The 288358-nt window shown below is 41.4% G+C and overlaps 5 protein-coding genes across 8 annotated transcripts; 3 read left to right on the top strand and 2 right to left on the bottom strand.

The window, feature by feature from the left end:
* Positions 1 to 67195: 67195 nt before the first annotated feature.
* Positions 67196 to 88009, bottom strand: mdfic (MyoD family inhibitor domain containing). 3 transcript variants are annotated; one of them, XM_026327293.1, is made up of 5 exons: positions 87622 to 88006; positions 87164 to 87361; positions 85074 to 85184; positions 73473 to 73826; positions 67196 to 69331 (listed from the first exon to the last, which is right to left on the bottom strand). In XM_026327293.1, exons 2-5 carry the CDS (start codon positions 87255 to 87257, stop codon positions 69081 to 69083), a joined length of 810 nt encoding a protein of 269 aa, XP_026183078.1. In that variant the 5' UTR covers positions 87258 to 87361; positions 87622 to 88006; the 3' UTR covers positions 67196 to 69080. The 3 variants fall into 3 exon arrangements, with proteins under 3 accessions (XP_026183078.1, XP_026183077.1, XP_026183079.1); XM_026327292.1 differs by having other exon boundaries at positions 87164 to 87328; positions 87622 to 88004; XM_026327294.1 differs by lacking the exon at positions 67196 to 69331 and adding an exon at positions 71333 to 72955 and having other exon boundaries at positions 87164 to 87328; positions 87622 to 88009.
* Positions 88010 to 110295: 22286 nt separating this feature from the next.
* On the bottom strand, positions 110296 to 199320 carry foxp2 (forkhead box P2). 2 transcript variants are annotated; one of them, XM_026326756.1, is made up of 18 exons: positions 199272 to 199320; positions 198486 to 198554; positions 167120 to 167306; positions 149661 to 149750; positions 140237 to 140374; positions 138554 to 138643; positions 136545 to 136734; positions 134992 to 135277; positions 133018 to 133122; positions 126795 to 126882; positions 124976 to 125059; positions 120888 to 121098; positions 119745 to 119848; positions 119465 to 119566; positions 116871 to 116992; positions 116568 to 116637; positions 115359 to 115666; positions 110296 to 111072 (listed from the first exon to the last, which is right to left on the bottom strand). In XM_026326756.1, the coding sequence occupies exons 3-18, from the start codon at positions 167294 to 167296 to the stop codon at positions 110928 to 110930; spliced, it is 2310 nt and encodes a 769-aa protein (XP_026182541.1). In that variant the 5' UTR covers positions 167297 to 167306; positions 198486 to 198554; positions 199272 to 199320; the 3' UTR covers positions 110296 to 110927. The 2 variants fall into 2 exon arrangements, with proteins under 2 accessions (XP_026182541.1, XP_026182542.1); XM_026326757.1 differs by having other exon boundaries at positions 119745 to 119821.
* Positions 199321 to 212500: 13180 nt separating this feature from the next.
* Positions 212501 to 218456, top strand: ppp1r3aa (protein phosphatase 1, regulatory subunit 3Aa). Its single transcript, XM_026327383.2, has 4 exons — positions 212501 to 213369; positions 214122 to 214180; positions 214287 to 214384; positions 214951 to 218456. The coding sequence occupies exons 1-4, from the start codon at positions 212597 to 212599 to the stop codon at positions 218095 to 218097; spliced, it is 4077 nt and encodes a 1358-aa protein (XP_026183168.2). The 5' UTR covers positions 212501 to 212596; the 3' UTR covers positions 218098 to 218456.
* Positions 218457 to 245167: 26711 nt separating this feature from the next.
* Positions 245168 to 245915, top strand: LOC113142104 (small integral membrane protein 30). The gene has a single exon (XM_026326906.1). The coding sequence runs from the start codon at positions 245170 to 245172 to the stop codon at positions 245407 to 245409; it is 240 nt and encodes a 79-aa protein (XP_026182691.1). The 5' UTR covers positions 245168 to 245169; the 3' UTR covers positions 245410 to 245915.
* A 1725-nt stretch (positions 245916 to 247640) lies between these two features.
* On the top strand, positions 247641 to 251808 carry gpr85 (G protein-coupled receptor 85). Its single transcript, XM_026326987.1, has 2 exons — positions 247641 to 247757; positions 249060 to 251808. Exon 2 carries the CDS (start codon positions 249224 to 249226, stop codon positions 250355 to 250357), a length of 1134 nt encoding a protein of 377 aa, XP_026182772.1. The 5' UTR covers positions 247641 to 247757; positions 249060 to 249223; the 3' UTR covers positions 250358 to 251808.
* Positions 251809 to 288358: the final 36550 nt, after the last annotated feature.

Here is a 288358-nt window from a genome sequence, read left to right as displayed (position 1 = left end):
TGGCCAATAAATTTCCGAGCAGAGGTTAATTTAGTGAGGGGAAACCTCGCCGCAATTACCTTGTTCGATGCCTCCCCTCCGAATGCCCTCAGGGCCCCGTCTGAAATGTCACCCAGGAGGAGGGATGGAGGGCTGCAGGTTTGGCGGGATGGAGACCCAGCTCAGGATGCAGCCATGAAAAACAAGGCAATCAGGACAGGCTAAAGGCTAACAACAATGGAGTCCTATTAGTGTCTATCACCAGAGTGGGTGAAATTACTCTCCTTCAAAAATCATCCTTTCCCTTATACTTTCCATCAGGTTTCCTATAGATTCATTAACTTTAAGGAGCACAAAAGCATAGAGGAACAGAAAGAAAGACATAAAACTAAAAATATGATTATAACATCAGCAACAACAAAAAAAGCTAATATTGAAATCATAATCACATTAGCAATGCAGACAGAACATCCACTTTCTTCTGTGTCAAATGGCATGAATTTATTTTTCTACCATGACAGTAGATGTCAGTTAGTGACATACCCCGGGTCCTATTTCATGCGATTTTGTGGATCAGTGACAGAATGACTACCCACTCCCTTCATCATGCACCATGCTTGCCTGCCAATACACAGGACTCCATCTTCATCACATTCCCATAGGCTCTGGGCCTGGCTTGCTATATCTACTGCTGAGATCTGGGATGCCTGTAATTACTGCACTATCTTCATCTACTCAAATCAGCCCGATCCAAATCTTTATTTCCCTGAGGCCCCGGCCAGGCTCCTAGCTAGCGCTTACCTCCCAGGAAGACACAGCCAACGTCTGTGCTTTTTAATCAGGCCTCGACTCAAGCTGTTCCAGCAGAGAGGAAAAAGACGGTCAAGCTGTGCTGGTGGCTTTTAGAAGGTTAAAGGTTCCAACAAAGTTTTGCCCAAATATAAACACTGACAGGCTGTTAGTTCAAACGTCGCACAGTGTGTTAGTCAGTTGGGCAGACGGGAGAAATATATTTTTTTATATAATTGTTTCATGACACACAGTTGTCCAACATTTCAAATCTGGACTTTGTTGTTTGAGTTTTCATGTCGTTAGTGAGCTACGGTGCCTTCTGATATTATTCTGTACTAACAGCACAACAAGGAATTAGCACAACTGGCATCTAATTTAATTAAGCACCACGGCTTTATAAGGAGAATTTTTAACTGGCCTCTGACATGGATGCTAATATTATCTGTAATAAACATATTTCCCATGTCCCATGTTTCAGTGTCAGTGTGTTGTTAAAAAACATAATCTAAAACCAAGAGAGGAAGGAGCTCATTTGCACTTCAGAGCTCGACTTAGCAATCTCTGCAGGCCTTTGCTTATTTGCTCATCGCTTCCCCGCCCTTCTGCATTAAATGCTAACAAACCCAAACTGCAGGAGTCCAAAGACCCCGCATTAGAATTTATAAACAGTTTAAAAGAGACATAAGCAAAGGCATTTACACAAACACCATCAATATTTCACATTTCATAACATTTCCCCTCTCATGTACGGTTAAATCCTCTTCTGGAAATAAACGGTGCTTTAGCTCGAGCCAGTTAGCTAATTGATTGTGACTGTTCGGAAATATTGCACTAGTGGGATGCGAAGCCCCCCCCTCCGCCTCCGCCTCCTTCCCCCTCCTCCTTTAAGAGAGAAAACATCTCCACAGAGGCTTTTAATGGTGTATGTACAAATAAAATCAGTCCATTTGATCACTCTTCAGAGTACTGGAGTTGCATTCAATGAATGTGTCAGTCTCAAGTCTTTTCACTGTCAAAGAAATTACTTGTAAAACTCAGAAAAGAAGTGATATTGTAGAAACTGTAGCTTGTCTGGTGCTTCAGGAGAAAACTTGTTTTCATTTTGTGCTATGCAGAGTTAAAACAGAAATTTCAAAAGGAAGAGCAGGCTGATTTTAGCTGCAGGTAAAGACAAAACAAAACTGACTATCTAATGGAATTATCTCTTCTTTTAGCCTGAAACTGAAAAAACATAAAACCTATTTTATATATATACAGCCCGGTTTTTGTTTGACACAGAGAGAGAGAGAAAAAGTGCATGTTCCTTACTGAATTTCTGCCAAATAAATTAGATAAGCAACAAACCCAAAGGTCTAATTAGGTACACAGATTCAAAGGACATAATGTATGAGGAGGATGAGGGAAATGGTACGGTAATGCCGGACTCACCCGCTGATCCAAGCCCAGACTGCGGGTGAGTGTGAGAGAGTGTAGCATCGTGAAGAAGCTTTTGAAGTGAGCATTGTAGTAGAGGCCCCCGCTACAAATCACATCCTTGCTGCTCAGACAGAGAACTGCCCAAACACCCAGACTCTAGACACACACACACACACACACACACACACACACACACACACTGAAGTGTATACATACTTGCAGCCAGGCATATACACACAGAGCAATTTTAGGGAGTGAGAAGTGAATATAACCAGAGGAGAGCAGAAGAGATGAGAGAGAATAATGGAAAGAGTGGGTGCTCTCTCCTAGGTGCCATGCTACGCAGGATGCCCATTTGTTTTTTTGTTTTTTTTGTTTTTGTTTTTTAAACTCAGTATGGAAAATGGTAAATAGATGCTCATGTCACTGGGGGGGTATGTTTGGACGTGTGCCTCATATTGTTAATGCATCAGTTCAATTTCTTTTAGTTTTTGTATCTGCGGTGCGATTGCAATGCTAATCAAAGCCGAACGCACACTTCCAAAGAGGGATAACACTTTACATCTCTTAACACGGCACAGGTGGCACCTCTAAAGAAAAAAATAAAGACCCATGAAATCCTTCTCCTCCTCCCGCTGCTCATTCCTCCTCTCTCAGGTGGATCGCTCATTAAAAGCTTGCTGTACAGCAGGTGTTCGGTCACACAGCATTGAAAGAGAGGGTGCTTGAAGTGGCAGAAATCACAGAGTGGATCGGAATGCTGCTGCACAGGTAGGCGCATGAGAAGGGAACTTGAAATACACATACACACGCACTTTCGGTGTGAATACTGTAGAAGGGCAACACAGGAATACTGCACGTAATTGCACACAAACACACTCTAAGGGAAAGAGTAGTGAACATCTGCTCTGAGCAGGTCCCTGCAGAACTGACTACCAGAATCCACCCTGGCCCAGTGTGGCCTGCTTGGGTGGGACTACCTCTGATGCATACAGTGGAGGAACAGGCTTACAGTGTGGGGGGGAGAAAAAAAAAAAGAAAAGAAATAATTTTAGAAAGACTTGTAGAGAGAAAGTAAAGTATGATGCAGAAACACCAAAGACTGGCTTTGATGCCACAGATGTCAGTTGGACCCAAAGCCATCATGTCTTCTCACCACATTATGATAATGCAATAAACCCTGTAGAAAAGCAAGTCGCAATAGTTGTAATTTCCCCTCTCCTGCTCAGGCTTCATGTAAATGCTGCCGTCTGGCTCCATAGGGGGGCCGGAGCGCAGCCTATGCTACTCTACGCTGCACTGAAGAGATAATAGCAAATGTGTTTGCAGGGGATGCTATTTTTACGCAGGGATGCCAAATCCCATTCCTTCAGCATATTTCTCTTTTTTATTCTTAGACTCTGATTATTTCCTTGCCTGTCCTCCCTCCTATCCCATCCTGCCCGCCTGATTCAATTAATATTCAACCAAAGTAAGTATGAAAGTACAAAAATCAATTTATCATGCTTCAGAATCAAGCCTGCTGTTCTTTTGTGATGGTTTAACGGTGGTTTACATATGCACGATAGATTGTCGGGACCCAGTCTTACATTGTAGTCTGCTTTTGTCTTCCTCCAATCCCAAGGAGGATGTTGTCATGTCTTTGCTGCATCAGGGTATATTGTACTGTACGTGTACCCTGTGTGTGTGTGTGTGTGTGTGTGTTTGTGCAAGCATCCTACATGTGTGTGTGCATACTTGTATGTAGGGACCACTTGTTATTCCCAGGGTTGGAGCAGACTGAGGCCTGTGTCTCTGTGTGTTTACAGCTCCGGGGGCTTGTTGCCTCCTGACTACAAGAAAGACTGATGAATAAATAACATCCAACTCTCTCTGGCTCTCTCTCACTCTCTCTGAGGCCTTGAAGTTTGTGTGTGTGTATGTGCGTTAATGTCTCACAGTGTGTACATACGTGCCTATACCTGGATTTCTGTTTTTCTGTGCACGATGCGGATGTGTAAGCATTCCTGTTTGTGACCACATGTGTCACAATCTGTGTGCGTGTTTGTGTCTTCAGCATCTCTCAGTGGACCAGGCTCTCCTTCGTCTAGCTGATTCCTGGGCCCTCTTGGCAGGAAGTCGTCAGAGAGCATTCCCTATCTCAATGAGACAGGGACAAACACACAGATGGAGGAGAAAAACATCCTCTTTATGCTAGACATCAGTAGGAATATGCAGGGGGGGGTGGCGTTCTAGCATGTGTGTGTATACGTGTGTGTGTGCCAGTTTCTGTGATCGCCAATGTGAACCACTCCAGAAGGTTGGAAGGAAAGAGAGACATCTAGAGAGAAAGAGGGATGCATTATTAGTGTGTATATTCTCCTGAGTGACACGACCACAAGGCTCTCTCCCAGGAGAGGCCTTCAATTAACCCTTAGCCTGCTAATTAAACTCCCCAAGAACCACAGATCACTTACTGAATGCCATTTACTCATCCTAACTGGACACACGTGCATATAAGCAGTCGGCATTATTGCCTTGGTGCAGGGAATCACATGAAGGCAATGAGAGTTAATGCCCTAACCAACAAATAAAGGCCTCTTTCCATGTCATCTAAATGCTTTCTAAAATGGCTATAAAAGAGTCTCTTAGTGCTATAACAGCTTCATATTCATTTGTCTCTTGCGACTGCTTATGAACGTGAGCAGGAGGGGGAAGTGGTTTTATTTACATGGCATTATGTTACATCAAGTGGTTGTGCTCAATTAGGGAAGCCGTCACAATGGTTTTAAGTCTCTAATACAGTCTGCTGAAAGGGACCATGACTTGCTAATAGGGTGTAATTCCTTTTGTATCTGTATCCATGTGCAGCGGTAGGGAGGGAAAGGAGAAGAGGAGGGGGCAAATCCGTATCATCAGTAAAAACAATGCATCAATTAAGCAATTAGCGAGGAACAAACTGGGCAGCTTTCCAAACCCTCCCAATAAGGCACTGTGCCAAGGGGGCTTGTACCGTTCATTATACCCACATCACAGAGAGGGAGGGAAAGAGAGAGAGAGAAAGAGAGAGAGAGAAAGAGAAAGAGAGAGAGGAAGAGAGAGGCTTGCCTTTCATTTGTAAAGTGGAGGCATTTGTCTGCCAGCATGGAGAGGTTTTGTTCTGCCAGATGTGCTTTTTAGCGAGGCCACATGGTCGGTCAAGGCTGGGGAGAAGGTGTATGTGAGTGCCAGCATGAGTGTGCGTATGTGTGTCACATGTGTGTGTGTGTGGGTGTGGGTGTGCGTGTGTGTGTGTGTGTGTGTGTGTATGGGGCACCAAACGGCCTCTGCCATCTGATTAATTAAGACTTGAAAGGGGCCCAGTGGCAGCAGGGTTTTAATTGTGGTAATTGGGGTTAATAAGGTGCCATTACATACGCTGATCACAAGTATTGTTTCATCCAGACGGGCAAATTGAGCGGGGTTAAACACTGATGGTAGAGCGGGTGGGAGGAAAAGAGGAAAGAGATGGTGAGGGGGAGGAGAGAGGAGGCAGACTTGGCAGTCAAACATGCCACTTGTTTCTGCAATGTTAACACCATGTAGCCCCTGTCAGGAACTGAAAGGCTAATATACTGGAAACTACCATTGATGGTTTCAGCTCATACACGGCCCCTTGTTTTTAAACTTGGAATTATAGTGTCTGATTCAAAGTTTGAAGCTGTGGTTTGAGCCAGATTAATAATATTTTTCAGATTAGCAGATTTAACTAAAACCTCCCACTATGACCTGCATCACCTTTATCAGTATCATCTGTCTGCTGATCATCTAACACAGATATAAAAATGAGATCAATTTAAGATAAATACAAACAATACAGATAAATTGTCATTTTGTAAGTACAAAAAAAAGTACACCTGATGATCAATAGCTAACAAAAGTGACAAATTGTGTTTTACAGATACAGTATGATTAGCTCCTGCACCAGTTAATTCAAACTGCTTTCATTTGATTTTGTTTTCTCCTGCTGGTAAGTTGTATGCATCCTGTATCTCTGTCAGAAAACAATGAACTGCATTATATCCCCCTCCCACCGTGGCAAGTCATTTTGGGTGTGCCTGAGTGAATTGAGCTAACTTGGCAAAGCTCTGTGGAGTGTGTCTTCTTCACCTGCTGACAGATCGCACAGAGAGAGAGTGAGAGAGAGACGATGATTGGGACAGAGAAAGAGCGAGACAGACAAAAAAAAAAAAAACGAAAGCTATACGACAGATCATCCCTGGTGGTGCTGTGGTCTACCTTTCTGTCAGGTTGCCCAGTGGAGAGACGAGAGAACGCCAGGCCAATTAATCAAAGTCAGATGTGGCTGGATGCCTGAAGTCACTCATGATTCTTGCTCTGCCCCCCCCAACACACACACACACACACACACACACACACACACACACACACACACACACACACACTCTTCATCTCCTTTTTCCTTTCTCATGGTCTGTCCGTCTCTGGCTGCTACAGCTCAGAGGAGTGCTTCAAAAACATGCTTGTGCACACACATGCATGACATGCAAACAGACGTTTTGAATTTTGACTGAGTTAAACTGACTGTTGTTCCAATACCGACCAGAAACTTAAGCATTAGCCTTCAAATAGCCCCTTTGACTCAATAGAATGTCCTCACTTTGAAAGATTTTACTCATGCCCATAGGCATTCCATGTCCCTAGAGCCAGTTCCAGGGTCCAGCTGATGCCATCAAGCTGAAAAAGGAGTCCTACCGAGCTTGGCTGGCGTGTGGGACTGCTGAGGCAGCTGACGGGTACCGCCAGGCCAAGAGTGCTGCAGCCCAGGTAGTGACAGAGGCAAAAACCTGGGTATGGAAGGAATTCGGTGAGGCCATGGAGAAGGACTACCGGTCGGCCCCGAAGAGATTCTGGCAAACCGTCCGGCACCTCAGGAGTCGGAAGCTACTAACACTGTTTACAGTGGAGGTGGGGAGCTGCTGACCTCGCCTGGGGGTATTGTCAGATGGTGGAAGGAATATTCAAGGATCTCCTTAACCCCGCCAACACGTCTTCCATAAAGGAAGCAAGGGCTGGAGATTCAGAGGCTGAGCCATCCATCACCCAAGCCGAGGTCACTGAGGTAGTTCAGCAGCTCCTCAGTGGCAAGGCACCGGGGGTGGATGAGATCTGCCCCGGGTACCTCAAATCTCTGGATGTTGTTGGGCTGTCATGGTGGCGATCGGGGACAGTACCCCTGGATTGGCAGACCTCTTTTTAAGATGGGGAACCGGAGGTTGTGTTCCAACTACAGAGGGATCACACTCCTCAGCCTGGGGGAAGGTCTATGCCAGGGTGCGGCAGAGGAAGATCCGGTCGGTGGTTGAACCTCAGATCCAGGAGGAACAATGCAGTTTTCCTACCGGTCGTGGAACACTGCAGCTCTATACCCTCTCGAGGGTGCTTGAGAGTTCATGGGAGTTTGCCCAACCAGTTCACATGTGCTTTGTGGACATGGAGAAGGCATTCGACCAGGTCCCTCGCAACATCCTGTGGGAAGTGCTCCAGGAGTATGGGATCCGGGGCCTTTGTTAAGGGCTATCCGGTCTCTGTACAAACGGAGTAGGAGTTTGGTCCTCATTGCCGACAGTAAGTCAGACCTGTTCCCAGGGCACGTTGGACTCCGGCAGGGCTGCCCTTTGTCACCAGTTCTGTTCATTATTTTTATGGACAGAATTTCTAGGCGCAGCCAGGGCCTGAATGGAGTCCAGTTCGGGGACCACAGGATTTCATCTCTGCTTTTTGCAGATGATGATGTCCTGTTGGCTCCATCGAGCCAGGACCTCCAGCGTGTGTTGGGGCATGTGAAGCGGCCGGGATGAGAATCAGCACCTCCAAGTCTGAGGCCAACCGGAAAAAGGTGGCTTGCCATCTCCAGGCCAGGGGAAAGATCCTGCCTCGGGTGGAGGAGTTTACGTATCTTGGGATCTTGTTCACGAGTGAGGGAAGGATGGAATGAGAGATTCGGGGCCTCAGCAGTGGTAATGTGGTCAACGTAGAGGAGCTGAGCCGAAATTTACCGGTCAATCTACGTTTCTACTCTCTATGGTCATGAGCTTTGGGTCATGACCGAAAAGATGAGGTCTCGAATACAAGCGGCTGAAATGAGCTTCCTTTGCAGGGTGGCTCGTTTCTCCCTTAGAGATAGGGTGAGGAGCTAGGTCACCCAGGGGGAGCTCGGAGTAGAGCCGCTGTTCCTCCACATCGAGAGGAGCCAGCTAAGGTGGCTCGGGCATCTGTTCTGGATGCCTCCTGGGCGCCTCCCTGGGGAGGTGTTCCAGGCATATCCCACCAGGAGGAGACCCCGGGGAAGACTCAGGACAAGCTGGAGGGACTTTGTCTCTTGGCTGGCCTGGGAACACCTCGGTGTCCCTCCGGAAGACATGGAGGAAATGTCCAGGGAAAAGGAAGTCTGGGTATCCCTGCTTAGGCTACTGCCCCTGCGACTCGGCCCTGGATAAGCGGAAGAAGATGGATGGATGGAAATTGTCATAGACATCTGATCTCACAAGTTCAAAAACACACACACATCATCATCATCAAGTGAAAGTCAATTCATCCCAGCAGGTTGAGAGTTGAATCCTGTCCTTTCAACAGGATGTAAAACAGGGAGCACCTCCTTCCCTTGTGACCTCAGAATGCACAGATCATCTCTCTTGCTTCCCCTTAAATTTGTCAAAGTGGCACTTTTGCTTAAAAAGGGAGTTTAAGAAACAGCCGATTTAAAGGCACCTCATCTATTCATGTTTTGTCAGAAGCAGTGCTCACCTCTGCATTTTTTTCCCCAATTTATTCTCATTTACACTACTGCAGAAATACTGAGTCTTCACACAGCACAACACTTGTACAGTCTGTTAAAAAGGATAGTTCTTTTGTGTAAGTTTGGGAAATTACATTGATCATAATATTTTAAGATGTATATTTCTGATCCCCTTTTTCTCTTAAAAATAAAATGCACCATTTGTCAAAACTAAGAATATTCCCCTGAGCTGCAAACATGACTCTAGCAGGCTGAAATTTACAGAAACATTGCGTACAATACAACATGGCTGTTTAAATTCTGTATTCACACTGTAAAAAACATGAAAGGCCATTATCAGATAGTTTGTTTATGCAATAACAAGAGCATAATTTGTGTCACCAGAAACTGTATATTCTGTTTACGGGACAGCGCCACTATAATGTTCTTACCTAAAGTCATGTGAAATTGTTGTGAACCTTTAGGTAATGTTTTCAGGCCAACAAGCTTCATCAGTCAATGCTGTACTACAAGTTAGAGTCTGACTGTGATTGGGCTTTGTTGTCTTGTTGCTCCAGGGGGTTAAAAGTGACATGAGTGCAGGCACGCCCGTACCCTCCTGCACATTCTACTGTCTTTCTCCTTTTTCCTCCCTTCTCTTCTCTCTTTATTTTTCTGCTTTGCCTTTCTCCCATCTCTCCTCACTCCTGCTTTTCCTCACTCCTCTTCCCCTTGACATGGGAGTCAGATGAAGCTCTAATAGCGTCTACAGGGAGCCAGCATTTACCACATCTGAAGCAAACAGTCAGGTCTCTTCTGCTTTCTGTCCCACCGAGGGCCTCCCAGTCTTTCCCAGTGTGCTTCTCTCTATTACCGTCATCTCCAACGGATTCATCCACAGAAAGCCCTCAAAGCTCCATCCCTTGCTCCTGTGAGCTCAGCTAGCCAGTCCGAGTTTTCTTCTGTCTCTCTTTGATGTGTGCCAATGTTCAACAAGCTCAGTTCTTTTGTAAAGGCACTTTTGAGACAACGGATTTACACGGAAATAACAGCTCACGCCAGACAGGTGGGGCCTATGTTACTGCTGTGGGGAAAGAGTTGAGTCAAAACAAGAGAAAACCCTCATTGGCTGTGACAGCATTCCATGATCCTCCACATTGGAGGCACTTGTGTCTAAACTGGTTTTCCCACTACCTCTGTATCAAGTCAAGTCCAGTGCAGTCCACGGGGGGTGAAAAGCACACAACTTTCCTGCATCCTCCTCTTTCCCCCCCCCCACTCTCAACCAGCAAGAGGCACAGAACAATAGCAAGTGAATCTGACGGCGACCTACTCTAGATAGAGTGGGGTCGTGCAAAACAGACAATGACCTTTAAAAGACAATATGCTAATAAATAGCCATTGCGAAGGCCTCGGCACTCCACACAAAGGGACCTTGGGAAACAGGCAGAGTTTTAATCAGGTGCAGCTCTTTTAAAAAGAGCCCGTGGCCACATAATTGATCCCAAAAGGTAGGTCCCCACGCAGAACCTTGGGATACCGTTCTGTTACTATAAAGAACTAATAGCACTCTTTGTTTTGCTCTCCGGGAGGATGGGGAGATTTAAATCTGCTGTATATTCTTGTGCTACAAAGGCCACAAATGGTAAGCATTTTAATGATGAAAATGTTTTGATGTCTTACACCTACTGAATATGGAAGAAGGACGGGTGTGTGTTTTGCCCCTCCAGTGACGATGCATAGGCAAACAGCCTGGCCAAGATAAAAAAGGCAAAGCGATGGGAAAAAAAAAGTCACTGAATCAGGGTTATTACTGATTCGGTTGGGAGGAATCATGTGTGTGCATCTGTGTGTGTCATGCCAATAGTGCCCTCCTTGGCTAAATCTGCTGCTATTGCTGGTGCAGCCATTTTGCCTGGAGTTGTGTGAATGAGCCGCTGTATTAGAATTCCATCAGCATTTCTGTCACTTCCACAGCAGAACATGCTCAAATGCGCACACATACATGTTTAACCAGCTCCAGTGCTGGGATATAATGTTGTTCCACAGATTAAAGACAAAAGCAAATGACTGCCTCTTCCTACATTACCCATCAACATAAAAAGCCTTGAGAAGAGAGATGAATTATCCCTAAAACAATTAATCTCCTCCTTCCCATATGAGTGCTGCCATTGATTTAGCGATAAAGATGAGATAAATGAGTGTGGAGTCTGCCAGTGGTTTCAGTGGCTGCCAAATTGCTGTTCCTGACTGCAGTTAGTCAAAGCTTTTGTCTGCCACCGCAGTGTAAACACATGTGAACCCTTGGCAAGGGAAAACACATCTTTGCTAAACTGTGGTTTACACTGATTACAGACTTACAGATACTGCAGATTCTGTCAGAGAAAAACATCACACGAGGAGGGTCCCTCTGACGTCCAGCTGTCAGGTGAAACCGCAGCGGACGGCTCCCGACACTGCTGGGTTATATCGGCTTGTGGGTAAAATGAGCTCAAACATGAATGTGGGATGTGTTGTTTATGATAGAGTGCTGCCATAGTGTTTCTATGTTTGAGTTAATGGTTTTTGAGAGTGATTTTCAAATTTGCTATTTTGATATTGTCTGCTTAAGTGGAAAAGGACAAAACTTCCTTGTCCAACTGCAGCAGAAAAAAAAGGAATGGGTTGTGGATTTAAACATCTGACCTCTGTAACTGAGGGAGTGATCTTTGGAAAATGAATCAGGTAATTGCATTATGCTTTTCAGTGCTGTATAGAGATCATCTTTCCCAGCTGGGTAAACGAATCACACACAGTACAAACATCAACTTAAATGTGAAATATTACACCGATCAAACTACGATACCCCAATTTATTCCTTGCAAGTACAGCATAAACAGAGAGAGACGAGCAGAGCAAGAAATCAAAACTATTTTTCAGTGGCGCACCCTGAATAGGGAGGTTGATGCCAGTGCTGGAAGACAGACTCAAAACAGGACTTTTTGATTTGGGATAACAGCTGAATTAAATCAAATTACTTTTCCACAAAATGCAAAGACTAAGGAACGCTTGCAGCATAAGTCTTATATATAAGCTTAATACATTATCACATACCAAACATTTTGTAGCAGGATGCCAATGAAATGTTTCCTTAATTGTCACAGGATTAATGGACAATATAGTCGCTCTTACAATTTTCAAATTACTGACATTCCCTTTAATTGTCAGATTGAAAATCTAAGAACAGAGCCAGGTTACAATGCTTCCATCATGCTAACATAGCGCCTTGCCTCCAAACCATCCCATAAAATCCCATCGCTGCACTTAATTGTTCAATATGAAGCCAAAGCATCGGAGGTAATTCAAATGTCTTTCTCCGATGAATATGTGCAATTGTCCTCTTTCCCTATTCTAATTTAATGCCATCTGGGGAAGGTGATTGGCTCTGTGTTGCCATTGCTGCCAACTGGGGTCAGCCTAACCATCAAGCGCTGTAATTGAGTAGTTAGTGGCAATTTTCTCCCCTAATTTCCATCTGCGAAATCCGGGCCTGGCATGGCAAATAGCACATTACACAGGCACGATTGTGGCAAAGTGTAATAACATCGCTTCCACAGTTTGAAAACTTCCCCTGAACAAATGAGAATCGCTGCCGTACATGTCATTTCAAAAACTCCTTCCTTCCCCCTGCACTCATCCCTGATCGCGCGCACACACACACACACACAAAAAACATGTAAGGAAACACACACTCGGTTGAGACACCGTGCAGAATAAAGAATGTGGTGACGTCCCATTAACATATAGATAATTAGCTGCTCCAACCGTTGCCCTTCCCTCAACACCCTAATCCCCTGACAAAGCCTTTGACTAGCACTATCACAAACACCATGTTGACGCCGACGTGCCTCTTAGGAGGCCATCTTGTTTGGCTTATTCACCATGACACGCTTCTATCAGAGGAAGATGAAGGAGGTGATGATTTATGAGGGTGTAATCCATAACCAATGCCATTCCTTGTGTATTTTCTGGGAGAAAAAGCCGGGGTGGAGTTGTAAACTAATGGACCAGCAGGTTTGAACACTGCGACTTGATAACTTTGGCTGGGAGATTTATGGTGATCGTAAAGCTATGTCAGGGACAAAGAAGAGTGGAAATATGAGTTGGACTACTAATAGCTAGGTTATCACAGAGAATTTTACTCAGTGTTAAACACATAGACACATGCAAGCACACACAATAGCGTTTATACTCCCATTTCATCATGTGGATGTGAATGGTTTATTCAAACTATAATGATCTTTCGTCAGAAATGTGAAAGGGATGATTTTAAGAAAATGTTATTTGGAGTAATACATTAAGCACTGTCGACTTGAGACACGATTTTCCCAGTAACATAAATTTGATTTTTATAACTCTAGTAGGAAGGACTCCCTGCTTTTCCCTCATCTCGTCTCTCCTCTCTCGTTTTTTTTTTTTTTTTTAAACATTTTGTAATTACTTTGACGCACTACATCAAAAGCGAAGTAATAATAGTTGTAATTTAATCTATTCACACAAGTCATTTTCATAAACTCCTGCCTCTCCCTGCTTAATGTGCATTTCATTCATTATTGATCAGGCCCTGATGATGTGGTAATGACAATGGCATTGTTTTTTTTCCCCATTTTTACTTTTCTTTAAATGTAGATCTTGTGATTCAGGGTTTTCATTACAGGCAGCACACAGGGCCTCTGAATTATCAAGGGCAAACAAAAGATAATTAACATGAGCAGAGATGCGGGACAGTCACCCCCACCTTTAGTACAACCACAACCACCACCACCACCAATCTGACACCATCCTTCCACAAACTGTTCTCGGTGTTCACTACATCCTGGTTCTTTGCACAGCTCTTCTTCAGTCAAACAGCATAATTACTGAGGAATCGTCTCTGAGTCTCTCCCACCATCTCCTCCCTTCACTCCACATCTTTACATTCTGTCTGAATGGAGATCAAGACAGTCAGGTTGTGGACAGTACCCAACCCCCTCACCCCAAAACACACACAGACACTCACACAGCCCCACCATCACCAGTCAAAGTTGCTTGAAATTGAGACCAAGGCTCAGAGAAAGACACCAGACTCTTGAGTAAAATGGCTGCAAAGTTTCACCATTTCATTGAGCTTTAAAACTATGAGGCGTCACGACTGCTTTCAGTTTACAATCAGCGTAGTGAGATCACAAACATACGAGAGAGCATAGGGAAGGACAACAAGACCGTGAAAGATCAAAAACACAAAGATGAGTGAAGAAGTGGGGGAGTGGAGCAGGCATTTTTACTTTTCTCATACTTTCTCTCTCGGCCTTTGATAAGTAACAAATCTCACTTTGAATACCTTGACTTACTGAGCGCTGATGTAAAAGCGATGCGGAAATATGAACTTCCTAACGGAGAACAGTGAGAATATTATATTAATTTACATCGACAGTGCGATACAGAAGAAAGTTACAGCTGCCGTCCAGTCCGCCCATCCATCCACAGGTTTGTCTATTGACCTGTCTTCCTGTCATACTCACGTCATTCACTCACACAACCCAAGACCACAGCTGCCTGTGACTACATGGAGTGAGAGCCCAGGATTTTTATTAAGGAGTAGGGACAGCATTCATTTTTTAAAACCTCCTCAATAAAATATCATACGGTCGCTCCACATTCCTCAGAATTATAATGACATGAATATTTAAATTTAAATGCATTCCGAGCACGCCGGTTTTCTCTTCTTCACGAAGGCATCAGATCTCATTTTCTACTTAAGCTCCTCCATCATGTTTATGCATATCCACATGCATGATACATATCTCGTTTTTTTTTTTAAAGCTTCTTAATGCAGGCCTGATAATTTCGCTTGACTTTAATGGGGAATGACTCCTCATTGGCAAGCTTTTCTCTTTAAGACAAAAATAAAAAAATATGATCAAATGCCACTTTCATGTGGAACAGAGGCTGTTTTTGAAACTTCTTCCTCCCTCTCTCCCTCTGTTGCCTTCGCTGCGAGTAAATAGATCAAAAAAAATGAGGCACAACTTTATATTCTAGTTTTGAAGCATTCTGTAATTGGATACATTTAATTGATATCCCTCAAGCCCATAATTATGATGTAAAAAAAAAAGAAAAAGGAGGAAACAGTGCCCTATCACAGAAATGCTGTTTTACTTTTTTAATGAATACTTATATAATAAACATTATGGTGCATTTTAACTCAGGAATGACAAGTATTGATAAGTTTGGTGTGTTCGGTGTGTTATCATTATGTTCAGTAACGGAGTCCTTGTGAAGCTGGAATGGACCCTTGTGAGTTCAGCTCTCTGGGAGCTTGTACTCTCTGATCTCTCCTCCTCCCTGACAAGGAGCTATCACTTCCTTCCCTGATGGAGAAGGAATGGTACGCAGATAAGACTTTCAGCTGCAGTGTGCCAGAAAAGACACTCAGTTGGACTCCAAGAGATGGTTAATTGAAGTAGACATTAAAAACTCACTACTGTCAATCTGTATCTCTGGTTTCTATGGATAGGAGTGATTTCCTAGATCGCACGATAGGTGCTAGCTTGTAAAATGAATTCCAGTATTTACATTGTGAGTTGAGTAAAATTAATTTCTGATCCATTGAGACAAAGTGATTAAACTATGAATGTAGGAGAACTACAGAGGAACTGTGTTTTTTTTATGGGGGGGGGGTGTATATTAATTCAGGGTGGTATAGCTTCAAATAAAGAATATCAAACAATGAAATGAATACATTTCCATAAAAGTGGCCTGTAGAAAAAGGCCGCTTAAAAAAAAAAAAAGCAAAAGATGTAAAGATTTAAAATAATTTGTCCTGCTGCCTGGCAACCTGTTGAGTAAAAGAGTTTCGAGTCACAAAAAAATCACCTTTCCGTCTCCCTGTCGGTGTGGTTCGATCTCACTCAAGTGCCACAGCTCTGACACTTGAGTGAGATAAGGACAGATGGTGAGGTTAAAATTAAGGACAGAGTACCTTCAGCCTTCAGAGCTGTCACACACAAGCAAGAGCCAAAATGGCAAAAATGTGCCAATATGAACAAAAATGTCAAGACTTAATTTACACGATTCTCTTCAATGTAGAAGTATCCCTTTCCCTCTCCATTTGCCCACAAAATCTGGTGCTACACAATGACAAGTGACCATGGTGGAATATAGAGAAGAGGACAGTCAACCCCATAAAATCACACCACTATGCTTCTTTATCTGTCAGTGTGTCATGAACAAGAGGGAGACATTTTCATCTGGGGAGACAGGAAGAGAAAAGAGACAGAAATGACACTCCCCCCCCCCAGTTCATCTGCAGGTGCCCGTGATACTGGGCTTCTATAGGGAGCTGAGCATGATGACAAGAGGCTAAAGAGGGCTGAGCAGGACCAAAGAGACGAGATCAATTTCACTCCTCTTGATCCTGTGACCCCAGAGCCCAGAGTGTCTCTCAGGGAGTCCCAGCCGAGTGCGCTGAGGCTGGGCGACTTTGAAGTTGTGTCGGGGAGACGGGGAGGTTGGTACTGTAGATCGTCTGAGGACCGGAAAATACTGCCGTGTGTGTGTGTGTGTGCGCGTATTTGTGTGTGTGTGTGTGTGTGTGTGTGTGTGTGTGCCCCCTGGTGTGTGTTTGTGCCTGTGGAGAGGAGTGGGAGGGTTTGAGGTAAATGACAGTAACATGGTCACATCCTTGGATGAAATGGGAAACAGAGGCAGATGGGGGTACTTGGCATTTCCTGCACTGACAAGGCCAGCTTGTTTGTTGGTGCCTAATGAGCTCTCGGACTCCATTAATGAGAGGACTGAATCCATTATCATCATCATTTCAAAAGGAGGCCCTGGCTCTAAACAGCTCCCCACATTAGCAGGACTTACCCTTGTTGCGCCATTTGATCAGCACAGGCAGCAGGGGTTTTGATGCGCGCACACACACACACACACACACACACACACACACACACACACACACACAAACCATTCCTTGTTAACACTACACACCCTTTACCCAGCCTTGATGTGAACACATACATGCAGATAAATTACCTAAATGGCAGATAGGATGAGACCATAAACACACTTTCTGACACATACAAACATTCATGACGACCATTCGTTTGCTGCTATATTAGAAAGGAACGCAGTGACAGCTTTGGAGAAGGAGCAAGAGGGAACTTTGAAGTAGAGCAGTGATACAAACTAACAGCTGGATGACATGCTGAATAAAAGTCCAGCCAGAGAGGGAGGGAGGGATGGAGAGACAAAGTGAATGTGAGAAAAAGAGCTATGGTGTAACTGCAAAATAAGGCACCCTTGAGGAGGAGCATGGAGCAAAAAATGATAATAATAAGGTCATGATTCATAAATAAACAGAGTGCGTAGTGATATAATGGCATGGCAGCAGAGAGGGACAGATTCCATTTCTATTCATTCACCACCTTTTCCAGCGACATCAAAGGACCAATTAAGGTCTCGGTGAAGCTGGCCGTCAAGGCTGGAGTGAAGATCCTGTCAGTGCTAGCCTGCCCTCAGTGCTGCTGTCTCTGCCTCAGCCTCACACTGCTGACACTACTGACAAGGACCCCTTACTGAGCCTGCCCACCTCAATTCTGGCTACCCAACATATACATTTGCCTCTCTCCCAGCACCTTTGTTTCTCTTGCTTGTCTCACTCTACATCTTTTTGTTTTTTGTTTTTTTTTTCACCCTCTGCACCCCTCTCAAGTTTTCACACCCTCTCTTTTTGTCTTTCTTTATGTATTTCTCTTTGCTAAAAGCCTTTTATTTGGTATGCTGATTGCACAGCGCCACCCCACAGTGGTACAGTACCAGCGGCTGGTAAATGGCTTTCTCTGAACCGAGCATCAATGCAAAAGACGACGAAATGCACTCACTCTTTTAGAGTTTGATAACTTCTTCGCTGCACCATTCACCCTCCCATGTCCTCCTCATGTATCTTTGGAATTACTGAAATGTTAACGTGCCTTCGCTGCCTTTGATATTTAAGACAAAAGGGTACAGATGTGCAAGCTGCACGCACACAGACACAGGGCCAACTGGAAATGGGAAAGGAGCTTTAATCTCATTCTTTGTCATGCTCCAAAGAGTTCCTCCTCCCTGTGTATTTTTCTGAATCTCTTTGGTTCATCCTTCGCCTACCTCTCTGCCCTTTTCCGCTTGCAATTCCCGCATTTATAATGGCACAGCGCAGTGCAGCACAGAGGGGTGGGCAACAATTAATGAGTGGCTGTTTTCGATCCACTGCTCACATTGTGGTTTCTACAATTGATTGCATCTCTGAAACAAAACCATAACAGGGGGGTGTTATATTTCTGTGACAGAAGAAGAGGCACAAAAGAATGACTTGTGAGGAAAGATTTAATTTTTTAACAACTGCAGATTAAACAACAGGGCCAAAGCAGGAGAGATACAGCTTTGGATTGATACCTTGAAACTACTTTGCTTAGCATTTCAACTCACAGATTTACGTTTATTTGAAAAAGTCTTTACTTTTTAAGAGACCCAAGCAATCATTGAGGATGGTTGTGGCACCCACCATACCCATACTGACACACCACAGTATCTGACATTGTATCATCGTCAGTTCCACCCTGAGGACAACAATGATACCATGGCACAAAGGCAGCTATGCTAGTCTCTCCCTCTCTTTCTATCTCTTCCAGTGATTCACCCCCTCCTTGTCTCCCTCCCTCCCTTCGGTATCTTTCTAGTGCAGTGGCCTCCGTTTACCACCATAACCCAAATTAGCTGGGCAGGCGTTATCCTCTCCATCGCTCTGTGCTGTTAGGAGAGGGGGAAAAATTGTGGCAGAATTTCCTTTCTGCCTCTGTGACAGCGCTATCTGACAGCGTTTTACATCTCCCCTGCTCTCCCCTCACTACACTCTACTGTCAGACAAAGAAATTAATACCCCCAGTGACTGTGTTTTAATTAAGCAATTTCATGCAAATTACACATTTTAGATTGTCAAATAATATACTGCGCAAAATTGTAGGCAGGCTGATCTGATATGCATGGAGTGTTATTCTTCCAGGCACTGTGCATACATGGAAAATGAACAAAAATGCTAATTTCTAATCTATTATGCAAACAGTGGAGATACTTACATAGATTTGCACGCCTTTCTCCGATAAATACAGCTCTTAAATTCTATGTATAGAATGACTGGATTTCTAAAGCAGTCTTTGCCATTGTTATTTATCTTATATTGGCTTTCTTTCAATCAGATAGCTTTTTTAAACAGTGTATACCAATATTTTTCATTCTGACAAGCTGTGATCTGTGTGGCAGGATAACATAAATAAACATATAGAGCAAATCTGCCAGGTTTATCATTAAACACTGTTTCAAGATCTCACTGACAATGAATAATTAAGACTGTCTGACAATCAGAGAACAACTTGACACAAAAAAATCCTATTTGAATATTCTCTTTCCTAATACAGTCTAATGAAACATAGAGCCCTAACTAATATTAGTAATCCACACTACTCTCCATCTTTTCCCATTAGCACATTGAACTTATTTAGAATTCATTATAATCCACAAGCCTTTTAGTACACTGGAATCAGTAATGATGACAAAATGAATATAACATTATACTTTATTATAGCCGACTTGATTTAATCTGGGGTTGCTGCCATATAAGAGTCCTCAGAAATACCCCTCTTGAAAACCATGGGTGTCAAAAGTCAGCGTGCACAGGTACTGAGTCAAAAAGCAATCCTTATTAACTGAAGGCTTGAGGAGGGGTCTTGCTGTTTCTTTGTGATTCAAATCCATTTAATCAAAGGTTTGTTTCTATATGCTGCCACTTAATAGTGTATATTACTGCATACAATGAGACTCCAATGAATTGCAATCCATCCAGTGCCCCTTCCATTTTCTTCTAAAGGGAAAAAATAGCAGGATAAGAGCAGGAGAAGGTGAGACTAATAGTAGGGTATGGGAGAGTTGTTGACGTGCTTCCTGCATATTCAGAACAGTGTGCCTTTCAATGGTTGTGGATTCATACAATAACCAAGACTTTTTTTTTTTTTTAAACCATGTGGTATAATAAAGTCTGGATGAACAATAGGGAAACATGTTCACCACGCAGTCTAAAACATTGTGGGGCAATTACAGGAGCTCTGAATATTCCTGCTCAACACGAAGCTGCTCACAGGTCCCTCGACTGTGCACTCCTGCAGTGAGGCCCTTTCTACATCTCACTGGAGTCAACTCAGGTCCGTGCCACAAAAAGACGACGGACGACAAAACTGGTGGCTTGGTTGGATGGACAGAAGAAACAATAAAAGGAGAAAAAAGAAAACTAAAAGGCAGTAGCTCTGCTGTATGATATGACTATTTATTTCTAGGGTGATGCAAAAATTACATGGACATCACCTTTTTGCATTATTTTCACTTTCATATTTGAATATGCAGTTAAGAAAAGCTTTGTTTTTCTCTTTCACCATTAAGGAGATGGCCAGCAAGCTATGGCTTCCAATCACGTTAGTTACTAAATAATGAATTAAAGCATGTCTCAACTGCACAATATTCTGTTCTGTGTCTTTTTGACCACCTTTTTGCCCTTACATCTTTTCTCTTTGTCTGTCTGGTCTCATTTTTTCATCTTTTTTTTTTTTTTTTTTTTTTTGCCTACCTTCTCTTGCAATACAACTATTTCCACACTGCGGTGCTATCCTCCCATTCCCTCCAAACAAAACAGTAACCTGATAGAAATTCAAACCCCCGTCTTCCCTCTGTGACTCCTGGGTGAACCTACAGAATCACATGAGGCCAGCGAGGCAGCGGGGAAGCCAGGCGGAGGCCGAGTCCTGCCGTCAGTTCCCGTGGAAGTTAACAGATACAGGCGGCAAGTGAGACGGGGAGGGGAGGAACCATCAGCTGCACACTCCTAACCTCCTTGCTGAGTATTAGATGGTGATTAGATGATTCGCTGTGCCGTCTGATTACCACATGGCAAGAGGCTTTATTGATCCCGGGTGAGCAGAGGGTAAATGTTTATAGTATATTGCTCAAGTAAAAGGCAGGGGAAAGTGATTCAAACACAGCAGTCAAACAGTGAATCTCAGGCTGGGGACAGAACGAGATTAGAGTTGAAGTTAAAAGTCTATGTGGAAGTGACAACAGCTTGGCAAAGAAATGGGAATGATGCAATAAGATAAACAAAGGGTCATGGAGTACTGGTAGGCATCACATGGCTCCACCAAGACGTTATATCAATGTAGTGGTTCTGCTGCAATGATATTTCATTGGCACAAAGATCCATCCATTCATTTGGCACAAAAAAAGGTTTGTAAGTTGGTGTTTGAAAGTGAATGACGAGGTATGTTTATGGTGTACAAGATCCTCAGAAGATCATTAGTCTCGCTGGAGAAAGTATCACAGTACACAATGCACAATTTATGCACAATTATTGTTATTACACAGATACAAGAAATTGAAAAATAAATAGTCTTAAATCATCTTTGGTTATAGGACAATCTGCATGTGAGAATTACTCAAAAGTGCCAGTAGCGCAGGAAACTGGAAATCACTCCACGGTTTCCTCTTCATCTTTCTCCTCCTATTGAAAACAACGACGTGAGAAGTGGACAACAACAGGCCCTGGTGTTGTGCTTGCTCATTAAGTCTGCCCGGAGGAAAGCCAATTGATCTGCAATTCATTCTCACAAGCGTTAAATCGATGCAGAGAGACATGAAAAGCCCCAGGTTTTTACGACTTCAGTCAAAGATTCCTGAAACGCTTTGTAACAGCAGATAATGGTAATCTGCCTTGTTTGTGACTCAGTACTGAGCAATCAATATGGTAAAAGGGGAGAGGGGGGAGTCATGCACCCTGAGAGGAAGTTGATTTGAATGAAAACAATAGAGTGATTTTTCTCTGAAAGTATGTTGTCTATACTTCCAGACTGATCTGCAATCATTACATATGCACACACTGTGCTCTCTGTGGGGCACAGTAGAGCCACTCTAAAATCTAAATCAACTCACTTCAAGTTAGATTTAGCCACTTAAATATACCCCCCTAAACTAACACACTAATTATAGCAATTCCTTTGTGAGACCCCCATCACATATAAGCAAATACACAAACACCAGTACGTCACTGCCCTAAGTACAGTATATGGCACCTGAGCGATCCATTACAGCTCGTTCCATATTGATTGACAAAGTAGCAACATAAAGTAATTATAATTGATTCCAGATGAGGCTAAGCCTGCCAGACCCAGCTCCTCCTCCTCCTTTCTCTCTCTCCATCTCACTTACTGCTTGGAATCTGAATAGGGAGCTCGGGTAATTAGGTCACGCTGTTAAATTTTTAATGATCTCTGAAATCATATTCATGCTCACAGTGTGTCAGGTACACGTACAGCCAGCCTGGAGTGATACATCACCATTCTATGACATGAACAGAAGGCCTTAGCCATTTAATTGTGTGACCTTTTCGACCGAGCACCGGGTGAAGCCATTGGGAGAGAGAGGTATTTAGTGGGAAAATGAGTGATTGGGTATTGGTGAGATGTACAATGCACAAGCTTGTCATAATAAAACAGACTCAGAAATTTTCTGCATGTGTATGTGTGCCCTTGCTAAGGTGTTTGCAAAGGAGGAGTGTGGCCATGGTGGTTTGATCATGGTTTGCATACTGCAGTTTTATGAAGTTGATGGCTCAGTCATGGTCAAGGTTGAGGCCAAAGGGTATAAAGGTCACAGCTGGCAGCTATCCTATAATTTGTAATGACAGATGATCATCTTCTTACTAATGGAATATGTGGTAGGAAAGCAAGAAGGAAAAAAAGAACGCCCTGCACTCTTTAATAGCAGTTATGGAAAGCAACCAAGAACACTCGTTCAAGTATTATCTAGAAAATCTTGAGGTACTGGTGCTTCACTTGCAGATAGTAATTATTCTCATGAGCTCTAACAAACTACCCGTGACTAGTAAGGGGCAGATGTTAGATTTCTACAAGTTCAAATAAAAAGAAAGTTCCCACCTAAATGTCTGGTTTCATTTAACCAAGTGTTTGAGCATCAAAGAGGTGAGATCATCCAATAATTCACCAAAAACAAAGATTAGACTATTAATTATCACAAGACCCCTTAGCTTTGTTATCTGAACATATGGAAGGGTTTCCTGGCCCTAGGTTCCCCAACACAGGACTTAAGCACTAGACTAAAAAGTATACAGTAAATTAAAACTAGCTCCAGTTTGACAAGCTACAGCAGTGAAACACTATTTACTGACAAACAACGAAATGTGTACTTCCTATTGCACTGAGAATTTAAATTCCTCTTAAACTGTAAATAAACTGGTGAAATAGTTATCAGCCTTGTACATGGTCTGTTCTGGGGTCTATTTTTACCCTGTAAATGAATGAGTTGAGAAATCAGAAGCTGAACTTTGCCCTACTGACCTCTTTCCAGAGCACTTCCATGGGCAGTCAAAGCATAGTCAAGAAACTGCACATAGACTATTATAAAGCTACATGAAACTATACAACAGGGAGAGAGAGAGTGTAAAACAGAAAAAGAGGAAGTACCTTGTTCACCTCACACATGTAAAATCCTTCATTAGTGAGTGATTGTCTCATCCTGCGCCAGCATCTGACAGTAATGTGGGCTTGATCCCCTATAATTACAGTTCCCTTGGAAATGATTGCATCTTGAGTTTCCAAACTGACAACTCTATTTGGACACAAGTAATCCGCTTTCTTGGCTGCGGCTGATACCTGAGCATAATCTGCCCAGTCAAGCGGCAAGGAATGGCAGCGCGCTCTCTTGCAGCCATGGCATAAAACACAAACGATGGAGCCTCTCCCTTGTTGCACTCTGGTAAATTAGCCCATCCTGTGTTTCTGGGTTTTGAAGCATGCTTTTGTTTCCCCCCCCCCCCCCATTTCTGCATCATTGTACAGGCTAGTTTGTAGAATGATATGATCTAAGGCTTATATTGCTCCAGTGTAATGTAACACAATGATCAGCCATAGAGTATTTGTCAAGAAAAAAAAAAAAAAAAAATGGTGGGTGGCAAAGGACTAGATCGCAGACTTAACAGGGAATAAACTGCAATACAGTTCACTGTTAACTGCTATTTTACATTATACCAAATCCCTTCACCATCTCAAAAAACATCCTGTATATTTCTAGGATTTTTATCAAATCTGATTTTAAAAGTCTTTTACAGCAGAAACAATCATGATATGACATTCAGCACGCTCACAAGCTGGTGTATCGGACAGATATGGGTGAGATTTTTTGTTGAGAGAATTCAGCGTTTGACGCAGTGAGTTGTCTATACATGGCGATAATTTGACACAGATCGCAACATATTCTCACACATTCAGAGGTGTTAAAACTAAAACTGATTGTGAAAATAAATTGTGGATGTGATATATCTGTGAAAAAAAGACAAATACCAGAAAAGGGAAAAAAAAAATAAAAAAAAAAAAATCAACAGAGCCTAGCAAGGAGCAAATTAATAGAAATGGCACCTTAAAACAGACTTAACAACTTGGTGCTTTCCATTCATTAGTGTGCCCTGCCGTTAATACATCATTGTGTGAGAGGCATGAAGGACAGGCAGTGACGGGATTACAGCCCCTTCTAATAGCACGTTGCTGAAATTAAAATTCGCAGGGAGACGATGCATTGGGGAAAAGTGAACGGACACAGTTTCATGATGGAGTTGAGAAAAAAAAAAAAAGAGGAGGATGCTGGGCGGGGGAATAAATAACAGAGGATGAAATGACTCCCATAAATAGAGCCGGAGTCTCGAAGGCCATTAGGCACGACGCAGCCAACATGACAAGGCAATGATGCTGGGTAAATACTCGCTGTTTATTCATTTAAATATCGCTCAGCTGGCTGAAATAATCATGATGAACAACCACTGCCATAGCAGAAGATTAAGGGGCCAATAACATGCAGTGATATAAAAAACAATTTTGTGTAGCTCATTTACAGTGGGGAAAATGCCATTTGACACAGACTACTGTAGCTGCACTTGGCAGCAAAGGCATAACTGATTTCATTTTCAGCTGTGGATTCCTCTAAATCAGGAGGGACTAACGCGATCAGCTTTTCACAGCCTGTTTATGTATTTATCTATTTACATTTCCAAGGGAGTTGTGGTGAATATGTGGTTGTCATGTTTGCAGAATCCCCATTTGCTAATAAGGCTAAGCCTCTTCTTATAAGCCAGAGCATCCGAGCTAAGCTCCCTCACTCTCTGGTTGAATATGTGCAGTCAAAAGGAAACCAGCTGATAAGACAGGGTGTCACAATGTCAATATCTGCTTTTTATTGGATGAATTTTATTGGATGTTACAGCAAGCTGAATCCATAAGTCCACAATAAGTGTGACCTTGATCAGTTTTTTTTTCCTCTTCAATTTGCCCTCAGAGACCATCAGCACTCAACAAATCACAATTCACAAGGGCATAGGTGAAGGAAGACGTACGATTTGAGATCAGTTTCTGGAGGTATTTAGAGAGAGACACAATAAGAACATCCAGCCTTTTCAACTTTACTCTCATAAGGATGAATTCCCCCAAACTTCTGGTTCTGAGGCCAAGAGTGGAGAAAAAAAAAAAAAAAAGAGGAGCTTTTCCACATGCAGCTGTGGCTCTCCCACTCATACTTACACACATATACATGGTGTGATGAGCAGAGAAAGGACACACACACTCAATGTTCTGGAGAGAGTTGTGTGTTGTAACTTTATGATTTGATGTCTCAGGGCATCTGAGGTCACTAATACGAATGTGTTTATGCAGAGAGTGTGAGTGTCTTTGACTTTTCTCTCTCTCCCCCCTGTCTCTCTCCCTTCTCTGTTTTTAATTATTTAGAGTTTTTGAGGGGGGGAAAGAGAGAAATAAGTAGTCAAGCTTTTGGACATTCCTGATGCTATGCTGCACTTTCCCTCTGAAACATCATGCATATTTAAAGTTAATAAAGCATATTCCTTACCTTTTATCCGGGGCTTTTTAATGCAGGGCATAAAGCGAGGGAAATATATATATATATATATATATATATATATACATATACATACATACACACACATATACATATACATACACATACACATACACACAGTACACACATATATATATATATGTATGTATGTATGTATGTGTGTGTGCATGTGCATGCGCAGGCGAGTGTCCAATCAGTTTTCTACCTTCCTCAGTAAGCCAGTTCTCAGAAAGAGAAATCAAGTCCATGATAAGCAGAGCTACAAATTACAGTCAATTCCTCACTGATTTCCTGACCTCGGACTTACATTCTTGGACACGTAATGCTACTAATACACATAAACCTCTCTCTTTAGGTGCCATCGTTTATCTGTCAGATCCAGTCAAAGTATTGAGACTCTGCATGGAATTGAAAATGTTCAATGAAAAATTATGATTACACTTTAAAATGTATTATATTTTTAAAATTCTAGTAACGATTATCCCTAAATGACATATAGTGACGGCTATTCAGCTGAAACAATAGTGCTTAACAATTATCAAGCAAAAATACATTTTTGAACTCTTAGTCAGACAAGCTATATAAGTAATTATGATCTTGCCAGAGCACATATATACTTAATCAAATGTACAAGAAAGTATTTAGTATCCCAAATATTGATACCAGCCTCATTATTGGGGCGGCTTTAATGCATGTAAGTGCATGAGCAGATACATATGTATGTCTGAGTGGTCTGTTCAAACTGATGTATGTGTGTCTATGTCTGCGTGCGTGCGTGCGTGCGTGCGTGCGTGTGGGTATGTGTGTGTGTGTGTGTGTGTGTGTGCGTGTATAAGAGGGGGTGTCTGCTGGATGGAGGATTTGGAGGGAAGTCTTGACTAGGGATCCTCATAAATCACTGGCCTAGCTGCTGGATTCTGACAAGCATGTATAGCTTTATCTTCTGCTGCTGTTCGCTCACGTGCCCACCTGCCTGTTCGTCTCAAGTTTATGCATATCCAGTGGATATCCCACCTCTTCTCTCCTCTACTGAAAGCCCTCCTCCTCTCTCTTCCCTTCTCTTTACTCCTGCCCCATCTCTTCTGTTGTCTACCTTTTCTGTTTGTGTAACCATCTCTCTTTTCTCATCCCCTCTTCCTCACCCCATCAGATTCCCCTCCAGTAGACTTGGGCTTCTCAAGGCCTGGCCAAGCCTGGAGCCTCCCAAAGACTCTCTTCTCCTCCTCTGCCTGCTTAATTGATTCTGCTGGGGCAAAAAAAAGAAGAGATATATACCTCATAACTTATTTATGCCACCCTTTGATATGTGTGATATTTAAGAAGGGTTAATATGTATAGGGTTAATCCTTGAGGGGTGAGTTTTGTGAAAATTTCATGAAATACTGACCAATAAGATAAAATAAAATGAAAGTTGGAAGTTGCGGCACGGATGTCTCTCTTTGGGATGTTGCGGCATTTGCATACCAAAAATGGAATCAGGGAATGAAATCAGCTTTTGAGGAATTTATTTTTGCTACAGTATAAAATCCTCAATCTTTTCACAGACCATCTGTATGCACTTGTACATTTTTTCTGTTGTTTTTATTAAAGAGAACAGAAACTCAGACACAGCGATAGTAAGATGTTCACTTATGGTAATTCTAAAACCGAAAATGCCCATCTGTTTTCATATACATATGCCATTTATTTTGTGGCACATGTGTAGCCTGCATGTATACACGATGGGGCGCGAACGCCCACGCACATGTAGGTATAGTCTGTGGGTGCTGACTGAGGGAGGGGAGACTCAGAGACTGGTGTGTGGAGGCTTGTGGGGCTGCGGTCCCAGCATATTCATAAATCAGGCCTTTCATGGAGCTGTCAGAGGCTCCATAATGAGGGTCATTACTCAGGCAGGGTGTCAAAGCTACTATCACAGGGACCCGTCCCAGGAAATCACACTCACTCTGCTCCTTGTTAAATAAACAGTGCAGTATACAAAATGGCAAACAAGCTGAGGGTCAATCTGATGCAGTGCGGGGCCAGGCAGGCCTCCAGAGTAATTTACCCTCGGGGAATACCTCTCGGCTGGGGAGATGGATTACAGAAGGCCCTCGAAAAAGATTAATGGAAATAAAAACAGAAAGGAGCAAAGAAAAAGGAAAAAGGGAGAGAAAGAAGATGAGAAATCTGACAGATGGATAAACATGTATCTACAGTACAGAAAATTCACTGGCACTGTTAGATAAACAGGTCACAAAATACTATTATCTGCACCCAATGCATGTGAGTCTTCAGTAATGCATTCTTGTTTCTTTACAGAAAGCAGAAATTTGACTGTTGCTCAAGTTTAAACCAAAATCCATTTTTGCCAGGGCCACTTTTTTTGCTGACATAAGGAAGTAGAACCTATCTTCAGTCTGAGCTCACAGTGCTGATGTAATGGTCTAGTAATAACAGTGTCTAATTCTCTGTTATCAAATATTCATCCTTTTATTGCCTTGCTAATATCTACCACATAGCTTTTATTAACATAGGGTGGTGGAGGTGGTGCGGTTTGGCGGGTAATGACAGATCAGAGAGTTAAGATAAAGATGACGGACGTCTAAATCGTCTCTGTGGTGTGAAAGTAGATTCCCTGTGGAACACAACTACTTCTGTGTATTCCAATAATCCTACTCTTTATTTTAAGTTAATTATTGTTAATTATTCACAATTCACTTCAGATGTCATGTTGGCAGATATATTCATACGCCGTGTAACCATTATGTGGTAATTCCACTCGTCAAAACACACTCATCTCAGTACGCCACTAAAAGAGCAATGTGCAGTTGTTAATATTTATACCTTTAATCTTGGTTGTAATATAGTACATCATATCTCTGTGTTCCAGGGCATGCCCTACACACACACACACACACACACACACACACACACACACAGAGAGAGACACACACAAATCACTATGCTATGCAAAATTCAAGTATGCAATATTTGAACCCAGTTTCATCTAAAATGACCATTTAAAGACTTCTTTAATCTCTTTCACTAAAGAATATGTAAATTATCAAAAATGTTTAATATTCTAGTCACTTCCATGTTCTGCTATAGAACAGTGCAAACTGTCACATGAGGTCTGTTCAAGGACAAAATATTGAATACTTCCTACACTACCATGGACATGCCCTCATCTCTGTTCTCCCCACTAACCAAACAGCTAGAAGTGCTGCTACTTTTTTTTTTTTTTTTTTTTTTTTTTTCCACCCACTGATTTTCAGCTCACCTACCTGAAGGCAAAAAGATTAATCTTTTACATCTGTGAGTTTTAGACAAGCACTCATGCTGTGCAAGACACTGCTAAAGCAGCCAGCCCTTACGCAATGCCAATTAATGATTTTGTCATTTCGGTGACGGGGGGTGCTGCCGTGAGTTTGTCAGAGTACTTTTTAAGGCACAACTGCCATTGTAATTTGCGGCCATCTGTTTCAGCGCCGGAGTTGAGAGGGGGAGAAAAGAGGGAAGTGAAGCTGTGAGGAAGACAGTAGCCGTGTGATGATGCGTTTGTGCAACTAGCTGCTGTAGAGTGCACGCTGGCTGCCATGTCTTGGGGACATGAAGGGAACATATGTTGTCTTGGAGCCCCAGGGCTGACATTGAAGATGAGGAAAGACAGTACTTCAAGGCAAATGTTTTCCCTGAAGTGAAGCTGCCACAGTCTATATGGCTCTGAGTATTGACAGGTCTCCTGTGGACCACCAAACGTTGAGATTTACACACAAACGTAAAGGGTGACTAACAAAACGTTCGCTATCAAGTGAGATTCCCCAGACTGTGAAGTGAACGGGACGTGCCTTCCCAAAACTGGATCATTTCATCACATTAACCTGGAGGAGATGCATAATCACACGTTACTCTACATGCACCTGCAGCTGTGCTTGTAGCAGTAACTATACTCTGTAGCAGCACAGCAGAGCTGGAGAGGACAGAGAGCACTAAAGTCTATATGTTTCACTGCAAATAACAGGCTACAATTACCACTCTTGGTACTGTGTAATTACTGCAAAGTAGGCCTTGAATACCTCTGTAACAATGTGAGATAATGTTATACAGCAAATGTGTACTTAAAATTCTTCTGTACTGTCTTCCATTTTCCTTACAGCAGTACATTTACCCCATAATAACGCTAAGAATAAAACCACTAGCCACATGGCTCATTATGTTTAACAAAACTTAGTGTCCCTGTTTTATATGCTACTTTCTGAATTCATATGCTGTGCACTTCAACTGAAAACAGAACTTCTATATTTAATTGTAAAATGGTGTAGTGATTAAAGCTTGGAAAAACACAGAGTTCGACACCAAGATATCTAATCTTTCAATACAACCTGACACAATAGAAACCTAAATGCAACTGAAAAGTTCAGTGCTGACTTCTGAAAGTGCTGGAGCAATTTATCTAAAGCTGCAAATGTTTAAGTTCTGTCTAATGCATATCCTACTCCTCAGTGAGCTCGATTTAAAACATTGCACACTCAAATATAGGGCCTGCACCTTGATGGCTGGCTGAGAGCGACATGATAATTGACCCAGCTTAATATCGCTGAGGTGTTTGTATGAGAGCAGAGCGAGGGCCTTCATTAGGGCCTCGCTAGCAGAGGGCCTAAGTGTCTCACTCCCTTCTCCCTCTCAGCTGCATTCAGTCTTATGATGAATGGCTGTAGAGATGGACTGCTGCCGAGGGAGAGTGCCTGACAGGCCCGAGCAAAGCCTTGGATGATGAATAATGACTCTGTAGCCGTTTCCCCACAGGAAGCCCTCAGACTCCAGTTGGCTCTTCTACAAAGGAAATCCGGTTGACAAGCTCCCCTTAACCAGGGACCGAACCCTATCACGGGTAGGTGTGGCAGGGGACTGCTCTGAGAAAGCATGAGACATCATCTGCTTGAGAAAGGATTCATCATCTCATCAAAGAGTGTGCAGCATGTGAACTGGACACCTTTGCTTTGCCAAGTGAAGCAAGTGAACAGTAAGAATGTTCTTTCTTTCTGAATGAGGAAGATGAACTCTCAGCAAAAAGAAAAACTGTCTGTAAGGACTTCTGAAAAGCGGTAGGCAAAGTTAAAAAAAAAAAAAAAAAAAACAGGAGAAAAGAAAAATCAAAGAGCACATTTGCAAATTAACTTTGACTGCTCAACAAGGAGTGTGTGTTGACAGGGGAGAGAGATGATCTGATTTACTGACACAGGGAAAGGATAGAAAGAGAGCAAGCAGGGAGGCACGCGAGACAAAACAAATTCAATCATCTTTTCCATCAAGAGGAAAACCTTAGCCTTTCCTCCACAAAAGACCCCCCTGGCTTAAATCAATTGCAAACAAACCTGATTCTGCAACGAGACACAGGGGGAATAAACAGTAGCTTTCAATTTAATTCAGGCCCGCACCCTGGGAGAGGAAAACTTTCATCCATCACTTTCATGTGTCTCACAAGGCAGTCGTAACTCTGAGCGCGCCGTGGTGACAGCGAGAAATGGTAAATATGTCTCTGCCAGCAGCTCCGCTGACACTATCAACATGTTTACAGCACTATACACTTGACTGTGGCACTGAACAGCAATATAAACGTGTTACGATCAAAACTCACTCTTTCTGTTGCTTCTAAAGGAGGTCAAGGACTCACTCTTAAGTCTTTCTCATGTCTACAGTGAATCAAGTACAGTAAGGTTAGCAACAGCACATGACTGAGTGCTCATTGCTGTTGTTTACAGGGGCTAACATCCATAAAAGTCTTGCCAGCTTGAGAGCATGCATGTAAAACTATTTTAGTTATGTGTTTTATAACAAATATTTTTAAGTTCTCGTACTTCTGGAATATAACAGAGAAGTTGTTTTTTTTTCACTTTGTCTCTCTACACCTGCCTTGCTGCTTGTAGTTAGAGCCTCAAACTATTTCTTGAAGACTCGCAAGCTGGAGAGGCAGCTCTGAAACCCCCTATCCAGAATCCTGTCTTCATGCATTGTGTCTGAATGAGTAGGTGGTCTATGCAGTTTCTGCCTAGTTGAGAGCTGGGGCATTAATCTGCCCTGACTGATGATGAGCATTAGCATATGGCTTGTTGCTGGAGAAATGTGTGCGTAAATGGTGTGTGTGTGTGTGTGTGTGTGAGAGAGTGTGCATGAGGTGAACAAGTGTGTTTAAGTAGGGTACTGCTGTTAAAGTGCATGCAATTTTGAATGTGTGTGAACGTTTGCACAGCCAAGTTGTGGCTGTGTGTGCATGCATGTACATGAGTACAACTTCTACCCCCCTTCCTGACTCACTCCGACCACTTCCCTTCCACTTCCTGTCATTAAGATACACTCAGCCTTCCTATCTTTCCTTCAAAAATATTCTCAGTAGTTTTTTGTCAATCCAGTAATAATTCAATTTAGCAGGACTGGCCGGGTTGAGACTGCCATTAGTTTAGAGGAGGTGATTTAAGATTGATGACTTGTGTCCCTCGGGAGTCGATTCCTCATCTTTTGGTGGGGCTTGAGAGGAGGCAGGGGGGAGAGCCCGCCGGTGGCCAGGGCTCTTCGGCTGCACCAGGCGTGGGTGTCGTCGAGCGAATTAAGGTTCCGAATTGATTTCCTCCAAATTTGAGCTGACTAATGTGACAAGTGGCAGCTGTGAGCGCCTCACCGCCGCGGCCTCGGCTGTCTCCTCCGGGCTCCTCACTGTGACACCGTGCCGATGCAGGCAACGCAGGGAAAAAGCTGCGCTGCTGTTAGTGCTCACAGGTACAAACACACACACACACACAAAATGAGCACATGCACACACACTCACACACAGAGCATACATGGTAGCAGGTTCTCTTGGCCACATCTCAGTATGGAGACAGACAAAATCATGCAGAGGCGGCGCAATAATACACACACACAACCATGTGTGTACACATTTACACGTGTGCACACACACAGCCACTCCACCCTTGTGACACAGTGTTGTGCAGAGCTGCTCACCCATCAAACTCAAGTCAGTGACACAAATTACAGCCGAGGACTGGATGAGGAGAGCGTTGCTTGGCCCTGACACAGACACACACAGATGCACCCACATAGCTGCAGCACAGACGTGCACGCACGCACGCACGCACGCACGCACACACACACACACACACACACACACACACTGCTGTAGCAGTGACAAGGAACAGGTCAACATGATGACACCGGTGAATAATTCAAGAGAAAACAGAGAGTGAAAGAGAGAGCGTAGTGAACAGAAAGAACTGAGAGCGATGGTTGATATATACAGTAAATAAAAAAAGAGTGGAGGGAAGGCATCACTCTGAATGCATACTGTGCATAGCGTATTCCTTTATAGCTCATACACCTTGTCACAGACCTGTACACTGTCACAAGAATGGTTGATTCAGAGGTGGCTATGGGAGTAAAGACCCATTAAACCTTGACTGTAGGTACTGTAGGGTTTTTTTTCTTTCCCTGTATTAGATCATCCAACTAAATCATCCTTTGTATTACAAATGTGCTTGCTTCAAAGAGCATGAAGAAACTATTTTCTTCACCTAGAAACAAACTAACAGGGAGCTGATGTATTTGCTGCTCCTCATCTTACTGCTCTGAAAGTCACCAGAGGCCTGTCTCAGCCCCTGTGACAGGTTATAGACAGCTTAGAGGTACAGTAAGCAAACAGTGGTTTTTTGTAACCAAAAAAAAAAAAAAAGTGCAGCCCTTGACAAGTCAACGTAGGAATTGGTTTCACGCATGAATGCAGCCTTTAAGACAAAAGCACCTCAGGAGATAATTACAGTGTCAAGCATACCCTGCCAAGTGCCTGACGATTGCCCAATATTTAGCTTTAATTAAATCAAAGCAGAAATGTAATTTCTCCTGAGTGAAGTCTACACAGAGTGGATTCCCAGAAACACACAACATGGCTGACTAATACATTTCCTTTGTCCCCGTCACATTGTCTGCTGCTTGTTATGGCCCCAAACCATCCATGTCTTGGAGGTAAACTAACTCACTGCTTTGTCTCTGAAAAAGAAAAAAAAGAAGAAGTGTCTTGCCATGACGTACCACAGCTTATAAGTTGGCATGAAAAACAGCTGCAAATTAGCCATAACAACCGCAATTTGTGTCCAGAAGCGTTTCAGCCTCATTCTGAGGGAAATATTATTAGGCCACAAACTGGGAATGTGTCTATTGCTGTTTTACCAGCCAAAGTACTTTGCTATATTCAAAGTCTTAAAGCTCCTAACACCTGCTTTGTGAAGTGTTCTTCAGCATATGTATTTTTATTTTTTACTAACAGTAGCTGCTTTGTCATGTGAAGCCAGAACAATGCGCTTCATGCTGAAGTAAGAACAATTATTTCTTAATAGCTGCAACACTTAACAGAAAGTAATACATACACTTTTTTCATCAAGATCTGAATACAATACAACACGGAGGTATATGCATTAAACCCACATGCTGAGATGAAGTGAGAACGAGTGAGGAAAAGCCCTGCAATGAGAACTCGTGTTAGTTAATAATCAACAATTGTGATAAAGTTAAGCTAAGACCATATTGAGTGTATGTCTGCTTTGTGTTTTCACAATATGTTGTGCAAGCAGGCAGCTTAGAGTTTTGACTCTTTTTTTTTTTTTTTTTTTTTAAATCAGTGTGTGTGTGTGTGTGTGTGTGTGTGTGTGTGCGCACGCGCATTCGAGTGTATGTGTTTCTCTCCTCTAGACCAGGGAATTAAAACAACCTCTCTGTTTGGACTGCAGTACAGAGTCCGCAGATGGCAAAAGGTCAACACCAAATTAATATGGGCTTTAATATTCCTAATGCAAACTTACTGAGTTCTGTGTATAAAGTTTTGACTGAGGTCTGCACAAAGTTTAATAAAGGCCTCTCTGTGTGCGATCTGCTCAGCACCTGGCAAAGTTCAATACACAAGCCTGGGTAAATGCACCCACAGGCATGCATGCGCACACACAGCTATTTTTGCACATACAGTGACAGGCGCGCACATATACGCACGTGATGAAACTGTTAAGCGTTGGGTATAAGTGAATATTAAGAATGTCTTCGAAGAAACTGCTCAGCACAGTATAGCAGTGCAGAGGGGTCTGTGGAGTCTAATTGATTGTAAAACAGTTTAAAAAGTGCCTTAGGTGCAAAAAGATTGAAAGGTTGTGTCGAGTGCTAAGGAATAAAATTACTGTTATGATGTGAGGAGGGATTTTACTCTACAAATTCCTTTAAACTGTCGAACTGTGTGTAAACACTGTGGCACTACTGCTGAAAATACCAAAAGCAAAGAGAGTCAAACACAGTAAATGCGCTACTCTATAAAACTAATTTCTGGGATCACTCGCAAGTTATAGCAGATGTTATACTACAGAAGCTATATAATTGCAAGTGGCATACATAAAATAAAAAAGACAGCATTTATAGTTTGTTTTTTTTTTGTTTGTTTTTTTGGGGGGGAAAATGAAGCCAATTCAGTTTATGTTCATGTTAATTTGTACTGAACTAACAGCAGAGACTTGAGTGTTCCCATCTGTTGGCCTCTACCTAGTTTTATTTATGTGGGTCCTTGTTTAGGAATGCAAAACCGCAAATGTGCCTAATTAATCCAGCCAACAATTACATACCGTTTCAATTCACAGCTGAGTGCAATTAGATTGTAACGTTCGGCATATGCCAGCCATGGTGCAGATTAGGCAGAGATACGGGCGCTTGCTTGAATCTCTTACCTAAGGCCACTTGTGCAGAACTCAACCTAATGGTCCTCTAAATGTTGTTGATGAAGAAATAATCCATTTTCCGTTTGTTAAGCAGTGCATTTGGAGTTTGGCAACCTGGTTAACTCGATAATGAACCACTTCATTAGAATTCCCTGATTACCTGTGCACTTGTCTGTAGCATTCAGAAAAAAAAAAAAACAGGGCCAGGTGTTAAGAGAGATGGAAATCAAATAGTATCTAGGTTAAAGATACAATATGTATAAAAAAGAAAAAAATAATGCTAGAATTAACCTGTTGTCCCCAAAATAATACAAGTCCACTTCAAGGTGCACATGCAACTCTTTTTCCAAGTCTGATCTGACAAACTCATGCAGTGAAGCAGTCTTATTTTATATGACTCTCACTTCATTCTCATGATATTCTGGGGGTGAAAAGGCATCCCATTATTTTCTCCTCACTAAGAGCCTTCTACTATCATCCTGTGACACACGTTAGAGGCCCCATTTGTGAGGCCTCAAGAAGAGATAGAAAAAAAGTAAAGCCATAAAGGAGAGAGAGAGCTAAGCAGCAAAGCCTCACACCCTGATCTTCACTGAACTGTTTTTTTTTTCTTTTTTTTTGACATAGCTGTTGCCGGGGTGACGCTTCACAGACCGCACTGACCTTCCACAATTTCCAACCGTCAATCTAAATGGGAGCCCCTTATCTCATCTTCTCCCCCCTCACACCCCCTTCTTTGTAGATGTGCACATCTTTTTATTCTAAATCCAGTCATTATTGTTCCTCTCCACTGGCCAGCAGGAAAAGCCCTGCTGAAGTTGGAGAGTTAATTGAGCATGTCTCTCACACTGCTGGCTCTGAAGGCTGGAGCGACTGGCTCCACTGTCTGGCTGCTTGGCTTGCTGGCTAGTCTCTTTCTGCTCGATGTGTTTGCCTAGATTGCCAGTGTAGGTCCTGGCTGAGGATGTCTTGTCTACCGGACTTCACTTGAGCATTCATGTCTTGGCTGCAGCAGCATCCGCTCATTACGGAGAGGGAAGTGTCAGAACCGTAGAAACCAGACCGCTACGACTCCTCTAATGTAATCTGGACATAGAACTTTTTCCTCCTTAATGATATGATAGTCTGACTTTATTTGAACTGGTGCCCTGTCAGGCCTAACAGCTTGAAGTTAGGACCACAGAGCTCCATGCATTTCAGAGTAGAAGACAAAACTTAGCTTCAGCTGCTTTACTATGCAAGTCTTTTGTGCTTTCATGGTGTAAAACTCAAATAACCAAAGCACAGGCTATCTTAGAATCATTAGAAGTGGTACAGTGTTACCTAGGCAACAATTAAACAGAGAACAGTGATATCTCTCAGAAAGATTTAAAGCCTAATCTGAAATGTTTCTCACTCCTTAGGGGAACTAAAGGTGAAGTCAGTTATCTGCCATTATTTGGTTTAAAACATTCCCAGCAGTATCCAACATCTCTGCCTATTTGATTCACTTTGAGCATGTCTCTCTCCTGGATGCATTCATCCTCCCTAAACTCCTGAGTTGGAGTGGTTCGCCTCAGGCAGAGGAAGCAATAATGTGAACCCTGGAGAGCTATTCAGAGTGAAGAGGAGAGTGGAGAGGAGCCTCCTCCACTGTTCTCCTCCAGCGGGCCGTTTGGGAGGCTAAACGGTGCCGATATCCCTTATTAAACCATCTGGCTGATGCTAATTAGATTATCAGAGATAAAGAGAAGGAGTTTTCTTTGTACATTTTAATGAGATAATGTGTCAGGCAATTGCAAGGAGAAGCGTTATTTTCCAAGTGCAAAGACTTTTCAGGTGAAAGTGTACAGGAATGAACAGATGCAGGGGAATGATTAATAGTGCTTATCTGAAAACATCTTGCCTACATAAGGGAAAAAAAAAAAAAAAAAAAAAAAAGATTAGGAGAGTAAAAGTCCAGGTCTTTTAGTGGCTCACCACAGTATAGGAACATAAAATACGTGCCTCCCATGGCTTCAAAAAAATTTAAGATTAAAAACTAACTTCAAATACCCTCCTCAGAGTTGTTCCCTGGCATATGAACAACAATCAGACCATATCAAAAAATTTTACGAAATCTTCAACTGCACTGCGTTGCAAGGCCTCAACTAGACCACCCTGGCCGGCAAGGCAAACAAGCAAATTTCTGGAAGGTTTCCGGTCTAAAGTTAGTCTTGGAAGCTCTTGCCCCTAATGAGAGTGAGGAGGGGACTATTGATTAGGCTTGTCACCAGAGGAGAACATAAAAGTACACATTCAATAAGGGACTTCATATCTCGTTCGACTAGTGTAAAGGTTAAGTGCTGGAGAATATCGCCAGGATCAATAATTGTCTGCAACTTCACGTATAGTCCACCATCACTGCCTACCCCTGCTGCTGCTGCTGCTGCTCAGCCTTCACCGAACTAAGCAAAGTCACATATGAAATGTCTCAAGAGGCTTACGAGCCTTTATAGCTCAGATGTATTTAAAACAAGTTTTCCACCCTGCTGCTGCCCCCGCTGCTGTATATGCCAAACACTCATTGCACTTCTTCAACATCTGGTAACAGCAGAAATTGGATCTGTAAGATTTAACACTCTACATACTGTACACTGTGTAACTGCTGCATATTCTCCTCTTCCAACAAATAAACTCAATATCCCTATGGTAATGGAAAGAGAGAGGCTTCTTAAGCAAGACAAATGAAGGGTTTGCAGCACCGAGTAACAGCATTAGCTGGCTAATTAAACAACAATGGAGGATGCTGCTGACTCTCACTGTAATTATGCAATGTGGTTTAATGAAAAAAAGGTTAACTGTGCAGAAGTAACAGAACCTCGGAGCCTCCCCGGAGCTGACCGAAGATGGCTCCCAACAAACACCATTCCTCCTATTTGTCTCCTTCTTATCAAGGCCAAGTGATATGTGTTTCTGCAACTGCATTGTCTCTTCCTAATGGCAACTCTATTCACTTCACAGATGAATGACCAATGAAATGGAGAGAGCAGCAGTATTATGTGGCCCACGGTACTGCTGGGATGACTGCAGTGTTCACAGAAGCACAGCTTACTGTCAGTATGAAAGAGGCGACAGATGCACATATAGAAATTACTTGAAAGCGTTCAGAGCTCAGCGAGTATGTGATTGTCTTATGGGTGTCACAGTGGATGCTGTATGTACTTATTTATATGGGGTCCTAGAGTGGAGTCCTAGAGTACTACAGCCTGTTAGTGATCTTTAAGCACATAAACATTTAAATGCTCTTCAGTACAATTTCAGATGTCAGTTCTAGTAGAATTGACTGAAGTATAAGCGGATGTGAAGAAGGACAGAGTTTGTTTGAAGCATCAGTCTGTCCTGCTTCCTCTCAAACTGCATTTAATTGTGGTTTCCTGCTGTGAGATGTGCATGGCTATTCCACATGGACCCATCCCCTTGCAGACCACTTTTCTTTTAATTGATAATGTAAATACCATTTGGTCTGGAGGCTCTCTGCCACATAGATTCCAGCTGAAGATTCCTACATGTGGTGGTTTAGATCCATAAAACCCACCTGCTTAGCTCCTCTATCCTAAACATTTTGACCTCCAGACGTTACTCCTGCTTATACAAAGACTGTGTTTCTAAATTGCAGGCTGTTTGGCCATTGTACATGCCTGTGAATGTGTGTTTTCCATTAACAACCTGGGGAATGTTCAGAATAAGTCATAAATCAGTCAACGTAGATGACCGAATGCCATAACCAAATCTATGTATCTGATCACCAATTTCACATTTATCCTCCATGATTAAAAAAAAAGATCTTTAATCACTTTATCATTTTAAATGAAAGTGCTATGACTGTTACAATATGTTCACACAAACCAAAGAGATCATCTACTATTTATCACCACTAACAAATGCCTGTAATAGTCAGTTTTTTATCCTTTCATGGAATCATTTTGGGGTTACATCTACAGCTATAGCTGTTTGCACTTCAGTGAATGATTATTCATCAGTATGTGGACTTGTGTTCATTTTAACGAACTAATGTGAAATAGAGAAAATGTGTCTGAGAGAACATCTTAACCCTCCAACTACAGCATGTCAACTTCATTTCAGCAAATGCCTCTTAAATATATATATATTTTTTAACAACCTATGCTGGCCTTCTTTCTATTCTGTGCCACTTGTGGATTCTATGTCTTAAGTGTATGAAGAATGGGAACTAATTCAAAGAGTGCACAAGCATTTGACATCATGTATATATATATATATAAAAAAATTTTTTTAAAAAATCAGAAAAATACATCACCAGCTCTGCCAAGGCCAGGGCTGTTTTTTAGGTATTTTATATAAATTACTTAGTCTGACAACAAAATAATACAGCAAACATTTGGCTTTGGGTTAAATCACATGGTGAAAAGCCAAATGAAAAGCAAATATTCAACTCATGTCTCAGATGAAGTAAGGTAGTACAATAAGATGCTTCCTGTGCGTCTCGCCAGCTCTAAAAGCATTCACTAAATGAAGCAAGTGTACTCCATGCAATCGCCTGCTGACACACTGTTATTTATTCCCAACAAACTGCTGCCAAGGGAGACTTGAGAAACAACTGTAATGATCAATAATACAATTCTTTGATTGTACAAATTGTATAAATGTAAATTATTCACTAAACAAAGTGACATTAAAGACCATTAGTGTTGCTTGCTCCCAGCCTAAGCCTGATCTTAGGAATTATGTTTTGATGGTGCTGTGTTTAAAAATTGCATGATACAAAATATTTATCTTTATTTTTCAAAGGCCTGGGATGCAAATCTCTGATGATGAGCTCTAAATGGATGGTGTCTTTTCAAAAATGTATGCACTGCACAAAGCCATCTCCCAGCATGCAGTTTGAGAGGCTTTTTTCATGAATTTGTTATGAAATGTTGGTTGACAAATACGAAAACATGAATATTGAAAGCATTTACAACACTTTACTTTATGAGTTGACACATTTAATATGCTGACTAAAAGCCTACAGTTCTAAACTACTGTGCATGATTGCATGTATGGGTGTGTGTGTGAGAGAGAGAGAGAGAACCAGTGTGCACGTGATTGTGCATATGTATTGTATGTCTTAGCCACTTACTGTGGAGAGAGGCTCACTTCGAAAACATTCTAGTACCTCAAGGCTTCATAAACACGCTTGCATTACATAGATAAGATGCTGCTGTGCATATTGTACAACTTCAAAACATGCATTCATCAAATCCCACGTCCTATTAGAATGGAAGTGCATTAAGCTTTAATACAGACGCCCGAGAAGCATACAACACAAGTCGGGCGCGCAAGCACGCACACAGGAGCAATGTGGACACAAAAGGCAGTCACAGATTACCATTTAAATGCTTTAATATAACCACACGCATTTGATTCTTGAAAATTATAACAAAGCAACGAGACAGATGTTGAAAGAACACATTGATAAGCAAATTTGCAATGATGTTCTTTCATATTTGTGATAGAATGAACCACAGTGCAAGCTGCAGTTTGACTATTTGACAGAAATATTCAGAACAAAAGATGCTAACGGATATAGTGAGCTACAGATGACATTTCAGGGGGAAAAAAAAAAATATATATATATATATATATAACTGAATTATTTTCTAATGGAGCACATCTACAGTAATTTGGAGTTCTCACTCCCCCTCACTCTTTTGTGGGTAACACACCTCACTGCAGGGAATTCCACTTCTTACTTTTGACTCTTTTAATATTCAGTGTTTGACAAAAAAAAAAAAAAAGCCTACCACTTTTCTCAGAAAGAAAACTGGTGGATTGTCAGAGAAGAAAATGATAAATAGCACTACAACTAGTGTGACTGAACCTTGTTGTGTGAAGATCAGAGCCTCAAAATCGTACCTGACAAATCAAACATGCACACATATTGCACGCACACACACACTTCATGTGTCCCCTGTCGCGCTCTCTGGAGTGCTGCTTTATTAATGAGTTCGACACATAAAAAAGCATCCGGAGGACGGGAAGTGTCACTCATCAAAAAAGGCTGTTTTTGAACAGTCTTGGTGCATGTTAAAGAATTATTCTCTTTCATAAGGACAAGAGACACTCGCTGATTGCCAAGGATTTTTCAGATGACCAGACCATGAATCCTCATTCTCAGACATGGCATGAATACTGCATGTAAAGTGTGCAAAGTTGGGTTGCCTGGTGGGAGAGAGTGAGGACTGAAGGCTGTAGACATTTGGCACTGTTCATTATGACTGTTTGCAATGGGGAAGAGTGTGGGGTTTGTCAGTGCACGTGTGTGTCTGTGCAGCTGTGTGAGGGAGAGACAACATGAGAGTGTGATTAATTTCATTGATTAAATGCAATGTTTTGGGTAAATATGAATAGGTGTGAACCACAAATGAATTGAACAGATCAATGAAATTGATTTTTTTTTTTTTTTTTTTTTTGTGAATAAACTTTGAGTCTGGCTCAATAACGGCTGCTTTCTCAAGACTAACCTGCCAAGGCCAGTAATAACAAGCCTCGGTATGACAAGTCAGTGAAAGCCTTCCTACACCATCAGAGTCAACCTACAATCGTTTACCTAAAAATACACACAAACACATTTACATGCAGCCTTGTGCAAGCTCATGCAAAGTGCACACGTGTGCCTCACAATCCACACAGAGACACTCCAGTACAAGTGCCAAGTAGCGACACACTCAAGTGCACACACTCGCACGCAAACAGACACACACAGAGCTCTGCTCCTGTGTGATCTTGTCTGTGCCTTCCTGGACTGGAACAAATAATGGGGGGGAAGTTGACTGTGAGAGTTTGAAGCTCTCCCTGTTAGTGACACAGTGTCAGTCCTGCATCTCCCTCTACCAAACACACACCTTTGCTCCCCCTTACTGAAACAGCATAGGGAACAAGCCCTTTGAATAATAAATACTCCAAAGTTTCCACACAACTCTGGGCAGAGATGCCCATCCAGCAAACAATGTTGATGTGTAGAAAAGGAGAGCCATGGAAGGAGCCAGGATGAATATAAGATACATGTTCAGACACAACACAGGAGTGAACAGGGGCTTCTAGAAAAGCGAGTTGGGCCTGCAGAGCAAGAGAGCTAGTGGCCTGAAACTTCAAAATCCCTGTGTGTACACAGACAACTGACATCTCTGCTGAAGACAGTACAACTGCAACATAAGCAAAAAAAAAAAAAAGTTGCATTTTCTTGTGAAATTTGAAGAGACTATTCCTACTGAAAGAAATGATACAGAAAGAGTCACCATATCTCCAAATTTTGAAGGTGGTATCCGGACTTCATTTATAATGTAGCCACCTGATGCATACTGGGTTTCTTTCCAATCCAAATTAGTCTTCAGAGAAAGTATCTTGCTATTTTCCCCAGGAAATATTAATATTCCTGAGAAGTTCACAAAATTTCTTAAAGATTATGAACTGTAGATATTAACAGCTTACCCCAGACCGAGGGATGACCACAAAGTGGCTCTCCACGTGTGGCACAAGGTGGCCCTATTCTTCACTTCCCATCAGAGGTGTAACCGGGGAGAATGAGGGTCGGCTGATGAAACAGGGACCATTGGAGTAGTTGATGTGTCCATTGTCAGCTGATGTTTAATCCTCTGATTCTGCAGCGTGGCCTGAACATGACAGAAAATCATTAGCCACCGCGGACCGTTAACTGTCACATGAGTGATTGAATAGGCAGTGAGCCGTGGACTTTTGTATGGCAGTTAAACATCTGTCCTGAAGACTCGTGGTGGTGGCCCATTGAGGTCAATGAGGAGGCAGATTTGGCAGGCAGCCACTCACTTTCTCTGTGAAATGAGGTTTCTGGATGTGTCCCAGTTGAGGGATAACAAGTGGCAGAAAGTAACTTTGTCCTTAAATACTGTTTTAATACAACTGAGGTACTTAAGTAAAAAATGCAAACAATACTTTGCATTACCTTGTAGAGTAAGACTGTAGAAAGTGATGCAACATATCTGACATTAAACATATCCAAGTAGGCAACAATACTGTCTCAGTGCATGGTCTAAAAATACCATGAAACATTTTTCATCTGAAACCAACCCTCTCGCAACACTCATCCACTGTGCCTCCTCTCTACTCTTTCGTTTGCTGAGCCTTGACATCCAGACCTCAGCTGGTCTATATAACCAATACATGAGCTTGGTTGTGTTATCCACCAGTGCTGAATCTCCACAGTCCACTTTAAGAGGATGGACCACAGATGCCATTAATGCAAGATAGCTCTGCCTCTCCTTTTCACCACTCTACATGTTCATTAAAGTCACTGCTGTTAAACGTTTCTCTCCACCCCTCCAATCCTTTTTTATGAAAGGAATACATGAAAGCAGGAGAAAAAAGAGGTAGGAAATTGTCAAATTATAAATTAAGCTGCTGCTTCAATTATTTGCTTGGTTTGATAATAACGTGGTTAATTTTTGAACGAGGTTAATTACAAGAGGGTTAATGATATTCTAATAAAAACCAAGAACTCATCACATTTCCCCGCCTAAATTACACTGACGTATATGAACCAAATATTTTCTTCAATTAATTCATAACTGTTAATAAATATCTTACATTTCAGGGGGCACAGAGGCTGAGGCCATGTTTTGGAATGACATATTTGAACAGATTCTCGACACGTTCTGTAACAATAATTGCGATAGCTGACTTCTCACCGGAGGTAATCTTACTCTTGCTGTCTTTGGTAGGTGGCCAATTTATTTCATGAAGTGGGGCAGATATTGCACTTGCTGCACGTTGTGTTACTGAGTGTGAGAGAAAGAAAGAAGGAGAGAGGGACAAACAGGGGGCAGGTAGGTGTGATCACTCATTCACACTACAGCTGCTTGACGCTGAGCCCTACGGGGCATGATTACTAGGCCCTGGGTGATCCTTCAGCTCTCTACCTGACACTTGCTGCCTGTCCCCTTCCCTTCCTCTCCTTGCATCGCACCCTCTTCATTTCTTTCCCCTCATCCATCTCTCTCTATCTTCTTTAACTGCATCTCCCTCACGCTGTAATTTTTTTATTTTTTTTTTGTTGCTAGAGTGTTTTATTTACTCCCATAGAGTTGCATCTGTCTTGATAATGTGTTTCTGCCAGTCTGATAAATAAAGCAGTCTTTATACAGTGCCCAGGACACTTACACTTAATGTCCTTTCATGCACCTCTGCTATTTATCAGACTTCAGACATGCGTTTGCTGAGTGTGCTGTGAGTCCCCAGCGGCACATTTCAATAAACCTATCAGATTTCATGTGTTTAGGAACAAGTGGTATCTACACTATAAGCTTCAGGGGTAAACATTTTTTATTTTCTAATAGTAAAATTTGCATTTTTACAGTCACACAGTTAAACAAACTTCAATCTAGAACAATATATTGTGGAGCAGCCTTAAAACCATTGCTTTATATGATAACACTAATATGGTTTTCCTCACCATCTGATATTATTATGGTCATTTTTTTTATTTCCACCACAAATTCTGTTTACCCTCTTTAATGGCAGATAAGATAGCAACAAGTTGGTTAACTCAACTACAGCACAACAAGTCCTTAATCTCTTAATGTACTAGTCTTTTTTAATGAAAGGAGCCTGATAATCCTGACACCACAGACTGGTAAAATATTGAACTTCTCCAAATGTCACTACATCCCAACCTTTCACAGACTCCACAAGAAGTGCTTTTCTAGCTAATGCTGTGTGTATCTATGATTAGCAATGTAAAACAACCACTTCATATTACACTTCACCAGGACAGCCACCCAAATGACAGCAAAACAGACTGGGTATAACCAAATTAGCAAATTCTCTCAGTGGAAAGATGCAAACCCATGCTGATGCTCAGTTTTAAGTGGAAATCTATATACAGAAAAGTGAATACTGACAATCAGGGAAATAAAATGTATTTGTCAGAAAAATGCCCTGCAAACAAGTACCTGCACAATTCCCTGCCCATCTGCCTTTGCTCCACTTCAGTGTGACAACAGAAAACTGCATATATGCAATAGAAAATAGAACCTAAGGATAAAAGTAATTACATTTCTGCTTTGTATTTGCAATAAGATGTTAGTCAAAGAGATCTGGCAATAAGATCAAGTACAGGGACTGCTGAAACCTCGGTGACAAAAAGTTAAGATGGAGAGTGAGCTGGTAAAATTGCTTGAATTTAAGCTCATAGTCTAAGGGTTTAATCTCCTCTTGTTAGAAAGCACCCAAGGGACTTGCTGTGACTTTTTAGGGGGCTAAAACATTACCATGATGGGCTAGCAGCATCCTTTCATGCTCCATCCAACAGAGTTCATATAGACATGCTTGGCTTAAAACCACCTTGTTAACAAAAAACGAGAGTGAACAAAAAAAAAAAAAAAAAAAAAAAAATGCACTCTGTAAAAATCCTGACACTTCTGCAGCGTGCGTACTTGAATTTTTCAAACACTTGTCTTTTCTTTACCATAATAGATGTCAGTTTTCTCTGATGTAGCTCAAGTAGGGGGAGCAGCACGCAGGGTCTCACTCTTTCTGCATTTGAAGCTATCACTCAATAGTGGATCTGTGTTGTTCGACATCAAACAAAGGAGACATTCGCAGCATCACCTGCAGAGTGCTCCAAAGGGATGAAGCAAAATATCTTCAAATCACTTGTCCAAGACATTTCCCCCTATTAAGGCTGCCTGCACACAGGCTTTAAGGCAGAGACAGGCCCTTTAGATAAGCTAACCAAACCCGAGTGTTACAGCTGGGAGATCAGACACACAGGCTGTGTTCTATTACAGAACTCCCTTATAATGGCATGCCATTAAAAACAAAAAAGGCTTGGTGTTTAACACTGTTAAATGAGTATGACAGAGTTATCTGGAAAAGCAAACAGCAAATAAGAAAAAAAATATTCAGTACAGTGTTTTGGCACTCATACATATGATATTTCATTCCTCTTAATATGACCAAAATACATCATATTCTTATAAGTGCAGTTAAGGTCTGGTTATTTTTAAATATTCATATTTTTAGGATTTTCTACATGATAAGGTCTCTGTCACAAAGGCTTAATTTTTGATCAAATACCTACTGTAAATTTGAGTCAAATGTAAAAATGCTTCACATCTTCACAATCTGTGTGTGTGTGTGTTTCTATTTTATCTGTATGAATGTGTATGACTCCCAACAGTGAATATCACATCACTACAGTGCTAGGTGTGTTCTGGTTGTGTATGTGGGTGTGTGTGTATGTGTATATATATATATATATATATACACACACACACACACCCACACCTAGCACTGTAGTGATGTGATATTCACTGTATATATATATATATATATATATATGTATGTATGTGTGTGTGTGTGTGTCTGTGTGTTGTAATCTCAGCAGCAGATCATGTTTTCCAGGCCTCAGATGAGGCAAAGCAGCTTTGGCAGCGGGCCGTTTCATCTCAGGCACTGGGGCCCAAAACAAAGAGAAAATGATTGATTGGATGATGAATTATTTAGAGGTGGAGGGCTGAGGAACGAACCAGCCATGCTGGAGAGAGAGACGGAGAGAGTGGTAGAGAGACTAAGGAGGCAAGGGAGAGAGACGGAGTTCAGCTTCTCCTTATCACTCACTCTCCTTGTAGAAGATGGGAATTCAAGTAAAAACTTGCCCCTAATTGTCCTAATGCATGTCACTGCAAATTTGCCAAAATAAAATATTGATGTGGACTCAGTGACAGGGCTGCACAGTGTTGAGTGCTGATTGGAGAGGAGATGTGTTTGCTCGGGGATCTATAGGATGTTTGAACCTACATGTAACATCACTGAACATAGAACACCACTGAAGACAGAGGGGGAACAACCCTCCTCAGCTCCAGACATCCATCCCCTCACCACACACTGTCTGCATCATTACACTCTTAGGAAAAAAAAAAAAAAACACCATCGCTGAATGTTTACCTGAAAGCTCATCTGTACATAGGATGATATTGGAAAGACAGCTTGAAAACAACACTTCCTAAAAATTTCAGTGACAGTTGTGCAACTGAACGCAGACCTTTATGTGATGCCTAGTTGGACCACAGGGGGCACTGATGTGATATGTGAGAAAGAAACAGATGAAGGGAGAAAGAGAGAGAGAGACATACACAGACAGAGAGAGAGAGAGCGAGAGAGGGAAAGGAGACAGGGAGGGAGGGAGAGGAAGAGAAATGCAATGAGGCAAGGCTACAGGGATGAACGCAAAGCGTCTCTCTCCCTCCATTTTTTCAATATCCCCCCCTCATGAAATTTCATTTGGATTGTAAATGTTCAGTAATTTACCATCATAAATGTGTAATGGGCCCCTGAATCCAATGACATTGTGCTGGCTAATCAACTCATTTGAAAATGAATATAGATCTATTAAAGGGAACTCAGCATTTCCCCTTCGTAAAGACAGGCATGCTGTCAAACATGGGAACACTTCCTAAAAGGGTTTTTTTTGGAGAAAGGGATCCTCTTCAAGGAAAAGAATTAATAATCTAGTCATCAGATGTTTTGATCTTAAATAGAGATGATGAATGAGATTAAGTGCTTGTGCCAAACTGATTTGTTTTGTCATAAGAAATCTGACATGTAATCGACTTAAGAGAAAAGGGGCTCATTTAAAAACTCATTCAAAAAATAAAAGTGGAGACAGGAAGTTAATGACACTTCATTTTCAGCTGGGAAAAATATGGCAAAATGAAATTCACAAATTTGAAACTGTTTCTAGGTCCCACGGTAGACAGCCACAGAATCCTCCAGAAAACACACAATAACACACCAGGATTACTGCGTCTTATCTATGAGAGACGGGGCCTGAGGCGCTACCTACAAATACTTAATCGAAAATCCAAGTTCGACTCATGGCAGCCAGTGACTCTTAGAAATAGAGAGTGGTGGAGAAAGTGTGGAATGCAAATTGCAAATTGTTGGGAGTCGATGTGTGTGTACAGTATGTGGCTAAATCAGCCCCTGGTAAAAACCAAATAAGTTACAGTGGATGTGAGCATCAGGTGGGAACTGAAGATCAGACTTACAGACCCTCAGAATCCTGCTGACAGTAACGGAGAGTGTGAATGAGCATACTGGTCAGCACATATCCTATTTTTTACTTCAATTTTTAGATTATTTCACAGCTTATATTTGTAGGTACGATACCACAATGATACTACATTCAGAGCTGTTGTCCCTGAAGCTACTGGAGACTGGTGATGTGCATTTCTTGTTCACTTTCTACCTGGTTCTCCTTCCATCACAATCTTAATACCTTCTTTATTCTTTCATTCCTTCCCTCCCTCTAATTTTTTTTCCCCACTCATTGCCCTCTCTCGGCCCTGATGTAGCAATCAAGGGAAAGAACTCATTTATCAGGTCTGATGGCAGCAGGGGGTGTATTGTGCACTGGTGGGGGGGTGCACGGTTAGCCTGAATGCATGGGTTTAGGCTACTGCCCTCGTGTAAGGTCATTGTAATTAAGTCTTGGCTCTCAGTGGTGGACTGTGCCTTTGAGGTTCAAATGTCTTTCCCCTTCATCCTCAAAAGTCATATCCAGCACCATTTGCTTGCTTGATCATACAAAAAAGTCTTATCCTACACCAAATATTAGGCTCTGTCTGTGAATATTGATTTATCTGTAGACTCAGATGGGTTGGAATGAGTTAGATTCCCCTAACTTCCTCAGTGATTACTTTGTGGAAATAGAATATTAGAGTTTCAGTGAATGCTGCAGATGGAAAGTGCAGGGCTTGACCTGGCACTTAAGATTGCTAATCTAGGATCCTAAACTTGTTCTAACTTCAATTACAGGATTCTGGAAGGAGACAGAGAGGAAGAAGATGACCCACTGATAAATTCTTCTATTCATGCCAACTTCTCCTGCTCTCCATTTCTTTTTCTGCAGCTTCTTGCTTCCATTGTTTTTAAACTTGTAGTCAGAAAAGAAGTATTCTGTAAACAGATTTGCCCACTCAGTGTCCAAAAGTCATACACCACATGTATTAAAGTCCACTCCAGTTAGAGCAGTCAGCTCAGTCAGGCCCCTCCTCGATGGCACATCACTCCAGATGTGGCTTCTATTTGCCTGCTCCAAAAAGGCAAAGATGTTTCATGTGCGTCACTGCGCTGAGTGGCCCCAGGTGTTATAAACAATTTTAGATCTAAACACAACATGTTCCCCTTTCCACTCTGCAAGAAAAGACAGACCTTGTCAACCAATCTCAGTATGGAACTGGGGAAAAAAAAAAAAAATCCCACCTAAAACTCAGTTTTTGCTCAGCTGAGTGAAGAGCCGGCTTATAATGTAAGTCAATATTACTGTGGGTGAATGTAATTGCTATGCTCCTGAAAATGTTTATAATGGAAGCATAAATTCAGCATTTCTGGTAACATGATGCATCAAGCTGGGTGTTCTCACGTACATGTGATTTCATTCTGTTAAACTCAGTACCCAGAAGTTAATGCCCCTATGATGCAGCACATTTGCGCTTCTTTTAAGAAGCAGCAAACACAATCTGCAACAGCAGCCTAAACACTGGGATGGACGTACAGCATGGAGCACAATAAACAGTCAGCTAAATGAAGGCCAGTGGTTATGCACTAAATTTCCAAGAAAGAACAACGTTTCTACACTCACTAAATGAAGCATCAAAAAAAAAAAAAAAAAAAAAAATCATCAGTAATGGCTTCCAGAGATCAACAAGGATGACAACCAAACGCTGATATTATAACCAAAATTCTGCATATGACACAGTGACTTGGAAGCCAAGTATAAGAGCTATTGCCCAATGAAGCTCCACAGTAAGATATGTTTGTTCTACTTTCTAGGACACACAGACAGCTGCCTGACACACACACAGACACAAAATCATGGATGAGAACCTGGGGCGTTCATGGTCTTCCGTGACCTCAGCGATCACAGTGACTTGGAAGTTACTGTTCCCACATGGAGGCCAAAGACGACACAGAGGCCCAGTTCCAATACTCTGAACCACCTTCCTCAAAAATACTCTAATGATCCACAACATATTAGCTACATCGAACACTGCCAGAACTAAAAATGGATTCCCATTCAACACCTTTCTTAGACCAACAAGTAACAACGTCTGAAATTGAATTACAGCTTTAGTACTGTAGCATGAACAATAAAACCAGGTGCTGTTTTCCCTCCTTTGAAGCATTTATGTTAAACAACAAAAGGTATGTAACAAAAAAAATAAAAAAGCATCTTTGATATTCATGACACACTGAACACAAGCATGCACCAATATACAGGGCTCTTATTCAACTTACATAACATAGTGGAATTATAACTTTTTTTTTTTTCCCTGTGCCTCAAAATGCTCCTCACACGTCTGACAGTGGGCTGAGCTGCATTTCAACTAGTGGTGTACTGTGGCGTATCTTTGAACAACCAAACAACTCAAGTGAAGTGCCTGCAGTCCTTTAAGCACTTTATCCTTAGAGCTTCATTGGGCAACAGACAGGCAAAAAAAAAAAAAAAAAAAACAAGACTAAAAATGCAAATGAACTCTTCAACACTTCTACATGCCATTCAAACCACCAAAAAAAAAGGCAGCGTACATTTAAAATGTTTTAGAATGCCAGACTCATAACTGCACTTTACAACAATGCAGAGAAAAAAGAAAAAGATGAGAAGTCAGAGAGAGAGAGAGAGAGAGAGAGTGTTAAAGAGATATGGTCTTTTCTGAGGCTTTTTTGCGTCGCGTTGGGGATTCCATGTGTCTCATAGACTTGTTTAGAGTGCATTAGCAGCCAATGACACAGCCTCCCTCCTTCCTCATCGCTCTAGTTTTCTTGTTGTCGGGGAGATTGTCCTGAGGCAATAACAGCAACCATCAGCACGCCTCCTCCTACACCTCCTCTTCATGCAGGGATACGCCAGGGTCTAATTTTCCATCAGCAAAGCATGAAATCAAGAGAGAATGCCGCACAACAAGCACTCTTATGAGGGGACACTTTGCCAGTTCACCAACCGTTCACACACACACACACACACACACACACACCCGCAATCATTCACAAACACTGACATACACACACACACAGTCACATCCTATCTTCTGAATAAATTATGAATGATCAAGTGGATGCTAAGCTAAAGTGACAATCAGAAGCTCGTTGATGAGAGCACAGTTGTGACTTTGGGAGATGGTTTACAAATTTTATAAAACTAGGTGCAGTTTGTTATTTTCAGACTTTGTGATGCAAAGTATTTTAATCATTTTTACTGGCTGCAGTATCCAAATGTTGCAACAGGAAAAAGTGTAGAGACACCTTAGTTTTGCTGCATATCTCAAGAGGAAACGAGCTACGAAAACTCACATTAAAAAAAATTAATTACTCTGCAAAAAAGTTGGATTAAATGATTCAAGGATGATCATATGCATTAAAATGTCACCAGCACATTTGCATACAATGAAAAACTAGCGCCCTGGCTGCACTCTGGTCAGCATGTACACAGAATACACACTATACAGTCATTATCACACACACTGTTACATACAGGGGTAACTTGCACCTTTTTTACCATAGATCATTGCAAAGAGAAGTAAGACCAGACCAGTAGCCTGACAGACTGAGGCCAGGGTTGAAATTGCCTTATTAATGCTACTTTGGTGACTTCCCTTACTAGACCCTAGCCCAAATCTGACAATGCTGATATGTCTAAATCTTCATGCGAAGGCTCTGGTCTTTTCTACACAATATTACAACTATGCTTGGCTGAAAACACCAAACTTAATGTCTTTGTTTTTTTACACAACAAAGATGGCCAAGTGCAATCTCTTTAAGTCTTGTAAAGAGGGAAGTTTAGTATATACTACAGTATATAATGTAGCAGCATCACAGTTTCCCACAACTAAACAAAAATGTAGTTCTTATATCACCTTAAACTTTTTTTCTACAAACCACAAACTGCAATACTTTGTCTATGCTCCTAAGATGACAGACATGTAAATTACAGTTATGAAACACTATAGTTCTTAGCAATGACACAAAATGATAGCTATAAGAGCACAAAATCTAAATTACTGCCTTTCTATAGAGAATGAGTGCATTTCTATAGAGAATGTTTATCAGGTAGAAAATAATGAATAAGTGGGGGAAAAGCAATTTCAGACACAGCTTGAACCTCTGTCACGACGAACGTTTTCCTCCACATTTTGTGTACCGTGTATATATGTCAACAACAGAGGGGTTGGTTGGTGGCCAGATGATCAGGAATGCCAATCAGGCTACGTCGATCTGTGAATATCAAGATCAGGTTTCAATTTACTGACCTGACAGTGTTACAAAGTGACGGTTAATGCATGGTTTTGTGACTGGATGCATTAGGTCACTGCAGTAATCACAGCCAGACAGGCCAATTATCTGTCTGAACTCGACACACAAGAAAAACAAGACATAGGAGCAGAAAAAGATGCTCCTCTAAGGAGGTTCTTATGACTCAAGGGAGCCAACACTGTATTTTCAGACACCATAAAGCCAAACAGAGACACTGAGCAGATGCTATCAGAGCCCAACTCTTAGGCAAAGCCAAACTGTGCCGTGAGTTTTCTATCAATGGGGGGAGAAAAAAAAAAAAAAAAAAAGACAGTTAGTTATTAGGACAGTAACACTGACAAACACTACAGAGTGTGGAAAACTCTTGCTACTACACACAAACAGAGAGAAGAAAAAGATCTCACAGTCCTGACTGACAAAGATGCCCTGCAATATAGATGACAAGAACAAAGCTCCCCATAACAAACTCCAGTCATATTGAGACGATTTCCTTTTCAATAATGAATTGCCATCAGCATCAGGCGTCAATACCGCCTCTCTGTGTGTTGTGTGTTGTGTGTGTGGGTGGGTGTGTGTGTGTGTGTGAGACTGGAGAGGGAAAAAAAAAAAAAACATCTATCCTCAACGAGAACAAAACTTCTATATTTAATCTGCACTGAGAACAAGCAGACATGCAAAGTCAAAAACAAAACGGGGATGGCAAGCTGAGGCTTTCTGTGGCATGCAAATCACATCCGGACCAACCAGCTGCTGTGAGCTTATCCCCCCACATCTTTGTGATTGACAGGATTTTTTAAATGTGTAGATTATAAATATTTATAATTGACTTAATATTGACTGTATTCTCTCTGTTTGGTTGAACTTGTATGGGGAAAAGTTAAAAAAAAAAAAAAACTAAGGGGCAAAAAAAGCTTTAATTTCTCAAAAAAAAAAAGCACAATACCACAATCCAGTTCATCTGTAGCTCCATCTTCACATAAATAACCCCCCCTGTGTGCCCCACAGAGTGTGTGAATGTTCAGTAGACTGTTTTCTTCACTGAGGATAATGAGAGTTACTTTTTGTAGTTGTCAGGTCTCCTTGAGAGTTTGACAGTTCTTGGAGAGGTCAGCATGGGCACTATAAACTCATGCTTGCAGTATAAGAGGTGGCATATTGAAAACACGGGCCAGATCTCCACAAATTATTGCAATAAAAACACAAAACACAATCATAACTAGGACAGGAGCTCGGTCTGGAGAAAACATTTAGAGTGGTACAGCAGGGCCTGGAGCTTGCCCGTTTGTCTACCCCATTTAAAAGCTCCGCACTTCTACCCACTGACCTCAAACTACCCCACCAAGCATTTTAGCATCAGCGTGCAGTTACCAGGATCAGTGGCCTCCAATCCCCTGTGTCGTTCTGCGACAAGCACTGTACTTGCAACCTGAAGCTATAGTTGATAACTACAGAAGAGAGGAGAGAACCCTTTTAAACTTTCTGATTGTTTTGGCTTAAAACTTCACATACTACTCATTTCACAAATCGAGGGTCATGTTCCACTGAAGAAGACAAAGCAACAACTGTCAAGGTGTCATCACACAGTCCGATCTTGCAAGAAAGGCCGTGTGTGGGTGGAGGACAAGTCGAGGAAACACTGTGCCAACGTAGAATCAGGATGGGCCCAAACTCTAAGAAATTGAAATAGCTCTCGGCCTTTGATTGAATTGCGCTATGTGAGATCACCACACAGTATAAGCCTTCTCTGTGTCTAACTTTCTTTTCAGCTCCACATCAAAAAGGCCATCTGCAGTAAAAAGGCCAGCCAACACACTATGTGCTCCCATCTCATCCACAAGTTACCTCTGCCCAGCATCCACTGCTCACCGTCTCATCAATTTTCCTCTTTGATTTCATCACTGGCTAAAACTAAAGTGGCATTACAAAGTTTTATTTTTCAACAGAGTAAGTTTTGCAACTGAAACCATCTGAAAAATCAGAAACCAAGTACACCAAAAGTTTCAATTAAAAATGTAGTGCCAAACAAGTAAACAGTGATGTGTTTTACAGTCTCAATAATGCAAACTACTTTCGATACCACAGAGCATTAGGATTTAAAGTGAGCATGAAACACAAACCCTTCAAGCAGATTAAATTTCAAATCAAGCTGGCCATGTAAATGATGTGGTGACAGGGGGCCCAGTGCAATTAGCATGCCAGGCTAGTGTTAAAGCAATTAGGCAAAACAGACGGCTAGAGCACCAGGGCTAAGCATGGGAAGGGAGGAAGGACGAACATTTCCATATTGTTCTTCAGGACACGAGTGCCTGTGTGTCTGAGGTCGTTCTGCACTCACAGGATTTTTGGATTTCTCACAGGGAATCAGAGGTTAATGGGAACTAGACTTTGTTTACTGACAGCTTCTCCTGGAGAGTGTGTTATTGTGGGGGGGGGGGGACTAAATAACAGATACTGCATTTTTTTATAACAAAAAGAAAAAATAAAAAGGAAACAGAGAAAACACAGACTCTTATGTTGCTTAGGGGAATCACAAAAACATTTACTGGTAAACAAGCCCAGAGCAGTAACTGGGAACCACTCTGGGGAAAAAGCAGACACATTTGGGCAAATCTCTCCGGTGGAGCCATCAAAAGCAGTGTCGGCTTGTACACGGAGACGTGGCAGAAAGGACCACCAGGAGACGGATAATGATATTCATTTGTGCGGAAATTACTCAAACAAGCATGCCAGGGAATGGCATTTAATACATGACGTTTCCCAGTGGGAACAGTGGTGGATGCCTCTTATTTAAACAAGGACTTACGATATACAAACACCAGTATAAACAAACATACAGTACATTGCACAATAAGTTGTGTATGACGAGAGACAGGCCTTTTGGGATGCAAAGTAGGACACCGACTCATCTCTGTCTTAAGCAACGTGGGTGAGTATTAATGAGGAGAGGCTCATAAAACTAGGATTTTATTTTAGTAACGTAATTGTACACATTACAGTACCTGCATCCATGATTAAAATCTTCAAAATTGTAATTTAAGAGCGTTACACAAGAGGTTCCATTGAAACCGACAATTGGCACTTATCTGAATCTTTTTCACAATCATCAGCTTTCTGTTTACAACAATGCGACAGTGGGAGGGTAGATGACGAAATCAAAAAAAGAAAGAAAAAAAGAAGAAATGATGCATGCTGGCATTCTGATGTTTGCTGACTTTGAGTTTTGCTCTGTGTCTGGTGATAGTCACAACATTTTCAAAGTGGCTGAGACAATATGAGTGTGTATGTGTGTGTTTTCCTGTCACATTTTCCTGCTTGTAAAGCATGAGACTTGAGAGAACAGCCAAAGGGAACATAAGTCAGAATGTCTATGTGTGTGTGTGTGTGTGAGTGAAGTGTTGCTTAGATACCACTTCCCTATCATGTGTTGAGGTGAAACCTAATGACAGGTCTAAATGTGTATTAAGCCAAGGTAAACAATAAATTTCACCTCAGGAGCACTTTGCTTCAAAGAACACCACAGTCAAAAAAAAAAAAAAAACTTAAGCAACAAAAAGACAAGAAGCAGCGATCCTGTTGATTTGAATACTTCTGTTCTTTTACACACAAGCTAAAATAAAAGCTATCAACACTTCCACATCACCGTGTATCCAAATCACGCAAAATGGTAATATCCTAATTTTAATGTGCTCCCAAAAAAATCCATCTCAAAAATCTCATCCTGACAGAGGCATTTTCTTCAAAACAATCCAAATTTACACAGTTTAATCAAGTGAAATTTCAAATTAATGGAAATTTTAGACACTGCACTAATTAGCTCCTGTTCCAGTCACTGTCCTCAATGTACGCTGCATGGTACAACCTATCAGACTATGTAGCGCCATATGGTCGACATGGCCTTTGGGCTCTGTGAGAATTACTTCATGGAGAGTGTCCAAACCAAGCAGGTGAGGCAGTGTTTTGGCTGCGCTGTAGCAGGAGGCTTTATAGACAGAGACTACATGGGAATTTGGTCACAAAGTACGGTCAAAACCAAATGGATGGAGAGAGGTAGACACTGAAACTGAGCAACACAATGAAGTCTGGACTACAGCCAAGTGAAACAAGTGACATGATGTAGCTACTGCACCCCAGTAACACAAAACCCAAAGATAGAAAAGAACAATGGCTGAATACAAATCATTCCCAGACTGGGTCATATTTTCCTTTGTAACAGGAAAGATCACAGTGGTGAAGGATAAAGCCTGTTCTAACCTGATAGCAAAACAACAGGGCCTAAATTGGTAGTTGTCTTGTTAACGCTAAACAAATGTGAGAGCCCTAAAGTCCCACGTAGTGAAAGAATACTTATTTAACAAACTGTACCCACGGAAAATAGCACCGATCTCAGTGGAAAGCCCTGAAGAACAACATTTCATGTCATTGATGGCTGCTTATTGATTCCGCTACTTCAACAAAGGTCCTGTGTTGTACTAAATGTGAAAGACAAAGCACAAGTGACTCACTTAATGGAAGAGCTTTCACTTTTTTCAGCCATTGTACGTGTGTGCCAGGGCCGGGGCGTTCCACGGAGGTTGTGTGTCACACATCTATGGGTTTAAAAGCAAGTTCCATGTATATCACAAACAGGTGACTTCTTCTCAGTTGTCAAGAAGGGTTTGTTTTTCCTGCTTTTCTTCTTTTTTACAGCAGATACATGGCTGCTAACATCAAAAACAACAGTAGAGAAGTGAACATTGAGCTAAGGTAGTGAACAAACATGCACAATGGAACAAGAGTCAGTCTTCCTTAATGTCATTGATTACAGCTGTGTTTGTCCTGCTTTGACAAGCTCGAGTGTCTGCTCTATCCAATCATTTCCCAGCACAGGCTCTTCAAAATAAGAGTTCTCAGAAGGATGCTGATTTAAAGAGAAGGTTCTAAATAAAGCCACAAGAGTAAGAGCATATTTTAAAAAAGTAACAAGGTGTACAGAATCTTCAATGAAATTGATTTGTCAGTCACAGAGTTAACTGGTGAAATACTCTTCAATCTTGGTTAAAAAAAACTACAGTGGAGTTGATTATGAGGCATGGGAAACATCTTAAATCTTAAACTCAGCTCTCTCTCTCTCTCTCTCAGTACTTACAAAATTGTAGCACACCACACAAATGTTTGAGGGTCTAACAGCTCACTGAGATTACACATCTTGAGATTTATGTCTATTTACACATGTAATGCACCCACAGTGTCCAAAACCATCAAGTCATTACTGTGGATAATATTGTGCAATTTGTCAGCCTGACTGGATATAAGTTAAAAACTCTATTTGTGGGCAGCAGTATTTTGTCAGTAAGTACAGTGAATGGCCTGTACTGAGACACTGAGGTGGACATAGAGTACAGTATGGGAACACAAGTGTTGTACCCTGGGGATGAAAAAGGCATAGATGAGTGTAAAACCAATGATCAGCTAAGATTTTGGCAGGATTATGTTGTGGCTTGCATGACTGACTTAATGACCTAAGATCCTCATTTTAAGAGGAGTTTCTGTAGTTCAAGGTTCTGTGTGGTCCAACAGTAGAATCAGAGCAGTGCATTGTGCTTGATTTTCATATAAACCTTCAAAGCACGTCATCTTTTCACAGGAAGAGCTGAGTGTTACAAACAGTAAAAAAGAAAAAAAAACAGAGGAATAAAAACACTCCAAAGTGGAACTGGCAAGACAAGTTGTAAAACAAAGTTTGGTGAAATTATATGAGAATCAATCTTGTCTCAGATACAGTCAGAGAGGAGAAAGAGAGTGGATGTTTGCTTTCACCTGTCACTGGCAGCCATTTCCTAATTTCCAGACTATCATGAACAAGACTCAGGCTTAGAAACAAAGGGCCCGCTAACAAAGCTTCCCATGGAGAATTGGCTGCGGCCTTGGTTGCTATTTACATACAGATGCACTGGCAGGAATTTGCATAATGTTTTTTGTAGCTGGGTGCTCAGGGGAGCAGCATTGTAACATATTGGTGCCTAATGAACTCTGAAAAAAATTGATTTTCCACAGAGTAAATTAAGAAATGCATTATAGCTGTTAAAGCAATCTTGGGGGAAATCGGAGCCTTCCTCTGCTAAACTACGCTTGATAAGTAATAAATTACATGTTACACTTATTTGCTTTAATTCATGCTAATTTTGCCCAATTAATGTATCACTGTAGTTCTGAGGGCAACCACTGGAGATTTAATTATTTATTGTATTTTGGGTGTATGTGCTTGTGTTGTATTCTTGGTGTAAGTGTGTATGAACAGAATAAAGGATTGTTTGTGGATATTGTGTTGGGCTACATGCAACTGTATTAGTATCTGCACGCTTCTGTTATAATTGTAAGTGCTTGAATGTGTGTATAAGTCTATGTGGATGTCTGTCAGCAGCAGAGTTAAATCCCATGTCTGCCGGGACTTCCTGACAGAGCCCTGATTGTCTATGGTTGCAGACTCAAGGTTCTCTCTTTTTCTGACACACACACACACACTTAGACTACTTTTGGCTGCCTTCCTCCCCTTCCTTCCTTCCCCTCCCATCCCTTGCAAGCGAGCAGGGTGAGTCACTGTTTACAGGCTTTTCTCTCTACTGTCCTATCACCCTGCTCTGACACTACTTTTCCATTTAATCACAGCCCCTACATGTGGTGACCTGACACCAGACCTGGCTTTGTGTTTCCTCCTTAAGGGTCGACCACTGGCTGCATCTTTTCTCTACCATTTATATTTTAGGCATCCAGGTTATGTTTATATCCAGAGGTGCATGTAACACACACACATGGGCGCAAGTAGCAGAAACACAACGTCTCCGTTGTGACACTTATTTGAACTACCATCCATATGTATATACACACACACCTTACTGGAAGAGTAGGTGAAATCTCAGGCCACTGCTGAATGCTCCTTTGCGAGCATCTGGCGAAGTTGCTGGAAAAAGTGACTGTTGAATTAGCCTTTTGTTTCAGCAGGCTGTAGCAGAAGTAATACATGGAACCCAATATTATACCCAAGTTCAAATTATAAGGAGCATAGCAAGCATACCTATAGAAAAACAAAAAGAATGACACGATGGCCTAGTTAGCTATCAGCCTGCTGTCAAACCCAGCAGGAATTAGAAGGAGTTAACGCTACTTTGTTTCTCTCTACTTCAAGTACTCCCTCTACCCCTGCACTCACTTCTGAGGCATCCACTAAGTATCCACCCTCATCACGGTAATATTAAAAAGCTTAACTGGCGATGGTTTTTCAAGTAAATTAGAGAAAACAAAATCTCTCAGATTAGTCAATTAAGCAGCACATTAGCCTGAGACTTAATTAAAAGATAGCAGGGCATACAGTCTTTAAGGATATAGAGAGGCGACGGTAGTGTTTAAACAGCAGATTGAACAAATGGCACTTATTAAAAACTTCACTGTGAGTCACTTGACACCTCACATATCCCCTGCACCTTGAGCTACATAAACAGAGTGTCAGCTCCCTGGGTTCCTGCTATGCAAATCTCAAAGACGAGGCAAAAGAGAGGAAGTGCACTCGTCATACAACATCCCTGCCTGGAACGTCAAGATGCCCTCCTACATTGAGCGGCTTAGCAACCACAGCAACCAGAGCGGAAACATAACGTTTACTATTTCACACTTCCCCCCCCCAACTACACCACTTCTAAGTCTGTGATTATCGATGGCTTTGAGGGCAGAAGGGAAATTAAACTTGCCAAAAAAGAAATTGAAATCACAGTTAAGATGCATCTTCTGCTTTAACACAAAAAGTCTGTTAGTGAGTTTGGCTCCAAAGAAAATTCACTCACCAACACAAACCCCTTCTGAGATAATATGTGTGAGCGTGCATGCTTAAGAGTCAACCTCTCTTTGAAAGGCATCCTTAATTAAACCTTTTGTTCTTCCAATATGACAAAAAAGCAGAGCCAGGCAGGCAAAAGGCAGTTATTGTGTCAGAGTGCTGAGACTGAAGAGCAAGGTACACTAAAACATCACAGTTCACTGCTCGTGTTGCCGTCTCAGCGTCACTTTCTATCCGGAACAATGCGACAGCTGACAGCTCGCACCCAAGAATTATCACGCTAAACTGAATTATTTCTGCCACGTGTTAATTTATTAACAACCTGTGCATGCTCTAATGTAGCCTGCATTTGCATATACATTTTTAACCTGCAAGCTCAATCGTCTTGAATATTCTTTCAGGGGCTGAAAATATTTCAAAACCGCCTTTTGTTTCAACGCGTTTGAGTTTTGAAGAATGGGATGGAAAAAAGAGGAAGAAAGACATAAAATCTCACACATGTCCGCAGGGCACATATTCTTTAAGGGCAGATAGCTGCACTTCATCACCTTGCAACATATGAGATGTGGCATCTCCGATCTGAAGCCTCCTCCTCCTCACTTGTTCTGTGCTTTGCTTGCTCTCTATCTCAAACAGGCACCTATGACTGACTTTCAAATACTAGGAGCTGGCTTGTTTAGATGGCTCCTCAGGACTTTTCTGTTAAAGAAGAGCAAAAACATACAGTATTAATAAGCACCAGTGAACTATTCATGTATGGCTTCAATATGCTTGATGAAATATAAAACAGAATACACCCAGATATGTCTTATGAACACATGAATCTTTAAATCACTGATAGTTTAAATGTGTATGTTTTTAGAGGTACAATATACTACACACATAATACAAACGAGCTGTCCACAGCACACAAGTGACAAAATACCTCCACTGTTATCTACCACTGACCCTGCACAGTCTGTAAAAGCAAAAAAAAGGAATCTTCAGCATCATTCCTATGTGATAATGGTCCTGCAGTTATTCTGACAATGAGCCCTTCACCCGCATGTTAATTTACACTCTTCCAGTTGAGTTCTCTTCCAGTCAGGATGCAAGCAGGTGTTGCTGACACACACCTGTAAAACTTTCCCCATGTATCCAACTCCCTGTGGCGTGTGTACAAAACACCCTGCCACTGCCTAGCTACCTTTCTTTTCATTCGCACTGCACACCATACATCATCACAAACAAACTGTCACCACGGCAGTAAACAAAGATGCAACAGGAGATGTGATTATTTGTAGCAGATGAAACAATTAAGGATGCCTGACAGGCAAATAAACACATTGAGGCAAAGCATCTGGTACCATTGGGTGTTATGGCTGCTGTGTTGTTGTTGTTTGTGGTGCAGCTTGTAGAGACAACCCTAAAAACTGAGTCAGATTAGAGAATTACTGTATAGCAGGAAAACAATTTCCCAGATCTGACAAACAATTAATACTGTTTGTTTTTTTGTAAAAGCAAACAGCAGCACTGAGTTTGCCCGAGTCAAATATGGAAAAACACTTGTGTGAACATGTTTGTTTGATCTTGTGTTTTGCCTGTTGTTACAAAGCATGTTAGAGCCAGCATACTGGTGTGTGTGTGTGTGTGTGTGTGTGTGTGTGTGTGTGTGTGTGTGTGTGTGTGTGTGTGTGTGAGGGTGTGTGTGTGTGTGTTTGAGTGTGTGAGTGTGTGAAAAGCTTTGCCTGTCAGTCATGTTAACTCAATGTGAAGAGGCTGCTCCAAGCGGAAAGTTGCGTCCTATATATTTGGCACAATGGCTGGTGTTATTAAGACCTTGATCCGTGTTTTCTTTCTGCATGGAGGGCAGCAAGCTACTAGATGCTCTCTCTTTCTCCCTCTCTTTTTGCTGAGTGTCTGGGCAGGGTGGCTTGGTATACACACACAAACACACGTCTGCTCTGTAGACATCCCTTTTTTAAACCACCGAGAGGGAAGTTTTCTGTTTGTGCTCATGTTTAGGCTCAATTTAAAGCAAATTTGGTGAAAGCTCTGAAAAATAAAAATGGGTTGATGTACAAAAAGGTCACAGTTGATCTCAAAGACACATAAACAGTGTGATCTATGAAAATGATTGTATTATTCAACAGAGCAGCCAAGGTTCCTTGCTATTTTTGAGTTTGTATCATGGACTGTTTCACGTGGCGGTACAAGAAAACTACTGATTGCAACCCAAATTGCAAAAGATAGATTTATTTCACATTTCACATTTATTTCATATTTGTGTTTTGAAAATCAGAAAAGCACAAACTGACCAGCTGATTTTATACCATCAATATATCGTGCTGTGTAAGCGGTCGTAAATGCAGATATGAATTTTACAGGACAAGCACGCCTGTCAAACAACCTGCCAATCACGCATGAGATCCAGATGACTGGAGGCCAGTGGAGCCCTCGTTCATTTAATAAGTGCTGTTAAGAACAAACAATCAAAACTGCTGCTTGGGAGACCACAACACGTCCACATCAGCAAATGACATGTAACAATGGTGACATCTAATTTATAGCTCAAGGAGCGTGTACAAGCAAATAAACAGGCATCCCTGGTCCGCACGTCCCTCTCAATTTGCCTCTCCCACGGTCCACTACCCTTCAGACGGCACTGCAGAAGGAAAATAAAAAAGTTCAAAGTGTCCAACTTTAAAGTGATGTCTTACTTACAGGTCTAAGACCGTTGGTTCTATTATTCCCTGAAAACACAAACCTTTCTGAACACAAGCGCACAAACACACCACAGAAATCTAGGCCTCAACAAAAATATTCCACTTGCATGTAAAGTTTAAGATGCTGCAACATCTGAACGGCTGGGTGGGGGGGGGAATGTGAGGAATGTGGGGATGTTTTCTACACTGACAAGGGAAAAAAAGGAAATGATCTGATAACATCCCAGCGTCTCGTCTCTTCTTTCATTTCTGTCTGATTCTTCCGTTCTCTCAGGCAGATGTTGTCGGTGTTGTCTTCATGGAGCACTGCGCGTGGCAGAAACTTTGAACCTCACCGTGCCCCATCCAGGGGTTTCCAAGCTCGTGATCTTGCTAACTGCCACATGCTAGTTTTGCATCGCTGTGGCAACGCCTCCAGGTAACAAGGAGATTAGAAGCAGCGAGGGGCCCATGTACCACAGCAAAGCTTTAGCATAAGGGGGTCTTTAAATATTTAAGGTATGAGTACGATCACGCATTGATACTCTATGAAGAGACAGGAACAAAGAATACAAATCTTTCACTTGGAAAATCATTTACATTTCATTGTTGTGACTTTGTTCCAAGACTGATGTAATTTCAGTTGTGTTGAATTTCAATTGTATAAAAAGTATTCAAATTTTACCAGGCATGCCACACTTCCTGGTGGCTCAAAATAAACAGAAAAGAAATCATGCATTATCAGCATTTTGATGCTGTTAATTCAACCTCAACAAACTTTTCATATTAGAAACCACATCAATAATTTGTGCAGAAGAAATAATAAGCAAACAAACAGCACGTGGTATAAGGAAGGAGGCTTCTTCGGCCTCTTGTCAAAGTCAATTAGAGTCCTCAGGTAATGACCCTATTTGCATTGTAAACCAAGCCCTTGTGTGAGAGGACTAATGGGGCCACTACCTGGGGAGATTAATTGAAAGTGACATCACTTGATCTCTCCTCCTTTCTTTCTTGCACATCCTTCCGAAAGATTGTCTCATCTTATTTTACTGTCATGCCACAAGTCTAAACAGCGAGGTCAGGCCTTCTCAAAATCTGTCAGAGCAGGAACAAGGGACGCTTTGGTGCATTAGAGGTGGTACACACATTGTGTTGGGAGTGCTGCTTTTTCTTTGTGCACAGAAACAACCTATGGTTTACTCTTATATAATATACAATATAACATAGTACACCCCTGGCATTTTAAGTTTTTAATTGGTACAACATCATTACAAGATCAAATCATTCAAAATCGTGATCTTGATGTATAATCGAAAACTATCAGGTTAGATAGACTGCATCAAAAATACAGGTTCCAAAGTACAACCTCTATGCAACAAAAGTGGCTGCACCAACAGAGTCATAAAAGGTATAAAACTTTCACTTAAGCAACATAGCACCACACTGCAGAACAGCCTGAAAAATCAGAAACCATATTGTAAGACTTCTAAAAAAGGGAACAAGAACACCAGTAGGTTACTGAAGATTGTTGCAGTAGTGATTCAGAGATACAGAAAGATCCATACTACCCAGAAAAAAATAAATAATACAGGAACCATGCTTGGAAAATGATTCCACTCACAATTCACTATATGGGCAACCATGCACTGAAAAAAAGAGGTAAATGCTTCTGATACAGAATCATTCATGGAAATTGGTGAGAAAAATATTGTATGAAGTCAGCTCGACAGATGGCATCCAGAAAGACACAAAACTGTTCTATTAAACTTTGCCAAAAACGAGCTTGGAAGCCTGATGAATATAGGCTGGTAGTCAAATGAAACCAAAAGGCACACAGTGATTGCACAGTGCCACAGATTTGTACTAGACCGGTATCATCCTCGCACAGGAGGTTCAACTATGCCATCAAAAAAAAAACAAAACAAGCCAAATACAAAATATTTTTAAAGAAACTGAAGGATAGAATCGATGTACAGATTTTTGACACATTTAGATCTTGATACTTCTTTCATAGTCCACATATTTCAAAGTAATTGCCTTTAGCTAAAAACAAATACAGCTGTATTAAATATAAAGGATTTGTAGTCACTTTTAGCTATACTAAGCAGGGTTGTTCCGCTGTATATTGTAAATGCATATGAGCGCTTAGCAAAAGATGTAACAATTATTTCCCACATCTGTTATGTGCCACAGTATTAAACAATTTGGCAACAAACATCTGGATTGTCTGTTTTACTAACAACCACAAACAATATCATGTTTACAGCCCATTACGACAAATGCCATGAGGTGACAATGCATGTAATTTTGTGATGCACTCAAGATACATAAACTGCACACAGATACAAACAGTTATTGTAGCAATGTGATTAAAGTTAATGACACAACACAATATAATAAATACATAAAAAGGAATCACATCAATGCTAACAGCCAGTTAATGATGGCTATTATGAATCCTATGGACTGACAGAGGATTGGAGGGGAAAAAGCACATGCAGCCACGTTTTCTGCTGTTTGACAAAAGGAAGCATTGATGTTCCATCTGGAAAAAAACAGATGGTGAATAAAGAAAAGTGTCACACATTACTGCCACCGCCTCTTGTCCTGTCTAATTAGTCATATTATATGTAATTATAATATGGTTATAATCATATCAGTATATAACTCTCAGGTCTATTTTCAATATGAAAATGAAGCAAACAAAACACCATTAATGTACCCATCTACTTTTTTTTTTCCTCATATAAATCAAAAGCAAAAGCAGTCATTTGTTCTCATGGCCGAGGGCAGGAGACTTTCATTTTCTGAGTGAAAGAGTTGTATCCCACCCAATTGAGCGGGGAGAAGGACGGATGGATGGATGAATACACAGCTAGTCAGAGGAGATGGCCACCGCCACACTCTCATTTATTTAATATTGTAAGAGAAATGACCTTGAGATCAGAGAAGTGCTGAATTTCTCCCCAGACGGCAAACAGAAACAATGGAGCCGTCCTAATTGTGACATTACGATCCAGCACACAGTGAGCGATCAGAGGGGGATTGATTAGAGGAGTGGAAAGGTGGACGACTTTGTGAAAAGGTCACTGCACAGTCTACCTAGAGTTTTTAATATTTTCAAACCTCCGCCTCCTCCATAACCATGGAATAAAGTGAAAGAAAGAAAGAAAAAGTACAACTCCTGTGTGATTACAGACTTTCTGGACAGTGGTATTTTCCCCCAACACATTAGTGAAATAAGATGGTAATTTCCTGGGGCTGGGGTGTATCCAGGCAGAAAATGATAAAAGGAAATAAAGATAGAATAGAGGGTGGGATGCCTTCTCTCTGCTTTTCAGCAGGGGGCTGACATGGAGGTTAATTGAGGGGTTAACAGGGTGGTATCATCTGAAGGTCAGACTGCTGTTCCAGACAGCAGGAGGTCCCTGCTCCTTGATGACCTCCTCAAGTGTTGTTGGCCATGTTTCCATGTTAGTGCTAATGCTGCTACCAGGTGAGCACCCTCTCCAATAGAGACAGGACCAAAGGGAAGGGGAACACAGAGCAGTAAAAGGAAAGAAGCGAAAGGTTGCAGATCATGAAACTCAGACTTAATTTATCAGCTGCACTGGTGCTAGTCTACAACTGGATGATATAGAAATGATGGCAATGAAAGGTAGTTTCAAAAATATATATATATACAAAACAATCATTCATTTTCATTAATGTTTTATTTTTAAAAATCTGTTCTCTTTGAGAAGTTGATATACAAAACAATTAAAATGAGTTGTGAACTCCAAGTTAAGAATTTTTGCATCAAGATAAAAATGAAGGCACAGAATAAAAAACTGCACTTTAGCAGAAGAGGACAACTAGTGTAGCTACATGTATACATGGTTTCTTTTAGATAAGCTCTTCACATTATCTATATAGTGTTTTCTTGACACTGTTTAGCCTGTGAGAAACTTGTGGCTTGAGTTAATCATAAACATGAAAATGAGGTTTACTTTCTGCTCATTATCTGCTGCAGAGGTGCCCGTACGGCCCCCTTATACACAATAACAGTGCACCATTAAGGCACGCTGTACATGACAGCGCCTTATCTTTGTTGGTGTTAGGAAGGGACTTTTTTTTTTTTGGTTACCATTTAGCAAGCAGTGCTAATGAGGGCCAGCATTAAGTATCATCACTTCAACAACATCAAAGCGGATCTCCAAGACAAGAAAATGACTCCACTGGTGATTCACTACAACCCTCATCTTGAGATACACAGAATTAAGAAAGGAAAAAAAAAAAAGAAGAAAAACTGCCTTTACCCTGCATTAGTTTACCATTTCAACATGACAGTTCATGATTCCTTTTTTGTAGTCACTGGGCTTGATACCCGAAATCCGCTTATATGGCAACCAGGGTCACCATTATTTAATTCCTTATCACATCCCTCATGAACAGAGTGCAGTTCAACAAGTCATACTTACACAGAACGTAAGTAAAATGATCACAGAAAAGACTTGTACCATATTCAGCTGACAATCATTAATGGCTAACATTGGAGTAGGGCTCTATTCTAAATAAAGACATAAGCTGTACACATTGTTTAACTTAATGTTGCAGTAAATTATACAGTGAGCTGGTCAGAACTGTTTGTATTAAAACTCTATATATGTGCAGCATTTCCTGTAAAGCCAACGCTTCACCTAGTGCCAAATCAGGAAATGTGAGATGAGACTCCGACGCATAAAAGACCTTCCAGTACTTTGTAAGATTTAGTAAAAAATGTTATGACTTTATCTAAATTTTTCCTGCAGTTTTTTTTTTTTTGGTAATAATAGGTCATTTCAACTTTAAAAATAGGAAATAGGAGATGATGCGATGTCCTGATTCACCTTTGATATTTCACCAGTTTCAGCTGTTCTACAGTGCTACAGTGGATTATGCGATGAACATCTGTGTTGCAAAAATTCAGTATGCAACTAAGAACATGAACTGTCACATAAACCTTTTACAGTGTCGTACAGTACTAAGACTGCAACTTCAGTTTCCGAGCATCGACAAAACACAAGTTTTGAAAATGAAAACAGAATAAATGTTATCATTTTGTTTAGTGTAGGCAACGTGTTGGTCACCAAAGTGACTAATAAGGCATGATACAATTAAACAGCATACCTGAAATAACAATAAAATCTTAAAAGTCTATGATAATACTTTTTGGAAAAGATAGAATACCTAACTGAAACAACTTGCTATACACTGAAGAGCTAACTGACATGATCATACTGTATATAAGAATTTACTTCCCTGCTGAGCTGGTTATGATGGAGAAGCCCAGTGTCAAAATAAATCTTTCAAAGTATGCTTTACTCAACATGCTATACTACTCCACACACACACACACACCTGTTATCACACATTAAAAAAAAAAGAACATCCACATACACTGACCATCACACACACGCACACACACACACACACATATATTTGTTCCCTCTGTCTGTTGCTGAATTTAAAGTGACAGCAGCAGTAGTTTCCTTCAATATTTTCTCCCAGGGTCCAGTTATCGTCCACAGAGGCACCCTGGCCCACACCTGCAGGCGTCCCTATGTGGGGAAGCAGATGCCGCAGCACTCCATACAGATTTCCAGGCAATCTGAGGACTCACAGCAGGCATCCATGATGCCACAGTCCATGTCACAGGGGCAGTTGCAGTCGTCGCCCATGTCGTCAGCACAGCAGCAGCAGCAGCAAGCCTCTGACGTGCACGCGCCGCACGAGGCCTGCGCCACCACCATGTTGCAAAGTGTCAGGAACTCACAGAACAGGCAGGCCAGGATGCAGTGGACGCAGCAGTCTGGGTCCATAGACCAGCCAGGGTGACAAGTTGTAAAAGGAAATAAACGTGAATAAATTTAAATAAGACAGAATAAAGCACAAACATACAAACTAAAATATCTGTTAACATGTAAATATATTAGAGTTTCACCGAAATTAGTGCTTGTTAGTAAAAGCAGTGCAGAATAAATGAATGAAAGGGGACTTGTATGCACAGCTGTAACAGAGTAGGTACTGTATGTGGCAAAAGGGTGAGGGCTAACTAGGCAGGTGGGCTAAAGAGAATAAGAGAAATTCAAAATTCAAAGAAATAAATTTCTCTCCTGCAGTTTTGATTAACAGACTGTTAAATAATTGTGGCATTATCATGCAAACTGCTAGGCTGATCACACAAAGATGATTAGCAAAGTCCAGCAGTCTTTCCCTGGCAAATAGGTGGATTAATTCTGGCAATGCTCACACCTCTGATTAACATTTAACCTCCTCACAGAGCCTCTTTATTGGCTTGTTGTTTCACAGCAATAAAGAGTTCCCGTTTAAATTACCAATGTGCACATTAACCATCACATAGCTGTTTCTGAATGGATGCATTAGACAGATGTTTCATTAAAATGCTACTATGGTGGTTGGAATAAATAATGAAAAAAGACAAATGTAAAATTTTACTTGGAATCTTTCACTGATAAGTATTACATAGCAGTACTAAAATACCATAAGTAACGTTTTACACTTATCAAAATATAAATGCATGAAATTTAAGCTTAGAGTTTTCTTCAAATATAGAAGTGTTTCATACAGTAATTTAATCGAAGACTTAATTTACCTGTTCTTATTCGAAAAGATTACCTCAGAGCTCCAGTAATGTTTTCTCAATGGTAAAATGTTTAATTTGGAATAAATCTCTAAAGTGAGTTGCAGGATACAAAGAAGCACATAAAAATCAGATGTTATTGCACAAGGGGAGATTAAATAAAGAACAGTGATTGTTTATTCATAGCTCACAGACAACATAAATATGAGATGAACACCCACTATATGGTGTCATTCATCACGCTGCTCCACACTACAACTTCTGTAGTTATGGCCAAGTCACTAAATCATACCATTATCATTGGGCAAGTGCACCTGGCAGACATTCCTTGCAGCCATCTCCTTTTTGAACCAAGACCACCACAGCGCCACTGCTTTGGAGTGTTAAAAAGACACGTTGTGGATGGATGCAGCAAAATAGCATTGCAAACAGAGCAAATTTGCATAACTTTCATCAGCCCATCTTGAGCTGTCAGAAGGAGCTGTTACTGATTGGGTTAGAGGGAAAGTGAAAGGAGGAGAGTGTGGAGGATGGCATGGGAAAGCAAGCTGAGGACCGCTGGATGCTCATGTTTGATTAATCAAAGTAGAAGGGAATTTTTTTCCTATTTTTGAGGTGCTCAGGGCTGCAGAGCTGACCAGAAGCACTAGCTGACTGTGATACAAACAAGATAGAGACGGGAACATGAAACGAGCAAGTGTGTGTGTACGTGTGTGTCTGAGAGGGTGCCTGAAGTTTGAATGCATCTTATTATCCTTATCTGAGAGCATAACACTGGCAATGATGGGAAACGCATGCAAAAAAAAAATCTCTTGCTATTGAACATCTGGTGTGGACATGCAGTACATTGCTCTTGGGCAGATTGTGGATTTGTTTTATGCTAGGATAACTAAGCTCATAACACATAATATACTAGCATCCGCTGTAGTGTACTGCCATTTGAGTGCTACAAAATGACCACAACTGCATGCACAAAAACCTCAAAGTTCATCCTAACAAACTTTGAAGGACCCAGAGGCTATAGACATTCCAGCATTCAGAATGCAACAGTAGACTGTGATATAAATGCACTACATAGGCATTAAGCCTAACGGCCGGCCATCTCAGCTATTCACTTGGATGTATAATTCAGCACCAGCGATTAGTCTGGATCTTAGAGAAGCCAGCAAGGAGGAGGGGAATGAAGGGGGGGGGGGGGGGGGGGGGGGGGTCGTATACTGTACACAAGAGAACTGGATGCAAGGCACACTGCCATGAAAACAGAGAGAGACAGAGAGAGAGTGAAACCAACCAACAGACAGGCAACCCAGCACACAGTGACACTGTTCCTGTTTAATGTCAGAAAGCGGCGATGAAGCCCAGAGTTTGCAGGCCCGAAAACAGCGTCCAGCGCCTCTGAGGAAATAGTCTGAGACATCTGGAAAGCTAACATCAAAAAGAAGGGAGCGGCATGACACAAAACAAGCTGGATGGGCCTCAGAGCGGCAAGCTGTGCAAAACATTCAAACTCACAAAAGAGGGAGAGAGAGGGCAAGATAGACAGAGATGAAGAGAGTGAGATTGATCAGACAAAGCCTTGGTGGCCATGGGACTACACAGAAGGCACACATGGGTAGAGGGCAGAGGATGTGGGCTGGATAGTGGAGGTCTACCACATGCACTTTAAAGCAGTTGTGTTTATAATGTATGACAGCGAAAAGTCAAAGCTAAACAACTAGAGCCTACAGTCTCACACAAATACATTTAGGTTTATACAGTAGCTTAGTACTTGCAGCCTTGAGCCTAAATCTCTAAATGAGGCTAAAGCAGCTTGGAAAGCTTAACTGATTACACACAATTAACAAAAACAGTAACTGGATGACAAGAGTCAAGCCAGCCCACCCTGTTGAACAAAAGCTGTGTGGTAAATGACTCCTCAGAAGCTGTGGTGTTATCACAGATTGGCTACGGTGCCAACGGCATGTGCCAAGAAACACAGAGAGCAGCAGAATCCCCAGAGCTAACTCCTGCTAGCTTATGCCTTTTATTTCCAGCGTTCGGGGGGCTGTTTAGGAGGTTAATTTCACAGGCAAACAGATTATGTTAATCCGTGTAAACATTTAGACACAACAGCCTGGCTGTCTTCCGGAGGGAAATAAATAGTTAAGAGCGAGCATATTGATTCTGAGAGCTCGCGCATCTGCAACACACAAGATCCATAATGAGACAGACTTGTTGAGCTGTTGTTTTGTTTTTTTTTTTTCACCCTCTCTCTTCTGCTATTTACCAATTAAGATGTTGAAAACAATACTTGTCTGGTGGATGGATCCCACCTTTACTCGCAAGGTGTTGTGTGCTTCTTCTTCTTTTGTTTGCAACTCAATCTAACACTTATTTCAAGCTTGGAGTCCAAGCCCATGTAAAAAGACAAAGCAGAAAAAGCTTTGTGTTGGATGAATAAGCAAGAAATGCACTTCAGCTTTAAAAAAAAAGATGTCTAAATCCAATTACTGTATAAGCTACTAAAGAATAGACAACATATGCCTGTCCACAAACCCATGCACAACCACAGAGTGGATGAGGGATGCAACAGGGCCCTGTTAATGAGGGCCAGAGTAGTGCTGACGGGATGTAGGCAGAGGCAGAAAGGGCCCAGAAAGGTGTGAGGGGCCATGAGAGGCCCAAAGAAGGCTGGTCACGACTTTTAATAGGCACCCCGTGCTCTCAGGCCTCGTTAGACGGTCACACCTATCTCCCCGATGGAAAAGGACCAGCCAACCGCCTTCATTACTGGACTCACCTCGGCCTTGCACCTGACAAAGTGATGGCTTCCCCGCATGGCAAACGGACTCTCTGAATGTTGTTAAAGAAAATAAAAGCCACAGGAGCAGGATAAGATGTCATTTGCTTGACGGGAGTGATAAATATGAGAGCTCATGCACTCCCATCACTAAAAGGTGAGAAAAGGTAAGAATTTATTATCAATATCTTATAAGGTAATATTTCAGGAGTGCCTCTGAAGAATAGCCCCTTCAACAAAGAACTCGCTTTGATGGTGTTCTCATTTCCCTGTGTGACTACTTATTAGGGATGATGATCAAGTTTTTTTGTCTAAAGGATCAGACAAAACGACATAATACAACTGCATTTGAGCAGTTTTATTTTGATTAATTAGACTAATTCTATATTTTTTAACTATTTAAATCTACCAATTTGTAAAGACTGACCTGTAAGGAATGAATTTATGACCAACAGAAACTGGGATGCAGAAAGAAAAGAACAGAAGCAAGCTAGCGTTAGAAAAGTTAGTGTCTGTGTGAGTAAATCTGAGCTGCTTATTGTCATTATTACCTTGTGTGTGGATACTTACCCTCTGGTAAAGGAGGTTTCTGGGACCCACTGGAACTGCCTTTGCTGCGTCTGCTGCTATCACTGTTGACTGACAGGCTGGACCTCAATTTCCTCTGCATCCTTTGCGACACAGGTGTGGACGGCTGCCTCCTGGGCTGCTCTGTTGCTGAGGCTCTGGTGCCATGGCCTGATCCACCCATGGCACCCGCGCTGATGCTGGCACCGCAGGAGCATGTGCGTGTGGCTGTCGCCCCGCCGATTCCAGGGTGGACGCCAGTGCCGTTACTCAGCGTGGGTGTGTCAGTGCTGTTGTGGTGAAAGCCATTTTGGTCTTTGGCAGGCTCCAGGGAAACGTTCTCAGACTGAGGTTGAACTGGAGGGAAATATGAAGAAAAGATTTTACTTTTACTCCTGTTTTTATGTGCAGAGGACAAAACACTACCAAACACTAAAATACAAGAACATTACAAAGAACCAGTGATTTAACTTTAATACCTTACTTAGTATTCACAGTGTCTATTTTTTATGGAAGACAAAGAGTTGTAGATCCCGTTCAACGTTTGATAACACCATAACTTTTTTTTAATGAACTCCGTCTGTACTCTCTGTTGTAACTTGTGACATTCAGTACTTACAAATCGAACACGGTAACAGAGACACACCATTCTCAGCTAAAATCATTCTCAGCAAACCTTGCCACCATTTCCTAACATGATAATATCGATCATATGGCAAACACTTCAACCTGGAATGACAGGAAGAAGCAAAGAGATATAGGAACCTTGTGAGAGCAGTACCCAGGTGAGTTAAGACAGTGTGAGATAGAGAGATTAATGCAGTAAAAAGAAAAAGAGCCCCTATGATACTGTGCATATACAAAATAGCTGCTGTCTGCAACTGTAATGATCTCCTTTTCTCTGAAAGCTCAGAGATGGCCCCAGCTACTCTTTCTAAATGTGTGTGTGACAGCCACAGAAAGTCAGGAGACAGCGACCTGTCTGATAAGAAAGAAGGTGAAGAATGTGAGTGAGCAAAGGAGATGGCATTTTCTTGAGGGGAACACATGCACATTCAGCTCTACTGGGACTTACTCCTACATTACCTTCCCTCCACATCAGAGCCACCACGCAGGTGCACGCGCCAACAGTGCATGGTTAGCTTGAGATTTTGTGAATTATTCATCTCTTTTGAGTTTGTCTGTTCGAAACATATTTCATATTCTCTTCTGTATTTTCTTTATATACATTGAAAATATAGTGTATATCCCAATTCTAAATTCTGACGTATGTGTCAGCTGAAATAAAAAAAAAAAAAAAAACTTCATGTCTGTTTAAGTGGTTTGCAACTGTCCCCAAAAAAAAAAAAATATCAACAAATTTTCCAAATTAGATACAAACATAGAACCTTAATGTGATGCTGGTAGTTTCTTTCCATCTCTATTTTCTTGCTGTCAGCTCACCAACAAGTGCAATTACAGTTAACAAGAGAGCGAGAGAGTGTGGGAATCAGGCCTCGCGCCTTTTTAACAACACATCACCCTGGGAGAGGCCGGACGTGAATGTGGATGTAAAACAAAGCAATTAAATACACACACTGGGTTTTGGCTTCTCTTCATTCAGATTTCTCCATGCTGCTTCGATAAACAAATATAGACTTTAGGGATCAGGATTCCATGCAATTTGAATTAGACAACTGGGTAGCACACGATAGAATTCATTATGCAGTGATTTAAGACCAGGTTGATGGAGTTTCTCCAGAAGACAAATGCCTTGCAGCCTGCCCATGACAATGTGGGGAGAGACTAAAGCTTGCTAACAAGGAGGCTCAGAACAGGCTGTATCTGTTGTTCTTCAGTTTTACCCCTGATAAAGCAAATTGCTATGTTTTTTATTCATTTTTAATAACATGTGCCTTGCATTTTTCATATCTTTAAGCAGGTACAACTATTATCATAGAGTTAAGCAAACACAAACATGCTGGGTCTCCTACATGTCAGCACAGTGGTCATTAGTGATATAGGCAAGAATAAATTCTGCCTTACCATAAGGAAGTTTGAAAAGGGTTTCTTTCTAAATTATTTTCTAATCTGTAGGAATATTATCACAATACACTACATGGTTTTTCGTGAGTCAGTTATAAGTGAGTCAACTAACTAATTGTTTTATTTACCAATAATCACAAAACAGGTCACAAAAGCAAGCTCAATAATGGGATGTGATTTACCGTATTTCAAAGAACAAACTAACAAGAAATAAGACTTTATAATTTATAACTGTCCTGTTTCCACCTTTAGCCAAACAATTAACAATGGACACATTCAGGAATTAAATCAGAAGCACGCCATTTTATTCATGCTGCTGATGTTTTTGAATGTTGATTTCTCAGAAGTACAGTAGTCACATATTTGGAGTTGATGGGGGAAATTCCTGTCTGTAGCTAATGATTAACCTGGCCAAACTCTGTAAAGCCCCTATAATACACACACACACAGCACACTAACAGCAAAAACAGAACAGTAATAATAAGTTAATTCATGTGGTTTCTTGGGTACTATAAAGTCAATACAACACAGAAAAACCATATCTAGATAATGACTTTTCCTAAGCATGTCAATCAATCACAGTATTTTGCGTAACAACAGCCATTTTTCCTATTTAGTTTAAGCAAACTAGCCACATGGACTAACACACACATCCATGCACAAATAGGCCAAAGTAGACTGGGAGGCATAATTACCTTTCCTTCTGAGGAAGTCAAGCTTTCAATTTAGCAAAGTATAAATAGTTATTAAGAAACCACCACGTAAAACCCTGAGTACATAAGCGGCGAGTCAGGTTTCTGACACATGGCAAAGCCTTAAAAAGTGGTTCAAGTCTGCACAGTACCGCGCTTCAGTGGCAGGTTCTTGGATGGTCTTTACAGAGTTTCAGTCGTTATTTCTATCCTGATGAACACAGGGACTAAGATGAATGGGCACAGTGGAGTAATATTCATAATCATTGATCATGATAATGATGATAATGTCAAACATGGCAATGACAGACTTGTACAGTCACCACGAGACAAATGAAGACATAATGAGAAAAAGCAGGAATACAGTAAGTCTTGTTGGAATTGTGCTATGCTGGTAAATAGAAGATTTAAAACCTTTCACTGTACATGTAGTGAAAGAAAATTATATAGCACTATGTTATGTCTAACTGGATGTTCAGCATGCACTGTAACTTCATACAATATAGACTCAAAAAAATAGCATTGGTCAAACCCTCTTGTCAAATCTTCCTATATTACAAACAATGTATACATGCAACTTCTATGAGATTTCACTAGCGTTCACAAGATTTGAATTCATAATATCAATATAACATAATGATGCTTGATTCTACATCTGAGTATTGAAGTGATTTACGTGTTAATAAATGAATAAATCCTGATTGAGAAACACTGAAGTACTGTGACTGTATTGTTCCTATAACACAGCAGAAAACACAATCAGCATCAAAAATTGAATACAACTCCCAGCAAGTTTTTTAAAAAATCATACAAGTTGTGTGGTTGCCACAAGTTTGTAGAAATCGGTAGGTGTCTTGAGATAACTGAATGCACACAGCCTGACAGGTTGCATTAAAACACCATGTTTTCGCAGGAAAAACTGGACGGACACACACACATCCACACACACACACACATCCACACACTTCAAATTGGACTTGTAACCGCCCTATTTCTAGCACATCAACAACTGTTGAGAGTGTACATTTGTAGTTGAATAAAACATGGTATTCCCCTACACACGCTGTCACACACATCACAAGGGAAACTAGGGGGTGAGTGGTTCTTGACTGTCTAAGCAGCATCCCAATTTGGTCCCAGCTACCAGTAGCTGACAGCCTCAAATATCTGGGGAGCATTTTTTAAAAGGCCAGTGTTTGATGGATTCATGAAGAACACACAAATATAATTGCCATTTGTCACTGAGTCTTCAGTGGCTGCGCCACACAGGGACCGTGCACCAGAGTGTCTGGAGAGCACAGGAGCTGCGCCAGAGCTGTGCGGGGGAGTACTCTGTATGTAAAACTGAGTGTATAAACACCTCCGTTTTTGTCACAGAAAACAGGTCCTACAGGAGGGAGCTGGAAATTGCACCCAAAAGACAGAATAAAGAAGAAAAAGGAGTACATATGTCACAAGCCTATTGGATCACACACACACACACACACACACACACACACACACACACACACACGCAGACCTAGCAAGAGGAAATATGCATGCATGCATGTCAACTGAAATAGAGCTGTATAAACAAGAATTCTAAAATAGTTAAGAACATGAAACTGTAACACAGAGGTCAAACAGGGCAGTGTGGAGTTTCTCATTTGCACACCGCAAGGCTGAGCGTCGCAGGGAGAGGACTAAACAACCACACAAGCGCTATGTTTCTAAAACTCAGTGCTTTTTAATATTAATGCCCCTGAGAGAGAGACAGAGGGAGAAGATGAAGGTGTTTGCCTAGGCTTATTAGAATGCCCATCATAGAGAGCATACAGTTATTCAAATGTCACATCATGTCAGCCAAATAAACACCACAATCCAGATCTTGTATTCTTCTCCTAATAGCCATTTTTACACGATGCTACAAGTTTGGGAGTTAACACTGAATGGAATATAAGAGCCGAAGAGGCACCTTTATTTTTAGTTAAGAGTTATTCCAAACAGAAATGGGCAGAATACATAGCAGCAGTTATGTGTGAAATGCTAATTCTACTAACACAGTGAGTGTTTTGTTTATCTTTTTGTGCCTTGTATTAGAAAAACATGTATATTTTCTGCTCGGTTGGCCATGTACCTGCATGATTGAAATGCTAATTTGTAAATGTGCAATGACCTAGCCAGACTCCTCTTACCACCACCGCCCCCTCCTCCTCCTCTCTCTGCCAAAACAGCCTGAGGTATCATCTCTCCTCCTAACAAACAGCAGTGCGTGGAACAGCCCCTGCCTTTCAATCCAAAGGGATATATTTTCTCATTAGACATTATACATCTTCCCTGTCCATATTTATAGACACAAAACCAGGGGAATTATACTGCATAGAAAGTGAGAGGGACACAGAGAGAGGAGAAAAAAGTACAATGAATGTTATTACAAAAGGTTCTGATTGAAATTTTCCTTGGGCGTATCAAAGCCTCATTTACCGTTTGACCTTCCAAACTCCAGGACAAGGACTTTCTTTATTGTCTGGAAGGACGCCTTGTAAGGAACAGACAAGTGACAAGTGTCTCAGCTATACAAATAAAATCTATGATCAGTATCAACATAATGCAGGTATCAGAAGTGTAAAATGAGAGCAAATTGGCAATCTCAACCGCTAGCATCCATGTGATTAGAAAATTAAGGCTCCTGTACTGGAAAGATGTGGGTGCCGTGCAAAGACAGTGGTCTTGTCTTCGGCGTTTACAGAGTGGATGGCGACCTGGCACAAGCTAACAGAAATGTCACTTGTTCCAACAGATATGAGAAAAAAGTGACTCTGGACATCAACAGCAATCCTGGCCCTGTCAGTTAACATACACCCATAGTGTTTTGTATTTATCCAAGATAAAATGATGATGATGATGATGATGATGGCCGCTAAGGATAGCTAAATTACCTGCTCTGATATTGGATTCTCATCAGCAAAAGTGACATGCTGTGTCTGTGTGTGTAGATGTGTGGGTGTGTTATGCTACCCTGCAACCGAACTCTATTAGCTGTCTTCCCCTGTCAAGGCTGATCATATTGTGTAGCATCTCATTTAAGCAGGAAACATCACATTTTTGTCTGTTTTTCTATACAGTTTCAGGACGATCCGTCAATATTGCTTAGCTCATTTTTAGTGATGACACTTATTTGCCTCCCTGTTTTAATTATTCTCTGACAGTCATTCAAATTTGGCTCCTCCAACCTTCTGAAGGGGAAGTGACACTTGAGGACAGCACTTATATTACTTCCACCCCCACCACCACCACCAATAGTGTCAGCCCCTCCACCCAACAAAAAATGAAGTAAGGCATCAGGGATTTGCTAATTTCAAATTTTGCTGCTGATTGAGTGTAAAAAATAACCCCCTCGGACCTTGTTCTGCTTAATTACATTGTACAGTAGCACAGGCAACTCGAAAGACAAGAGCTTGATTTGATGACATGAACCTCTTAGTGTACTCAGTGCATGAGGCTGGTTAAGGTGCTAGGAATGGGAGGTGGGACTGTGTGTGCGTGTGTGTGTGCGTGTGTGTGTGTGTGTGTGTGTGTGTGTGTGGAGGAGGAGGGGGGGGGGGGTCCTCATCAATTATCCTTTGATTTCAAAACGGAACATTTTCCCAGATTAATATGTCTGACTGCTATCTAAATCATTGAAACTCCCAATGAGATGCCATTTTCTCTTACATGAATCACGTTGAGAGGAAGTCATTCACACTCAAACCACCCCCCGCCCCCTTGGTCTAAGCTTCAGCCACAGACGTCTCTAGTTTCCCCCACTGTTGTGTAGAATTTGGCATGGTGATAATTTGAGTCGTGCTAATGTAGAGGAATACAAGGCATCAAGGAGAGTTCACAGCTTTTCAACCTAGCGGCTACGAGAGACACTACATGGTGCCTTATTCTTTCCCTCTCCTCATTTCTTAGATGAATTTGTACAGGCCTGTTACTGCATTAAGCTCTCTCATCTGTTTCTTACCAACCAAGAGGGGAGAGTGTAGTATAAAAACAGCAGAATTTGCGACTGCACTATCTTTAAAAAGCTTCACATCTGTCACGGATTTAGGCTTTACACAGTTAGCTACCACAATTTCTAGAAAGATCAATTATGACGTGACTCAGAGCAGGCCTGAGGGAGCTGCCAGGCTCCATACTCTAAAAACGTGCTCCACCCTCTCCTCTCTGATGACTCAAAACAAAAACTGAGCAACAGAGCAGGAGTGAAAGGGAGGGGAAGAAAGGTGGAAGGGAAGGAGGGGAACAGGGGTATTTTCAGTTTCAGTTACATCCATGACTCAAATCTTCCACCAGCTTCAAAATCTTCTTGCTGAAGTAAAAGTTCCACAGGAAACTCACTTGTTTGAAATTCAGCGGCAGACACGCAGACATTCAACATGTGAAATTCGTACTTGTGCACATATGCACAAAGGAATACATGTGTATAACAGCAGACAACCACATGTACCAAATAAATCCGGTGTGCATTTAAGGCAGATACACTAGCATGGCCACTAGTGGAGTCAAAGATTGAGATCTGATCAGTAGCAGTAGGTGCTACCACTACCTAAAAGCCAAAATACAGGTCCACCTCTGGGTCAGAGAGGGGATAGGCAGTCTATCAAAATACCCCCACACCTAGTTCCTTTATTTGCTCAGTATCAATCTCAGCATTAACCCTCTACTAATGGGACAGCTGTGGGTCAGTGCCTCGCACCTTCGGGATGCCAATCAAAGTCTTAAGCTGAGAGATCAACCTTTGGGACAGAGGTGCTCGTCTGCCTTTGAGTGCCTTTTTAAACACAGAGATGCCTGTATCGATTTTAGCTCTAGCCTCAAAGAGAGGAGAGGGCGGGGTTGTACTGCACTAGCTGGGGCCTGTGTCGGCTAAGGCTGTCTGTGTGTCTGGACGGGAGCCATTCCCTGGTCTCCGGTCACCCTCCACTGATCAGGGGGCCTGACAGAATGACCTAGCAGAGAGGCACTGAACCTGCAAACATGAAGGGGGCAAGGAGCTGGAAGCTCAAGGGGGTCTGGGCTGCTGGGGGCAACATCAGCAGAGATATCAGTAATAGAAAAGGGTTTTAACCTTAATGTTGGAGCCAAAACCCTGTTAGAGGCCAAGTAATCCCCCTTGCACTGCTCTCATTTGAACTGATACTTTTTTTTCTCTCTCCTTCTCTGAGTGGCTTGTTTAAGACACTGACACTGGTTTATGTGGCATCAGTTCAGGAGGCTGTAAACATGAGCCAAGTTGAGCATTCTTCTACATGTTGCTGATATGTGTGTACTTCATCACACCCACATTTTGGGTGCAGGACTTTTCTTTTAGGGACATTTCATAAGTACCGCTACACTCCAAAACTGACACTGTCATTAAAGACAAAGATTTGACTATTTCCTCCACTATTCCAGATATACACTGTACAATGACCAGTTAGACACAAAGGTCAACTGGTTTTAAAACAACATCAAAAGATTATTTTGAATATCCAAATTCTTTGCGCTGTAGGAAAAAAAAAAAAAAAAAAAAAAACTCTTCCTCCACAATCAAAATCCATATATTTTGCTTCATATCTAACATAAGCACTTAAAAGACTTCAGCCCATGAATTGAGGTATGCATATCTAATCATTTGGCTTAAGTATTTTGAATATCTTCAAAAAAAAATTAACAGTGAATAGGCTCGGGCACTTCGGGTAAAATATGCTAATTAACACACTTGAAATTTCCCATATGAAATCTATCTGCACCAAGACAATGAGAAAATAATTACAACAGAGGTAGAATTACAATGGCCATTTTAATCAACCCTTACACTAGCATTTCACCCTATTTATACAGTTTTTGATTCCATGACCCACTGGTAAGTAATCACTTGAAAATTATGGTTCAGTTTATAATAGGTCTATGCTTTAGACACATTATTTCTGCAGAGACAGGGCTCTGGGGATTACAATAAAGATATGAATCTTGCATAACAACAATCATCATGCAGTTGCTATAGCTAAAAAAACATCCTGGGTTAAAAAGTCTTAAAGTGCTTAAGTAACTTTGGAACATCCATAAAGCAAAGTGTGACAGTCAGAAAATAGATTCAACATCCAGTGCAATTAGACATTTGCCCTTTATCTAAGCCTAACTCTGCCTCCTATCATAACACTTTCTAGTTTCGTATACAAATCTTAATTGTTGCACTCTCAAGGAATATTTTCATGCAAAATGGGTGCAGAAAGAAAAAAAAAAAACCTTCTCCCATTACACAGTCCTTTTTAGTGCATTTATTAGGGGTCAGAAATTCACTTCCAAAAGGTCAGTTCTGCACACAGGTAATAACCTTGAAGGTGTGCCACTACAAAGCCCAATCACAGATTCACACAAAAGACAGGCTAATGTCTTCCTTTAAAAAAAAAGAGAAAGTCATGTTATTTGACCTTCTTTTCTCACTACAGAATTTCCATAAGATAAAAAAACAGACCTGTTCTTCTGAAGCTAGTAAGGTCATCTTTATCAACCGCAGAAGTCATTTTAAAAAGTATTTGACAATCCGGTGAATAATGTGACGATTAAACTCCTAAAACTGGTGCTGGGTGGTAGCAATTTATTTCGAGGCAGGGGCTGGACAGCTAAGGCCCTGTTTGCAGGAGATATCAGCTGCTTGAAAACCCGGAACGGTCTCTTGAGGAATGTCTGTCTCCCCCACAAGATTCTCCCTCCTCCCCCAGGATGGCAGCACCACAGAGGAACTGTTCGCTGGCGACAGCTTTACAGGAAGAGCAGACTTATACTTTTGGGTCTCACAGTGGTTGGCGGTCCTAGGAACAACCACACTTTTTATTTTTCAAATCACTCAAACAATTTTCAGCTTTTTAGGTCACATGTCTGATGATTATTTCTTTGTAGCTGCATGGTTAAATCAAGTTAGTCCTGAACACTGTTTTCTGTGCTCCATGAAAAACAGTTTTGAATTATTACAGAACCGCTGCCATGTTTACTTTTCTGTTTTAAGGGGACTCACTGGGTAAAAAGACAACCTGTCAAAACAAAGTTATCATAACTGAAATAGGATCTCTGCTGTTAGTACAACATTATAATAAGCTTCCTCTTGTTGTGAAAAGTCATCTTCCACATACTGCACACAGGCTTTACACCGGACAGCGGGTGGGGGGAGGAAAAAAAACAAACAAAAAAAACAAAAAAAAACAGTGAGGCCCAGGATGTAGGCAGGCAGATTATTTCTTATTGATTTCCTGTTTCTGTAGTGAGAATGGGTCTCAATTACCCCTGCCAACAGAGCAATCTGATTGGTCACCTCACAAACAAAACCACAGTGAGACTGCTCGGATTTATGACACAAAAATAGGTTAACTTGAGCTGCGCTAAATACAAGAATTTCTAACTTTGATTCAACCACAAACAGACACTGGTACATAAAACTTTTACAAAGATTATCATATCATGAATTTGGGGTTTTGTCTTTATATGACTATTTTATGTTCTTGTAACTCAAAAGAGAAGTAGCAGATCTTCTTCCCTCAAAACTCCTCTTACCAGAGTCTGTGTGTGTATGTGTGAGAGAGATCGAGCGACTGTTGTGGATGTTGGGGGAGAGGGGGGAGGTGACATCAATTACAACGCAAAACTGTTGTCACAGGGGCTTATCTGCTGAGATGAAAGAAAAGCATGCCTCCCTCCAGAAGTGCAATACTCCACACACCTGCCAAGCTAGAAAGACCTCTTGACAGAAAATCTTTTTTTTTTTTTTTTTTTTTTTTTTGCAACTGAATCTCTTTTCCTCACTACTTCAGTAAACAAGCCACTGGCAAGTCATTAAGCTTAATACCAAGAAAGGCAGAAAAAGGCACCCTGAAAAAGTTAACAACCTGGAAACAAAAGAACTATTGTGTCAAATACAAACACAATCCTTATTACAGCTTGGCACTTAAATGGATGGAAGCAGTCAGCTATTAGCCTTTGCTGACACATCTCACTCTTGTTAGGAACAATAAAACACACAGAGAAAGCTTTTAGTCTGTTTCCTTTTGTGATGTGCAATCCACAGCTCAGTATCAAGTCATTTTGCTGAAGTTCTAATATGCTAACAACAAAAGCAATTCAGTGCTAAATACTTGTTTTGTAAAACTTCTCTTTCAGAGTTACAACTTCCAACTTTCCCTGAGATATAAAATCAGATTGCAGGATACAGATACAAGCCAACCATAATTTTATAATCTAAAACATATGTTACTGCTACGATGGTATATAACATACTCCCACAATGTTGTGTTATTAAACAGAAAACTGCCTCTAGCAGCTGGTACAATTCTTCTCCAGTAGGTAAATGTTTGGTATAGGGTAGTAAGTGCACTGAGTCAGTCAATGCCAGGACCAAAAACAGGATTTCCCCATTTCCAAAACACAGGACTGAGGGTTGGAAAAAGCACAAATGTAGAAATGAGCCAAGCCCCGATCATTATGGCAGAACTTAAGAGCACGCATACCACCACTCACTTGCCAAAAGACCTTGGTGCTATCTTCTCTATTTTAATCCATTATTTTAATTGGAAACATTGAAGCTAATATTTTAGTTGGCCAACTGACCCTGACTTTTGCATGTACAATCTGACTGTCATAACAAAAACTATTCTTAACAGAAGTTCATGTTCATAAAAAAAAAAAAAAAAAAGATATTATAACAACCTAAATGTTAAATAAAACATTGCTAAACACCCACTGCAGTTAGGCTTAACTATCTGACTATGCAAGCAAAATATGTTAATCATTTTCACTCTCCAATTAAACGGCTCATTGTTGTTTATCATTAAAAGTAACACTAAGATATCTTGCTGTCCGCCCACAGTTTTCCCAGGTCGTTAAAACTTACTTGTTACAGGCTCGCAATAATTAGGCTTCTCCTCTGTCACATGACTTTGTCCCTCACTGGATGGTTTCCTGGGAGACGGTGTTCTTCCTGATGATTCGCTGTCACAAGCATCTAGGGTCACAAGCATCTACTGTTAAACATGGTTGAGGAAAGAAATTCCGGTGGCACACAAAGTTGAACAGCAAACTATTCCGTGGACAAGTATCACATAGAGCTTCAGTTGTTTAATTTAATGTTATCCTATTACAAGTCTAAATTAATGTGGATTACTGCCATGTCTCCAAACACAGATGTAAACTTTTACTGCAGGGTCAACCACAGTGGACGAAATATCAGGGACAGCTCGACGAGCCAGAGGTGCAGAGGCCGCTCTGCCTATTCCTGCCAGAAAAAGCACAGGCCGCTGGCAAATGGTTGCACAACATAGTGGGGCGGTTCAGGTAGAGGCCTTGCCAGAGCTCTGGATCTCATTTTCTCTCTTTCTGCTCCCGGGTGTGCTCTACCTGCCAAGCTTCTTTTTACTGCCATAAAGGCTGCATTCATCTAAATTGGAAAAAGTATGCAGGCAAAAACTCTAGGCCTGATAGCTGCGCAAAAACAAGAGACAGTTTCACTTATATCTCTAAGCTTTGGATTCTGGTCTATTGACTTTAAGGCTCGTAGATGCTTTGCTCATTGCACACTGCTGCTTTGTTCAGTAACTAAACATTCCACAACGACTTTATTCACTGGTTTGGTGCCAGATGCCTCCTCATAGCCCAGTTTTTCTCATGGCCTACAAGTTTTTTCACTAACCTATTGTAATTTGATTCACTCCTGTGGTGAACCATAAAGAAAAAATGATTAATCTAAAGACAACACTGCCCAGAGCTTGATGCATTTGTTGCAGTGCTACAACAGTCTGTTTGTAAGCAGTGATAGATGGGGCGACTGGAACAGATGGACGCAGGCTAGCAGCTCTAGATAGATATGGCACATATCTCACCTTGGAGCTGATGTATGGTAGTGGCAGTTGCGTTAGCAGCAGTAGTGAGTGATGCATCGCAGCATTTAGTGATCACAGTTAGAAATAAATTGGTCTATTCTCAGTACATCCACAGCCCCCTGAGAAGGGAAATCCAGTCTTAACTGCAAGTGCCTTTGAAGGTCCAGCGAAAATCCATTCGCAATCCAGCAGCTGCAGTGATTGCTTACTTTGTCCTACTTTGCTATTTTTTGACAGTGCCATAATGATGCTTGGTATAAATAGGATGGTTAACGGTTCATTGCTTGTTTGAAGAAAAATGAAAAAGGGGTGCGGGGGTAAGCTTATTTTACATGTGATAATCTTAGGGGCAACTAGAAAGTTAATTAAAAACTATAATTGGCTGTGGTTGCTGTTAATAGTCACCAAGGCGTTTCGTCAGACTTTACTGAGGAAAAAAGCAAAAACATTATCAAGGCTTAACACTGGGGCACAGATACTGATGTATACTAAAAGTCATATGAATATAATTTAAGAAGACAAGGCTGATATTGTCCCAAGCAGACTGATAAATGCTGATATGCACCAGTAATCTGTTACCGCATTCATTGGTTAATTTTCCATATTTGCTTTTTAAGCTTTTTTCTTTGATGACTGGCAATACAGTCAACGCGTGTTCTTGATGAAACATGTCACTTATTTTTATAGCTCAGTTTCATTGCTGGTGCACTGGCAGCATGAAGGAAAAAAAAAAAAAGAAACACTCCATAAACATTCACAGAAGAGAACTCCATGTTCACATCAGCCATGTTTTATATAGATGAGATCCTTAAAGGTTTGCAATCACAGATGGCATTTTTAGGGAATTAGGGTGACAACCCCAGTTAGAACATAAACACGCTGTTAGATGCGAACCAGAGGAGAGATGGGCACGTTTACACTTTAGGGGGTATGTCCTCTCTCACTGTCTGACCCCACCATAGGACTTTATGAAATATTAGTTCAGCTGCATCTTGCTGAAGGATCTGTGACCCCCTTATGGTGTCCCACACCCCAGTTTTGCTACCTAAGTGTAACTTTTATTCTCTATGCTAATGATTTTCTGGTCTGACCTGAGGGCCCTTACCTTGCGAGGCTGATAGCAGGGGACTTGTCTCTTGCTTAGGGCCCTTTCCTGGCCCTGCCAGCCCATCCGGAGGAAGATCGGTGTCCTTGGACATGAGACAGTCGTCTTTTTGGAGACACACACGCACACAGAGCAGAAGTTCCTCCCTTTCCTCAGCCCTCAGCGCTGTGAAGACCAATGCCTCATCATAAGCACAGACTTGAAGACACAAAGCAACACACCGTACAGCTCATTATCAACCTGAGCAAGCCGTCTGCTTACACACACACACCGAGAAAATGACGTCGAGCTCCAGTAAAACTTAGTGGAAATTTCCCTTCTTTCGCTTTTTACGCACAAACCTGCTGTGCAGCCTGCATCTGTTCACACGCTCCTCTTCTCTTCACCAGACGGACGCTTAGTGCCGTCCACAGCTAAAACACACACTGTTTACAGAGCATAGCTATTAGTTAACTTACCTTTCAAACATGACAACTCTCTCGCCTCAAATCTGACTTATCCACATCTTTCCTTCCTTCCTCCAACTCGTTCCCCCGGAGACGTCAGGAAGAAAAAAAACAAAACAAACAAACTTACGCGTCCAAAAAACTTTTAGGTAACTTTAGTTTCCAGTTTGTCCCAGTCCCACTTGGTCCAGAGGATGTTGCCGTATATATATATATAAATTTAAAAAAACCATTAAAATCCTCTCGACGCCTTCGACGCTCAGTGGCGGTATTTTGCTGAGGATAGTTGCGTCTCAAACACTTTCATCATATCCGGATTCCTGCTCCAGAGTCAGTGAAGCCTCTTTCTCTCCCTTCGCTTCCCTCGGCGGCAGAGAACTGAACTCAAGTTCCTCCTTAAAAATAAAAGTTGGAAAACAAAATGCGTCAAATTAATTAAATATACTGTCGTTAATCGTCGAACTTTAGTGACTGGAATATCACAGATATACGTTGGGGCGAAAACATCACATGCGGGTTCAATTAAAACTGGGGAAAACATGTTTAATTTCCCAAAGTTTCCTTCCCAAGTAAGTAATTGCTTCGTTGCCATGGAGATGGGTTTATTGTCATCACGTGAAAGCCACGTGACAGGGCAAACTGTAATGGAAAGCTTGAGAAACATTAAAGATGGACCTTGTGTAGATTTTTTTTTGTTTGTTTTGTAAAACTGCTGTGATTGAAAATTTTAAATAAAAAAGAGGTGTTAAAGTTGTAATAAATGAAAGGTATACTTTTTTTTAATTCAGTCACAAATAAAGCCATTAATGGTGATCATTCAAAATGACATTCAATGAATCCTCGTTTTTCTACTGGCGTTTAGTGGCTAAATAGTTGCAATATGATTTATTAACCACAATATTTGGATCTTGGAGACCCTGGGTCCTCTTTGACAGCACAGTTTTAAGAGCTTGATACTTTATGACTTTTGCCAATTTTATTACAGTGGCTTATAAACATAATTTCAAATTGATGACATGCTTTCTATGGAGAATGTCGTTTTACTTCTTTTTGGGATCCAGCCATAAACCATGGTTAAAAACAATGGGTTTTTATATGCTCCATATCTGTGATTGATGATTATATTACCTTCTAAGCACCACGTCCACAGTGTCTGTTAGGATTGCTGTTATTGAAGTTTTATAATAAGTTTAAGGTATGGAAGAACTGGGGAGGTAAACCTCTCTGGGGTCTAACTGATCTCAAACATAAGTAAAGTTGATGATTTCTTTTTGGAAAACAAAGGATCACATGCTTGTTTATGCATAGCTCACTTAATATGTAAAGCAAATGTATATGACACAGTCACGGCACTTCATGATCATCTCCGTTTATTGTCAATATTGAATTGCTAGAAGTTTGAAAACCTACAGTATAGCTATACAACAGAATCATAATCTCAGCAAAGTCTTTAGTGCCTTAATCATCTTATACTTTTCTCCATTTCAATGTATATGTAATTCACTTAAATGAAAGACAACAGAGATCCATGCTGTGTCCTCTGTGTAGTCAGTAAGGTATTGTTAGTGCAGTAGCTTGCTGATTGCCATCATATTCATTGAACCTTATTGGTAGCAGTATAAGTGAGATTTAAGCCTTGGTAACATGAGAGTGTGGAGGTGATTGATGTGAAATATGCCCTCCCTCATTGACTGGATGAACTCCATTTTCTGCTCCTAATGCAGAAATCACTCCGGGTCCCTGGCATAATGATTTACGATGAATCTGTGTCAATGTTGAACTCGGCAAACCCCACGTAATCCATCTTGCAGATATACCTACCTACCCTGCCCCACCTTGCCTGCTCTCACCCACCCATCCCCTGCCTTTGCAATGGAAAGGTAAGGAATGCAGCTCTCTCCGTCTATAAGTGTTGAATCTATTACAGGGCTGATGTGTAATCACAGAGGACCTCTGTGGCCCCTCAGACTGTAATTACCTGGATACAGATACTCTCTCGCTCATTCCTCTAGAGCTGCTCAAAGCCAAGAACTCCGTTAACCAGCATGCAGTGCTTTCAGCCTGCCTATCTGGGTGGCAATATGGAGATATATTTGAGAGATGGGGCCTGTAAGAAAATAACATGGATAAAATTGCATTTAAGTAATTGGATTTTGACCTTGCAGCATATAATGGCCACAGTTCACCTCTGAGATTGAATCATGCAGAGAGCAAATCAAAGCCTGCACCTCGAAAAACTGACTGCAAGGTTCCCTCCACATATGGAAATCTTTTGAAGACTGTACATGCAACACGACTGCACCGTGAAATCAACCCCTGTTGTCTGCCTTTCTCTCTCTTACATAGTGACACTGCCGTTGTTGCTGACAAACATTATCTCGTGTGTGATCATGTGCACAGTGTCATCCCCCACTCCCTCCTCCTTCAAAATAAGTCAAAGTGGAGCCGACTGTGTAGACACAGTAGGCTGTCACACTGTGTCACACCGTGTCAAGCGTTGGTGTCAGTGTTGCATCTGTTGCATCTGTCTCGCAAGACGCAAGGAAACATCTCTCTGTTGACTTCATCTGTTTGTTTGGCAGCCTGCCTGATTGCTGGAGTGTGTAGTGGCGAAGGGAACCGACAAGCCTAATCCTTCTTCGTCGGGAAAAGAGGGAATCTGGCCCCAAACAAACATGCATCTCTGTGTCTGGCGTTCCATGGCGCACACACAAAACACTCACATCCAGAAAACAATCCCACTGCAAGCATCAGTGTCTTCTTTCTCACACTGCAGAAAAAACAAGCATTGTAAGTCTTTGTCCTGAATACATTTCCTGCTTTAGTAGTAACAGTCTGTTATTTTGGGAAATACTCTTGACACACCTTAGATTAGAAGATCAATCATAATATATGGAAGTTATTTAACATAGTATAGAAACTGAAACAACTAGCCTCCGTCCTCTTAGCAGTATTCTAACACTCACTAAATAATATGTTATGCAGTATTTGTCTATTTAGTACAAAAACCAAGGAACCTGCAGAAATGGTCGGGTACATAACTTCATTGGCCCAGATAAATTTATAGTGCATTTATAAAAGTCATACTGAACTTCTTATCTATCTTGGCAAGAAGGTGAATAAGCTTATTTCTCAATTTTTTGAACTACTCCTTTAACACACTGATAATGGCTTGATTCCAACACTTTCAGCAGTCTGGTACACCTGTATCATTAACTCCCCTCTTATCATAAGCTTTGTGCTAACCACATTTGTTATATGTTACTGAGTAAAACTTTTGCAGAAGCTGAGGTAAAAGGTGAAATGACTGCAGGACAGAACATCTGTAATTATTCCTAATGAGCTTATTCCTTAGCAGACTGAGATTCTGATAGAAATGCAAAAACTGGCCCACACTGGCCTTCGTGTCAACTTTAATGGCCAACCGAAAGAGCTGAGGTGTCGCTTTGAACAGCAAGTACCGGCACCTGTACCTGATCAAATCTTCAAAGATTTTTACACACAAGTCCACGCGGAATGAGTAGAAGTTAATAAGTAAGGCCTTTTGAAGCTGACCATGACACCAGCTGAACCCTGACGCCCTCACATGATTAATAGCATTATGGTAAATCTTTTTTTTTTTCTCCAAGTAAAGGATTGTTTGAGGCTGTCTGATCAAAACATTCAAGCTTTTATTGGTCCAACTGTCAAAGAAGGTAGACTTTGTGTTTGGCCGTTTGAATCACTCTGTCTGGATGGGTAATAGACATGAACCGATGTCTATTCATCACAGAAAAATCTCTTTATTATCAGAATGAGGTGTGTTACTGTAATTGATTGTTAAAATGCAAACAAACACCCTATTCCTGAAGGAACAAGGACTCTGGGAGCTGAATAATGACTGACTTTCTGCTTCTTACAGCTGGACATCTGGAGTCCAAGTTTGGAGTGAGAAGAGTGTGCATAATCAGTTGCAAATGTTCACACAAACGCACCAGACTTCATAAATATGTATCCCTCGGATAAAGAAAAAGAATAGCTGGTGATTGACGATTAATACTGACATTAAAAACAAGAGCCCAGTCGGCGGGTTATCACAATAACTTGGGCCAGGCGGCGCAAAATCCACATGTGTAGAAGACGCCTGCATCGCAGCTTGAGCAACCTTTCAAAATGGCTTCCATCAGCTCCTGGAAGAATATGAGATCAAAGTTGACACCCATCTGTGGTTGATTTAACTTTATTGACAATCATCCAAAGCCACTGAGACAGCAACTGTGTTTGACCCATCATTCAGGCTCATTGCTCTCCCATATGCTGGTGTTTTTAATGCTATGTGGAAACAAAAAAAAAAAAAAAAAGGATGGAATCTGGATTAAAAACTTCAGTCTAGATGCAGAAACCACTTGATATGAGGAACATAAATACTCACACACTCATACACTTGCATGCCAGCACTTAGATTAACCACCTTTTCATTTCTTCAGCATCATAACATATGGAACAAACACGTCTTATATGATGACATTTTACACTGTGGGAGTGAGTTTCGACATTACATTACATACATGCCATTCAAGCTTTTAGCACAGAGACAGTGAGTTATCAGACCATATTGATGCGAGCGGTAAGAGCGTGACAGAGGTGACTTGTAGCTGCTTATGTGATCTGAACCTCCAGGCACTTAGTGAGAAAGACTCATGATTGCTGCAACTGTGAATTAGGAGTAGCAGCTTAATGCTTGAATGAAACTGTCATCATTCTGGTTTTTCAGAGGTTACTGCACGCGTTTCTAAACTCTCATTCTAATAAGTGCATGAATGTAATATATTTAAAGTTTTGTGTCTTCTTCGTCCTTTGCTGCCTTTGTTGTCCAATGTGGAATGATAATCAAAAATGTCAGGCTGTTTGGATTTCTGTGATCCTTCACAGATTTGTGATTAGCATAACCCATAAGCCAAGTTAAAGCGACGCTGGCTGAAAACACAGTGGGATCCTTATTTGTTGAGGTGTGATGCCTCATAGCCTGTGTGTCCGGCTTTGAGCTTTCTCACATGGTTCCAGCATGTACCCCTGAGTCCTGTTAGCGAAACCCCCCAGGTTGAGGCAGATCAAATTTTACCCACAAGCACGTACAGCCACCCACCAAACGCACAAATGACACAAAAACAAAGAACAAATATGCTCCAATATGAATGCAATAAAACTCTTTGCCTTTTCCTCACATACACACCCTTCCTGGCCCTCCACAGTCCACAAACATACCTATTTCTTGATTAATTAGATGCCCTGCCTAAGCTTCCTAGATTAGGCTTTGACATGGGTTATAATTAAATAAGACAAATTCAGGAAGTGTATGAAATCTCTTATTTCCTGAACAGAAATATGAGTTTTAATTTACCTCACGCGGAGACGAGTTCTGGTTACCTGCAGTGAGCCAATTCACTGTGCATCGCTCGGCGCATGATGTCTGGCTTGGACAGAATGCGTCGTTAAAATAAACCCCCAATGCCAATTTATGGAACAGCGGTCAAATATTTATCCAGTTGATGAGCTGGGCTGTGTGTTCCTCCCTGACAATAATTAAAGACAAACCCTAGCTAAAGGTGAGCAGCAGCCATGACATCACTTCAGAATGGTGCTCAGATGGTCTGCTTTGATTAGGCGGCTAGTGGACAACACAAAAGTGCTGTGATTTGTTGATTTTCCTTTTTTAATTCATGCATGGCCAGTAAAAGAGGATTTGTGATGCAGCATTGATTGTTTTTTGCTTTTAGCATGTGCCGTGATGCATGCTGGGTAAACGTCCTAAATGACACAGTCAGTGCATATCCAAACGTAAGGACAATGGAGAAATTATCCCCTGTCAACCTGGAGAAGCAAAATATATGAGTCTGTCTTGTTGATTTGAACCTTTCACCTTCACCAAAGCACAACACAGCCCTGCTGTAGATGACACAGTGGGATCTCAGTCTAATTCTCCCATCTGGAAACGGGAGGAGATGCCCCATCTTATGAGAATGAGCCTCAGTGTCCTTATTCCCAATGTACTTGTCTGCTACCTCCTCAGTGGAAGCTCCTGAGACGTAGGCACAGTGAATGGGTTGTATGCTATGGGAAGGGCCTGTTGAGAGAGCTGGAGATTCTCACACAAAGATCACAGCCTGAGGTGCTGCATATGTCCAATGAACAGTACTCAGTATCCTGGGATAACAATGAGAACAGAGCAGGTCTGAAAATCAATACACTGCTGGAGCTTTGGCCACAGTCTTTTTCATTTTCTTTCTATCTCTTTCTACACTCCATCTATTCAGCCTCAGTTTTTTACGTAAACATGCTCACATAAAAGGACAGTTTCTATATATCTTTTGGTTAAATATGCCCTTATAAATGTCACATCTAATCCACAGACTGGAAAGTATTAGCATGAAGAATGCGAGACATGCATGGAAACAAGTCAGGACGGGAAAAAAAAGGGGGGATTTTGCAAATCTCCCATCAAAGTTGTCTAATTATGTTAATCAAGAATTCTCCAAATGTCAGCGTTGCACGAGAGGATGAGATTTGGGAAGAGAGCACTGTAAATGATGAACCGACCAATCAGCTGGACCACAATGATAGTAATGATATTAATTAATTAAAGTTGGACATACAAAAGAGGCAGGCTTAAATCACGGGCACACTTCAAGAGTGAACACATGAATTAATGTCAAGAATCAATTTGTTGCAAGATAAATATTTTCTTACGCTGAATCAGCATAGATTCGCTCTGCGTTTATGGAGTTTTGCTCCCAAATGAAAAATCTGCCATCTGTGTAGAGTGATATCTACCAGAACTCACTGATAGAAGAAAATTAATAAAAACATGTGTGAAACATTTTTTTTTTTCCCAGCACCACTTAAGTAGTAAAACTGATCAGAACTCTTCAAATATTATGCCTGGGTGTGCTTTTCGAAGGGATGCTGAACAGAATTGGCAGCTATTTCAAAAATCAAATCCTGATAGAATGCTCTGACCTTAACTGTAAGAAGTTTAGCACCTTAAAATATATAGGATTTAAATGAGCTTTGGTGTTTCTGCTAGGCAGGATTCAGCTACTGTAGCTGCTTTCCCCAGATTTTGTTCACTTCTGACACAGCCAGGCTATCTGCTTCCCCTTGTTTCCAGCCTTCATGCTACTTTAAACTAACCAGCTGCTGGTCATAGCTTCCTCTTATTTATTTATTTTTTTTTTTAACCATAAAGACATGACAGCAATGTTGATCTTTGTGTTTAACTCTCAGTAAGCAAGCAAATAAGTGTATTTCCAAAAATGTCAAACTGTTTCTCTTAATATACAGTAAAACAATCAGTGAAGGACACCAAGGTTATATTATTGTCACAGTGTTAAAAAAAAAACAGATAAATATAGTAAGTTAAGAAGTTTTGGAAATATAAAAAAAACAAAAAAAACAAAACAAAACAATTAGCAACTTATTCTCAAGAAAAATAAAATACTCCCGTGTACAGTGAAACACGTTTTCAGACTCCAGCAAAGCTTCAGAATGTATGTGGGGGGGGGGAATTACAGTAGGAGACATTAAAAACAATCAAGCTGTTTATTGTATTTGCAATAATTAGACCTTCAACAGCGGGAAGCTTTTTCCCTCTGATTCTCTAATTTGATACAGTATCCTCTCATCAGTGTGCCGCAGGTCAGCCACATCGGGAGGAAACATTAATCTAATCTAACACTTCATTCAAAACTCCAGGGGATCTCTGCTAAATGTTGCAGTCTCTGACTATTAAATTAATGTTGTTGTTTGTTTCATGCTGGAACAAATAAGATATACTTGATGAATTAGTTCTTTTGCTGTGCAGAAAATTAGACAATTGAAGTGATACGCTGTAGTGGCTGTAGCATTATTAACATACCTGTGTGTAATATTGGATAACGAACAGACAGGAATTTAAATATAGTGCTATCACTTAATTTTAGTGTTTACATCAACGTGATGAACTGAATTATATTAAGCCTTGGAGCTTTTCTATTATATATGATCATTCCAAAGGCACATGAATAATTTGTTAGATGCGTTGCCAGGACACCCTTGTAATTCTTGATTACTGACTGCATATAATGTGGATGATTAAAGCTCCTGTTACATGCATTTAGAGTACAAGTGGATGAGGGTGTCAGATAAAAACGCCTAAAATGCAAATGAAATATGTAAAGTTTGTTTTATCTTATTTCATGTGAGAAACTTAAACTTATTTGTAAGTGAGTGAAGCGCTATTCTTTAAGCCACATGTACAGATTGTGGTATAATTTCCCATAACAGCAAAGAGCAGTCTGCAATGGGCTTGAGACAGAACAACATTACACATTACATCCCATTTGCATGTCATTAGGAAAATGGAAAGCCAACCCCAACCCACCCCCCATGGGTTTAACCCCTTATAAATATATTTAAATATATAAATATCATGAATACATTAATTTACATTGCCCTCACTATACAACCACTAAAAGCACGACACAACCCCATAGTGGAGCAGCTTTGTCTCTCTTGGGAGAGGTCATGTGTGCAGACAGCTTCATACACACCTAAACACACACACACACACACACACACACACACAAACAAAAATCATTACATGGACACACATTGCACCCAACTTATCCCTGACCTTCTCGTAAACACACAACACAGAGCTTCACACTCCACCCTCTATAAAATAGTCACACACATGTCCATCCTCGCCGCCCACGCCTCCCTTTCACATAATCCTACCCTTCATTCTGACTTTACAACACAAACCTTCTCTCTCTCTCACTCGTTGTCTTTCTCTGCTTTTCCCCTTCTCTCCCTCGCCTTTCTCTCTGTTTTCATGGATCAGCGAAGAGAGCAATTACATCAGCGTCGGTCTGGCGGCCTGGAGATGAAGAGCTGTGTGGCTGTGGGCAAACACCTGGCCACGGTTAGAGGAGCGGAGCAGGAGCAGTAGGAGGCAGGAGGAGGAGGAGGAGATGCAATGTAGACAGATGTGCTGCAGGTTCTCTGGGCTGTGGGGAGGCCTAGAGCCAGAGTATGTATGTGTGTGTGTGTGTGTGTGTGTGTGTGTGTTGGGGATTGAGTTCTGATGGGGAGCAGTGAAGCACAAACTTGAGAATCCACAAGATATGTGTGTGCGCTTATTTGTAAATCATGTGTGAGTGTGGTTGAGTGAAGTCAGTGAAGCCCTAAAACAACCCCCCATCACAATCAGTTAACATTACAATCCGTCACAGCAGTCAAAACTCTGCACCACCAAAAGTTTCAGGCTATCCATTCAACATGCGTCTGCCTTTCTACTTATTGACAGAGTTACAGTCATTTGCATTACAAAAGGAAACTGTTTGAAAATATGCAGAAAACATGTCATCTCTGATATGGCTTCAAAAATGCTTCAAACATGCCCCAAAACACTGAAAAAAACTGCACTGAAACTTGAATGTAAAGAGGACAAAAGCACCTAAAATACTTGCTGCACTGCCATTTCCTCTAATCTGTTGCTGTGGGATATATAAGTTTTATGTGAAGAGAAGGATAGGGAAGAAAGGAGAGGAAGAAACAGAGAGAAATACAACCCGAATGACAAGAAACAAAGCAAAAAACTGAAGAAATGACTGATAAAGGGAAGGAGAGAGAAATGGAATGCATGAGGATTACAGATCTGCTCTTTGACCCCAGTCTACCCTCCAAGAGGCCTCAGACAGACATGTGGTTGCCATCTGGCCTTGCTTACTGTGCCATTATACCAGCTGATTTATTGTTAAATGGTACTTGGATTATACTGATATGGCTGATTTAGCTTTGTTCATGGCTGCAGTTTGACTCTCAGAGTGACAAAGTGTCACATATTGAAAATGTGTTTTCATTTATTTTTAGTGATGATATAAATCTTAGCACCTGTGAGCAAAACAAATGTTGCTGATCTCACTGACATTACTGTTTGATTGAATCTGATTTCATATATCAATAAAGCAGTAGGCAATAGGCACATTTGCAAGTTAAATACGCAGAATTAAGAGGTGCTGGTATTTCCTCTTTGGGAAACAGTTTCACTCCACTCTCACCCTACCCACTGCTGATTACCTGGATCAGACCAATCAGCCAGAAGCTAGAAGATACCATTTCATTTTGTCTTCCCTCACTCCATCCTCATCTGAGATGGTTTCTTCCAGCTTCTGATTGACTGAACACACCTACCCCTGATATAGACTAATTTGAAAACAAACAAACATACCAGGAGGAACAAAAGAACAGCTGTATATGTATAATCTATATGTTTAGGTAATTTAATGACATAAGATGATCAAGTTCTAGTAACTTTACTAAATTCAGGTAAAGACAAATTTAACATTTAACCAAAGTGTTGTTCTCTGCTTTGTTTTTAGGCTCTGTAACTCTGCACTCTGGGGATTTCTTTATTTACAGCAGCATGGAAGAAAATCCACATTGTCCACTGAGCTTGTGAGACAACCGAAAACTGGCACATGAATGAGGACTCACATGCAGACTCACAAGGTAGAGGTAGAAGAGCGCCCGCAGAGCTTTACATGGTCAAAGTTAAAACAAATAAAACAAAAGTCAGAGAGAGAGAGAGAGTGCCAAAATGTTTTTTTTTTAAAAAAAAAAGGTGACCTCAAAGAAATATGTATGAAGTCACACAGAAAGGCAGGCAAAACTGGAAAGCTGAGACAACAGAGATCTGGCAAAAGGAGCAAATAGTTGCTGGGGGGTGTATAATAAGTACTGTGGCTGATGGTTGATAGAAATCAGGTGTACAGACAGCTGCTGTGGTAATTGGGTTGGAAAACACTGAGAACCCCTAATGGGCAGGTGAGGAACATCAAGAAGATTAGCAAAACATGACAGTGACCTTGGATTTAAATAAAGCAACAAGATACTTTTGTATGCATTACTTTGCTATTGATTTGAAATAGACAATAGAAGTATTAATGGACTGAACTGTAGATCTAACCAATGTGATGCTGATCTTTGTTCTCTGTAGCTCTAGCCCAACTTAGAGGCACTTGTTGCAGATGAGTGGAAAGCCACAGCATGCCTCCTGGCCAATTAACAGAAAAATCAACCCAAACAGATTTCCAATTGATAAATCTTTAATGATACTAGGGATTTTACACAAATGCACACTTGACAGTGCTAATTTAAAGCAAATAGGAAGCTTGATTAAAAATTCCCCAGGCATGGTGGGGGAAGATAAATGTTTGAATAATTTATTAGATTTAATTGACACGACTGTGGTGTTGTAAACAGAAATGTTTTGATGTTCATAATGCATTTTGACATGATGAGATTTTGAGACGGTTCCAAGGAAGAGAGCGGTGGAGTTTGAGAGCGCAGGAGGGGGAGAAACTCCAGGAACTGCAGGAGGCAGAGGAGGAACAGGGGGATGAAGGTACATTTTATTTACATATTCTTCCAGATCAAGCAGCACGTACAAGCACTACTAGGTATTTTATCAAAACAAATAAAAAAATATATAAGACTGGGAATGTGCTGCGCTATGATAGGCAGTGAGAGCGATCTGCAAACACAATGATACACAAGCCTGGGAGCCAGCCTGAGGCTACATCACTTTGGTGTGACCCCAAGAATGTGACACTAAACAAGGCAGTAAATACTGTGAGAACAGACAGAGAGAGAAAGGAGGAAGAGATAGAGGGAGACAAGTGGGGAGGGATTTGGGGGGGGGGGGGGGGGGGGTGTTCGTAGACTGGACATATATGGTGTTTGTTGCAGCAGTGCATACAGAAATAAAGCACATATCAAGAGAGAATGATGGTCAGAAAGCATCTAAAAAAAATGGCAGGAAAACAGGGAAACAGGCTCATGCCCCACTGGGGACCTTACCGGGGCTATGTGACCGGCAGGTGCAGGGCCACCACTTGTCCGATAAGAAACCATTCTGCATGCGCCTGTCTGCCTCCCCGTCCACCCAGCCCCTGGTAAACATCCCAGTTATCTGCAAACAAACAGAGTTTACTAGTGACTATGAATGAATACATCACATTTTGATGGAATTGCCATGTTGGACTTGTCCACGCTCCAAATGCATCTCCACCATGACACAATGTACACCTGCATACATGAATAGCCAACAAGGAGGCCCTCGCTGTTTGTAGGGGTAATGTTGACTGAATTTTTAAAGATGTTATTTTGATTTGACACGACTGCTGGCTCAGTGGAGTTCGGAGGTGGGGTTGGGGGGATAGAAGACAGCCAGAGGAAGAGACAGAAAATCATCTAAGGTGGTCTGTGTCTCGGGGAGGGGCGGGATAAACGGCTGTGGGTGAAGCAAGAGAGGACAGAGACGAAAGACAATCAGAAAGAGTGAGGTGGGGGGGATAGGAGACAAAGCTACAGAAGCTGGCAGATAAACAGATTCAGAGATGACAGGTTCACTGCGACAAATCCTGCACATAAAGACATAAAAGCAGATGTAAAGACCAATTGTAGAATCAGATGTCAGCATTACAGACAGCAAAATAAAGTCACCTAGACCGCCTGCAGGTGATGTAAGTAATTGGCACCATTTGTTTTTTCTTACACCTTCAATTTATTCCCAGCATTGACAATAAGAGTCAAAGTGTGTACTGCACGCACAATGCAAAAAGGGAGCTAAGAGCAAAGCTGACATTACAACACATGCGTCTATGTTGCCTGACAATGCATCACAGCACATCAAAGGAAGCCTCACCTTTTGCAAAGGAAGCGAAGACGGAATAAGCGGAGGCCTTCGCTTTATTAACTCCCAATCAATAAACATGCAGTCGGTGGCAAGGTAATCAGGAAACACTGGCAAATGGCCTGACAATGTATCAAAGCCGACGCTCCGAGGCAACGGCACAAACTCTAACAAGCATTTTATTACCGGTAGCTGTTACTGACATTAGTCAAAAACCAAGAGAGATAAAATAGAATAAGGAATGCAGCATGGCTGGCTGAGAGGGACCCTCGGCTGTGAGTGTGCACCTCACGCGTTTGATAGCCCCACGCCTCCTCTTTGATATGATAACAAATATAAATTGTTTAAAAACATCAAAATGGGCAGCGAGCTGGGAGCAGACTTGCTGAGACGGATGTCTGGTTTAGGGGGCGATAGCGTTGCTTGTCGACAAGCACGGGCCGATTGTGCTGCAGGCTTTTTTCTTTGACTCACCGAAAGTTTTAGTGGGAGGATGATGCGGAGTTCATCTTCACTATTTGAGCCTTTCTACACATACAGATCTCTGTTTCTGTGCTTCCTGAAAGGTTAAGTATCAGGAGCAAAAACCCACCAATAGCATTTGTTCTGTGAAAAAAATGGTGGGAAAAAAGTAAAACGAGATGAAGTTGAGGTAACATGAAAAAACTAAAATATAACTAATAATTCAAAGCGACTCAAAATTGTACCTAAGGAACGCACACAGGTGAGGATCTGAGATTGAAACTTGCTCCTCCCGTCAGCTAATTTGTTTGTTTCGTTCTGGGGCACAGCTGATATTAAAAGGAGATCCCGAGCAGAGCAGCGGTGGGGAGGGAGGGATGGAGGGAGTTGGGGAAAGAGGGAGTCAGGGACGGTAGGGAGGAGGGAAGGATGAGTTTACAAGCCCCAGGTACGGGGAATGGGTGAGTGAGGAACAACAGAAAAGAAGGCAGCCAGGGAGTGAGAGAGAGAGAGAGAGAGAGAGAGAGAGAGAGAGAGAGAGAGAGTGAGAAAAAAAATCTCATCCAAATAATTTTCTCCCCCTGGGCGCTAAAATGCAAATCACAGATCAAAGAGGTTTGGAATGGAAAATAGGGAGATTGGCTGAGAATATCATCAAGCCAGGGTTATATATGTATGTTCAGGGTGTGAGAGAGACATGCTGGACCCAGGTAATGGAGCTGACCCGTACTTGAACACTGCCCCTCCACCGCCACTATCATTTTCCCACCTGCCTTCTCCCAGGATTGTACAGTACACTGCAAAGTAATTTAGTTTCTCCTTACAGTATTTCTCTAAACCTGTGTTTATAAAGCCTTTTCCATCAGGCAGCCAATATGCAGCTTACACAAACCACCTCTCGTTAAGAAGGAAAGTCACAGAACAGAACAGCAGCATTATTACCGGAACGTGCACGCCAACTCAGCTTTACATGTTTCATTGGGCTTCACAACATTCATCCCAAAATGCACCTCACTGGAACTAACTAAAAAGTCTTAAATCTCAAACCCACAGTCCAAATAGCGGTGTGGCTCACAGCTGCCTAAATAATCTGCCTCTATGTACACAGATGAGAGAGAACATGCAGTGGGTGGAAGGGTGTGGGCACAGAGAGAGGAAGAGAGCTGAGCTATAGATAGAAACGGAGAGGAAGGATGTGTCTGGGAGAAGGTGAAGGTAGATCAGGAAGAGGAGTCTCCACATTAATGCCTAATTAATGTCTGTCTCCCCATTAATGTCTAATTAATAATTGATGCCTGTCTCATCCACCTGACGCTGTCATAACTTTTCTTGTATGCAGATATTAAACATGACAGCATTGTCTCGTGCCACATACTTTTGCCGTCTGCTTCTGACTTAAACTGACAAACAAAAGCATTTTTTAGTTTGATGGCAAACTGATTATTTGAAGCAGAATATAAGTTGTTTTAATCCAGATTTAGATTTTCAGGCCTCACCAAGGCTGTATGACTTCAAATCTTATTTGATTGATTCCATTTAAATAACAGTTTGAGGCTTGAAGTGGTAAAAGAACCAATATTTCTCACACACGGTCTGATCCAATAAATGAATACAGATTTCTGGAGCGGAACCGTTTTTCTTTATCGTCAGATATTTCATCCCCATAGCTGTAAAGTGCCTTAATAAAAATAGCTAACTGTATTAAATAAGTTAACAATACTGCAAAACTAGTTTCACCTCAACCAACCATACTAGTTTGTTTGTTAAAGCATCAGCATTGAAATGTAAGAGTCATGCTATCAGCCTGTAGCGTGTCAGGCTCTGCTGGTGTTTCATTTTATTTAAGTAAAGGATCTGAATACTCGTTTGCATCACTAGAGGCAAAAAGAACCATTTGCCCTGATAAATTATATTTCTGAAAACAAAACAAGTAATTATTCATGCTAAACACAAATAACACCCTGCACAACATTGCATTGAATGTTCATGACTCTCAGGTATTCAGCAGTTCTCTGGGTGCACTAAAGTCCTTCGCTGATGTGGATTAGTGGTTCACTGCACTTTGACTCTCACTTCCACAGGATTCAAAAGCTGCTTTTTATAGTTGGTCAGCAAAACCTACATGAGGGTCTTCTCAGTTTTCATCCTGTCCCCCTCAAAGACAGTTTCCTCTTTTGTGGTATTTGCTTTTGAATGTAAATCCTTCTGTCCTTCCATCCCTCCTTCATTTTTTCTCCCTGTGAAACTCTCCATCCTCTTGTTATTGCCAGTCATCCAAATTTCTTGCTCCTGGTTTCACCTGCTTTGTAATCTGATTACTTCAATGCAGAATTAGTATGTATATTTAATGCAGCTTTTTTTTCTTTCCTCCTCTCTGTCTTTTATTCTTTTTAAATCTTGATGAGTGATGCAGGGAGGAATGGAGATGGGGTGGGGTTGCTCTTCTTGCATGTCTGGCGGATATGCCAGGGCCATGCTAATAAATGACAGCTGATTTATGTGTCTGTATTCTTTTATTTATAAAAAAAAATAGCAAGCAGGCTGATTTCTGATATTAATAATACAAGTGGATCCACTTTGATTAGGCTTCTGTGGAGAGCTGTGCATATTCAGCATTACAATTAAAGCCTCTGATGTGAAATAGGAATGACACGCTAATGAAGCGAGCTAGCGAGCCTGAACCGCGACTGTCCAACAGCATTACGGCCCATCTCGGATGAAGAGTAATTATACGAGGAACACTGAAATGTCATTAAAAATCTTCAGTAAGTGATTTAACCCACCATTCCTCACTAATGCTAGATATTTCTTCTTCTTTTTTTTAATACCACCCCCAACACCCTCATGACCAACTCTCAAGGTTCTCCATTTCTTACAAAAAAAATCTTTCTTTCCCACAAGGTCAAGACCAAAGTTCTCCTTCTGAAGTTCCATAAATAAAAAAGGGCACCACACTCCTAAAACACAAACATATTGAGATTTGAGACAAAGACATACAATTGCATTGTCCTAATTTAATTGCAGAACTCCATGGCGCCGGTGGTGGTAGGTAATTGAAATCATTCCATTATAAATTCCATTATGAATTGGTGATTAAGGACAGATGTGATTACCATGGATTAAACATGATAGTTTGGAGTTTTTTTTTTTTTTCCCAGCATAACCTCTCCAGCCACCTGCACGCTATCCACCTGAAACAGCTTTACTTATCACTACTACAATGTAAGGGGAGAAAATAATACAAGACAGAGATATAAATGTGGGGGAAAAAAGAGGAGGGAGGGGGACACACAGGCGGTACAGGCAAAGAGTGTGTTTGAGGGGTGTGTTGTATCTAAGAGGATTTAGTTAATCTGATTCTACCCCTTCATTCTTGTTTGATGTTCTCATTTTCCCAGGAAAAAGACCTGCCTGCAGCTTAAGACGGGTTGTTGTTGTTGTTGTTAAGGCATAAAGCAAACAAATAATGAGCTATCATGGTACAATATCATGTTCATTAGGGCTGTTGTCAAGTCTCTCTGTGCTTGTGTGTGTGTGTGTGTGTGTGTGTGTGAGACGGGGATGAAGAACCTGATAGGATGTGCGTAGGTGTGTGTGTGTGTGTGTGTGTGTATGTGTGTGTGGTTGATAATGCCACAGGCAAGAATTCATGAATATCAGCAGTTTCTCACCATTTTGTTGGGTTAATCCCTTGTTTCAGTTGGAGAAATAGGCATTTCTCTTGCATACATTACGCCTGGTGTCTGCACATCCACACAAAGTGAAAAGTTCCTTTACGTCAGGGCCCTCTGATGTAACGATGAGTGAAGTTTCATGTATCGAGGTCACGCAGTTTTTTTGTCGATGTAAGCAGCTGCTTTGACAGAGTGGAAACTCAGACGTGTGGTGATGGGGCAGGTGAGTGTGGAGTCAGGTTGGCTTTTTGAAACACGGTGACCAGTGGAAAACACAACACTGGGGCGATTCTTAAAGGAGCCCGCTCTCATGGGAGCTTTGTTCTGTCTTTTTTCTGATTCGACTAAAAACTTGCTGACAGGGAGGAATCATCAACAAAGACTTTTTTTAAAAATAAAATATAACTTATCTAAACCAAGACATGTCCAAAAACACTTGACCACTGTTGATGAGACAAACACGAGTCCTCTGATGGCATCTGATACAGAGGACAGTGACTTGCGGCACCCAACTCAGAACCGACTGGGCGGTTACCGGAGCTGGAAGAGGCGGGGAACGGGCACAAGAGTCCCCTTGCCCACCACTGAACCAAGAGTCATGCCTCCAAGCTACACAATTATTTTTGCTCTGTGTCCAATATCAACTTGAGAGCAATGCAAATTATTTAAGACGCGCTTTTCAGGGCTCGCAATTATAATAATGATGATCTCAATTAGCGTTGCCATTGCCGCGGACTATTTAGCAGGCAATTTTGCAGCCTGGGGGCGAGGGTCTTCCAGGGAGCCGACATGCATCGTCAGGTCTGAAGGGATGGAGTGAGAAAGAAAGACAAAAAGAGAAAGAGAGAGAGAGAGAGACTTGGCACTCTTAATCAATAAACTGCGAGACTAGAGATATTTACCACCCAATCCCACAAGGGGACAGTTCATAAATTGACCTAATTGATCAGAGTTGAAGAAGAAAGAATGATGGGTCTAAGCCCTTTGGCCTCTGACTATTGTTCTAAGAGTTATTTCATGTGAAAGAGGTTTAAAAGACAGGTTCCGTCAAAACAACCTGATGCAGTTTCTTTCTGAGGATCAGACAAGAACATTGATACCACTCGTATGCCTGTATGGTGAATATGAAGCTACAACCGACAGCCAATTAGCTTTAGCTTAGCATAAAGGCCGGCTCTTTAAACTTGACAAGAAAGTGAATAAGCACATTTCCCCAGAATGTCAAACTATTGATTTAAACCCTCCAAAGTATTTTTTTTTTTTTAAATTAACTCAATGCATTCTCCCTTGCAGCCTCTCGTGAAGTATACTGCACTGCCACTGTATATTAGAGACTTCTTCTCCCCGCCCCACCATTCATGTGGAAAAGGCTTGCACCACCAGCAACCCTTTCTTTTATTCATCGCACTGTAAATAACTCCACTTTATGAAAAGCAGCCAGTGTGACTCTCGGATACCTCTCTAACCACAACCCATTATTATTTCATGGCCTTTGAAAGAAGGGTCTATAGCAGGCGCTCTCACACTTTAATGTCGGAGCTCTCTCTGATGTTGTGTACTACACAGCGGCCCTTGTTGCACTCCGTATGCGATCCCTCACTTGAATTCACAAACACTTCCAAGTGCATAAATAGCATGGAAGACGAGTGCCTTGCGAGCTAGCTAATGCTCTGGAACGCCATTGCTGAGGAGATAACAGGAGCCTGCCATGGCTGGTGCCTGGGACTGTCATTGGCGGCGGGGGGTTGGTGGGGGGGGGGCAGAGAAAGAGAAGTGTGTCTGCGTGCCTTTATGAAAAATGCTGTTGTTTTCTGACCTCTCATGGGACATCATATGGTAAGGAAAAAGAACATGCATCAGCGTTACGATTAAATGACCAGCGGACATGATTCAAGGGGTCCCGCGATGTCCCTAAGCACCCTTTGGAACGTGTAGAAGGCTCTTGGCATACAGACGAGCTAATGGGCAACCTATTGGTCATGGTAGATTCATTTTGAATTTCAATGAGGGTGTCAGTGTGTGGCTGCTCCATGACCGACAAGGTGTGGTAGGCCTGCTGGAGTTGATTTAGCCACATGGCCTGTCATAAGGTTTTACCAGTCAACATCCATCAACCGAAAGGCTAAAAAAGCATGTTTTTTTTTTTTCTTTTGAAGTGTCAGGAGGAAACTGGCGTCTTGAAGATGGATGGAAAATAGAAGGAGTCGGACGAAATTTCACATCTTGTGTTTTTTGATACATGATGCAGAACCCTGACGGCAACAAGGCTGATATATATTTTTTTTTTTCATGAGCGTGACAACAGACTTAATAATGTGGTTCATGCAAAAATCACTTTTGCAGTATGTAGCACACAAATAAAGCCTGGCTGGATAAGTCACTTCTTACAAAAGCCTTTCAAGGTACACAGCAGTACTCCCACGTATACTGGGACATGCTTGTGGTACATGAAAGAAGTGGGATTGAATCATACAAAGGCTAAACCCATTACAGGTCCAGAGGGGTGGGCAATACAGTGCCTTGTCCCGCTCCTCTAAACAAGACTCTAGGTGCTGGAAGCTGGAACAAAGCCTTGTAACATATACATTAAACTTTAATTGTTTTTTTCCAACCTTTTCCTTCACATCTCTGAAGGAGCTGCTCCTGAAACGTTAAAAGTGTAATGCCAGCTAGATTTTCATGGCTGCGCCTTTGTAGAATAAAAGATATATGTGTAACAGTAGAAAGGGAAAACATTTTTTACCCTCTGATGCTGGAGGTAGACAGTTGCTTTTCAAATTCCAAGTTTTGGTCCTTTATTTTATTCAGCAGTGAAATGCCATGAATACAGAAAATAATAACGTCTGTTACAATTCTCAACCATGACCTTCTAAAGTCAGAGAACCTTTAACGTATAGACACAGTACACAGTAATGAAAAGTATCAAAAAAGGAGTTGAATCTTGTTCAAAAGGAAATGAAACAAACCAAAAAAGGTTTTCACCAATTACATAAACATGTTTGCTACAGTCCCAATTTACTGTATACATAGGGGGATCATATTCCCAATTATTAGAGAAGGATAGCAGTAGAAAGGATACATGACTCAACTGCCAGACATAATGCTTCATAAAGTATGCACAGAGGTACAAGCAATAAATACACACATTAGGTTAAGCCTTACAGCTACGCAAAGCAGATGCAGAAAAAGCAGGTTTGCTATTCTTAGCGAGCAATGAGAGAGAAACAGTAAAAATTCAGGTAAGTCAGAAAAGAAACACTGAGATTTTTTTTTTCCTCTTAGAAAAAAGTCTGGTAAATTTATGGGTCCACCAACATTTTTTTTTTTTTTTACATAAGTATGCACAGTTATCAAAATACAGACAAAATTAACCCAGAAAATCCAGACAATCCTAAAATCTAGTGGAGGAGCAGATCGCAGTTCTGGAGGTCTTTCTGGTATTATGTGCAAGCAACTATTTTAGACATTTTTTTTTACTTAATTTATACAAAACCCATGCAAATCTACAGGTAATATGCATTCTGTGGCTGACAGGTTGTATCCGTCCCAGAACAGTATATCTGAGGTAATGCACTCCTATGCATTGTACGTACATTTAGGCCATCATCCCGATGATTTTTATAATATTCTTTTTATTAGTTCTTGTTTCCAGTCCACCAAATGATTTTTAGACATGCATTTTTAAAACACAATATTCCCTTACAGGTAATCTATACATTATCATTCTACAAATGTTTGAGGACAACCTATTACAATGCAAATCTTCCATATCTTGACACAGGGAATGTAAACGTTGGTTTGAGCCACGTCCTATGAGACAAGCGTAGGAAAGTGTAACAACTCCTGTGGCGTTCTAATAACTCGTGCAATCTGTCGTAATTGTTCTGAATTTGTTGTGCAGAGGTAGAAGCTTTTAGAAAGCCTTTTTGGGTAAGTGGGAGAACCCTTTTTTTTTTTTTTTTTGTAAAGACGCAGCGTCCTTTTTATTTGGTGTGATAAGATTATTAAGAACGTCGTCTTCAAGTTGTTTTGCTGACTCCAACTAAGTATTGAAGGGATAAGCTTTGTTCCTGGGGCCCAGTACCCTCTTGACTTGGAACTGGCATGTGTACGTGTGCGTGTGTGTGCGTGTGTGTGGGCGTGTATGTGTATTTTACATGCTGTGTGTTTGTACAGTACTGCATGTGTCTGCGTGTTAAGCTCCTTAAGTTTGGCACAACATATGCACAGTGTGTTTCCATTTTGGTCAAAGCAGGCAGACGTGTTGCTCATTACAGCACGATACAAAGCCACTCGTCGGCTCTTTTGATAGCATACATTTTCTGCAGCTGGACAGTTAACCGAAACAAGAAAGATGGCAGACCAGAAAGCTGGGTGTCTGTCTGTGTGTGTGTGTGTGTGTGTGTGTGTGTGTGTGTGTGTGTGTGTGTGTGTGTGTGTGTGCGTGCGTGTGCGCATGTATGCTAGTCTCTGACAGGTTGTGTGTGGCTGTTTTTAAGCATTTCTTTATCCCATACAAGAGGAGGCAGAATTTTGTGTAACTTTGGTTTACTGAAAACAGAAATGACCATTAAAGCAACAACACTTTTCTAGATGACATTGGCTGTGAGGGAAATGATGGGATGTAGTCTCCACAATAACTACTTTTCTTTAGTTTCTAGAAATACCATGTGTGCTATAAAAAGCTGGCCTCCTATACAGAGTGCATCAGTGATACCACCTGTTGAATCTATATAGTTTAGAAGCTAGGAACCACACAATGAGTATTTGATGAGAAGTTAAAGCAAATATCACCTAGAAAAGGTTACCTTTCACCTTTGATATCCTCTTCTTCAATGGCTATTATTATTTGCTTTTACATGGTAACCAAGCCACATCATTTCATATCAACTTGAGATCACTTTTTTTTTTGGCTTCACTAGATATTTTTCATGTTTGGTTAGCGATGTTTTCAGTTTCGGTTTTGACGCGGCTCTGGAAGAAAACCACCACGGAAATAAGACGTGACATTATTTTGACAGTCCCACTTACTTAGAACATGACATATTCACCAGGTTTGGGAAAAAAAAAGAAAAAAGAAAAACAGTAAAAAAAAAAAATAATAAAAAAAAAATGAATTTGATGCTTGATGTATAAAACAAACTGTAACAAAAAAAAAAATCACAACAACACAATGTTTCTGCACTTCCATTGAATACACAAATGTTTTGTTTTGGTCATGATCCACTTTTACAGTTAGCTGCAGTCAAATATCACAACTCCTTTTGCCTACAGTACGCCTGGCAGAAAGTCTCCAAAGTGGACCCTCGATGAGTTATCAGATTACACGTCAAAATCAGCATTTATTTCCCCTCTCTTTCTTGTGATCATCTTTGTATAGGGCTAAATGAAACAATCCCAGAGGTTATTCGAAGGTAGTTTGTGGAACAAAAGCTTCTCTTTGTACTAGTTTAAAGTCACAGAAGGCGAACCAAGAGGAGTTTGGTGGCTTCTGTCTATAAGCTATTGGCCATTGCTAGTGTTGGCTTTGGTTTCTAGCTGTTGCCTGTGACTGTTTGCAGGTAGACAAAGCTTTAGAACGAGGAGGTAAGGAGAACAGCAAGAAGAAAATTATGCAGAAATGCATTTGTTTTGTAAATGGTGCTTTACACAAACTATTTTTCCCCAACTTACTTTCCAGTTTTTTTTTTAAACTTTTGATCACAAACAGATAATATACTGGAGGCCAACTTTTTTCTTTTCTTTCTTTCTTTTTTTTTTTTTTTTTTTTTTCCATTTTTTGTTGGACAGCTGCAACAACAGTCTTGGTACCGCAGTTGTTACTGGTGTGATTCAGGGAATGGCATTTACAGTTGGTGGTGTCTGAAATCATATTTGGAAATTAATGATGGTAAAAATAAAAAGCAGAAAGTAATATACTTGTTTTCGTAATAGCAACATACAGGCAGTGACACACATTTCTGAGACTACTCCTGTGCAAATGATAACAGAGCAACAACTTGAATTGAACCAGCAATTGTTTCTAGACATTAACAACTACTGTGGGTTGGGTTATTCACAAACATAAAACGTCTTCCTTTTTGGCAGTATATGAGGCCGCTAACTTTCAACGGAACATGATTTGCTCATTTGTTTCATGTTTTTTCCCATCCATGAGTCCACCAACGTTGAACTGTACGTGGCCAAGCCATCTCTAATGAATTACGTCTCAGAGAGTTAATTATTTTAATCAGACATCTCATGCCTGTCATGTCTGGGGATCCCAAAGGGCTGCAGCAAAGAGTTCCTTTGGACCGGTCTCCATCCAGATGCATGCTCAATAAATAGTCCCAGTGGTGTGAGAGACAAAGACAGAGTCAGCTGTGGTTGCTTGGACTGTGGAGTGGTTTCTAGTCTTGCAGGAGGTCTGTGTGAGAGAAACAGTGCGGCTGGGTGAAGGGATATGTCGACCAAAAACTGTATCCTAGTCACTCCAGGTCTTCTGATAAGTTCCCTTCTTCCAGCTCCCGGTCCTCCTCCAGCTCCGGACTGTGATTGGCTGTCGTCACCAGTGACATCGGACAGTCGTCGTCATCCATGTTCAGTGGCTCCTCCTTCACGTGAATGGGTGGCCTACAACACAATTACATTGGCAATAAATGTTTTACGGTTTTATACATTTTATGACAATTTCCTGCAGCCAAGAGCTTTTACTTGACCAAGAACTTACAATTAAATATGTCATGTGTAAAATTTAAAGTAACTGGATAAAAGAGAGAACATTTCTAGTATTTATTTCCCTTTGCTGCACATGAAATACAGAATGCAGTGTTCAACTAACAGATAAATATTTTTTTCTATCAAACCAAAAAAAAAAAAAAAAACAGGCATAGAACAGCCATTACATGTACTATATAGTGAACATAACAACCATGTTGTTTGCAAGACGCTAATTCAACATGATGCCCCACGTCTACTGTAAGTAAGCGCATGAAAATTGCATGAAAAACACGGCCCCTGTAAGGCCGATAAGCTGTGATGTTCCAGACACGTTTGGCATTTAAAAGTTTACTGATGACACCAGGTTGAAATACATGAAAAGGGAAAAAAAGGGGGGAAAAAAAAACAGGCCACATGATAAATAATGGAGAATTTCTCATCCCTGAGCCCCCTGGAGCAAAGGCAGAGGAGAGGCTTTTTTATCTAGTTAATAGAAAGCGCAGCCACTCGTTAATATGCAGCGGCTGTGCATGTCGCTCCTCAAGAGGAAAAACCGGCAGCTAGGTTCTGCCATTAATCAACTTCAGCCCCAGCAGTTCGCTCGGACACCATGATACATGTTTTTAACTCTAAATGGATGAATATCTTTAGCCACTGTCAATAAGCGCTGGGCAGAAAGCAGCAGCAGTGCTGTGAGCAGGACGCCTCTCCCTTCAGAACAACAGAGGAGTGGGCGCAGAAAAAAGTGTTGGGTGACTAACAAGAATAATAATGCTGTCACACACAAACAAGGTATAACATGATCTGGGGCCCTAGTCGGGGAGAGGGGTTTGTGCCATGATGATAAATCTGACAAAACCTAATTATTTTTGACACATCGGATGCATCAGAAAATCCCCCTAGCCTTTAAAGAGGAGAATGGGGAGCGAGAGGGAGACTTATCGAGTGGTAGTACGTTAGGACGTGTCTCATCGCCTCTCTCCTGGGCTGCCTTCATCAGTGGAAGAGGAGGGGGAAGGTGGAGGGCTTTGAATTTGAAAAGAATTTGAAAAGGTACAGATGACTTTAATATTCAGAGCAAAATACTGTAAATTAATATTCTGATGTGGTGGGATGAAGAGAGGAGGCTGATCTTAGCATGATGCGAGCGGAGCGATGAATATTTCTGTTTCTGCCCCTCAGATTTATGGAGGCAGCAAGACGCAGAAGAAAAACCCTTCAGTCAGAGGTTACAGAAACAGAAAAACACTAACTCGGGCAGTAGAGTCTACTGAGAGTACTCACTTTTTATAGCAAAAATGGCAAATATTCTCTGTTTACAGCATTTCAAATGTGCTGCTTTTTATCACAGTGAATTGAAAATATGTGAGCTTTGGACTGCTGGACAAAACTAACTTCCAGACCTCAGTTTGAGCTCCTGTTTTATGGATAAACTAGATAGAAACACTCATCAAATGAATGAATCTATAAAAAATACTTCATTAACATCTTTGCTATTTATGGATAAAAACAAATATCACGGAAAATGGTGAAGAATAAAACTACGTTAACATGTTACTTTACATTTATAATATACCATAATGTAGTCATATGCAGTTTTTATTAATGTATTTGTTAAGTATATCTTATTTTCAAAGACATATTTGACATTATTATTATTGCGCATTTCCCTGTACTGCAATTTGTCAAGTTTATCAACAGCATCCACTTATAAGTGGGAGGAGTTATGCGACTATAATATAGTCCTGTCCTTACAAATGGTAATCTTTGAATGCATCACACTTCTCATTTGACAGACCTGAATGTGTGATGTGTCATAAACCAAGTCTCTCCTGTCCTCTGTTTAACATGCAGCTCATTAGGTGTTTGTGTGGCTTTGAAGGAAAATATGCAGGACCATATTCACAGGCCTGAGATTTCCAACACGTTATTAAAATATGTGGATGAGCCATTTAGTACTTAATGGCTAGCTGCCATTATTGAGTCGCTCAGGAGTAAACGCTGGACTTTGCAATGTAATAAATATGTGGTGATCCGTGTGTGTGTGTGTGTGTGTGTGTGTGTGAGTGTTCTTGAGATGCCTGCTCTCACATCAGTTGGAGATTAGCAGCAGCAGTCATGCAGAGGTATGTCAGGGATGCAAATATGGCCATTAGTCCATGGGTCTAATGGTAGGGTGGGGGACAGCAGAGGTGCTGTGGTGGAAGGGGGGATGGGGGAGAAGGGGCAAAGGTGAGGACTGCGGGTGAGACATTCATAACATCTCACTATGATTCATTAGCTAACCCTAAAGAGGGGTGGTCAGCAAGCAGTTAGAAATGACAGAACAAATAAAATAGAGTGACACTAAACTGATTTTATTTGCTTTTATCTACATGGCGAAGATGGTCTTTTGGATAAATATTCTTCTTTGGTCATTTTCATTTTATGTCAGGTTGCTCAAGTTTGTGGGTTAAACCCTCATTTTTCAGAATACATCTTTCAATCTTAACCCTCAGAGTGTACACACACACACACACACATTGAGCATGTCCCGGGGTGATCCAGTTGGTGGTTAAGCAGATAGCATTAACCTTTAGACACTGAGGGGAAGGAGAGTTTTGTCTAATTATTGGATTGACTTGGTTGTGCTGAGGAGTCCCCCTCCTGAGAAAGGCCTTCAAGGTGATTTACTATTTAGTTTAGCGCTACAAGCCACTCCATTATTTAAACACATCAAGGAAAAGCCAGTCATGAAAACACATTTCTTCCATTTTGGGGTTGTCGTGGCTGCGTAAAGGCAGGCGGGGAGGAAGGGAGGGAGGGAGGGATGGACGCATCCTCCAGAGCCACTCATGTCAGCGTCGAGGCAGTGTGGCCGAAGAGAAGAGAAAGCAGGAAAGAGGAAGTCAATGTCTGTCCTGTTACTAAAACTTACATGAGCTGAGGGAGTGGAAACACTAGGATTCTGTCTGGAGCTGGGCAGATTTGCTCGACTTAACAACCCATTTTGGAGAAGGGTAAACACGTCCAAACAGATTAATGTATGTACGTCTGGTAGGGCTAACCAAACACTCTTCTGTTGTCACTGAAACACTCGGAGAGAGGCATGAAACTGGGGTGCATCCTTTATCCATTACAGTACTGGTTAGCTAATGTCATCTCACTCTACAACATAGGCTTTGATGGACAGTGGGTCTGTTTTATAAAAATGTAATTTGTGTGTGTGTGTGTGTGTGTGTGTGTGTTTCCCTGCATGCTACCTTTGCCACAGACCAACATCACTGGCTCAGGTTGTTTCAGACATTCCTGAACCTCACATGAGATCAATTTTTAAAAACCCTCTCTTTCTCTCTCAGCTCCATTAAAACAGAAATGGGGAAGGGAGAGATTTTTAAAGTAATTAATGCTACACTTGCTAAATATTAATAGGAACAGTCTTGCATAAAATATAGCAGCTAAACCCCTACAATACAGACACTGGTGTAATTAAAGACGAATGAGTAAAAGAGTCTATTTATAGAGGTAGAACTAACTGTTATCCAAAGCGTCAGGTATAAGCACATCGCCAGTGGAAATTACCATAGTACAGAAAGGAAGAGTAAAATCTGCTTATGATACAATCCATGCTGGAAACTGAACCTTGCCCCCAGGTCATGGCAAAGTGAACAAAGTACTTGTACCGTGGGTTAAATATCAGGCAATTAAACTAACAAAGGGCATAAGGACAGCGAGTGAATTTGGTGTAGCAGTGCAGGTGCGAGACGTTGGCCATGTGCTTGCATTCTCGGCTAAGTGCTTATCACACATAAAAATGTGTGACGAGTGATTCGGTGTATGCCCATTGCATTTAACCTTTCTTGGCATTAAAGAGGCACTCCATACTATACTGCAAAGAGAGAGCAGACCCGTTCAGCAGTACTGCAATTAAAGCAGTGTTTTGGTTTGGTTTGTTTTTTTCTTTTACAGGTATTTTAAAAATGCATTTCTTAAAGCAGCAGACTGGTTTGAAGTATGTTTTCTACCAGATTGTGACCCTAAAAAAATACAATAAATGAATTTTTTACAATGAATCCCCTAATTATTGTGTATTTATTATGCACAGTGCATGCTTGTGTGTAGCTATAATGTATGCAGTATACACACATAGAATAGAATAGTATAGTACAGAATATAGAATAGTATAATTCAGTTGCAGGAGTTTACCTGCTCAAACTTACATGTGTAATGGTGGGGAGTATCCGGGGCTGCTGTGTCCGTTGGTGTCCCGGTGGTCGAGCGAGCCGTTGAGTTCCTCATGGGATGACTGCAACAGGGTGGGGGGGCTGCCACTAAGTGCACCTGGGGGGCTGCCACCCAGCAATCCTGGTGGGCTCCCACCCAGCAGTCCGGGCGGGCTTCCGCCCGTCAGTCCTGATGGGTCTCCGCCCAGCAGGCCGTGGCAGCTGCCTCCCATTGGGCCTGTGGAGCCACTGCTCATGAGGCCAGGCGTGCCCAGCAAAGGCAGGGAGGTCTCTGCCAGGGCAGCCTGCAGAAAACAGAGACAGAGGATGAACATTGGGAATTAGAGAAGGAGGAGGATGGTTGAGGTAGAGCAACTGGGGAAAACTGACAAAAATGGGACATTGAAGATATATTGGAGATGTATGAGTTTTACAAAAGAAGAATACAGGGACAAAAGGTCTGTATAAAGGGACCGAGTCTGTTAGGTGCATGAAGAGAGTAGGGCTGGAGAAAGAAGCATGTGCAAGAATGACATTTAAAGATTTAACACAATAATTACTAAACACATTCTCTCATGCCCACATTTTCTGTTCTGTTGCAGGCTATTTTTCCCCCAGTGACACCTTGCTGACAACTACCTCCCCCCAGCTGCCATTCACATGCCCTTGTGTGGCGTGGCTATTAAAAAAGTCCCCCAAAAACTTTACCTCAAAATAATAAAAACTCCTGACACTTTCGCCTGCTGCGCATTAAAGTTATATACAGTGATTAAATTTTTAAAGTTTTTGCCATGAGCACCTCGCCGGCGTACACTATGAAGCCAAATCATTTATGACAGCTTAGATAAATATTAATGCACATGCCCTTGCATTTGCACATGCCGCTATCAATCTAGGGTGGCTGCCACAGCCAAAAGAAGGGGAAAAGAACGGAAAGAAAGAGGGAGAGTTGCTTCCTGAATCGACCACAGGGTGGCCTTCTGAGTCTGACGGTGCAAAGAATGAAAAGGAGGAGGAACAGAAGGTGTGAGAGGAAAGATAGAGAAACACACAAGCAGAGAAAGAGGCAGAAACCTAAGTTAGAAAAAAAATTGCTAATTATGACTGCTAATATATAGCACTATGGTACCTATTGTGCAACCACACTGGGTCGGTCAGGCACACGCCCCAGCCTGTCAATCAGATAAACCGGCAGCAGGTTCTTACCTGTAAGCTGGCGTTTAGTGCCGTTCCATAGCCAAGACTGGAGGGCAAGTTCTTCACAAGCGATGGGCTTCTACATATATTATAAACAAACAAACAAAAAAGAAAGAAATTAGCTTATTTTGAAACTTGCCATGGAAAATATATCAAATATTATCTAATATATAAAGTCTATCTACACAAAAAGAGAAAGAGAGACAAGACAGGAGTTTCAGAGTCGACAGCAGAACATTCTGATTTTCTCTGATCATCTAGATGTCATTGACCTTCAGATCTAGATCTAAGGAGAGGTGACAGGACTCGTACCCTGTGATCTTCTGCGACCTGCGTTTCTGGTACTCCACCTCATCTACTGTCCACACCGCCCCCTTCACGTTCTCCACGCGCACAAAGCATTTGTGCAGGCTGAGATTGTGGCGAACAGCGTTCTGCAGAGAGACATGACACACAGGTCAGCGGGATGATGTAAAACGAATCATATTCATTCATTATCCATCAAGAAATAAAAGGAAGGCTTGGAAATTGATTTCTTTCTTACATTTTGAAGAAATTCTTAACATTCACGCACCATTGATTTAATTAGTAAAAATTGAGTGAGAACGAATGCTCTTACAAGTCCTGCACACAGTACATATCAATCAGAGTAAGTAGGCTAAAAGGAGGTAATCAGCATAGCGAATGGCTTATGGTGGTGACAGAAGTGGTAATGCCGGCCTTGATAATGGTGATGTCAGTAACCCTTTCTGCTCCAGAAAAGTATTGCATTTAATGGACGCATCATTTTAAAGATGACAGTACTTCAAGAAAAAAAAAAGAAAAAATGAGAGAGTCACTAAGAGCCCCTCATGTCAGTGTGTGTGCATGAGTAAGAAGGATTACGCTGAACTGTATGTGACATCTATATGTCCAAATATTCTCAATGTGCCGTCACCTCTAGTGGTGAATACGTGCTTACACGTGCCACTGTGATCTTTCAATTTTAATATCAAAGCTGTATTAAATTAAATCAGTATCTCTCATACCAGTAAACCAGCAAGGTGTTAATTAAGAAAATCTGTAGAAAAAAAATATATATAACAATATGACCATAATTAAAACATGCATCAGACTCCACAAATAATAAGCGTGGCTTTAATATTTCTGCCTCTCATATTTATCATGTCCCTTAGCTTGGTGTGTACTGCTCTTTCTGCAAGAAAAAGGGATTCAGAAAAAAAGAAAAAAAAAAAACTCATAAGCAGATCTCGCATCTGACCTGAAAATCCCAGGATTTGATTGATCTTAATGCCCATGGCTCTGAATATGATAATTTTAATATTAATGAGCAAATGAGCAGTTTTATTATGCATGCTATATAGTTAGAACTAATAAGCTTCTGGGTGAGAGAAAAAGAGAGAGAGGGAAGTGGGATGGGGGGGTAGATCCCCTTTTGAGCTGATGAGACCAAGCTGAGATATTAAACTACCTTTCATTCTTTTCTTTCTTTCTTTGCTTCTTTTCTTTTTAAACAAATTCTCCATGTTAATCAAATGACAGACCCATCGCTGATCATCCCACTAATGCTTACAATGGGAATAGTGGTGCAGCAGATGTAAATAGATCACCTTGGTTAGTGTGCAGGGTGACTCTGAGACAAGATATTTCTAATGTCATTGTGGTATCATCCCTATTGTGTCACAGGAAAAGAAGAACTTTTTTTTTTCCAGGGAACCAACAAAAGAAAAAAGAACATATAAAAGGTGCACGTGCATATGGTCGTGTTGTTTTGCTGCGACAAAACCTCTGAGAACACATCGTGTCATAACATTAGTACACAGCAAAACATGGCGCGTACTATACTTAAACTGGAAAAGGGCACCGATCTTTTTGCATGCCCTCCTGAATTGGCGATCACACGCCCATGTGCTCATTTGCATCCCAAATCCAAATTAATTCACTTTGCTAAATCTAGTGCTGCACCATGTCTTGCATGCTGATTAGCGGCTGGTTGAGTTTTCCCTCCAGTCCTCTGTACAGCCACAAAGGCTAAAGGCGGCTAACAAATGACGTGCAGGGGCCACGGGATAAAACACTGACGACACTGGCGCTCAGCATGGCTTTCTTTATCAGCAGGCAGACACACTTCTGGTTAAAAACGTGCTGCGGGAAAGACATTTTTTACCATCTTTGTGCAGGCAGACAGGGCAATAAAGTTGTAGGGACAGATATACAAATGGGGCCTTTTGTGTAGGTAAATAAAGAGTGCTCCCTCCATGACAGGCCAATTCTCACTTTCCTCCCTGCCATACTTCCACAGTAACACACTGTTAACCCCCCCTCTCAGTCACAGTTTATGTGTTTGTGTGTGTATACATGTGTGATCCTGTGTTCATGGATCTTTGGCCTACCCCTTTCTGTGGTGGAGAGTTGGTTAACAGGCAAACAGCCATCTTTCTTCCTAATTAACCAATGATATGCGAGAGAAGGTGGTTTCAGGAGTAAGAGGAGGGGTGTCTCTCTTAACAAAAGGTGCTGATGATGGAGTGGCTGCTGTATAATTAGTGCGTCAGAGCCCTCTCCTCTCCACGCCAAGCCCCCGCTATTAATTGCACCAAATTAGAAAACGATATCTGAGGCAGAATAATTCTTTCAGCTGTCATTTCAAAAGAGAAAAGGCGGAATGGCGGAAAAAATAAATAAGAGACATTTCGTTATTCAAGAGAAAGGTTAGAAAGGAGGGGAGAGGAGTACTAATCACTTGGCGCTAAGTAAATAGATGCTTTCTTAAGGTTTTGTTTTTGACTTCAGTCAGAGAAAGGAGTGGTCTTTACTATAGGAGGAGTGAAAGGGCACAGTGAGGTGGAGGTGTTGGGTGTGTGTGTGTGTGTGTGTGTGTGTGTGTGAGGGTTCATCAAGGTTACCTTCCAAGTTGCAGCATTGCGTCTGAAGTAGGCGAACGTGCGTGTGAACCAGCTGTAGATTTCATTAAGCGTTAACTGCATGTCGGCAGAGTCCATGATAGCCTGAAATGAGATGACATCAAATAATGGTTTATTAACGAGACCACGTAACTGACACACACACGCGCGCGCACACACACACACACCAATGGATTGAGAGAGGAGAGAGAGAGAGCTGCCATGATTCATGCAGCAATTAATTTTAATCTAATCAGGCAAAGTTAATTTATTTCCCACTCACCTGTCTTATGAGGGTTGCATAAGTAAATGGCGGTCTGACATCTGCGTTCTTATAAAACTCGTAGTTTGGGGCAATCTCTGGAAAAATAAATACTGTGTCACCACCTGAAATAATTGGTAAATTTTATTCCTTTAGGTATTGAATTTACTCAAGGTTTCATCAAATTAAAAGGGGGGGGGGGGGGGGGAGAGAAAGGGGGTAGATTGGGGTGGGGGGTGGGGGGGGGGGTGGGGACTGGGTTAAAGGGGGCACATCAAATCAGCTTTTTCCATGTCTAACAAAATGCATTTTTAATTAAACTCTCTCGTGAGAGATCTTAAACACTAATACATCCATAAAATGAGATCCGTGTAGTTAGTTAGGGTGAAGTTGAATAATTTATGTGTCTTCACACTAAACACAGAGAGAGTAAATATAAACATCAAAGACGGACCGTTTCAAATTCACAGCTTAATACATGAAATATCTTAATGTAATAAATATTGTATTTTTTCACCATTATTTGAACTTAATTAACATTCATGTAATATTTATGCACAGAGGAAGTTCTTGTCTATTTACATATAGAGTGATTAAACACACGCTTGCTTTCATAAACCCACTAGACATCTCATATTGGTAAGACCAACAAGCGTCTGTGGTTGTGTGAGTTTATGTCAGTACATGTATGCACTGTGTGTGTGAGTGTGTGTGTCTGCACTTTCATGTCTGTGGGTGTTAAAATAAAGTACTAGAACACATTACAGGTTGAGTACTATTAATAGTGCAGCGCTCAGGGTTGAGGTATCACATTTCAACATTAAATTTAAATAGAAATTTAAATAGAAATGGGTTAGTAAAGTCTGACTTTTATTCCAAAGTAAGCCAAATTGGCACAATTCAGAATCAGAATATGAGCAAAATTCCCATTTAATAGCCCAACCTCTAAATGTATGTACACATTGTGAGTATGTTTGTGTTTGTCAACTTAGGCTCAAGCTCAAGCTCAAGCAATTTAAATGAATTGCTCAAAATCTCAAAATCAGTTGTTTTATGTTCTTTTTTAAGTATTGACCTGATTCAGACTTGTTTTTGAGTGAACTGACACTGACTGAATTTATAAGTGTGTCTGTGTTATGTGCAATGCTGAGTAGTTGGTCCTACCTGACGAGAGAGGCATAGAGTATTTGTCCGAGTGGCGTCTGCGCATAGCTCCCATGCTGGGGACGTTAGCTCCTCCCAGTACCGACGGCACTTGGGGCATTGCGGCCATGGGTGTGATGGGTGCTGTGGGCGTGGTGGGTGTCTGAGGTAAGTTGGGGGGCGATGCCGAGGGCAAGTTCTTGGACATGGTGACGCTGGACACCAGGTTGAGCTGGGGGGCGGAGGAAGACAGAGCGTGGGTGGAGAGTGGGATAGAGACAGACACAAGCATCAGGCAGAGGGAGGGAGGGAGAGAGAAGAGAGGGAGGAAGGCATTATTTCGTGGTTTCTCCGACAGAGCTGAGTGTCTGCTCTCCTCCTCTCTAACACAGCTGTGTTTCCACTAACAAGGCTCGTGGAGAGGAGCCAGCCCATCTCCACTAATTACAACCACCAAATTGTATCATAAGAATTCTAATTAGAGCACGCTGTTCAAGATTATCCAACGATCAGCCTCTGTGTTATCCTGGCCCCATCTCTCTTTATCTCTCTATTTATCACTCCCTCCTTCCCTCCCTCCCCACTACTTCCACCAATAATCCCTTTTACACTGAAGCAATGAGCTGATGAGCTGGTAAAACCTTGTTTGCTGTTGGTGTGAGCCGGGAGACCTGGGTTATCTGACCCTGGTCCAGAAGCACAACGCTACTCATGATGTGATACCATGCTGGTATAAAAGGTTGAAACTACGTTACTATAGTGACTCCAGGGTTACTATACTGACCCTGTTGTAATAGATACTGGCAGAAACTCTAAGCCACCTCAGACAAAAAAAAAAAAAAAAAAAAAAAAAAATGTGTGTAACCAGTGAGTGGATTGTGCAGTGAGAGTGTATCAACCCATTTGCGTGAACCCAGTTGAGTGACCACTCATACAAGATTAATATTGAGTATGGGTAAATACCAGGTTTCAGTTCTCCACAAAATCCTTCTCTACACTTCTTCCATAGTATTGTGCTGGCATGGATGAGCTAATGTAGTTCAAACTAATCTGATTTCATTATTAGGATGTCACGTTTTGGTCTTGCTTTATAATAAATGTTGTGTAAATGATTTTGTGATTTAGAAGCTCAGAGGGTTAGTCTATAGTTTTAGGTGGACACCTGACACAATGAGAAACCATTTTTACAGTTACAGTAGATTTATTGCCCCGAATCCAGTGAGACTTCCAGTGCATGAGGAAGTATACACATTCTTTCTCAGAGTAAAGTTAAGAAGACACTTCAAGAAAAAAATACAAGTCTTGACAGATACGGTGACTCAGACACACACACACTCCTGCACTCCTTCGACATTAGGGACCACAGAGTGTTCGTTACCTCTGGCACGAAAGCCAACTGTGCTCGCTAATTGTCCGGTTTTTTCCACCACTTTTGCATTTCCTTCCCAAATCTCAAGTGATAGGGTCTAACTGACTGGAAAATTCCTAACTGACCTTTTAGTCTCTGCACTAATTTAGCTGGAATGGTAATGACATCGTTACATATTCAAACCAAATTGCCTTAATTGTGAGTCTACAAGTGGAATGCATCCGTTGCGAGAGTTTGAATTAAAACAGACTTGAAAGATGGGAGGGAATGAGGGGGCTGAAGGCAGTGAGAGATGGAGGAGTGAGGGTGAAGAGTAGGTATCAGTGGTCTTTTCTGGCATGTGTTGATAAATACAATAAAATGTCAAGTTTGAGAGGCTGTGTTGGATGTAGGGGCTTCCAGATGATAATTGTATGCCCACTTAGCTGTAATGAGCTGCTAGAGTTAAGATGAGGATGAGGGCTGGTTGCATATACAGGCCACTGCTCGGTACAGATACTGAGGATGAGAGTGGGGAGGATTATGGAAACTAGAACAGGTGTGAACAGGTGTGATTGGCTATATACTGAAAAATATCTACCAAAAAGAATAATGTACAACAAATAAAACCATGTACGTTCTTCTTTGTATTGTTTTTAGCATTTAACACAAACTACTGATTATACTAATTCAAAGTGTGGCATTGTCTGGAAAGTCAGTTTCTCATAACTAAAGCTTTCTATCCTTTTTATGAGACTGTTTGGCAGTCATGAATGTATGTAATGTGCAAATCTCCATGTAATTCACAAAGAATGAGGTCATGACAATGTGTTTATCTCAAATGACTCTTCATTCCCTGCATCATGCCACATGCACCCAAGCCAGACACTGAGCTGTGTAATAGTAAATGAAGTCGCCACTGGAGGAGAATTTTGATAAACAGCCATAAACTGTACAGCAGAAAACACTTCAAAATATGCTAACTAAATTCAAAGGAAATGCCTTCATGTGTGTGTATGGGCATGTATATTTATGATGTTAAAATATAATTCCCTGTCCTTTTGCCGCCTCTTCACCTATGAGACACAGCAACAAGCGTGACATGTTTGCAGGCATGCAATCACATTTTGGTAAAATAGAACTGATTACAGTCAAACGAATGGAGGAGTAAGAAGGGAGCGAACACTTTGTCACCTCTCGCTCATCTGAATACACACTCAAGGTGGGTAAAGAGAGAGTGAGAAAGAGAGAGAGCGAGAGCAAGATCTTATTATTCAGAACTTGCAGCCTTGCTAACTTTGATTCTCATCCATCCATGGCATGGCCAAAAGGTAGCATTTAATGAAGTGCAATTCAGAGAATAAATGGGGTCATATTGGAGACAGTGCACTGGTGTCTTGTATTCACCCAGCACTGGTTGTTCATGGGCTTCACTAATGAAAAACAGGACTTATTTTCAGCCCTTTTAGGCGAACACACTATTTATCAAATGAGTGGGCTGTTTCTTTCCTGCTCCTGTTATTGCAATGACTGGAAATCCATCCTGCCATTTGAAATCCACCAAGCACTTCTCCTTTGTTATGTCTATTCACTATAGCACAGGAGGATGCACACAATCATGTATGTTATTTCCCACACTGCATCGTCACGTCACCTCCCCTGAAAATCGAGGGGAGCCTTAAAACTGAGGACTTAACTGTTCATTTAAGAATTCTGTCTGAATTGCCCCCACCATCAAATGCAATTAGCTGCTCTTTCATGTGTGCTTTATGTAATGCAATACTTCATTAACATCATTCATTCATATTCTGGCATGGATTATAGGCTGCAAATTCTTTATTGGACAGGAAGGAACCAAGCTGCTGGAGTTTTGAAGATTAAAAAAAAAAGCTACAGAGTGAGAGAGAGAGAGAGAGAGAGAGAGAGAGAGAGAGAGAGAGAGAGAGAGAGAGAGAGAGAGAGAGATTGAATAATAAAAAGTGGGTTTGATTCCTGATGGAATAATTATGCTATCATGTGATTATCTACATTCTATGAAGAGAGGTGATGAGGAAAATTATTCTATTGAAAGTAGGCACTTACTAAGCAGCAGAAACACGCTAACAATGTTTTGCTCTCAAATATTTCAAAATGTCTAAAATTGGAAGAAAATAATATTTGCAAAAATGTACCATCTTAATATTAAATTCAAACACTGGTTGGGGGAAATGCATTTATAATCACTGAATCTAAAAGTAAAAGGCAAGAGAAAGAAAATCTAGAATGACATCATTTTCCTCCTTCAATGACCTTTTTCACAATTTTGGATTCTCTCTTGGATTTCTCTAACCAATTTCAGCAGCACTGTGGGTATTTATGTCAACCATCTTCACCACTCAGCTGTAATTTTCTGGTGTTTGTTGTTAAAATGACATATCTTCTCTTCTTTCATTCCACTTTTGAGTGCTACTACAGCCACTGAGCCAAACAGTCATCAGCAGCCAACAGGTTGTTTTGGCTATTATATCTATCACAAAGAAATGGCCCTGCATTTTAGCCAAGGACTCCACTGCTCTGCCATCTAATACACTCCCAAACTCTATTGTCTTCTCACAATATCTGATAAGAAGCAGATGTAACTCGGTATTACAAATCCCATTCCCCCTTTCATCTTCTGTCACTCAATCACACAACTGCCTGGTGGTTAAACGGTTCATTTTCTGTTCTGTTCTGTCATTCATAGCCAAGCCTGTTTACGGTAGCCCGAGCAATATGCACTCACTGGTTTGGGAGAGGACTTGGGTTCGGAGGGCCGCATGTGCAAGTGGGTCATCATCGCCTGAAGACGCTCACGTTCTTTAGAAAGCTGTTAAGAGAGAAGAAGAGGAGAGTTAGACACAAGAGATTGGGTGGTGGAATAAAAAGTGAAAAGAAACACAAGAAAAAAAGAAGATGTTCGATATAAACCAAGTAAAAAAAAAGACAGGAGTTCTGCTTGTGATGTAAGAGAGGATGGGCGAGAAGAGAGGAGAGGGTGCAGACAGATCAGGCAAAACAAATAACATTTCATCTTTTTGTCAATAGCAGAATTTAGGTCAGCGAGTGTCTGACAGTAACAAGCTAGTTGGGCCATAAATTAGGTGGTCCTGAGTGTCTGCTCAAAGTCCTGTGGACACTGTTAGGGGGATGCAGCGCAGCCAGCAGCTGCTGAGAGGTGAAGGGGTCTTCCAAACAGGGTGGCAGGCGGCCCCGCCTCCCTGGTCCAGTTAGTGGCCCCAGCCATCGCCTATCATCAATCTAATTCACAGGGAGTGACAGGGACTGGACCGTGTGAAAGGCTCAACCCCCTCACATACCCTTAATATGCACACACACACACACACACACAACACAAGGAACAAACACAGAGAAACAGAGAAGCACGTAGGTGTGCGCACACACACACACACACACACACACAGACACACAGACGCACGTTTACACAGAGCTGGGCCTCATTACAAGTGACAGCTCTCATGGAAAAAAAAAAGAGGAACAGAGGGATGGTGGGAGTAAGAAATGAAAAAAGGGGTAGAGAGACAGGACAGACAACACAAGGGCACCGCTGTAATTGGTCACACTGTAAAGAGTTTCTGTAGCTTTGTGTTACAATGAAAAATAAAGCAAAAAATAAATAATGTGATCCTTTGGGTCTATTTTAAATATTTTTTAGATGTCAGCAGAAGTTGTTTACTTTGAAGATGAATCCAAAATGTTTATACAGTGGGACCAGAAAGTACCAAGGACATGCTTGGTTTCAAACAAGCTTTTAGGACTCTGGTTAGAGGACAGGAGTGAGAACACAACTTACAGCTTGACCTCTTTATAACGTATATGTACTTGTGCTGTCATATTCCTACTATTCCTAGGAATACAAATTCCAATTAAATAATAAGAACTCTCACTATAAGGGGAACTGATCATCTCCATACTGCATATTTCCAGCTGGCACTTTGTTGGAGCCTAGGATAAAACATATATATCTATTTGTTTCTAAAGGAAGAGGAGCGGTTGTTGGCAGTGCTGAGTAATAATGTCGCTCAATCAGCACTCTCATTATCTAGCCAGCGTGACTTCTTAATAAGGTCACGCTCCACCTACTGAAAATAGTTCCCTCCTTTTGAGCTTTCTTCAGGTGCAAAGTGCAGTTAATTAACACAGCAGACTGGGAGAGATGCGCTTGCTATTAATTGGAAAGAAAAAAAGGAAGAAAAAAAAAAAGAACGCAGAGAAAATAAAGCACACGCTTAATTCAATTAAAACAGCCATAATGGCTTTCATTGTAAGGCCTGAGGATTCCTTTGTTTAGTGGCTTTGTTGAATTCAGTAGGTCCTGCTTGTCTGGAAGAATTAAGCAGACCACGGTATGGCCTTTCCCTCGCTCACACAACTTTCAAAAAATTAAGTTTTGGCTTGATGGTTGCTGACTTAAATGAGAATTCACTTTTCACTATAGTAACATATGACAATGGTAAAAAAAAAAATCTAACAATACACACATGCTTTGTTCCAACTCTGCACTTAGGTGCCTTTAGCTCTTTATTACCTGAAAGAAAACTTACTTGTATTTCCAGCTGCTGTACGACTTGCATCTGAACTCTACACTGGGCTGTGCTCCGGTCATCTAGGGCATGTTCACTGTTTAGATGCCTGCAGGTGGAGGGACAGACAGACAGAACGGTTACACACCAGCTTTCAAATCTATCAAATATGTCAAAGCTGGCTGTGATCCAAATTTTGGAGGATAATTACAGTATCAAGTTCACCACTGTTTTGTTTTCACGATAATATTTCTATATTGGGACAATTATCTATAGGATCCTGTTAGGAACTATTGATACACTCTAAAATGAGGTAATTAGAAGTAACATGATGGTGTGTGGTGCCATATTTAACATGACAATAGGCCCGCTCCAGTTTAGATGGCTAACTTCAGTGCCACCCTGAGCGCTGCTTTCTACAGAGAATAAAAGATGCTAGCCCAGCAGAACAGCTTTGTCTCCTTCGTTTACCGAAAACAATACACACAATTTAACACCGGCAACATTTGACACACAAAAGCAGCTCTTCAACTGGAGGTGCATTATCCAGCGGCAGACATATTAAATGTATCTGGTGTGTTCGCCTCATTAGAAGAAAAAGGCAGCGAGACAGCCATAACAGTCAATGAGGGTTTTTGTCTTGATTGGATTTCGTCTGCAGCACACAAAAGAGCCTCACCATTAAGATAGACCTTTATTCCTGGTAAAGTACACATATGCACACACACACACACACACACACACACAAACATAGTACACAAATATGAGGCGAAAAGGGGTTTCTAAAGTGTTGTGATGCTGGGTAATGAGCCTCTATCTAAATGATCATTGGTGACAAACTCACAAAGCAAGCTTTGAGGAGGCATGCTTATGAAATGCCAGAGCTGCCACTTTATCTCCAGTAATTATAGGTTAGCTTGCAGACCCTTCAATGATCATTTACAGCGCAGCCTCCAGTGCATTAGAGGGAGTACAAAATCTCTCTCTCTCTCTCTCTCTCTCTCTCTCTGGATTTCACTTTATCTAAGAACACACACATTCGTTTACATTATCAGGAACTTGCACAAACACTGATGGGCACACAAAAAAACATGCAAACACACCAATGCACAAACGCACAGAAATACACACTCCCGCCGCATATTCCTCAATTCTTTCCCAAACCCCTCACTTCTTGTTTATCTGCGATGTGCAAAACAAGACAACTCATTGAGCCGGCTTCTCTTGGCCTGCCAATCAAAAGCTGAATAGCACATTTGTAATCACAATAGCTCTGTACCTTTCAATTACAGTGCACACATTTAAAACCATCTCATCACTGCTTATACTTTTCTGGCCATTTTAAGTTTAATACTGAGATTTTTTTCAGTATAAATCAAGAATGAGGTAGTATTTAAAAAGGAGGGGCGTGGACTGGGATGGATGAGGGATAGCAGCAGGGAGGGTAGGGCCGAACTGGTGGATTTCTCCAGCCCTGTGCCTAATTGCTGTTTCAGAATGCGCATGCAAAAAGGGGGCATTTCATTAATCATTTAATCACGTCCCTTGCAGGATGAGGGAACTAATGTTGCAAATACCCTTTTCATTTCACTGCCCATAATGCTATCTTATGCACTTGATGTATGGCGTGTGTCATGAATTACAGATGCTTCAAAAGCACAGAGCAGGCTGCTCGCTGTCCCTGAAGATACCTCATTACAAAAAAAGAGAGGGGGAAAAAAAAATCTATTATTAAGTTTGCTCATCGACAAGCAGCTTGTTTTTCTTATATTTTGTCAATGTGTGAGCGTGTGTGTGTGTTTTGTGTGTAATGGCCTTTCGACAGTCCTCAAGCCAAGTCATCTTCCGACACACACACACACACACACACACACACACACACACACACCTTCCACTGCTGGCCAGTTAGCAAGGCGATTACAGGCAGATTACTACATGCATTTATGAAATATTCAAATGGAGGCATGTCCTACTGTGCATTAATAATGCCACACAAAGACAGAATAGGCGTTAGGGGGGGAAGGCAGATGGGCAGACAGAAAACAATAATAAAAGAATGCCTTATTTACTGGGATGTTGGCAAAAATGTACTATGTATTTTTTTCCTCTCTGAGCTATAAAATATTATACAAAAAACACTTATTTTGTTTCCTTCCAAACGGTTTTGGTTTTATATGATTTTTTTTATAAATGTGAGAAAGTTGCCTTTACACTGGAGCTCCAATATTTCCTGTCCTTAATTATAACCACATTTAAATAATGAAAATGTACATTACTAAGAGCAAATAGAGCCTAAAAGAAGTCAGAGTGACTCATCTTAACCATTTAAACTTAGATGTGAAGGATGCATCCTTCCAGGCTGGCTACTGTTTTCATTTACTGTTTATGGAATATTGATTTCTACATTGAAGAGGGAATTACCCATGTGATGAAAGCCATGTGTGGACAGGGAAGAAAGGATCAAGATGGAGATTGAGAAATGTAGCAGAGGTATAGAAATCAAAGCAAATAACAGCAAACAAAGAGACAAAGAGACTGAAAAATGAAGATTGAGGGGGGAGGGAGAGGTGAGACATAGATGTTGTTTTTCAACCACCAGATAAAGATTTCTTTTTATTGGATGCTACAGTTTCTTAAAGAGAAGGGAACAAACCATCTCAAAGGCCTTTCCCCACAGCTGTGTTTATGAATATGTATAGGCCATCAATGTCCACTAAGGGCCCGGTAATAAATCTACTCAAACCAGCATATATGGATGATACGCTTCTGCTAATTGTCTGTGTGTATTATCAGGGGCTACAAAGGCCCACTGGAGAACAGCAGTGAGAGCCCCTAACTGTCTACACATGATACACAAACACATACATCAACACACACCTAAGAAACAGAAGAAACACATACACAGTCATACAGAGTAGTACAGTAGCTACACAGGTACTGTACCTACTAGCATGCATAAACACACACACACACACACACACACACACACACACACACACACACACACACACTCCCCATGGTTCAGATGCATAAGTAATGTCCTCCGTTTTAAAGGTCTTGTCACAGAGCAGTAGACATGTGGAGGGGTAGAGGGGAACTCAGCTATCCAGGGGCCAGGGGCCTGACTGCCTGCCTCCACAGTGTGTGTGTATGTGTGTGTACATTATATGGAGACGAAGACACTTGGCTGCTGCCTTGTGGGTTTAATTAGCAGTGGGTTACAGACACCAACGTTCAGGTTAGCGGCTGAGCTTGCCATTTTAACATGGTGCCTTCTTTCCTGCCAGTAATAAGCAGAGTTGAGTGGTGACAGAGTGGAAAAGTTAAGTGTGTATGTGTGGGAGCAAGTATCAGTGTTTATATAAAGATTGACTGTATCTTATTGCAGTGGGAGGACATTGATTTAAAAGAGGGTATATGAGGTGAAAGTAGGGGAGAGAAGACAGGTTTATGTCAGTGAAGACACACCAGCCTGGATATGAGTTTTTCTTTTTCAGCTGAAAACAGCAGAGCTTTAAATCAGTAAGTGCATCTATACAACAATGGCAGTAAGTAAGAAGGAGGTCTTGTACGACAAGTACGGTTTCATAAAGCTAAGAAAATGATACACATGAAGTAGCTAAACGTTCCGGCCTCAATTGGATTTTCTGTTTTATGTTTATAATAAGGGCTCACCACAAAAAAAAAACAACAACAAAAACTCCAGCATTAATAGCGTTAATGTTTTCCCCTCTCTCATGTAACTAACCCAAATACACACACACAACCACCACTCAAGAAACATTCCCAGCAATATGATTTCATTTTGAACTTCAGAGAGCTAATTCAGGGTGCCAGCCACCTCGGGGCTACCTTTTCCAGGTGAGAACACTTAAAAGTGCACTGAAGAGCTATTAAATGCTGATCTTGACAAGTTTCTTCATGCAACAAAACAATAGATGACTAAACGTGTCACCGCCACTGAGCTGAGCTCTTAGTGCGAGCTACGAGACGCCAGCTTGACTTGGGTACAACCCCCCCCCCCCTTCACACACTTAACCCACACCTGACTACCAACATCTAAACTGTCATCTAAATCTGACACCCGCTTTATGTAACCCCGTTTAAACTGTGTCTGTGTGCATGCATGCGTATCCATCTATGTGTGTGTGTGTGTGTGTGTGTGTGTAGTCAACTGGCATCTTTGGAAACATAAAAGGACTCTCTCTGACACCGACAATCACTGCTCCAAGGCACGCCACCGAGCAGCCATTTTTGTTCTGATGACGAGCCTGTCTTCTTTGTTGGTGCCTGTTTTCATGTGCTGGCTGGGTTACTGTACAGAGCCAGCCTCTGACTAGCAGGGATATGTGTGTGTGTGTGTGTGTGTGTGTCTGTGTGCAGGCGGGCGGGTGGTGGGGATTTGGGAGAAGCTGAACCAAGACACTGCTCAGTTTTATAGCAGCTGATGTTCTAGCAAGAGTTTTTATAAAACCATCTGCCAACCTGTGCTCCTGCTTTCAAGTTTGAAATCTACCTGTTTTCTCTCTCTCCGTCTTAGTCACTCTGTCACTTTGTCTGTTCAACCGTGCATCCTTTTGCATTGGCTTACTAGCTTAGCGGATTCACGGGCACGTCTCTTTATACAGTGTATCTCTGCTCCTCACCTAAATAACCAGCTAAGCTACCTAGACACAGTATCCTTAGAGCACACAGACTTAGGTGTGTTTGCCTGTGAACAGAGTGTACAGTGCAGAGGGATAAATTGATGCCTTTTTTAAGCAAGTTTACTGAGGTTATGGGACAAGATACCAAAAAAACTGCTAATCTGATACAAGCTTGCCTCCTCACACACACACACACACACACACACACACGTTCCCAAGCTGCACAGCAAACTCTCTTTACCTGGACTAATGCACATCTAGTCTAGGCTGAACTGCACACAGCACACTGGCTTTCCATAAGAATGAGTGCTAAAAATATGCTAGATGATGCCTATAGATGTGCCATGCCCTACTCTATAGAACACTGATACTGACATTGACGTGTATATGGCAGATTTTCCACAGGGGATGAACTTGTCAGACTTTAGGTATAATTTATATTCACATTTACAGTTCCTGTGAGTGTATTGTATGCTTTGACAGTAGAAAATGCAGCCTAAACCACAGCCTGTGTGATTGTGGATTAGAAACACTGATAAACACCATGTTTATTAGAGTCATTTCATTTCACAGATACACCTTATTGCTTTAATTCACACGCTGCTGTAGAATTAGCAAAAGCCTGACCTAAATCCTACAGCAGATCCCCATGGGTGGACTAGTTTCTAGTATCAGTATTTTTTTTTTTTTTTTTTTGCTTTCTGCAACTTATTATAGTCACTACTGTAGAAAAATGCATAATTTGGAAAATACGCCGGAACAATGTCCTGATTTCAAGAGTTTATGCGAATTCACATGGACATCTACAGTCCGTGAAAAACACTCACCAGATCGTTATTTCACAGTTAATTACAAATCTAATTAGAATATTCAAATTAAAGCTTTCCTTTTCTTTTCTTCTCTGTGTGAGAGCTGGGAACCAGGGAAAGAGTGATAATGAAAGAGTGAGGAGAGAGAGAGAGAGAGAGAGAGAGAGAGAGAGAGAGAGAGAGAGAGAGAGAGAGAGAGAGAGGGGAAGAGAAACTCTCAGTGAGTGGCAATGTGATAACCTGTAATCGGCAGTGCTGCAAACACCTTCTTCCTTTGATGTCCCCCAACTAACATCCTGGCAACAAAGCCGGCCAATTACAAATGAGCTAATTAACTAAATTGTTGATGGAGCATGAAGAGTTCATTCGCTCTGGTGCCTGCACCATGACAACAGTGAATGGGGGCCTTTGTTGTGGAGGTAAGTGTGCGGCCGTGCGAGTTGCCATTAGCCTTTGACGCTTTTTCACAAACCTATCAGGCCCTTCCACGCCAGGAAGGAGATTTGTTATGGATCAGAGTTGGTTTGAATCCTGCGCTGCTAGAGCTGAACCCTGTCAACTGGCTGTCTGAAAGGTCAAAATGTTCTCTCTGAAAGGCAGTGATGTTTTCTTTGTTAGGCTTCTCTGTGCCCAGAGAGAGGAGGTGCTGGGCTGTAGGGAATAACTAGAGTGTGTTTGTAAAACAGATGTTAGCTGCTTGTACAAACACACACACACACACACAGTCACACATGGTATTAAAAAGGAAATGTATAAATATAACACTTGTGTCATATTGCACGTTCTTACTTTAAAAACTGTCCAAAGTCCTCGCAGATGTTCTCACAGCCAGGCCATTTACACACACCATGACCGTACAGGGGGTGGCTCCCTCCACTTTCTTCATGTAGTGAACTAGGGATGAAGAGGAAAACAGAGAAAAACAATGAAAAATGAACAAACAAGAAAGCAAAGAGTTAAATAAGAGGATGGAAGGTCAGGAGAGTGCGAAGGGGAGGAGAGCACTACGCTCCTCCCAGAATTTGTAAAGTCTTGAGGTGGTTTTGTGTTACAATCCTCAAGAAGGAGGCCAAAACAAATCAGTTCAGTTAAGTTGTTCAAAAATTCAGGTTAGGTAGGACACACTGTGAAAGAGTGTCACAAATATACTGACTGTAAAACTGAGGAATAATTCAATGGGCTATGTCTAACTAGTCAATCAGCTTCATATCAATTCACTAGTCACAATACAATACAAATGCATAAACCTGAAGACAGCGTAGGCTAATGTGTGAGAAATATAAGTTGTGTTGGAAATCCACAGCAGAGTGAGCTGTAGCTTTGTCTCAACCACAGCCACCATCCCATCTTGTAAAGCCATTATGGGGAGGAGGGGTGGAGGCTTTCAAGTAAACATTAAAAATCCAGACAGCCATATAATTTTCATCAGGAGATTAATATTGTGTGTAACTTATGTTCTTTGAGGACAAGGGGAGCAGGGGTGCTCTGGCGTTTTTCAAATGGCACCCAAATAAGTTATGACCCTGCCTAGACAGCACATCCTATTAAAGATGACAGTTTAACCTTTAGGCTTGGCACTGGTGTATGCTTCTGTCTGTGTGTGAAAATGTGAATAAGAGTCTGTTGCGTACTGTATGTGTGTGTTTGCCTGCTTATAGGTTAGACTTGTGCATGCTTGCGTGTGGTCTATGCGCATGTGTGCCTGTGTGTGTGTGTGTGTGTGTGTGTGTGTGTGTGTGGGGCCCATGAATGTGTGTGTGTTCGTGCTGGCGCAGTTCACGCTGTGTTCTACAGAAGGGCTTTCCCCACATCGATCCATGGCATGTTAGTAAGCAGTGCTCCTGACAATACTCCTTGTTCGATCATTATGAGAAGCCACACACCCCTTGGGACACAGGCAGATAAAAAAGTATTTTTTCCCCTTCCTTCTCTTCTCATTCCCTTCCTACCTCTTTCTTTCTCTGTCTTCCTTCTAAAGATATCTTTTTCAAGCCTCCTTTTAGTACTACAGGAGAGATAGCATCTACTTTAAACCAATTACACAGCACTTCCACCTTCTGTGTGAGTCTCTACCAAGCATCCACACACACCGCTACCCTAAGTCCTTATTATAATATCGCCCAAGAAAAGCCTTTGAATAATGCATGGGCCAGATAGGCAGATATGTGAGCAGTTAGTGTTTTGGTGCTGGGTGCATTTATAAAAGACGCCATCACAAGGATAAACATCCTGGAAACGCCACTCAAGGCATCACATATTCTGTTTACATGACAAGCAAGCACGGAAGGTAATTTTCAAAAGAGAAAAAAAAAAGAGAGAAAGCACTAAATACTTAATGTACAAGGAGGTTACCTTGTCTTGCCTGCCAGAGAGGCTTGTTGTAAGCGCGCCTGCCTGCATGACTTCCTCTCCCTGCTTTTGATATCTGTGTGCAAGCTAAGTGCGTTCAATGGCAAACGTGGTCCCCTGGGAGAACAAGGCTCTTATTTTTTGAATATTACCAAAACACTAATAAAGTATTGAACAAATAAACAAAACATCTTGTTTCCCCTGTAGTAGCAATGCTGTTGTTTTAAACGAGGACAAATACTCTGGATGGGAGTGCGGAGTTTTGATGTGTGTTCCTATAGTGAGTCGTGGTAGAAAAACAACAAGCGTGTGTGACAGGTAACAAACATTCCTCTGTAAACTTTTCATCTTTGTTGCTTTTTTTCCTCTGTGTTGTATCAAAAAGGTGGGTGGGTGACATTTCAGTTATTTTACCTCTCTCGCTCCCTTTCCCGTTCCCTTTCCCTCTCTCTTCTGTGGTTGAGGGCGGGGGACTGTCCGTTGGCGATGGAATGGTGAGAGATGGGCGGCGATGCTTTGGCGGGATTGGAGGAGGAGGTAGTTTGAGAAGAGTTGTTGGTGGAGAGGTCTAAACCGCCGCCACCCCCGCCGGTGCCAGTGCCACTGCTGCTGTGTTTGATGCCGTTGTCCTCCATGCCATGACCGCCGCCTCCGGTCACGTCCTTCCACAACTGCTGGAGCTCTGCAGGGCTAAGGCCACCTAAAGTAATTGAGAGAGAGTGACAAAAAGAGACAAGAGAAAGAAAGACACAGAGGACAGAAGAGGAAGGTAAACGAAAGTGGGTTGAACAGGGAAAGAATGGGGAGAAAGAGAAGGAGAAAGGGCCATTTAGACTTGTATACAGCAAAGTGTATCAAAAAGGCTGTTCAACTAAAAGCTAGTGCTAGTTCACCAACTGGAGTGACATAAGCTGTATCCTAAACTCTGTACACTAGAAAAGTTGCATAAAGCTGCAGGACTCAAGGCCTCACACTCAGTAATGATTATCTCATGCTATTTCACTGCAGATGTAAATAAGAACTCATACTTTACAGGTCAGGAACTCCACGGGTGATCGGATACTTCTCTTCCCTGTTAGGTGGTAATATCATGTAGTCCTCAGTCTCAAACACTGGCTTGATTTCAATGAGAAAGAGCTCTAAAACACTGAATGTGAATTTGTGCATGCTGCATCAGAGATAAACAAGCTTTGTCTGCTGCTTGTTTTCAGCTTGGCAACTAATTAGGCAATTTTCACTCCTTTGATTTCCCTCTACCATCTCCACGGCTGTTGTTTTCTGTCTCCGCCATTTTGGTGGTAAACAGTAAACATAGGTGTTTACTTGGCTCAGGAGTAGAAAATGGAGCCTGATCTCCTCTGTTGCTCTCTTTCGGTCCTTTTATTCCTTTCTTTCTGCTCTCCCTGACTCTCAGTGAAGGCAGTAAACAACAACAACAACAACAACAACAACAACAACAACAACTGGGGAAAGAAGGGGGAGTGGGGAGCCGGGGAATAGAAACAGAGATGGAAAAACAACAAACACAAAGCTGAGAGAGAAACAGAGGTAGACAAAGAAGCTACAATCAGACAAGAAAAATAGAAAAAAAGGAAGAATGGAAGAAAGTAAACAAAATGATCAAATGGACAATTTAGGGACAAAGTGAATGGCAGAGGAGCATACCAATGAGAGTAAGGCAGACAGACAGACATACTAGGAGATAATACAGAAGGGACACAGGTGCATATTAATCAGAAAGACAAAGACAGCAGAATGGATGAGGAATGGGACAGACAGACTTGGAGACACATGATGGAAATCTGACAGTAGGGAGGAACTATGTTAGACACTCAACCAGTGAGAAACACACCTGTAGACAAAACACAAGAAGCATGTGACCACTACTGTTTCATGTCACATGCTCAGGATCAGGACCACCCTCCCCCTTCCCGCCCATGTCTCCTCCCTTCCCATGCTCCTCTTACCTGGCGGGGGCAGGGTCTGTCCGGGCAGGGCGGCTTGGCCGGGAGCGGGCCCAGGCAGCGAGAGAAGGCCCTGCCGCTGCATGTTGAGCAGGTGCTGTTGCTGCTGGAGCTGCTGCATCTGCAGGAGCTGCTGCTGGAAGACGAGCTGCTGGGCGGCCAGCTGCTGCTGTTGCTGCTGCTGCTGCTGTTGCTATAGAGAGGAGGAGGAGGAGGAAGAGAGGAGCAAGAGAGGAGTGGGAAGGAGAGGAGGGAGGGAAAATTACAGACGAATTAACAACTGAGAGAGAGGGTGAGGAGAGAGAAGACGGAGTGGTGTTTGTGCTGTGCGTGTGCGTAAAGGGTCTGCACTCACTCGCCTCTGCTGTGACCTTAGCTATACCCCTCTGCTTCTTCTTCTGCCTCTCTGCCTGCTCTCCCTCTCTGTCTGTGCTTAGTCTTCCCTCCTGGTTTTTGGGCTGTACCACAGTGCTGCTACCTTCTTCTCTGTGTGTCCGTGAGCACACATACACAAGCAGACACAAAGCTGTGCTGATATACCAGCTCTCAAGCTTGCCAGTTTATGTGCCTTGTGATTGTGTATGATACTAAGCCTCTGGAATAATCCCCCATCCCGCACCCCCCACCATCACCCCAGATAGTTAATTGTCTCGCCTTCACTGATGGTCTGTTACAGCTTATGTGGCCAGAGGGAGCTGGCAGAATGAGAGATTTACAGCATCACATGTGTGTGTATGCATAGACACAAATACAGACACACACACACACACACACGCACACATGCACCCTTTCCATCCCCTTTCTGCTCTCCTTGCTGCCTCACTGAGTTGTTTATCGCTGGGCCAGACAGGCAATTGCGTAAGCCCTGTGCAAAACAACAATGAAAACAACAACAAATTGAAAAACATCAAACTCTGTCAACATGGCAAAACAAAAGATAAAGGGAGAGAGACTGTAGGACAGTGCCTTATCACAAATGACCATTTAATTCATGAAACAGATGCAGAAAACTGCAGTAAGATTTGAAAATTTGTGTTTTTATGAGTAATGTAATTTTGATGTTTTTCAATTCTTGTTTTTCCTGGCATACACCTGTAAAAGTACAATACAGCAGGTCCTGCCCATATGTTTCTATGTTTTTCTATCATGGTGGACCTGGAAAAACATGATGGTGGAGAGAAACAAGGGGGGGGGGGGGGGGGGGGTAAAACTTGTGATGCGCTCACTGGAAAACAGGCTGCATAATGGAGTGATGGTGGGAGGTGGTTTGCTCCCCCTATGCCTCCACCCTGCCTCAAGAGAAATAAGAGAGCAATTTCTATTCCATATTTGATGGAGGGGCCCCTGAAAAACTCTATTCACAAATCCAAACAGAAACAAAGCCGCCGGGAGGTCAGTTGCAGCTTCCTGTAGGGGCAGCATAATGGGCTGCTTGAGGAGACACTGAGCGGTGGAACAGAGAGAGAGAGAGAGAAAAGAACCATAGTGTGTCTGTGTGTGTGTGTGTTTATGTGATACATTTTTCTGATCAATTTAACGGCTTCCACACATAAAGTGTTGTCGGGATGTGGCTCTAGACCGGCTCTCAGGGTTCACACCAACATGGTTACGCAAATATGGCTCGGGCTGTCATGCTCGTCTCCTCTTCTCTGATAGCCAAAGAGAACGAGACAGAGCCACGTCTGTCGACAAGCTGCCTGTCACTGTGATTTATGAGCATCGTGTACTGTAACTTTAGCAGTGGTGCGTGTGTTTGTACGCCCACAGAAACACTTCATTAATGAGTTGGACCCAGGACCCTTTGTCTTTGGTCTCTTTTCAATAAATCAGTGTGTGTGTGTGAGTGTGTGATTGCTATTTGTAACAATGAAAAGTGACTTATACCATTCAACTAAATGCATGTGCGCCACATTTACAATCAACAATCAGCAGTCTTTCTGTACTCTAAGTCCGTTAAATATTTGTGTATTGAAATCATAGGTGGTGTAAATATATGCATGCGATACACCTACCTCTTTAGCCTGCTTGCCAGGGTGTTGCTGCTGAAGAAGCTGTAGATGCAGTTGTTCCTGTTGTTTCTTATAAAACTCCTGCAGGTGTTGCTGTACACCCACAGTCATACCACACGCACACACACACACACACACACAGAGAAAGAAAAAACACATATTTGTTGTAAGCACACAGTTCTCTTCAATATAACTCCAAATAAGTATTTTCAAGCAATGATTCTGTATAAATGTTATAAATGATCCAACTCTGCCATTTTGGGGGCGTATAACAAATTCTAACAGATTTACATGTAAAAACCCACAAAGTAGATAATTTACAATTAACTAGACGTTTACTCTTAATCTTGCAGTAGTTAAACTCCAGCTGCACATCACATGTTGCTTGTACCAAATCTGTTGCACATTATGCATAATATTTTCTACTGCTTTTGGCAGTCTGTTCTTGCTGTCTTTCACAGTTCTGTCCATATGGACTTTTAATAGTCCTGGAGTTCTGTAGGGGGCAACAATTCATCATATTAACTACGCATTTGGCTTCCAGAGTGATCTGACTTCCTTTGAGTGGCTAGAATAAACAGAACAAACCCTGTGATGAACAGGTTCACTACACTGAACTCTTTCCTTTAACACTGTGGCCGGTTATTGAAAAGACGATTTTAGTTTTATGTCATGCAAACTTTACAGCATCAGTAAACGTATGGACACTGGACACTTTACACAGTCCAAATCTCTGCTTACTACCATCTAAACATCTGCAGGATTTAACAGGCACTAATATTAAAAATCAATGGGAGCTCTAGGGGGGGGTAGCAAAATGTAGCAAAGATGGCAAAATCTAACTCTTGCTGCAGTCATAACTCAACAGAACTTATAGTGCTGTACAAAACTTATGTACACAAAAAGCTGTAAAATAGGAAGTGGTGTTAAAAAAGCAGCGCAAACCAATACCAGTGTACTGCATTCAAATCTCGAGGCTGAGAGCTCTTAATGACTGACAATCTTAATTAAACAATTCTCTTCCCCTTAATCAAATCTATGAATGAGGAATGCATTTCAACTCTGACACGAGACTGTGCCAAGTGCGTGCTTTCTCAAGCTGATTCCAAATATTACATCACTCATCACCTATCATTCAGCCTCCAGTGTTCAACCCAACTGTGCCCTACTCTCCGAGTCCCCGATGGATACTTGTCAGGGAATTGAACCAGCGACACACCAGAGACAGTTAATTAGAGGTGACATGAACAAGTACGTCAATTTCAGATTCCTCTTGGTAAGCGTGTCAAGGACACTGGGCTATGGTGAGTTGGCATGAGCAACTGGTGGCTGTCTACATAGGCACGGCAGTGACTCAGGAATGTGTGGGGGTATGTGTGTGAGCCTTTGTGTTCGGTGCAACGTTTAAATAAACAGGTAAACTACTGACGTGTAATTGCAGGTCTAGAACTGAATCTGTGAATTTACTGTTGTAAATTACTGTTGTATATGGCTGTGTATTCTAGTGTTCTGCTGGGTGCATCTAGATCACTACAGCACATCAGCTTACTGCTGATGGGGCAAGGCTTACATAGAGGAGTGCGTGTGTCTGCATGTGCCACAGTGTTTGTGCCTCAATCTTTGTCTAGGTGCACTTGCGTTTAGTTTTGAGTGTGTGTGTGTGTGTGTGTGTGTGTGTGTGTGTACCTGCTGCAGCATAACAGCCTGCTGCTGCTGGAGCAGGGCCTGGAGCTGCTGGGGGGAAAGCACCTGCTGCTGGAGGATCTGCTGCATCTGTTGCGGCGTGATCACCTGGGGACTCATCATGGCCACTGACACTGGAACCTGGACAGTGAGGATGAGAGGAAAAAGAGGGAGAAAGCAAGAAACAGTGAGTTGAGAGGAAATGGATGGAGTGGAAGGAAGAAAGTAAGAAAAATAGAGCATCATAGATATGCGTCAGGCCTACTGGCATGGATCTACTGGGAGTGTGGTAATTGGAGACTGAGAGGTAGGGAGAGCAGGCCTCCCATGGCCCTGACGCCCGACAGCCTAGAGGAGATGCTGAAGGACAGATGGGTGCTGTGCCTTTGTGTTGCTCATCTTATTTTCCTGCTTCCACCCCGCTGGGAAAAGTAAGGGATTTAAATAGACATAAACCTTAATTAGCAGGACCCTTGAACTCCCCCACTTTAGCATGCCTATCAGTGCTGCTACTGGGAAACAGCATGAAAACACACAACTCTTTAAAGTTGATTAAAACTATACTGATGAAGTGGACACATGGCAGGCACAATCAGTCTGTTGTGGTGGGTCGGGGCTGTGAGTTCAGGGGGTTCACCCAAAGCAAATTTCTATACTTGGGCAGGGGACAGTTTATGTAGTAAAGGAGTATTTTTTTCTAGATGCTTTCTGAACAAGTTTTTCAAGGCTCACAAGCACTTTTCTGCTGTCATTTTGAAAAATTTATGTCATTTTTATGTGATAATGATTAAAATACGAGCTGCCACACGCAGCACCAAAACAAAACAAAGATACATATCCTGTATTTCTGCCAAATTCTTCTAAGGCAGCGACTTCTGAGGCAGCAGAAGAATGGAAGGAGGATCCGTTTCTCTTCCCTCTTTGATTGTGTGTGCATATTCTAACAAGGGAGTGTGGGCTAACGCTCGTGGTACGCAGCTTCAGCATCTCGTGGCTGCTTAAAAATTGAACAGCTTTTGTTGTTTTTGTAAAGATAATACTTTTGAATTGTGTTTACTTTTCACTCAAGAAAAATAAAATCAACACAACAATCGGACGATTTCGTATCAACTGCAACCACACAGCGGTTCGCTAGTTGATTCACCTTGAGGGAGTAACACTTGGACACGCACACACTTCACTAGACTGATTGAAGTGACGCAAATCCCCTCTTCCTTTCCTATATGACCTTTAAAATGTAATCTAATCAGCTTCAACGCAAAATAGCATGAGGTTTCTATCAAAATAGTGTGCTAGTGTAACTTTTTTAGTGTTGGATGTGGCATGATGACAGACAAGCTTCATGCTACTGCAACACAATTAAAATATCAACATGAAGTAACACCTTCAATGGCACTAATTGCGACAGTGTTTGGCATAGAGCTGCCATGACAGCAGCTAGCCTATATGGTGTGTCAAGGGGCCAATAAGACATCCCTGTCCTCATTGCCAGCTAATCAAGCTGCCTTGATTACTTTCCATGCATGTCTCTCTCCCCTCCCACCTTTCTCTCGTCCTCTATCTCTCTCTCTCTCTCTCTCTGTCAGGCCTTGACACGTCCTTGTTTAGCTCTGCTCTGCTCGATGCCCACCCCCCACCCCAGGTTTTCCCCCCTCTTTGATTAGCCGAGACATTTGCATGGTCACTACACATTTTTCATTTTAGAAGTCATTATGCATTAGTGGCTCCTGATCGCCCGCCTTGACTAATCCTGATGAACTGAAAATCACAGCTGAAGGTCAACTTCCAGCCAGCCCTGCTGCACATTCATATTCATATTCAAACAAATCCTGCCTCCATTGTTCATTAGGGTCTTAGAGAGAAGGGACTCCATCTAAGGTGGAAGAGGTGGAGGAGCAGGAGGAGGAGGAGGAGGAGGAGGAGGAGGATGTTGTGGTACATGTCTTTTCTTCCTCTGGACTCCTCAATGCAAGAGTGCGAAAAGAAAATGCATTCACAATGAGAGGAGAGCTGAACAAAAGCTGTCAAAAGTTGCAAATTAAATAGTCCGTGTGTAATTATGCAAATGCTGTGCTTACACCTTCAATGTTATTAACCCTTAAAGGTACGTTTGCTAGGTAAGTAATTACCCCCACAGTCACTCCTGGTTTTGTGCTGGATGCCATGACAATAGGACGAGAGCAACACAGAAACAACATGAGAGATGCACTCATTAAGACTATTAATTGGATGCTGGCTCAGAGATGCTTTGGTTCACAAAAGGGATGCAGGCTTAGGATTTAACACGTATGTTTGTGCATGCAAATATAAAGTGGAATTAAATATGACGTCTTCATTGTACTTCAGTTTCTTCATTGTGTAAATAGAAGCATTCACATTTAGATACCTGTGAATTAATAATGCAGGATTTCAGCAACAATGAATAAAACCAAACAAGACTTCATCAAAGAACAGGAGAAAAAACAAGAGCAAACAACCAGACTATAAAATTGGGAATTTCCATTTACACTTTCATTAGGGTTTTAGAGACTTAATGAGTGATAATCATCTTCATTTCACCACTGCTCCAAACAAAAAGAAGGGAAGAAAAGGGGAAAAAAAAGGCAAGAGGAAGAAAGAGAGGGGAGAAAAGGCACTGGCCCACGTCCATTGTGAAGTGCAGCACAATGCTAATTCCAGCATTTAACTGCATGCTTTTCTGCTTGACGTATCAGAGGCTCCAAGATGAAAGCAGATAAGTAATTGCTCTCCTGGTTCTTATTCTTCACTGACAACCCATAAATTTAATTTTACACACACGTTCATTTACATTTTCGAGTATATGACATGATAATTGCAGGAATATAACACCTCCATTCTGCAGGATACTGCACGAGGGCTTGATTGACGTGAGCGGTGAATTGAAAGGAACAGGAGGCTGAATTGCCTCTCCTAGAAATGATTTTGCCACGAAGGGATCAAATTAATGAGCATTTACTAGACGATGGCATTGGCGTAAACATCCGCACACCGTGAACAGACTCTCCTTCGTTGAAGACGAGCCATGATAGCCAATTGGGCTGTGCCTCTATTTCTCTGTAATCCAAAAGCATATATTTCCCATTACTGGTGCACAAAAAAATATTAATGGGATTTATTAAATCATTTGAAATTAGCTGCAGTTGATGTGGCCACTAGGGACCTTAATGACAGAAAAGGTGCTTCTCCTGTTTTTAATCGTGCAAAATAGGATGGAAAGGAGTAGCTTACGAACAAGTCATTTGATTTGAGCCTTGGCTTTACAGACATTTGTAAGAAACAATCACGTTTTTAACTGCTTACAATTTGAACCCTTATTTGTTTATGTCCCTTGTCTTAAAGAAATGGATGAGGTGTATGGACATGAACTTTGAAGCCATGTGGTTTGCCCTCCAAGTTGAAGAGCAAAACAAAGGACCTTTAAATTAACTCCTGATGTGAAAACACTGGCGGGGCCCTCACCAGAACAAGCAGATCATTACACCACTCATGTCACACCCGCAGCCTGTAAGCAGCCTCTCCACTGACTCACAAAAGGTCAAGCTCCTCTGCAGTGAGTTCAGGCGTCTCTTCCATGCAATGCTGGCACCCAAGTCTCTCATTATGTTTGATTTAACCGAGCATTCCAGCATTAAATGCAAAACAACGCATCTCCACTATACACCGCTCACTGGCTAGCCTCCAACTGTCCGGACCAATGGACAAATGCACTTCCAGCAATTACACCCACTCCACTGTATGGCGCTTTATCTTTACAGCAATGCGTTTTTATTAGTGAACTCAAATTACCTAAAGCAGGAGATAAGTGCTGTATCAGAGTTCAAACTTAAACAATTAAAGTCCAGCAGAGATGAATGCCTTTTATTTGATTTCCTTCCATATAATTCACTTAGCACTAATAAGCAGGGGGAGAAGCGGTGATAACATGTTGGCCATAAACACGGTGGGCACAGAGGACATGGGGCGGTTATCAGCAACAGAGGTTGTTCCTGTGGCACTGGACAGGGGACTGAGCGGCACTACAGACACAGCTAAGATAAATGCAATGAGAAATGGAAGGGTCGTAGTTGGTAATTACCGTGGATCCTTGGCAGGGAGAGTCACTGCTAATTAAGCCACTAGCTTCATTATACACGCAGAAAGAGAGAGAAAGAAATCAAGAAAAAAGTGAGAAAGCTCTCCATTGCTCAACCCCCCACACCTTTTCTATCTCAATCTCCTGAGTATCCCTGGGGCCACAGGGCCCAAACTCAAGATCCCCTTTGGTTGCCTGTGGACGTCTGACTTTTAGTTGATGCTGTTCTTTTACTAGCTAATTACTGACAAACACAGCCACACCATTATTGATAGCTGAGACTCTCCACTTGAACACCACCAAAGCTACAGGACAGCAGGCCTGGCGAACCCCTCAGGCTGAAGCTCAAGAACGTGGTATGCGAGTACATGTGTATTTAGTGCACAGATGCATAGACATGTGCTTCACTCAAACGCACGTCATGTTTTCAACTTAGCAAGATCAATACTCTCGACTGTCAGGACTGTAGCTAAGTAGATTACTGAATATTTTCCTAAATCAATTTCTATAGCAGCTTGGCAGCAGTGCATAGGAAGCATAATTTATCATAACATAAAGACCCATCATGTAAAGGCCTCTAATAAAAAGCCTGAGGAGATGGGGATGGGCTTACAGCAATTTCCATATTGATTTATCTCTACATGCAGATAGTCATTGATTAATCCTGCGTAGCTGTGACTCATAGCTTGTGCATATTGTTGGTACACATCATCAGCACGTACCGTTACACCTTTATCATTAAAGTGACACAATTCACGCCTGACTGATGCTTCCTGCAGGTGAACATATTTCAAGAGTAAGAAGGAGTGGCAGAGAGAGGGGAGAGTGAGAGGAAGAGAATCAAAAAAGAAAGTGCAGAGGGAGGAGAAGAAAGTGGGTGAGAGCACATAGGAGAAAGAGGGGGGGGGGGGGGGGGGCAGGGGAGGGATACTTCCCTCTGATGTTGCAGGTAATATGGCCTCCACTGGATCAGCCTCTTCATCAGTGACACACAGTAAATTACAAGTGCTTCAAGCAGCTCAGTGAATTATAGTTCATCACTTGGAAAGGCTTTTCCCCCTCACCACTGGGGCCCAGGCGTATCAGATCTGCCGGTTAGGATCCAATTAACACCCTGGCCAGAATCATCTGATTGCATGTGTAAGGGCTGGTATAACTCGTTTATTGCACCCATGTATCTTCTGTCACAAGGTAAATTTGTTGCTGCTACATCAAAGGTCTGAGCTACTTTTTTTCTTATCCCTCCCTCCCTCTCACTTCCTCTTGATCCCCCAAACTCAGCTACCTCGCCTTGGGGTTGCATTTCAACTTCTTTTGCATCACAATGATGAACCTGCTCTGTCCTCGCAATTTAGCAATCTTGTCCTGTAGGTGTTGTAAATGCAGGAAAAAGAGAGAGGTAGGGAGGGAGATGGGGAGTGAAAAAAAAAAATCTTGTTTTCTGGTTACAAAAGCAGTAACCAAGAGTGTTTGACTTAAAATGTGCTGACGTTTTTTTTTCTCTCTCTCTCTCTCAGTCAACAGAAGTTTTCCTCATGAATAACATAATATTTTTCCCCTTTTTTTCACTTCGCTGTGATAATTTTTCTCTATTTTCAGATCCAACCAGAGGGGATGGAGTGGAAAGATATATTCATAAATGTAAATGTGAAATATCATCCTTTAGCCATGCATGCTGGAGTCTGCTAACCTATACTCAAACCTAGCGTCGCAGCCCTTTTCCCTGCATCTTTGTGTGTGTGTTCCGGATGAAAGCCAATAAGCAGATGAGCGCTGCTATCGAGATGATATTGGTTCAGTGGTGAGACGTGTGGACCTGACCTTTAAAAGTGTGACACTTTTTAGGATGGCCCAGTGCCCACAGCCAGTGTGACTGGCCTGGGCAGGAAGCTGTAGAATTTACAGAAAACAGAGCTAAATCAACATCGCTTCCCATCCATAAACCAGCCATAAAAACCTTAAATATTTTCATTCAAACTTAGAGCGGAGCATTGCACAGATGGGGCTGAGGTTATTAGTCTTGTAAAAAGGCACTCACGGCTTGCTGATGTGAAAGGGGCAGAGCAGCACTTGCTCAGGGTAAGCTCTCGGATGGTACCTATTGGGAGGAAGGGTCAGGGAGCACCTTCACACTGTCAAGCCCTCCCCGAGACAGGGTTAACAGGTCGTTCCAACAGTTGTATGTGTTCCCTGACAAATAAAGGGTGATGGCTATGTCACAGTGTTAGGAGATGTTGTAAGGAAGTCAGGTAGGTTTGGATCTTCTAAATATCAAGCACCTGCCACAGCTTATTTTCTGAGATGTTTTCTGAAAGTGTTTCTCCCAGCCACAAAGGTGTAAAGCTGCTTTACACTCACTTTAACTCACTCAATGGTCAATAGAACCAGTAAGAGACAAGACTTCCATGAAGTCACTTTTGGCAATGTAAAAACTTTACCGCATGTGTCATTGTGCTTCTGTTTGTGTGTAAGTGCAGGCTGTGTGCAAACGCATTATGTACGTGTGTGTCTGTGTGTGTGTGTGAGAGAGAAACAACTGTCAGATTCATAGGCCTCTGTAATCCTCTCCGCCTCTCCTTGTCCGCGTTTCTTTATTTGTATTCCAAATGTCAGTGTATAAATGCCTTTCAGAGGGGGGATATTGCCACAGACGAGAGGAGAGAGAGGGGAGAGAGGAGCAGAGGAGAATGGAGCAGAGACGAGAGGGTGTTGTGTGCCTTGGGAGAGCCATGTAAGCAGCATGGCGGAGGCAGGGGGATTTACAGGGAGAAATAGGTGTTTATTGAGTGCTCCCGTGGGCTTACTGTGTAATAATAGACCTGTCACATTACGCAAATGTGGAGAAGCAGCTTGTGTGCGTGTTTGTATGTGTGTTTGTGGGACTGTTTTTTTTTTTTTTATATGTGTGTGTGCGGGTGTGTGAATGCCAGAGCTGCCTGCCTCCGCATCATCAACTCCTGAGAAGCAGCAATGAGCAAGCGGATAGAATTAGTCAGGCGAGAGCCTTTAGCCGCTAATACGCGTAATTAAAACTGCAAGCTGAGGCACTTAGATGCTTGTGTACTAAATAATTTACATGCCATGATCTATGGATCATTTCCCACTCTTAAATACCAAAGACAGGAAAACAACAGCAAAAAAGACTGGCAGAGGATTTATCAGTATCTCTGCCATAAGCAGGATGTCATGGTAATATTAATCCTTTCCCCACTTTCTATTGCGCTAATCATACAAGAGGATCAATCTGCGTGATTCCTCCGGTGGAAAATATGTAGCTTGATTGCCATTGACTGTTATCAAGCCAAGAAGCTAATAAAACATGGCACTATAGTACTCATTGTGGCCTCATAATCCAAGTAAATAATGCAGCTTTATTGGGCAAACTCCCCCTGGACAAGAAGAAAAGGGGAGAAAAAACTGATACTGACAAGAAAGAAGAACTAGCACAGTAAGAATAGAAAAACAAGGCTTTTTAATCAAGTAAGAGTTTCCACTGCTTTATACTGATATTTGCACAATGGGGTATTACAGCTAAAATGTCATTTGAAATGAGTGGATTCAAGGGCACACAGCAGCACAGTCCCACTGTTAAAATGATCCTGAACCACAATGCACTGAGCCCTGTTTGTGCTGGCGTGTATCACTGGGTGAGCCAGCGGTGCCTCTCCTGTGATGCTCTGCACTGAGACTTTTTGGAACAAAGAGGTGAGGATGTTAATAAAGGCTGGATCAACAGATGGATTAGCTGGGAGTTGAGGGCAGGCCGATTGGCAGGCCCTCTGATTCATATTGATTCATATCGCCAATGCCAAGTAAGGATGGAGTAAGCAAATGTAAATATTCAATATTTACCATCTGCTGGTAATATTAGAGGCAGGGGTTGGACCTGGGCTGACAGTTATCGTGCACCCACACTTCTTTCATTCATTCAATATTGTTCTTCCTGCCATGTATGTATTGTACTTGGTGACTATGGAGGCATTTGTAGATCAGGATTCCATTTGTTTGAATCTCTTCGCCTCGGTGTACAGAACCGCAAACAGAAGAAGCGCAGTGGTGCCCGGTAATAACCTGGAGACGGTGTTTGTTTAATGAACAAGTCTTTTCCTTTTTCCTAGGACTAAAAAAATTAAAAAATAAACACACAAAATTAATTAATTAATAAGCCTTTAAAAATATCATTCTGATGCCAGTGTGTGTGAACATACTGATAATATTAACACTCTTGATGAGGTTGAGTTGATATATATTAACTGTAAAAGCATGACTTGAGTTTTTTCCAACCTTATTCTTCGCCAGTACGTAATTAGTTACACAGGGGTGTGACTCCAATTGAAGGTGTCGCCATTGTTAGAGTCTGTGAAAATATCAACGGGTGAGGTTAACGCCAATTTCCCTGTCATTAATGAAATGCACAGAGCTCCTAATGAGGTAAACCACTGCTCCTTGATAGTACTTATTAGCCGAGTGGAGGGCACAAACTCCCACCCTTCAATTTCAAATGGCTAAAAATAAATTAAATAAAAAATACTAATAATAAAAACAAGGAGCAGATGTCAAGGGGCCTTACATAATTTGGAGCAGGAAAACCAACTAGATGTCTTGTTGACTTAAATGAGCAGAATGTGTGAGTAAAATCTTAACATCAGGAAGAACGAGGACTGCAGGCAATGTGTTAATGTGCACTGTATATGTGCGTGTGAATGCGGGTGTCGGTGTGCAACTGCTTGTGTGTGTGTGTGCATATGTGTACAAGTGTGACCTTTTCCAATTCACTGACAACAGAAATAGACAGCTCTATGAATCAATAAGGTAAATTAGTGTGAAGAGTGGGAAATGACAGGCAGTTAAAATTAGCTGTCTGTGTAACCCACTAGTGAGGCTGACATGTCTTTCAAATAATAACTAACCTCTGGATGTTCTGTGTCAACAACACTATGGATCTTGTGTGGAAAAGCATACAGATCAAAGATGTCCTTCAATTTGTCATCCTCACATATAACCTTTGGATATGCTTGAAGTGATAATTATTGTCCAGTTTGGCGGATAATGTGCATCAAATGTTTTTAGACCATAAAATGTATACTTGAAAATCGACAGGTGACCTATATGAGTGGAACTTTCCTCTTTGAGTTCTGAGTCTGCTGTGTTTTTCTTGTGTCTATGTGATGCTCAGCTTCCTGGGGAACGGCTTTGTCCAGCTTTAGGATTCCAGTGACAGGTCTGAGGATTGTGTTGGCAAATCAAACACACTTGAGGAACAGAGGAAATCTTCTTTTCAGAGTAGCATGTATTATGGATGGACTTAAGAGATTAGACAGGGAGCTGCTTTACCTGCAGTGGACGCTGCTTGTCCTGGCTCTTTGGAGATTTCAGGCCACTGCCTGGCTGCTGCAAGAGTAATTGCCTCGCTGCTTGTAGGGCCTGGGAAGAAAAGAACACAAGACAAAAGATGGTGAAAAAAAGAGAGAAAGAAAGATGATGGCAAAGAGGAAAAGGGGGAAAAGAGACACTGAAAATAAAATATTAGATTTCCTGAAGCTGACAGCAGGGATAATTCAAAATTTCAGGGACCAAACAGGCGTCCCTGACTGAAAACCCCCGTCAAACATCACCTGGTGTTTTGTGCAACACATTCTGACGCGGTTAACACTACGCTGGAGATACATTTTAGTAACAATTCACAGAGCTGTGATCAAGGATAAATACAGTTTGTGTAAAGCACCCCTGAAGAAGAGGGTGGAGGGTGATGGGCTGAAAAAAAAAAGGCAGAGCGTCAGTAGAATTGACCTGTCTAGTGTGTGCTCAACTGAAATACCCACTTCTCTCTGCAAATTACTGCCACATTTGCATATTCATAATATCAATTTGAAGTAGAGGCAGCACCATGTGAAGTGTCCCTGGGAGCTGTAATTAAAGTTGACAAAATCAACATCAGATTACATTTAGAGTGAATTAACTAGCAGCCCAGGTTTTACTCTATGCATTAAAGGTGCTTATGAGCAGAGGATGGGTGATAGATAGACAGACAGACGGACAGAGAAAGGGAGACCTTTCACTGGTTGTTAAAATTAGATAACAGCTGTTTACACATGGAATGAAGAATTTAAAAAAAAAAAAAATCATACTTGTAAATTCTAAAATTTGACATCAACACCCTATGATGTGTTTGCCAGAAACTGAGATGATAAGAATCAAAGAAGCTGGGATGTGGTGTAATTTATTTCTCTAGGGTTTGATGGGATTACAGATCCCCTCCCGCCTGGTTGTTTGTACTGAATGCATGTGATGAGCGGGCTCCAGCTTCACAGGTACAGTGGCAGCTGGGCTAGCAGCTTCACTCCATTTCTTCAAGAGCAGATGGATGAAAGAGTCTGGCAGAAAAGAACATTGTGCACATCTGCTACTACTGCTGCTCCTCCACACAGTCGTATAGCTTGTACTCTTTAGGCCCATGAGCATCAAGTGGGAAACGCACATACTGTATGTGCACGCACACACACACACACACACACACACACACACACACACACACACACACACACACACACACACACACACACACACACACACACAACACAACAACTTCACAGGTGCTTCTTTTTTTTGATGAAAAAAGAAGAGGACGAGTAGGAGGAGAAGCATGAAATAAAAAAAATAAATAAAACTCAGATGGAGAGTGACAATTCGTCAGGAATCTGGGGTGCTCATTTTATTTTCTGGCGCTTGCCAGTATCCATGACAACAGCTGCCTTGACAGGGCATGCATATGGCGCGGCTCTGCCAGCTGGTGGGAACAATGTTTGAACTAGTACATTGAGAGCCTGAGCAAACAAGAGGAGAAGACAGGAGAGAGAGGGAGGTACTGAAAATGAGAGAGAAGAAAAAAAAAAAGTTGCCACGTCTTAACCCCTTAGGGAATGCAGCCACCCCCCTGATCAATTATGAAAAGACTGAGCTGGTTGGGGTGGGAGGGGGCGTTGGGGTTTTGAGATGTCTGTCTGTCTGTCTGCTCAGGAGGAGCCAGGTTTTCTGAACTGAAGTAAACAAACACATTACACCAGCACTGGGTCCTAACTGCATTGATCTGTCTCCTTGGTAAGAGGAGCCCAGTCGCCACCGCCACACACCTATGACTGTATGTGTGTGGTTATGTGTGTATGGGTGTGTGTGTGTGTGTGTGTGTGTGTGTGTGTGTATGCTGTGACATCTGTAACTTGAACCACGGCCTTTCTTCAGCACACACCCATTCACACACACACACACACAAACTAAAAGTTACTTGTAGCACATACTAATGTACAGAGCAGCATCCACAGTAGGCAGACACACACACACACACACACACACATACACACACGACACATCAAGCTTTGTTGTTTGTGGACTTGATTCAAAATGGAGGGGAAATCAAACATTACTTGACTTCCCTTTACTGAACGCAAAAGACAAAACAAATTCTTTGAATGCAGCCAATCACTTTGCTAATTAAAACACAAGCCCTAATTAATCTCACCATGATTGGTGAATCAAAGTAATTATAAGGCTTATTGAGTCCTGCACACAGTAGTTAGACAGAAGGCTGCTTGATGAGAGCAGCCCAAGGTAGCTGTCAGGAGGAAATGTGTATCCATGTGTGAATCAATAATGACTCACTGTGTTATACCCAAAGTCAAGAGAGCCACTCGATATATTACACACGGTCAAGAGTACAAAGAAAGAGATGTTTTAACTGCACTTCCAATATCCATGCCAGGTAAATATCGAGGGAGGTGCAGGTATGAGAGGTGACGCCAGAGAGATCAACTACACTGGGTTTATTAGAAAAGAAGTCTGCTCAGATTGCATAAAGAGTACTTCTCCAAACATAACACAGACCTTATCAACACCGGCCAAACTTTTCCAGAGTGGTTTGTCATGCCTGAAACTGTCTGTCACCTCATCCATGGAAGTGGGGTTAGCCATTTTTCTGAGAGTCTATGACGGTAAGGGAGGAAAAAAAAAAAAAAAAAAGTCCTGTCCCCTCACTTTCACTGGCTCTGAGTATTCAGCCATTACAGTAAAAAGCACCAATTTGTGCCACCCACTTCCCACTCCACGTAGATGGAAAGCTGAAGCCCATCTCAAAGCACAAAAAGCACCAAATGCCAAGGAAAGTCATCAAAAGTTTGCTGAAGAGCGGACAAAAACACAGACGAGTGCAGGCACACCATCTATTTAACCTGGGTTGCTATGCACAAAAAAATGACATCCTCGGTCTATTAATGCACACATTGTATAAACAGCACAATGTGACACATTCTTCAGAATGAGAGAGCAAGCCAGACACACAGAAAGAGAGAGGGAGAATGAGAAAAAGAGTCAGGCCCTGCTATATAAATAACAAGGCACTCAGAGGCATATTTGATGTTGATATCCATCACTGAGGTTGGAGGAATAGGGGAAAAAAATAAGGGGAGGGAAAATAACACACAGAGCGACCAAGACCGCGACACGGGGATCCTTATGAAAATAAGATTCAGCCCAAATGGATCTGGTGTAATTGGTTTCAGATAGTGAAGTCAGGAGAAAGGCGATACAGGCAACTATTATGCGAAACGGACTGAGAAACAAGAATGTTTACACAGGCATTCCTCTGCTACATTAATAGGCATGCAGAGATCACTGGAGAGAGAGAAAAGGAGAGAGTGAGAAGAGACTGACAGAGGGGAGGAGAGAATTGAAAAAAAAAACCAGATCTGCCATCTATTCATCCCTCCCTATCCTCCACTCTCCCAGGCCCTGCATCTATAGAGAACAGGGTAATAAGGAACACCTATCACAATGCACTTTTATAAGAAGCATGCAAAGGTCTTAAACAAGCATGAAATACATTAGCAGGTCCTGCAATACCAGGCCAAACCATTACAAATCTCCAGATTGCTCATTGCATGTGGTGGTGAGGGGGGAGCAAGCAAGAAATAATCCATCCACCAAGAATGTCACTCTTTCAAATCCACCTGGAGACTCCACGAAATCCAGCCATGACATTGGAATTAGATATATCTGAGGGCCTGTGACATTGTGTTTGGACTGTGCCGATCACTTCATGGCTCAGGTCACGCTGGGAGTTGTTGTTATTAGGGGATATAGCAGATATTGGAATGATGACACAGGTATGAAATAAGCTGCCCTCAACAGATACATCTTCACAGCGCCGTAGCCTCCATGGGACATTGCCATGTTCCAGAAATTAGCTCTAAACACTGCGTATCAATTGTAGATCAATACAAAACGGATTGCATCATAATAGCAGTCTTTTTGTGGTGTGCAGAACAGATGCTTTGTGTGTATGCATGCTTGTGTTTGTTATAGGGAGTAAAAGGCTGCTGTTCAACACTAGGCTGTCGGCCAGAACAACTCCAGTCATGCTGACAGCTTTGACAACTCCCACACACAGACTGGTGCGCGCATATGCACATACGCACACAGCACCGCACCACCAGGCTTATCTATCCTCGCTTCCAGAAAACACAGACACAGACGGGAGGGGGCAAAAAAAAAAAGGAAAAAGTGTGACACTTTATCAAGCTGGAGGGAGTCACATGCCACAGAAAACAAGGCACAAACAGTTTAAGCTGAACAAACAAACATGGCTGATTGGACTGAGGCTGCTGGCCCGCTGGCAGGAGAGATATGCGCTGACACTCCACACCAAAATATTTACACCCTATCTTTTTATATAAGTGGATTCAGAGCAGATGGATGGATGTATACAGATTTGGAGGGGCTGGCTGGAGAGGATAGACAAATGAGAAGAGAGGGGGAGAAGGATAAGATGTCCCATACAATGTCAGAATACAAAAGTGGGACCTCAGTTTTTGAAAACAAGCAAAGTGCGATCAGGGAGCATGGTCGTGAGCAGTCTTCAGACTAGAGTAGAAAGAATGGTGCTGGGTGGTTATGAGATTGCAGAGACCATCCTAAAACAGAAACTAGCTGACAGCACAGTTGCTAACGTTGCATCACATCAAACCTGCATGAAAACCATGATGACTGACAAGCCTTTCTGGTTCTTTGAATACTCACTGGTAAATGAACATTGTTAATTGTTTGGCCATCACACTAGATAGTGATGTGTGCAGCTTCTCTGGCTGCGACTGATTCCATTCACCTTAAGTAACTCAGCCACAGGAGTGGAAAGACTGTCCTTTCATAAATGTCGGAGCTGATGGTGACACACCGGTGCCTCAGCAATGGCTGCAGATTCAGTTCCCTTATCGCTACCACAAAACCCAGAGCACAATACATGCCTGGATTCCCTTGGACCGAAATCCAGGTGCCAACAGAAACACACACATAATTTCTCACATGATGCTTCTATGAGAAACTAAAAAAAAAAGAAGGAAGAAACTAGCGAGAAAGAAAAGTATGGAAAGTATGTAGGAGTAATGAGTATTTTAATGTATGACTCAATAAATCAACAGTCTGCAGTGAACAAGGGAGGGAGAGGGGAAAAAGGAGGGAGAGGTCCATGGAGAATCTGCTTGGGCCTCAGGATGGAGGTAAAGCTTTCCAGCAGAACAATGGGCTTCTGTGTCCCACTCTACTATCTCTATCTCAGTATTTTCAGCTAAATCAGCTTCCTCTGTCTCTACATATAAAGTGCTTCATCAAAAAAATGAAAATAAACTGCCATTTGTTGTGTTAATCTCGTTTTTTTCTACAGTGGATAATAGATGTTTGGGAAGAAAACCTTGCACATTGATTGCTTGCTCTCTTCACCTCCTTTCCACCTCTTTGCTGCACTTTGAATTCAACTCAACTTCTTTTCCTCTCCCCTCCCTCCTGCTCTTCACATGCTCATATCACATTATTCATTTCTTCCTCACATCTTTCTGTCTTTCTTCCCCCTCTCTCCCACGTCTCTCACCCCTTGTTTATTGATTCTCTAGATTAAGAATTCCTAGGGTGGAGGATTGTAACACACAAGCATCAAATTATTTTGGGGTGTGCTTATTTGCCTTTCCCTTGCATCTATTTGGCCTGTGTCTGTAGACAATTATGCCTACCCAGCCCCAGACTCAGGTGCTAATAATGAAGGACAAATAGAATCATATGTGTAAACTTCCCCCACTGATGAAAATTTATATTAACTTTCTGCCACAGTAAACAGAGCTGCATAGCTACACCCTCCCGGGAGGATTGACGAGATGAATTTGCTCGCTCCTACCCCAGGAAGAAAGCTTGTATAAGGGAGAAGAGTGGCGATGGTAGGAGGGGCTCCCGGGTGTCTAGCTCCATTGTGTAACCTCACACGTATTTTTCCACTAACGAAGACAAAACATGGGGTCTGCTTTACCCATCGCAGATAAAGTGTGTGTGTTTATGTCTGTGAGAGTTGAAGAGTGCATGTGCACCAATACATATGTGTCTGCTGAGAGGCTGGGAGACCTGTGCCAGCAATAACAGAGAGTGCGGCCTGCTGTCGTTCACTGCAACCGCTAACATTCGCTAATATCTCACCTCCCGCTGTTATCACCATGGATATCCTGTGCAAATACAATGATATATCTGTTTGAGCAGGGGAGAAAAAACATTTTCAGCTACCTTGAACATAGAACCCACAAAAGTGAGAGAGAACTGGAACAAGACTGCCTTGTCATACTGGAAAAAAAAGCATCTTGACAGTTCTGAACACGTTTGAAAGTTGTACCAGAAAATTAACCATACTTCCAAAATAAAGTAAATTAGCTCTTAGCCTTACAAATCTCATAACTGGTTCTTCTGTCCATTGCCTCAGTGCATTTCTACCATGCTTCATCACTTATGAAATTCAATTTAGCCTCACAATGCACCTATTTGCTTCACTCTCAGTCCCTGCTGGTGGCTTTAGCAAAGTCTTTACTTTGACCTGTGCTGTACTGCGACGTGTAGATAAGGTGACAGCAGGCCCATTCAGCAATGCTCTTTTATCTACTGCTGTTCTTAGGGAAGTCCTTTACAGCCCAGCAACTGAGAACCTCCACAATATACTATCACAAAGAGACAGAGAGGAAGAAAAATAGAGACACACAGAGAGAGGAGGGAGGAAAGTGGAGAAAGGTATTTGGGGGGGGGGTAGAGGTGTGTGTGTGTCTGTGTTCGAGGTGGACATTGTGTGATGTCAAGTGTTCTCTTTGCAAAAGCAAAGCTTGCATGAGGTATGAGTGTTCAACTGTGCAACCATCCCATACTTGCAGACACACACACAAAAAAAAAAACACAGCTACACACACTCACTCTCTAATACACATTCTCTCTCTCCTGAAATGCTTGATTTCCTCTTTAGGTGATCACGATCACCTGGAGGTCACACAGCTGGACGAATACCTGATATGAAATGTTGCATTCAGGCCAGCCACAGTTCATCTGGAAAACGGGCTGAGCGCAGTGCAAAAACTCAAACTGTGGGATGGGAAGACCTCAGTTGCTTTGATTTTGATTCTTTTAAGTAGAATGCCAATTATCCTCCAAATTGACAGTATGACACTATATAAAAAATAACTATATGCCTAACTGTAGCTATTCGGTCAGCTGTATTTGAGAGTAAACTAGGGGATTTCTCATCATTCTTGTCAGAGGATCAGACACAGAATGAAGTTGCTTTTCTTGGCGCTTGTGACTGTCTTTGTTGACAAGGCCTTATTAACTGCAAAAACATGGCCAGAGGCGACTAGCTATCTCACTGTGGCACCAGAGTGCAAGCAGCCACAGCGGAAGAGATGGATTTGTACAGAATGCCAAAACCAGTAGAGGCTGTTGAAAAGATGAATGTGCGCTCATATGTGTGCATATGTGCATGCTACATAAAATACACGTGCACAAACAAAGATTGGTAAATAAAAGGGTGACTAAACCCTGGCTCATCTCAGCTGCTGCATCCTGAGTAGGTAAACTGCATTTAGGTGCATTTACCCTCCATTAAACCACAGATAAAGACACACATATACACACGTACACAGTAAATACACACTCAAAGCCTGCACAGGAACACAAAACAATAATTAGGAAGAACAGAAAAGCTATTGGGAGGCACTGCCATCTGTCTTTATGCCAACCAAAACAATGAAAAGGGGGCTCGTGTCATTTAGAATGCACTATCTTTAGGTGTGCATGTGCATTGACACAAGTAACTCAAGCCTGTATGCCTGTCTAGTGCATATAAGACCCTGTCTTGGGAGCTCTGCTGTTGCAGGTCAATAGCATGAGTGTCTGTCTCGTCTTGCCGAGCTCAAGTTAAGTGCTGAGTCTAAGTGTTACCTTTTTCTGGGGTCGATGGGAGAGCACCCTGACCTTAGCTGTTAATGACCTCACCTCACTCATTGTGTGGCCTGTATAGCTGTAATGGCACACACTTAAAACTACCATACATTTGTACGTACTGATTATAATACTGATATCAGGTGAGAGGAGAAACCTTGATCAGTGACCACTGAAACAAATCAGGACAGGTTTTTATAGGCTGTTATTTTAATAGTTAATTGCATGCACGTTTATGTGACTACTTTGTCTTGTCATTAACCCCCAGTCTCCTCAGTCAGGCTGCTCTGCACTGAGGATGATGTATCCTTCGGTCAGCTCACTAAGGAACCACTACATTGGACTGTGGAAGGGCCTTGGATCAGATTCACTTTCCTTCTCTTCTCATTTATTTTGCTTATATGAAAACTATCTTTTCCCTTGCTCCTCCTTCTGTCTCTCTTCTCTCCACTTTGCATTGTACAGTACCTTGGTGGTTGTCTTGTGAAAATTCCAATTACAGCAATGTGTGTTTGACCTTTAAGTGAGCTGCAGAAGATATAGTTATCTGCCTTCCACTCTGACACCCAGCGTCTATCAATCAGTGTTCCACCACCCTCACCAGAACAGGCTGCTAGACTGAGCTGGCTCTGGTAAAATGTGTCTCTGTATGTGTGTGTGTGTGGCATTGTGTGCATGTGTGTGTCTGTGAAAAGTGAGAAAGACATGGAGAAAGGGAGCTATCACAGGCACAGACTGTGACTGGGTAGGCAAAGGAGCTTGGAAAGCCACACTGATAAGAATGTAAAAATGCATAAGGTTGGTGTGTGAATACATAAATGTATACCACATGTACACACATACACATGCACACACGCACACAGGAGGAGAAAGAGATGTTACGCACTTTTTCTTTAATCTGCCACCAGGCTGACTGAGCCTAACTTCCATAAACAAAGCCTTTTCCAACAGCATCCTATATCACGCTTCCAAGAACAAGCAAGCGTGAGCAGAGTCATACTTCTTTAGTTTCATTCTTGTTCTGCACTCTTTTCCAAAGGGCTAATCTACATCTTTCATTGAATCAAGAATGGAAATTCACAAGAAATGCTTCTTTTTCAATTTCATGCTGAAGTAGCTCAAGTTAGTGGATGTAATTTCTCCTAACAAGAAAATTTATCACTCTGTCGCACACTTAGTCCGACTATGTAAGAAAAGAGCCTCCTTTCTGCATTTTTTTTTTCTTAAGCTTTGATAAATGTGCCAAAAGCATGATCACTCCCTTCATAGCACTCCATACAAGGCCAGATCAATTACAGTGGTTATTAAAAAAATAAAACCTCTGGTTGAAATGTGTATGAAAGATAAATGACATATCATTTAGGACTGCGGTGAAGGCATTACAGTATTAAGCAACGACCAAGCCAAAAGGGGTATGGGAGTAATTTTACACATATCTTAGGACGTCTACTTGTGAACAGGAGACATGTCATGGTGCAGGCACTAGCTTGTTGGTGTACTGATAGATGACAAAAAGAATATGGAAAGAAGAAGAAACAAGCTGTTTCCAGTTATTTCGAGAAGGATTATCTCCTCACACATTCAAAACTTGTTCCAAAAGAGAAGCATTTCCTCAGCATGACAGATTTTTTTTGAAAAGTGATGCAAAAAAAAAAAAAAAAAAAAAAAAGAAAAGTCCTACAAATCCATCTCAAGTTTTGTGCAAATTATGATTATCAGGTTCACGCTGAATTGGATGATGAAGTCCAAACAGGTGAAAAGGAATGCATGAAGAATAGTATCGTTGAGACAATACCATGCATGGCTAAGCCACCAGGCTAATGTATATTTATCATGTAAACCTCTGATAAATGCATATGCAGAAACAATCAAATCTCTGGGTTTCCATTGGAGGATTTGGCACCATGGACTCAAGCGTGAAACCAATATCAGCTTAGTGTCTAGTCAAGCTTGAAGTGCTGTGCCTAGTCCACAAAGAATGTTCTGCATATGCTCATGAGCGTCACTTTTATCAGGGTGGAACAAGCAGCTTTCTAGTGCTATCACTGATCGGTTCATGCCAGTTAAGTCCCCCGGTGTGGGTAAATAAGCAGTGGTTAGGTCCTGATGAAGAATGGCAGGCTGTTTGAGTGGGAACATAGGTTGGAGAGAGGTGGGCCTGTCTATCTCTGCTGCGATTCCTAGTGTGACTTCCATCATTAACTGCACACTGGAGTGCATTCTCTGTATGTGGCCCAAACAAATGCTCAGCGTACCCTACCAAAGGACTTGGTTGGAAACAGATTAAATCACCTCTGCACACTAAATATTCAAACGGTTTATTTACCAAGATTTAAAAATCTAGAAAATAATATGTCTGAAATTGTAAAGCTGCAAATGAAAGAGATGTCAGTCCACCTTGGCAGCAGAGTGAGGCCCCGACCTGAACTGATACTATAAAACCTAGCAGCTTCAGCTTAAAGCCTGCAGTGAAGAGAGCCAAAGCCAGCACTAAGTGACATGTCAGTCAGTTCGTCTGTTTGGAGCCTCAATTCCCCACGGCCTGAGCTTATTTACTGCATTTGTATGAAAAGCTGTGAAGAGGAGAGGGCTGAGAGCCCGGCTGGCTCTCTTACATATGTATACAGTGTTTGGAGGCAACGCATAAAGAGCATCTCCCCTTGCAGCATGGTAGCATTACAACTACAAACAACTTGAGAGAGGGATAGAGCCATTTATATATTCAAAAATAGGTCAGGGATGAAGGTAATCGGAGCAGCAGAGAGTGTTAACAAGTGCAACAAAAAAAAAAAAAAAAAAAAAATCTGAGAAAAATCTGTGATGAAGCCTGGAATTTGTTAGCTGAGATTCTTGGCTCACATTAGCACCAGTGACATTAAAGATGCTACTACTTCTTGGTAGTCATCTTCTTAACCAGATTTGAAGTCATTTTAATATTAGTTAGAGAAGGGGAGGGGGGTATACACAACAAACCATCAGGCATGCGTTTCAGAGTCTGATTTGTTACTATTCATGGCTAAAGCAGAGAGGAACTGTAATACTAGACATGCTTGTTAAATTCACAACACTCCAAAGCTGCCTTCTAGCAAATCCTGTCTTTTGGTTGTCAGCTTAAGACGCCCCGGCATATGCATATGTAGGATTTTTAAGCTCTGTTAAATGGATAGTGGTGTCGCGACCTATCAAATGACTATAAGCCACTTGACTTTTTTTTTTTTTTTTTTTTTGGTGGGGGTGCAGGGGGAACAAACAGAAAAAGCAGGCAGCAATGCGTTACCTTTCAAGCATCCGAACGCCGCCGCCCCCCATACACGTGCTTTCTCCATCCTCCTTTTAACTCCACATTAGTACAAAACAGAGCCATTTACACGTATGTACTGACGCTGGCTGTGACAGTAACACTCCACCCCGCTATATTAATGACTGGTACTCTGTTTAAGCCAACGACAGAGGAGTGGCAACAAACAATGACAGAATGCCTGTTTTCGATTGTGAGGCCACGAAAGATGATACGCCATTCACCACCAAGGCAGTTTGTAAATAAATTATTGTGGAGAGTATTGAGCTGAGGCAATTGCTCAGTCCCCTCAGAGTATATATACGAGTGTGTGTTTATATGAGTGTCTATGTGGGCCTGTATATGTGTTTATGCTTGTGTGAGTGGACTTATAGATCCAGTGCCATTTATTTCCCAGAGCTGGGGCAGGGCAGTTAGGGAGGCGTAAAAGGAAATGAGTTGTGAAGTGGCCATTGATCCTGGCCTGCGCTAGGTTGGCTGAAGACTGCAGGACTATTGGTCGCAGTGTGTGCTCCTGAATGGCTGCCTCTTATTTACACTGAGGTGGTTAACCCTGGCCTAGTTCATTTATCACTGAGCCAAAGAAAAAAGAGAAAAATGTGTCAGGTCAAACAAAAGGCCTAATCTAAACTGAATGATGTTCTCTGCCCTCCATTTGAAATCATTGAGCATTGCCATTAAAATTCCTGAAAATGGTTCATTTTAGTTTATGTTTGATTTTTCATGACTAAAAACGTGTGACCTCTATAGCAGTGATGTGACATCAAGCCCACACACATATAGTATGATTGGTTTTCCTCCACCTGTGCAGCCCAAAACCTGTAGGCTGCTCTGCCTTCACCCCAGGCTCCAAACTGCTTGAGCATAAAATACTCATAAGTGTTTATTTCCAACAGATTTCACTCTGTCTCTCTCCTTTATCCTCTCTTCTCAATTCCACCATCGCTGGCTCTCCCCCCTCTCACTGTCCCTTTCTCCTCGTCTCTCTTTCAACCCTTGCAGCTTGACATTTCGCCATACTCTCAAGGGACTCCTGTGCGAAATGGAGTTACTGGGAGAGCGCCACTGTAAATTCCAGGAGGCCACATGTAATGTGTCTTAAACATAGATGGACAGCCCAGGTTTCAAGGAGCTGAAGAATAAGATGGAGAGGAAAAAAGGGGGGAGAGGGGGAGACAGGGGGAGAGGCGGAGGAAGAGGTGGCGTCCAGATAGATAATAGAATAATACTGTGTTTTGTCTGGGGAAGGGTGAGCAAACAGTAGCTATGCTGTCATTCACACCTTATATCTTTAGTGTCATCGCGAAGGGTGAAACTACAGGCCTATATGTCACAGGCCTGTATGTACTATTCTGTAGGGACTGTCTGCCGATAGCCAACCCTGAAATAAAAAGAAGGATGGCTTTCACTGTAAATAAGTCAGACACAAGGATTGCCATGCAAGAGCTGTCTTTCCTCTGTGAAGGGGGAGTCATTTTACAAAGACATACAGCACATGCTTCTTTCCTAATGCTTTTCTAGCCTTTATGGAAAAGCCTTATCTTCACACAGATGATGATGGTTAACAAAAGGCTGCTTTATGAAATCGTTCATATTTCAGCGCAGGTCTTTCTCCTGTCCTGAGAGGTGATTGATGCATCAGGCCAGGGCCAGTGTCTTATTTACACAGTTGAGTGGGGCAATCTCAGGCCTGAAAGATAAACCTAATGAGCTTCTTTGTGTAAAGGTGCAAATGAGAGACACCATCCTCCCTCCCACCTTCCTTTTTCCATCCAAGGGGACAGCCTGGGTGATTAGGCCTTTAAATTATACTCAAGGGCAAAGCCCAGATTTGCATCTTAGGTGTGTATGTGAGTGTGTGTGTGTGTGTGTGTGTGTGTGTGTCTTCTCAAATACAGTATGGAAAGAAAGACAGGTGAAGGGCAGAGAGAGAAAGATGCTTGAGGCTTGTTTGTGGGAAGTAGGTAGGTGAACATCATGTGTCAGTATTTTAGAGAGAGGAAGTATTTATCCAAACAAACAACAAACTTGAGTTGTTATAAGAGGGAAGTGAGCTCATGTCTGTCAAAGGAGCGTGCACACATGTATACGCACGCACACACACAAACACACACATTGTCATTTTGTCCTTTGTCTGTGGGGTAACTTTCTCCCTAATGACTTTCATTTTGGGTAGAATTTCATTTGCCCCTAAACCCTAAATATTACCCATCACTTGCTGTCAGATTTCTCATCCCTTCTATTTCCCCCAGCTAAACAGTGAGGAAGGCAGGTTAATTGCTGTCACTCTCAAGTTGGACCACTGCCTAGCTCTCATGTAGCGACAGGGGTAGCCTAGAAGTAAGATGGCACCTAGGCGCACTTATTGTAATTTATGTTAAAATGCTCCAGTCATTTAAATGGGACTGGATAGTTTGCATTTTGCTGCATCATGTGCCTGAGGAAAACACTGAAATGCATACCTAACTAGTTTACCAACATGTAGATCTCAGCCTCCAGCTCTTGTAAACTGCATTTTTCTGCAAAAGTTGAAAAAAAAAAAAATCTCCTCACAAACACGCAATAAGACAAAAAACAAAACATTTCACATAAAAATCCAAAGCTATCACAAGACTCGGTTTGTGTAATACCAGGTATTGCAATATTTCAAGATGTCTGTAGCCAACATTTTCTAATTATGTTTGAATTTAATGTGTGAGTCATCCAGATGAGTAGTAGGGGTTGTCTCCACAGCTATCCAAAGGTCTTTGGTTAAAACGACTGACCTGACCACAATATATAAGCCAGGGCCTCCATCTTGCTCTGAATATCAATACACTTCCTACAGTAGCGAGCACATTTTGAAGGGGCAGCAGTGCTGAGTATTGGCTCATCAATCCCACTGATAACCCTGGCAGGATTAAGTCTACAGACCACTGTAATCAACTAACAGCCTCATTATGGGACATTATGGTATGGATCCAAAGATCAATGCATGGCTTCCATAGAAAAATATACTATTAAAACATAAAAGTGACGGCTGCCAATGACAAATCGATTGGTGATATGAGCTCAGCACATTTTTTGCTATTTTTTTTTAACAAGGGAGGTTTTATAGTGATCATTTTAGCATAGTAATTAAGGTTGTGCAACATTCATCATTTGGTCTGATACATATCTGCAGCTGGCAAATTGCAATCAGATACAGTGGGTATCTAATCTGTGATCTCAAATCAAATTAGGCCTATTTAGACAACCTTGGGAATGAGGTGCTGAAACCCTGTCAGAAATTAGGGACTGGAAATTCAATTGTAACATAATGGTTATTATTGAGATATGTGGATAACTGAGTGCGTGGCTTTCACACTGAGCACTATGACCTGCATAAATTAAAGTTAGTACAGCTTTAATGCAGAATTTATGACTGAACAAGTGCATTATTTGTTTGGTTAGAGGAAAAAACTCAACTATCAATATTTGAATATGTAAAAACAGTATGTATCTTGATCTGTGTCCTAGAAGCCCAGTCTATGGCGATGAGACCTTAAGATGCTGCTTTTCTAATTATAGCTGCAGGTGGTATTTTGGAGCTGCTAGGTAATGGCAGAACCCACAGGGATAGTGGAGAATTCATCAGTGCTTATTATTAATCATCCCCCCAGCAGCATGATGAGAGACTGGAGCTTCTATACCCAACGGACCACTCAATGTCATTCCAAATATGGGTGGAAAATTACACCCAACAGCCTTCCTTCAAAATGGACTCAGAACAGACGTGGATAGGAATTTTTTAGCTGCACATGTGCAGAAAAAACAGTGCAAACATTGATGGAAGCATGATATATACACACAAACCCACTGTCACTCACTCACTCACACTCCTGATAACATTACAAGCACTGGCAACTCCAAAACAGCCCTGCACTTAGAAATGTAGGTAAAAAAAAAAAACCTCATCTTTTTCCTTCTTCCTTTGACTTTCTCCACAGAATTGCAGCATGCCGCAGGAAGTGTGTGTGAAGTTAACAGCACAGGACCCCAGTTTTAAAAAGCCTCCAGAGACCTGTTAGCTGGACTGCTCATTTCAATGTGTCTGTCTCTGAGTTAGAGGAAGGCTTGGGCTGGCCTCTTTACAAGGCATGCACTGTCATACACACCCCCCACCCCCAACCCACATAACCACCACTCACCATCACGGCTCTTAGCCATACGTCCATCTCAGAGCTTTAACTAGACACTTTATGCTTACGTCGCTTTTCTTTCTCAGCGTTGTGACCGTTTTCTTTTTTTAATGGCCCTGCTTCTTTGTTTTTAGACCACTTCCTGAGTTTGCATTTACACACACACACATTTTTCTGCTTATTTCAATAACTGACAGAATAAGTATAAATATTTCTGAAACCAATCAAGTCTAAATAAAATCTACTAAAAACTAAATAACTTTTTACCAAAGTCCTGGGACAAGCCTTTCTTGTACAACCTGCAGTTTCACAGTATCTTTTTAACCTGCTCTTTCTTTCTATTTTACCTTCTATCTGCACAGAGTATTAACACAGAGAAAAGGCAGTCATCTACCCAGCACCGTCAAATGTAAAAGACTGATGACAGAGAGGGAGAGACTCGACCCCAATCAGGCATCTGTGTGTGTGTGTGTGTGTGTGTGTATAGGATGAAGTGGCAGAGTGGTGATAAATGGGGAATGAGGCCACAGTGCTATGATGCCACTGCAGCCACCAGCAGGATCACTGAGGTTGTGCTGTGGATGGAGGATGGGTCCTGGGATGGGATCAGGGTATGGGGGATGGAAGTGTGGTGGTGGTAGGGGGCCCTGCAGGACATGTTAGATTTTGCTACACTGAGTACCCTACCATCACCGCCCTCCCGCGTACACACAGAAATACATCGGCATCTATTGTATCGCCCTGACCCAAACTGACCACGGGGCTTCAGCTGCTTCCAAAAACACACACACACATAAACACACACAAATACACGCTTGCATGAAAATTTCCATCAAGCCAAAAAGGACACCACGCATCATTACAGACCCGCAGCGTTGTCCCCCATCCACCCCGGAGCACAGCCCTCCGACCTCATCTCCCACTGCTCTTTTGGCGAACTGTCAAAGCCATCATTCACCGTGAAAAGACACGAGAGACACTTGACTCCTTCGCACTGCTGGTGACTGACTTTCACAACTCCTGCCCCCCAACCACCCCCCTCTGCAGTTCACCCTCAACTTATCCTGACTGGGAAGAATAGAAGAAGCACAATAAAACGTGAATTCAAACAAGGAAAAGTTAAAAAGATTGAAAACAGAGCATGAGACATTTGGGATTAGTTAGCAGTGCCTCCAACTGAAACAATTGAGTAAAATCAATACAATAAACAGAAGGGAACAGCATTATCAAGTTAGTCGCAGATGAAATGCTCTCAGTTATTTCGTAGTTGGAATAGAGTAAAAAACAAATGAGTCTTTTAAAAGTGTCCCGGTCAAAGGTTTCCCTGGCACTGTGGGTCTGTAGTTTGAGCGTCTGAATGTGTGTGAGTGCCGAGTTAGGAGGCCCTCTGGTGGATACAGAACTGCCATGACAGACAGATACACACACACACACACACACACACACACACGCACACACACATTACACAAACCGGTCCATACGATGCTCCAATACACGTTCTTTTGCCGTTCTCTTTCCTGCTCTCTTTCTTATGCACACTCACACATGTACACACACACACACTCACTCACTCAGTCGCTCACTCACCCACTCACTCACCCACTCACTCACACACACACACACACACACACACACACACACACACACACACTAACTCTCTCACATGACTTCATATGGCAGCAACGAGCTCTCTAAAAAACACAAAACTAAAATGTCAATGTTAAAAAAACAACAAAAACTACAGCAGTCACTGCGAAATCATCAGCCTGGAGGCAGAACATGCCAACAGCACAACAAACTAAAGAGAACATTTACCAACAACACAAACACCCCATTATACAGACTGTGTTTTTTCACCCACATACAAAAAAACACAAAAAACAAACATAAAAAATATATACAGCATAGTATTTCATTGTGCCTCCTGCCTATGTAGAAAACCCCAGCGCTGCCTGAGAAGAGAGCGGAGCAGAGCAGAGTGGGAGAGCGAGGGGGAAACAGAGTGAGGGAGAGAGAGCGGCACAGAGACGAGACGGGGGAGAAACACAACTTACCTGCTGTTGTTGCAGATGCAGCAGCTCGACTGTGCTTACTTCGCTGCTCGTGTCACCAGCGCTTGATCTCCCATCTCTACTGCCAGCCTCTAATTGGCTGCTGCTTAGGGTGCTCATTCCATTTTGACTCATTGAACTGTTGCTTATTGTCTCTGTGGCCGACTCCTGCATCATCATGATTTAAAACCTAGAAGTGATTAAGAGGCACCGGTTAGGGCTCTTCTTGTTACAATTCCCCCCTTTTTCCCTCCTATATATATTTTTTTTACGCTTCCATTATCAAGCCCTCAGTCCCCCTCTGCAAATTAAAGCATTTAAAGAAGAGGGAGGGGGGAAAGAAGAAGGGGGAGATGCAGGAGAAGCAATTATGCATTCATTGTGTAAATGAAGCAATACAAAGAGATGCACATCCTGGTGCTATTATCAATGGAAGAGGCTTCTATATGTAGAAAATGATTCAATCTACTAAACTTTGAGCAGGAATCAAAGCATCTGTCTTTACAAAATACTCTTATTATTAATGTCTTTAATATTTTGAACTAAAAATATTTTTAGGCTCTAAATACAATAATAAACTTGAACATACATCTGATCCACAAATAAGCATATTCTTAATTCCTAATATCTCCATCACCACAGACAGAAAAACAGAAGCACGGGCTCTCCTAAAATATTTGCCATCTTGAAGCTGTCAGATTTTAGTGTGTGTCGCATCTGAATGAAGTTGCCTAATGACGCAAAGCTAATCATGCAAAATTAAAATTTGGTGGCAGGGAGGAGGAGGAGAAGGAGGAGGCACCAAATCACATGGTGCTGGGTTTGTGATGAACACTATAATGGGTTTGTCGTCTTTGCTGTGGCTAAATAAAATCTGCCTTGCAGGCTTCCATAGAGGCAGTACGCTCATATGTCATTTATTGGCTTGATCCCCCCCTTCTTTAATCAAACCTCATATATTCATTTATTTTTTTTTTAAATTAAAAAAATATATATATTTCTGCTCTTAACAGGACACAATTAAACCAGACATATGTCTGCAATAAAACTTTGTGTTAGGAAATGTAGAATTCAAGACAACATTTTAGATAATAGTAAACAGATACTGAATTAATCCTATCAGCACCTATCCGATATGGAAACAGGAGAGAAAGAAAAAAGGGGGGAAGAAAGAAAAAAAAAATCTATCACGAATATCACTAATGATTGTGCTAAAAACAGAATAAATTATGCATATTACCTACTCTCTCTCCAGTAATAAATGTTTTATCATTTTCCCTGCATTTAATGCTCTGTACCTTCGCTAGGGCAGAGAGGAGCCCCACAAGCATCAGTCGACACTCTCACGATAAATAGAAGACACTCACAACCAACAAACGGCAACTCAAAATGCATTCCAAAATCATGGATTTTGTGCTGTCCCTATTTGGAAAAATAATCAATCTTACTCTTTCTTGTTGAAATTCAGGAAAGCGAAGAAAATGTATATCATGATAATGATAAAAAAAAAAAAAACCTGCAACTGTCTCTACCTTCTGGACGAAGTTTGTTTTTAAAAGCTGGGAGGAACACCGTTTAATTTCTATCTCAACAACAGTTTTACCACTTTCACATTTCTAACACCAAAAATATGACAGTTTTTTTTTTTTTAAGTTGTAAGAGCAACCTAACACCCTTAATAATACACACACTTGCAACAAAAGAGGAACAAATGAATATTATGATAGTGAGTGCACATTTACACCCAGCCTACATAGGTACTGTGTATTCTTAGGCCAGTAAATACAGTTTTAATAGAAGTGTGTACACGTCCCTCACCATGTTTGTGTGTGTGTGTTTGACGAGGGGCAGATACAGGACAGGCCTTAAAGGATGTCCACAGCCAGGATAAACAGGATCCAGGCAGGGAGAACAAACAGGACTGAGCTGTTACACAGAGCAGGGCGACAGCTGCCCAGGACACAAGTAAATAGGGAAGACGCCAGGACAAGGCGTGCTTGTGAACAAACAGGCCCCTGTTTAACACCGCCCCGCTCACTACTGATGGAGAAAGACACAGGAAAAGAGACAGAGAGTGGGAGAGGAAAAAAGAGAGAGAAGGGAGGTGGAGAGGGTGTGGGGTGACAGAGAGAGAGAGACAGAGGGAAAAAAAACAAGAGAGTGAAAGAGAGAGAGAAAAGGAGAATGAGTGGGAGGGAGGGAGGTGGTGATGGTGGGGGAAGACTGGCACAATGTGACATCCAATCCGGTGATGAATCTCAGCATAAGAAACTCAAGGCTGCAGCCGAGATCAGCCGGCTAATAAGTATTCAAATTAGGCATAAATTTTACATGCCCAATGTTTAAAATATTCAGAGAAAGACTGTCTGATTGCCTTTACTACGATTTTATGAACATTCTAATGGAGCCTGGATCTCTCTTTTTCCTGCTTTCCTTCTTGGACCGGCGATGGATGTCCAGAAAACTTGAAGATATATGAGACAAGGAAATAAGGATTTTTAATAACATCTGAATGCAATGCAAACTACTGAAGAAGTCCAAGGAAAATTGCTGCTTTAATATTAACAAACTAATGAAATTTGCTATTAATGTGATTATTGATGAATAAAACAATATTACATTTTAAAAAAAATAATTAAGAAATCAGGCATCACAGCTTCAGTAAAATATAAAATAATAATCATGAGAATAATTTGGATCTAATATACAAACAATAAAAGCCCAATGTCAGCTAAATTTTAGTACTATAATCCATCCCTCCTCCGAAATAAAATCTGTGCAATATGTCTAACTGCAACATAATGATAATGCAGATATATGCAAAGTATATTCGCAGAGATCAGATGGTGCTTTAACCTTAATGACAGCGGTGAGATAAATTAATTAGCCATCTAAAGGCGGCATTCAAATCTGCCAATTAGAATGTCAATTAGAAACACAGCCAGGCTGCAATGATGAGTGGGCTACCGAGCTGCAGATCTGACTGTGGGGGTGATGGGACTGTCACAGACAGACACACATATACATACACGCACACACACGCAAATACTCGAGATAGTGACAATTTTCAGCACCTGAGGGTGTGACTGTATGCGAGTGTGCATCCACTTTTGTGTAGATGTGTGCCTACTACAGGTCTTTCATGCATTGCACCCTATCCCTGAGGGGTACCAGCCCTGACCTCGACGCTGCCTGTCTTAAACCAACTGGGTCGGAAGGAGCCACTCCACCTCCAGCTGCAATATTGGCTGGGACCCTTGCTCTGATCTGCGGTGGCGCAGGCAGCTCTAATGCTACACGAGCGAGGCTGCTGGCTTGCCTGCACGTGTGTTTGACATCCCATAATCTGCTGGTGTCCTGCATTTCAACACACCTGCTATTTGATGCTATTTCCTCAAGCCATAATCTTCCAAGGAGGGAAAACCTAGACTACTTATTATCGTGATCGGAAACAGAGAGGAAGACTGTTATTGCCCTGGTATTACGCTGGTAATTCTGTGGATGTATAGCTTTGGGAGGAAGGATGATAGTGATACTAAGTGTTTAGGTTGTGGGGAGGTGGAAAGATGGTGAGAAACAGAGATAACTCTGCACTCTCTAAATTTACTGTTGTCAACGATCGCTGATGGCTCCAACATTTCAAATAGGCTGAAAAGAAAGAAAGGCTTCTCCTGATGAAGCAAAGATAGACACAGTTCGACACTGTATTTGCAAAGCTTCAGGCCAACTCCAGCTTTTGTCTCATTCCTTGTGCAACCATACCCTTGCTTGCCATTCCTCTTCAGCTTGAGCAAATATTTACACTTGAATCTTGTGCTACGCAAAATCTGTCTCTTCCATCAGGTATGGAATCTGAGAAAGGGTCCTGACGACGCATTTGGCCCAGAGATTGAGAGAATTTCTTCTCTTTCTTCCGAGAAGTGCCACAACAAAGGTGTAAGGAGAATTGAGCCTTTCATTGCCTCACACACACACACTGTCTCTCTCTCACACATACACACCACACACACACACACACACACACACACACACACACACACACACACACACACACATATCATTAAAGGGGAAAGAAGCGGCCCTCCATCTTTGTTTGCGAGCTCTAAAAGCCCTTAATGTAGCCTCATTACCTGGCCTGTCTCCCGCTCTATCATGTGCAGTAAACACACACTATGACACTGGCCATCCATCTAGTGGGAATGCACAGCTGTCTGCTGTGCTCCAACACTGTCTGGGAAACTTAACACACACACACACACATACAGTCATACAGATGATATGTTGTTAACACACAACAGGCTTGACACTGGGTTCGTCCAGAGTGTCTGGGCTATCCATTTTCAGTATGAGGATGTTCTCCACTGTGTCTCCATCTAGAACACCAAACTATTCCCTCATTTTATATGCATGAGTTACACAAAACATTTTCATTAGGATGACAAAAAGAAAAGGGGGGGGAAAAAAGTGACCGCTAAATCTGTGATCCCAGAAGTCCGTTCATTATCAGTTCACATTTCAGGTGGCTGGATGGAATTCTTTTGGTTTGTGAGATCAAAATAAAAAAAAAAAATAATAGAAATTACATTTCACAGTCTGCTGACTCCTCACAGCTCTCTGATCAAGTCAAGATATGGTTACAATTTAAAATAATCACAGATTCTGTGCTTGAGTGAAATTAATTCATCATTGCCATAAGTTACTATGCATACAAAATAAAGAAGTAACTGCAAGGGCAAGGGCTCACATATTTAATACTTCAGATTGCTTAATAAATCAAAATGCCACATATGTGCTGACTAAAAAATTGTGCTTTAAACCACAGTATTTTAAAGTGATCAATTTAATCTAAAACCAAATAAAGTAGGGCAAAAAAACTTTATTAGAACTTTATCAGAAGCCTTTCATTATGCAGGGCAAACCATATGCATTTAATGAATGCTATGGCCATGTTTTTATTTTTTTTTGGCAGCAAGTTGTCACAGCACAAGCAGTTTACTACAGCCTTTAGCTTCAAGCAGTGAGTGTGGAATCGGGAGACGGAAAAAGCTATGTACGACACAACCCAGTCTGCCGGATTAAGTAAGGCAAGCCAGGAAGCCGTGCCTTAGAATTAAAAGCTTCCTTTTTGGCACTAAAGGGCCACCATAAAAGAGCATTAATGACTACTTCTTATAAACCTGTGTATGGTAATGGTTTCTGCTGTCTGATAGACAAATTTCAAAAGTGCTTCACCAGTGAATGAAGATTGCTTTGGAAAAAAGGGGACTGAAGAAATCATATTTACAAAATCAGGAGTGGGGCCAAATGAAAAGAGATGAATATGAATAATGGACTTTGCTTTTTTTGGGATTAGCATTATTCAAAGCAACAGAATCAAATGTGGTTATCTCCTGTCCAATGAGCCCTACACTGACAAAACCTCAGTCATATTTTAATTCTTCATTTGAGCCGACAATAAATTGTAGTTCTGTGATAGGAGACATTCACTCAAGAATGTTCAGAACTTAATTCTCTTCTATTTACAATAAGGAGATGAGACAGAATAAGATAAAAGACAGACTATTTGCCACAGTGTGTAAGTGTCCCTGAATGGAGTGTGAGTGTGTGTCATAGTCAGTGTTTGTAGAGTACAGAAAGGGAAAAGTGTAAAGTGCATGTTCAATTGTGCGGTCTGCACAATGTCTCCACAGAATCAAACGCACGAGGCGCTCATGAATAGTGTGCTATGATACCATGTTAATACAAATTCATTTTATATGAATACAACCAGCTCTGAAATACGACAATGACAAAACAGTTACTGTACATGGGCTATCCAATTACTAATAAAAAAATATATATGGTCGACCAACATTCAAACATTAAAGCAATAAGTCCATTTACGAAAAATAAGGATAATAATATATTAAGGTTTATCCAACTGCCCTTCCTGAAGAAAATACACTGCTTCAGTAATGAACACACACTTCTTAAAATCCTTACAGTAGTGCAGCACACCCCACACAGAAAGAGGAGGAGAGAGACTAGTTTTCTCCTGCTTTTAGGCTCGTCCCATATCATTTACATGTTAGCCATCAGGCACCTCATTCTGCTGAAACAGGAGACAGCCCCACTGCTGTGGGTGAGCAAGACAGTGACGAAAGCTGATCAGTCGGCTCTCATTTGCATATTTGCCAATTCTGTTAATTAACTCAGCCCACCTAATCAGGGCTAATTGACCTATAAAGAGCCGAGGCCTCATTGTCTCATCCAATCATCTTTACCAAGTGTAGAGGAGGTGCGCCAGTGAATGCAGGGTACTTCCGACATAACTGTATTTAGAGACCTCATACGTGGAAGTATTCCAGCTAGAAAAGACCTTTTCTTCTGTCCGATCGCGACTGAGCTGCTTTGACATGGAGCAAGACTTGGAAAACAAAAAGAAGAAAATGGACAAATTCTTTACATTGCTCTGGTGTTCTTGTCGATGGGAGAAGAGGAAAATCAAAGGAGCTAATGACAGTTGCTGGCCTGACTCTCCGGTCCTCTCCACAGCGCGGCACATCCAACGGACAGGCGCGGGGAGCCGGTCGTAGCCAGCACAGCTACAGAGACATAGCTCATTGTGACATTTTCAGTTATTTCTGGTTGATTAGGGCCATTATGTCTCCAGCTCTGATTTATGTTGTCATTCCCCCTCAGCAGTCCTGCATCGATAGATCTTAATGAATTGGTAAATAAGGGTGAAGATTGCAGTTGACAACACCGCAACATTCCTCATTCATACCAGACAAGATTTATGTAACCAATTAGGAGCATAACAGGGGGGGACTGGTCAAGAGAAAAATAATCTTTCCACAGGAAAATTACCAAAGTCTAACCCAGGACAAAATAGATAATGGGCAGTCTTTAACACCGGCTTAGTCACACTTTCTCCATGCCCGGTTGGGGGACTCTAAAACTGCTCCAAAGAAAGGATCACTCCAGCTCCTCTCAGGATTAAGAAATTGATTTTACAAAAATATACAGAGACAGTGTGTGCTGCGTGACTGCTCGACTGCACCTCTCCATTTTAACAACACACGACAATTCAAGCCACATCTGAATAATATTCAAACCAAAGATTATGATGGAATCAACAGATTAGAAATTAGGCTCTCTCCAACAAAGCACCACTTTCATATGAAAATGTTAAATTCAAGAAGCCACTCTGACCCCCCTTCAACCATCCAAAACAGAACCAATAAAAATTAGAAAGGCTGTGCATCTGTGTGTACTGTAGGTGTGATACATCAACTAAAAAAAATAAAATAAAAAATAATCATTTGCATTTTTTAATAGACTTTTTCCATTATTTAATTTCCCTACACTGCTTCTCCAGAAATCTGTTAGTAGACAAATAGAGGCCTCTTTGTCATTAAAAAAATTTTTTAGATAAAAGTGCTGATCATCAATAGCCAGAGACAGGCCAGGAAGACCCATAGGGCAGGAGTGAACAGAGGTGGAAAATTAAAGCAGAATGATACGTGAGCCGGCTCCTTTCAGCCTCTCTCCCTTCAAGCACATGCAAATGAGACCGTGCTGCTTAACTGCATCATTTATGTGGATAATAGCGGCATCATCATTACGGGAACTCAAATTAAATTACATCACAATTAGCATAACAAAGTGATTGGTTAAACTTTCAAAACAAATAACGCGGCTCTGCTAATGAACAGTGTTAATTGGCCAGTGTGCATTCTAAATAAAACATGTAGGTAAACATGTGTTTTAGGTTTAGTAAATTTTAAATTTTATTTCCCCCTTTTTTTTTTTTAAACAAAATTAGACTAATGTGGAAAGAAGAGGGGGAAAAAACAGAAAAAAGACTCAAAAATGAATACTGCCAGGGGGATTTGTAAGCTGAAATATAAAATGTGTAGCATTTAATTTTATTGCGCTTAAGAACCTATTATATGCCAGACTCTGGAGAACAATGTAAATTATCTGCCTTCAAAATGGAGTTTGGCCAATTCTCCATATGAACTAATCACATAGCTCATTATGCATCAGGGTATTAAATTATGAAGAGGAGTCCCTTTCACATTCCTGCACAAAGCCCTATGAAATGTTAATAATATGCCCACAATAGCCCAATACCATGCCTTGCTCACCCTCATCAATATTTAAGTAAACAAATTATCCAACTCGCCTTTGATAAAGATAATTAGTGCTTCACCGATTATCAGTCTTGTGACCTCTCTCCTCTTCAAACTAAACAGCTGCTCCTGAGAGTTTGGATTTTTTCCATACCAACACATGGGAGAAAAATAAGTCAAACTCCAAGTAAAAGCTTTGCATTCTCAAAACACATATCTTAAGCTGATTAATATCTAATTGCTATTAGCTTTGATTCTCTTCAACCATACTGCTGAATCTCTGTCCTTTTGATTTTAATGATCAGTGATTAGCTTAGCAACCAAGTAGCAACATCTAAAAAAAAAAAAAAAAATAACACCAAGACACACTGACCAACTAATAAAAGGACAGAAATACCAGTTAGTGAAGTCACACACATGCACACACTTATGCATACACACAAACACAAAGCCACATCAGTGCACACGTGCACACGTTCACTTGTACGCAAGCACACACACACACACACACACACACACACACACACACACACACACACACACACACACACAGGAGCACACACTGAGCCATTCATCAGCACTAATTAAGCAGCAGATTAACAGAGCCTGCAGACCAATGCTGCACGGTTACACAGTGGGACGACCAGCGGGGAAGGCAAGAGACACAGCCCGGCAATAAAACACAACCATTAAACACAGCCAAGAGCAGGGAGTTGACTATGAATGACAGAGGATTGATGGATGAGTGAATGGATGGATGATGGACAGAGAGATGGATGGATGGATGGATGGACAGAGTCTGCCTGACTTTTTTTTTTTTTTACCTGAAGGTGAGGAGTGCCAGAGAGCTTGACCAGAGAACAGAGTGCTTGCCTCTGCCACCGCCGAGGGTGTCGAGCAGCAACGGCCGCAAGTCGACTGGTGTCACCGCATGGAGAGGCAACACTATCTGTGTCATCACTTCAGCTGTGTTTATGGGGGATGGCATCATAAACAAGCCAGTTCCCCCCACCACCACCCAGCCCCCGCCCCAGTACCCCCCCTCACCCGCTCCCTCTTTCTCTCTCCCCTCCTCTCCCTCTCTCACCACCTCACCACCGTGCCATTCATGCATACCTAAATCACCCTCGCCCCATTAGAAAAAAAGAAAGCCCAGACGCCTCTCCTGACAATTATTCTATCATTTCCAGTTGTCACCGGGGCAATTATCGACCGGGGTCCCCTGTGCAGGTCAGACATGCAGGCCCGAAAGGAGAGGCTTGAGTTGGGGGAGAGGAGGAACAGTCCGGGAGAGGGGACAGTGGAGGGAGTGTGTATGTGAGTGCCTGTGTGTGTGAATGGAAGGGGGAGCTAGTGTACAAAATGGAAATTTATGACAAAGACTGGTGGCTTCTTTCTGTATCTACACTGGAAATAATTAGACCGTCATTTCTTATGCCTGACGCTTATGAAATATATCACAATAATGGAAAAACACTACTCATTTCATTTCCTATTTTATTGGAAAAGAGGCACAGCAATTATTAGTTAGATATCTATTTAACAGTTTTTTTATTTGGATAATTACTTATAAATCTGCTCTATTTATTTGAGTTATTTTTTTTAAATAAGTTTAAATAAAAATCTGTATATTTGGGTGCAAATCTGTAAGAGTGGCTGTGTGTGTAGTGTCGTTACTCTGTGTGTGGGTGGGTCCTGTGTGTGAATGAAAGAGTGTATATGTGAGTGTGTGAGGGGAGCTTCACACGGGGAGCGCTGTGACTCCTCGCAGGATGCTCACCGGCTCTCCCCTTGCACCATCGGCTGCACGCTTACCAGGCAGCTCGCGCTGCTCTCGCTCTACTTGCACATCTGCTTCTCTGAACACTTTCACTCTGTTTCTCTCTCTCTTGTGCAAGTGCACGCGCGCACACACACACACACACACACACACACAACCTGCCGAACTGGCTCTCCGCTCTATGCAGCCGGCATCGCTGAGATGAGAGGGGAACGGAGACAGAAGCGGGGATGGAGGACGCTGCTACGAGAGATGCGTTTGCCACAAAGGTATGTGTGTCTGCCTTTATTCTAGTGCAGTTCACTGCTTTGCCTTTCAGATCTGATTGTGTGCATGTCAAAGTGTCTGTGTGTGTGTGTGTGTGTAGATGTAAAGAGTCTGAATGGGATTAGTGAAGGGCTGAGCGGCAGTTGGTAGCCTCCACACCGTGCTCAGGCAGAGTGTATAGGGCTCTTAAAAACAATTAGCCATATCACATCCATGCATTACCAAGTAACACGCTATCCACAAAGCGCTGCTACAGCACCACAAGTACACATCCAAACAAAGTCCCAAAAAGTCCATGACTGCAAAGGAGAAAATGACCTACCTTTTAAACAATGAGAGAGAAATCCACTCTCCCCGATAAGAAGCATTTGAAGAAGTATTCTCAGAAGCCCAGAAGTATTAGTGTGTATCAAAAATGAAGAGGGGAAAATGCCACTAATATAAAATAGAGCTCAAAAAGTGGATAAAAATGGGAAAGGAAAAAGTAGAAACTAGCTGACGCTTACTGTCAAAGACATCACCAGAGAAGTATTTACTGTGGTATTTACAGTAGTGCGATGTGAGAGTACCTCTGCCTGGTCACGTCTGAGAGACAGTTGCCGTTTCAGTGCTGCCTAATTAAAACAAGTCAGGCAGCCCCGCTGGATTGTTTTGACGCCTGAGGACCAATAGTACACAAAAACCAGTGGCTTGATCGGTGGGGTAGGGGGGCTGGTCGTGGGGAGTGGAGAGGAGGGGGCAGAGGGTGGCGGGAGTAACTGTGTGCGTGTGTGTATGGGGGGGGGGGTTCAGAAGAGGTGCTTTCTAGAGGAATCAGAGAGGGGAGAGAGATGACAAAGGTTCAGAAATAGGGAGACCTCCACATGCCGAAAGCTGCCACAGTTTTTTTTTTTTTTTAGACAAAATACTAAGATCATGCTTTTTATGACTCTTTTGCCACTAAGTCATCACCACTATCTACACTCTGTACCTTTTTAAGCATGTACCTACAGTATCCACCTGGCCAAACTAAAAACTCAGTGTCAGTGCAGAGAAGACTCAGTGGAAATGGGAAAGAATTAATTTTTAAAAAATGAACAAGTCAAACATACAAGCTGACAAATATTTCACAGTTTTTCTCCATAGCCACGGATTTTAAACGCTTGGTTTACCACTTGATAAAAAGCAAACGTGTCTGTACAGAAGTGTTACATAAGTATTCAGATATCTGAGCAAGTCTCTCTTAATGAATTAGTTCAGTATCTCTAACTGGAACCGCAAAAACCGCCGGTCCCCACGGCCTTCTAAAGGAGCCGACGAAAGCTGAAGTGAGCGGAATTAAGATGGACTAGTCACAGATGTGTTGAATGTGATGTATCGACATGTTTCTGCCTACTGTAAACAAAGCACAACAGGCAATGAGATGGAACATTTAGGGCTAATGGTGTTTGCCAATCTTTTTGTCCATTTTTTTATTCCCTCCTCTTTCTCCTTTTCTCTCTCTCTCCCTCCCTTGCATGCCACAGATGTTTTTCTTAGTCGCTCCAACAGACAGGAATCTACTGGCAAGAAGAAAGGCTCGGTCTTCCCCAGGAGAGAGGAGTACAAAGCCCCCAGTCTGCACACAGCAGATGCAGAAAGCTGGTCCATCTGCCACCAGCTTGCTGTGCCACATGGGCCTGGGAGATTTAATGCAAAATCGGACTTTTTTTTTTTTTTTAACATTTGCCTACAAGAGTGTGCCATACACAGTCAAAAACAAACACACAACTGAATCCAGAAAAATGACATTCATACATTCTACACTAACAGACACAAACATGTGCAGGCATACACAGCATGAGGTTACAGAGAGTGCAAGAACTTTAAAGGTTTAAAGACAGGCATCCAGGGCAACTATGACAGATTTATTCAGGAAAAGATGTAGTCCCTAACGTGGGGTAAAGACCACTTGAACTCGCAGCTCTGAGAGTGCACTGGCATGATTTAACAGGCTCTGAATAACACATTATCTCCCCAGCTCCACTGGAGCATATTTCAGCTGTATGATATCATTATTAAGAGGCCAACACAGACCAAAAGATGTAGCATTTTCATTAGTGTCAACTGTCTGAGCTCTGAGGCAGAGAGGGTAAACACTAAACAATCATGGCAGAGTGAGAGAGACCGTGGGAGTTGAAGCAAGCAAGCGAAGGAGAGAGAGGGAGATGACAAGAGTGCAAATGCAAGCAAGGGAGAGAAAGAGACAGTAACAGAAAGAGGCAAAGGGGGCTAACATTAAACAACTGCTGTTAATTGCTCTAAGCATTCACATTATGCTGGTAATTTCTCCCATTTCTCTTTCAGCACTAAGGGCTTCAGGCTAGAAAGCTCCTTCAGCCCCTTTAATAAACTATTCAGAGTGCCTCACTGGAAAAGACAAACAAGAGGCCCCTGGCCTTAGAAACATTCGCTTCACTAGGGGGAATGCTATGCCTATTCCTACACATCAGTGTAGTGACAATTGTGTGCCTCCTCCTTTCAGGTATTTATTCCCTATGTCTCTTCTTACAGCGCTTTCTGCTGCCAAGGTCAACGGAGACAAACAGGCCCACCAGCGTCTTGATGTGGTGGCTGCAGAACAGTGAGAGGAAAAAGGGAGAGAAAAAGAGGTGGGGGTAGCCATGTGTAGTGGGTACAGTGGGGAGGGGTGATGGTGGCAGCAGCTGGTTACCAACCCTGGCAGGAGCAGCAGCAGCAGCAGCAGCAGCAGCAGCAGCAGCAGCGGGGGGAGCAGTGGAACCGAGATGCAGTGCAGCACCGAGACAACGATGGGGACGGATGTTGCTTTCCGTCTCCTGGCACTGCTATCGTTTCCACGGTTTACACACACACACGCACGACTACTAACTATTCTTTTTCAATTAAAGCCACCATGAAGTGCAGTGTCTGTGGGGCATTCGTCAAAGTCATGTGCCCATCAAAGTGGTATCCCTAATCATTTCTGGCACCGTCACTTCAATATCACCAGGCCAACACAAAACACATGCACTGTACATGCAGTGCCATAAGGTTTGTCAGCCATTAGGAACCACCAACAACCGTTAGCCAAAAAATGACATGCCTAAATGTGCAATTCAGCAAAATTCAAAAAAGCAAAATGATTGCATGAACTCTTTAATACACAAGAAGGACATAGGTTCTCAGAGGGAAAGATATTGTGGCTTTCCAGTGACTGCAAAGGGTGTATTTATTTGAGCCCAAGTGCATCACTGATGTTCACGTTGCATTGGGAGGTTATCCATTTGACTTCCCTTATCCATTCTCACATTTAAAAGCCAGTCAGACAAAATGAAGTGATTTCACCATCTGCTAAAATATGTTCAACTGCTCCTAACGACTCCCACACAGTGATAACCAATACATCCAAAGAGCAAAACACCAGACAGAGCAGACATATCAGCGCCATTCATTAGTTGTCACACAAATGTTCCACAAGCACAATTCATGAGCCACTTAGTCCTGACCACAAATACATAAATAAATAAATAACAAAGCCAAATAAGGCATAATGAAGGGGTAGGGCTCTTTTTAGTCCTGGGCAATGTTAATCACACAATATGTTGCTTATGGCCAGAGAGCAGAGACCATTACGGACTAGTGATTATATAAGTGGTTGGAAGGCAGCACCATTTTAATATACTGTACTTAAGCACCAGGGTATCCATGGCAACTTGCCTTGTACTGTGTATTCAGAAAATCCCTAATGAAATGCCTATTAAGTGGCTGATAATGACGGTGTCCAAATATGTTTGCATATGTGTTTCACTGCAAAAAGAGAAAGATGGTAGGAAGGGCAGATCCTACCATCACAATAATAAATCACAATACCATCACAATGATAAATATATTGATTCGATCTCTATATGGTCTATAAGTCAACAAAAAAAGTATTGTTGATGGGTGTGAATTGAGGCCTCACTGCCTTCCTCTGGGACTCTCCACATGTGACTTCCATTTGCGACTTTGGCCGAGTGCCCAACAGGACATCCCTGAGAGAGTGTTTGCTTGACTCAATATCAACAGCCCAAGTAAGCAGCTGGGGGTGGGGGGCCTCAGGTTCCTATTGAAAAAAGAAAAAAAAAAACCACTAGGCTGTACATTCATTGGGCCCAGAAATATCAACACACGCTGCAAGGAGCCACGCATAGCGCTCAGCAGCCTTCCACTGGTGCCTCTCCGAGCCTTAATGATACCTGCGCCTCCCCTCCAGCTGCTTCTGCTGATGCCGCTGCTACACACAGACGGCAGGCGGGCGGGAATTAAAGTATACATTACAGCAGAAAAATAAAAAGAGATCAAAATGACAGAAGTCAGACAGTTCAAGCTGACCGAGCCTCTTGAAGCGAAGGAGCTGGTAGACTAGCGACAGACACGCCAGGTTAAATTGGCCCTCTTATTTTCCCACCACCACAGACGCCTCCTACGCCCTACCAGCCCTTCCTTAAAAAAATAAATACAAAAGACAGAAAAAAAGCTTTTCTTCAAAAGCATATTTGAATGAAATGAGTTACTGAAATCAAAGACTCGGCTGGTAAATTTAAATACAAGCAAGTGCGGCTCGCAGCAGTTTACCTGTTATACAGCAGATAGAAATTAGATGAAAGAGCAGAGCAGGGTAGACAACTTCTCTTCTTAACAGCAGTAGATATTATCATACAGTAAAGGCAGTGGCAGTTTAAATTAGATTCTTACGCAGTTAAAAGTACACGCTACTGAGTTGTTTTTTTTATGTTCTTGGCCACTAAGATGTCATCAAGATGAAGGAACTGCTATAAAATGAGAGATACAACAGTCATTTCATGCATTCAGATTTCCTGTTAGGGATGAATCTGAAACCCATTTATGACAGTGATCTGTAGTGTCTGAGGATCCCACAGCTCCAGCTCTGCCAAAGAGATTATCATTCCCAGAACCATGGCTACACAGTTGAATGGCAGCAAGACAAGCTCCAGTGACACTCAAAAGAGCACAACACCTGTATATCCCTATGCAACAACCCCTATCTAAGGCCCAAGGAATCCTGTCAATGCATTTGCAAGTAGTAATGAAAAATACTTCCATGCAGGACGACAGAAAAATTCAACACTGACCATGAATTACATAATGGGGGAAGTTGTGGAATCATCTCCAAAAGCTATTGATATGTGGAGCTTTTGGTTCTTAGTGTTTAAGAGTGAACTTCAGAGTCCTCCGATTACCTCGGGCTTCTAACTTACTGCTGACACAGTGGCTATCCATTCATGACTAAAACACCATTCAGCTAGACATCAATTACACCTGAAAACCCTGATCAAATTAATTCAGGAAAATGGCATTCCAGCAAAGAATAATAAACTCATTATATGGAAATTTCAAACTCCTCTATTCTCCACACCGCGGCTAATTCAAACCTAATTTTTACTAGCCACTAATTTGAGGGTGAAGGGTGGGGGATAGGAATTACATCTGGAGGAAATTCATTGTGTGGAACTGAGCCCAGTGGAGGCTACGATACACCTCCATTCCTCATGAAAAAAAATAAGAGAGAGAGAGAGAGAGAGAGAGAGAGAGAGAGAGACGAGACAAGGAGAAGGAACTATTCAGGTGAGTGGGACTTCCGGAGCACTGAAATGACACTTTTCACGAAAATGTTTTCATTGTGCTGTCACCAGACATGGGCTGGAGAGGATATACAGTAGGTGCTGCAGGCACAGGGACAGAGACAGAATCAGACACTGATAAATAAGAGGGAGAGGGAGGAAGTTTTTCGGGATATGTGGAACTTCTTAAAAGGTTTGGGCTCCTCCAGACAGCTGCACTGGTTCAGGATTTAGTAAATAGTCAAAGATGTGGAGTTTAAAGAAGGTCTAACTACGTGTGTGTGTGTGTGTGTGTGTGTGTGTGTGTGCTGGGGGGAGTGGGTGAGGGCTCATTTTGACTCTACAGTTGTGGGTGTTGTGCCTGCTCTAAAGGCTCAAAGTTTATGAGGACGTCTCCCTCTCAAGTGACCAGCTACATCTGGGCTGCCTAATAAACAGCACACTTTTCCAAAGGTCTGCAGTTTCAAAGCAAGGGGTAAAAGGTGTCCAGCCAGATCAATTTCACTGAATGAACACAAACTTAGGTATTTACAAGAAGTATTTTCTAGCATTAGAGGCCAAGAAATAGAAATAGACATATTTGGTAGTCTTCTTTTGATTATACAGTTTAAAAAGTGACAAGAATGAAAAGTGAAAAAAATGAAATGTGCAGTAATAGCTTTTTTTTTTTTTGCCCTCAGGAGAGCTGTTTGTTTGTCCAGCCAGCTGCTGTATTCTTTTTCCAGTGTATTCTGGGGAGGGACCTTGGAATTTAAAGCAAAAGCTTTCTTCATCGCTGCGCTGTGGAGAGCGGCGACCCCAGACAACAGCACCCGTTTCCTGAGTTGCGTTGTCTTTGGGACAGCTGTGTTGCCTTTAGGTCTCTGCCTCCATCTATGTGTCTGCACCTCCATTAGATTTAGCTCCTTGTCCATTTCCTCTGGTTCAGATAAATACGTTTAACTGGTAGAGCGAAAGGACTCACACTCCTAATAATCTGCCACTGCATTAACTTTTTTTTTGAATTTCTGTTGACAGTATAACAAAGTCTAACTGAAAGTCAGACTCACATGTAAACAGACCAGACAGCGGATGAACATACAGGGTAAGTTGCCAACATATAAAGATCCCTATACATTAGTATAATTGCCATTATAAGCAGCTACTTTCTCTGTTTACTTTAGGCCTGACTCAGAGACAAATGTTTGAGATGATTCATGTAAATTCATGTCATGTTTATTTGGGAAGCTTTAGGAAGCTTATGGTGCTTATATACACTGTTTAGCACAAGTTTCCTCATTGTCCTGAATATCTACATCGGAGGAGGTGACCACAATGTTAGCACAAGCCATAGAGGATCGAAAGCCACATTTATGGGAAATACACTGAAAAAAACTGGAATTATCCTTTAACATGTGATAGAGAAACTTGCCTCAGTCCCTTCCACACCTAAACTCCCTGCTCTCCACTTCCACTTCTCCAACATTAAATGTGTTTTCCAAATGAAAATAAACGGAGTCCGACCGGTTTGAGGCAGTCATCCTCTGGAATATGAGATCAAATAAAGGCTTCTGTGGTGGCTGAAAGGAGAAATGAAATGGTTTCTGAGGGGAGATGTACCGAGTAATAAAATTACTCCTTTATATCTTCCTAAACAGCACATGTTCCCCTGGAGTGGGTGAGGGCTTCACTTTGGTCAAAGACAAGTATGCAAGTGGCAATTTTTCCTTCAGGGAAGATTCGCTGATACACTTCTTGAGACTTGGCGCACTGCAATTTTCTTGAAAACGAGAAACTATTTCAGCAACAAGTTAAGCGGAACTTTGGAAGTTTCACTTTGATGATGTGCCGGTACACGCTGTCATTGAAAGGTATGCTCTGTTAAATTGGAACAGCAAGATGATTCATAAGCCTATTGCTTTTCAATGCGTTCAAACTAGGTTGAAATGTTTTGATGAACAGTTTTTATACTACCACATACAGTTGACTGGGAACTGACCATAATGTACCACAAACACAGAGAATCAGCTTTGGGATAAAAAAAAAAAATGTCACTACTTTGAAATTGGTTAGCTATTCCACTTATACAAGGCACCATTCCATTTGGCATTGGGGGAAATTTACAACAAAAATATGAATCCAACTACTTAAAATCATGCAATTGATTTGTAATGTTAAAAAGCTGGTCACAATAATATTCAGATGGACTTTTTTGCCAGAGCAGAAGGGCTATATTAGAGGAAATTTGCAGTTGGAGAATACATTATAATTGATTATACAGTAGCTATTAAACCTTCAGTAAAATGCTTTAGTACAAGAATTGAGCCACTTATCAGACCTACTCACTACCTTTAAAAGCTGTCCATGTTCAGTGCTCTGAGTGGCAAAAAAGCAATCGCTGATGACTTTGAAAATAGGACTAGATGTACAATTTATCAAAACAGAAACGGCTGGCAGGGATTTCAGAGAATTGGGCGTTGTAACTGTTTGTTCAAAATCACAGGAGAAAGGAAAGGCAATTTATGGAATTAAAAAAAAGAAATTCTGTGACACAACTTTATAAGGTTATCAATAGAGTGGTTTGGGTAATACTGTCCAAAAGCAGCTTTAAGAAATTTAAATAAGAAAAGTGTATTGTTCTCAAAATTGACTCATCTTATAAGATATTCAGAGTATGTTGCATGGATCACAACCTTTTCATCAAGAAATCAGTGTACCTTTTCAATCCTCTGTTTTAATGTGTTCTCTTAATGAGGTTAATCTAAGAAAATGATACAACAAATTAAATAAATTGCTCTCAGATGCACACATGTATCCCTGATTCAGTTTGTTTTATACAGTCTTAGCATGTAATTAAGTGGTTTACACCAGGTTGATGATGTTTGTGCTTTGACAATGAATGAATTTCTGGTGTCAGCCTCATATATAACTTTATTCCCAGTGACAAGCTGCAAGACTCTTGTTTACAAACATACACAAGACGAGAGCAGGCTCATTAACAATCTCATAACACTAGACCCCAGAAATAGTGTTTGGAGCGTGCATCAGTGGCTTTCATGCTATCATCATGAGGGAGACTTCATTTATACAATTTTACTTAGAGGCAACATTTTTAACACTTTGTGAACTTGGGAGACATCATTAACTTTTTCTCTGTTTTGCTTTTTGCCCCTCTTGACGACTGTTGCCATTTATTCAGGAAGACGAATGGCAAAGGGGATGTTTCTGACAGCTTAAAAGTACCCATCAGCCGCCTGCGAGACATCTCCCTGCACATCCAGCCCCGAATCTCCCCAAACAAACAGCAGGCTCCACTTCAAATACATAGCAGGACTATTAGGTAATCTTCTCCTTTGTTCACTCTCCCTGACTAACCTCAATCTCTCCCTGTTCCAACCATTCGCCTTCAACCTGACAACACAACACTTAATGCTGCCAGGACTGTAGAAGAGTACCGTAATGAATGAGTAGGAATAACCTGGAAATATACACATGCTATCGTCTGTTCAGAGAAATTGTTGTGTTGAGATGACAGCATCAGTACGGCTTTAAAGTGAGAGGGAAAGAGAAGAGGAGGGCAGCAGCACAAGGGTTCTTTGTTTTGGGACGGGACAAATCTGAGGTTTCCTTTTGGATATTCAATATCCTGCAAGGTACCAAACAGAGTTACAGTAGTCTAGTGTCTGGACTTTTTGAAGGGGAGGGGTGGAGAAGCTTGCTACATGTGTCTGTGAATTGTTGCATGCTTCTTAGTCAATTGCTGTGTGGCTTGCGTGAGTTGCTTCCAACAAAGCCTGGGAAATCAATCAAATACCTCTTATGCCAGATGTGGCACTTAAAAAAAAACTTGAAAAGACTTGCTTGTATTGGGGACTCTAAGGGTCCAAACAGTATAAAGCCATGTTGAAATGAAATATTTATTACAAATGAATCAAGCTGTCAAAATGCTACTTACTCCACTTTCAACTGCTGCTTGTTATTTTAGGTGGCTTCTCTAAGGCCTAGCATAGTCTAACTCTGAAATATATCTCCACTATTTACTTTACAAGTTGCCAAGGAGAATGAAAGACAAATGTTTCATTGGCAGGTGATTTTTTTTTTTTTTTTGATGTTGTGTGTGTTTCTTTCACAAGTCTTCAGTAGTTCCGCTCTTTGACACATATATGCACACTCTTGCATACACTGAGCATAATTATAAATGCAAGGCTTGCTATAGGGAGCTGAACTTTTCACACCTTTCAAAGCCACAAAATTGGATGGTTTTGTGGTTGTGCAGCTGCCGCTCCCCGCTAATGCAAGGCGGTGTCATATGAAAAATATTCCTCTCCCCAAACCACAGGGCTGGTCATTAATGAAACACAGGCCGCGCAGTGAGGTCATACAGAGTCTAGATTTCAGCAGCCACACTTAAAAACCGCTCAGAGAGAATAGAGAAACATGAACACAAATCAGATTCCAGTTCCAAGGACGGGGAAAATAAATAAATAGAGAAAGGCACTGGCCCCTCTCACATTTTCCCCCAGCACTCTGCAAACAACCGTCAACTGCAGCTCAGAAACAGCTCACAATGAGAGCAGACTAAACAATCTGGTCCCAGCCAAGGAAAATGCTAAGCAACTCTGCACACAGGATGTCTCACCCTAATTGCCAACTATCAAATCTCACAATGGAATCTATCCATTTGGCAAAATCTTCACAGCAAACTTGGCAATATACTTTTGCTTTTAAAAGTGTCAACTTTTGTGATGAGAAGACAGGGTGAAAAAAGATGGAGAAACACAATCGGCTAGAATTTCATTTCTTTCTTGGATTTGCTGAGGTTTATTGAGCTTACAGGAAAAACTAGCAACACTATGTGCTGAGAAGAAGAAAAAAAAAACGTTATTAGATAAAGGTGCTAGGGGTCTTGTAAACGAGTGATTAAAATCCTCAGCATTAAGATAAACAGATGAAATAGGTCCCCAAAGACGGGCAGACTCAGGGAAGAGAGAGAGCGTGGGCAAGACCAAGTCAGCAAGAAAGACTGACAGGCTGTGTACTGGAGGCGGGCATGGGAGCGTAACTGGAACCTTGGGACTGGTATAAAAAACAGGGTTACCAGGAGGGACCGGACTCTAAACAGGAAACTAACGGGACAGGCTCCACTATCCACCATGTGGCATTGTATTTTCCAGCCAGTCAAAGCCATGCTCGTAGAGACCCCATGACTTCAAACAGCCAAAATAGCAGCACATTCATGAAACAGAACAGAACTACTGGGAATTAAAGAAGGCAGGGAAAAAAGAAAAAAAACACACACACACACACACACACACAAAAGGTAGCAGGCCTCGACAGCAGATGGTAAAATTAACATTTCAACAGTTCCTTCCTTTCATGTAGGTCTCGGCAGAACTTTTTTCTTTTTTTGAAAAAAAAAAAAAGTAAGAGGGGCTTGGGTTTTGGTAAGATACAGTGGTGTAGAAAGCATCTGGAAAAGGGGAAAAAGGAATATTGGCTTATTGCTCCTGATGGTCCACCTCTATGAAAAATTAAATAGGTCTGTTTTGCAGGTTTCCCCTCTCTAGAGTGCCCTAAGCTGTGTTATGGAAACATCATCTTGGTAATTTATACGCCAAAGAACACCTGGCGATAAAAGAAAATAAACTATTCCTCCATTTCTTTCCCCATTTAAAACCCATCACTATGACTTTGTGGTCTCTCTCTTTGATGTATCTTTTTCCACCTTTTTAATGTCCATCCATTTGGCATATTTTGCAAGACGTTCGCATCTATTGTGGCGTTAAGCTGTTCGCAAAATGCTCGTCAGATTTCATTCTGAAGTCTTGATATACACTTCAAAAGGTGCTGTAGAGATGTTATCATGGACAGACTGAAAGACTGAGGCATCTCTAATAAAGACCCAAACAATGGACAGCCTCTCTCATTTCCAACCCTGTCCAATGGAGCGTCTCAGTAGTACCCATTAATTTGGACACAGTTCTGGCTAAATTACATGTGTTCCACCTCTGTGACATTTTAAATGCAATTAAAAGCTGGTTATGGAAGTGTGCACGGACTTCCCTGTGATGAAGGGAAATCACTGACGTGATTAACATGCAAACGAGCTCATGCTGGCAGACTAGATTGGGGTTTGAAAACCTCAATTACTTTTGTGTGATTATCTATTTACCAGTACACAGATTTCCATTTCTCATCTCCAGTCGAGTTCCCCATGCACGAGCCTCAATTATACATGGCACACCTTTATTTATGATGCGCACAATGCTGAAATACAAGCTCCAGTTATTTTTCACTGTGATGTATTGCGTCTATATAGGCTGCTCATGAGGCAGGGCCACCAGACCAACACTTCCTAATGCTGAACCATTTGCCTTGTGAGCACTTAATATGATCTTGACCCCCACCACCCTACACACCCCCAATCCATCCATCCAACCCCTATTTAAACTCAATTTAATCCCCCCTCCCTGTTAGACAGCAGGAAGAGTAATGGACAAAGGGCAGTCGTTTGTCCCTTTCAACTGGATTTTATGCCTTAATACTTTTTATTTATTTCTAAAGTCTAAACTACAAAAAAAATTAAAGCCTTTTAAAATGCATGAACATGTGTGAGTGTGTGTATGTGAGTGTGTGGGTGTATGTGTGTCTGAGATATATCAAGTGGTAGTTGAGAGGAAGGTGTGGATTGAAATCAACTGTAGAAACACTCCAGGCCCTACAGTATGTATCCCCTTGTTGATGTAATTATTAAAGCCACGCCTGGCAGCACAGGAGGGACGCAATTTAATCTTTTTAAACGGCTGAAGAGTGAGAAAATTCCTGGTTTTTTTGTTTTTTTTAAATTAAAATATACATTTTCAAGATTTAAGATACATGAAAAAAAAAAATCCTTCAACCAACAAGCAAAAGAATGGAAACACTCCAAAACACACAAAAAAATGTATGAAATATTGTACAGTGACTGCTCCAATGTACGCTTGCTTTTCAACCGTTTTATCTGAAGCGTAATGATTTTTTAAAACTAGTACAGTGCATGATTTTATTGTTTGTCAGTGTTCCTGCCTGTTTCTCAGTGCCAAGGGACAGGAAGAGAAAGGCAGACACACATATCTGTGGCACAGCCAGGCTTTTCAAATTGTGCCCAGCATACATAAAACATGCCCTGTTGCTTCAGCTGGAGCAAAAAGGAAAACAGTGCCATCAAGTGAAATTTCTGAGGATTCCTCAAACACCTCAGCAGAAAGATCTATCACCTTGTCAAACTGAAGGGAGTAAAAGAAGAGGGTTGTCTCTGGAAAGCTTTACTTAACTGTGTTTATTTATCCAAAATAGGAGAGATACTTTCATCACTGCTATCCATAATTAAAAATACGTCTTTAGCTGTGTGATTCAAATGTATTTGGTACGTCTGTGTATTTTTCTAAATGAATATTCTTCAAATCTTTATTACAAGATGAGAATACTACTAATACTCAAGCGGTTAGATGATAATATAAGAAATGGACAGGGTCCTTTGCTGGCTTCATGCTCAGAATCCTGTTCGAGGTACCTCAGGAACAAAGGGAATCGTTATTACTATTTGAACTGAGTTGCCAGGACTTGGCTAAAACACTGGTCTAAGGTTGCTAGAATAGACAGAAAAAAGCAGTGGATACAGCATACTGAGTGGGGGCTGGAATCATGAGTGAGAGAGAATAAGAGAGAGAGAGAGGGAGAGATTAGATAATAGTAGATAATGGACAATTAACTCAGGCTAGTAGTGCTGGATGCAGTGAATAGCAGCTTGTGGTGCAGCAAGTCCCTGATCACCACTTAGCCATATTCACATTGGGAATACAGGCGATATCAAGCTGCAGGCTACTAGGCCTCAGAGGTGTACACGCTGCATTAGCAATCTCCACAATGCCTTCAAACAATGCTCGATACCAACAAAGTGCCCCAAAGTGCAAACGCAAGCACTCTGCTGATGGGAAGTCTGCAGTGCCATAACCTTGTCCATTGTTTCATCTTCTTTCATCATCTTAAAAATAAACCCAGGAGCCATAAATCCATTTTAAAAAGTGACATACTGCCATTCCTGGGTGCAGACACAGGAATTAGCATAATTAAACCTATATAAAAGCTAATTGCATAAATAAATGAATGAATGTCACCACTGTGCATCACAGGAGCCATGCCTGTTTATATCAGGGGCCTCAGAAGTGTTTTTACTGCCAACCCAGCCCCCCACCCCCTTCAAGCTCCATCTAAATCTATTGATCTGTGAAACACAGGGACCCAGGGGAGGCAATTCACTTAATATCATACATCTAATGATGAGATGAATAACGATTATACCATTTGGTAATTAAACGTCTTACAAACCATTTAACTTACTGTGCTTCAGGAGGGGTCGCTGGGGGTCGTAACGATTGTTTTTCATTTCTCACTTGGCACAAAAGTAGGAGGCATGCAGGAGGTATGGCTGGAGGTTAGGGGGTGGAGGGAGAAAACAGTGCATGGCACAATGGTGAAAACACACTAATGACTGTTAGCAGCTCTGACACTAATCCCTAATGTTGTCAAGACTTTGAAGGGAAAACAATTTTGAGGGGGCAAAGGAAACAACAAAATAAAGGAAGACATTCAGGTTTCCTGGATTAGTTTTTCGGTCTTTTAAGATATTTAGTAATCTTAATAGCTCGCTTGTGCTCCATTCACAATAAGAGATATGAGATTGAGAAAAATACCCCGTACTTCTTGGCGAACAGTACATACACAACAATGCTGATGTGAAAGAAGAACAGATAAAGAAGCACAGACACCTTGGCAAGAATGTGTCTGTTCCACACAAAGGTGTGCTGAACAAACGCTCTGAGAGCCACTTTACTGTCAACATCCACTACCTTAATCCCTACTTACAGACAATAATTACCCAACGCTGCCATGTATTTGTGCTGTTATACTCACAGGCAAACTCTCAAGTCCTGAACATGGCTTATCTTTCATTGTCAAGTATCTACAAGACTGGGAAGTCAGGTGAGTTAAAGTCCTTCAAGGTTTCGAGGTTACGGAACGCAGCTGGAAATGTCCAGTCATTTTGCAGAACTATCCTGTCCTTTCCAGCCTGTCCCCAGACGTCCAACAATACCTTTCTTTTGTAGCTGGCTTTTGCGCAGAGCATTTACTGACAGAGGGATGTGTGTCATGCTCCTGGTTCCTTATTGAATGATAGCTAGTAAACATTGTCATTCCAAAGAGAGACAGGATTAAAGCCTGCTTTGGCCATTGAGGGGAACGGTACGCAGAAAGAGAACAGGAACAATAGCCAAATGGAGGACAGTATCACAAGGGTCCAATGTCTGCAGTGATGAATATGTGGGAGATTATAACCCATTCCATCATTTCCATAATGTAAAACTCTCTTTCTTCTTCACCCGCTGACTATTCACTAAATAAATGAGAAAACTATCACCCGCACAGAAATATTTGACAAAAGGCAAAAGGGAGGGAGATGGAGTTTTGAATGACCCCCATGCCTTTGACAATGCAGTCACTGTCCGGACACATTTGGAATCAGCGGAGTGAGTAAGACCTGGCAGAGTATTTATCACTGGGCACAATACAAATGTATTACCATGTCACCTATACCACTTTACTGCATAGAATGGAAGCACATCAAATACAAGGGAGTTTTAAATAACACCAGGTGCAAATATGAATGTGTGGTTCTTCTGATGTGTGGCCCTCGAAACTGAGGGATCATTGAGCGGACACTGGCTGAGAACCCTGTAGCCACAAAGAGACAGACTCACGTTTAACCAAGGTGCTAACCAGCTTAGCTAATAAGTCTTTCCTGCAAAAAAATCGTTTGAGTTAAGCTGAATGAAAATACAACTTCTGAAAAGAAATGTAGAATTACAGAGTTCTGAATAAAGAAGGTGCGAATAAAAGAAGTTTAACCAATCAAGACTACTTTTGGCTGTAGATGAGTTGGCTTCAAGCACAACATGAATGTCCTTTGCAATATAGACATATACTATACAATGATTGTGTAGTTGGCTTCAGCCTGTTGAGTCTTTTCTAGAGAGCTCCTCAAAAAACATTAAACTTGTGAAATTCCTGAGCCATAGAAAATATCTCTCCACCCCATGCTCCACTCACACCTCAACATCACTGACGCCTTTTCAGCCACTGACCTGTATGTGTGTCTGTTTATGTGTGTGTGCCTCTGTGCAAGAATACATGTGTGTGTAGCAGATCACTGCAGTCTATTCCAGAGATTTCTCCCACGGTAACCTAGTTTATTTACTTTATCTACAATATAATGCTTCAGTGAACATTAGCAACTTTGAGACACAAGTTTCAATCAGTAGTGTAGCAGTGGTGTCTGCATGGTCGTGTGTGTGCTCAGCCAGGTGCAGAGAAGAGATGAACACCGCCGCTAAAGAAATAGTGCGGTTTTAAACCGAAGGAGTGACAAAGAGGTCCCAGAATAATACAAAATAAGAACGGACAGCGGGAGAAAAGGGAGAAGGGAAACAAAAGGATAGTAGAAAAAGAGAATCTGGGAAGAAAACCAGAAAAAATAAACTGTAGAGGACAGCTGAGAGAAGAAATGGGAAGGAAGGTGGTGGTGGATTTAAGAAATAAAAGAAAAAAAGCTAAACAAAAAGTGACGTTGTGGTTCGAGACTGAGAGAAAGAAGAAGAAAGGGAATGATAGAAAGGCAAAAACAGTGAAAGAGAAAGAAGGGGAGAGAAAAGAGAAAAAGAAAAGAGAGGAGAGACAAGGTGTTCTCCCTTGGTAGTGTGGAGTAGGTCTTGTCCAATAAACACAGGTGAGCAGCTCGACAGGCCAGGACCACCAGGCTGACTGACAGCTGAGAGCTCTCACTGACCGCCAGCTTTATGTTACATGACATGAGGAGTGCAACTCAACTGACAGAGAAACAGCCTGCACCTCATGCAGTGTGGGAGGGAGAGGGTTTGGTGCAACCACACAGATACAACCGTACGCACTTGTGCACTGTTTAAAGCAGCATTCACACACTGTGGCCACAAAGTTGCAAACACAAAAATATCCACTCTCTCACACACACCCAGACAGGAGGAAATCCATGCCATTTCCCTTCACAGGTGAGCAGAAGAAGGCAACACCCCGGTGCTTCAGTTACTTAGTGGGAGAAAGTGAGGAGTTGTAGGGTGGGGGGTAGAATGTATGCTGTGTGCCGACTGAATCTTTTCCACATGACGGGCCTCGGGCTGTTTTTGTCAACTGCACTCTTGAGCAGCAAGGAGTCAGGTAGTGTGACCACATGATTGCCCAAGAGGCACTGTGGTGAGAGGGAGAAATGGGGAGAGGGAGGGAGCGAAAGGGACGTGAAAGGCAGAGAGAGGGAGAGGGAGAGGGAGAAAGATCGGGGGCCGGGGACAGGACCGATGCAGCAGGCATGATGAGGTGTAATCATAAACCCCATTCAGAGTGCAGTGGAGTTTGTCAACATACACACATTCACATTCCACTGTCTGTCAGCTCCATGACCCAAATCGAGCATGCTGTGTGAGTGTGTGTATGTTTTTCCACACACATGGGTGCTTTCTGCCTATTTCGCCTCCAACCAGGTAGCAACGGTTGCACTGTCTAGGCTTGTGGTTTGCGGTGAGGAAGTCAGATTCCAAGCTCTTGTTGAATTTTGCTGCCGCCTGTATCCCTTTTCAAGCCACGATCAAATGATCATTTTGAACAAAGGACTTGGCTTGTTGCCTTTGGAGAAAAAGCTTTTTTCAGTGACTGTGACCGTGTGGCTTGATTTGAAACTTTTACATGAAAAAAAGAGAGGGTGGGGGGAGGGCTACCTCATGAAGGAATCTTAAGAATGTTAAATATGGTACATATGTCATTTTCTGAATACAAATATTTAATGAAAAATTTAGTTTTTTTAAACTTTATATATAAAGAAATATATTCTATATTAAACTACTATTATTTCATTTAAATATGCATGAAAGAAAATCTCATATATATATATATATATATAACATATCAACATCATTTACATTTACACAAACCTTCTTTATATGTCATTATTTAAACAATATATTATTTCACTACGAGAAGTCGAAACCCCATTGTTACTTTTTTTTAGGTTGATTTAGTACAAAAACAGAAACGTGTTTCCTAGAAACTCATGTCTATGGATAACATACAATATGTATTATTAACATAATGACAATTTAGCATTGATTTGTAGACAACTCAAGATAGATCTAAATCACTCCAACATAACATGCAGTTCCTGATATAAACAGAACTCATCAGTAGGTTAAAATACAGTGGATTCAGTTTATTTCATAAGAAAAAGGACACTAAACTGTAAAGGGCTAACATAAACTTTTGGCTACGTGTGCAGGCTGAAAATGAAGCTGTGTGACAGTTTGGTGGTAACACACAAGTTCAACCTGTCAGGACAATCAGCATTTCGACCTCAGGAGAAGAATACACAACTGTGTGCGACCGATTCATTGGACACGATCACCTGTGAGTGAAGCCCCCCATAATTCTTCCCACCTGAAATAAGGAGTTCAAACTAATGTCAGGCCACTCTGATGTCATGCCTGCCTCGGGTTAGGTTTCACAATAATCTCAGACTCTTGAAAAGATGCCATTGAGTCCAGTTTCCGCACCCAACATTTCTCCAATTAAGCTGCAGGGAAAGAATAACAAATGAAACACTAGATTCTTGCTCGTTTATAGAAATTAAGCTGGTGAATGCCGTATTTGCAATCACTCATTTCCACAGTATCAGTCATCTCTAATGTGAGAGTATTCAAGCACAGAAATACTGAAGGGGGCCCCAAAATATTGTGAGGCCACCTTTGCTGACCGCAGAATTTCCAAAAGCATTCACTCCCCTATACAACAGCATGAAAATTGGGCAAAACAACTGGATAAAAGACACACAAGGGAAAGACAAAGAGCGAGAAACAGCATAGGCAGCCATATAATGTTCAATATATTCATTGAGCCTCTTTATCTTCTCTTTAAGGAATGATAGAAATACTCAATCTGTGCCTTCTCGACTCCCCTCTTCTAACTCCATTCTCATGGCAACTGCACACTCTGGACAAACACTCTTCACGCAATCTTTTTTCTTCACTCATCGCTGTCTACCATGCATCTCTACATCCTCTCATTTTTCGATTCTGTCCCTCAGTTACTTTTCTATCACATCAGACTGTGCAAGATAAATATCTGATGGTTGCTAAGAAAAGATATAGTATAGAGGAATGTTCATCTGAAGTATGAGATCTGGACTGAATTCAGCCTTGGTTTTATTTTTGTGATGTGATGGGTTACACATGGAGTGTTCCCACCAGCAAAGAAGGACCAAAGAAAAAAGTTGGCAATATAAATATCAGGTCTGAAAAATAATGTGAGTATAATTCCACAGTGTATTTTAAAAACAGGACAGCTCTTTATCAGCAAAGGGCAGGACGTCACTGGTCCTTCCACTTTTGCTCCAATTTGCTCACAGCATGACACTATCAGACCCCAAACCAAACCTCATTAAACTGAAATATGGAAACTTGGGGAACTTCCAAAACTTTCAAATTCTCTCCCTCCCCCTTCCCTTAGTGTGAAGACAAAACAGTGGACCATAGAGAGAAGGGTGCATGAAAATGGCAGCAGATCCTTGGGACTGAGAGCATAAGGAAGGACGAGCAGCAAAGAAGGGAAAGTAAACCTTTGATGAGTAAGACTTTTTGTTAAGCGAGGGGGCTTAACTTTAAAATATTCTGGGTGGTAGTGAATGGGGGATTGACCAATGGCCCTGATCTCAGCCACACACTGGGGCACTGGGGTTAATGGTGGATAAAGATTAGAAAAAAGGGGGTTGCTTTCCCTGAGCTCCATCTACCCCCACCCCGCAGTTTTCACCTTCTCCACCAATCCCGTATCAGTTAGACAATAGAGGCTGCCAATGGAGAACGATCCAAGTTTCTTTGATTTCTGCTTCTACCCCCTCGACTCCTCTGAGTGCCCAGGGTAAAGACCCGTGGAGGTTCTCCCTGTTTGCCCACTCACAGGGACGACAGTTAGCAAGCTCAGAGAAACCATTTGAGGATTGGAAATGGAATGACAAGAGGTCTCTGATCTATGACAAGAAATCAATTTCAAACTGGAAATGTGAGCAGAGGGCTGTTCAGTCCAAACTGCAGCTTCTTTAAGGCAGCCAAAGATATACTTAATTGCTGTAGATCTTTATATATGTCTACACAGGAAGTACAGCTTGCAGTGTTGGGGCAATTACACTTTTTTCAATGATTAGAAAGGCTTTTTTAGGCCAGCAGATATGGAGTAAGAGTTCATCTTTGAAGATTTAACTGAATACTCAACAAATTAAGAACTAATATTTAAATCTCTTTTAGGTAGGAAAGAAAATCTGGTCTCTGCTTCACTCTGAAAAAATAGGGCTCTTGGGGAAGTGGACCTGGTTCGACATCCAAGCCACTCAACATCCTTGCTCCTGCCGACACACTTTAATCATGAATCTGTACCTCAAGGGCCCCACTTCGCAACAATGAAGATTTTCTCCTTTAGGTTTGTGGCATGATATCTAAATAAACCTACGATTCAAAGTAAATGGACTACAATTTCCAGCTTCAAACCTAAAATCACATATGTATATAAAACCTCTACTCTCCTTTTGAATAATTTAAACAATTTCAATTTAAGCAATTCATCTTGTAATTATTGTTTATTGACTGACAATATATGGATCATGCCTGTAGCAAATCATTCCATTCAAAGTCACACACAAACCACTCCTGATTCATCACTGCCATGTTGACTTTATATACTTCCAAACACAAAATTAAAAGTTTTTCCTATTTCCCTTCAACATTACCAGCTGAACCTGTCAGGAAAGGTATGTGTGTATGTGCATGGGTGCAGTATTGATACAAAAGTGTAAGAGAGAGATCTAATCAATACAATAGCCACATTAGTCATGTCGGAGATATAATTGGTGACTCCCATTAGGTGACCTGAGATTCTTTAAACACATTTGTGGACTGACCTGGTGACAAACACCATGTTGTCTCATTAGTTAAAAAAAAAAAACAGAGCTGTCTTTAACTAGATAACATCCATTCACAATGAAGTGTTGAAAAATGCATAAAACTTAATGGCTTGGTATCTGAAAATCATTTACTAGGGGAGGAAATCCTTTATCCCAACAACTTTTCAAATTATTGCATCTGAATTATGATAGCTGCAAATAATGTAAGAAATTAGTTCCTAATATTTACAGTTTTGTTATTGATTTAAAATACATTGCTTTGTTGAATTAAAGCACATTATAAGTCATAAGGGGAAATTATGAGAAACATCTACATGCCTCTATTCCTATTACAATCAGATTAATAACTTCCAGACCATATAATAAATATTTTATTGTTTTCTTTTCGTTTCTAGTACCTGGCTCTGCTGCTTTGTCATTTCAGCACCCAGGACTTATTACTTTAAAGCCAAACCCCACCAACAGTTATGACTGATGTGGCTCATTACAGCGGACACATTAATCTAGGAGAAAACACAACACTGGGCATGCAAGGACAATGAAAACTGCTTTCACTTACCACTTTGGACTTTACACTGCGTGTCTGCTTTTTTCTACGGATGCAGGGTGTGCATGTGCATATTTCATCCTAAGAAGAAAAATGGGAAAATGGATGTTCAGGCTAAATATAAGAGCGGTGCATTGAGCATAGCTGCATTTCTGCCTTCTCTGGATTCTGTATAGCCAGCACAGGGCCATACTTACAGGGAACACTAACATCAGGTTAAACCTAATATAACCCCTGTCCACTTTATTCTGCTCTGTTCTGCTACAAATCTCAATCAAGATATCAACAAAATACATAAAAACCTGATACCCAAGCTTGCCCACATTTGTCGGCCATAATGCATATCATAACTTCTAAGCTGGAGTAGATTGAAAATCCTTGGGGTGTGAAAAGCAAACAGGCACAACTGAAAGGTTGCCCAGTGGAGGGGGAATTCTATCAAGGTGGACAAGATGAAGATTTGCTACATTTGAGAGAGAATAGGGCCCCCTTGACCTCCACTAGCCACTGCCATCATCCAAACACAGTAAAGGCTAACAATACTGTAACACCACAACCAAAGATACTGTTCAGTGTCTCGGTAATAAAACTAAATTTCTTCAGATTTTTATTCAAATCAAAACTGCGTTCCTTAAAAGAGTTTTATCTTTAAAGATGAATCATTTTGAGAATATACAGTAGGTCATGCGAATTTTGAGACTGATCCTTGAAAAGATACTGTTTATGCTGCTCTAATCGGTCTCAAGGTTAAGGATTCTTTGACAGATGGATATGAATGAACCATGTTCAAGTACTTACCCCGAGGCAGAGAACTTCTTGTTGTGGTCCGTCACACAGGGATGGAAGGAGTCCGGCGATGACAACTATCTGAGATAAGACAAAACATTAAGTAGACCATTAGTCCAAATCTGCAACTAAATATGTTTCTTTTTTTTTTTTTAACATTTGTTAGGCACATTCAGTGCTGGTGTGGACATGTGTGGGCTAGACCGTGTCTTGCATAACTATTTTCTGTGTAACTTGTAGGTGAAAGCAATAAACTTTGGAACAACAAAGTGCACCTGGATTTTGCAGTTAAGCACAGGAGCATGTGTGTGTACGTGAGTGCATGCACAAACAGGCAATATACAGTATAGTATAAGCTATAGTCCCCCACCCAAGCACCCACACACACACACACACACACACACACACACACACAGACAAACACTTATCACACTCTTTAAAGTTAAAAAGGTGCGTGCCTGGAAGGTCTTAAGCTCTCAACGCCAAGTAAATCACAGTGTTAACCTGACACAATTGATTTCTCATGTACTCGCTTTCAGCTGTCTACATCTAAGTACACATGCTATGGCACCCATAAAATTCAGAGACTATTAGCAGTGATGATTTTCTGTTAATCACACAGCTATAGCAAGAGTGTACAATACCACAACTGCCCTAACAGACTGTCTTTGACATTTTTACTGCACAAAAATCACACTAACAGCTTTAGGGGGAAAAAAATAAATTCCTCTTTTAGAGAAGTGTGGTGCAGGCAAATATCTGCTACTGGGGGCATGAGGGGCACAAAATGGCCTGGATGTTCATCTCAGATTTTTTTTTTTTTTTGTCCCTTTTATTCTCCCAGAATTCCAGTGACCCCTGCGGGCAACCAGCGACTGCTGAATCCTAAGGAATGTGCTCTCTGAACTGTACAAAAAGCCCTGAGCTCAAAGAGCACAGCTGAAAACAAAACATGCCAACTGCTATAATTTTTCACTGTTTTGAGTTTGTGGAAAATGTTGCACAGATTGCTGTGCAACATTTACTCAGAATGGGGTGAGAGGGTTTGAGGAAGGGGGTGGGCACCGACCAGTGAGCTGTGTTTCTGGAAAACAGACATAAAAATGTTTGACAAGTTTAGCATCAAAAAGGGCTTTGCATGATTTATTTATAGCATGTACATCCACATAGTGAACATCTGAGAAATATAGAATTATATACATACGGCATAGACAAAAGTCTAAAAAAACATAATGAGGTTTTGCAAAAAGCCTTGAAGCATAGGAGCACTAAAGCTGTCAACCTTGAAATGAAAAACAAATACTTTTAAAAATGTACTTTAGATGTAAACCATTATTTCACATTAATGGTCCTTTATTTAAAATTTTCTGCTGGTGAATAGCCTTAATATCACAACACCTCTGGGCTGTGCAGATGTCATATTTTATTCACTGGAAAAGCATTAGGAATGCTATTAGTCTGTATGACCTCCAATTCGTGGGGATTTACAAATACCACACATATCTTTATGCCAAATATAAAACCACTGGTAAATTCTATCAACTTATAAACATGGCAAACGTGTTCAAGTATTCACGAAGGCCTAATAATGCTATAGGCACATATTTACATAAAGCACTCACGCACTAAGTCAAGATAAACTATTTAAGACCCAGACCACAAATACCTCCACACAGCAGAAAAAGGAGGGTCCGGTGATGAAAGAGGACATTATGCTAACAAGTCAGATTACTGTACACAATAACTTTATCTTAAAAGTAAATACCATCCTTGGTGTTGGAAAGGGGGGGCATTATGGAAAGTCACTAGTAATATTTCTGTGGGGACCAAATGCTCCTTATCAGTGTTAGTTGAGCAATTCAGGCCCGCCCGAAGAAAGATGAGTCTTCAAACTCATTCTATTCATGGTCAGACGTGTAATTACCCTCAGCTCACAGTCTAGACGTAACCGCTTTCACAGTATTTAAGACCCCTATGCAACGTGCGGATGCCGGCTGCTACCACCAAGCCCTGCACGTTAAATCTGTGGGCAGATAAATTAGCGAAGAATGCAATAAAATAGACACAATGAGAGGAACTTTATCCTCCCCGCTGCTAAATGAGATTTCTTTGAAATGCAGATCAGTGGCTCTAGATTAGTGAATTTTAGCTGCTGTCAACATCATAACAAAATACAAATGCGATTGTTCGCTGGTGCCTTATCTCCTTGCTTCCATCTGCTGGCTGGTTATTTACTCCCCCCTGATTTACTATGCAGATCTAAATAAGTCGCATCAAAAGGAGGGCTTACTGCACAATGCCTTCTTAAGCTTCTACATCAAGGTATTTGAAAAACCGGTAGTCACATGAAAAGGCTGCCCATCAAAGGCACATCTCTAATGAACTCTCCCATATCAGAGGGGGCTTGTGGGGCCTGGCTTTAATGCCGTCTGCTCGGTGAGAGAGGAGTAGAACTACAAATCAGACCCACCAAGCCATGGCAGAGAAGGGAGGAGGAAGGTAGATGGGGAGAAAAGAAAGCAGAGACAGGAGAAGGAGGAAGGCCTCAGTTATCAGATGAGATTAGCTCAGCACAGGGACTAGTCCTAGATCTTTCATCCAGCCATCTAACTTCTATGTCTATGCTGAGAAAGGCATTTATAAAATGACTACAATAGCACTAGATTAGAACCAGTTGCAATGGATTACACTGGATTCAGCCACAGGTTAGTTATACTAGACAAGTAGAAAACGAAAAAAAAAAACAAGCAATTTCCACTTTAAGTAAACAGCTTTAAAGTGTGTCTAAATGCAGTGTCCTTAAGGGTTTATACAACTCCACTGCATGCAAAGTGTTCTGACAGATCTGTTAAAAATGGCAAGGCATCAGAGGGAGAGGGTGATTCTAGCACTATCAAATACAGGAAAGAAAAACATGCACCCCCTTCTTATTCTCCCCAGGTCTGCAAACAGCTTTCGTAATCTCAAACAGAGCTTTTGCATTACGCACTCGCAATAACCTTTAATTTCATGGTGTATTTGTTGCATTCACAGCGCAGGCCGGATTACAACCGACAATCTTCAGACTTATACAGGGAAAATAAACTGCATGGAGAGATCATGATCTGCACCCCCTCCCCTCTCCCAACTACCCACCCACCCGCGGCCATCATCACCACCGCCACCCTGCTTTGTAGCTGCGAGTCTGCATGAAGGGGAGACCCCCACCAACAAGCATGCAGTTTACCAGTGAACAATTAGCCCCGGAGCAAGAGCAGGCCCGGCACTGGCACATGTGGTTAAGAGGCGAGCGCTGCGGGAGAGCGCCAGATGATGAAGGGATGAGGATGGGAGGAGCAGGAGGATGGGGAGTGAGGAGAGGACACTGAGGGGGAGGGGGAGAGTGGAAGGGGGTACGTGGCGTGTGCCAGACACGCGTGTGGCAGCTTTTTACTACTGAGCATGTCCTTCACTTACAGCTACTCTTTACAGAGCCAAAAAATGAAGAAAGATAATGAGAGGAGTTACCCACCTAGACAGACCCACCTTGACTCTGAATATTAGGGAACCTACACATATTGACTTGTAATGTGAAGGCATCCGATGACTAAGGTGCTTTGCTACTGAGATGCTTTCCCTCCCCTCACCCTGCCTCAAGCATCTTTCTGCTGTGTAGCATGCCAACTGGGCCCGGTGCCAGTCGCATTTGCAACCACAAGGGACCCTTGTATTTTTGCCTTGCCTAATGAAATGACAAAACAACAGATTTGCATATGCAGAAACAGGTGTTGTAACAGGTTTGACTCCTCTTGACCTAAGTCGTGTTAAAGAGAGAGAATGCAGAGAGAAGAGGAAACATGGAGGGAAAATTATTTATGACCAACAGCTGCCTGGAGATATTTAGGCTCTGATGGGCACACAAGTCTGCACCATCTGCCCTGCTGCTTGCCAGAAGTGACAATCTAATTTAAAAACCACTCATCAAATATCGTAAAAATAAACCATTGTTTTGCTGAGTCCATATGTTGTGGCCATTTTATTTCCTTCATGGAGAGGAGCATACAGGGCTGAGCTTCAAGGCCTACAGTATAGCTGTGATCCAGGGAAAATCCAAAGCACCACAGTAGCCTGTAATTACCCTCCTACCAATCCGCTGTCTTCAGACCAGAGCCATGCGTCATCCTACACATTATCCAAGTCCATCCTTTCCACATTACACAGGAGAAAACCTAATACAGTCAATGTGGTGAAAACATGTCCATTGTTTAGAGTAGGATTAGGGGTTGCCATCCAAGAGCACAAGCATGGGTGTTGAGCTGGTGAAAGAAGATAAACTTACCACACTATACTTCTTTGTAACTAGATAACTGCTATTATGTTTTATGCAAATGTATCGTTCCATGCCAGAAAAAAAAAAAAAAAAAAAAACAGTGACGGAGAAAGCGTGTGGCTGTGAGACAACACAAACTTAAAGTGATGCATTTCTGAAAATGTCAAATGTTTCGCCTCTACGTTTTGATGAAATTATGTCCTGACCCAAAGAGCTTGACTGGAAACATTCCTTTTGTCCTTTACTGAAAGACACAGCTACTGTACAACACCCCTGCCCGCTAAATCTCCCCAAAACCACCACCCAACCCCCTCCCCACTTCCTTTTTTCCTCCTGTTTTTATTTAGATGAGTGAGACAGAAGGAACAAACCTGAGACAGCCGTGACCCTGCGCGAGTGTTGTAACTTGGTCTCGAGCTATGCCGGCAGAAGGCAGCACCATATGCCCTCAGCCCCGAGCTGGATGCTCTTTCTGCAGCCTAATGTGCCTGTCAAAAACTGTTACTGTCACAGTTCCTCCCTATGTTTTTCCCCCTCTCACAACATGTTTGAAATAAACATTTTTTTCCCTTTCTGTGTCTCTTTGGGTAAAGAGGAAAGGTTCCTTGGAGATGTAAAGCACAGTGAACACACTTTGTTTGTTTCTGAGGATACAACTCATCAACACTTAACAGTCTGTGGCTTAAAATCACCTATTACAGTCATGAATACATTAAAATCTATGATTTCCTAGATCATTACACTCTGGTTTTCAATTTGGAGACAATCAGGCTGGAAATGACCAAATGGAACTTTCCTTTGCTTTTCTTCACTTCACTTGTACTGTCAAATGTACAGCATATCTACAACTTCACTAATAATCAACTTATGTTGTCATTAGTAAAAGAAGTCAGAGAAGTGTTCATGAAAGGCTGTTCAAACAATGCCCGACTACCACTCACAGCCTCAGTACTGTCTCACATGAGACTGTTTACAAGTGACAGGCTGATGGCTGAATGCAGTCTGAGCAACACTGACCTTGCCTTTTACCATGACTGACCCTCTATCTTTAATTCTGGGCAAAGCCCCAAAACCAACACTTTTTTTTTTTTTTCCACACCAGGACACCGTGCATCTGACCGTGACTTGAATAAAAGCCGCCATGCCTTCACACCACACTGACCAGCCAGTAAACATGCAATTGTTAACTCAGCAAGGAAAGAAAAAACACAGAGGCAGAAAGAAGGTCTGTGGCTGCTGTTTGTGTACTGTGATTCAAATGAGTACATAGTTTATTTGAATAAACAGATTGACAGGTCATCTAGTGTTACAAGCCAAACCTATGGCAGCTCAGAGTGTCAGATCGACTGGAAATTAGTAAGTACAAGGTCATGGTTAAGACTCCAATGCCAAGAGGTGAATTCTAAACCTTATGAAAAGGGATGCATTATTTTACATAGCTTTAAAAAAATACAGTGTGTACACAAACCAAAAGTTTGTTCTTATAATTTTGCAGACACGTCCCTTTCCATTTCAGAATCTGACACACTGAGGTTACGCACCAAAAGCTTTTTTGGCTTGTGAGAGTTGAGCCATTTGTTTGCGGCTTTATAACCCTCACAGCGAGATAAGATGACGTAAGACATAATGTTTGCAAAACAATCTTTGCAGGATATTTTGACACTTAATTGTTTTGGTTTAACTAAATATGTAACCACTAGTCTTTTTTGTTTTTTTTTTTACTTTTACATTTGGCCAAGCAAACATGAAACCCATAAAAACGAAGTCAAACAAATTCTACATGTGGCTATGAACTGAGATGAAACAAAGTAACTGACTGACTCTCTCCTCAGATAGGTCATAGCTCAGCCTTGTGTGGGCAGTCGGCAATCTCTCGTCTAATCCTCATCCCCTGACCCCACCCTGCATAGGTTTCTCCAGCCAAACAGTCACAATGTTCCTCACTCACAACACTGTCGAGCTGTGCTTAAGAAGTGACCCAGAGCGTAACTAAAAAAGTCTGAGCTGTCTCAAGACTCTTAGTAACTAGGGCACACAAAACATCATTACTGTGATGTGGATAATTACAGTGTGAAGGGTGGCCTCTTAAGCATGTAATAAGTCAATCTCTCCGAGGCTGACAGCTTGCAGCATATGATCCTGGTAAACAAATACTTCTGTGCGGCACAAAAGTGCCATTAAAGGCCAAAACTGTCAACACGAATTCCACTCTTACGTGGGGAAGGCAACTGAAGTGGGAGGGAAGAGGAACAGGAAAAAAAGGACTTGATCACTTCTGGTTTCCTTAACTTGCATGGAGGTTGTCATGGAAACATTTCTCTGAAGTTAGTGGGAATAAACCTGAAGATTTTCCATTTAATTGACTTTAAGCTTAGTATTAAGGCCATGTTAGCAATATATGAAAACACACTGTTAGGTGAGATGTTTAGAAAAGTGAAGCTGGTGCACCACTCCCCTGATTTTCTTACCCATTCCTCCCCTTTAACAACACAGCAACACCTCAAGGGCTGAGCAAGCAGTCCGTTTCATTACTGAGGTGTTGGGGGATGGGTGATGTGCAATTGAAAAGCTAATCCAAAAGTGAGTGAGTGTGTTTCACTGCTTAAGAAGTATTATTATTCAAAACAGAGCTGGTCTGATCTGAGCATAAAATCCAGTTTTTGGACTTATTCTAAACTGCACTTAGCCTGTTCCGTCAGTTTGAGCAGTTTTTTTTACATTCACAGCAAATGCACTCAAAGTTTTCCCAGAAGTGAAAATTACAAACACAAAGCATTTTCTATTTCAGCTCTGCTAGAAACAACAATTTCCATATCCAAGATAAAATCATGCATCAACCGGTGTTCACTGAGCTGAAAGCTGAAGCTTAATTTTGATAAATGATTGAAACGTATGACAGGGTATACACATTAATTCTGTGGAGGACATTCATTTTCCTATTACCATAATGTAGAGCACGACCGCCCGATGATAAATGCAGCAATCAAAAAATGGACGCAGAGTGGGGAGAGTCGGGGTAATAAGTGCACTGCTCCTAACAACGGTCAGCCATGGAGGGAGACTAATAGCAAGTCTCGCTATCTCTCCCACTGCCTTCAGGAGGAAAAAAAAGGCATCCTGATTTACAAAATCAAGTGACCTTACTTAATGTTCACACCACCCCGACAACAAGTAAACAAGACAGCACGGACAGTTTCAAACATGTCTCAAGAAATGATTACAGGGGCACTTCAACAAAGGGGCTGATTGTGCGCTGACATATTTCACAAGGGGCATTTATTGCAGCTTGGCCTTTGAAGAGTGAGAGCTGCTGAGTGAGGGGGGAACTGGCCCACACCTGCATAACTGAAGAGGGAACACCTGTGCACCCTGCGGCTTGAACAAGGAGGGTCGATCCAGCTAATCCAGAGGTGAAAGCTGATCAGAGGACAGGCCCGAAGAGTTCAGCAGCTCCCACTACCTTGTTAGCTTTTCTTTACCAAAAAAAAAAAAAAAAAAATCACATCTATTGATTTTTGGGCCACAGTGATTGCAAGAGAACAGTGGAAAGACACAGAAAATGAAACAGAGGAACTCAGCAGAAGCTTATATGAGCTTTTACGTTTATTTTCAGTTCAGATTTTAGGCTTATCATGTTAGGTGTCATCATGAAAACTGACATGCCACCAGCATCGCTGTCTGTTTCTGGACAACGAAAAAAGATGGAATATAAAAATGGAACGAGCAAGCACGGTAAGGCGTTGACTGCTGCTAATCATAGATATTTATCATGAGACATAGATCATGCAGATACAGAATGGATAACTGGTAATTACCTACAGCCTGTGCTTCACATCTAATTGCATTTTAATTGTTTAGAAAACTGTGACAATGGCATTTTAAAAACATGAGCATTAACAAAAACATGCTTTTAAAACTAGATGCAACCCCTGTGTCAAAGGTGACAGCAGCATAGCTCCAAGACTAACAGGATTTTAAAAACTGCAGCAATATTTGCCAAATAAGAAAAAATAAGATGACATTTAGATTTAATCTCTGATATACCAATAACAAGCTGCAACACATAGAATTTGCCCAGTTTACTTTAGTTTTAGTAATTACTGCAATATAGCAATAACCAATAGATTTCTAGCAACACTAAAAGAGTAAAACAGCTTTCAGTGACATTAATGCAAATAGGATCTAACATTACATGTTAATGGCGCAAATAGAGCAAATAAAAATGTAACAGGACAAATGTCAACTATATTAAAGAATTCTGCACATTTCTGGACAGAGCACTAGTTTATATGACTTTTCAGATATGCAATTTAGCGTTTGGTGGTAAATAAAAAATGGTTTATGGGTTTTAATCTGCAAGTCGCATTTATAAACGGAATTAAAGGTGAAAACAATAAACAGTTTTTTGTTTTGTTTTTTTTTTTAATGCTCAGCGCTCAGACCGGGCAAATGCTGGACAGTGTGGACATGAAAAAGCTGAACACTATTCTAGGTGAAACGTGAACAGCTGCTCGGTGATTAAAAACACAGGAAGTCCACGCTGAAGGTGGAAATAATAGCGTCGCAAAGTCAAGTTGCAAAGCGCTGGATAACAAACTTGTGGCCCGGCTGTGCGCTGAGCAGAGAGAGCTTAAAACAAGTCTAAAGAGTGTGGAGAGAAATAAGCTCTTGGGCTGAAAAAACTTACCACACACAAAAAAAAAAAAAAAAAAATGGCAGGTATATTTCCCTCACGGTCAAGTCAAAGGGACGCACCAGGTGAGAAGTCGTCGTCCTCTGTACTTGCAGAGATCTTCACACGTGACTGTCCAAGTTCACCATAACGCAGGGAAAATGAACAACAAGCTGCAGAGTAAATAAAAAGCTCAAATATTCCTCCGCTGGGCACCGCTGCCGGAGACACACACACTCTCTCCTGCTGTCTCCCGTCAACGCCGCTGTTATTACTAATGCAACAGAGGGAAAAGCAGTACACCGAGTCCTGTTTGAATGACGCGCAATACGAGGAAGAAGCGGCTTGTTTTTTTTTTTTTTTTTTTCCTTGCGATTCAAACACACATCAAGCCGTACTCCAGCAAGGGAGTGTATTTGGGACTAGAAACCCCCCCAGGGGAGGCACTTGCTTGTGTGCGCGGAGGTGTGTGTTGTTATTTTTGGGCGTACTGCGACCCCGTGTGACGTCAGGGCCACCTGCTATGTAAACAATAAAAAAAAAAAAAAAAAAAAAAGTGGTTTTAAAAACTTTGTGGTCTCGTTTGCAAAGCGTTCACGGTTTAGTATTAGTCTGTCGGCGGCCGCCCGTGTCGGAGCGGGGGGCGTCTTGAACGAAGGCGCTTCGAAGATCGTTTGTTGTTGTTGAGGGTTGAACCGGTGAGTAACGGGACTGTCCCTCCGACCCAAAGATAAGTCCGCCCGAAACTTGTGTCCCTATGATAAAGAGGTCAGACAAGTGGGGGGGGGGGACCTATATATGTCTCCATAATTTGCCTTTAATATTTCAACAAATACTTTTTTCTTGTGGTAGCCCACTCCACATTCAGAGAAAAAGCGAATGTTATTATATTTTTTAATTCAAAAAAAGATATCCTCATATGAAGTTATGTGTTTTTCTTATTACTTTGGTGTTGTAAACTACTCTCAAATATTTGACTATAAACCTTTATAATTCGGCATAAAGAAAATATATAATGATTGTTGTGGAAATGAAAGCAGGGGGATTACATCGATGCAAAATTAATAGCAAATATTTGTAACTGTGTAAATATCATCATCTGGAAACAAAACACACTACAGCTCCAACATCCTTTAAGTCTGAATGTAAGCTGTACCTAATGGCATTTTTGGTCACATGTGTTTGTTTTGTTTTTTTATTAGCCTTAATTTCTCAAAGTATTTTACTTGCACCTCATAAATTCACAGATTTGCAGAAAAAAATTACACTTATTAATAGTCGCCTAGGCGTGTGTGCATACAGAAAACTGACTTTTAACCTGTAATCATAAATATATTTTATTATTATTAATGTTATTAAAATGCGCAATTACGTATGTCAGTGTTATGATATATGTTTATACTAGCTATATATAACAGTCTAAATATCATCAAATAAACACTGCTAAATGAAGACTTTATTACAATAAGACTATAATAGGATGCACAGTTTGACTGAAGTAAGCCTATTCTGTCATACCTTCACTAGGTAATTTACCCTGTGTAGACCCGAATCCAGTAGTACACTGAGCAGTACTTCCATTTGATTGCTTTCTTCTTTTTGGTCTTTTTTTCTTCTTCGTCTTTTTCAAACCGGTCAAGAAATGAATGGCCAGATTACTTTAGGCAAAGAAAAGAAAGGGTGAGGGGCAAGTTTTTAAAAATGGAAGAAACGCGAGACGTGTATCTTGTCTCATTCTCTTTACAGTCATCATGTTAAAATGTTCTATTTTATGTGTTTATATTTGGAAATGACTAAACGCTGATAAGACGCTTGCGTTTGCTTATTTAAATGAAAGATACATAGCTCACAGCTGGTGTGTGTTATTCCACATGCAATTAAATATAAAAAAAAAAAAAGGTTAAAAAGACCAGAGATTTTGGAGTCCCTAAAAAAAACAGAGTAGTCCACGTTTTCTCATTAGTTAATATTGTTAGAATCATAGACAGATCCTTCCGCAGTATTAGACTACTATATATAGAGAACTATTTCATCACATTAGTGGACAGGCACAGGATATGCGGCACCGTTGACTATTACCAAAATATACTAAAATTGGCCTAGTTATGCACAAAAACTGTCATTTTACTTGACGTGATACAAAAACAGGAGTGGTTCTATTCGGAAATATGAAAAGGAAAGGCCTACCAGATTGTCTTATATCTAACACAGTAGTCTTCTTGATTTGGGTATTTATGTTTGTGTCACAGATTAAATTGCTATTAAATTTGTGATCAAATAAAAGCAGGAGGAAACACAATCGGGGAAGTGATGAGGATGCAGGGAAGCAGGTACCAAGGACTTGTGGGGTTTTGCTGCCACCTACCGGCCAATGCTGGCAATAAACTCTGTCCATCACAGCAGCTAAGACAAAGCACTGTAAATAACACACCCAGAAGAACAAGTTTTCCTGTCCTCTGTCTTTTAGAGAAAGATTTTTCACTCTGCACACTTGGAACTCATTATCATACAAAAGATGCAAACCGAAATTTCTAATTCATTTGGCTTCTATATATATATATATATATATATATATATATATTTACTTAAATTTTACTTTGATCATATACTGCCATCTACTGATATGCAAAAGACATACAGAATGTCCTTTTTATGACTACTAGAGGTCGACAAAATAACAGAAGCTTAAGCATTTTTGTAAAGGCTATCAAAGTAATTCTCCTCAATTTATTTTTTATTTTACAGTTTGTTGTGTTAGCGGTTCCTGGTATTTTGGCCACTTGCTTTGTAAATGTGAATAAAGTTACATTGTTTACAAAGATTTTGTGTGAATGGTAGCTGCTACAGTCATTGTTGCATGACAAATGATTGTATTTAAATGCTGTGTAGCAGTAACACTATACACATACACATGTAACTCTAACTTTTCATGAGGTGAAAAGGAAACTCTTTGACCTCAAAGCATGAAACAAAAAGTCCTTTGAGGACAAAAACCCACTGACCTTCCAGGGAAGAATTGTATAACCAGTACTAAAGTCTGTTTATAAGATAAACTGGATTTGGGGGTATAGTTACACTGCACACTGAGGATTAGTTGAATTAAACCTCCTACCTGAGATGGTGGTTCACACACACACACACACACACACACACACACACACACCCTCACACACACACACACACACACACAATGAGAGAGAGAGAGAGAGAGTTGAGTCTGCTACAACCCAATAATGTTCAGTCTTCTGTTCCAAGATTCAGTGAACCTAAAAAATGAAGGCTGCCTTTTAATGGCCATGATACGAGAGAATCTGTAGATACTCAAACCTAATTCCAACTCTCAAGAATTCGATACATTATTGATTTCGATAAGGAAATTCTCTCTTTGCTTGCTGTCTCTACACAGCGGTCAGTGGTCAGCACCAGCTCCCCTGCAGCAGGTAGGATGACATTCGGGGAAACTTCAGCAGAGGAGACACTTGTCAGCTAAAGTGCCTGAAAGGTGGTGCTCCAGTTTCACACCAGCAGTGCACCCTGCTGCACAACTTCATGCAAATGCTTTCAGACAATAAACTCAATTTTATTGTTATTTAAAAAACAAGTGAAGTGTCCTAAATAAAACACCCAACATCTGACCATCTACTACTTAAATCAATTAATTCAATAAAAGCTGTTTATTTTATTTTATTATTATACTGAACACGAAAAAGTAGAATTGCCAGAGAATGAATTTTAAAGAATTATTTAATTCATAGTTAAAATTAAATTAAATCAGTGAATCCATGCAGGGTCTTACTAACTGCAAGCAGACTATGTCCTTACATGCACTCTTTAATGGACAGAGGACATTTTTCAGTGAAGTGAACAACCAATTAGAACGACCAGTGCAATTTTAATATACAGCATACTGCATCACTATACAGACCATTACACTCAGATCAAAGTTCACATCCCAGCTACAAAGGCAGTCAAGATAAAATGCATATGGTTAGTTTGGATTTTAAAACTGTCTCACTTCAGGTAGAAAAATATATTAATATACTTTCAATGTACTTTCAAATAGTAGTTTCATTTTAAAGCAATTTGTGAAAGCTATGATTGTCTATTTGTTGTGTGAGGATAACAGAGGATAACTGGGCTGCCCTGGTCTAGCTATATGTGTCCTATTAATAGGCCTGGCTCAGCCTCACAATGTTCAGCTGTAACCGAACTCCATCTGTCAAGTCACGTCCTCTCCCTGTTCTCCCTTCTACAGTGTCGCTGCAGCCAGGCTTGAGGCACTCTGGTCTGTGCCACCCTCCGAGCCAGACAGACGGCAGGACGGGAAAACAGCTGCCTCTCAGACCATCGCACATTATGGAGGCTCTGTATATGCAACCCATGAAAGAGGACGGGGTGATGATGCTGGACGAGGAACAGGAAAAAAGCAGGGAACAGGAAGAGAGAGGAACGGAGGCCCCGTCTCCTACAGGCTCCACCACAGAGGAAGAAACAGACGAGGACTCAGAGCCGGAGCCACCTCCAGTTGTTCGCAGGAAGGTGTCATTCGCTGATGCATTTGGCCTCAACCTGGTGTCAGTCAAGGAGTTTGATAATGTTGAGCCAGAGGTCAACCAGCCCCCTGAGAAAGAGGCAACGCACCCCTCAGAGGAGTTCTACATGTCCTGCCTGTTCACAGTCCCTTCAACCCCAGAGGAGCTGGACCAGAGGCTACAAGTGCAGATGGTTGAGCTGGAGAGCATCGAGCTTCTTCCAGGAACCACCACACTCCGTGGCGTCATCAGGGTGGTCAACCTCTGCTACGCTAAGTTTGTTTTTGCTCGGCTCACCCTGGATAACTGGACCAGCTCCTTTGACCTGGTTGCGGAATATGTCCCTGGATCCAGTGACAGGAAAACAGACAGGTTTACCTTCAAATATACTCTGGTTCCTCCTTTTGGGAGGGAGGGGATCAGAGTGGAGTTCTGTCTGTGTTATGAAACACCACTGGGCACTTTCTGGGCTAACAACAAAGAAATGAACTATGTGCTGTTCTGCAACCAGAAAGGACAAGTTAAAGATTTTGGGCCTCAAATGCAAGAGGACAGTACAAACTACAAGAGCAAGAGAAGTTGTCTCAGAGCTAACAGGTGAGAGAATCCGATGCTGAGTCTTTTTTTAAACATGCCACTGCTGAAGGAAGCCACGTCACCCTCATGCGTCAGCAGCAGATGTCTTTACATAGTATTCAATGTTCAAATAAAATGGAGATTATTGGCTCTATGAGGGCAAACTTTTCATAAAGTAAAAATATTGCAACATTTTTATGCCCGAAACAAGAAAAGAACTGAAATAACTGTTATTAGCTGTGGTAGAAAATTTTGAAATTTGACAGTGTGAGTTTCTGACTGGGCCTCTGTGTGTTTACACTAAGCTGTTATGTAACTTTTCAGTAATGAATGTTTGGGCTGTAGAACACATATTGCCCATTTAAGGTCAGGTATCGACCCAAGTTTCCCTGACGTCTCTGTGTGACGAGTCGAGATGGAGATATGTACCTTATCTGCCTGGACACCAATCTCCAAAATCTTTTTTTTTTTCTTCTTCTTCTTCTTCTTCTTTAGGAACAAAACATCCTTATTATGCATGTATAAATGTTCTGGTCTGACTTGTTTCAGTGTAAGTTTGCTTAAGAATTAAGGAAATGAGATACAGCTGACAACTACATTTCAAAGGCTGCTGGCACAAATACATGCTCGCTGCATTGCAACAAGCAAAACACAGATCATAATTATAAGATTATGAGGAGAATCTGATAAACAGATGTCATATAATGTAATAGTCACGCACTGTAAAACATGTGAGCTTATATAATGTTATTCTTAATTTATTTGAACCACAGGAGGGGAAGTACAGAGGAAAAGACCAAGGAGACCATTAACGCAGCAACAGCAGCGGCTGGTATGTATACTTAATGTTTGTGTGTGTGCATGTTCCCTATATGAATGTGTGTGTTTATTTAAAGTAAGCAAGCAATTTAGAGTTCTGTTTGTCTTTCTTTTTGCAGATGCAGACATCGTGATTAAGACAGAAGAGGCTGACAGAAAGGCGGTCGACAGCTCAGAGATACAATCATTGTTATCCCGTGAAGAGCACAACCCTTCAGTAAGGTTCATTTATCAGCTTTTGCAGTTACAGACTCTTCTTGAAGTCTGGGAGAAATATCAGCCAGAATTAAATGCCTCTTGCCACAAAACAACAACACCTTGAAAATAAGCCGATGCATCTCAAGGGTTTTAACCTCTAATTAAACTTGGAATAATAAGAAATATCCCGTCTAAAGCAAGTACGTGTGTTCTTTCTGTAAAGGTATGACTATCAGCTGAGCCAGAGTCATGCCATACTGCACTGAGCCCCAGAAGGATATGGAGTGTGATTTGACCTGGCACCGGCATGTCTAAAAATACATGCAAATTATTATCAATAAATACAACCTGCTTGGTTTATGTTAAGGCTGCATTATTGTCACAGTGCATTATGCCATTACAACAGTGTTACATATAGAACAGTATTAAATGTTGGGCCATTACATTGTTTTTTTGTCATGAAGCCAGCATTGGGATTTAAAGCAGCTACTGAACATAAAGACTAACAAAACACTGGGCTTACATCTTCTGGTTATAGTTCAAGTACTTCAAGTATAAACATTTGACCTTTGGCCTTTTTGACAGGTGGATAGCCTAAAAAGTCGGCATAGAGGAACCCATTTGGCACATGTGCAGGACTACCAAGTACCAAAGGCTTATTCACCTGACTCAGCCAGTGGCCAGAAAGTATCTCAGCCTATGCCAGCTCCATGGAGTGACTCGGCAAGTGTTCTCTCTGAACACCAAAAGAAACAGTCCAACGAGAGTCCACAGGTCCTCACCTACCATCAGATTCCTCTGCTTACACTGCACTGGAACGATGAAAAACCGCCACAGTGGGGGACTGCTGACATGGATGACATCTGGACTGGAAGGGATAAAATGTTCTTGTCAAAAGCGTCAGAGGAAAATATAGAAGATACTCCTCCTGTAAAGGATATGTGGGAGACCTTTCTTAACTGTACAGATGATACCACTAATAAAGGAACCCCGGTGTCTGATGTCTGGCAGGCATTTCTTAATGGGACAAGCTGTAAGGACCATTCTGCTGTTCCAGAGTCAGAATGGCTGCAGACAGAAGCGTCAGTGTCTCCCTCAAATGATAAGGAGCCCCAAACCCAATATGCAGCAAGGAGTCAAGAGTTTCAAGAATTTGAGAACTTACATGCGCACACCTCATCTGCAAGTCAGCTGCTGTCAGAAACGTCACTGGCTAATGTTGCCCTGAGCACTGAAGACCACCAGTCAGCAGAGGCATGTGTCAGCAACCCAAGAGATGACAACACTGTGACACAAGATGCTTCCCAAAGGTCACAGACAAACTCTGCAACAGACACTCCACAGGAATTTAGCCTCAAGGGGACAACGACAGTGTCCGAGGGCTCTGGCTCTGTTGACAGTTCAACTGAGTGTCACAAGCATGTGATCTGGAAGCGAGAACGAGGAGGAATAATAGGAGGAGCAGAAGGAATAGGAGGAGATGAGCCATTCACACTGCACACAACTGACTTAGTAAAAAGCTCAGGGGAGTCAGGGACAACAGACATGACAGCCATGCCAGAGACTCAGAATGCCAGTGCTGTTGATAGCATCTCACAGGGAGCAAGACTGGATAAGGGTCTTTCTTCCAGCAGGGAAGAGCAGGTTACAGGTACTGCACACAATGCGATGGATGACACGCTGGCATTTAGGGAGACAATCAGACAGGGGACAATGGATGGAGGGTTTGTCTTTTCCACATCCAGACAAGGAGCTGAGGAAAGAATCAGGATGAATTGTACAGAAAATGAAGTAGCTACAGAAGAGGAGATATTTAGGCCACAGAAAACAGAAGCATGTGCAGTCTCCCAGACGTATACAGATGAAAAGCAAAGCGAATTCAAACTGAGTGAAAATCCATTATGGGAGAGTGAGGGAGATGAAAATAATGAAATAAGACCTGCACTGTCACATTCAGATGAATTCAATCCAAACCAAACATGTGAGGAAAACTTTAGACAAAGCCAACTAATGGAAAATAAATTCAAATTGGATGAATCACAAAACAAAGACATGGCATCAAACGACCAAGAGAGATTCGAACAGACAGAAGAGGGAACTTTCTATTGTACGACAGGAGAAGAAACAAAGGATTTAATTGGTGACGTTGAGGAAGAATGGCTACGTAATAAAGCTTTACAACCAAATTCATCAGTCCTGCAGGGGGGAAACACATCACTAACTTCAGAAATACATAATCCAAAGTTGGATCCAGTTCAAGCAGGAGATGAACTGTGCATTCAGAAAGAGGAGGAGGACTCAACACTGACCCAACTGGAGGAAAATGTACTGAGATCAGAAACCAGTAAACATGTATTAGTCTCAAATCAGAATGAGGAAAGTCAAAGGTTGAGTTGTGGTGAAATAATTTGGGAGCAACAGGAAATAAACCCATCATCACAGGCAAGGGGAAGCAGAAAGATCTCCCATAGCGACCATGACACATTCAGACCTTTTCCCACAAATGTATGCAACCCAAACACCGCAGAGGTGGACGAGCTGAGACGGACTCATTCACAAGACGCTTTGAAAAAGGATGTAGGCAGTGAAATAACCCAAGTTATGGTGAAAGAGGGTGTTACAAAGAGAGACACTTCAACAGAACCTCACCACCAACCTGAGATATTAGAAAGAATAGAGGAAGATATGAGTCAGAGAGGCAAAGATGAGAGGGTGAGTACTGGAGAGCTGAAAATAGAAGTAATGGGGGAGTTGATGGGTAATGTGGACGACACACGGGGGAAGAGGAAGAATGCACCAGCTGAAGTGAATGAACAGGAGTTGTCAGCAGAAGTTAAGCGCCCTCCACGTGTTGAGTGTAACAAATTGTCAGAGGGAACAAAAGATCCTATTACTGTAGCACACGAAGTTACAGAGTCAGGAATAGACAAAATGATCATAGAAAGGTTTGGAGAAGATCTGGTCAGAAGGATTTGGGAAGAGGTGTTTGGTCAGAAAGGGCAGGCCTCTAAAAAAGACCCCAGTATTTTTGATGGAAAAGGGGGCAGGCTGGCAGATATACCTGATATTAGGTGTGATTGCCATCTTTTTGAAAAATACATCACTGATGCTTTTGATTCAGGTGTATTTTCCTTGACAGAATTACCAACAGACCCACATTTAGGCCTAGGGCCAACCACAGAGACTAGCGGTGATGAATACAGCCCACAAGAACAAAGTCAGTCGTTAACCGCAACAGAACAAAGTCACTCTCTGACACATTTGAATTTAAGTGCTCATCTCAGTCAAGATCTCACTGTCAGTTTAGCTGCTCAGAGTAGGCAGTCACTCACTAAATCAGCCCAAACTCTCAGCTCTCCAAAGGATCAGGAAAACTCGTCCCAAATAAAGGAAAGATCAGTCACCCATCAGGAGACAGATAGACAAACAGAAGACTGTGCAGTCGCTGAAAAGGAGAGTTTTAATCGATCAACCCAACCATCTCGCAAACATCCGAGTTCCTCCTCTGAGAAGTTAAAAGAGTCTGACAGTCTCTCATGGTGGAGTATATTTTACATCCTCAGTCACGTCACTAGACTGCTAATGTGCTTTCTTTTAGTTGCTGGATTCTTCGTCGTTGTTTACTTCTACGATTTCCCAGCATTCTTTGCACTCTACATCTCTTCATTGTGCTGGTGGTTTTATGAGTGGAAGACACACCGGGTGACGTCGAACAAGGAGACGATAAGATAAGTGTGTTAAAAAGTGTTGTGTGTAGCATTTTTAAATAGCACATTGGTGACTTTAATGTAATTTCTTTCATATCTTTATATTTTCATACTGTATATTCAGATTGGTGAGACCATTGTCAAGGTGATCATAAGCCAAAGAAATGGGTACAATAAAACAAAATGCTACACACACCACCTGTAGTGTGTGTGTTTTTATATTTCTTTTCTATCTCTAAGTTAATTTCGTTTAGTGATTCCCAACCTTTATTGAGTTGCAACCCATTGTATACCTGTGTCTACCTATTACACCCACTTCAGTGATACTTTTGGTTTCTTGCTTCACTTGATTAGAGTAATACATGAAAAATAAACAGAAGTTTGTCCTGCTGAAATATGTTTTTTCATTTTATTTTTCTTCCTCTTATGTCTGGTGACTCTTTAATTGCCTCATCCCATAAATTTCTAAATCAGGAGAGTTTCTGCAAAGACACTCAGCCTGTCAGAAAATCTAAACTTAATTATATCCACTAAACACTAAAATGACATAAAACTACAAGAAATATTTTGAGTTTTTTTTTTTTACATTTAATATCTATTTCACTAAAACTCAAGAGAAATGTCACCAGCAAAGACACTTTTTTTTTCAAATATTGTTAGAGTGAATTGTTAGATTGGATTTAATAAATTAACCCTCTGTATAACTAACAATTATATGTTTTGACCAAATGTCTGCCTGTACAGTCATAAACATTTGTGAAGTTGCAGTCTTCATTGCTTCACAATAAGGTGGTGTGGCGACAATAATAGTGTTTTAAGACTTCACACTTCAAATGAAAGGTCTGATCTGTGGTTATCTATATCCCCCTCACCTGTAGTGCAATTGGAAATCAGGCTACATTCACAGACAGTGCATTGACAGCCATTTCTTTCAGTATTACTCATATGATAAGACTCTGACTCACAGACCCTGAGATGACACCCTCCACAGGCCAAAGGAACAGTCAGCAGGGCTTTGTTCTTGGATTTGAAGATTGGTGTAAAGATAATTTCGTCATTTCCAAGACTTGTAGCATTAGAAAAAAAAGTATAATGATGATGTTTGAAGGATATAATCTTAGGAAGCTAAAATCAAACATTTCTGTAGTGCTATGTGATATTACATTTTTATCACTGCATGTTGATTATCAAATAAATAACCTCTCTGAACCTTAGCAGTAAGTCTTTAAAGCGAACATACGACTTTCCTTTCCTCTGTTTCTAAGAAGCAAACTACCCTTTCAATTTTAGTGCCTGCTGACAGGAGTTGGATTTAAGTCAAATTTACCTATCATATAACCAGTTTCATCCCTGCTGCGTCTTGTGACTCACTTGTGACTTACTAGTGACTTACTAAAAGAGCTTTATCACATGGTTTGTAATACCATAGGATAAAATGCAACCTTTTTAACATTGTAATATCCAGCTCAAAACTCTCACCAGATGCCTTTCCAAAGATAAGATCAGATCGACTTTATTAATCCCTGAGGGGAAACTCATCTTGAATGGATGAATACACACTATTTAAGGAGATTTATGTGATGGAATGAAAAATGATTGTATTTTTTTAGTTACAGGAAACACAATTATGATTTGTCTATGTTCAACTTAATTATTCAGATTCATTGACAACTACACTGTTAGTGGAGTATACTCACACGTCTTTTTGCCCACCTTAAAAAAAATCGAGAAAAACACTCCGGGAAACATCTGGTGGATGACAATGTGCCAGATGCACCCATGTCCAAACCTAAAGAAGCATAAATAGAGAAAAAAAAAATTTTAGTTTGTATTAAAATACGTTTTAGGTAAAGTTAAGCTGTTGGATTTTTACAATATAATACACTATTATCTTTACACTTATTATTACTGGTAAGTCTGTTGTAACACTCATATTGTGTGCTGGAGTGCCACAATGCAGAGAGGTCTCACTTTGTAACACTGCACAATAAAGTGGTGGGTTGATTGACACTGCACTTGAGTAGAAGTCACTTGAACCCGTCTGGAGTATGATGACCTTTTGTAAACTGGCTCCAATCCTATGCTGGCACCTTTAGTAAACTGGCCAAAAGCCAGTGTTGGCACAGCAGAGGGCTACTCTACAAGTACTGTAGTGTATGCACACAAAAAGCCACAGTGACCGGAAGAAAGTAAGAAACAAGGACAGAATCTCGATGAGCCGAGGTTATCCGGAGATGCGAAGCTGCTTCTTTTATTATTGACTAACTCACATGTCAACATGGAAGGATTATAAATTAATCAGTGCTGCACTAGGGGGAAGGATAGGGTTACAGGTTTCAAAAACCCAAATGGCAGTGAGAGAGAAGTGCAGTGGCTGTTGGGAACCTTTAACTTCCAAAAATCATGTTTGTTTTCTAATGTATCAGTCCGTAGCTGATTGTCAATAGTAAAAACATTAACGTGTAAAAATATAAACTGGAATCTACAAAATACATAAAACAGTGTTCATTTTCTTAACACAAATGATAATACAGAGCAGTACAGGTCAGAATAACTTCACTACATTAGCAGTGGGAAATTTTAATTCTCAGCTCATTAACAGTTTTTAAGAAACTCATGCTAAAACTCCATCCATGACCTGAAATAGAAGTGATATTTTTTAGCTTTCAGCCTGGTTCATATCAGATCACCTAGTGTCCCTAGGGTGGCAGAGGAAGGCAAGTTAATTGAGTCTGTAGATCACACCCTGAACTTTGTGAGACAAGTCTAAACTAAAATGAGAGCCTATCATCATACAGTGCGTTGACACTATCTTGGTTCGCCTTCTCACATTGCAGTGTGTATACAGGATTTTGTGTGTTGGTATGTGTTTCTGTGTGTATGTGAGGTTAGAGGGGCAAGCTATAATAGGATCTTAAGATCATGTGAGAGATATTCTAAGGAGTGCATTACTGTATCAGTATTTGACACATGCTTTCTGTACTCAGATATTAGTCATTCAAACTTTAAAGGATTTTCAGGTCCCCCCCTATTGTTAAATAATCTGGGGAGTTTAATAAAAAAAAAAAGTGCAATGAAAGTGATTTTCATGTAGTTTAACAATGCATGACTTGATACTTTTGGATATACAAGTATTGACACCTCCTTTTTTCAGTTTTGTTATGTTGCAGCCTGATACTACATTTGTTTTCTCATTAATCTACACTCAGTACCCCCTAGAAGTGAAAAGAAGAATTTTAGCAGTGTCTGTAAACGTATTAAAAAGGAAAAACTGAAATAATTTACATAGGTGTTCAGAGCCTTTACTCAGTACTTAGTTTAAGCACCTTTGGCAGCAATTACTGCCTCAAGTCTTTTTGTGTATGATGCAACAAGCTTTGCACACCTGGATTGGAGGATTTTCTGCCATTCTTCTTTGCAAATCCTCTCAAGCTCAGTCAGGTTAGATGGGGACTGTTGGTGGAGAGGCATTTTCAGGTCTCCCCAGAGATGATCAACAGGGTTCAACTCAGGGCTCTGTCTGGGCCACTCTAGTACATTTACAGAGATGTCCCTAAGCCACTCCTGTGTTGTCCTGGCTGTGTGCTGAGGGTTGTTGTTATGTTGTAAGGTGAACCTACAGCCCAGACTGAGGTCCTGAGAGCTGGGGAGCAGCTTTTCATTAAGGATATCTTATACTTTGCTCCATTCAGCTTTCCCTCAACCCTGACCAGTCTCCCAGTCCGTGCTGCTGAAAAGCACCCCCACAGCCTGATGCTGCCACCACCATGCTTCACTGTGGGGATGTATTGGGCAGCTGATGAGAAGTACCTGGTTTCCTCCAGACATAATGCTTAGAATTGAGGCCAAACAGTTCAATCTTGGTTTCATCAGACCAGAAAATCTTGTTCCTCACAGTCTGAGAGTCCTTTAAGTGCTTTGTTACAAACTCCAAACTTCTTCCATTTGAGTATAACTGTGCTCCTGGGAACCTTCAGTGCAGCAGAATTTTTTTGTAGCCTTCCCCAATCAACAATCCAGTCTCTGAGCTCTGCAGGGAGTTCCTTTAACTTCATGGCTTGGTTTTTGCTCTGATATGCATTGCCAGCTAGTCTTCTATGTGTGTGCCTTTCCAAATCATGTCCAATCAGTTTAATTTACCACAGGTGATCTCCAATCAAGGTGTAGAAACATCTCAGCAAAGAACAAGAGAAATGGGAGGTGCCTGAGCTAATTTTCACGTGTTGTTGCAAAGGGTCTGAATACTTATGTAAATATGAAATTTCAGTTTTTTTCTTTTTAATACATTTACAAACATTCCTAAAATTCAGTTTTCACTTTGTCATTATGTGGCACTGAGATTAATGAGAAAACAAATGTAGCTTCAGGCTACAACATAACAAAACTGAAACAGTGAAGGGTGTCTGAATACTTTCTGAATGCACTGTAGGTGTCTGCCAACAGCTAAAAGTGGAAAAATATAAAGTGCAATGCTACATTTCTTCCAGCAGATGACAATGCAGCTCCACTTTTCATGCAACTCCACTACATATACAGTAGCTTTGAAAATGAAATCAAGGCTAATGGGCTTTGTTAATTCAAAATAACAGAAATCATGTGATAACCCTTAGCAAACATTTGACACCATCTGCATAATCATAAATGTAAGATGTAATTTTCTGTAGTAAGTAGTAAGACCCAGAGAGCGACAAATACATAACAATCTATTTTTTATCCCTGTGGCAAAATCACTGTGCAGTGGAGTGCACTGCTGGGGACAAGAGGGTGTATGAGGACATGGTATGTGAGTGGATGAGAGCGCAAAATGAGGCAGGGCCGTGTTGTGTGGCCTGAGGGGACGAGAGGCACTCTGCTGACAGATTGGAGACCTGACAGACTGCATCGTCCACACTCTCCCTGGGTCTAGGGAACCACATTTTATTCATCCATCTCTCCATACCGCCTTCACATCTTCGCTGTCGGCGCCCCGTGCTCCTCTCCCTCAACCTTCAACCTTGCCAGATTCATCTCCAGACCTAGATGTCCACCCCCCTTGCCTCAGCCATGCCTTCGTCTCCAACCACCCTGAGCGGCTCGACATTCCCAGATATCCACTCGTTCTTGCGTCACCAAGACAGCCAGACATTCTTCTGTTGCCACTTGGCATTTGAAAGCTGTGGTGCGTGGGACACTATCACCTCCCATCCAATACTAATTGCAATACACTGATGGTTAGAGGATTCATCTGAGATTAAAGTAATGGAGGGGTAACATAAGGCTGCAGGGTGTTACTTATATGTTTGTTGTCAGATGAAACCTAGGAGGTGCAATAATGATGGCAGCCACACACTATTGGTCACGGCAAAAAAATGGAATGACACCTTTTGATTTACTTCCATTTCCAAACTATAACTCCATACGTTTAAATGTGTTTGCCAGATACCTTTGGAAGCAACTTGTAACACATATATCCCACATTTAGAGAACATATGCACAGTATGTTGTTAACACTTTTATAGTACTCACTTCAATGCTCCTACTTCCTTTGCTTTCATTTGGAGCATTATTATGAGATGACAGAGTTGTTTGTCATCTTTACTGCTGTCGGCTGCGTTTGTTTCATCACAACGAGGAGGTGTGAGGAAGAAAACGAGGAGGAAGATAAGCAGGAGAGGAGGAGGAGTAGGGGCACATAGTTTACTCATAAGGAATGATGTATTAACTTGAACCTTAGATTTAGTCACAGTTTTGGCACAAAATATGGGCTGGTGAGAAGCGAGTGGCAAGGAGGGAGACGTTGTGAGGTGAGAAGGTTTTTATACCCTGCAAATATTAAGGTGTCAGGTGAAAATGAATAATCAAATATTAAACAATATTTATGTAACACTTCAAAATAAAATAACAAAGTGCATCCCACTGAGGGAGATAAAAAGGTCCTGAATGGCAGCAATGGATGATAACTACTTTGGGTTCATTTTTTATTAAGTTCAAATAACCTCTCTCCAGTTTTGTTGAAAAATAGAACGAGTCCTTGGTGAAGTGATGTTTTAAGCTGGACATTTTTTGCAGGGCAGAGTGAATCACGATGAGCTGTTTTTCTATGCTGTCCTGCAACTCATCCAACTAATACAAGGAGACATGCCATTCCTGAGAAAATTTCCCTTTTGGCGGCCCTTTCTGAACCTTGTAGAAAAACCACAGTGTCAGGCAGCAGTCCTTTGTTCTCTGCAAGCAAGCATCCCAGTCACTAACTGCTGTAATAATTTCAAAGCAATAGATGTACTTCCTTTTTCCTCATACGCACATTTCATGGAAAGGTGCAGTCAGCAACCTCAACAACCTAAACATCCAGTACAATATGCATAGATTATTATTCAGGTACAGATCACACATTGCTTCCATACATCCTCTTTATTCTTGTCTACCTTAACATTTTACTAGGTGCTGACATCTGACACCACATTCAAATGTCATGCTGTATTTACTGTATTTGACAAATCCTCAGCCTGAATTATCCCCATTACAGTAACACTGCAAGACAGAGAAAGTGCATTACTTTGTAGTTGAACTTATCCCCATTGATAGATTCTGCCTATTAGCCACAACAGTGAGACAGTGAGCCAGCATGGATAATACCAAGAAATCCAACGCGGCTTCATCCATTTATTATTTACACCGGTGTCTGTAACAGCTGCTTGACAACACAGCCCCGTCACTCGCTGTTTGGCTCAGTTCATAACTAATATTAACTATTATTAACTAATATATTAACATAACTAATAACTAATATATTAGCTCTAGCATTTCACATACTACTCCTAAGGTTAAAAACACAATTTTAAGACCAAGAGAAAATTAAAAAGCAAGTGCAAAGGCAAAAGTAGAAAGCGGTCATGAAAACCTTTAGTAATGCCCAGGTAGGCCCAGAGTGTGACAGAAGAAGCAGCTGGCCTTTCCAAAAACCTGCAGTAAATCTGTCTGCGTGCCATTTAGAGGGCTGGCCTGACCTAAATGTCAGAGCAGCATTTGACAGAAACATACAACTCTCATTCACTTTGCCTCTCTATACACTCCTGATTCTCATTCCCTCTGTGATCTTGGTCTTACACAACCCTTAGGAGTCTTGGGTACGGGTGTTTGATCATGCCAGCTTGATCAGCGACTCCTAAGGGTTAAATCTCTCAGACGCAGCTCACGATGTCTGATCATTTCCAAAGCCCTAGAGCTGCCATAAATAAAATGGGAATTGAATGAGGAATGGCCTGCAAAGCCTAAAGAGATATATTCTTCCTGTGGTATTAAAACACAACTAACAAGAGACAATGGCACAATCCATTTGTCATTGTTGGGAAAAGAAGATTCTCAGTATGTATTGTATAACATAATTGTCCTAGACAAGTCATACAAAGTTATAAAGCAACATTAGCTACTGATTTTGTTGCCTGTGCTTTACGACGGAATAGGATTTTGAGTCTAAGAGTTTAAGACAGAACGGACAGATTTCTGGGTGATTCATTCAGTGAGTCTGGAGCCAAGGTAAACTGTGTCATGTTTTGTGCCTCAGTGCCATATGTGTGTGTGTGTGTGTGTGCTTCAGTGCATCCGTGTGTACATGTGTGAAGCCTCACCTTCACACGTGCTTCTGTGCCCGTAACAATGTCCTTGCATGTGTAGGCCTGTGGGTGTGTGAAGTACTGCAGAATGTGTAGAATATTTGAAGATGCATCAGATCGTGTGCTTGTGTATTGTTTTCGATGTGTGGGCAGTCAGGATTGCACAAAGAGTGCACCATACTGATGCCCAACATATTGTTGGCACGTTTGCACGAATGGGTTTCATCATGGAACCCCCCCCCATCACTCTATGTGTCTCTCTTTTTGAAGAAAGGGTCATACATTGTGCTGGATCTGTCCCATTTTAATATTTTCCCTCATTTCAACTTGTGTTTTTTCTCTTCTCTGTAACACAATTTTACTATTCAAGTACTAACCTGAAATGATCTCCACAGGTTTTTTTCAAAAATCCCATCATAGGGTTGATGTAACAACAAACATCAAAATGTGTTTCATCTGGCTCAGACCCTGTGCTCTTTTTGAGAGTAAGACATTCCAGCACAAACTGAATTTGATTCTTAAATTACCAAATGAATGTTGTGACATTTAACTGATTCAAGAAGAATCTGAAATCTCTACCATACCTGACCACCTATTGGTACCTCAAAATATTCAATTAAGTTGAAAGCTACCGGTTTGTCCATTCCCATTTACTTTCATGCATCTTTAATGCTCTTGTTTCCGCTTATTTTCATTCTTTCTCTGTACCGCCACTTGCCTCCCTCTCTCCTCAGATACACTTCCTCCAACCTTTCCTTTCCCATACTGATATGCTCAGCAGTAATCCTCTTGACTTGCCACACAAGACTACTGTACTTACCATAAACACACACACACACACACGCTATGTGAGGTTAACGACAGACATTGGGTCAGAGTACGACACAGATGGAACAGACTACCAGGGGTTCAAGAAGAGGATTAAGAGGAGCTGGAATGTGGCAGAAGGATGCAAAAAAAAAAAAGTGGAAACATGAGGTAAAGAATAATTAAAATGGTATTGGAGAAAACATGAAGGGAAGACGAATGAGAGGACAGAATCAAGGTGAAATGTGAGAGCTGTTGGGTGTTGAACAGATGGATGTGAGGAAAGAGGGATTTTAAAGGCTGTAAAGACAGGAAGATAAGATAGATAGAGGGATGAGATGTGTACATTGCTGCTGTGTATGAGGTGACCCTGGATCCAATTGATTTTTAGAGCTCTGTCACAATAAATCAACAGCAAAGGTCTGTATTCAGTTGGATGTTCGATGTGTACATTTTTGTGTGACTTAAATCACCTGGCCAACGTTACCTAGTGTTTAATGTCCTTGGTGCAGGTTGCCATCTGACAACCTTGTGTTAGTGCCATATGGACTGGACTTAAATCAATCTTCAGGTACTTTTTTTTTTATCTATCAAATGTTGTAGTGACATTTCTATTATAATCAACTATTGGTCTACTTTCTGTTTAGCACTAATTAGCAAATGTCAGTATGCTGGTGGACCCAGCAAATATTAGCTTCTACACATCATCATTTAGCTCAAAGCACCACCTCAAACAGTCACTAGCATTGCTGTATGCTCTGTAGTTTGTCTGAACTTGTCCCTTTCTTTCTGTCAAAAGCAGTCTTTTGAACACTGGCCCCCACCCCACATCACACACACACACACATACAAGCACACACCAATGTCTTGTAGAGCCCAGTGTGAGCCCGGGGTCCCCTGGGTCTGATTAATGCTCTCTCCACAGGGCTCCCAACGGGAGATCACTCACACAGTACACACTCATGTATACACTGCTCTGCTCTCTGCTTTGATTTTTGCACACACACACACACACACACACACACATATTGCCACATACTAGGTTACAGCATTGGAGCTGCTAACAATGTATTTGCCTCCAGAGCTAACAAGGCAATGGGAGAGGGCATTTTCTATTAGTAATGTGTTACTTCATCAGTGAGTGTGTGTGTGTGTGTGAGAGAGAGAGAGAAAGAGATTGCACTAGACTTTCACAGCACATAAAAATAATATTGTGTCCTATAACAGACCAATAGGAAATAAAGTTAGTGGTTTTCTCTAAATTATATTCTTCAAAAAGCAATTTCTCTGCACTACAGTACTTTTACAGGAGTTCATCACGGTTCATTTAAAGTTGTGGAAGTTTCGTGAAAAGGCGCTCAGCCACTCAGGGTACAAACAATATTTCTAAAATGCATCGATGCACCATGAGAAGTAACCTCATTATCCTGTTCATATTTTGAGCTCATCTAAGAAGGAGGTTCATCGCACAAAGGGATGTATAATTATCTCACCCAGGGACAATCCCAGTCAAAATGAAATTCTCTTTGTGGCTTGATAATGAAAGGGCTGGAAAACACTAGGTTATACTTTGCAATTTTGCTAGATGCAACAAAATAATTTTTATACAAAAAGAAAATATTTGCTTCTGCGCAATTTTAAACTATCTGAGATTGGTGATGAACTCACGTTTAGTATTAGGTGCCTCCCACAGAAGACCCACATGTACTGATGATTTTTGAGGACTTATAAGAGAACTAGACAGGAATAATAATGGGAAATAGGCTTGTGGTTCCAGATGAAAGGTCACATAGTCAATCACATCAAAATATTATCAACCCAGAAAAAAATGTGCTCAACAAATTTTAATGATAATCTTGTTGAGGATATTTTCCGAGAAGTTGACATTTTGAACTGACTGTAAGAAAGGTTAAAGAAAAAAAATGAAAGGGTTAATCCTCATGGGAGTATGACTGTAATCAGTGAATCTCCTCCTAAATTTCAGCAATGCATGACCTCTGTCAATTCAGTTCCTGTTGGTAGAATGTGATCTAATAATATATTTTGTAGACTAATTGAAATGTTTGACTTCTATACTTGTGTAAATGCAAAGAGCAAACTAAATGAGACTGAGTGTTTTATTGGTCTTTACCAGAGACTTCTGAAGGTGGTTTTACTTTAGTAACCCTATAGTTACCATAGTAACATGTTCCAAGAGCAGTGTCAGACCTGTAAAACTCCTGGTGTGTTTAGGGTCACTAGAGCTGAATATACAAAAAGGAGAGCTTGTACCTTGAATGCATCGACATCTATCCTTCTTCTTGGGGCCCATGAGTTCACATAGACATGAACGTATAGCGTCTTTTTCTCTGTCTTTAGTACAACAGCTATTTCTTTCTCTCTTCCTGCTAACAAGGAGAGAGAAAGGGGGAGACAGGTCTGTTATGGTTCACTAGCCATGAGGCTAGTGAAATGTGAGAGGATGGGTGTGTCTGGGACACTGTATGTGTGTGTGACTGTACAGTAAAAGAAAGAAGAAAGGGAGAGACAGGACTGGAGGGAAGTAGTGTGTTTGTGCGTTTGTGTGTGTGTGTGTGTGTGTGTGTGTGTGTGTGTGTGTGTGTGTGTGTGTGTGTGTGTGTGTGCAAAGGACAGGGCAGGCTGCCTTAGTCCAGTTTCACCCATTGCTTTTTACACCAATTGATTTTGCTTTGAGTGACAGGAGAGAGGAAGCAGCACCTCAGCCTGCTGCTGTCAGCTTATGTGATTAACTGCATCTCCTCTCTCTCTCTCTCTCTCTGACATCCCTTCCTTTATTTTCCTGCCCCTACACACACTCCATCTACTTCACCAACACAAACAATATAAAAACACGCAACTGAGCCCCAGTCATACTTCACTTCCTCATAACCTTCTGTGAACTTTTCCTCCTGTCACTGGAGCATCAGGTTAGGTAAGAGGACATTTAATAAGAAGGGAGACTTCCTTTTCTAAGCTGTAAGGAAATCAGTATATTAAAAGCTGCATCATAATGTAGGCAAAGTTAAATAACTGAATGAAAAGCTGCAGAGCCTGTCTGTTAACACTCCATCAGCGAAAACATACCATAATTGCTCGGCGTCGGCGGGTGCCTGTATACCTTGTCGGTGAGCAGAGTGAGATGGGGGCGGAGAGGGAAAGACGCTTACAGTGGGACTGTTGTGTTGCCATGGCAACTGTCTTTGCATTGAATCGGCAGAAAAGAGATGCTTGGATTTCGCACACCTTCCTGCCTTTCTTTTTTCCCTCCAGTCCTACTTTATTTCTTTTCTTCCTGCTGACTTTGGAGCTTTCTGTCACCACACACACACGCACACACACATTTTAAATTGGATACAAATATTTTTTGGATAATTAGTTTTGTTTGGTTCACTATTAACTTTTCCTTGCATGCATAGAAAGCAACAAACCAGGTTAAAATCCCTGTTGTAGAAACAAAAAATAACATTTTATGCTTTAATGCAGCTGATATAGAAATGTCAAGGTGATAGCAACTTTTGACACAGCCTGAGTTTATCTTGGAAGATTGACAGGTCTAGTCTCAAAGCCTTGATCCCGGGTTAACAAAGACCTCTGTTTCCTTTTCATTTGCTGTAACACACACACCTCTGTTTTTTTTTTTTATCCTATCCTGGTGAGCAGATAAGGTCTTGTATGATGTGTCATGCCAATTATCCTTTGATCAGATGCGAAATAAAACAGACAGTGAAAGATTAACGGGTTCATATCATAGAATTAGAGTAGATGGAGAGGATCCTCGGAGCAGCATCATGATGATTATTCTCGAGCAGATGCTTCATCAATGTGAATCACTGTGTTTTATTTGTCTACAGCACTTTGAGACATACATTTCATAGTGCTGCATGATTAACATTGAAATGCTTGGCTAAATGAAGCCTTTGCCATGGCAACATATCAATTTTATGCTGTATGTCTTATTCTATGATTAGATTGTGTAACATTATACAATCCTCACCCAATTAGCACCATGGCCAGTGTTGTAGTGACAGAAAACTCATTTACCTCCATCACAGGCCCGGGAAACAAAACTACTTGACAAGTGAGAGAGCCAAAAATAACAACAAAAAATGTATTTATATAACTTCTGATCCTAAATCCGTATTCCTCCTTTGCTCTCTTGTTCAGTCTTTCTCTCATTGTGGAAAGGAGGGGGGGGGATTCCATTTGAACGAGCAAGCCTCTGCATTGCTTGTGGGAGACAGCTTGAGTGGGAGAGAAACTGATGAGAGAAAGGAGGGGGACAACATGAAGAAGTGTCTTCCATGCACCAAACAACGCAATCCTTAGCAGAAACACCACACGCTTTCCACCAATGGCAGCTCACACACAGGCCGACGCATGGAGGGTTTCCACGGCTACCCCTAACCGTACTTACCATCCATCCTTCCTGCCTTCCTCCCACTCTCTCGCTTTCCTTTCTATCATTCTCTCCACTGGCTTGGAATAAATGTCAAATAGCTAATAAAAACAGCAGCGTGTGTGACTGTTTCAAATGACCACTGTAGTTGGTCAGTTTGTCAGGATGCACCCACGCAGTTACAACCAATGCCCTCCCAGCTTTGACATCCTAAAGCTATAGCACTGCACTGACTGGTATTGAAATCCATAAACAATGGTGTTAAAATTTTTAAATATGCAATCTGGCTCTGTGACAGACAAGATGCAATGTTCAATAAAATAGTTTGTCACTTTACACAGTGGATTAAACCTGGCCAAAAAAGGTCCTTTAGATGACATTCTACTCAGTTACGCTGTGTCATGGCACACTGGTCCATTGCACTGTTGGACAGTAGCCACCTCCTCACTCTGCAGCTGCATCCACTTTCTATGCCAAGCATTCCCAATCAAAGAGATTTAATGCTCAGGGTGTTTTTTTAATTACATGTAGGCTGCAGGCCTCTTTCCAGTGTACAACATGTCCTGTACTGTTCTCCTGCAGTGTATTAAAGGTTGCCTTGTCCCTAATTGTGAGTGTATGATGGTGGTTTACTACATAGGCAGTAACGCCAGGACAAAGTCATTTGCAATTTTTGTAAATGATGTATAAAGTGTTTCTGATCCTAATTCCGAAAACTTTCTCTCCTCTGTAATGTCTGGTTTTAGAGATAATCTTCAAGATCTCTATGTCCTTATTTCTGCATTTTAGAAGTCAGGTGACCAGCTGGGTAGAATGTGCTCACAAGCCCTGAGCAAATATGTCCATGAAAAAGTCATGTGATCATATTTAAAATGGGACAGCCTGAGGCGCTGCTCTCTGCAGGTGAGTTCATTCATTCAGCAAGTGTTTATTCAATTTTTTCTTTTATTACAAATTTACATGTGTGTAAGCAAGCTTTTTTTTTTTTTGCAACAAATGAAATTCAAAATTTTTGCCTGCATTTGGATGTTCGATGCGCACACAGGCAGGCGGTCTGCTCGGCTGCTGTGAGAAGTGGCACACCCGGATCATTAATCAGACTCGACGGCACAGTGGGTAGCAGGCAAGCCACGGGAGAGCGCTAATGCATGCAAATGTATACTCGTTTTGGGGGCAGGTTGAGCCAAGGACAGAACCTAGTCAGCCAACAGAGAGAGAGAGAGAGAGAGAGAGAGAGAGAGTAGAGGGAGAGAAAACATATCACAGCACGGGTGAGGGGTCTATTCATTCTGCCGTGGTCCAATACAGCTGAAGCATGAATGTGTTCTAAATCAACATGACAGTGGAGAAAAGGTAAAACAGGAAGAAACTGAAGAAGTAGCAGAGGTCAATCCAAACTAGGCCCCCCTTCATTGCTTTGAAGTCTTAGAGGAGATTATCATATATAATGCTGAGATATGAAATCACACTAATTTAAGTAGTCAGATCTGATCTCAACATCTATGTTCCACCCATCCATATATCATTTAGTCCAATTCAGGATCACAGTGGGGGCTGGAGCCAATCCCAGCTGACACTGGGCAACAGGCAGGGCACTGTCCACCCTAGACTGATCGCCAGTCTACAAGTTCAGCATTCCAACCTTTATTATTCTGCTCATTGCTTGAGCCTCATTATGGCTGGGATTGTACCTTGGTGGAGATAACCTTACATGACTTTTTAAGATGAACCTTTTACAAAGAAGCTTAGGAATGTGAATGTAGAGATGATATCGCTGCTGGTGGGCGTCAGCATCACCTAAAGTAACAAAGACACCATAAAATCCTTCTCACATTATTTCTCCTTGCCAGGCTTTGTGGTAATTTAGGCTTATAAAACAGAAAGTGTGGGCGCTTGAATGTCAGTCAATGTGTTTTGTTTCTGCTTGTTCCAAAAATCATATCCTCACCACCTGAGCATCCTATTTAGAAGACATGGATATAATTGCAAACACACAAATGAAAGCACACTGGAGAGAAACACTTATACTAGCAACACAATGGTAAGAGTTGTGCTTTGTTGTTTTTATTTTTTAAAGTTTTTGCACAGCCAATGAGCAGAGTTCTTGAATAGGGAGCCAGGCAGGAATCATACTTAGTCTATGCATCTGTATATGGAGGACACGGGATATGAAAATGAGCACACATAGACAAATGGTAAGTGAATGTTCAAAACAAAAATACATTTTGGAATATGTAACATAAAAATGGAAGATTAAAACCAGTTTATTCCTCTTGGTTTTCTGGCTTCTTTGTTTGTAAAACATTATATGTCCCAGTGTCCCAGTGAAGAGTCCCTGGAAAACATCTGTCCACAGAACTCATGGTTCATGAATCAAGGTTTCACTCTTTCTTTTCCCCTGATAGATGGAAAGATGGAGGGAGGGATGAAACGATGGAGTGAATGAGCAATTGTTCTGCTCTTGCAAACAGGCCATTCAGGGAAATTCCCCAGGGAACAGAGCTTTTTCAAGGTTGCGTCCTACTCTGCTAGCTACCTCTGTGAGTGTGTGTGCATGGCTGAGTGCATGTAGTCCTCTGGGTCTCAAAAACGTTCAGTCAGGCTGATATCACTCCCCTTCACAGAAAAAAAAGTGCAAACTATGAATGTGTGTGTGAGAGCGTGCTGAGGTTCCCACATGTCTCCCAGGTTAGATATAGGGTCAACAGCTACTGGCTAAGAACATTCCCCATGTTCATTTTGTCTGGCATGTGTTCCAGGCCAAGAGACATGTGAGAAGAATGAAATGCATGACGGTGTTATTGTTCTGTGCAAAATGAATGACTCTTGGAAGGGAAATGGCACTCTGTGAATGCATGTCTGCTTCGTGATTTTATGTAACACAAACACTCGCCATCAAAAGGTTGCAGGCATTCAGGCTGTATAATGACTTATGTGATGGGGCTGTTAGCTTCCTGAATTCACCCAAACTAGAAAACGTTTAATAAAGTTTATTTGTAATCATAGCACTGCAATTTAAATCTGAGAAATAGCTCTGTATCAGGCGATTGAGAAGTCTTTGCAGACGCAATCGTACCATTGGTTTCAATGCAGCTGTGCGATCACAAAACTATGTAGTAAAAGTTCACACTACAGCAGCTTTGTCATGGTCCTTAATTTAAAAGGAGGTTAATGCAGTAGACTTCATTCAACAAACTGTTCTCTCCTGCTCAGCACTATTAAAATATATTATTCCACTTGTTTGTATTCTTTGTTGTTTGAGTAACAAGTATATGGAAATTGGCCCGAAGGATTTCAAAGGTTAGCAAATTGCATCTCGAATCAATGCCAGGACTCTGCAAAAATCTATGTAAGCCTTGTGTGCGAAATCATGTTTTTATAGACTGAAGCAAAAGCGCTTACAAACAAACCAGACAAAGCAAAGTGAGCGCCGTTATGACTTTACTTTGTAAATATTTCTTCCAGTCAAAGATGGCAACACTGTTTAAATGAAGGCAAGGGAGCTGCATGGAAAAAAATAATTACCAGGAGAAAGCAGAGAAAAGAATATGTTGCTTTGTCAAGACATTTCCATTGCTGTCATAGTGAGGTTGTAGGGATTATGTTATTGCATCCCCAACATTGAGTCTCTGTCTGTGGTTCTGACACCATCCGAGAGCCTTTAGTAGCCTCGTTGGACATGCAGACATGTACAAATCGCCATTCAAGCATGCAAGGACGCACATGAGCAGATCAACAAATGCAGACACAGACAGCTGGGTGACCCTGGTCTGTCCAATGTGAAGCAGAGGATAGAAAATTATTTAATACTTTGCCCCTGGATGAAAGATTTCAGCCAAACTGAAGCAGTGACCCTGAACCAATGGTTCTTTTTCCAAGAAAGGCTCTAATGTTTGGTTAGTAAATCCAGTGTTAGTCTGTTGGGAGCAGTTTTTGCAGTAATATCACTACTGACAATTACAGTGTTAAAATGAAATTATATCTCTTTACTGTTTTATGCTTTCAGTTCTGCTAAAGAAAGGTTAAACTGACGCATGATGCCAGAGGCTACATCACATGTACTCAGACGGTGAGTACAGTCCGGCACAGGCGCCCAGCAGGGGGCACGTCTGATAATGCAACGCGAACTGTCACAACAGGAACAAGCAGAAGAAGAGATCTTCTACACACACACCAATCCAAAACAAGGCAAGTTCACACAAGAGCTCCAAGACCCGCCTGTTTGTTTTGAATCCGTAGTGTGGGAAAATTTGGGGTTTCCTGTGAAGTACGGGAAGTAGACAGGACAATGACGGTGTGTCGGTGTCGTAAAGCAGCTGTACGGTACGTGAGTGGAAATACGACCAATATGCTAACACATATCAGTCAACATCACCCTTATTTATTAGGAAGATTTTCATTCAAAGAGATTTCGGTTTTGAAGTTTATTGAATCTTAAATTTAATGCACATTTGTTCTGGTTTGTTCTGTTGTTTTAGCAGAGGCTTGGGCTTAACCTTTGAAAGGTTTATATAGTTTTATATAAAGTTTCCTAATTAAACACATTTATTTTTCATTATTCTGTTTATTTTGTACTTTCATATCACAAGAAGCTTTGCAGTTCTGTAGCTGATTGTGACCAAACACTACTGCCTGTTCAAAATAAACAGAAAGAAAGCACTGGGGATTTGAGCCTAAAACACATATATATATATATATCTGTAAAAGGAAAAAAATGTCAGATTTTTCCTTTGTGCACCAACAGAAGACAAGAAGCACTGTGTCTCTTTACAAAATGCTATCTGATTCTTTATAGTGTTGTTTACAAAGCCTTGACCAAAGAGTGTCTGAAGGCTAGTGCTTTGAGAGCTGTGACTAATGCACAGGGAGCTGAGTCACCACAGTAAAATGACCAAACACTAACATCCACTCCATACCTGTTCTACTCAGCTCAGTTACTGCTGTTTAAAGGGAAACGCCAAACTTCACTGGGTTAGTGTTGACACAATTGTCTTTAGGTTAATTACTTCTGTTTGGATGAAATCTCTCATATTCTATATTCTTTGGTTTAGGAGACGTGTGGTTAGAGTGGTGTAGAAATAAGGAAAGACTACATAGCCGCAAATAGTGTAATGACTTTAAGTTTGAATGGGATGATTCACCCCTCTGTGAATGAGAATATGCTCTTAAACCCAGACAAAGCTGTCTGAGGCATGGTGTTTTAAGCACCAAACTAAGTCTATGTATATGTGTATGTTAGTTTGTTTTCTAATAGTGGCAGGATACCCTTTCCCACGACGATATCTGGCTCATCTCTTCTGAGTCAGCTTGACCTAGATAAAATATGTTTAGCAAGTGCTTACAGTGGCTTTAGTTAGAGCCGTCTGCTAATATTTATATGCATCTTTGATTTTTCTTAGTTTTAGGGTATACTGTGAACATGTGTGTCTGGACTGTGGAAAATCCATATGTGTGGACTGTACACTGTAGACTAATAAATGGACCTACTGAGGACAGTTACACTGTCCCCTAGTTGCCTCTCTCTCTGCCAGATAGCCCTTTTAAAGCCCACAGTGGAGGCTAAGTGGAAGGGTCATTTGCTACACACAGCTTTATAGACTGTTGTAAGAAAGCACTTTACTCAGTCCATGATATAGACCACTTTTTAAATAATGTTCTCTGACTAAACGGGAAAATTGTGCTCAGAGCTTGTAAGTGAACCCTGAATTAATGAATTTTAGAAATCAGTTACATCATCACACAGGCTATGCATTATTTTAAGCATTAAATCCAGGGTGATTCGCAGTGGAACAGCAGGTTTTAGTGTCTTACTGAAGGACACTGACACGCACATCGGCTGCTTCAGGGAATGAACTTGTGACTTCCTGGTTATGGCACCTTGTCTCTAACTAAAAGGCGCTCCTGGTGGTTACAGATATCGCCCGCGGTCACTTAAGGGCCTTTTGCTGATCCTCTGTAGAGCATTACTTGACCTGGCTGTGGGGAGAAAAGACAGACGCAAGCTTTAAATATCTCCCAGGCTTGACACAGCACTGCTCCAGCTGCACTCTGTAATTACCACAGTGCAATCAGCAGACTCGTTAATTTCCCCTGACTGACAGCCACTGACGGCTCAATTGCAGAAAATGCACTGGTACAACTTCATAAGTAAATGGAACTGACGTCCTGAAGCAGTCTTTAGCCTCAGAGGCTGCACTCAGAAAAGTGCATATTATCATTAACGCATGAAGACATGCAGCTACAGACAAGGCTCTGTTCTATCTGGCTGAAGTTAAGATGCATATTCTAAACAAATAACTGTCTTTACTATCTTTAACATGCGTCACTGAAACAACAAAAACAAGAAAGAAAAAGGCACAGAAAGAGACACAATAGGTAATGTGATTCCTTTCTGCCCTTTAAGACAACAGATTCATACAGTTTGTAGCTACATCATCTTCCTGCAAAGCCCTTATCTTATGTGACATGTTTCAGGTGCCATGAGAGGTGCTGCTGAGCAGGCTAGCACACACAAGCGAAAGTAGCCTATTGATTTAAGCGTAAAGCAATGTGAAGCCATCCAGAAAGTATTTTGGGGTGAGTGAGCCAGCAGAATTGGCCCAGATAAATAGGCCACTTAACAGGTTGTTTGACATGATGCATGAGAGAACAGGCAGTGAAGAGGTGCAGCTTGGGGCCGTGGTGTGACACAGGTGCAAACCACTAAAATAGAGAATAAGAAAAAAAAAAAAAAACACTCGTGGAATAATTTACTTATAAATATATAAGACATATATTTTTGTTAGAACCAGGCTGTGTACCTTTAGAAATTATTTAGCATTATAAGCACTTAATTATTTTGTGGTTAATTCGGTCTACTAATTCCCTATAAGCCACCCAGGTTATGCATTTCTTTTCTCTTCCTTCATTCTAATGTCAGGATGGTTTTCGCTGCAGCTATTTTGAATCTCTTCTTGTGCAGGGCTGGAAATGAAATGGGGGGGAAATGTAACCTATAGCAGCAACCAAAGAAAAAAGAATGTAAATCTATACAGATCAGTAAGGAAAACATAACATTAACACAGTTAGTGCTATGGATTTGAGTCCCACTAATGCTACTCATGCTGTGTTGAAATGTATGCACTCATTGCTGTTTTTATAACAAGACTAAAAGGCTACAGCCATGTGTTAGCCTGGCACTCCAGTACAGGAGTCCAGTTCAGCCCTCACATTAAGGTGGTAACTACTAACCTGCCTGGGGTTGTACAGAACAGGTTTCTGCTCTAGGCTGAGACGAAGGAATTCATCCAGCTATTCAGTACCTTCATCCCAATGTTTCACCTGCAACCTCTTTACTAGCACCTGCCTGAAACTACAGATACTAATAAAATCACACTTTCGCTTCTTTCATATAGTAACAGTTGTTATGGTTGCTGGTTGAAGATTGGAAAAATTAAAAATGTAAAAATTGGTTGTTGAAAGTCTCTGGTTAAAGCTTGATTCCCTTATCAGCTTCTCTTCTCCTCCATACTGGAGTCTCATCTCCAGGCCATGTGGCCTAACTGCCATGGGGCAGTCTCGCCCAGATATGTGGATCCTGGATGTCTCCTGTTGGTCTCAATACACTCTTGGTTGTAGCAAAAATCTTGATACAGACTGAGAGTTTCCCCCAGCAACTGAAAAGTCGGTACCAACTATCAAAATTCTAGGGTTTATATACTCTTTCTCCTGCATTAGGTAATGCTAACTTTATGGTTTTGATTGACCAAATATATACTCTTTGTTTGTCAGTTACCAAGCAGACTGTGAGATGTCAGATGGCATGATTAGTGATTGGTGATTGTGATCAGTGCGTGGCCGGTAACTTAAGGCCTATGTGATACTTTAGATTACTTTGCCCTGGTCATTACTCTTATTTCCCAATGTTAATTCTATTTTAATTCAGATACTTCCCTTTCTCTCACAGCCATCTGTTCACTCAGTCTTCTTGGTACTCTCCACCAGCTTTCACTTCCCTATCCATTGACCTGTACAGACAACTTCTTTTAATTCCAATAACACACATACAACCTACCATAATAAAATCATAGTACAATCAGTTACAATTAATCATGATATAGTTACTATGAAATCATTACTATCATGATCATTACTATCATTACTATGCAATCAAGATTAACCTCTTAATAATTAACCTTACTTTTATATAGTTTTAATCTTTATTTCAGACTTATTTTTCTATCTAACCTCCATCTGTGCTTACTACCTGTTCCACAGTGCTGTCCTTCCTCACTTTTCCCTATATTCAATTTTACCATAGCACATCTCTACTCTTCAAACAGTGATGCTTTATGTTGAATCCTATCATGCTCACAATGACAATGCTTAGATGCTACTGTTAGGCATGTATAATATTTACCAGTTTTAATTTAGTATGTTAGTATGCCTCTAATGAGCAATAAATACCAAGCTATACAGATGAGAGTAATGGGAACCAAAAGTACTGGTCCAATTGAATTGTTAATCCAATAATGGAGCCACATGAAATGTTAAGGGATCACCAGATCAAGTTCATCCTGAGGTTGACATGGAGACCTGAAACAGATATTATGAAAATGCATCCAATAGACATTTTACTTAAGTCATGAGATCACCAAAGTAAATAGGATTCATTTCTGAATGTCTATAATACTGAGAGATCTCACTCTGGACTAAAGTAGTCAATAAAGAGACATTGCCGTCCTCAGAGCTGCACTAACATAGCTGAAAATATAATGATGGGTCCACTATTTGCATATGGTATTTTTTAATGCACATATTTAAAGTTGAGTAGTTACTTTGGATAGACAAAGTGACTTTTATGGCACAATAACCCTTTTTCCCATATAGACACTATGCTTAGAAAATAGCAAGAAAATATCAGGCTGAGTGAGTTCACTCATCTCTTTTGTTCTTCCCTCAGCTGTCGAAGGGCAACAGCTAAGAGCACTGAGCATGAGTCTGTTTGATAATGTACTTACCAACAGCCATGAACTTTAAATGGGTGAAAGAAATGCATTCAATAAGGAGGTACCAGAAATGTTTACTTCACTGCAATCAGGCATACATTTTCACTCAGCATGGAATATATTAAACACATACAAGTAGCAGAATAAGATGATGAGGAGAGTGAGTCAGATGATGAATCTGAATCAGAAGAAGCCTGATGAAAGAAAAGTACAACAAACAACTATAAATGCAGGTCAGAGTTTTGTCATCTCATTAAAAAAAATCATTAATTATCTATAATAAAAATGAATATCCATGAAATTGCTCATGAATTTAAGCCAAATGAGTCCCTCAAAGGCAATAAATGTCTGTTTTACCTGCGACGACTTCACTGATTTATTTTTAATGGTGAATGTTTTTTAGAGCTGCCAAATGAATCAGTTCAAACCAGACACCTCAAACACAAAAAAGCAACATTACCATGACCTTCATCAGCCGCTTTCCATTCTTGTAGGAAGTGGGACAACCTTCATTTGTCTCCTCAGACACGCTCACACCTTCGATGTCCTGGAACTTTCATGGACTGTTTCCTGAGACAATCAGCAGACACAGTCACAGCTAATAAGTGTGAGCTCAGTGCAGATATGTCACATTTAGACAATGTCACATTGTTACATAGCACCATAGAAACTGCAGTACTAATAATGTTGGAATACTTTTTGTATCTTTGTGTTTTGTCTTTGTGTGTGTGCGTGCGTGCGTGCGTGTGTGTGTACTTCCTCCAGCAGCAAACCCTGCTATGGCTCAAAGCCCCTAAGCTTAATCACTGAGGAATACATTGACGTCACCCTCTCGAATCTGTGCATTGAAAATTAAACTAAAGCCAGAAGGTGGCTTATTTAATATTTATTTGAATATGGTATTATTCTTTTCATGTGACAAGTCAATTAAATCTATTTTTTGAATGGTGAACTGTTCCTTTAACTTTATTATCCAAAGAATGCACACACACACTTTTTTTTCCATTCTGTATGCATGAGAGAGATTGATAGCTCATCACATTTCCTGTCATGAAGTTAATGTTAACTCTGCAGGTCGCAATGATGAATGCCATCATTATATGATTGGTTTATCATATGTAGTGTTTATGTCCATAAAAAGCACATACACACACACACATACACACACACAAATAAGTGTGATATACTCAGCTGTCGGACGCAGGCTGCACATGAGTGTGCAGCTAAAGAAAACTTGATCACCGTGATTAAACCAGCACTGTAGTGTCTTCCATCTATTCCACAAACAGCCATCTATTTTGTTTTGGAGAGGCTCATCAGTAAAGCAGAAGCTAATGAAATGAAACCATTTGAATCGTTATCCAAAACACTGTAAATCCATTACAGAAAAAAGAAAATACAGCGATTCATCACTTGATGTGTGAAAATGTAAAGTAAAATACAACTGAGGTTTCCTCCCAAGATGATTTTCTACGATTAGTTTCAAATTTTATGTAACAAATCGCTTTGGTAGACTAATAGTCATTGTTTTGGGATATTTTATTTTCAGAATAAATTGTCATGTCTCTCCGTTATGCTTAAAGCAGATACACCGGCCCTCTGCTGCAACCTTCTGGGACCAATTCTGCTCCTACTCATTTACATAAGAAACCCTGTAAGGAAAATCACAGGGAGTTATAGTAGTAGTACCATTATGACTAACCATTAAGTAACTCTCTCCAAGCGCTGCAGTAATATGATTATGCTTTGAGCCTTATTTGATTGCATTTTCTAATAGGCCACACTAAATGAACCATGTGTTGGAATGATAAAAAGCCAGACAGGGAATTCGACAGTAAATTATCAAGAATGTGTTTATAGGTCTTCCAGGGGTTGTTGCACTTTATTTTTAAGAGTAAATACTTGTAAAGACGCTCTAATCAGTATTTTTATATTAACGTGGAAATAAAAATGTATAACATTGAAGGACATTTGCATTTACAAAAAACTAAATACCTAAAATACCAGACACATTAAAATGTAAAAAATGTGAAATGTTGTTCTGATTTAGAGGATACTTGAATGTTACATGGGTCAAAATGCCCTGTACATATTTGAATACTTGATGTGATTGTTATGCAGCACTCTATAAACTGATTTCATACTGCCCATGTAACCCCTATTTTTCATTCATTTAGGTAAATTAACTTGCACAGACTCCATCGAGGTAAGAAATCAATCACAGCAAATGGCTTAAATTTAATGTCATGTCATTTAATCTTTCCTTGGTTTTCAATTTCTTCCAGTATTCAAATGCTTCTGGGTAACTGACACCTAAGCCTGCTGAATAGTGACTTTACTCAGCCAAGAAAAGGGAAAAAAATTTTATTATTTAAACAATTCACTCCTGACGTTTCATTGGTTTGTTCTGGGTTTTATTTCCTGGCAGCTACTGTAATTACTGAATATAATTATGTCTGGCAGTTCTCAAGTATCACTTGAATGTACTGACAAGGAAAGCTACAACTGGGTCCCATGTGTTGGTAATGTTACACTGACATAAAAGATGAGTAAATATCCACTGTGGCTAATTAGCTCAAGCAAATTTTGAGTCATTGCAAAAACAAAGGAGTAATGTAAGGATGAACTGATTACCCTTTAAAGCATTATACAACTTTCGTGCGTGATTGTCAAGCATCCACCCTCAAACTCCCTCTCTGATTCCAATATGAATAGATAATTACACTGCGTCATTCGTCTTTTTGCAGGTTTGTGATGTATTTCAGCTCATCCCACGTCCCTAACAGTGTGTGAGTCAGAGTGGTCCAGCCTGTGCAGAACCAAGCTGCACTTTCTTTTTCTTTCTTTCTTTCTTTCTTTCTTTCTTTCTTTCTTTCTTTCTTTCTTTCTTTCTTTCTTTCTTTCTTTCTTTCTTTCTTTCTTTCCTTCTTTCTTTCTTTCCTTCTTTCCTTCTTTCTTTCTTTCTTTCTTTCTTTCTTTGGTGTTGATTCAGGCCCTCTTAAGCATTTTAACATCTCATACGCTGCCACAAAAGACACAGGAAAATCCATTTGTCATGTCCCTCACAGTACAATTCATTATGGATGGTGCACTGAACCACTACAAAACCACGACTAAAGCAATTGGTTTAAAGGGTCAGCTTTTCAGTGTTTTCTGAGAAACCAATTTCAGAACATAATTAATCTTCAGGGAGAGATGTTTTGTGCTGTTTGGTAATGGTGGGACTCTGTCTTCAGTGTCAGTAATTGAGAATGGATGATGCTTACAAACCCAAGGACTCCGAAAACTGGCCTTTTCAGTTCATTGTACTTCTAAAAACATTTGAGGGCAGATAACCTCTGCATAGTATCCTTGGCGAATAAGATGCAGAACATAACTAAGGGAACATGACAATTTAACTTAGAGGCTGGGAAATGTTGATTATAAAATAGTTTTACATAGACGGTAAATCAATTTTTATTTTTACACATTGACAGGATTTTACGTCCCAATACAAATAAACATATTTTCAGAGAGCATTTGTTGCCGGATAAGTCACAGATTCCTGTTAGCCAGACACTTAACTCGACTGAGGGGAAGAAACCATCAAAGTCAAAAAAGAAAGGCATAAATAAAAAGTGTAACTAGAAAACACGCGCACACACACACACACACACACACCCTCCGTTCCATTTTCATTTGACTGAAGTCAAAGTTAAATTAAAATTGATTTGGTCAAATTTGTAATTATCAAGAAAAAATACGCTGTGATACCTGTAGTAATACTATAGTGATTGAAATCCAGTTTCTCACATACATACTGCACAGAATGAGTCTCCTCAGTGTGTGCATTTAGGACCAGGGTCTTCAGGTACTGAGTAGCACATTACATTGCAGAACAAATGAGCATGGAAGATTAATGTCACTGTCTTGGCCTGTTAGACAAACACTCTCATTCCTGGATATTCTCTCATCCTCCCACTGATCAATTACCCACACCGCTGAGATCCAGGGTAAGGGCTGCTGCTATGTATCTGCGAGTGTAGTTACCAGAATCTTAATCTGCAGGATATTTCTGACAGCCCAATGCATTAAAAGCATCTCTTATGTTAGGTTTTATGTTGTCATTAATCCTTCAAATTTTCCCTTATTTAGTGATTGAATATAACTTAGAATAATGTATGAATGCATAGTAGCAGATTCAGCTCCTTCATAATTTATGTCTAGTTTAAATAAAATCTCCTTTAGGGACTTCTAATTGCAATGTGGTTCATTGAATGCAGCCACAGAGACCAGGCAGGACTCACAAAGATGTGTGTGTGTGTGTGTGCGTGTGTGCATGTGTGGTTGTGAGAGGCAAGTTGCCAAACAGACAGCAGGAGCAAAAAGAGAGTGTATGATGAGGAGGCAAGAAGAGTGAGCAGAGGGAATGTGTGGCCATTCATCTCCTCACTTGGAGCAGGCAGGTACAGAGGTATGGCAGGCTTACAAGGTCAGTATATTTTATTTTGGCTTGTACCTGCTAATGAAATTACAGGCAAAGTGCCCCAGGAGAGCACAATGAGAGATAGGCTATAGACCCTGCAAACCCACACCCCGCCACGAACCCCGCCCTACATGAGCTAAGATGTTAGTCTGTTTATTCATCACTACTTGGCTGATGTGATTGAATTTCAACATGTTTGAGGAGATCAGGGGTGGACTGAAGTACAGCAGAGCCACTGGACTTGGAGATGAGTGTTGTTTTAGTGTCAGATTCTCTTCCTGTCCGACCTGAAATAGCAAAATGGACCAGGAGAGTTCATATTAGCTTTTGTTATATGGAAAATACTATCCTTGTGCATTTCTAATCTGACCTTTATCAGTAAGGTTCATATGCAACATACTGTATAGCCTGTGCATGTCAACACGTGTTTGTCTTCTGAGAGAATATGAAGCTGTTGATGGGCCTGACTGATGGAAAACGGTCTCATTTGTTTATAGCAGGGCCTGAGGGCCAGAGACATGAAGCACTGACAGACTGTCAACCTAATCATCACTAATAAGAGGAGCGATGTCACAAATCCACTTCTCTCCCAGTAGAATAATTACAGTTTGGAGCTCAGCATCGCTTTGCATTTTTATTTGATTTGTTAAAAACAAATCAAACAAACGCAGCATTGTGCAATTATTTCTTTGCCACAGGACAAATGCCTGATGAAATACAAAGTGAATTTTCTTTAGGGGGGGGGGGGGGGGGGAGAGAACACATCCAGAAGGCACAGGTTAGAATAAAGCGGCTTTGCAATTGGCTGAGCGCACCAGGAAGTTCAGCTGCTGTCACCTGACTTTCGCGCATGCGCTCTCCAGCTTCCCGAAAGTCAACAGCAACAGAGAAAAAGCTCAACATGGCTCCCAAACTTCAACTTCCTTATGCGACAGCGACCTTCTGCCTGATCTTTCTTTCGCTGATCTCCCCGGCAGAGGCTTACGATGCCGGCGACGCTTTGGCCCTGCTTCTGGGCACCGTCGTGGCCGTTGTGGGTTTGTGCGCCTGCCTCGGCTGGTACGCACGGAGACGGAACGGACAGCTGTGATGAGAAAGGCTCCTCCATCGAGTGCCTGCCCTGTCACCATTCGTCGTGTTAATACTGTACCTCCTTGTGTGATCCCATGTGGACCTTTTTGCACAAGGTTTGTGTCCAAGCGGCTAAGAGGAAAAGTGCCTTATTGGAAATAATGCGTCAAAACTCAACGGGAACCACGTGGACGCTGCTGAGGAAGGACTAGGAGGGAAACATCCAGGAAGCCCCAAAACAGGAACTGTCTGCTGCGATGCTGAGATTAAGGACCCAGCACAGTTTTGTATGAAAAGACTGCTGCAGCTGTTGCTTATTATGCTAAGGATGGCTGAATGAATGAACGCATATATTCCATGCTTGGAGTGATCACTGTGATTTCCCGATGTGTTTATGTTCGCAACGCCATTGTTCGAAGCACATCACAAATGTAAATCTAAATGACAAGGGGGCTGCTGTTGCAATTTGCTAATGAAACATGTGACTATGGCTTTAGGAGGAATAAAATGAATTGTCTAATACTCTTCACGACCTCTGGTCATGATATTTGAAGTGAAAAGTGGATTTTGTAATGACTGGGTTTGATCTTTAGTAATGTTCTTATGCAAACCAGAATCTGCAAAGAAACCGGTGCCTCATAAATAGTGGAATAAAACCTACAGCATTCACCTCTGAAATGTAGTGGGGTATAAACAAAATACCTAAGTAAAGTGCAAATACCACAAAAAGTACTGAATAACTTTATTAGAAAACATCACAACATGCACAAAATCCCATTTGCTTTAAATTAACATTGTTTAGAGGACTTTGTAGTGGGAATCACAAAATGTCTAAAATGAATTCATCAATATCAACTGTATCCTTGTAATCGAGCGTCAACCTGTGTGCAGTTGGATGAGTTGCTGTCTATCTCTATTCAGTAAACTGATTGGAAAAGCTGAATGTGCATCTCAGCAACATGATTTTTTTAATAAGAAAAACTCTTCACTGTGGGCATTGTTCCCTACAGATAAAAGTTGTATCAGTTGCCAGGAGTAACACGCTCTTTACATGTATGACCATTATTAATTCATGTTTTATAGCCCCAGGCGATACAAAACCATCCTCTCGCTGCTGTTTGTTGTCTGTGTGCAGCGTTTAAGTGTGTGTGCGTTTGTGTAGTAGATGTGCCTGAGTGAATTATAGTCGGCTTGTTACACTGCTCATGACATCACAGCTCTCCATACATGGCTGAGGAATCAAACCCCATGAATTTATCATGGTGCCCTGGCAGAACGAACAACGGTCCGCAAAGTGCTTGTCAATTATGTATATACAGAAAAGGGGAAGTCATTCTATCTTGAGGTGAACTAGGTCGTCTGATTTAACCCTTCACTTTGTACATAATGGTCGACATTTTGGGGGGAGTGAAACATGTATGAGCACACGGAAAGGCGAGCAGAGAGCTGTTGTATAGGCTGTTATATAGAAGTAGAATTAACCAATGCCACAGAAAAAACATCCATTCATCCATCATCTATACCCGCTTATTCCTAACCAGGGTCACAGGGATCTGCTGGAGCCTATCCCAGCTCTGTTTGGGTGAAAGGCAGGGGTCCACCCTGGACAGGTCCCCAGTCCATCACAGGGCCACATAGAGACAAACAACCTCACACACTCACACTCACTCCTATGGGCAATTTAGAGTCACCAATCAACCTGACATACATGTTTTTGGACTGTGGGAGGAAACCAGAGTACCTGGAGAAAACCCACACAAGCACAGGGAGAACATGCAGACTCCACACAGAAAGGCCCCTGCTGGGTTTCGAACCAGGAACCTTCTTGCTGTGAGGCAGAATAAACCATTGCCATAGAATAAACCAGTGCCAAAACGACGCTGTGTTGATTAAACATAAAAACATCTGATCACCCGAGACGGAACCACATTTAGTTTTTATATAATTTAAATATAACGAGATGAAAATCTTCGCTTTAAAAAGAGGTCTAAACCAATATAAAGCAGTCGTGTTATTATCTGCTGCGGCCTGTTACCGTAATGTAACCAGTTACTCTACGCGTTACCAGAGGAAATTGTGAGTACTGTTGTAACGCGTTACCGACCAGCAGCGGCCCCGTTGAACAGATGTTACCGTGAGAGAGACGGGGCTGCTGCTGCTGCTGCTGCAACAAGAGACAAGACGCGTCTTGGATCGCAAATAGGGATGCAGTGCGCATGCGCACTGGGTTCGGTTTACTGTAGGATATTCACCGTGGAGGAAAAAAAAGGGGGACAGGCAAGAAACCAGGCTTTTAAAAACAGCAAAAACCCGACGTGTGTCATGTAAATAACCCACCGGAGAGACACGAAATTGGATTATCAACAGGTAGGGTTTTGATCGATCTTGTGATCAGTTATCTGTCTCTCGCTCTCTCTCGCTCTCTTTCTCTGTCTTTTTCTCTCTTTTTTTTGGCCTTGTCTTGTGTGGTGGCTGCGATTCTGGGCAATTCATAGTGGGGACTTGGAAATTATTCTAGTCTAATGGACGTGCGGATCCGCTACACACTGTTATGCTTTATCCAGCCGATTGGGACGCAAGGACGATGATTTTATCCTACTTGTGTTTTTTGCTATCGGATCCAAACGCGCGTAAAATACTCGACTGACAATCGGAGGACGCCTTTTAACGCGTAAGTAGACAATGTTAATATAATCAGACATCACCATGAGCTCTATGGAATTCTAAAAAACATAGGTACTAAAACGAGCATCCCATAATATTGCTACCAGAATGATTGTTATTGTCACTTCTAGCCATCCTTTTGAACCCACCCGCGCAATAAGGAGCAAAAATATGTTATATACGCTTTAAAACCTGATGTTACTGTTACACAGTATATTCCCCTAACTATTTACAATTAGTAATATTAGAGATTATCTGGGAAATTGAGTCTTACTCAATAAAACGCCCTAGGACACTGCTTATTAACGTAAGAGCCGTAATCCAGTTAACCTCTAATCAGACAAAAACAAGGATGTTTTATTGTGTATGCACCCTCCGTTGGTTTTTCACAGTAGACTACATAAAGGCTGGGCGAGTTCAATCGAGGCATCCACCGCTTTAGAGAGCCTTCCTCTGTTCTGCAGAGTGTAGGGTGTGATCAAGAAGAGCTTATTTGGGACTGCATTTCTCTTAATGTTTCCTAGTGTGCTGAAAATACTCCCCCCCCCCAAAGAAAATCCAATCCGAGCGCTTGTTTTTTTTTTTTTGTTTGTTTGTTTTTTTGTTTTGTTTTTTTTTTAGTGCTGGTGGGGACTCGCTTCTTTCCGACAGGCACAGGGTGGGAAAACGCGTCGATTGATAATAAAGGTTGTTTATTGTGGATTGTGCTCTTTTTTTAACCATCGTGCTGCTTTTGTTTGGGAAACCATGAGAAAAAGAAAATTAGTGTTAGTGTAAAGGATTAATTCTGGGGTCTTATCAAGCTGCATCTCTCTGTCTGTAGACAGTGACCAGGCTGAGGCTCGGCTCTGCGCTGTGCCAGGCTAAACGTGAAAACTGAAGAAATCTAGAAATCGCAGGCAGAGGGAAATTATTGCTCACCACATTCTGTATTGTGCAAGTGCGGTTGAAACAATGCAGCTGTTGTACTGAACTGCATGCTGATGGGTGGATGATATTTTTCAGGGATTTCTTTTAGGTGTGATGAGACAAAGGAACAAAGGATGCCTTAGAGGAGAGGCTGCCTATATGCCTGGAAACCTCTTCAAAGCACACCGCCAAATGGATCTAACGCCTCCCCCTGCCACCTCTAGATCATGATACTTGGCTGAAGCTATTCCGCTATCTTTATGATCCCTCCTCCATCTATGGCGAACTATAGCCATGCAGGGGACCACACCATCTTGCAGAATGTCTCTCCGCTCGCTACGTTCCTCAAACTGACCTCTCTGGGTTTCATCATTGGAGTCGGTGTGGTTGGAAACCTCCTGATCTCCATCCTGCTGGTCAAAGACAAGAGCCTGCACCGAGCGCCCTACTATTTCCTGCTGGACCTGTGCGCCTCAGATATCCTGCGCTCAGCCATCTGCTTCCCGTTCGTCTTCACCTCAGTCAAGAATGGATCTGCCTGGACCTATGGCACGCTGACCTGTAAAGTGATAGCCTTCCTGGGTGTGCTTTCCTGTTTCCACACGGCTTTCATGCTGTTCTGTGTTAGTGTCACCCGCTACCTGGCCATTGCGCATCACCGTTTCTACACCAAGAGGCTGACCTTCTGGACCTGCCTGGCTGTTATCTGCATGGTTTGGACGTTGTCAGTGGCTATGGCGTTTCCACCGGTGCTAGATGTAGGGACGTACTCTTTTATTCGGGAGGAGGACCAGTGCACATTCCAGCACCGTTCCTTCAGGGCGAATGATTCGCTGGGCTTCATGCTCCTGCTGGCGCTCATCCTTCTGGCCACACAGCTGGTTTACCTCAAGCTCATCTTCTTCGTTCACGACCGTCGAAAGATGAAGCCTGTCCAGTTCGTGCCTGCTGTCAGCCAGAACTGGACCTTCCACGGGCCAGGTGCTAGCGGCCAGGCGGCGGCCAATTGGCTGGCCGGATTTGGTCGAGGCCCCACCCCGCCTACTTTGCTGGGCATCCGGCAAAACAGCAACGCAGCGGGGCGCCGGCGTCTACTGGTATTGGATGAATTCAAAACAGAGAAGAGGATTAGTAGGATGTTCTACATCATGACATTTTTCTTCCTGGCACTGTGGGGGCCCTATTTGGTCGCCTGCTACTGGCGGGTGTTTGCCAGGGGCCCTGTAGTCCCCGGTGGCTACCTGACAGCTGCCGTCTGGATGAGCTTTGCCCAGGCCGGGGTCAATCCTTTCATCTGCATCTTCTCCAACAGGGAGCTTCGGCGCTGCTTCAGCACCACGCTCCTCTACTGCAGAAAATCCAGGTTACCAAGGGAACCTTACTGCGTTATATGAAGGTTTTACTGTCTTTTTTCTCATCCATGTCTCTATTTCCCTGATTGATCTTGATCTGGGCGTGTTCCCATTGTACAGCGCACTCTCTCTTTCTCTCTCTCTTCTCTTCATCCTCCAGTTTTTCTCCTGTCCCTCCTTCTCCTAACACTTCTTCAGAGGTAAGAAGGTGGACTGCCAATCACGAGGCTCTGCCGGGGTGATTGAATATCAAACGTGGAGGTTGAAGGGAATGGGAATGCGCAGGAGGTCTGGATCTCCTCCTGTGTTTATGTTCTAGTAAACAGACATTGTGGAAGGCCATGCCAATGCAGAGAAGCAAAAAGTTGAAAAAAAAAAAAATTGACAAATTAATGAAAACAAAACCTCTTGCTTTGGATATTCTGAAGATGCGTTATTCTGTGAAGTGTGAAATATCTAAATATGAAAAGAAAAAGAAAAAAAAACATAAAGAAATGATACCTCTCAAGGAATCACTGGAAATGTTTTACATTTTAAGAGTTGCACTAAAAAGAAGATGTAAAGATGCTTTTTTTTGGTCAACAGTTGCCAGTTGCATTGCAAGGACAACTTTTTTTTCAGTTTTTTTTTTTTTTTGTCCCCCAAACTAAACAATGAATGCTTTAATTTGCAACAGACTACACAATCGCTGTAAGTAAAGCAAAACTTGGTGACTGTTGGAATACACCATCACAAGAGGATAAAATGGTTTTAATGTAAGTGATATCTTTCTCATTTTACCGAGGGAGGGCTCAACGACGGGGATTTACAATGTGTGGTTTTGAAGTTGCAACTTAAAATTAGACATAATTTCTTGTAGTTTTACGATCCATATGTCCTTAGTGTCTGACATTGTTATTTTCTTATCACCTTTTACAAAAAAAAAGAGGAAAAAAATGATGAAATGATGTTTGGATTTTTTAAAAAAGTTGCTTTTAAGAACAACCTTGTGCTTAAAAAAAAAGACAGTGAAGAAGTAGTTAAATGTTTCATCATATCCATGTACCTAAACACTATCATGTTGTTACAGTATTGCTGATGCCACTCCGGGTGTTTCTTGCCTTAATGGTTATGATATTGTCATGTTTCTTGGTTGTTGGAGGGTTTTTTTTAACTTCAATCACACCTAAAAAGTTTTTGTTTATTTAGATGCAATGGGAGATTTATTTATTTTTCACATCAGCGCGAAGTGCATGTCCATTTTTTTTAAAAAAGCTGGTCCACTCCCATGAGCGTCACAGGCCATACACTGAGCAGCCCGTTTTTGTTCTGCAATGGTTTGCTACACCCCGCAGAGTGCTCAGAGCACAGGGAGTGTGTGTGTGCGTGTGTGTGTGTGTGTGTGTGCACGTGTCAGTGGGTGCATGTGTGTGCGCTTCAGAGTGTGTGTGCTGTGTGGATCAGACAACAGTCACTTCAAGACCAGAGCCTTAGTATGAAATCTTGCACAATTTGTAAAAAATGTAAAAAAAAAAAAAAAAAAAAAAAAAGACATTTAAGGCACACCGTCTTGTTTCTACTTTCCCTACATTTGCTCTCTACTGATTGTTTTCAATGACTTACTTTTTTCTCTTGTGGCCATTTTAATATTTATTATGTATTCTTTTTTGTATATTATAGATAGATTGTGTGTTAAGTATGTGAGTCTTTCATTTTGAAGTCCCGAATGTGAGTACAGTTTCAGTTAGGATTGCATTTGCTGAAAGTTACCTGTGTAATCTGTTGCTTTTTGAAAATAAAAAAAAAAAGTTTCCATTTTGCAAAATTTGTTTTTATCCCTCTCATTGGCTGGAGATCTTGGTGTATGGCCATACCAGCAGCTGGAAAACATCTGCAAAACCCCTACTGTTTAGTGCACTTGGTCAAGTGATGAATTTGCCAACGTGTTCATGCCTCTGCGGGTCAAAGGTTTACATTTCAAAGCACTCAAAGCAAACTTCACTGTATTTTAAAGCCACTGCTAAAATACTATAATGTCCATATTTTGTATTTAAATGACTTATGGTGCTTGGTATTTCTACATGGATTTTCTCTGTGTTATTTATGTTCATGCTTGCAATCTTATTGATAAGAGAAAGTGATAAAAAATGTCAAATGTGTCTCTTTTGGAGCACAATCTTTTCTGTCATTTTACTCCTTGGGACACCTTGTCAAAACCAAACATATGCTAAGCCTTGTCACTGAATGTGGAGTGTGTTTGACATTTATTGGGAATACTGTTCATGACTATGTCCCTGGGCACATTCACCCTTGCAGTTTTTCAATTTGTGTTTAAAGGGGAATACCACTGAATTTCAGATGTAATATATGCGACTCACATGTGGAACAGCGGCACACCGCTCTGGATTTAATGAATACCCTCGTGTTGAGCCCTGTAGCTACAAATGACATAGCAGTTTTTCCCAAACTCCTCACTTTTAAGGTCACAATGGTGAGCAGCTTTGCTGAAAATGAACTGGAAAGTAAGGAAACCAGAACAAGTAATTGGAACAAATTAAGCTTATAACACAAACCCATCCTGCGAGACATTTGCCACCTCAAATACTAAATAAAATAAATCTATATAAAAAAAACGAGAAATGTTTTTCCAAATTCATGATCCTTCCTCGTCTTCTACTCCAAGGCATAGGGGCTCTTGGAGGCATTGCTTATAAAGATCCCAAGATCAACTCCTGTTTATTCTTAAATTGAGTGGTATTTCTCTGCAAAATACTGTAATTACACTACGTTTACAGCTCGTATGTGAATTTCCAAGAATGAAAATGTGCAGAGAGAACTGAATAATATGAGATTCATAACTGCCAATTTTGTATAGTTCAGGCATTATTGTTGCTTTTGACAAAAAAAAATGTGTTCCTCTGTCCTATTTTGTTCCTTAAATCCATTCAGCTAAGTAATGACCTTAGTCTAGGGGTTTGAAAACACAAAATACAATGCTAAAATGGCTTGTAAACACTCCAGGTAATTGAATGCTGTGCTGCAGGTTCTGCTGATGAGAAATAGCTATTAGGGATCCATTTCCATTATGAGGCTGGCAATTGCTGTTTTATTTTGGACATTGATCATTCTAATTTGGCCCCAGAAAAGCCAAGTCAGATGATGTGAAAGCATTTATTGAAATTTAAGAAAATAGGTAGACATCAGGAAATGCTCCGGTCTGGTTTTACATACTGTCTTATTCTTGCTTTAAGTCCTTAAACCCTGCACCAGTGCTTCTTGAGATTGAGAGGTAGATGAATGAGGGAGTTGTTGATGAAACAAGATATTTCATTTTTTGTGATCAGACTTTTTTAAACTGGGGCAGGAAGTGTGCAACTTGAGACTGCAGCAGGAATTAAAACCTTACTTATCTATATTTTAGCCTCATTCAGCGTAAGCAAATCACAAAACGGTGTCACTTGTGAGCGCTGGCCCATTTCCTTGCGATTCTGTTTCACGCCACGTCTGAGAGAAGATGACAGGCAGAGGTGGTCGACTTGAAAGTGACTCATTCTGGCAGACAAGCCCTCACGTTGAACTCTTTTCCCTCCGAGGTACCTTCTCTCCTAAGAAACGCAGAGACGCATATTGTTCATAATCAAAGCAATTAGGATGCTGTAATCTATTGTACCATCTGACTGGGATCTGTTGTGTTTAGATCATGGCATAAAGAAAAACAGATTATTTTAATGGGGCACCTGTATCAATTTAGATACAGATACTTTTCATTAAATGATCAGAAGACATTTCCATTGGATTTTGGCTGCCAATGAATAATACAACCATCCTTAATTTCATGTCTCTCCCTTTGTATCTCAGTGGATTTGCACACAATTTATGTTTTTTAATGAAGTGCCAATGGGCTCTGGAAAAAAGCATCCCACCCTAGCCCTCCCACCCTTTGCTTTCTACAATTTGAGCAAATACCATCTGTTGACTTAGAAAACAATAGCTTTTTTCTAAAAAAAAAAGAAGAAGAAAAAAGAAGGATTGGTCATCTAATGTGAGCTTTTCTGCACTCTTAAGCATTTTTTTACATACCAAACCTTATTGAAAGTGTAGTAAGGGTCCGTGCCGGGAAGCACTCAAAATACGGAAAGCTGCCTCAAATAGAATTGAGGGGACGACTCAATCTTCTAACAAGCTAATCAAGAAAAAGGAAGAATTGCTTTCTGTCTTGGCATCACCCTGCTCTGCATATTTGTTTGATTGTGTGACCACTTGAGATGGAGCCGGACATATGATGGCTCAATATGCTTTGCATAATTTCTCCAGAGCGTTCATTATCTTTTGTGAAATTACATGTACTTATTTTATGACTTTTTCCTAAAGGGTCTGTGATCAATTGTGTGTGTGTGTTTGTGTTAATATGTTAGTATAAAGGTGTAATTTAGTGACAGCCATTACTTGTGTCTATCCTCACACGCAGGTCAATCCAGTATCAGTGTGTCAGAATGTTCTGTGAAGCCAAGCAGTCCTCTTTTCAGCTAGAGAGAACATGGTTAGCAGCCGTCAGGGTGCAGAGCTGCAGCAGCTTTCTCACTAATGGCTTTGCAGCTTAAAGGCTAATGTGCCACAGCAAATTGTTAATGGCCAAATGAATGATAATGCAAGGATCACAAATGTGCGAGTGTGCGTTTACACCTGTAGGTGTTGCTTAAAACTTCACTATTTCTGTCTGTGTTTTGCAGCTGTTATAATTTAATTCTGTGCTGCTGCTCTCTGTCCATTCATAATCCTTTTTTTTTTTTTTTTTTTTTTTTTTGAAAACTTATAAGCACCTGCCATTTCTAAAAGCTTTTAGATATTCTAACCAAAGGTCACAATTGTAACAAAAGCATCCTGGAAAACGTAAAGAAGTACTTTTGTGGCACTAAGCTGGCTGTGGGAAAGGAATTTGTTAAAATTTGAAAAAATATATATCTAGCTGCTTTCCAGCTCATGTAAACAAACTCTAAACCCAGGAATGTGTGAAACACCAGATGCTTATATTGTCTGACAATATGTACCCAAGATAATAAGAATAAGATGGCATCAGGTAAAAAAATGCAGGAGACGAGAAGGTCCAATAAAACCAGAATGTAATGATGATTTTTATTCCCTAGGGGGGCAGCCCTGGGGGGAAAAGATGTTGCTGTATTTATTGTCTGACAAGCTATTACAGGCAGTGCAGGCCTCTGAATACCAATGATCAACTGGATGCCTGATAGAAATTTGCAAGTGGATGAAGACTTCACCACATACCATCCTTGTCTTCATGTCTTCATTTCCAACGACCACCCCCTTCCCCAGCTGCAGCAGCCTATCATGCAAATGCCTTATATAAAGAATATCCCCGCTTTAAATATTAACTGATTAAATTGCAGCTGGAGCTTCAAAGGTTTCATCCTGCATATTTAACTCTTTTTTTTTTTTCCTAGCCTGTAATATACGATTCAGTGGTTGGCTCATTTCTCTAGAAAATATTAGGACTTAGCTTTATCACTGATGTCACACCTGTATGCACCAGGAGGTATCGCTGGGCTATGCTGAGGTTTCTCATATTTTGTATCCTAAATGTTACAGCTGTCAGGTTATGTGCATATTTGGACGATGCTGTCGTTGCAGAATTGGTACATTAAGGACACTATAACTCAACGAAGAGGTTGTTCCTCATTTTTAGGTATGATTAAGTATTTGTGCTGTAGAATGAACATGGGTGCAACCTGTGTGGTTAGATTTAAAGCAATACTTGGATACTTTAGTGCTTACTGTTTTCCTTGCAGAGGGTTTGATAACTTAAGAGATAGTTCTGTTGACCTTTTCATTTATTTCAGTAGGAAATTGAATAAGCCCATTTCCCCAAATATCTAATTATTCAGTTCAAGTTCAACAAAACAGGGATTATTGCATCTTATATAACTCCTACACTGTTGTTGCTGCTGCTGTTGTTCCACCCTCAAAAGAAGCTATTGTGAAAAAGCTGCAGTGCCGATGCAGAGTTTCAAAATGTCTTACATGTTTGTGGTTATTCCTGCGAGTGTGATTATCAGGGCTGTACAGCGCTGAAGAGGAAAGCACAATATTTTTTACGCTTCTATGTTTTGTTAACTTTCTGCATATTGTATATATTGTGTTATGCAGGAGAGATGCACAGTATTGAGCTGTTCACAGAACTGTACCTAATGTTATCCCAGGCTAAATGGATGCCTTGAGTAGCAGGAACAGCAGTCTTTTTAGAGTACAGGTCAGGAAGTAAGCTTGCACAGGTTCTGATTCTTTAGCGTTAAATCTGCTTGGTTTTGGTGGGTGTCAGGGGTAAACATGTCCCTTCTGCTGTTAAGACTTAGGATGAGTGATGGAGCCACGGATAGATGACGATTGGCGGGTTAGTACTTAAGCACATGTACGCCAAAGTTGAAATATGCGAAGGGAAAGTACTGGTCGGGAGTAATCCTCCAATAAGGATTACCCGTGTCTTTCATGCTAGATTAAAGGGTCCCATGATACCGTGCCGAGCCATGCGAGTCCTAATGGGGAATCAATGCTGTGGATGACAAATTATCAGAGTCACCATCTTTGTCATCTTTTGTTATTGTTGTCTGCTTGATAATGAGTCTGATTTGGGTGGATTTTGTGCAAGCATTCTTCAATACTTCAGATTTAGTGAGGCTGACCGGTCGTAAGCCAAGTGGTGTCTCTCTGTCTGTGTCTCTCTGCGAGTGTGTGGAGATAATCATCTTATCCACCAGGCGCCATATACACACACACACACACACACACACACACACACACACATATGCACCCAGAGTCTGAAATAAGGAGATCTGGATGACGTACCTCCTTTAGTAAGCAGAAAGGAAAAGAAATATTTGGGTTACATGAAAACTGAACAGAGTGTAGTGATGATTTTGATTGTTATTAGTGGTAAAATGTTTCCCTACCAATGATCAGTCTAGTCTTTTTATTCCACTTTTATTGTACTCAAGTTGGACCAAGCTTGTAGGATGAAAACTGACAAAACTAGCAGGCACTGCAAACGCTTTCCTAACAGACTAAAATATTTAGAAGCTGCTATCAGGCTTATGGGGGCTTTCAGAGTATTATGATTCACAGCAAGGAGGCTGAGACGACCATATTCTCATCGTGCTGCATTTGCAGAAGGAAAATCTGTCATGATGAAAAGCCAAACATGTACATTATGGCGCCTGTTTACAACATGCAACCAATTGCTTACATCTGCTCACAGTAGGTCACATCTGCCCCCAGAGGAGCAAACTTAATAAACATTACAGGGCTGAATGTGAGGTAGAATTTATATATGCATTAGTTCTTTCAGTTCTGGTGTGTTCCTTTGCAGCTTCTAATGTTTTTCTGACTATGGCACCATTATTTATTTATTTATCTAATTTTTGCATCATGGCAACTGGGGAAAGTGTTTAGGGGTGTTTATGCAGGCGATTTGTTCCCACTAATTTGGCATGTTTTGTGATGAATCCAAGGGCTTTTGGAAGAGGCGGGGAGGGGGAGGGAGTTAATCCACTCGTTTTCTTGTGTTCCAGCCTGTTCAGCACATTCTGTCTTTCTCGCTCCACTTTCTTTCTTCTTTCTCTCTATCTCCCTCCCTCCTTTATTTTTGGAAACATCTCATTCTCGTGAGTCAGGCTCGTCATGCTCACAAAGTCTAGCGAGCGCTCGCTTCCTCCTCCTTCTCCTCACTGCCCATGTCTCTGCTGTTTATGATATTAGAACAAAAAAGAGCCAAGCAAGAGGAAACAGATCTCCTCATCTCTTTTTCTTAGACAAAGATGGAACGGAAAGTATTAATACTTAGTGAATTTATATCTCAGAATTTCTGCATGCGGTGGTTGACAGGTAATGGATGCATGTGTTTGAGACCTTTGGTGTAATAAGTGGCCTTGAGAAGGTGGCAGGCAGCAATTTCTAACCTGAGATGGCAATTTTTAAAACTCGTTGTATTTATGCTCCATTTGCACAACAAAATCAATGTGATGATGTAACCACATTTTTGTCATCCATCTTAATTTGTCGAGCAGCGTTGATGGCAGTGTTGATTGATGATACCTGACTTGACTAATGGTTACTTCACCTGCACTTCTGTTGCCCATTTGTTGTTTTATTCATATATATGCACACACACACACACACACACACACACACACACACACACACACACACACACACACACGCAAACAGCAGTGGTTCCAAAATGAATAGATAACCATGTTTTCAATGCAGTGTCGCTTCGCAAAGGGTTTTCCTGGAAATAAGGTGGCTCATCTCCAGGAAAATCTGCTAAAGTTGCCGTGGAAACAAATTACACAACAAACACCTACATCATGCAAAATTGTTGGAGTTTGTACTGTGAATTCAGAATTACATGGTTTATTAAGGTGGACTTTTGTATTTATTTATTTATGTTTGTTTTTTTGTTTTTTTTGTTTTGCCTTGTTTTGTCTTCCATATGATTTTCAGAAGGGTACGCTTGACTCAACCTGCGATTCTATTATCTGTCAGTGCATGGGGAAAAGGATGATTCATCTTTTTGTGCTAATTATAGCAATAACCTGCTGTAAGCAATCAAACATTTTTTTCACTATAAGGACTGTCTTTTGCCATGTTTAAAAAGGGGGTTTCATTTGGTTACAGGCAAGAACTGAATGTTAAAATCATTATTTGTGTGTGTTCATTATTTTGCTGTTGGATCTTAATTTGCCTCTGCGAGCGAATGAGCCTGGCATGCATTTCCCTCACAACCCTTTATTTGAACTTTCAAACTGTTGTTTGTCTTCAGGCATCATCTCTCAATTTATCGGTAGCCTAAAGACAACGCTAAAGTACATTTTCTGTGTGTTCGTGAGATTTTCTTTTTTTTCTTTTTTTTTTACCGTAATCACAAACCTCTAAAGTGATGTTTCAGAACAAAGTGGTCCAGCAGCTTGACTGGAAAATGTTTCTTTCTACTGTCAACACGGTCACCACAGTGAAAAAGTAATTTTCTACCTTCTGTGTTCAAGAGATTCAATTTTCCTCTTGAAGAATTATATTTGCTACAGAGATATAATAGCTTTCTTCTGAGAGACTGATTACACTGTTGGCATTTGCACAATTTATAGGCTTACTAAACTCTAGTTCACACATAGTGCAAGCTGTATACGTGAATGTTTTTTTTAGTATGGCTTATTGTGTATTTACTTTTGATGTCACTTTGCATTATAAATAATTATTTCCCTGATTTATTCTGGCTGGTGAGCTCTGCACATTACACATGTTAATTGTGTTTAGGTGTGGAAAAAACATTCCCTGGTGCATTTTGCTTCATGCGTTGTGTCAGGAGAGAGAAGAAACAGTCCTGAAACAGAAAAGGACCCTGAACACAGCAGCAGAGAGCCATCACCATTAGTCATCAACAGCTACAGCACATGGCCCATCACATCGCAGTGCTGTGAAAGTTTGCTTCTGAATCACTGCAGCTATTCCTCCAGCCGCTCAGTCTCAGATCTCTGTGGATATAATGCTTTCGGACTTATGAAATAATGCGACAGAAAACCAGGACTGTAATGCTTTTCAAAGGCTAAGGATTGCATTACACTTTGCCTGTAATAGCTGATATGCATGAACTTGAACATACAGTGAAAAGGTTTGTTGTTTATATGTGAAATGCACATTAATATGTGTTGTTCTCTTTGCCTATTGCCATCTTAATTATGCAATTCTGTGATTGGATTATATTGTACATTTTCTGCATTGGGAGTGAAAACAAGCCCGAAGAGAGCTGGGATAGGCTTCGGCAAATCTCAGTGACCCTAAATAGGAATAAGCGGGTATAGATAATGAATGAATGGATGGATGGATCAATGGATGGATGGATGGATGGATGGATGGATGGAAGGAAGAGTAAAAACAAGTGCAGTCCCCACAACCCTATACTTAAGTTTTAAAATCCCAGCTGTACTATGAAGGCCAATATGAGCTGTCATCTCTTTTGACCTGTGCTGCCCCAGGATGAACGCCCATTTATCAACATGATTGTTAAGGTTTAAGTACAGTGAACTGCAAGTCACCTCCCTTGTGATTTGTTTTCATACTAAATCTATCATCCACTGAGTTGAAATTGTTTCCCTGCTGAGCCTTTCCCCATCCACATCCCATCTTTATTCTGCATAAAGGCACAGAAGCTGTGAACTATGAACAGTGTGGGAGACCAGCTGAAGCAAAGACCTCCTCTTCATCTCTGCCTCATTGCTTCTTGAGTCTAAGATTAGTTCTTAGAAGATGTTGCATTGCAGTTTTGCCCCAAGCTCCTTCAAGAAGCAGCAGAAATCAGCAAATGTTCAACTCTGACTAAATCCTCGGCAGCCAGTCAACCAGCTGCTCTCTCTCTCCTCACTCTTGTGTGTGAGACATTTATGAACTTTGTGTGATGTTTTAACAATAACTCCTAAAAGGGTTTTCTTGCCAGGATTTTCTTATCTGCACACTAAAGAAGCAACTCGCAGCTTCCTGGTTACCACATGAGTTAGCATAGCAACCACTTAACATAGTGGGGATGCATCTTTAAACAGTCAAATGTGGTCCTCTGTAATTATGCATTATGTAACCCGTGTTTCAGAGTCATGCATGCATGGCCGACCTTGGGATAAACAAAAGCACCTTATTGCAACGAGTATTCAGTAACTGAAGCAGCCTGCCTGCTGCATTAGACTGCAGCCTCTTGACCTCATGTAATAAACTTGTATAGAAAATTGATTGGTGGGCGGTTACAATGTACCTAACCACAGCATAAGTCTTTTGTTATCTTTCCATACCAGTTGGAGGAAAGTAAATACTTGGTTCTGTTGCTGACAGATCGGGTCAAGCAGGACATGATTTCATACAGTCTTGTTGTTGTTCAGCTACTGCAGTGTCTGATATTATGTTTTCCATTTTAAATACACACAGTAATACCTTTATTTAGTCTAATATTACCTCTAGAAGAAATTCAGTGGTTGTTACAACAAACATTGTTACAAAAAACACCATTCAGTATCCCAAAAATCAGTGGCTACATATGCACAATCACCCCTTTTAACATTAAATAAGAGTTTATTTGAGGTTTTATTTTAATGCCAGTAGAACGTGTTACTTTTTATTTTTCTAAGAATCAGTTTGGTTGCATTTTTCCGGTCATTTTAATTCTTACTTTATTGGCACTTTTCATCACAAAGTCTTTGTCTGCCAAGAAAAAAAAAAAAAACCAAGTGACTGGCTGTTGCTTGGCTCTGAACGAGCTGTAAGCAAGTGGAATGAAACAAATAATTAAATCAGAGCCAGAGGTTCAGAGCTTGGACAATAAATAAATGTCAGCCTTTCTAGATCCCTCCTTACTTTAAAATGATGGATTAACCATCTGAATCCATAAAATTTGCATTATGGATCACAGGAAATTTTGCCAAGCAGGTAGCGGAGACTCCTTACTGGGATCAAAGTGGATCCATGATCTGTTCAGTGTCAATCAAGTGCATTTATACTCCTAAACATATTTCTAGCCATTAAGCCTGTCCTTGGTCTGCTTTTTCTTTATTGGTCGTCTTATACCTCTCAAATCATAGCAACAATGTTCAGTAAATAAATAGGATTAGTTTCCTGTCCCTATCTTTAAAACTACATTAAATAAAACCTCTCTCTTAGTTAGCTTAAAGAATTATATAGATTCGTTCAGTGGTCAGAAATCCAACTCCTATTTTCCATGCACCGAGTACTGCATTTCTTCTAAGAGTCCCCTAGACAGCTAACTAAGCCCTATCCATGGGTGTAAAGCAATACAGCAGCCTCACTGCATCTCCAGGGTCAAACGCTCTCCCCTGGATAAATTAGATCAGAAAGTCTGATCACTCACTCCAATTATTTCCATGAGCACTGGGTCACGTCAGAGCTAGCAGCCAGCAAAAAGCCCATATGCCATTACCATGTCATTTGGGTGAAACTGAAAGAGAGAGCATGGGGACAGTAGTAGACTGATCTTTGTGTAGACAGATAAAGGAGCACAGTGAGGCCTTCTTGTTATATTTAGAGGTTTAATATCACATTACCACATACTGTGCATCTCAGACTCCCTCCTTTGTAGCGCATGGTGGAGGCTAATGAAGCCACGCTTCAATCTGTCTGTCCAATACTTTTGTCAAGTGTCAAGATGTTTTATCACTAACTGGCAACGTGGGATTGAAAACTGACTTGGCCTTTGGTTGTTATAACAACAACACATGTAAATGGATGAACTCTAAGCACAGATACATGTAGTGTGACAATTTCAGCCAAAAGATTTTTGCTGCACAAATTGGTCTTAAATTTGGAAGAAAAAAAAAAATGTATTGACTTTTGTTCACTCCCTCTGTTCATTCCATCTACTTCTAATATAGTGGATTGTAATGAACACAGCAGCCTGTAAGGGTTGTTAGCAGGACTTTACTCTATTTCTTTAGTTTACTCTCCTATGAAGGACAAACTGAATCTATTCCAGCTTGGTGTTCCTACATGCAGCACTATATGAGTGGAAAATTTCCTAAGTGAAGGCAGCAGACAGTAAAACTTGTATGTATGAGATTAGTTGGGAAACATTACATAAAATACTGGGGGGAATGTAGTATTAATATAATCAGTTCCATCAGCAGCTTGCTCGGCAGCTGAGGGCTATGGCGTGTCACTGATATGATTACCTACTCATCCCGAGCTCTGAGCTCATTGTTTGCTGCCATGGAGGTGACTGGATAATACATGCATAATAATGCAGGGGTGTCCTGCAGATAAAGCTTTGGTGGTCGCGGTGGAAATATGTTGCATCTGAGATCAACTGGTTCAGAAAACATCCGATTCTGATGCACACTTCACATAGTTTTCATTGGACCAAAATAAGGATTTTAAGCTGTTATGACAGAGAAGATATAATTTTGAATTCCTGGTAATACATGACTAGTTGAAGTGAAGATGCAAGCGTGTTTAATCCTTTAACAAGTAATATTCACCAGAGCAACACTAAGATTTCTTTGGTCCACAGGGACTCTGTTTTTAAGCTAACAGCTCCAAACAGGGGAAGTGCTGGTCTTGGCTCTTGTTGCTTAGCAACAATTGAAAACCAGTTTGAAGCGTGCCATCTTTTTGCTGAAATTTGAAATATTTTTATCTTCAAAGCACCACGCACTGTTGGAAATGGACAACAGCACGTCCTTCCTACTGCAAACATGAGATGAAGAGGTCAGCATGGTAAACCTAATTGTCCCAGTGGTGTTGCACAGTGGCTAATAAGAGTCGACTGCAGCTCAACTGGGAGGCTTCCGGATATAAATATGCATTAGCGTGGCCTATGGCATTGCTGAAATCAAGCATGTACTTGGTAAATCAACCTAAACCGAAGCCAGAGGAGCCATTATTGGCACTAAAACAGTGTCAGTTCAATGGCTGTGTAATCCACAGGCTATATATTCCCTTTTTTAATGTTTTCACAAAATCTAGATGATTATGAAAGAAGTGATGCGCTATGGCTTAAATCTCAGTCTTGTGGTCTGCATCTTCTATATAACAGTGTGGAGAAGGTAGTAAAAATCCAAGCAAGAGGTAAGTAAGTGAAATCCAAGAAAATACTACCTAATGCGTTCTACCAAGCTACCTGTCACACTCTGTGGCAGCAACAGTGACAGGTTTTTCACTGCAAAATTGCATTTCTTTGCCATTGTCACCAAACTGAAATCATTCGGGGAAAAATTTCAGACAGATAAACAGCTGTTTCAGACAGCAGGTCACTGCTTTATCTAGAAGGAAAGTTGCAAAAAAAAAAACAAAGGCAGTAATATAAGTAATTCTAGTTTAATGAAATCAGCAGTAATGATGATTTTGACTAATATATTTCAACTTCTCATTTTGTTTTATTTATTTAACAAGATCCATTTGGGCTCAGTTGCATTCTACATCTAGGTGCTAGTAGTGTTGCTGCAATATTTTGGTTCACTCTATATTTTAGACTGATTCCACAGATAACGAATCCAGGGCTAAACAGGGAGATTCTTCCCTGGGTGGTTTACACTTGCTTGCTTCCGTTTGGTGCTTTTCTGGGAATGCTGGTTCAATGAGGCGTGAGTGCTGTCAGTTCATTGCATGCTTTCTGATAGTAAGCCGTCTGTCCTTACTCAAACCCACTGAGCAAACGCTGCAAATAAAGCCCATGCATAATTGAGTCATATGGACTGAAATAACACTACCAAATCAGGAAAAAGAAATGCTCCGTGGTACTGTGAATGCGATCTCAAAGCACAAACAAAGGGAGATGTCATGTTGACTTACAAAGTGATAACTCGGGCTTTCAAAACATAGTGGGGAGCAGAACTGAATAATGCTTGTGACAATTCAGTCACAGGACATGGTAAATAGAAAATGAAAGTGTTTTAAGTAAATATGTGACTCTCAAAAGCCTCGGGGATGGCATCCTACTTCTTTGCTTGTGGGTTTTTATTCATAGAGGGTTGATACTCAAACAGACTGATAATACGCATTGGCACACAATGGCTTTGAAAATGACACTGTCAAGTGCTTGACTATTTCTGACTAGTCTCATTTGGTTTCTCTCCCTCTCGATCTTTCTCTCTGCCACTCTACCCCACCCTACCCCCTGCTCAGAAAGACACATCCTCATCTGCAGTCTCGCTGCACTGTGTTGTGCAAGCTATAAGCTGAGGCTGCCCGAGTGCCCCTGTGGACTTTCTCTTTTGACATGGCCTTTCTTTTCTTTCTTAACTGACACTCCAATGTCAGGCTGGGTCCAGAAACTGGCTGGCCTTTATTTTCTTAGTTAATCTTGTCTAATAAATACAAGTCCAGCTTCTTGTGGTACTGCATTCTGGTATATGTTGCCGGTCTGTGATCAATGTGAGCATGCACAAAACAGTAGCAAATGCGTCCCAGTGATGTCTAAGAAATTCCCTATTTATTTGCCTATTCTGCCATGATATCTTAAAGTGATGTTGTAGTTGACTCTGAGTGCTTCTAAGACACAGGTGTCCTACACTGACTGTGGTCCTTCAACGCCTCTAATGTAGACACACAAGGCACCTGTGCTCACCTGACCTTCACGTTGGCATGCTGTTAGAAATATGCTACTTTAAACTAAACAAAGAGGATGTGTTGGTGAGTAACCTTTACAAAAACGGTAGATTTACACTTTAGCATTTATCTTGCAGCTAAATGCACATTTAACCTAAAATCAAACTGGTTCAACAGAACAATTAAAGTAGTCTATCTAGGCTGAATTGTTTAGTGCTATTTCTTTTATTGCTGATTGTATGTTTGATATAGCCTGTATCTAATGGTATGTGTCATCTTTACAGGTGAAACGCCTTTGACAGAGGACTAAGTGATAGGTGTAGCATTAGTTAGGCTGGGATGCAGGAGCACTTTTCATGTAGCACATAATTGATGATTGATAGATAGATAGATAGATCTAAAGCATTAAACATACACCCAGATCTGTGGTGTATTAAACCCTTCACAACTGTCTATCTAACAAAAAAATCCTCCCTTGGCCTTTTTAAATAAACTGTGCCTTTAAACAAACTTGTAAGCCTGCCTCTACAGCTGTGTGATCCTGATCTGATCCATCGAGTGCAAAGAGGAAGCTGCTTGATTGTGGAGCAGGCTGCATCCATTCCCACCCTGACCGCAGACATGCAGGTTACAGTGTCCCTGTCTGCCTTATCTCCTGGAGCAGCGGCTCGACTTCAGGCCTACAGCTCCAGCACGGCCCCTGCTCAAGATAAAGCCCAAAATAGACCACTCTTGCTGACAGCAATGCAGCACTAGATAAGACTGTTGTGTCCACAGCTTTGAGCTAGAAATTGGTATGGGAGGGAGGAAGAGAAGGGAGTAAAGGAATGATGTGCAGGAGAGGTCGACAGTAAGCAGAATGCTATTGTTGTGAATGCATGGAGCTCGCCCTTTGACCCTCTTATTTAACCACAGATAAGAGAAGTCATGGTAATAGAAATGCACAAATCTGTTCCCCCTTCTCTTTTCACATAGGGCATTGATTGGGCTTATATTGACCCATGTAGTTGAAGCCCCAGCCAATTTGGTCATCATGGTTTACAGCGATAAGAAAATGACCTTGCATCATGTGCACACCTATGTGTGTGCGTGTACTCATGCTCGTGTGCGTGCGTGCCTTTGAATGTTTGTATCCGCTCGCCCGTAGGTTATTATTCACCCTCTGCCAGATGGCAAACTGCAAAAGTGCATCTAAAAAGGTTTTCCTCCATTGGCATGCAGAAGCCAATCAATAGCAGTATGTCTTAGTAAATTAGATCATGTAGACAAGAGGCAGTAGTCAGCAGAGCCATCCCAGAGTAACCCCTTGCCTGGTTACTTCATTCTCCATTAGACAAAGGCCAGAGTAATTGAATTGGCCTGTACAAGCTCAGGGCTTGGCCTTCATTTTATTTAGCCTTTGACAGCATATATTCAGGTCTGATAACTTTATATTCCAGCCAAGAGCCAATCTATAAGTAGTTTTATTTGTTTAGAACATGGTATAGGTTCCTTACAGCCGCAACCACATGTACACAAGCTTTTCATTAGAAGGCTACACACCATGGGGATGGCCCTGACTACAACACTGCAGGAAAAATGAACCTTTTTAGCACCATTAGAACCATTACACATATGTTTGTGATAGAAATATGACACATAAATGACATCCCTAAAGCTCTCTGGCAATTTCTGCCTTCTCTTGCTATTTAGAGGTAAACAACTCATTGTGGCAATAATGAAATGCAATTGTCAGCTCCAAGAAAATCAATGACCAATCCAATCTTCAGTATAGGACAAGCTTTGTAGTGAAAGAAGGGAAAGGGATGAAAAGAAGTTCTTCCTCCTATAGAAAATCTTACACATAAAGAATTTTAGATTCAGGATTGCTGATAAAGACTTTTGCAGCCCCTTGGTTCACGTAGTTATGCACTAATATTAAGCATTCAGAGCACAGAGGCTAATTAGGACACATTAATATCCCTGTCTGAGACCACTGCAGCCTCATTATTCTATTTTTTCTGTATCTCTCATTGGCGACCATAAATATTATTTATCTTTTTTAATCCATTACTGGAGTTACTCTACTGAGGTACTTACATTTTACATAATTATAAATATACAGGAGTGGCCTAGGCTTGAACCCTCCAGCTTTGAAACATCATATTGTTGGATAATGAAACATTAGTCTCTAATCTGTACCACTATCTGCAGCAAAACGGTTTACTTCTGTCCTTGTATGTATTTGTTCTGATTTCCACTGGTTGGAACATGTTTGACACCTGGCTCAGTGTAAACACAGTCATCTGGAGTTTTACACTAAACAACTTCATTTGAGCCTTGGTGAGCTCAGGGGTAAAAGTCTTTGAGGAACATTTCTCATCATCTTCCCCCTCACTGATATTTCAATCTGCCATCCTTTTAGTCATGAGCACGCACAGTGTTCATTTTTTCCACTTGTGCATGGGTCCTGCATGTGTACTTGTAGTTGCAGCGAAGTTGGGGTTGATGCTAGCTGAAATGGAAAATGAGCAAATGTTTTGTTAGGAGAAAGCATGATGAAGTATTCAGGCCTTTGTGCCACGGACAGCATCTGTTAAAGAACCATTGTTAGCACAGTCTGGCACGCAAGCAGCATAACACTACTCTCCATGTTATTTTTCGTTAAATCAAAGTTTAAAAAAGTGGTCTTCAGTTACAAAACACAAATTTGTAGAAGTTCTTATCCATATAGTCTATGTTCCTACACTATTTTTCTATAAATCTGTTTACCAATCCTTTCCCCCTAAAATACAAATCAGTGTATCCAAAGCACTTTAAGTCTTTTATTGTTTCTAACAGCAATCCAAGATTCTTTTAAACCCAAAGTACACGGACTAAATGGCCTATTTCTTGGTGTAATCACAGATTGGACATTTGTGCAGCATGATTGCTTCAGGAGTATCCCATCACATAGCTCTAAAATGGGAACAACAAAAACTGCTGTCTCAACATGCAAACCAGGGGAAAGTATGAGCTGAGTATTTTTTCTTCGGCGACTGCGAGTGTCTTTCTGCTACAAAAACATCCAGGCGTGTATGTGGCCATAATCCCCTGTGACATGGGCAGTCAAGGGGAAGGGATTGGAGAGCTTGGAGAAAAAGATAGAGGAATGTAATGCTGAGAGAAATGAGCGAGAAGAACACAGAAAAAGAAAGAGAGACTTCTGTCTCCGCTTTGTAGAAAGACGCTTGTGTCGGTTTCCAGCTAAGGCTCCCGTTTACATCGCCCTATAAAAGGCCCCAGAAACGATGGGCAAGGGGAAGCACAGGAGTCAGGGGGAGTTGTGACTCCTCTTGTTTTAGTACTTCTCAAATTTCATTTAATTTATTCCTTTGATTTGATTCACTTTGTTGGGAAGCAGCTACTACCTCAACTAGAGACAGTTGGCCAAACACAGATTAAAGCAGAGCACCGCAAGGGAACACAGCTAATACTGGAGCTTCTTTCTGTCAGAGCGGCTGCGTGGGAGTTTGGTTCATCACGTCTGGGAAGGCGGTTCAGTGTGTTCAGACAGCAAAGTGTGCTGATGAAGCCATGGCAGCTTGAGGTTAGGATAAGCACATACAATATTTTTTCTCATGCTTTTCTGTATTTCCCTATAGTCCAGCTGTCACAGGGGGCATGGGGCATACAGTAACTCTGTGGCAAGAAGTTGAATTTGATATATTTATTGTTCATAATTGTGCAAAATCCTGTAAAAGTCATCTGAGCTACACTATTCAGTTTATTGTGCCACTCTTTCCTTTAATTCCAGTTTTTCCTGTATTCCAGTATCTACTAATGAATCTTTCTTTCCTGCTGAGACCCTGTTTTTATGCCCCCCATCCTTTGGTCCTTCTTATCCTTTCTACCCTCTTTTGTTTATCCCTCCATGTCACCCTCCCTCTCTCACTTCATCTCTCTTTGATAATGGTTGTCTCAGTGCGGGAATGTGCCGCCATCCATCCCAAGCAGCAGGTAATGGATTGAACGCGGGCCCTGATCTGGCTATGGATGAGCCAGCCCAGTAGGTGTCTGAGTGGGAGTTCAAATGGATTCGGAGAAACTCGCCTAGAATAACACACTTCGTCACCGCGAGCTTTGTCTCCACAGATCTTCCGTGTTCAGTCGGTGCCCCACCCCCCCCCCCACTCCCACCCACCCAGCCTCTTGCTTCTTTCAAAGACAAGAACAGCAGTGCAGCAACATCTCACTGTCTGGCTGATTAAGAGCCATTTTGATATTGTCAGGGTGCTTCTACTTAGCATCCTCCTCATCCCAGCAATGTTGCACAAGCACGCTGCTCTGCTTCTTGACTTTGGACAAAGAAACAAATCAACAGGCTTCTGCTTTGTGCTAAAAAATCATAAACTGTCCTAACAGGTATGTTCTCAGTGGTGACTGTGGCAGCTAATAGATACTGTGCTGCAGGCGGTTGTGTGCCGTCACTGAAGAGCAGAGTAAATGACTCCAAAAACCACAGGGATGTTGCAATCTCCACAGAGTCCTTGCAGATACCTAGAAGCCCACAAAAACCAACATCTGGTAATGAATTATGGATGGAGATGAAATGCATGTACTCAGCCTGTCTCTCTACAGGGGATGTTATTTACAGGCTCATAGAAATATGCTTTCCATCATGGGCTACTGGAATTTGCTACATGACATGTGTGGTATTGTTTATTGTGATAAACAGTTAGGGATTCTTCTAAAGCTGTAAAAAACATGAGATGATATGTTCTGGGGAATATTTCTAGTCACATCTTAACATTTATAAAACATGATTATGGCCTAATATATCTCTTTTGACTAATGTAATTGCATACATCTATTTTCTATGTGACAGAATCCCAGGTAATTAAATGTGTTTATCTGTTGGAATAACCTTTGTTGCCAGGAAAATATGGCCTGGTGCCAGACACAGAAATATGTCTGTAAGTGCTTGCATGTGCACGCATGCATTTGTGCATTCATTTACATATTTGCATTGAAGTGTGCGTGCTGGCAGTGAGCCGAATTTGTGCGATTGTTTACACGCTGATACATGTGCGTGCGTGTGTGCGTGAGAGAGATTATAGAAGTGCGGTGACTCTACCTGGAGGCAGCAGTCACCCCAGTGTGGGTAGGTGGGGGTTGAACACAAGGCCAGACACCTGTTTTTTCCCAAAATGAATTATGAAACGAAGCCAAGCGCGTGTTATTCTCCAAACAACTGACAACAGGGGCCAAGGCCAAAGACTCGAGGAGACACAGAATGAGGCTGGCATTACAGAGAGCGCTAAACAATAATATAGCCAGAGTAAGAAAGCAAGAAGGTTATGAGTCCTTGTTAACTTTAATAGACTCTCTTATAATAGGGAATGGAATTCTAATAGACTTTTGTGTTACGTGCTTTTCTTTGTGGCTGATGCAACTCAATTAAAATCACTGGAGAGAGCCATTGAAATCTTATGAAATATTCATTGTTTATAGGCACTCTTCTGTATTTTTGGACAACTCATATAGTAAACATTACACTGAAGATTAGATTGTGATATATATGTTTGGTACCCCATCTTAACTCCCATCCCCTCTGCTCCTTCCTGATCAACTTTTATTTGGCATCTATTCATAAATGGGCCTTTCTATTTATGCACCTATTCTGATCTGACCCATGAATTACCTACATTGCCAATTTGCACAGATGCCTCACCTTGTCCGTCAGCAACTGCTTATGTAAAACTGCAGCTTCCGAAATAAACAGGAGGGAGAGAAAGAGAGAGAGAGAGAGAGAGAGAGGGAGAGCAGTTGGCTTTTACTGCAGTGTGTGGGCAGCTGTCGATTGCACTCGTGCACTAACCTGTGCCCGTCAATGTCGCACATGCCACCCAACCGTTGTGTCAGGCTCCACGATGCTGCTCTGATAAGCTATAAAGTCACAAGCCTTCTGTGCTGCAGGCAGCATTTAGTCATGTATTCACTAGTTACTTTTTTAATATATAAAATGCTCTGCACAAAATTGAGAATTACTGTAAGCATATGTTACGCATATTGTATAATGCAAGGTCCTACAGACCTAAACTTGATGATAGAGTAGGTTTACAGTACAGTATTTTCAACTGTATGTTGAAAATGACAACCCTCTATTCTACTGAGATACCAAGTATCACCCCCATGCACACCACTTAAGCGTGTTGACCAATCCAAAGCAAGTGTTTTACGTCCTTCCATTTGCTGAGATGTGAGATGTCATTTACTGTTCTGAGAAACGCTTTAGGCTGATGGTCACTTTTCTAGAAACAAGTTTCAGACAAATCTGCCAAAATGAAGATAAATGAGAAAAATAGGATGGGTATATATTTTTTTGCAGTGTGGTTTGCCTTACAGTAGAAAAGTATTCCAAGCAGACTAAGTACTTCATACCACAAATGGATCCCTGAGGATGTGAGCCTGAAGTGAGTTCCCTTTGCAGTCGTCATGAGTGCTATACAGAAAGGGTTACACTCCAAGGATGTTAAGCTGCATCATCAGGAGAACTTCTGTGTTATGTGGATGAGAATTGGTAGAGTGTGTTATAGCAGTATGAGATATATAACCCTTGCTGAGTAACCTTGGGGCCAATATGCTATATAACCCGAATTGAATGTTTGAAGAAAAATAATACAGTGACTGTGCATGTCAGGAGTCATGAAGTGCCACCACATGATAGCAGCCAAAGTGAAACAAAGTACATCAGTGGATTTTATCTTGAAACATATTCTGTACATCCCCCTTTGCACTTCACAACAGGCTTGTCTACTATAGCGTGAGGTTTGTCCTATGTGTTCAGGACAACTTTAAGAAACTTAAGATCATTCCATTGAAGGTAGTGGGATGTCAGACTCTGAGGAAGGTTAACATTATGCCTCTAAATATCATCATTCTCACCTGGAGAGTCACATGTTCTGTTCTGTCTACTCAGAGCACATCAAAAGGAGAGACAGCAGCTCAAAATACCATTAGTATTTCATCATTAAGTCTATTATATACTGAAATGTCGATTTGCATGGCGTGTCATGCCCAGCCAGAGGGTGTCTGAGGGTCTTGTCTGTCTCTCCGCATATCTGTCTAATGACAGGAAGTTGCTGACATACTCGGGAGGTGTGAGTTTCCCACTTGTGATTAATTTAGCCTTTCATGTGGCAGCAGCCTGCCATGAACATTTCCTGGGCTCGGTTTAACTCTGATCAACGCGCTCACAGTGAATGCCATCTGGTGATTCGATTCTGACAAATTACCCCTGAGTTGTGCTTAATAACGCCTCGAAACCAGTGTCTATTTTCCTTTACCGGCTTCTCATTGTGTAAGTGGGGGGAAAGGTATTGACTTGACTTGCTCCTGATCTGACGTTAAAGGGGCAGAAATGCTAAACAAGTTTGTCGTTCCTAGTTTTCCTCTCCTACAGGGATTTTTGTGTGATTTGTGCTGCTGAAACTTCATTAGCTTTGCAGCACCTCACCTGAAGGTTTTCGCTGTGCCACACAAGTCAGGCTGGATTGGAGATATGCGAAGCAAAGTGTTGTTGAGTTGTAGCCTGGCAAAGGCCCCTAGTGCCTTGCCCTGTCTGCCTTTGCCTGTGTCAAGCAACACCCAGCCTTTGAGCCTTCTAGCCACCACCATCAGGCTCCCTCCATTCTCATGTTTTCTTTAAAAGCTTAGAAGAAAAACAGCTCTGAGAAAACATACAAACACGCGTAGGCAAGACCATATGGATGTGCTAATATAGCATACAGAACGTGCACACGTACACACACACACACATATACAGATGCACGCAAGCTGAGGAAATTGGCAGTAGTTTGCTTTCAAGGCAAAATAGAAATGAAAATATTCAGCGTTCATTTTTCTACAGGCCACAGTAATCTCACTGAAAATAATCACCACAGTGAGCGTTGCCTCTGGTCTCTAACAAATACCTGCGGGGAGTTAAATTGCAATATCTTTTTGCTGAAATGATAAACATTATAGACTGTGTTTGCATGTGTGTGTTATGTGGCTGTTGTGTTCATTTTTCACACACTAGTCAAGCCATGCGTGACTGGCTTCCTGCTTCTCTTGCTCAGGCTAAACCCTATGTTTAATTTCCATTCTCCTGCCGCATTGGCTGCCTTGTAAATTATTAATGTCCATTGGCAGCAACAGTAGTTCATTTTTGAAGCTCTGTATTTATGTCGGTTGAAAAAAGAAACAAACTGAGATAAGAAAATATAGGGAGACAGAGAGAGAGAGAGAGAGGGGGGAAAAAAATGTAAAGGGAGAAAATGAAGAGGAGGTTTAAGATTAGGAGGAAGGGGGAGTCGTCTGCGCTGTTTGCCATGCATGATAAACTAACACTGGGGACAGGAGAGGGGATGTTCTGCTCATTTTAGCATAATACAGAGATAGCAGAGAAACAGGGGACAGTGTGACAGAAGAAGGAGGAAGAGAAATGAGAAGAGAAAAGTACGATGCTGGAAGAAAACCCAAGAGGTAATCAAACACGGAGGCAGAGCCTGGCCTCTGTGTTATTAACGCCTCACTCGGCTTCAGGTGGCCTCTTGCAGGTCAGGGGGCATTACTCAGCGACAGAACAGCCCCCACACACAGACACGCTCCTCTCCTCCGGAAGGCTTGAGCACAAAATGAAATGTTATATTTAGCTAAGACCAGTATTTTGTTTGTTCACTGCCCTCAGAAAGCAGCACTGCAGCATCGCCCCCTCTCTGCCTCTATCTCTCTCAGTGTCCATCCACGCCTCCCCCCTCCCTCTTCATCCCTCCACTCTGCCCCCTCTGTCACCTCCCTCCTCGTCTCTGTCTCTTTCCCTCCATCCTTCTTATCCGTCTTCCCCTGTTGTGAGCACAGCACACAGAGTACAGCATAAACAAATCTAATGCCACAGCGAGTAGTCAGCAAGCCAGCGTCCCCATGCAGCACAAGAGAGGAGGAGGGTGAGATTTATTGTGACACTGGTGATGTTGATAAAAGCATGAATTTAAAAAAATCACTTCAGAAATCACACAGAAAAAGGATAAGAAGAAACTAAACATGATTGTGGTCGTTTTGGTTATAATGTGTATTTTCTGCACTTGCTTGCGTCTTTTGAAAACTTCAATGCAAAGGCAACATACATGTTTTTTTTCTGCTGAGCTCAAAATGTGCTGTTGTTTTTGTTTCTCCCATTTTTTTTGTCCTTTTTTTTTTTTTTTTTTTTTTTGTCTTTCTCTGATTCATCTCCTTGGCAACAAAGTGATCGTGATGGGAGAGTGGGAGTCATAATTTGGAGCGCTTGGTGTAAAAGCTCAACATTATAAGAGAGTGTAAATGTGTTACTGACCTATATTCTCAGCCCGCATATAGAAACCCATCCGATGAACCAGATCCCTCCTGTATCAGCCCATCCATCTGCTGTAAGTCCTTCTCCCCAGAGCCCAGTGGGAGGTAATGCTGCGCGGTTTCTATGCTGTGACAGGTGGAGCCAGACTTCGACGTGATTCATGGACAAATTGTCACAAAGTGATTCTTTATGCCTCCACGCATCTCCCTCAGGTATTGTGTTTATGTAGTTGTATGTACCTCAGTGTGAGTCTGTGATTGTGCTCATACGTGTGTTGGATTTTCTGACATCAACATAACATAAATCAACATAATTGTATTTAGAACAATAGTTCTGAACAATGTCAGTCCCAATGACTGTAACCATTGTGATTCAGCATAGCTAGGTTAAAAAAAAAAAAGGCCAGGTAAGGAGCCTTCAAAGTAGGTCAGAAGTAACTTCAAATGTTCAACTTCATAACCTCAAAGATTCTTTAGAATAATTTTTAAAAATAAATAAATAAATAACTACAATTTTTAAAAAAAAAAACATCCATCATCTATACCTGCTTATTCCTTAACCAGGGTCACAGGGATCTGCTGGAGCCTATCCCAGCTCTCTTTGGGTGAAAGGCAGGGGTCCACCCTGGACAGGTCACCAGTCCATCACAGGGCCACATAGAGACAAACTAAACAAACAACCACACACACTCCTGACATGTAAGTTCTTGGACTGTGGTACCCAGAGTAAACCCACACAAGCACAGGGAAAACATGCAAACTCCACACAGAACAGCTGGGGTTGTGAACCCACAACCTTCTTGCTGTGAGGCAACAGTGCTAACCACTCAAGCCACCATGCTGCACATTCCCCAAACCATATGAGGGAAATATAAGAAACACTGAAAGCCTGAAATGGTACAATATGGGAGAACTCATTTAAACAAATAGGATGCAGGTTCATTGTTAACTTTAAAACAGCCTCTACTTGTCATCAAATGAATTTCTGATATTGCCATTATCTGAGAAAAGTGACATTTCATTTCAAAAAATAGTTGAAGTATAAAACAATATCCCCATTAAATACCTATTAAGTAGCCATTAAATTATGTCAAACCTGGTAGCAGAAATTAGCCTGACATTCAGACTAAATTGCCATTTAATTTCGCTTCATTCATCCTGACATCATTTTCACATTAGCCCAAACAAATCAGTAGCGAGTGGCGTATCCATTCAGCCGACACATTAGCCAACGTAGTGGTCGCTATTGGCCATTGATGTTTTTCATATTTATCAATTAAATATATTGATTTGTTATCAGCTGTTCTATTTGTACAGAACCTGATCATGCATGAGTTTAGTAAACCTGTCACTCTCTCATAATTACCTCATTGCATTTTTCTGTAGCTATTTTTCATGAGCTAGGAATTCAGTTAGCTCTGTAAAATGATAACATCCCTATTAATCCCATCGACTGAACTCTGTCTCTCTAAATGACACAGCAGCAGACTTGTAAAGTCGAAGACATGGGGAGCAATTCAGAGGTCTGGAACTAGGATGATGAGGAAAAGACCCCTGCTGAACAACAACTCACTAGGAGGTTAGTGGAGAGGTTTTACAGGCCACATTTAAGACCACCTTATTGTTGTTAAGGAGCAGGCACCATAGAGTGAAGTGGGATCATGTCCTCGGTATTTTGGGTGAATTTGAGGAATTTTACTTACCTCGGGAGAGTTTGCATTGTACACTGGGTTCATATATTCAATGTAACTTTTATGTAGAGTTCTTTACAGATAATCTAAACCTCTAAGATCCAAAAACCAACACTGCTGTCTATTTCCTGAGTGATCCAAATACATTCCCTGGAAATTACATTCCTTGAAATTTCCATGTTTGTTGAAATATATGTACAAATATGTGGAAATACAGCACCAGTGAATGTCAGCAGTTGTTTAACATGCAGCTTTATACTTGACAGCAAGATACAGCTAGAATGTTGTGAGGGTCATATGCATAAAGTCAAAAATGCATCATATTTTTATCCTGAACCCACAGTTAAGTCAGAGTTAAACCACTGACAAACCAGATCCCTTTACTTCCAGAAATGCCAAATGATTAACCTTCATCATTAATATACACAAATGAACTTTTTGCAGTGGTACTTCATTTGCATTCAGGATTCTCACCATTTTCTTCTTTTTCCCTATGACTATAACGGATGCAGAACATTTTCTGAACAGTTGGTAATTGAGATTGGTGGCCTCCAGTGTACTCTCAATAGTTGCTGTCCAAAACCATTATTCAGATTTTCTGGAAATGAACCATCTATGAACTATATTGCCATGGGATAAAAAAAAAGAAGAAGAATTCATAGCTTTTAAGGAAATTCTTCCCTCCCTGTCTTCCCTCTCTCTTTTCTGTCTTTTGAAAAAAAAAAAAAAAAAACTGCTGGCCTCGACCTGCGAGCAGCGAGCTTTGTAGTTCAGCGGTGGTATAATGCTGCAGAGCCAACAGAATTTTACTCTGTCACTTAAACTTGAACGTTCTTTGTTCTGCTGATCTCTGCCTCAGTCCGCTGATTTATTTCTTCTCCCTCAACCCCGGGGCACTAGCCAGCACTAAAGCAATAAGAATGTCTAAAACTAGATGTGACGGAGTGCCATACCACTGCAAGCATGGGCAAAGATGAATACACGCACACACGCATGTTAAGAAAATAGTTTTTGTACCTTGGCTCCATTGTAAAGGCATATGTCCTTAACAAATTGCAATTATAGGCAACTCTTTGTAACCTAAGAGCTAAATACTGTCATATCTGCTTTCACCTTTATAGGCAACTCTTTGTAACCTAAGAGCTAAATACTGTCATATCTGCTTTCACCTTTATAGGCAACTCTTTGTAACCTAAGAGCTAAATACTGTCATATCTGCTTTCACCTCCGTGGTTGCTTTTATTTAAAGGAACAATTCAAAAGTGTGTTTTATTCGTTACTACTAAGAGTAAATTTAGAAGATCATCATCACTTCCCTGTCTGCTTATGTCTGAGCTAAGTGAGTTTTCAATGTGCCAACCAGCACTTATATGTCATTAGTTTATTCCTAAAATCTACAAAAATGTGGGATACAACATGTTAAATAACAGCCAATGAGCATATAATATAATATAATATAATATAATACTGCATCTTACATAAGCCTTTGAAAATAATCCTCTCACAATCTAGGTCTGAGATTTTTAGTATGCAGCTCCTTGTGGTGTGATGATGGATTTCATACACAGAAAAATACACATGTACCATTTTTCAACAAGAAAACACACACATATATTATCATATTTAGTACGTTTTCTTCTCCACAATTATGAAACATGACTTGACAGAACAGAAAAATATTATCGCAAAGAAGAAAACAGGGAGAATTGTGGCATCCTTTATGTCCAGGCTCTTTTCAGCTGGCTCAAAGGTCTTCCACCTAAACATGCTTATCGCAGTCAACAGACAGAAAGACTCTGACACACACTTTTGTCTCAACCCACGTCCACCACTCCTACCACTCTCTTTCTTTCCGTCCCCCCCCCCCCACCTCCTTCTGAATTGACTTCTATTATCTCGGACGCTTCCAGAACAAACAAACGGGTATCCACCAATTAGAGCTGTCAGCCTGCGCCCTGTGAGAACCTTTCTGTTTGTTAGAAAATATATCAGCTAGAACAATGTGACAAGAAAGGACTGCCATCCTGGAGCTGTGCTCACTGCTGAATGCCCCAGTTCACAATATCAGTGTGATAATGTATCCTGGGAAAGCTTCCAGTGATATGACCCACATCGTTCCTGAAGCTAAACGAGAGCTTCGCAGCCATGATGGGAGGATTTCGGGGGCTGTCAGTGCTAAGAGGTCTGGCTTGCACATTTGGGGAGCTGTTTGTTAGTTTGCCTGCTACAGTCTGGTCAAGCTACATCACTGCAGAGTGCCTGCCCCAAGCCTAACATAATGCAGCCTTCTGCAGAACCAAGGCATGCTGGAGATCCTGTCTAATATTGTTTCCTCCCTTGTGCCTCTCTCAGTCCATTACACATGCACAGTGTTCGGAGTAATAAAGACTATTTCATGTAAATTATGCACAAATTGGGTTGTGTACATCCAAAAAGCTTAGAATATACAACAGAGTAAGGGATTTAACTAACATTTCCTGCATACTGCACAGAAGAAAATGCTGAGTGTTAAATGAGGCTAGTATCCTTGCCTGAAATTGTGATTAATGAGTCTGACATAGTATGTGCTAATGCAGATTTCAATATATTTAATGTAGGGCTCATCATAGATTACAACATTCATTAACAAAGCCTCTGTGTCCCGTCCAGTGGCCAATTCGAGACTTGCCTTTAAATGAAGATGCATTATCACACATGATATGAAACAAAGGTTCAAACGCCTATTTGGCTGCTTCTCTCTAGCACAGTTATTAGACATGACACTAAAAGCAGTAAGCATCCCTTTTAACTGTAAACTTCCAAAGCACGATATGTTTAAGAATTTCAGTTTATTATGTCTGACATTCAGAATTTAGTGAACTTTTCAGGCAACTTCCATAATTTTGATGAATTTCTTCATGCCATTCAATTTCTGACTGCTAATGTACACTGGATGTACACATCTGTGCTTTTTATAACAGCCTCCGCTCTGCCATGCTGATTGATGACTCCTGAGCCTAAACCTGCATTGTGGTTGACTTGCAGCAACAATACAAGTCAGCATGTGATAGTTTGAGTTTTTTATGACTACCGGCTGTTACATCTGCATTGGGACAGTTGGTATATTTATCACACTTTGCATGCACACAAAAGAAAGGAAGTGGTTAATCATAATAAATGTGTCGACATAAAGTAAGCGACAAAGAAAATGTATTGCAGGAAAAAAAAGGTATAGTGGTAGTGGTGATAGCCTTGTGGTTAGGTTGCATTTCAAGGGATGGGAGACATGTTTTACTTTATTTGGTTAAACTCTCATAGTATGTGCCCACCCACAGGCGAGTAAGAAATCTTCAGGCATTTGAGGTCATTATAATACCATTAGTACCGTAACAATATGGCGTGAATCTGTTGCGCAGTTACATTAGAAGTGACAGAGAACAGATGACCATTAGCAGTTGTCGGCTCTAATGCAGAGGAAATCAGAACAATGTCCCAAAGGTGCCATGTGGCATCTCATTGTCAACTTCTTCCTGCTCTCTGGCACCTCAGAAATGTAAAAAGAGCAACACTGGCTTTTAAAGTTATTCTTGCAGTAAGAAATAAAATAACCCCTCCAGTAGGAAAATCTGCTAAAGCTGGTGATAGCTATTGTATTTTCCTTTATCAGCCTCCTCTTCTTCTTTGGCTGTTATCTGCTTTATTTTTATGTCAGAGCTGAGCTTAACAGACCTTCTGTCACTCAACCCTGTCAACTCTTTGTCATGCTTCATTTCCCTTTTGATAGCTCCTACACTCACTCCTCTGCATCACAGTTATCCACCTTTGTAGTCAATGTCACTGCCAGTTTTGGGCCTATATCCTTTATAGCCTCTAGCATCCCTATGGCAGCTGATTGTTTGACCCAATATTCCCTGACAAATCTGTGCGGATATAATTATTATAAACACTCACATAAATGCCAGACTCAGAAAAAGAAATTCCTGAGCTTTATTCTTCAGCACTGATGTGTGGAACTTTTAATGTACAGCAACAGGAAATTCAACTTCCTCCATGCGTCTGTGTGTTTTCCAGGGCACTACATTAAATCATTACTTATCAGAAGCCCCAAATTCTAAATTATGAGCGAGAGTTGCCAGCAACCGGGCACCCTGCTCTACAGCATTGAAACCACCTAATTTCAATATCGCACCACAAGAAAGCGCACGGTTTGACAGCTTCGGACAGTTCTTTATTGGTAACTGGGGCACTGCGGGTTGTATTTCTCCGAGCCATCTGTGGGTGAGTCATGACCAGAGTACATTACAGATTGATATGTCATTATCAAACACTGGCCTTCTGGCTGTGAAGATGAAGAGAAGGATGGACGGATGGGTGCCAGGGAGTGAGAGTGGAAACTAGGATGAAGAGCAGAGAGGGTCAGGGAAAGAAGGAAAGATGGAAAAGCACAGTGGTTGAGCAGGAAAGATAGATAGAACTCATAAAGTTTTGGTATTGGCACCCAAATGCAGAAAATCAGGACTGAGTAGCCTATATATGAATTTTTTTTTATACGTATGCCAATGCAGTACATAAGGATTAGTATACAAGCACTAAATGACAAATTTCTCATTAGCTCATTTTAAATGCTTTTCTGACCAGTACAGTTTTTGCTATAAGATATTTATGATGAAAAAACAAGCCAAAAAGTGAAGGTGAGGCGGCACCTTTGGCCATTTGTGTCTCCAACTGGAAAAGTTTCACCAAGTCAAAATGAAACTGTCCTTTTTTATACCATCACTCCCGATTCATCAGTCAGAAATCAGCCAATGGCGCATAGCGCAGTAGAATAATAACCTGTATGTCTTGTTGCCGCTGTTCATTACACGGAAAGGTAGCTACACATAAAAGCTGAGAAGGCTGACGCTGGTTTTATGACTGAAAAGTTGACAGCAGATGAACTATGTCAGTGATGGCTCTGGGAAAACTGAGAGATGGAGGAAAACAAAAGGATAGAGACAGTGTTACAAAAAATTTCACCCTCTAACCCTTCCAGAAAAGATTTGTCACACTGAGCTGTTAATGCCCCCTCTCTTTCTTACACAGACACATATTTGCTTTGTACTTTTTCCTGAAAACTCAGCAAAACACTGTTCAACGTATATGAGGTAATACACCAAGCATTATATTTTAACTGCAGTTTCGTATTTGCTCACTGGTGTTGGACTTTGTAATAAATCCTCATATAGCTTCTGGGCTTGTCATATATTTTTCTTTACTTTTCATTTCTCTGAGACGCCCCCATTCCTCTCTTTCTCACTCTCACATACCCTGTTCTCTTTCAAATGTTCTCCTAATCTAGTCTAAGAGAAGTGATCACTCAGTTGACACACACAATAAAAAATGCTTCTCCTTTTCTCCCTCTCTGCTCTCCAGCCTCCACCTCCTCCTCCTCCTCCTCCTCCTCCTTTTTGTTTCTACCTCCACCTTTTGATATCAGGCTAAGAGCTCACAATGACTAAAACACATGCTTAATCACACAAGATCACAACAGCTGTTCCAGGAAGGTCTTCGTGATAGAAGGTTGCTGTGGCGACAGCTCCACATGTCGGTCACGCTCTCCCTCTCTCTCTCTCTCTCTCTCTCTCTCTCTGTCTCTCTGTAGTGATCTGTGTCCTTATTCTAATGCCACTCAACGCTTCGAAAAGAGAATGACTCAGGACAATTTCACGTGTCACTGCAAACGGCACTGACAGCACATCTGAGCATTTTATGGTGTGCCGGTGACTCAGTGAAGTTTGGAAAAATGGGCATGCTCAAGGGTCCCATATAGGCCTGCTGTACTTAAATTATGCATATAATATCTGCGTGACTCTATACAGCTGACAAATATTAGACAAAGCCAGAACGATAATGACACCGGTGCTGATGGCTTAATTAGAGTCAAAGTGCTTTTTGAAAAATTTACAGAGCATTGAAGTGAGACAGCATGAAAAATGTCCCGTGTATGTTTACAAACCAGTGATGTCTGTCTGCAAATGAGGGCTATATACCTTATGTGGCTGCACACGTCTAGCAATTTGGCTGCTTTTAACTATGAGTCCTCTTATGAAATGATTACAGTCAGTAGCCTGTCGCCTTATTTAGCATTCAATGTGAATCTTCATGATGTAAGGACAGCCTACATAGAGCAGTAAGCAGTTTGGCCTTGATGTTAATAATGAGTTTCAACAAAAAGTGGAAAATTATGCACTATATGCATACATTGGAATATTTAGACTCAGCAAAGGGGGGTGAACTCCCTTGATATAAGTCAACTAACATTAATCTTGTTTTTTAAAGTAACTGCTTGCTGGCATGGCAGCTGCAAGGTTCAAGCAAAGCACATGTCTGGAATTCAAAGCCCTTTAAAAGCTCATTTTCTGTAGTGCTTCGAAGATCACGGGGATGCTGATGGAACATATTAACACAGATTTTGAGTGAATAGCTATTATTTTCTGTGTTGTTTTTTTTTTTTTCAAATGCTAGCTTGATATTTCCTAGATATTACATTCCTGTCAGTGTGTTGTACCTGTGTGTGAGTGAAGTGCACATTTGGTTGTCATACCCCACAGTCAGTAGGGGCTGACATTAAGTACTGCAGCAACCCAGGCTTTCTTAAAGCATCTGAAGGTAATACCTTTGTCTAGAGTTGTTAAATCTTTGATAGAACATCTAAACCTGGCACAGAACATGATGATTTTAGCATCAGCTCTAACCAGAATGCTGAAAGCTTTAACTTCTACTTTAAATATGTAAATATGATTGTGTAAATTAAGAGAAAATCTTTAAATCCAAGCATTGTAACATTTTGGCAAAATATAAGTAACACATTCTTAGGAAACATGTCATTCTGTCCAACTGTCCTTTATTGAGACCTTTAGTCAGGATTGTGTGGGCATGTACAGACTGTGCTTCATTGACGTCTCCATAGCAATCCTGTCTCCATTGTTGCACATGTCACATTGGTAAAACCATCACCTTTGTGCTCATTTTTCTTTTCATTTCTACAGAATTCGGTGATCTTTGCAAAGCTCCATCTTAGCTGCTGACAACTTCAAAGTCAAGCAGCTACAATAACTAAAATAAATGTGGCATTATGAAAAAATGATGGACGTTATCCACAAAAGTTTTCAGTAAGTGTTTTTGCAGAAAGGGAACTAGGCCACTGGATGATGTAGCTGTACAGCAAAGATAGTGTGGTAGTGTCTCCATACTGTAGGCTATTAAGCCATTTAACAATTCTTATGTGTGTGTGCTTACTATATCTTACTTCCAGTATATGACTGTTCAGATGATTCAGTATTGCTGCATCAGTGATTTAGCATAAATTCATATAAATACTGCAGATCCCAGCAGAACAGGTGACTGAACAGACTCTGAACTGACTTGTGTTAAATATCTGATTCACTGATATCAACTAAATATATCTCTATAGGCAGTGGATATTTTGGTAAATAATAATAAATGTCACAAATAATACTGATAATGACTTGGCTCCAGTAAAACAGCATTCACATCACAACGACCTAACACATGCCCCTCGTGCTCTTTCACAAAAATATCTCAAACTTACTACTGTACTCACATACATCTATATGACATTTCTCCAATAATAATCTATTAAGGGAGATATATTTTAGAAGTCATTTGCAGGCCAATCAGGCATCTCTCTCTTTATGTCTGTGCTGTTATCACTGCTCTAATGATGCATGAAAGTGCTTAACTCATTCACCTTGACATTGTGTACGCATGTGTGCCTTTGTGTGTGTGTGTGTGTGTGTGTGTGTGTGTGTGCGTGCGTGTGCGTGTGTGTGTGTGTGTGTGTGTGTGTGTGTGTGTGTGTGTGTGTGTGTGTGTGTGTGTGCAGTATTAAAGATGAGAGAGGGCAACTGATTTGAAAACTGAAGTGCAAGTGAAATGGGCGGCATGAGTGACACCGAAAAGAGGGAGTGCATGTGATGATGTGTACTACAAGTATCTTCTCAGAAGCTACACTCTGAGATGTGAATCATCAGCTAGTGCACAGAAGGTGTCCTCACCATACTGTTACCGCTAGTTGTGGATAGCACATTCAGTGTAGCATAATCATAACACTTTACTGGCACACATTTAACTCCACACTCCTTTTTTCCTTGGTTATTTGTTTGTAGATTATGTTCTCCAGGGTTATGGCTTCTGCCAGACACAAACAGTAATCTGTACCTTACACCTCCTTCACAGTGAACCCAATCCTGACTATGCGTCAACACTTAGTCAGCTCCTGTTTCTGTATGTGTGTCACTCATTGCTCGATTATAACACTTCAGATTATCGGGCGAACAGCATTTCCTATGAAGGTTTACGCAACAATGATGTGGGGAGAACTGTTGTGGGTGTTTAACCACTGTGAATGCTGATAACCTCATGAAACAGTTTATTTCCTTATATAATTCATGACAATGTGCTACATTTGTGTGACTCTGGTAGCACCATCCCAGAACGGCTCACCTAGTAGCTGTGTACCACATTATATTTTAACAAGATTGAGTCTACAACAATGTTAGGAGCTCTGTGCATGCTATAATGAATGTGCCCATAGTGCCAATGGTAACATATTGACCCCTTGCAGGTATGGTGTTTAGTCAAGTCACTATTTTTGTTTAGCTTTTTATCATCTCAACACTTGAACTAGAGCTGCAATAAGAAGTCAATTAATTTTCTACCCAATCAACAATTTTGATAATAGATCATTTAAGTCATTTTCAAGCAGCAATGCCAAACTATGGTTAAATGTAGCTTTTCAGTTGTTAGGATTTGCTCCTTGTCTTATGTGATTGTGAACTGTAGACATTTCATTTTTCAACAGGTTGAAAGTTTTATGGCAAATTATTAAAAGATGTTTCATTCTACATGTCAGGAAATCAGCAATTTTAACAGTATGATGAATCCTCTCTATTTCCCAGCTCTCTGACCCCCTCTCTTCCTGTTTCTCTGTTGTCACCATTGGAGTCAGTGGGTTTTTTCATTGGCAGACTGGCCAACAGATGCTGATTTGTTAAACCTGAGAAAGCACAGCAAGACTCCTGAATGCCACCTCATTCTCTGGCATACTTTCCTCTACAAACCTACTTCGCTCTGGTGTGGGTGTACTGCAGAACAGAGTGGAGGGAAATTAAGTGACCAAATCTTTGTCTAAGATCCATCTGCCGAAGGGAGGCGAGGGCAACTGGACTGCGTTCACACTTGACAAACCACTGACTAATCCAGGACAATTACAAGACAAGCACATTAAAGCCCGGCACTGGAGATAGAAGTCAAATTCCTCATTTGTGAAACCCTGTGTGTTTAATGAACAATGCTATTATCATCAGCACTGTTGATCACAAATGAAAATCTATTCGGTGGAGATGCACAGTCAACTATAAGAGAGTGTACAGCATTTCTCACAATGACACAAACATATTCATTATTTGAATGATATAATTTTCCCCCCATCGGCACAATTAATGAATCAGACTTTTCATCGTCACAGTTCAGTGACACTGAACAGGTTGGGTTATTAAAAAGTCATTGCCGCTTCACTTGATGATCTCAGGCAAAGGGCTAAATTGGATTGGTAATGTATGATTGCCCTCAACTGGTAGTTATATTCAAAGTTCAGGTGAAGGAAGAAGCAGAGGATTTCTGCACTTTTCTGGTGAAAACTAATATCCAGCAGAGAAATGTCAATAGATCAATAGAGAGCTCTATTTTTTATGACAAAGAGTCTCTCTCTTAATGAAATCTCCTTTATAAGGAGTATTTTTTAGAGCTTTTCAGACATTTTCCTCATATGCAGGAGCTGTGACATGAAGGACGTCTTTATCATCTTCAGCACTGGCATCATGTCTGTGATGTTGACGGGGGGGATAAAGCACCGTTATAGCTGCACGAACTGATCCCTGCGAAATGACACAGTGTCTTGGCAGAAGAGGAATTGTCCTTGTCCCGCAAAGATGTTTTGCCTTTTGAGCAGAAAGTGACTGTGAGTGGTGGATTTCACATCCTTTCAGCATTAATCAGCAGAGCAGGCTTGTTTTTTTTACTTCATCTCTGTGCAATACTGAGTGTGCCTCCTATCTTCTGAGGAAAAAATGTCATCAGTTGTTTGGAATAGTGCTGCTGGGCAATAAGGAAAGAGGGAAGGACAATTACTGTTATAATATTTTCAGATTTTGTCTGCTCTATCCTTTGTCTACTTGTTCTCTTTCTCTCCTTGTCTCCTTCAGAATGTGTCTTTGACACCACCATCCAATAAGACTTTAAATCTGCTTAAAAGGAAAGGACGTCTTTCTTCATTTCATCTCGTGGCCTTATCTGCTTATATGCCTCTATTCCTTCTGCCTCTCTCTTGTCAACCTCTCTAACCATTTCTTTCCCTCTAACTCAAGTCGCAGGGCTTTTTTCCTGAAATTCATTTCAGCCTTGATGGATATACTAAGCACCAACGCCTTTTGATTTAGGCCTCTGATGCTGTCTGCCTCTCCTAACATCCACTTTGGGTGCAGCGCTCCATCACATTGATTTCTCTGAAGATGAAACTCTGATTGAACAGACCTCTCCTGGCAGCCGAGGGCCCACACGTGTGTGTTGCACTGTTAAAGCATATGAACGCTGATGCACTCTATCACCCGACCAGCAAACGACGTGAGGCCAACGAACCACTGCACCTCATACTGTATAACCTATATTTAAAGATGACTCTGTTATGTAAAATTAGTTCTACCTCGGTTCATCTGTGCCAAACTCTGCACCGTCAAGATGAAGGCTCCAGAAAGGTAATTTGCAATTAGACAGCTACATCTAAGATATTTGCACTCTGATGCTTACGCAGCCTGACAGATAAAATCCCTAGCGAGCCAAAGAATTAAACTACACTTTTTAATTTTGTCCACTTTTTAGAGGCTTTCCAAATCATGGCTCATGTTTTCATCCAGAACTCTTTGTACTTGGACAGTGATTCTGCAGTGCATGATTTACCTCCAGTGCCAATGTTCACTGCCAATGCAGGAAGCTGCGTGTCCTCTATGTAATGATGCAAAAACTAATAGTGTCAAGGGCTCAGTGGTGGATATGCATATAGTGTGGCCGACTGTCATGCAAGACTGCTGAATTTACCTTCCATCTCAAGGCAAACATTTTTTATAATCATAGTCTTTCCCTAAGACTATCCTAAAAAGCTGTTACCTCATCCTTATGGTTATAGCAAACAAGTTCTGAATAGTGAATTGACATTAGAATACAAATGTAAATTAATATTCATGTGGTCCAGGCCAGTTTTAGTGTGTATGTGTTACGATGCACGTGCGTATGTGAATGTGCCAGCAGCTTGTGCAGTCAGACAGGTGGTGTGGAGGTGTGTCTGACATTAGAATGAAGGTAGCCGCTGCATAATTCAGATGAAACTGTCTCCTTTAGTCTGCTATATCCCTCTCCTCTCTCACACTGCTCTCCTCATCTAACCCTCCCCACATTATATGGAACTCTCTCTTTCCCTCTTCTTCCCTGTCTTTCTCTGTGTTTGTGTGTTTTTGAAGATTTCTCAGAGCTTTAGCCTTCAAGAGATCATAACAAGTCTGCAATATTCATGAGTCCTGATCAGGTTGTGTACTGTGCTATTATACTTCATCTTAGAATAGACTTATTATACCCAACACTACGGGTACACACTATCGTCAGGGAAAATTATTTGATCACCATATTCTTCAATTATGCATTAATGCAACATTAAGGCTTTAATTAAATAAATGTCGTGACTTCTTCACTGTATTACTTATCTGCTTCTTCATTCAGAAATAAATGGATGTTGGAAGGAATTGACAAGAGCTCTAATGACCACTAGGTCATCATCAGCTAAAGGCTTCTCCTATAAGTAGCTGCCTTATCTTCATGAGGAAAGCTTCTCCCTCTCTCTCTC

The sequence above is a fragment of the Mastacembelus armatus genome, chromosome 23 (genome assembly GCF_900324485.2).
Source record: "Mastacembelus armatus chromosome 23, fMasArm1.2, whole genome shotgun sequence".
NCBI lineage: Eukaryota > Metazoa > Chordata > Actinopteri > Synbranchiformes > Mastacembelidae > Mastacembelus > Mastacembelus armatus.
The sequence above is the reverse complement of the archived record's forward strand: the minus strand, read 5'-3'. Positions and strand labels throughout refer to the sequence as shown.

Coding starts and splice junctions, on each gene's coding strand:
- mdfic (XM_026327293.1), bottom strand. CDS start 87,257: ATGTCCAAGGACACCGATCTTCCTCCGGATGGGCTGGCAGGGCCAGGA. Junction 85,185..87,163: donor CCTGCTATCAGCCTCGCAAG/GTAAGGGCCCTC, acceptor TTGTGACCCTAG/ATGCTTGTGACAGCGAATCA. Junction 69,332..73,472: donor GAAACCTCCTTTACCAGAGG/GTAAGTATCCAC, acceptor CTATGGACCCAG/ACTGCTGCGTCCACTGCATC.
- foxp2 (XM_026326756.1), bottom strand. CDS start 167,296: ATGATGATGCAGGAGTCGGCCACAGAGACAATAAGCAACAGTTCAATG. Junction 136,735..138,553: donor CTGGCAAGCAGGCTAAAGAG/GTAGGTGTATCG, acceptor TCCTCTCTATAG/CAACAGCAGCAGCAGCAGCA. Junction 111,073..115,358: donor TACTCCCCACCATTACACAT/GTAAGTTTGAGC, acceptor ATTGTGTTGTAG/GCCACCCATTCACGTGAAGG.
- ppp1r3aa (XM_026327383.2), top strand. CDS start 212,597: ATGGAGGCTCTGTATATGCAACCCATGAAAGAGGACGGGGTGATGATG. Junction 213,370..214,121: donor AGTTGTCTCAGAGCTAACAG/GTGAGAGAATCC, acceptor TTTGAACCACAG/GAGGGGAAGTACAGAGGAAA. Junction 214,181..214,286: donor CGCAGCAACAGCAGCGGCTG/GTATGTATACTT, acceptor TTCTTTTTGCAG/ATGCAGACATCGTGATTAAG.
- LOC113142104 (XM_026326906.1), top strand. CDS start 245,170: ATGCGCTCTCCAGCTTCCCGAAAGTCAACAGCAACAGAGAAAAAGCTC.
- gpr85 (XM_026326987.1), top strand. CDS start 249,224: ATGATCCCTCCTCCATCTATGGCGAACTATAGCCATGCAGGGGACCAC.